The 227,739-nt window shown below is 42.0% G+C and overlaps 10 protein-coding genes and 1 long non-coding RNA gene across 18 annotated transcripts in view; 4 read left to right on the top strand and 7 right to left on the bottom strand.

Moving 5' to 3' along the window:
- Nucleotides 1-8,023: 8,023 nt before the first annotated feature.
- On the bottom strand, nucleotides 8,024-9,056 carry LOC144534300 (protein S100-P-like). The gene is made up of 2 exons (XM_078276150.1): nucleotides 8,828-9,056; nucleotides 8,024-8,246 (listed from the first exon to the last, which is right to left on the bottom strand). The coding sequence occupies exons 1-2, from the start codon at nucleotides 8,963-8,965 to the stop codon at nucleotides 8,106-8,108; spliced, it is 279 nt and encodes a 92-aa protein (XP_078132276.1). The 5' UTR covers nucleotides 8,966-9,056; the 3' UTR covers nucleotides 8,024-8,105.
- A 3,107-nt stretch (nucleotides 9,057-12,163) lies between these two features.
- On the bottom strand, nucleotides 12,164-16,850 carry LOC144534460 (uncharacterized). The gene is made up of 5 exons (XM_078276392.1): nucleotides 16,723-16,850; nucleotides 15,631-15,996; nucleotides 15,285-15,389; nucleotides 14,401-14,504; nucleotides 12,164-12,405 (listed from the first exon to the last, which is right to left on the bottom strand). Exons 1-5 carry the CDS (start codon nucleotides 16,778-16,780, stop codon nucleotides 12,340-12,342), a joined length of 699 nt encoding a protein of 232 aa, XP_078132518.1. The 5' UTR covers nucleotides 16,781-16,850; the 3' UTR covers nucleotides 12,164-12,339.
- A 2,222-nt stretch (nucleotides 16,851-19,072) lies between these two features.
- LOC144534264 (uncharacterized) lies at nucleotides 19,073-23,353 on the bottom strand. 2 transcript variants are annotated; one of them, XM_078276097.1, is made up of 5 exons: nucleotides 23,257-23,353; nucleotides 22,445-22,553; nucleotides 20,642-21,007; nucleotides 20,455-20,565; nucleotides 19,073-20,025 (listed from the first exon to the last, which is right to left on the bottom strand). In XM_078276097.1, the coding sequence occupies exons 2-5, from the start codon at nucleotides 22,533-22,535 to the stop codon at nucleotides 19,949-19,951; spliced, it is 645 nt and encodes a 214-aa protein (XP_078132223.1). In that variant the 5' UTR covers nucleotides 22,536-22,553; nucleotides 23,257-23,353; the 3' UTR covers nucleotides 19,073-19,948. The 2 variants fall into 2 exon arrangements, with proteins under 2 accessions (XP_078132223.1, XP_078132224.1); XM_078276098.1 differs by lacking the exon at nucleotides 20,455-20,565.
- Nucleotides 23,354-26,417: 3,064 nt separating this feature from the next.
- LOC144534015 (equilibrative nucleoside transporter 2) lies at nucleotides 26,418-50,224 on the top strand. 2 transcript variants are annotated; one of them, XM_078275626.1, is made up of 13 exons: nucleotides 31,533-31,560; nucleotides 32,706-32,762; nucleotides 33,336-33,417; nucleotides 36,916-37,061; nucleotides 37,939-38,078; nucleotides 38,576-38,710; nucleotides 38,923-39,020; nucleotides 39,348-39,417; nucleotides 41,834-42,027; nucleotides 43,189-43,291; nucleotides 43,427-43,512; nucleotides 46,300-46,499; nucleotides 48,437-50,224. In XM_078275626.1, the coding sequence occupies exons 2-13, from the start codon at nucleotides 32,731-32,733 to the stop codon at nucleotides 48,546-48,548; spliced, it is 1,398 nt and encodes a 465-aa protein (XP_078131752.1). In that variant the 5' UTR covers nucleotides 31,533-31,560; nucleotides 32,706-32,730; the 3' UTR covers nucleotides 48,549-50,224. The 2 variants fall into 2 exon arrangements, with proteins under 2 accessions (XP_078131751.1, XP_078131752.1); XM_078275625.1 differs by lacking the exons at nucleotides 31,533-31,560; nucleotides 46,300-46,499; nucleotides 48,437-50,224 and adding an exon at nucleotides 26,418-26,736 and having other exon boundaries at nucleotides 43,427-43,650.
- Nucleotides 46,197-48,392, bottom strand: LOC144534016 (uncharacterized). The gene is made up of 2 exons (XR_013503501.1): nucleotides 48,115-48,392; nucleotides 46,197-46,519 (listed from the first exon to the last, which is right to left on the bottom strand). It is a non-coding gene; the product is annotated as an uncharacterized LOC144534016 (long non-coding RNA).
- A 2,143-nt stretch (nucleotides 50,225-52,367) lies between the features above and the next one.
- Nucleotides 52,368-79,123, bottom strand: LOC144534207 (serine/threonine-protein phosphatase PP1-beta catalytic subunit). The gene is made up of 8 exons (XM_078276008.1): nucleotides 79,004-79,123; nucleotides 60,172-60,303; nucleotides 59,814-60,044; nucleotides 59,597-59,701; nucleotides 58,404-58,475; nucleotides 54,556-54,707; nucleotides 53,888-54,022; nucleotides 52,368-52,944 (listed from the first exon to the last, which is right to left on the bottom strand). The coding sequence occupies exons 1-8, from the start codon at nucleotides 79,053-79,055 to the stop codon at nucleotides 52,840-52,842; spliced, it is 984 nt and encodes a 327-aa protein (XP_078132134.1). The 5' UTR covers nucleotides 79,056-79,123; the 3' UTR covers nucleotides 52,368-52,839.
- A 2,566-nt stretch (nucleotides 79,124-81,689) lies between these two features.
- Nucleotides 81,690-97,406, top strand: rela (v-rel avian reticuloendotheliosis viral oncogene homolog A). 4 transcript variants are annotated; one of them, XM_078276289.1, is made up of 11 exons: nucleotides 81,690-81,856; nucleotides 83,626-83,661; nucleotides 84,257-84,402; nucleotides 85,874-86,019; nucleotides 87,752-87,843; nucleotides 89,231-89,365; nucleotides 91,171-91,275; nucleotides 93,299-93,514; nucleotides 93,653-93,733; nucleotides 94,611-94,682; nucleotides 94,952-97,406. In XM_078276289.1, the coding sequence occupies exons 1-11, from the start codon at nucleotides 81,850-81,852 to the stop codon at nucleotides 95,803-95,805; spliced, it is 1,890 nt and encodes a 629-aa protein (XP_078132415.1). In that variant the 5' UTR covers nucleotides 81,690-81,849; the 3' UTR covers nucleotides 95,806-97,406. The 4 variants fall into 4 exon arrangements, with proteins under 4 accessions (XP_078132415.1, XP_078132414.1, XP_078132413.1 ...); XM_078276288.1 differs by having other exon boundaries at nucleotides 94,949-97,406; XM_078276287.1 differs by having other exon boundaries at nucleotides 94,611-94,685.
- A 1-nt stretch (nucleotide 97,407) lies between these two features.
- c19h11orf68 (chromosome 19 C11orf68 homolog) lies at nucleotides 97,408-99,451 on the bottom strand. Its single transcript, XM_078276290.1, has 2 exons — nucleotides 99,345-99,451; nucleotides 97,408-98,381 (listed from the first exon to the last, which is right to left on the bottom strand). Exon 2 carries the CDS (start codon nucleotides 98,337-98,339, stop codon nucleotides 97,596-97,598), a length of 744 nt encoding a protein of 247 aa, XP_078132416.1. The 5' UTR covers nucleotides 98,340-98,381; nucleotides 99,345-99,451; the 3' UTR covers nucleotides 97,408-97,595.
- Nucleotides 99,452-100,016: 565 nt separating this feature from the next.
- On the top strand, nucleotides 100,017-111,100 carry drap1 (DR1-associated protein 1 (negative cofactor 2 alpha)). Its single transcript, XM_078276292.1, has 7 exons — nucleotides 100,017-100,224; nucleotides 100,898-100,970; nucleotides 101,448-101,541; nucleotides 102,096-102,221; nucleotides 104,475-104,565; nucleotides 106,116-106,204; nucleotides 109,330-111,100. Exons 1-7 carry the CDS (start codon nucleotides 100,183-100,185, stop codon nucleotides 109,496-109,498), a joined length of 684 nt encoding a protein of 227 aa, XP_078132418.1. The 5' UTR covers nucleotides 100,017-100,182; the 3' UTR covers nucleotides 109,499-111,100.
- Nucleotides 111,101-116,130: 5,030 nt separating this feature from the next.
- Nucleotides 116,131-165,457, top strand: LOC144534136 (mitogen-activated protein kinase kinase kinase 11). The gene is made up of 10 exons (XM_078275874.1): nucleotides 116,131-118,116; nucleotides 140,498-140,678; nucleotides 146,526-146,674; nucleotides 149,252-149,427; nucleotides 150,521-150,773; nucleotides 154,195-154,311; nucleotides 158,993-159,164; nucleotides 159,328-159,440; nucleotides 159,628-160,248; nucleotides 163,120-165,457. Exons 1-10 carry the CDS (start codon nucleotides 117,360-117,362, stop codon nucleotides 163,716-163,718), a joined length of 3,138 nt encoding a protein of 1,045 aa, XP_078132000.1. The 5' UTR covers nucleotides 116,131-117,359; the 3' UTR covers nucleotides 163,719-165,457.
- Nucleotides 165,458-216,829: 51,372 nt separating this feature from the next.
- nrxn2b (neurexin 2b) overlaps nucleotides 216,830-227,739 on the bottom strand; it is a 652,809-nt gene continuing 641,899 nt past the window's right edge. For all 3 annotated transcript variants that reach the window (XM_078276170.1, XM_078276169.1, XM_078276171.1), the window contains one exon: nucleotides 216,830-218,118. In XM_078276170.1, the coding sequence (XP_078132296.1) occupies nucleotides 217,238-218,118 (881 nt within the window). In that variant the 3' untranslated portion in view covers nucleotides 216,830-217,237. The remainder of the gene's footprint in view (nucleotides 218,119-227,739) is intronic.

Raw genomic sequence — 227,739 nt, 5'->3', positions numbered from 1 at the left:
GCTACTGTTAATTTGAATAACGGTACGTTACCTTAAACACTCTTGGAAATGTCTAACAGTGATTATTTACCATAACATCTCTGGATTTATTTGTATCCTTATATGGTTTCATCTTAAAGCTCAGATGTGAAAATGAAATTACATTAAACAGATCAGCTCCAGTGTCACATGTTCTTGTGTGGCCCTAAACTCACTCCTCCACATAGTGATAAAAGACGTATTATTAGTCCAGGTTTCAAAAAATTGGAATGACGGAGCTAATAAGCTAACCTGATCCTGCGCAAGGAGCCCGTAGCACCTTAAGCCTGCTTATCTTATGTGTGTATGTCACAGGTGACATCACTGTCTGGTATGAATGAGAGCTGTTTTGTGTTTTCTTTCCCCTCACTATCAGACTTTAAAGCCTCAAACTAATGTTATCGGTAAGTCACACTTATTGTTTTGAGGGAACTATTTGGTGCTGCTGCGTTCATAAATCAGGAGACAGGACTTTAGTCTTCAAAGCAGACAGATAGCAGCGTCCTGTTTGACAGAAATAGCCTCTGTGACTCTAAGGTGAAAGGAATGCGGTGTATGGGACGCATTCGATAGTCGTTGAGATGTTGCCATCTTGTTTATTAAAGGGTTGAACAAAACGACCTAAGAGTGTTTTCTTTATTACCATTGATTATTTTTAAGAATAGGAATACGTACAAATATGTTTTATATAAAATATACTCTAAAATGTCAACAACATTCAGTAATACTGAGCTCCTTTTGCACAATTCACCTTTAAGCAAACAGATTTAATGAAGGAAATCAACAAGAATGAATTGTAAGGTTCACCTATGTGTAGTTTATTTAGAGTTAAACCTGCATTTAGTAAGTCCAATATTCACTTTCACTTTAGCTCTACTTTGGTCTCTCCAAATGTGCGGGAAATGTTTACTATATGTGAATAGTTATTTCCTCTTAAAGCTATAGTGCCTAGTTTCTGTTGCCCCAATGAGGAATTCTAAGTAATGACTGTTGGTGCATCCACATGATACAAGCCTTCCGTGATCGCACACCCACACCACCCCTCCTCCACGCAGTTGCTAGTAGCCAAGGAGGACACGGAGGATTAAAAAAACATGAGGGACTCTTCAGGAGAGGTAATTATCTTTTGCGCGCGAAAGTCGCCAACTATGAGGGGCCGTCAGGGACATTATTCAGAATTACCTCTCACAAACATATGTGAAATGCTCTTACATACACTACTGAAACACTCTCACATAAACAACTGGAAGATTATTCGCTCGCACACACTACTGAAAAGCTCTCACACATTCAAGTGAAACGCTCTCATAAACGCTACTGAAACACTCTCACAAACACTACTGAAACGCTCTCACAAACACTACTGAAACGCTCTCATAAACGCTACTGAAACACTCTCACAAACACTACTGAAACGCTCTCACAAACACTACTGAAACGCTCTCATGCGCAATACTGAAACCAGGGCTTAATTTGAGCCGGAACACGCCGGAACATGATCCAACACGGCACCTCCGACATTGGATCCGGAACCTTTTTTATTGGATCCGGCACCTCCTGTGTCACTATGAAAAATGAATCGCCTAAATGAAAAAAATAAACTACTGTTTGTGTAGTGTTCAATGTTGTTATCTGTCTTGTTAGTCTTTATTCCATATTGTACTTATAGTGCACAAATCTGTTTCAGTGGTGTTCATGAAAGTATTTCAGTAGTGTTTATTGGTGGTTACACCACCTTTCCTTCCTGTTCAATTGAAATGTCTTCCTGTTCAACTGAATTGCCTTCCTGTTTAACTGAAATGTCTTCCTGTTCAACTGAAACGCTTTCCTGTTCAACTGAAACGCCTTCCTGTTCAACTGAAATCCTCTCACACGCAATACTGAAATGCCCTCATAAACACTACTGAAACAGATTTGTGCACTATACTGAAACATTCTCATATACACTATTGAAAGTGAATTCCCATTTCAGTTGTGTATATGAGAGTGATTCAGTACTGCGTGTGAGAGCGTTTCAGTAGCATTTATGAGAGCGTTTCACTTGAATGTGTGACAGTGTTTCAGTAGTGTGTGCGAGTGAATAATCTTCCAGTTGTTTATGTGAGAGTGTTTCAGTAGTGTATGTAAGAGCATTTCACATATGTTTGTGAGAGGGAAATCTGAATAATGTCCCTGACGGCCCCTCATAGCCGACGACATTCATTATTATAATAAGGTTACGCACTAAAGCTTTAATTGATGGCACATCAAAAGCTGAAAGTTGACATAATCAGTATTTAAACAAACCATGAGTCAAACAGTCACGTCTCAAGTAGCCTTTGAATGTACTGCAGGCCATCAGTAAAGCCTAGTGACGCCCCATGACGTCTGCCGGAATAAGAAAACCTGCTGGGTGAGAGTTTGGAGACAAAGAGCTGCAGTGTGTTTATGGTGTTTCTCCTGCTGAAAGTCAGCCCACGAGATGAGCTGGACACCCTGGCAGCTCATATGACCAGAGAAGTGTTGCTTTAGAACAGAATGGGGTATTCATTAAGGCTTTAAACACATGGACCGAATGTGTGTGCGTGTAAACCTCTAACCACAAACATCTTGCATTGACAGACCGTTTGAGATTCATAAAGGCTTGAGCATGGCAATGTATTCTTGACTTTGGGGCCACATATGTGTGGTTACTATTCTAAATGCAAGGTCCATTTACTTACAGAGTTTTTGACCACATCTCACATACAGACATATAGAAAGGGTGGCAATTTATCATATACGCTATAAAAATGTAATACATTTGTGCTTCTGTGCCCATTATTTATTGCCAATAAAGCAGTAAGAACATGATAAATAGGGGTGTAAGAAAATATTGATGAACTTGAGTATCACGATATTACGTTTGTGATACTGTTTTGATTCTGAAAACACTACCATTCTTTTTTCAACCCTCTGAGACCCACAGGACAGCCAGTGGTCTAGGATGACATGACCATCATTAAGAGGCTGTAGCGAGATTCATTTAAAAGCTAGAGTGATTGTATTGGGATCATATAAAACTAGATAACATAAGACCATGAAGATGGTCCAGTACCGAAACGTTGCCTGTTATTAAAACCTTATATTTTTTGACAGTGTGCGGGAGTTTTTCTTTGCAACTCTTGACCTACTTGTCCTCCTCCTACGTACCTGTCTCACGTTGTAGATGTGCAAAGTATTTTTCTGTACCAACCAAGGGGCTGAAATATCAAGCCAACGTGGAAGTGCCGAAAACTGCAATTCACCGAGTGGCCACTTGAGGCTGGCTTCAAAAGGGAGTCAATCCTCATAGACCCCAATGTTAAAACTTTACAGCAGAATTAAAGTTCACAAGTTTACAGTCTGGTACAAAAATTGGTTTTCGTGTCTATAGCTAAGTTCACCCTTCATGACATCTGGTTTTTATAACTCACCCGGTAAAATGATATATTTATGATGAAGTAATTGAGGGTGAGTGACAGGTGGGATGCGTCACAGCTCCATCCAGGCTCCACCTCTTTGCCCATTTTTGGATTAGCCGACGTCAGGCACTGCCAAAATGGCGACAACTGGAGCCACAGGGAGCCGCCCACTTTGAGCTTCATTTTGGCTCTTCAGAAACCTATGGGTGACCTCACGCAGACTACGTTAATATTTCTACTAACCGTGTCATGATTGTCAAGAAGATGCTTAATAATGCTCCAAACTTAGGCTAAATTTTGGCGAGGGCAAATATTGCATGGCTGTTTTCACAGGGACCCCCTGTCCTCTAATCTTAAGCTATCTGGATAAAAAGGAATTCAATGGGTACCTACGAGTCGCCAGATTCTTGCCAATATACAGTGCTAATAATAGGACAAAACAAACATCATGTGAAAACAAGATCACATGCACCACAAACGACAGTAAACTCCTCACCCCGCCACACTTTTTCTTTCCACCTGAATCTCCTGACTCCAGAGCTACATCCTCCTCCACTCTGGATACCTAATCCCCATAAGCTTTTATAATGCCCCGGACATAGAGAGAGAGGGAGAGCGCCAGCACCAGAGGGGAAGTGGGGAGAGGAGAGTCTGAGCTTAATGACCTCGAAAGCCGATTACAGGCCAGCCGTGTTCCACAAACAGCCCTGCTGCGAGGCCTCGCACTCGTGCCGCACAGTCAAATAAACTGCAGTCCCATAGACAAGGGAGGTCATGAATCCAGATACAGAGTCTTGTTCAGGGTGGCAGTAGTAACCAGGGTTTCCCCCAGAAAAGTTGTTAGGCCCATTGGCAAGTGTCTTTTTTCATCGAGGGCCCGGCTGGGGCCGGTCCCAGACTGAAGGCAGCATTAATGTAGAGCCCAATAGTTTCTGTGATAACAGAATCCAGGATGGAATGGCGAAATTGAGAATTTAAAAAGCTATAAGACAGACTCCATAGGGCCCTACATTAAGTCAGTGCTAAAAGCTAACTGGAGATTTGAAAATATGACTACGTCTAAGTTTCCAACCGAGCCGCCCCATTCCTAAATAATTCCCAGTGGCTTAGTCTTGTTGAGGGGCATTTAGGGTTGGCCCACTGCCCACTGGGCCTGGGGAAACCATGGTGACTGACGATGGTAATGACTCTAATGACCCTCTGTACTTCTTGGACATGAATGATGAATGATATTTTATTCACCTGTCATGCCACTAAGTGGCCCATCCCACACAGAATGACATGGCACCAATATAAAAGTCATTTCATCCACAGCTTCCTATCCAATGTCCACACACAACACACTCTACGTTTGCACATAATAAAGAGTAAGAGGGCATGGAAATAAACTCAATATGGCGAAAGTAGAATAACAAAAATAATTATTACAGAGCTAATTACAGATTTCAAAAGGGTGAGTTCATTTGCTGCCACTAGAGGGCAGTAGAGGTGTTGTGTAGTTACACAACCGTCCCGGCTAGAGAAAGTGTGTCACCGGGCCAGGTCTCCCTGGGGGGCTAATAGAGTATTGACTTGACCTAAAGACAGGAAGTATCACAGATACAGGGGGGATAAAAGGCAGACCAGTGGTGGAGGAAGTATTCAGAAGCTTTACTATGGTATTATACTACGTATTATATGTTATATAGCCTATCAGTGGATTATTATCACTCCTAAATTCATGTAAAAGCTGGATTTTACTGTTGGAGTTGGTTTAGGCAGACTGCAACTATGAGATTATTTTCCTTTATGGATGAATCAGCAGATTTTGTTGTTGTTGATTAATGGATTGATTATACATTGGTAAAAAATGAAGCAATTGGGACATGCCGTCACAAATACCCTAAATGCCTAATGCCTAAAGTGACACCTTCACAATGCCCGTTTTGCCCAACCAATAGTACAAACTTCAAAAAAGCGACAGATCCTCATACTCTCTCCCATTTCCTGCCTTCTGCTGCCATATCCAAATAAAGGCCAAAAAAAAATCATCTTTTAAAAACTACTCATGATTTTGAAGCTGGAACCGTGAAATGTTCCAATTCATATTTTGTCAATCGATCGTTTCATACGTCTTGAATGCCCAATTCCTTCTTTGCAGAGGAACTAGAGCTGTCAGATGAATGTAATGGAGTAAAACGTGCGTTATTTCTCTCTGAAATGTAGCGGACTAGAAGTAGAAAGCGGCGTGAAAAGAAAAGACTCAAGTGAAGTACAAGTAGCTCAACATTTGCACAGTATGAGTAAATGTTCTAAGTTAGAGTCCACCACTTCCTCAGACAAGTCAGATGTTAATGCAACGCAGGGCCAAATACCAACTGTTGTGTAGTTCCCCAATGTCTCGAGTTAGCCGTGGTCTTTAGAAAGATCTTGTTATTGTTTTTGTGTTCGTTTCTAACACTTGCGTGTGACCGCTGAGATGTGTGCAACAAGCTGTTTGTGTGCGGCTCATACCGTCGTATCAGATTCAGAGCCACCGCTCTGAACCCTCGCTCGACATTGCTGCATGTTTCTGGCAGGGCAAGGTGATCTCCGATGATAAAGTTACAGGGGAGCTGTGGGCTGAAATTCCTGTAGAGTCAGTGTACAGTCAGAAGTATTCAGATCCTTTACTGACAAAATAATGTAAAAAAAAAATAAATAAAAATAAATACTCTGTTACAAGTAAAAGTCCTGCGTTGAAAATGTTACTTAAGTAAAAGTAAGTACCATCAGGAAAATGTACAAGTATAAAAAGTAAAAGTACTCAATGCAGAGAAATCCTCTCATTGTAGAAAGTGTAAATCATCCGAACAGTTGTTTAATGGTCTAATCATCTCAGCTGGACTTGTAGGCTGTTATATTGTTGGCTAGTTTACTTTAAAATAAAACATCAGATTTTATAAACTACATGTGTTTTGTGTGCAAAACTTTTCATTTGTAAAGTAACTAAAGCCGTCAGATGAATGTAGTGGAGTAAAAAGTACAATATTTCTCTCTGGAATGTAACGGAGTAGAAGGAGAAAGTGGCATGAAAAGAAAAGACTCAAGTACAAGTACCTTCAATTTGTACTTATACATACAGTACTTGAGTAAATGTAGCCTACTCAGTCACATTCTGCCATCTGCTCAGTTTTGTCTTTTTGTTTTAAGCTTGAGATGGCAGTGTTGTATCAACCATAAACACATGTTGTGTAATCCTGCAGGTGAAGTCAAAAACCTGTGGGACGTCTTGCTTTTCGCCTCTAAGAACATACGGCACGCTGTGTACGTATGCAGGTTAACATGACCTAGTTAGACAGGAACTAACACGAGAGGCCGTTTGACCGCCGGCTACAGCGCTTTCAAAACTATTTTCTATCTCGTCTCCCACAGGACAGGTTATTCTTCTTCCACTATACTAATACATCTTTTCTTTACTGTAGTGCAGAAACAAATCACAGTACAGTTACCTACATGTTCATATCTTTTCAGCTGTTTCAGTTATCTGTTGCACATGTATAGATAGATTATTAATCCCGCAATGGGAAATTACAATGTTTTCACTCTGTTGGTATTACACAGAGGCCTGAATTACACACACATGCTCAGTACCTATAACTAATGGAGAGATGTAAGAGTGAGGGGGCTGCCCATGGAAAGGCACCCAGGAGGTGAACCAGCACCTCTCCAGCTACCAGTCCATCATACTTTGGTCTGTATGGGGACTTGAACCAGCAAACCTCCAGTTCTCAACCCAACTTCCTACTGACTGAGCTACTGCCACCCAGATAGATGGATAGATAGATAGATGCATAAATAGATAGATAGATAGATACTTTATTGATCTAAAAGTTATATTGTAACCCTTTTCTGTCTGCTGCTATAGATTTTCCTCTTTTTTTAAAATCATGTTTTCGTGTCGTAAATGTTTTTTGTGTGTTTCATGTGTATCTATTATTTTGTCACAAAAACCTATTAGAAGGTCTCCAAAATGTGTGTTGCTGCCTGTCGACCATGCAATTTTTTTAGTTTTTCTGGTTCAACATTTAAAATGAAAACGTCCTTCCACTTTTTGGTCGTCTTTTTGGTCGTCTTTTTGGTCGTCTTTTTCGACACTTTTCTGGCTTTCCCCCAATGTTTTTGTCACTTTTTCCGACATTATTGGCACTTTTTTCAACGTTCTTTTATCAATTATTTCCGTCAAATGCTATAAAATTGAATAAAACACCCACATTCAATGAAAGTAGTGAACTGATCATTTATTTTTACTTTTTTTTGTATGGAACCAGCCACGTTGTTTGGTTGAAAGAAACCCAAATTTCTGATGAAGAAACTTTTTGAAAATGGGTCAAATTGGACCCGAGGACAACAGGAGGGTTAAGGAAATAAAACCAGCCTTATTTTAAGATGGATTACCATAGATGTTTATGATTTGCATTTCTGTTATATCTATCTTATAGTTTTCTTACCATTCCAAAGGCAGTAGTGGTCGATGTGATCAATTCCTTTATGACCTAAAAGTATCTTCCTATTGCTTCTGATTTCATTAGTCACACAAGACATGTACACAAGCCACGCACAGGTACGTAAATCCTTTTATTGAGCTGTCACAGAAAAGCAGTAACTACATGGTTTGTATGTCGTTGTTGCTGCCATTCACCCTGCTCACTTCTTGCTTTGGCGGCCGTGGCAGGAACAGGTGACAGCAGCTACCAGCACCACGAATTCCTCAAAGTCCACCTCAGCGTCTCCGTTGAAATCCAGACCTTTTATCATCTTGTCTACATCGTCTTTGTTCTTTGCTGCCTGCACACACACACACACCCACAAAACAACATTTATATAGTTAGATACTGTAAAAATGCTTCATTATAAGGGTCAGTTTCTTTTTTCCAGACATATTAAGTAGACTTTCAAGCTCAAAGATGGGTCTTTGGGCACATAAATGGTAATAAGTTAAACGTGAGGCATGCGACGGGGAATTTTTGGACTGCTCAAAAAATGCTAAATGCCTCTCAACAAAACACCCAAAAATTGGGCAGCTGCAAAATGTCATGATTTGAAAAGTTGTGGCTGGAAGCTATTCACAAACCTGCAGCCACAAACATTTCTCGGCCAAGAAGCTAATTAAGCTATTAATTAATTAAGCTATTAAATCAGCAAAATTGGCATTATGATGTGTTGAATTAACTTTCCTACTTGGGGCCTGACACCATAAGTAAATACACATTTCCGGTATTGGCTGCTTCTTTTGTAACTACGCTCTGAGCTTGTGCTTTGCGTGTAGTGGATACATATAAAAAATGATCCTCTTTAAATCAGTGCTGTCCCTACCCTGCTCACGCTCAGCACAGATATTCCTCCCCCCACAGGCGTACATACGGTACCTTAATTAGTTGAGGCAGCTCCTTCTCCAGCAAAGTCTTCACCTCTGCTTTGCTCAGGGAGACGGCCTTGCCATCGGCAGCAGCATATTGGTCAAAGACCTTCATCAGTATGGCCATGGCTGTCTCTAGCTGGGTCATGGTGGCTGCTTGAGAGGTGGTTGATACAGTAAGGGAAAAAAAAGACCAACACCGATTGACAGAGCAGTGAATGTGTTGTGATGGCAAAGGGAGAAAGGCCACCTTTATACCTTTTTGAAAAATGGGTTGGGGAAGTATCTCAAAACAGGTTGTACTGGCTTAAGTGGGTGAGCCACCACAAACTGTCAACATAGGTTTAAATGCACAACGCCCAGTGTACATATTACCTCACATGCCTTTTTTGGGCGTAATTTAATAGTATGTTGATTCAAGGTGAAGTCTTTCCATTAACTGAACCACAGTAGATTATGGGGATTTGTTTTTTTTTTTATTTGAAACAAAGTAACCGCAAGGTATTAACCCTGTGCTGGTTGACACTTTGCTAATATGGAAACCCATTTAAACCCATTGTCTCTGCATGCCCTAGGTTTTTATTAGATTAGATTAGATTCAACTTTATAGTCATTGTGCAAGTACAAGTACAAAGACAGCGAAATGCAGTTTGCGTCCAACCAGAAGTGCAAAAAAAGCAGAAAAGTGTAAAGTGATATATAAAGTATAGACAGGTGGTGCATAGGCAGGACAAGAAAAATGTTGCAGTGTTATAAGAGCAGAATAAATAAGGTTTTTGAAGATCCAATTTATGTGCATGATAGCAAAATAAATGTTCAGTATTCCCACTGATGTTGGGAATTTGTATGTGCAAAGGGTGAATGTTTGTAAGTGAAATAAATAGTGTGAACGCATGGGAAAGAGTCACATTGTGTGGTGGGTAACACCTTTTTCATCAGTGGGTATACGATAAAGCTTGTTTGCAGTAAGAGGTGCAGTTTGGTTTGTTCCCATGAGTGAAGGAGTGCCTTTCTGTTGCTTTTAATACTCTTTGTCAGTTTGAAACTAGTTTTGGGTAAGGCTTTTTGTTCTTTAGAAAGTAGGCCTATATTTAGTTTAGTTTAGTTGCATTCTTTCAAAACTGGTTACTAGCATGATGTTTGTTAAAAGGTATTTTTATGATCCCACAGATGCCTACTATCTGCCTGGAATGATAAAATATTTGCATGGGCAAAAAACTAAAGTTTAAATCCTATTTAAACAGACTGCCCCAGTTACTGCCTACCATACAAGCTAGCACAGAGGAGAAGAAGTGCAAAGTGATGCAAGTCTGTGGAATGTTTGATATAAACATTGCCCCAGGCAAACACTTTTATTATTCCGGATAGTCAGAAGACATCTGACGGGAGAACTATGTTTACAGAGTAAGGAGTGCTCAGTTACAAAAAGGGCTAATTTTCTATATACTTAGGATATCCTACAAGGCTGATAGTTATTCCTTTATCCAGATCCCCATTAGCTGCTAACAATGTAGCAACTACTCTTCCTGGGGGTCCACATACAACAATCATAACATATAGGCTACATGAAAATACCAAAGATACAATTTTACATACACAGTTGCTAGCTAACTAGCTTTGCGCAGCTACAGCTTCAGCTACAGCTTCAGCTACAGCTTCAGCTACAGTTTCCAGCCGTTTCCAGCAGCCTTCAGGCGGAACAGGAAGTCACAGAAACACTCACATCCTGTAAGGTCTGATTCCAATTTAATTAAATGTTATCAGACCCATAAATCAGCTTGTACACAGTCTCCAGTTGGTTTTATTATGACAGAGTAGCTGTTAAAATGCTCTACATGCGATCTGTTGCTGATGTAAAACAGGCTGTAGATGATCGGTAATCTGAACAGATTTAGTCTCTCTGACTTCTAAACAAAACTATCAGCCACACAACACGTGTTCTGTGCAGAATAAGCCTTTAAATCAGACAAATCCCTCCAATTAAAAAACAATAAAAAAGTTTATATAAAATGTCATCATGTTGAGTCGAATCTGAACCAATCAGCTGTTAGATCAGCTGGAGCCAGGCGTTTCCCAGCATGCCCTGGGTCGGCCTGGGTCTTGCAGTCGGTGAAAAGCAACTGCGCTGCCTGCCTCTCAAACCTGCGGCCGCCTTGATCTCGCGAGGTTACCATTGCCCACGTGTGCATGACGTCAGAGCGAGTCGGGATCAAGTCGGACCCAAATCTAACCAGCATGCATTGGGCGGCGATCGACGGTGATCCATTCTGAGCTGACCTGGCTCATCCCCAACGAGCCTATTAGCTCAGACTTGCGGAGTATATATGGTGTGGTGAGAGGTTAGATCACGTTCTCACCACAAACGAACCACTCCAGAGTTAGATTGAAAGCGTACCGAGACCGCCTCATCAAGGAGGTCTCGGTATGTTGTTTGGTCCGCTTTATATATATTTAATATTTAATACTACTGATAATATTGATAATACTGTGCAATTCCATTACTGTGCAATATCTATATACTGTGAAATATCATTACTCTCATTGTCCACTATATTACTCATTGAATATGAATACCACTATTGGGCAATATTCAAATAATGTGCAATAACCCACACTGCATATCACACTGTATATAAAACCATATATATATATATATATATATATATATATATATATATATATATATATATATATATATATATATATACAATGACAATGTGTGCACTTTTTTCACACAAGTTTGTTCATGTGTCTGGTATTAGCAACTCCTGCTAACTTTGAATGTAATTCTGCTCTCAATAATACTAACAGTGTTTTACCAATACACACACAGACACACACACACACACACACACACACACACACACACACGCACAAAATACAGCAGTAAAACACTGCCTCAGCTAAATGTATTTACAGTAAGAGTCGGTGGCTCAGTAGTCTCGCATTGGAGCCTATCTGGAACCTAAAGCTCTGTATCAGTTTGTGTGATGAGAATGCACACAACGAGGCCTGGGAGAAAGACTTCCACTGTCACAGGGGCTGTTTCCACTTCCTGCCAATGACCTATTATGCAGCGACCACAGTTTCCACCCAGCAAACTTTATGTGATCTAAAGAGATACCGGCATCTTTTCTACAGAACCAATACCGCTCACACAGACCACTGACTAGCTCGTAGTATGCTCAAGCCAAACGCAAAAGCAATGATACGTCAAGTAAACCTGTCTAAATGCACACACACACACACACACACACACACACACACACACACACACACACACACACACACACACACACACACACACACACACTTGGTCATCATTGAAATGAACGCTTACGACAGAGACAGATAAGACTTTATAGAGTTTGTAGAAAAATATAAAATATTTACACTCATCTGGAATCATTTACATAAGTCAGGTAAAGGCAAATGGATACATTACTGTGTATATATTCAGGCTGAAAAGTGAAGACAGAAAATACTGGAAGATGAGGAAAATGCCCCTCAGCAGATAGATCCTCATCCGCTTTCTTTGATCTGGACATGTTCAAAGTAATCGACGGATTCATACACTGGTACCTGACACTGAGAGAGACAGAGAGATAAAAAAAACAAAACAAAAAAAAACAGTTAGACACACTGTACTATATCAGTGTTGTGTAGCAGTATATCAGCATGTGTCAAAGGACCCTTGCAAATATGTAAAACAAAACAACTGAGTAGGCGTGAGGCAATAGGCACAATTACTCAGACACAGGATGTCAGTTATATTTCCTAATAATGTCTCAATGATGGAAGTTTCTGCTTTTATGTGACGCTGTCAAGGTTTAAAACGTAGGCATCGTATTTCGAAAGTGAGAGAATAGGAAAACAGAAACTTCTTCAACGCTGCAAGGTGATATGACAACAAAATTCAGGTGCACTCAGGTTCAACTTTTTTATTTTTTTATTTGAAATGCCAGTTTATCAAGTAGATTGCTGTGTTGCCTCTCTGCATTATATTGCTTCTCCATATATGTCAATGGGGTGGAAAAAGTATTACAAAAAAAACACCTTATAACAAAATGAAGTCTAACACAACGCTGCAAAACACAACCTCGAAAAATACTAGAAGTCTCAGCAAGGCTGTTTTATTGTATATAGGGCACTGCATTACAACATTCCACAGCCACAGCCTATGTGACTCATGGGGATCTAAGGGTGTGCAGACACGAAGTATGTGTTGTTAGGATCGGCAGCTTTAGCCCTTATCTTTGTTCTTCCCTGTTTGTTGTCTTTTTTCTGTGTTGTCTCGCCTGTGTGTGCCGTTGAGAGAGGCTGGGCGTGGTCATTCTGTTTTCTACCTGCCTGCTCGATCAACCACCTGCAAGTCTCAGGCACTGATTCCTACCTCCTCCCGCTGCAGTATTAGCCCCTCAGGGGTAGCTACACGGCCGTCTAGCATTTTTGCCTCCTGCTGGTTAGTCATTTGCTCGTTGCGTTTTGCCATACTTGACTGACATTTCTGTTGTTTTTGTTCCCTTTGGAACTGCCACCCTCACCAGCTCACCTGTCATGCCCAGCCTCGTCTTTGTTAACCACTGTCCTACTACGTGGACTGAAAATGTAGTCAAACCTGTCAATTTTGGTGGAACAGTGGATATGTAATTTAATATAGCTTTCTTTGTCTATAAAATCATATTGATGTGCCTTTTTTTTAATTAAAAACCTCAACGGTGCTACAGAAAAAGTCACTAAACACATACCAACACATTTTTAATAATGTTTTTTTTTTGTTATAGCTTTGGTACATTGAATGTTTAATTAACATAAATTATATTGTTTTAAACCTCGGAGGACAAAAGACGCACTGGCGAGTCCAAGCGCTGTTTGACAACACTCCTACTCAAAAAGCAATATTACAAAATTTCATTTTAGACATTTATTTCCTATTTTTATTTTACATTACGCTACTTTTGGGAACCCGAGACCTTTTGTAAACTCATTTCAAGCACCAGAACAATGGAGTGTAGGTATGTTTTCACAAGAGATTTGAGAAATATTTCCGCTTTAGGGCCAAATTATCTCTTTTGATATATATATATTTTGAACATTTTGATATGAAACACACATGGGGATCAGGTTATATGCAAATACCCTTAAAAGGAGAATAAAAATGCCCTTAGACCACAGAAGGTTAAACGTGTGGTATTGAAAAAGTATCAAGGTATCGATAGTTTTGGCAACGTTACTCTACACACATCATCAAAGGACAAATCTGGCGCAAAATGACCCTAAGGGTTAATAACACGTGTACCGAGTCGACCGTTCTCTGGGATATGTTTTCATGCTAATCCAATGTGACCAGTTTTAGCGCAAACCGCTAATTAGCTTATATATATGTATATGTAGTTGTCGGGGCACTGGTAAAGTAACAAGAAATCGCTACTTCTGTACCATTAACAAGGCTCAAAATAGCACCACACTTCAACGGTAGCATAATGAGGGTCCCTACATGTTAACCGAAGCACCCCTAGGTTCATTTTGTGCTGGATTTGTCCTTTAAGTGTTTGGCGTAGAACTTGATGCCATTAGACTCACCCACTGAGAAGAACCACTGGAGGAGCCCGTGCTGTGTTTGTCCATTTCTACCTCCTCCGAGTCAATGTGGGGAACCTCGTAGATCACCCTGGCTGCTCGTGAACCTGTGGGCCACACACACACACACACACATACACACACTCACGATTAATAGGCTTGTTGTACAAAATTAAATTGCTGTTGTCTTTACCACTGTTCACTTCTGCTACAAGTTGCTCTAGTACTTCTGTTACTACAACCACAATACTACTACTACTACTACGACTACTACTACTTACATGCCATACTACCTTCCATTTTCTATTCCAACTTATCTGTGGTCACAGTAATGGGGGGGCTTAAAGCCTATGGATGTATCCCATTGTGTTTGGACTGTGGCAGGAAACCATTCCTACCATTTCTCCTGAAACCCTATATTCTCACCCTCAGTAACGAGAGTTTTTAAAAAATCTGCACCTTTGCAGCTATTTTCAAAAGTTGTTGTAGTGTCTCAGTTTGCATGTGGACTTGAGGCCAAAATGTGAAAACAAATGAGAAAAATAGCTTCTTTTTTAAGATATCTGTAAACGTGTAGACAGTGCCTAAAACACTCTGTTGCTTATGATTTCATCTTGTATCAATTGTGTCGTCTAGAACTAAATCCATCATATGAATTACATTACATAACATAAATGCTGTTCATTTTAAAATGTCATTTTTCAACGCTGTGCACATCACCCACTAAATTATTTAAACAGAGGCAGAAGACTCCGTGTCAAATTGAGCAAAAAGAAGATACCACTGGAGGTAGGTAAATATATACAAATATGCTAAATTTGGGACAATGCATCAATTGAGTTTCTGACGCTTGAATAATATGGTTAATAATACGTCTTCCTTTGTACCTTGTATCCTACGCCGAGTGCAGTAACACGCGAGAGTGATGAGGAGCAGTGGAGCCACCACAGCCAGGGTAATGAGCACGGGGAGCGGTAGACCATTGGTGGGACCTGGGTGTCCATGTTGTGGACAACATGAAATACAAATATTACGATGGCAATTAACAGGATTTCTTTTTTTAACAGAAAATGTGATTTGTGTGCAGTGCATGTTAGAAAGGATTTCGAAAGAGATGCGTTTTCTGAACAGACCAGATCCCATTCTGAATACACAACGTTGTTAGTCCCAGCCATCGGCAAACCAAGCTATTAGTTAAACCCTTAATACAATACTGTCCAGCTAGTCACCTACCTTCTGCTGTGCTGTTCTTTGTGGAGGTGTTATATCTAACTGTGATGACCGTGCCATTTCCAAAAACCACATTTAAAGATGGTATCTCCATAACCACCTTGCAGATGTATCTCCCAGAATCCTCTCTTGTGACATTCGTAAAGATCAAGTGTGAGCAGTTAGATGTTTCCTTTTGCAGAGATCCTTGAGAGGGATTCGTCCGTTTGAAAATTTCAGTCTGAATTGTCTCATTTTCATGATTCTTCAGCCAATTTACTCGCACTTGTCCAAGCTGGTGTGTCCAGCAGCAGGTGATGTTGACTGCCCCCCCCACCGTGACAGAGACATCAGGAGTCTGGGTAACAACAAGTGTGTCTGATGAAACACCTACAGTATGAAGAGACAGAGGGATACATCATTTGGTAGTTCATCACACAACCTTACATCATTTCAGAAGCTAAAGCAGAAAGGAAATGGAGTATTACATTTTTTGGCGCTTTTCATCTAAATCAGAGGATATGTGCTACATAGACATCATTCAAAATAGATCAGAGTGATGGAACTCAAGTCAACAACCAAATAAAGAGGTGATGCCACACTGACAGTAAAGAAAGAGTGGTCCCTTTTTGTAACTGATTTCTATTTCTCATTTCACATTTATCAGTGTGAACGATTTAAACCGTAACATATATTATTCCAAAAGACAAAGACATTCCAAATGCTAATGTTAGCATACACCAGGGTTTTTCCTACTATTATAAGGCTTAGGCGCAGCACCTAAGCCGTTTTGGGCATCACCTTAGCCATACCAATGAAAAATCAAAACCAACCACATCACTTATTTAACATCAAGATCTGGTGATTGTAGTCGGTCCTGTATACGTAGCATTTACTCTGAGCACCCATACGGTATCGAGAGGAACAAGATAATACAGCCGAGAATTCTATCTGCATTTATGTTACTTGTTTTGATCATAGACATGATCAATACATACAGTAATAGGAAAAACCAAAAGTCATAGTTTTGATATTTTGAGCTGGCATTTCAACCATTGCATGTGTCCGTGAAACGGATGCGATGTTAAAGGTTAAGTTAATCGTGTTTTTACTCACTCCAAGACGAGAGGGCACAGAGAGAGGCGAGTAGCAGACTGCTGAGTAGGAGCTTCATCTTCACACACAGCTTCTCCACTGATAACAGACACTCATCTCTTCACAGCTTCTCTAAGTCATTCATACGTGCACACGCACGAACACACACACACACACACACACACACACACACACACACACACACAGCTTTTGTTCCTTCCTGCTTCAGATAAAAGGCAGCTTCTGTATGCTTTGTTTTTCCGACAGTGGGCCCAACTGAAGCCACATGTGCATAACGCTAACCACAGTCTGCATCACCAACAGTCACCTGAGCTAAACACTTCACATCACCTGCTAAATTCAATCCTAAAACCAAAACACAGCTAAACAGCCAAACACTACGAACAATCCTCACTGAGACAACACACACTGTCACTCAGACTAGACACACACTAGAGTAAAAACACTAGCATCAAACACCCACAATTTGAGTGACTTCACACAAATCCATATTTCCATGGAAAAGCTTTCACCTGAATTTGTTTTGTATTTCATAGCATAACCAGTTTTTTGATGTAAACAAGAGGGAATGGAAATGAGCAGTTTGCTTCAATAGATGTATATCTACACAATACTAAAGGCACGTTGTGTAATAGTAACAAAGAATAGTGGGGCTAATCCTGCCTCCCTCCAGCATCAGGCCACACGTCTTGATCATCACATTGGATGTCCTCTCTTGCCATGCCTGCATCATCTCTACATAAATACAAATGACTGTGGTGTTTCCATTGCTTCCACCTCCATTACTTTCTGCAAGTGCCCAGTTTTACTGTCGTAAAGCTAGTTTATAGATGTGTATGTAACCTCAAACATCTTACCTGGACATATTGATGTCTTTGCTCTTTTATCGGTTCACTGTATAACTGTTGCTAACCGTTTGGACAGCAGTGTGTTAGCATTTGAACAAAGTGCTGTAGGTCCACAGTGTTGTGCAGGTTGTGGTTAACGCCATGGTATACTGTGAGTGTGTAGAGTTTTGAAAAACAAACTACTTTGGTCCACATGACCTGCTGCTGTGCAGACTGCTGTGGTTAGAGTTTTGCACATGTGGCTCCAGTTGTGACCACTGTTGTTTGGCGATCGGAAACAAAAACTGTTATGTAAATCAAAATGTGATATAAAACAACTAACATGATAAAACCAAAGTCAAGTAAAGAAATAGGAAGATAGGAGAGGAGTAAAATCAACAGCTCATTAAAGGTGCACCGTGAGTTCCTGCATGGTTTCAGCACAATTTCATTTTTGTCTCAAATGGTAGGCATCTCTCCTTGATCCGCTAGCTGCCTGCCCCCTGAACACACTGTGAAAAAGCCTGGTTCGTAAACATCAAACAAACACTAAAGGCACAGGCTGTGCACCAAAATACAACAAACCATGTTATAGCCAATCACCGACAAGATGGTTGGGGGTTAGTTCGCATTAGAGTGCGGATCGGGCCGCATTTTTCTGTCCGAGCCAGGCCCGCGTCCGACAGAGCGATAACCGAACCCGCCCCGAGCCGACAGGCATTAAGATATTTATGTCCGAGCCCGACCCAAGCCCGACACAGTTAAACGTTTTTAACCTCAGCCTCAGACTGAACTGAAGGACAGACAAAAAAGGTAAGTCTTTAAATTTGGATAACATTTTTTTTAATTGTGGAACATGACTTAATGCGAAACGGGAGGCTGTTCCAGAGCCATTGAAATTAGAATGATGGTGAGGGTGTCTTGGCCTAGACCTGTGTTCTATCTATCAGGTTTCAGAAATGGTAGCCTGACTCCATTTTCTATCCCTGAACATAGTCCTAAGTTTACCTGATATGTTTAACTTTCTTTATAGTTAGTGCATTACCATTTGGGTTTGTAGGACATGGAGGTGATCCTGGTGGAAATTGATGCCGTTTACCTGTTTTTCCTTATAGTAAATCTGTGTCCAGGGGTCAGCTCCATGGAAGGGTCCAGGGAGGTTAGAAATGGCAGAGTGTATTCTATAGAACTAGCACTAGGAGTCCCCAGAGTCTCAACTTTGTATCAGATCCTTCACAGAAGGGCTCTAGCTTACGTCTTACAAGTGGTGGAATGTAACTAAGTACATTTACCCAAGTACTGTACTTAAGTACAAATGTGCTACTTGTACTTTACTTGAGTCTTTTCTTTTCACGCCACTTTCTACTTCTACTCCGCTACATTTCAGAGAGAAATATTGTACTTTTTACTCCACTACATTCATCTGACAGCTTTAGTTACTAGTTACTGACACATTAAGATTTTTGCACACAAAACACACGTAGTTTATAAAATCTGATGTTTTATTATAAATGAAACAGCCTACAAGTCCAGCTGGAATGACTAAGACCATTAAACACACAACTGTTTGGATCCTTTACACTTTCTACAATGGGAGGATTTTTCTGCATTGAGTAGGCCTACTTTAAGTACATTTTTCCTGATGATACTTACATACTTTTACTTAAACTACATTTTCAATGCAGGACTTTTACTTGTAACAGAGTATATTTTACAGTGTGGTATTAGTATTAGTACGATCTGAATACTTGTCCCATGCATTACTGAAGTGCAGCATTGATACAGTAAATCCTGTTTGTTTTTAAATTAGGATGAAAATGATAGTTGTCCTGTAATTGTTTTCACGTTGTTTCAATGACATGAGTTTAAGAACACAGTGGTAATTAAAGGGCTTCTTTTAGGTTTTAAAATAACTTCAACTTTGTGTCAATCAATGGAGCAAAAGTTCTATTACTGGGAAAATATATCGCACATTCACTCTGTGAACTCTACTTCAAAAAAGGTTTATATTTAAAAAGGAAGTTTCCTCTTTTTAGGTGTCAGAAGTGAAAATGAGTCAATCTCAACATGTGTTGTGTTCTGCTTACAAAATCATGAAGACAGTTGGAGATGAAAAAATGATGTAGGCTCTACAGGATGATTTCTTTCCTTGGCAATCATGTTTTTCCCAAATGATGTACAGATCTTTAGGCATTCTATTATCAAATAGCTTGGAAAGAAAAAAGTGCGTATAGTTGCTGTATAAATGGAACGTCTGGCTCCCCCTGCAGTGCAGATGTATACAATAGTTTATACATCCATCTAAATGTTTTATCCTAAACATCAGCCACTCATACAGGGTGACACGCTGTCGGTGTCCTAGTCGAGACAATGCAAATCCTCCTGTCTTATCACTCACTTCACTCTGCTTCAATATTTATCTCATCCATCTCCTCTTCTTCTCGGTTTTCTCCTGTGACTTTATCTCCAGCAGCAGCTGAAACATGAATGCACCAACAATAAGTCATAGTGTACAGTAATGTGACATATATGATCTAGACACTTGGAATAGGGCTGCAGCTAATGATTATTTTCATTGTTGATTTATCTGTCGATTATTTTCTCTATTAACCGATTAGTTGTCAGAAAATGGCCAAAAATGTGGATCAGTGTTTCCCAAAAGCCCAAGATGACGTCCTCAAATGTCTTGTTTAGTCCACAACTCAAAGATGTTCAGTTTACCGTCACAGAGGAGAGAAGAGACTAGAACATATTCACATTTAACAAGCTGGAATCAGAGAATTCACATGACTCATATCGGTTAATCGATTATCCAAACATTTGGCGGTTAATTCAATAGTTGACAACTAATCGATTAATCGGTTCATCTTTGCAGCTCTATAACGAAGTGACAGTGATGTTGTACCTGGTGTGTGAGCCTTAGTCACTAAAATGTAGAAGAAGAGGAAGCATATGACGAGGAAAATGATGGGCAGGCACCTGTAGATATAAATGAACACTTCCTCCCTCTGAGAACCTGAAATATAACCACAGAGGCAACATGCTCAGACTATGCCTACACTACATATGTTTTGAGGGCAGCCGTCACCTACCTTCTGCTGTGCTGTTCTTTGTGGAGGTGTTATATCTAACTGTGATGACCGTGCCATCTCCAAAAACCACATTTAAAGATGGTATCTCCATAACCACCTTGCAGATGTATCTCCCAGAATCCTCTCTTGTGACATTCGTAAAGATCAAGTGTGAGCAGTTAGATGTTTCCTTTTGCAGAGATCCTTGAGAGAGATTCGTCCGTAAGAAAATTTCAGTCTGAATTGTCTCATTTTCATGATTCTTCAGCCAATTTACTCGCACTTGTCCAAGCTGGTGTGTCCAGCAGCAGGTGATGTTGACTGCCCCCCCCACCGTGACAGAGACATCAGGAGTCTGGGTAACAACAAGTGTGTCTGATGAAACACCTACAGTATGAAGAGACAGAGGGATACATCATTTGGTAGTTCATCACACAACCTTACATCATTTCAGAAGCTAAAGCAGAAAGGAAATGTAGCGAGTAGTGAGTTTTGGGGCCCTTTTCAAAGAATGAGAGGATATGCACTACATAGACATCATTCAAAATACTAGATCATAGCAATTTAACCAGATTTTTGCGCTAGTCAACATCCAAGTAAAGTGGTAATGCCACACCAACAATAAAGGCAAGGCGAGGCGGGGCAGCTTTATTTGTAAAGCACACATTTTCAGCAACAAGATATAAAAAAAGATAGAATACCAAAATCAAAGTCACAGTGCAGTATAAGACATGAGCAATTAGGCAGCATCAAAAATAAAGAAAGAGTGGTCAGTTTTTGTTTTTTTTGCCAATTTCCATTTCTTTTTACACATTCATCAGTGTGTTTTCTACAAACAGAAAGGATAATTAACTTACTACAAAGAAAGTAAAATACATTTGGTAACCTGGTGTTCATTTGCTTGATCAGTTGAAGCGCTTTAACACTGGGCCAGAATCAACATCATATAATATAATTATAATAATAATAAGAATGTGGGTGCCATTTAATCGGGTGACTCTTTCTCTGTGTGCCAATCTGACTAGCACATTCTGCTTTATGATGAATGAGCTAATGTTTTCACTGGAATAGTACTTTGTACTTTCAGTGACATCAAAATTGATTGATTGATTGATTGATTGATTGATTGATCATCATAAGAAATGTGTTGCCATAGTTTTGACCATTACTTATTGTCCTTGTGTGTAGAGTTACATTAAATATTATATTAGTCATATACGTGTTGCCCCACACCTCCACATACACAGTTGCTTCAATATAGTGACTTTATCATATATTTTATCATTCTGAACGACCATTAGCATGTTTTGCTCAAATGTAATGATTCACTAAGTAAGCATTCCATACTGCCGTCTTGTATAAAGTACTTGAAAGCAATACTCATATACTAAATACTAAAAGTAGCTTACCAGAAAATGACTTTGGTAGAAGTTAAAGTCACCTTTTAGAACACTACTTGAGTAGAAGTCTTAAAGTATCTGATATTTACTGAAAAGTCGTTTTATGATATTAGATGTACTTAATTATTAGAAGGAAACGTAAAATAAAAATAAAATACTTTGATTATGAGCTTTATTGTGGCTTCTTAGCGAAGCATAATATTCAGGGTTTCCACGTCCTTCTTAAACATTAAATTCAAAGTCTGACATCGACAAAGAGAGAGACAGAAACATTTTTTTGTACTCCAACGTACGGAAACATTCCCTGAAAGTTTCCCGAACTGGGTGAAAAGTACATTACAACTTTGTTACATTACAACACTAGGAAACTGCAATATAAAAGCTAATTGTGAGCTGGTTGCAGACCCGGTGTATTATTACTTACTGCGAGATGAGCGGGCCCGGAGAGAGGCGAGGAACAGACTGCTCAGTAGAAGCTTCATCCTTATACTGAGACACACCGCTTTAGAGCACATGTCCTTTTATGTATAATGCTGTACAGACATATGTCAAGAAAAAAAAAAAACATCTTTTTAATAAAAGAAATATAAAATAAAAAGGCAGTTAACGGGTTGTATTGTTGCTCAAATTTTAGGACTGTTTAGTTTTGAACGGACACCTTTAGCATCAGCTGTGACTCCAAATTCAGCCCTCATTTGAACTCTGGCCCAGTCCCTTATGTTTTTTACTCAGCTATGAATATATATAAATATAACAAATGCATGTAGTTCATCAAACTATATAAGAAGGGCGAGGGGGGCGGGGAGGGTTCCATCAGTACAGAATACATTGACAGACATGGACTCTATGACGACGCCAGAGATTGCTGACGTTCACTCCATGCAGATTCATTTACACTATAATATAACTATAATTACACTATACATGTTGCAATTAGGGATAGACAGATTATCGGCCCTATCTGACTATCTGTTACTGGGTGTTATATTGAAAGTTTCTCATTTATGAAATGATTGCTTAAAGCATTTAAACAAAGTTTTGTGTTGGAGTTTGTAACATTCCAAAATCTTAATTTTGACTTAAAGATTTTCATTTTCACTGTATATGCATATCGGTTCCAAATATCGGTTATCGGTTTCATTAACTACTAACTGAATGACCAGTATCGGTCGATCCCTGGTTGCAATACATATATAAAAAAATATATAATCATTTCTGTGTCATTGATCATATTACCTCATCTGTCTATCTGAGTTTTGTCTCAAAGGGAATAATCCTCCACTCACTGACAGGATACGTTTGCTCGCTCACACCTTCCTCACTCAGGGCCAGGGACCCCTTAGCTGAAAGAGAGACCGAGTAGGGACCCCCATATCGCATATATTGTATGCCCTTCCACAGGGGGCAGTTAAGTGGTACAGGGCACTGCAATGGGGAAATTAAACCAGCAATCTCTGGACAGAGACAACAGTTTGCATGGCACAGTCAGCCCTGCTTTATGTGGCATTTTGCTATAAGGTCTACTGATCAGAAATGGGCAAGTGCACTTCTTTGGACTGTCACCAAGATGAGAGAAAAACAGGAAGACCCTCAACCACAAAATGCTAAATGCACATTCGGAAATGACACAGCCCTTCTGCAGCCCAGAGGTCTTCTGGTTTGTAACATGCAGTTAACAGATGAACAAACCATTCTAGCAATGCTAACTCACAGACACAGTTCTACTTTGGGTCTTTCAGCTGTTGTAGAGTCAGAGTAAGTCAGAGTTTGGTGTACTGACTCCAGTCAGCATCCAATTAGCTTGCACAGACTCTTATTTAGTGTGATTGCTGTGTCGCAGCAATGACTTAGCCTACTTATTATTATTATTATTAAGATAAGATAAGATAGACTTTATTGATCCCACACTGGGGATATTCCCTTGTTACAGCAGTTTAAAAAACATCACACACATTAAATATACACAGGAAAAATATACAAAAAGTATTATAAGAAAAAAATATATAAGAGTAAAAATATGATATGTACACTATAAACACCCTTATTATATACAGTACAGATATGTAAAAAATATATACAGATATATGGATGGGATAAGGTGCGGATGAATAGAAATGGCATCATCATATTACATGATTTGTTTGCTTCCCCGAAACAATCTGTATATAACTTTTTTCATTTCATTTATTTTTATTTCAAACAAAAATAAAATATATATATACGCTACCGGTCAAAAGTTTGGGGTCACTTAGAAATTTCCATTCCACTCCATTATAGACAGAATACCAGCTGAGATCAGTTGCATTGTTTTTTTTTTAACCAGGGCAGCAGTTTTCAGATTCCATTATGTGCTTACATAATTGCAAAAGGGTTCTCAACTGTTGTAGAAAGAAGTGGCTGATCTTTAATGCAGTATCTACATTGCCCATTATCAGCAACCATTCATCCACTGTTCCAAAGGCCCATTCTGTTTACTAATCTGATCTCATTTTAAAAGGCTAACTGAGAAAACATTGGAGAATCCTTTTGCAATTATGTAAGCACATAATGTAATCTGAAAACTGCTGCCCTGGGAGTGTAACAGGCCTCAATGTAGCCCCTGTCCAACTCTATCCCCTTGGGATGCCGTCACCTGTTGCTCCACCGATGTAGCGTCCTGCTCGCTCATCTCCCCACCGTTCAGCGTTGTCGGCGCCCAGGCATATGATCAGTGTTTGATCTCTAAACCGGTGACTATGATGTCATTTATTCTGGTATATTGTTCCAGATCAGCCACCCGATTTTCCAGCTGCATAATCTGCTTTTCCTTCTTGATGTTTTGTACCTTAAAGTGCTCATATTATACTCATTTTCAGGTTCATAATTGTATTTAGAGGTTGTACCAGAATAGGTTTATGTGGTTTAATTTTCAAAAAACATCATATTTCTGTTGTACTGCACATTGCTGCAGCTCCTCTTTTCACCCTGTGTGTTGAGCTCTCTGTTTTAGCTACAGAGTGAGACATCTCACTGCTGTTCCATCTTTGTTGGGAGTCACACATGCACAGTACCTAGGTAAGGACTACTAGCCAGTCAGAAGCAGAGTATGAGGGCGTGCCCTGACAGTACCTAGGTTGGGACTACTAGCCAGTCAGAAGCAGAGTATGAGGGCGTGCCCTGACAGTACCTAGGTAAGGACTACTAGCCAGTCAGAAGCAGAGTATGAGGGCGTGCCCTGACAGTAGCTAGGTAAGGACTACTAGCCAGTCAGAAGCAGAGTATGAGGGCGTGCCCTGACAGTACCTAGGTAAGGACTACTAGCCAGTCAGAAGCAGAGTATGAGGGCGTGCCCTGACAGTAGCTAGGTAAGGACTACTAGCCAGTCAGAAGCAGAGTATGAGGGCGTGCCATGCTAGCAGCTAGGCGAGCATTATAACGTGTGTTCCAAAGTGACCACATTTGTCTCTGAAGTAAAGGCTGGACTACAATAGAGCTGTTGGGAGTAGTTTGTGAACAGTGTTTTCTGTTGGAGATGGTAATCCCCTTTGGGGTGCACAAGAAATATATATAACACAATAAAGGTAAGGGGAAAAGCCAAAAAGCATAATATGAGCCTTCACTTCCTCCACCAAGCTCATGATGATCTTCTTGTGTTGTCTAATAGCGGAAAACTCTTCCGTCAGCATATCAAGTGACCGCTTAATATCGTCAACCTCCTCGGCTTGTGCTGGGTTCTTTTTCGGTGGCATGGTTTCTGTCACAGAACACTGTTCTGTTTTGGATCAGTAAGTTATTCGGAGGAACTCTGTTTGCGTTTCCTCTTCTTCATTCAACTTCATTCTGATTATTATTATTATTATTATTATTATGAGTTTTTATGAGTGACATAATACATTAAAATCTGTGGTAGCCCATTCACTCCTATTATAATGATAACTTGGCACCTGCTGTATACAAACTCCATTCATATTTCCCTGAGGAACTGTAAGCTCCCTACTGTGATTACATGTATGTATGTAGCTTCTATGTACCAAGTTGACCTACATTGTGTTTATATTCCTGTAACTGTAATTAGATGAAATTATAATATTTGACAGTTAGACCCAGTACCAGTGACTTCCAAGTCCTGATACTGCAGAGTTCAGTTCCCAGATTGTACCAGCAGAGGGCACGATACACCAGTAAATAACATCCCCAGAAAGTACTGTATGGGAGAATAATAATCATGCAAAAATAATGATCAAATATCAAGTAACAAGCAAAATAAAAGTTAGAATGACACTAAAAAAACAAAAAGCTAAATACAAAATGCTACAAACTGTATGCTGTCCATCCAACCAATCAAAACGTGTTACATGTGTAACATTTACACCAAACAAAACCTTGAATCCCTGTAGCTGTAGAGACGAATACAGTCTATGGATACAGCCTGTCAGTACCCGTCAAATGCCCGCGAAGACTAAACTAAATTTGACATGACACCGGAAGTGTTCTGTTGTTTTTTTGGGGTGCTAAGCTAGCTTTGACGACGATAGGTCATTGAGCTGCTGCGTATTAGGTATTACTACCGTAGCCATTTGTACATTGCCGCCACGTGTATGGCCGACGAATACTCACATCCAACGTTATTAATTTGTTCCCCGTTTAATCATTTTTGGACCATTTTAATATCACACGTGCTTGGATTTACCGTGGGAACATCATGGAAATACAGTGACAAGACCAACATTTTCAAAGGTGAGTCTGTCCGCGCTAACGTTAACACACGACAGTGTTGATTTACACAGGCGACGCTGTGTTTTACCCTGAAATGTTATTTCCATCATCTTCTAAGAAAGCGCTAATTCACTGTCGACTGGGTGACGAGACTGTAGTTTCATCCTCTTTCTCCAGTAACGTTAAACTACAAATGTGGATGTCAGAGTGAGTGTAAAGTACTTCACCATAAACGACAGTGGTTTTAATACTAGAATGAATAGGCTACTTAATGGTTTCATTTACTATTATTTCTTTATGGTCTTTGCTGTTCTGCTTCTTCGCAGAACGAGAAGTGTATCGTAAACGTAGTCATGTTTTTTTGTTGTTGTTGTGTGTGGTATACGTGCAGTTTAGTGTCCCAAATTCCCCATACATTGTCCTTAATTATGAACCTGCTAAACCACCTGTTTAACAAGTGTTAGGGTTAGGGCAACCTGTCTCGAATAAGACCCTCATCATTTGGGGAAATATTTTGGGACACTAAACTGCACGTGTGTGTATGTATGTGTGTGTATGTGTGTGTGTGTGTATATATATATATATATATATATATATGTGTATATGTGTGTGGTTATTCATATTCAGCCATGGTGTCAGTCTGTGTTGTGTCTGTGCTAGTCATTACGTTCCCACTTACAGTGTAGTAGCCTACACTATTGAGACAGTTAACTAGGAAACCTGCCTACAGGGCTCCTTCCATCTGATAAGCACTAGCCGGTATGACTCAGTCTGGTTTATTGTAAAGACCAGTTATCTCCTGTGACTCATTAGTGGAAGTGAAGCCTTCCAGGGTTTGACTGCCACCTTTTTGAAGTGTTAACCGGTATGGCGAGGAATTAAGCAGCAAATAGCCACAGGTCTCATGGATTTGTATTTACATTTTTGACAATGTCTACTTAATGAACAGTAGCTGGATTTCCCATGCCTTTCACAAGTCCCATACTTTAATTTGGAAATGTTTGTTTTTAGGTCTGATTCTCAAGTTATACCATTTAAAGGTGCACTATGAGTTCCTGCATGGTTTCAGCACGGTTTCATTTTTGTCTCAAATGGTAGGCATCTCTCCTTGATCCGCTAGCTGCCTGCCCCCTGAACACACTGTGAAAAAGCCCGGTCTCGGGAGACAACACAGGGGTCGTAAACGCGTCAAACAAATACTAGGGGCACAGGCTGTGCACCAGAATACAACAAACCACGTTTCAGCCAATCACCGACAATATGGGAGGGGGTGGGGGTTAGTGCGCATGCACATAATGGTGAGGGGGGAGACAGTGAGTAGAGTTGGTTGAGTAGCGTGAGTTGTATCTGAGAGTAGCTGCTGGATAGCTGGTTTGTTGTATTTTGGTGCACAGCCTGTGCCCCTAGTTTTTGTCTGACGCGTTTACGACCCCTGTGTTGTCTCCCGAGACCGGGCTTTTTCACAGTGTGTTCAGTGGGCAGGCAGCTATTGGATCAAGGAAGGATGCCTACGATTTGAGACAAAAATGAAATCGCTCTGAAACCATGCAGGAACTCACAGTGCACCTTTTTTAAGAGATTAGATCTGCTTGAACTCACCTGTCAACTGCCAAACACCTGCCTGGGTGTGTTTGTGTGTGTGTAGACATAGAGGATAATGTAGTGTGTATAATAGTTTTCTGCAGTCTGCATGTTGTTCTGTTGCATTTTAATATTGGGAGTTTTGTACACTATCAGCAGAAATGCCCAGGAAAGTAAATACTTTTCAAGAGTGTGATTTGTGCCTCTGCAAAGAAATAGCTGAGCATGTGGTTGTGTGTTACTCAATTACTATAAGTGAGCGTTTATAGGAAAATATAAATTAGAGTCGACTGAGCAATATTGAATTTACAGTAAGTAGTTAGCTGTCAGGAGATGAATGACGTTTTTTGTTTTTTTTCCCTGAATGAAAAAGAGACAAGTGTTTTGGTGTTGCTAGGACTAGGGTTGGGTATCAAGAACCGATTCCTACTTGGAATCGTTTAAAAAAATTACGATTCCATTGGAATCGTTTCTTTATTCGAATCGTTTAGAGGATTTGGTTTCACGTTCCTCTTATTTGTGAAAATAGGCATGTGACCCGTTTCAACGCCACCCCTCAAAGAATCGGAATCGAGAATCGACAAGAACCAGAATCGAAAGGAAGAACTGGAATCAGAATCCTTAAAATCTAAACTATGCCCAACCCTAGCTAGGACCAGAGCATATTTTTTTCATATTTGTTTTCGGCTGCTGCTTATCCTCCACACTTTATCATCTCCCGCCTAATTGCCTATCTAGGAACCCTCAAGCTAAACAGCCAGTGTTTGCAAAGAAGCATTCTCACGCCTACTGAATATGCTTAAAACCCTTTTAAACCATCATTTTAATTTAGGAGTGATTGTCACCGCAGTAACGTTTCTGTGTGTGAACATCACAGAGCTGCTGGACCACTTATCAAGTCCGCCCTATACATGTTGCTGCTGAAAGAGTGGGTGGAAAGACATGGGACATGAAAAAAAAGATGGAGAACAGGACTAGGATGTTAAAGCCCCCCTCCACGGTTTTGCTAATTGTTACCTCACTTGTTATAGCTCTGTTGCAGGGGGGAAGTTTCTCTGTGCTCACCTGATTTTATAGCCTGGCTCCGCCCTCCTACGTACTTCCGCCCATTCATTTTCCTTCAGTACGTCATCAGGGTTTGCGGTATATTTGCGGGTTTTCTCTCCGGCCAATCGGTGAACAGAGGGAGTGGCTGAGAACGATGACGTTGAGGTCGCGCGCTAGTTTGAGTTGTAGTTCCGTAACGGCGGCGGAGAAAGATGCGAGCGAAGCCACTCGGTCCGTTGTGGCAACGCAGCAGAATATCCAGAAGTTAAAGCCCGAGCAAGAACAATCTGTGCTGAGTTGTGTTGGTGGCCATGATGTTGTGGCCCTCCTCCCCCACGCGGTTCGGGAACAGTTTGATTTTCCAGCTCGCTCCGTGAGTGGTGATGGAGTTGGCTAAGGCTAACGCTAGCGATGCTAAGCCGACGTCACGGCCAAACGTTAGCGATTGGTTATGGCAGACCCAGAGTGGCTCTGGGTAGATCCAATAGTTTTAAACTTCAACAGAGTACCAGAGTCTGGTAGGACCAGGCTACTTATTTTATGACCTCACCAAAGACCTGCACACTGCTGATAATAATGTTTTTATATCCAAAAGATAGCATTTATCTGCTTTATGCAGATCGCTTACTTAATCTCAAGATAGTCTCGCATTGCCAGACCTTCCTCCACAGTGCTGCAGAGGAAGGTCTGGCTAGTCCACACAGCATTCCGGGATGTAAAAAAAACGTGCTCTGGTTTATTGGCATTTCTTTAAACCAATCACAATTGTCATGGGCTGCAAAATAGCCTCGGGAAGGAACTTGTTTTGGTGGAACATGTGTACGTTCAAAAGTAGTTTTAGTCGTGCGAGAGAAAACTCAGATTGGACAGATAGTCTAGCTAGCTGTCTGGATTTACCCTGCAGAGATCTGAGGAGCAGTTAACCATAGTCCTCAGAAATCCACGTGTATAGCATAGGTACACTGGACACAGTGCATGTATTTCAGGCCTGTTTGTGTGTAATGTGCGTCATTTTCCCTCGGGGATTAACAAAGTAATCATCTTCAGTTACAAAAACAGTTGGGAGAATGACGTGGTTTAATTGGGTTTTGAAAGAATGGATACTTCTGGTAATACACGTCATACTTTAAGTATCGCATATCCGGCTCTTAGTGAGATTATACCAGTTGAAATTCCTGTTTTAAGCCATGGACGTTTGCCATGTTTCTCTTGTTATGAACACACAGAGTCCAGACCACTTCCTATCAGTTAGGACATATGCAAAGTGTTTTTGTCCACAACACAGACTATTTTTAGTCAGAGAAACAGAGCAATATTAGAAGAGTTTTGACGCAGCAGGCAGTCAGTTATAATTCAATTCTAGCTAAGCACTGTAACTGTCTGTGACCGTCTTGAGTCTTATCCCCTACCATCCTCTCTATGATCTTGTATGTGTTTGATCAAATCAAACGCAGCCATACATTTGTTTTTTTTTTATCACGTGAAGGTCCACATTGCTTTGTCCATGATTTACTAGCTAGCTCTAATTAGTTCTGCTCAGCTGCCTGACATTGTTTTCTTGACTTTTGACCGAGATGGCAGGCTTTGAAAATATTGTCCAGTCCTCACTCACCGAGATGCAGACGGGCTGTGCGTGCAACCAATCATGTCACCTGGAAGAAAACGGGCTTTTTATTTGAACTTGTGATCATAACATTGTGTGCACGCCCTGTGGTGCATGGAAAATGAAGGACATGTAAAGGATGTTGACTCAACTGTATAATTTCACAGCCTGTTTTTTAATGCCCTCTCAGAAGGGAGCAGCTGCCTTGGGTTACCAATGTCTGTGTGTCACACCTCCCTGCTTTTGTCTGTAGGCGGAGGAGGGGTCGAATGACAAGTTTGAGGAAGTATACCACACGCTGACAACCAAATGGAAACCAAAAACGTGCAGAGACAGTGGGGAAACAAAGAATTGGCCAAGCCCCATCCTCCAACAGTTAGTTGCAAAACACAATGTTTGAAGTTGTGTAACATTTGTTGAGTGTCGAGCTGTATTTAAGAAACGAGTGCAGACTCCCAAAGTAGGAGAAATGTGAGTGTGTGTGTGTGTGTGTTAGCCTTGTCCTCTCAATAAGTCAAAACAAGCGACGAGCTAACCCTAACCCAAGCGCGGTCATCCTGTCGACTGCCAGTAGCAAGACTGTGAGTGGGGAAAATAGCTTTGCCAGTGAGAAGGTCAGTACTTTTTCAGTCCTGGTGTGTACATAAGGACTGGACTCTCAGATTATTGAATAGTATGCACATTAAGGAGGGACAGAGTTTGTTTACAGCCTCAGAGGTGCTGGTTTTCAGTGCCAAAACCTCCAATGGAAAGTTTTTGAAACTGTCCTTACTCAGTCATGTCATTTGATTGGGCCTATACAAGTCTGCTGCTAATTCCCAGTGGCTCAGTTAAACATTAAAACTGCAAACTGTTTTGAGATTTGAGTTCCTCATTTGACTAATTGAAACCAAAGTGTGTCCAAACAACTGCATTGCTTTCACCTTTCTTGTTGACCAAAGGCTCTGTTTCCGTCACCTTAACTCGAGGTGAGCTAAACATGCCACAGCCTGGCTGGGCGCGAGTTTGGGCTTTGAGGGAAGTGTGAAAACGCAAATTGTAATTGGAAATAAAATGTTGATGAATTGCCCAGCCCTACTCAATGGCGGAATGTAACTAAGTACATTTACTCAAGTGCTTACTCAAGTACAAATTGGAGGTACTTGTACTTCTTTTCAGGCCACTTTCAGCTTCTACTTCACTACATTTCAGTTGTACTTTATACTCCACTACATTAATCTGACAGCTTTAGTTACTAGTTACTTTACTATTCAAGGTTTTAAAACACAAAACGCATGTATTTTATAAAATAGAATGTTTTATTATAAATGAAACTAGCCAACAATATAACGGCCTACAAGTTCAGCTGAAATGATTAGACCATTAAACACTTAGTTGATAGAACAGTTTGGATCGTTTCCAGTTTTTAAAATGTGAGTGTTTTTCTGCATTGACTTCTTACTTGTACTACTTCAAGTACATTTTCCTGATGATACTAACACACTTTAACTTAAGTAACATTTTCAATGCAGGACTTTTAACTGTATGGTATTAGTACTTTTACTTAATCCGAATACTTCATCCAGCACTGGCCCTTACATTGGCCCAGGTTAATGCAACGTGACTCCGTAATTCCCCGACACATCCCACCTCTGGACTGAAGCATTTCTCTGGACACGGTTTTTAGACAGCCTCTAACCAGCTTCTCCCAGCCTCTTGCCAGAATACAAATGCATTCCTGCATCTCTATGACACTTGTTCTCTCCTGTTGCCCTTGCAGTTTCACCAGAACTTCCTACATCAGGATGAAGGGACGGATAGATGCTCCTCAGGACCGGTGAGTTAGAATTAGATGGGAACTCTCACTTGCCACTGTTTGCTCTCGACTATGAATCGGAGATGTTTTTCTCACGACCACAGTTTCTGTGTGGCTTTTAAAAGGGAATTGTTGCTGACCAGACAATGATGTGACAATTTAAATACTATGGGCAAAGACACTTGCGTCGGGCTTCACGCTGCGCTGCGCCGGGTGCAAGATAGGGCCCATTGTGTTTTCTCTTGTCTGCGACAGAATAAAGTCCACCCCATTGATCACCAGTTGAATGCTTTTTAATGCGATGCAGCAGCAGTAGGACTGCTGCATCACAGTTTGCATTAACAGCAACTTAATACAACCCCTTTAGAGCTGGAGGAGAGGGAACAGTGAGGCTGATATATAATATAATGGGATCAAATGGGTAATGCTGGTTTACACGCTGCATCGTTTCACATGCACGATAATCTCTTTTGTATGCGAAGGCAATAAATTCAGCTCGGGAAAATTACAGACTGTTTACTTGTTAAATGGCCCGTGCTGCAGCTGTGTACTTTAAACCCTTTTTCAAGTATCACCGTTTTCCTCCATCTGCAGGGGCTGCCTGGTGGGGATCTGTTTCTTCTTTCTGGGCCTGGGAACGTTGCTACCATGGAACTTCTTCATGACTGCCTCATTGGTAAAAACATGGCAATTACTTAATCCCTCTAAAGCCTTATTTGGGACTAGTATTACCAGGGGACCTCATGTGATTTAGAAGTCACCCACCCATGTATGTTGTTTATGTGGCGCATTTGCACAGGTTAGGCAAAGTCTGTATTTCACTCAAATGTACTGACAATATACCCCACATGACTTTCATTTATACATGTCAACGCAGCCAACACAACCCCAAATCACAGAGATGTCGATTCACACGGGCCTATTATTATCACGTGACCTCTGTGTTTGGCGAAATGCGGCAGGTCCTTTGCAGTAACTTGTAAAGTAAAAATTCCCCGGAAATGACCTACCATATTTCGCTGACCACCGAGGTCCTGTGATAATATTAGTCCCGTGTGACTCAACATCTCTGTGATTTGGAATTTCCCCAGATGATACAAATCCTGTGTGAACAGGGCTAAAGACAGTTGAACTGACACATAATCTTGGCTGACATTACTGTCTTTAAGAGGTTGTAGCGGGTGAAGGTATTGGTACCAACCATGTCATGCTTGTTTGTGGGGAAGGGGGCTTAATAACTCACCCTAAAGATATCTGAATGAAAATGGGTTCTGTGGGTACCCACGAGTTTCCTCTGTACAGACAATTTAATGATAATCCCATGCAGTTTTTTTCATGCAGTACAAACATGTTATTTTCGCTTATTATCAAAATGGTGTGTGTGAGTAACTCTGCATACTGGTCTTGGAATTGCATAAATTAGGTATGACTGGACATTTTAAGGTTGTGACCTACCAACCAGACGACCGACCCTTGGCAGAAAAGGCAGTTGGACTGACTCTAGTTACGCTCATCCCGCTCCTCGTTTCCGGGTTAGCACTCCACCAATCAGATTGGTCATTTGAGTCCGACTGCCGGCAGTGCCCGCCTTCCGATTCAAGATGTCAAATCGGCCAAAATGAAGGACGACGGCCCCTTGGACGGACGACGGCACGGAACACACCGAACGGACTCGAGTCACTGACCTCGCCAGACTGTCCGACGGCCGATCATCGGCTTGGTGTGTCTCGGGCTTTAGACTTGTGGATGCAATAAACCCGATTCTATGCATGTGTGATGATGATGTTAATCCCCATAGTAGCTATTTCATTGTAGTGAGACCATATCTGAAACTTGACCTCACTGTATAAAATGACTTGTTGTGGCATGGGGTACTTTCCATAAAATCATCTCTCAATGCAAATCAAACCAGCTATCAGGCTAACTGAAATAAAACCATGCCTCTGTACCTGCTGTCAAGTGTAGTCTTAACTAGCGTCACGTGCAGCGATGCTTCTGTTGCCTGTAACGGCCGTTTCTGAACATCAGAGAGAACCCAAGTTTCCTAGGTACAATAAGGTGGCTTCTGAGCAGTTTCCAGAACAAAAGTGCTCGCCATCCGATCACTGAAAAATGCAATTCTTGCGGAAATCGCCAAAAGGTTTTTGATAACAAATCACAGCACGAATTTTTCTATGGTGTTCCTCAAGGTCTTGGTGTCTTAATGTGATATTTTGGGGGGATGTTTGACCATTTCTACCAATTCTTTGTGTAACAAATGCTATCAACCCACAAATTGCTGCAACAACTTACGAGCGTAATAGAGCATGTAAGTGGCATATACTTCCATCATATTGTTTTCATCTTTTATACACGCTAAACTTTCATCATTTGAATAGGCCTAACCAAAACAACGCAGTCAATCCTATGACTTTGGGTAACCATATGGATTGTTTCACTGGATTGTTTGGGTTTCTAACAACTACGAACGAAGGAAATGTCTCTGGCTCTGCTAAATGCTTCACCATGTCCACCAGCTAGATGCTAAAAATGTCTCTCTGCTGTTTGGTTGCAGCCATGTAGTGTACAGTGGGTTCATCACAACTTTTTCACTGAAATTGTTTGCCTACTGTGTTTGGAGAAATAAAGTTGCAGGATGTCAAACCAAAACAATAAGCTGACAGGTGCTAAAACATCTTTCACATAACACTCTGTCATCACCCATTTTTGATAAAAAGAAATGATTATCAGGGCTCGACATTAAGGCTTGTCTGCTTGTCCGGGACAAGTGGATTTTTTTTTTTTTTTTTTAAAGTTAAAACTCAAACAAAATAAAATGCCATGTTACTTCACGTCATGTGCCACTCATTACGTCTATGTTACCGATTTGAAATGAATACATTATTTCCCCACAATCCGGTGCAGCGGGTCAGTGGACCGCTAACGTTAGACCCAGCCCGTTGTTCAGCTCATTCTCTGTAAGTGATGCAGCATGAAAGCACGGCGAGCCAGCCGATGTTAGTTGGCTAACATTAGCTTATTAACTCCACCTTAACGTTACTTCCTCGCCACATCATTCACAGAAAACGAGCCGAATACAGTTGTCACTCGTGGCGATAGCAATGTGCTTTGTGTGGATGAAGCATGAAGTTAATTTGACTCATTTAGCGACCGGCTCTCTGCCTCGTAGCGTTACTACTCCGCTGCTCGTTTGTCCGTCAAATATTGTAAAACCTCAGCTCTGCGACTTGCCGGATTAAATATCGGCTAATAATCAACTGTAAAGTAGCTACACCTTTTAATGGATCCCTTGGTAAATCAGCCTCTGCCGGGTAGAAAGTGAAATTATTAAAAAATAATTAAAAAATATAAAGTTAACACCAACATTTAGTGGCAAAATCCATTGTTATGTATACAAAATTATTTTACCTCTGGTCAAAATATTGACTTAGTATCTCAATATATTGACTTAGTAACTCAGAATATTGATTAGGAATCTGAAAGTAATGAGAAACTTTAAAATATTGACTTAGAATCTCAATATATTAACTTCTGCACACTGGCGTGCAAAGTATTAGCTTGTATTACGGAGTCTGGAGATCCTTTTTTTTCTTGTTGAAGCGGAAATCTATTCTTGGGACACGTTTGTTTCTACTGTTTCAACTGAATTGTATTAATGCTGATAGTGTTTGGATGCTTTCAACAGTTTGTTCTAATTCTGCATTAGCAAAACACATTTTTTTTTATAAAATGATAAATCTTTACCCGGAAAAGTGACTTTTGTGCATGGACAAGTGAAACGTAAATGTACTTGTCCAAAGGACAAGTGCCTCAAAAAGTTAATGTCAAGCCCTGATTAGTGTAGCTTTAAAATGATGAAGGATTTAACTATTCCTGTACTCGTTTAAAAAAAACAAACAGGGGAATGACTTGACTTATGACTAGAGGATTCTGGGAGTTATTTTGAGTTCACCATGAATGTGTGATACCGCTCGGCCCAATTGGGGGACAAACAAACAATGTAAACGTTGTAAATTTTAAAAGAATGGAGCGTTAAGGTGACGCTGAAAACACTTACTTTCCATTGTTAGACGATATAGTATATGTTTGCATGTAAAGATAAACAGTACTATAGATGTGCAGGACAATTCAACAGTGGTAATCCAACATCTTTTTTCTTCTTCTGGGTTTGCAGTATTTCCAAGGTCGCCTAAACACAACAGAGTGGAGCAACGGCACCAAGGTGGTCCGCAAGGAGTACTACTTCAACAACTGGATGACCCTGCTGTCCCAGCTGCCCCTGCTGGTGTTCACCCTGCTCAACTCCTTCCTCTACCAGAGGTCAGTGACAGGGTTAGACGTTAATTCGCTGTCAGAGGATGTTCATATCTGTACTGGGCAACGTGCCAAAGCTGTCTAGAAGAAATTAAGACGCAGAAGGATGTCAATTTTTTCCCAAAAGTAATTAATCTAATTAGATACACTAACAGTGGATGAATGGTTGCTGATAATGGGCAATTTAGATATTGCATTAAAGATCAGCCACTTCTTTCTACAACAATCAAGAACCCTTTTGCAATTATGTAAGCACATAAGGGGGCATAAGTCAGTACACCCCTATGTTAAATTCCCATAGAGACAGGCAGATTTTTATTTTTAAAGGCCAGTTATTTCATGGATCCAGGATACTATGCATCCTGATAAAGTTCCCTTGGCCTTTGGAATTAAAATAGCCCCCCCCCCACATCATCACATCCCCTTCACCATACCTAGAGATTGGCATGGGGTACTTTCCATAAAATCATCTCTCAATGCAAATCAAACCAGCTATTAGGCTAACTGAAATAAAACCATGCCACTGTACCTGCTGTCAAGTGTAGTCTTAACTAGCGTCACGTGCAGCGATGCTTCTGTTGCCTGTAACGGCAGTTTCTGAACATCAGAGAGAAGCTCAGGCATTTAAGTGACACCGAAATGAGGCACCGAAATCCGCGTTGCTATCCGGTCCGGTAGATACCGGTCGTTTTGGCACCAGTGCATATTAGCACCGGTTTTCAGTACTCGACCCTAATGATTAGTTGTGAATCATAAACTTGAGGTATTTGCCATTACAAAGTCGCATATATGACCGTGTCTCGTGCCAAAATACTCCACCGTGGTGTATTTCGCATTCAGTTTGATGTAGATGATTAAATGACAATGATGTTTCTGGTTTCAGGATATCGGTGGTGATGCGCATCGCAGGCAGCCTGGTTTTTATCCTGCTGCTCTTCATCTTCACAGCAGTGCTGGTCAAAGTGCCCATGGAGGAAGAACGCTTCTTCTCTATCACCATGGCTACTATCTGGTTTATCAACTGTAAGTGTGTGTGTGTGTGTGTGTGTGTTTACAGGCCTTGCTGACACAGTAGAGCCTGCAGGATTGTAAAAGACAATACTCACCCTTTCCAGCTTCCTCTGGAAGACACACATCCAGACTGAGGAACAGTTTTTACCCCACAGCCAACTGAACTCCCCCAATCCCTCTCCCTCCCCCCTCCACCACCACAATCATTTGAACAATGTGAATAACTGCATATGGACTTTATCCAATCTTACAGCACTTTATCTTATCATATTTTTACCTCTTTTAACAGCTATTTTTGTGTCATAATGTGTGAGTATGAGAATGTGTGAATGGGAGCACTTTTTCTTTTATGAGAGACAGGAACCTTTCTTTGTATGTGAACATGCAATGGCAATAAAGGCATTCATTCATTCATGTGTGTAAAAGCCTGACTGAAAGAGAGGCTAAGAGTAGTGTGTACGTGTGTAAATTTGAGTGAAATCGTGTTAAATGGTGCTTTGTCTCGGCAGCGTTTGGCGCCGTGCTGCAGGGCAGTCTGTTTGGCCTGGTGGGTCTGCTGCCTCAGAAGTACAGCACCGTCTTCATGAGCGGCCAGGGCCTCGCCGGGACTTTCGCTGCTATCGCCATGCTGCTCGCCATAGCCAGTGAGCCACCCACATACACACAAACGTGCCGGGCGCCTAATCCCCAGTTGCCTAGTAACAAAGGACATTCAAAGTGGATGTGGAGCCAGTCAAATCAGCACGACGCCACACAACAACACCACTCCTCCGCTCATGTTCCGAATAGTGTTTTCATTTATCGGATATGTCTCCCTCCCAGAATTCCTAATTATGAACTTCTGTTTGTCACCCAGGTGATGCAGACTCTGAGACGGCAGCGTTGGGTTACTTCATCACGCCATGTGTGGGGACGCTGGTCACACTCTTCAGCTACCTGCTGCTGCCCCGCCTAGTCAGTCAGCTCCCAGCTCTGCATGACTACATTACCCACAATCCATTTAAACCCACCTAAACTGGGCTATCATCTCTTTGGTGGCCACTGACCATTAGTATATACAAATCAGGATATTTAAGATGGCGTATTAATTTGGAAAATGTTGTGAATCCTCACTGGTGAAATGGGAGACCTCTTGGTTGCATTCGGGGATGCCAAATTGTAAAACTTTCTTTAATTACATTAGTTATATGTATTAGCCAAAAGCATAATTTGATGTTTTTATTTGTTGACTTGTATTTCAGCTGAAAGGCCTAATTTGTGTTGTCTGGTGTTTCCATGCAGGAGTTTGCCCAGTATTATCTGAACAAAGGCAGCAAGTATGAGGCGGACACCACAGACGAGTTGCTGAAAGGTGGGATTTTTGCTTCAGCAAACTCCTTTTCACACCCTCGGAATTGATGTTATTTGTCTCCCAAGTTGGCACCACAGGGACACCCTTCGTCATCTGTTCAAATTTTGAAGTGCAAGCTCTTGTACAATTGAGATCATCAAACATTTGTCTGACAGTGAGAGAACATCTGTTTGCTTTTCCACTGAGTCTGGTTGAATTAACTCAGTTTGGTGGAACATTATCTTGTTAAGTGAGTTTACCCTCTATTAATCCAATTAGAGTCCTGGCAGTGCCCAGACAAAGACGAGCCTGTTAGACTCAGAAGCCCCTTTCACACAGCCTGTTCAAACCAGGATTGTTGCGCCTTTAAGCCAACTCGCTGTCTGTGTGAAAGCTACGAAGACGGAATGAGTGGACAGAGTTGTTGCATTTTTAAGCCGACCTGACGTCTGTGTGTAAAGGAGTATGATGAGCGAGTCGACCCACAGGCAGCTCAAGAAGTGACAAAGCTGCAATCCACGTCGCCAAAGTTATTTATAACTCACAGAAACATTGTGTGCAATAGTCCACCTTCTCTTCCACTCGCTCGCTCCCTCTCTCAAACACACAACTCTCTGCCTTTCTCTAGTCAATCAATCAATCATTCAAAATGTATTTATATAGTGCTTTACAGCAACCAGCAGGTATCCAAATTGCTTTACATAAGGTATCAAGTATAAAACAACATATACAATAAAAAGAATGAAACATGTAACACAGTAAAATCAGAAAAGGTTACAAAGAAACAGAGTGAAATTGTCACACCACTACTACGTATTAAAAGCCTAAAGTCTAAACAAATAGGTTTTGAGGTTGGACCTAAAAAGAGCTACATCCGTAATAGTGTAATAATAACTTGTTCCAGAGTCTCGGGGCAGCAACTGCAAAAGCCTGATCACCCCACTGTTTATACCTTGACCTTGGGACTTCTAAAACCAGCTGATTTGAAGACACGGGGCCAGGCCATTTAAGGCCTTGAAAACAAACGCACAGGGAACCAATGTAGGGTGTTGAGAACAGGAGTGATGTGTGCACGTCTAGATGTATTTGTTAAAAAGCGAGCAGCAGCATTTTGAACAAGTTGAAGGTGTGAGATGGAGGTCTGATTCAGACCATCATAAAGAGCATTACAGTAATCCAACCTTGAACTAATAAAGGCATGAATAGCCTTTTCTAGATCGTGCCTGTTCAGGAAATGCTTGTCAAATGTCATGCTGCAATCAAAAGTAACCCCCCACATTTTTGACAGCTGACCTAGTGTATGATGCCAGAGCTCCCAAACTCAAAGCTGGACCATTTTGCGTGCCTGAAGTACTGAAAATAATACACTCAGTTTTATCTTCGTTCAAATTAAGAAGGTTTTGTGAAAGCCACAACTTAATATCATTAATACAACTAAGCAGGGAGTTTAGTGCGACACTGTCATTTGCTTTCATAGGCAAATACATTTGCAAATCATCTGCATAACAATGAAATGACAGGTTGTGCTTGCCTATAATATCTCCTAAAGGCAACACATATAAAGAAAACAGAATGGGGCCAAGAATGGAACCCTGGGGTACCCCACAAGAGAGAGGAGCAGCTGACGAGGAGAGGTCACCAATCATGACAGAAAAGTGCAGAGCCTCGGATGCCTACACAATGATCAAGGCGAGAGAGGACTGCATGGTCCACTGTGTCAAAAGCCGCTGTGAGGTCCAAAAGCACTGAAACAGTAGGATTCCTCAATAGTGCATACTCAGTGCTGTGACGTGATCTAAAACCAGATTGAAACTTTTTTCTGTTGTAAAAAGGCTTGTACCTGTATGAAAGCAACTTTTTCCAAAAACCTTTGAAAGAAAAGGCAGATGACTGGTCTAAAATTGTAGGGTCAAGATTATGCTTCTTAAGTAGGGACCTGACAATTGTGGGTCAGGTCGGGTTTGCAGGGTTGATTAACAGTGTGGATCGGCATACACACACTAGACGCTAACGTGGTATTGAACATATTTGTATTTGCTCCCGGAATGCCAGCATGCTATGTGAAATTACACACTGGGGCGGCATTATGCTGTCTTTGCTTGGTTTCTGTGTGGGGGAGTCTGGTCTGAACCAGTTCTGACTATCAGGGAATAGCAACTTGTGGCGTTCCAAGGTCAAGGAGCACTAACACATCATCTACATTGAAACATTTGTGCTGAAGGCAGAAACTGTGAGAGGTTTAAGCTATGACACAACAAATCGGTAATTCACCGTTAACAAAACAACAAGTTAGTAATTTACCATATCAATACTCAACTCAAATATCTCACTAAATCAGTTGTCATATTTAAAATATTTCCTTCGAGCACATGTTGAACAATGACCTGTTTCATATGGAAATGGAACAGTGGAATAATTTGATTATATTCAATTGCAGAGAGAAGCACAGTGGAGAACGGCAAGCTGAATGGCCATGCTAACGGCACAGTGACCAGCCAACCAACCAAGGACGGCAGTGCAGCTGGGGCTGAGGGGGACCCCGTTCCAGACGGGCCGGAGCACGCCTTCCTGTCAGTGGAGCAGGTGGAGAAGGGACAAGCTAAGGCCTCGGTCTTAGAGGTCTTCAAAAAGGTGAACCCAGTGGTTTGACAGTTACTTAGATAATTCCATTTACATGAGAAAAAAATTTATCGACTTATTGGGGCTTATTCACCGTAACCCCCAGAGTTAGATAAGTCCATACATACCCTTCTCATCTCCGTGTGTGTTGTAACTCTGTCTGACGCACCCACCGCTAGCCTAGCCTAGCTTAGCACAGATCCTGGAGGTAACCGGCTCCATCTAGCCTACTGCTCCCAATAAGTGACAAAATAACGCCAACATTTTCCTATTTACATGGTGTGATTTGTATAGTCACAGTGTGTACAAATAACAAGGTCACATGAGACACAGCCATCTTCTAACCATATACAAACTAGGAACTATCTCTCAGAAGGCGAAGCACTGCTACTTGGGCGGAGTGATTAGCACAACACCTGAAAAGCACCGTTGTTACTCTCTGCTCCTCACAGGTGCTGCAAGCAATATTCTCATATATTCTCCAGGATCTGTGCTAAGCTAGGCTAGTGGTGGGTGCGTCAGACATAGTTACGACACGCACGGAGATGAGAAGGTTATGTATGGACTTATCTAACTCTGGGGGAGACGGTAAATAAGTCCCAATAAGTCAGCGTGTTCCTTTAAAGCCCATATAGATAAAGATTCGCTACGAGACGAGTTGACTCTTGCAACATGCTGGTCTGCAACGTTCTAAAACCTGCCAGTTCACACCAATGCCACGAGTTTATCCTCTATAGCAACGACTCTTGAAAATGTCCAAAAACAGATTAACACTTAATAATTAATTAATATTCTTGCATTGCATAAGCGGTACAAGGCATTTGCCAAATGGCACAACGCCATTGTAATCATATCGATAGACATTTTTTAATGCAGGATTAAGAATGGATTACAAAGGAAGTCTGGAGCCAGGCCCAGATGGATGGAGTCCCTTTTGTTCTAAAACCAGCCTCTGGAGACCTGACCAGCTGAGTCGCAGCGACGCCATCAGCTGGCTTGAGTCGAGCTGAGACGGGGCCGGTTCAGACCGCCGCAACTTTTCCCTGCAACGTTCTATAACGGTTTCATCTAGTCGCGAATCTTTGGTCTGAACTGGGCTTCAGTTGTGATTTACTCTTAGCACTTCAGTCCCATTAGATGTATAAAATAGTTTTGTTTTTATTTTTTTTCTAGATCTGGGTGATGGCGTTCTGCGTGACGTTTGTGTTCACAGTCACTCTGTCCGTCTTTCCTGCCGTCACTGCAGATGTCAAGACCTCATTCCCAGGGAAATGGGGTATGAGCTTGCCTCAGTTCCAGTTCATGATTAGCTCACTGCTGCATTCAACACACACTTAATTGGATGTTTACCGCATGTCTCTCGATCCCCTCGTGATTGTCCTGTTTCTCTTGCCGTCCATTCCCTCTTCAGAGCGCTTCTTCATCTCAGTGTGCTGCTTCTTGATTTTCAACATCAACGACTGGTTCGGTCGGACCGTCACCACCTTGATATGTTGGGTGAGTAGGCTGATGAGATCACTTCAAGATACATTTACTCTTCATATATCTATATTATATTATTTATATTATTGTCCCTGCCGAGACCCACGTGGTATTACGGCAATTGTTTGCTTCATTTAAGTTACCCTTTAGTGTAATAATCCAACCAACTAAACTATACATGCCCAAGGGCGCCCAGATAGCTCAGTTGGTAGAGCAGGTGCCCATATATAGAGGTTTACTCCTCGACGCAGCGGGCCCGGGTTCAACTCCAACCTGCGGCCCTTTGCTGCATGTCATTCCCCCCCTCTCTCTCCCCTTTCATGTCTTCAGCTGTCCTGTCAAATAAAGGCCTAAAAATGCCCCAAAAATATATTTAAAAAAAACTATACATGCCCAATAGCTCTTTTCTGGGTGATGGAATGATTATATAGGGTATTTTACACTGTTCCTTAAGGTCTCCTAACATTGGTTCGGCTGAAAATTACCCGAATGCTATTTTATTAGGCCCTTAACTACCCTGTGAATATGGCTCTATTTGGAACAAGAGCTTTTCTTCCAAATATGGTATGCTCATGAATATTTAGATGAGCTGCTCGCTGGTTTGAGCGAACCCCATAGAAACACATTGGAGACGAGACAGCAGGTCTCATATTTCAGACACTGCAAAGGTATACATTGTTTGTCGGGCTATTTCGTTATTAAATTCACTTCTGAGACTTTTTTAAGCGAGAAATCAACTATATAAATCTCAAATATGGACCGTTTTACGAAAATGTATGTATGTAAAATATTCGCCTATCTCTCTCCTACTTTTTTTTTTATATCCTACTGTTCCAAATCCATCCTCACAGGTGCTGCAAGCAATATTCTCATATATTCTCCAGGATCTGTGCTAAGCTAGGCTAGTGGTGGGTCGCGTCAGACATGGTCTACGACACGCTTGCGGAGATGAGAAGGTTATGTATGGACTTATCTAACTCTGGGGAGACGGTAAATAAGTCCCAATAAGTCAGCGTGTTCCTTTAAAGCCCATATAGATAAAGATTCGCTACGAGGCGAGTTGACTCTTGCAACATGCTGGTCTGCAACGTTCTAAAACCCGCCAGTTCACACCAATGCCACGAGTTTATCCTCTATAGCAACGACTCTTGAAAATGTCCAAAAACAGATTAACACTTAATAATTAATTAATATTCTTGCATTGCATAAGCGGTACAAGGCATTTGCCAAATGGCACAACGCCATTGTAATCATATCGATAGACATTTTTTAATGCAGGATTAAGAATGGATTACAAAGGAAGTCTGGAGCCAGGCCCAGATGGATGGAGTCCCTTTTGTTCTAAAACCAGCCTCTGGAGACCTGACCAGCTGAGTCGCAGCGACGCCATCAGCTGGCTTGAGTCGAGCTGAGACGGGGCCGGTTCAGACCGCCGCAACTTTTCCCTGCAACGTTCTATAACGGTTTCATCTAGTCGCGAATCTTTGGTCTGAACTGGGCTTCAGTTGTGATTTACTCTTAAAAAAAAAAGCACTTCAGTCCCATTAGATGTATAAAATAGTTTTGTTTTATTTTTTCTAGATCTGGGTGATGGCGTTCTGCGTGACGTTTGTGTTCACAGTCACTCTGTCCGTCTTTCCTGCCGTCACTGCAGATGTCAAGACCTCATTCCCAGGGAAATGGGGTATGAGCTTGCCTCAGTTCCAGTTCATGATTAGCTCACTGCTGCATTCAACACACACTTAATTGGATGTTTACCGCATGTCTCTCGATCCCCTCGTGATTGTCCTGTTTCTCTTGCCGTCCATTCCCTCTTCAGAGCGCTTCTTCATCTCAGTGTGCTGCTTCTTGATTTTCAACATCAACGACTGGTTCGGTCGGACCGTCACCACCTTGATATGTTGGGTGAGTAGGCTGATGAGATCACTTCAAGATACATTTACTCTTCATATATCTATATTATATTATTTATATTATTGTCCCTGCCGAGACCCACGTGGTATTACGGCGGTGTTTGCTTCATTTAAGTTACCCTTTAGTGTAATAATCCAACCAACTAAACTATACATGCCCAAGGGCGCCCAGATAGCTCAGTTGGTAGAGCAGGTGCCCATATATAGAGGTTTACTCCTCGACGCAGCGGGCCCGGGTTCAACTCCAACCTGCGGCCCTTTGCTGCATGTCATTCCCCCCCCTCTCTCCCCTTTCATGTCTTCAGCTGTCCTGTCAAATAAAGGCCTAAAAATGCCCCAAAAATATATTTAAAAAAAACTATACATGCCCAATAGCTCTTTTCTGGGTGATGGAATGATTATATAGGGTATTTTACACTGTTCCTTAAGGTCTCTAACATTGGTTCGGCTGAAAATTACCCGAATGCTATTTTATTAGGCCCTTAACTACCCTGTGAATATGGCTCTATTTGGAACAAGAGCTTTTCTTCCAAATATGGTATGCTCATGAATATTTAGATGAGCTGCTCGCTGGTTTGAGCGAACCCCATAGAAACACATTGGAGACGAGACAGCAGGTCTCATATTTCAGACACTGCAAAGGTATACATTGTTTGTCGGGCTATTTCGTTATTAAATTCACTTCTGAGACTTTTTTAAGCGAGAAATCAACTATATAAATCTCAAATATGGACCGTTTTACGAAAATGTATGTATGTAAAATATTCGCCTATCTCTCTCTCCTACTTTATATCCCTACCTGTTCCAAATCCACTTCTTACTCTCCCTCTTTCTGCCTGATGCCATTACATCTGTTCATACAGTGTATCTTTCCGGTCTCCTTCTGCAGCCCCGTAAAGAGTCTCGTCTGTTCCCGGCGCTAGTCGTCTCCAGGGTGGTGTTCATCCCTCTGCTGATGCTCTGCAACGTCCAGAGTCGCTCCTTCCTCCCCGTCTACTTCAACCACGACGCTGCTTTCTCTGTCATCATGGCTCTCTTCTCTGTGTCCAGTGGCTACTTCGTCTGCCTTTCCATGTCCTACGCACCACAGTGAGTCCAAACGCTCAATGCTGAACAGATGTGACCACAACAAAACAATATCACTCTATAATCTGTCACATTTTACATCTAGGTTTGCATCCAACTGCAGGATACACAAAACGCACTGTTGTCGTCATATGTATTGTTATGTTAGGCTGTTTCAACTCATCATATTGTGTTCGAGGATGCTCCAACAACAGAGGTTTTAAATATATTTAGCTATGTAGTATAGTGTATAATTCACTGCACGCCTAGGTGCGTAGAATAATGAAATCCACAGACACTTTAAGAACTGGGTTTCCGTTGTAGGTCTTAAATAATTTGAAACAGGTCTTAATTTTCCTACGTCCATGTAACTCGACCTCTAATGCTCTTTCTTTTTTAATTCCATGGTGTTGTAGTTCTTTCTGTAGCTAGTCCAAATATAATTTTGCTGTATTACGACTACAAATGAGACCAACATGCAACTTATATAGCAGCCAATCAGCTTTCGTGTTCTTGGCGCGAATCTCTCTCTGATTGTACCACAGACATGAAACGGATTTTATTCTTCAGCTATGGCGAGGTGCAAGTTTAGTGATACTTGACTTGATTCAAACTGAATTTAGGGCTCAGTTGATGTGGTGGTGGTGGTGTAATGGTGTGGGGGATGCGATCCTATCAATATGGGCCAACATCTCTAAAGAATGCTTCCAGCATCTTGTTGAATCAGTGCCACAAAGAATTAAGGCAGTTCTGAAGGCGTAAGGGGGTCAAACACGGTATTAGTATGGTGCTCCTAATAGTCCTTTAGGTGAGTGTATAGTCTGGCACACGATGCATAACTCGTAGCATCACACTCAGAAAAGTTCTTGGTAAGACCTTTCAGGTTAAGTGTTTGTAGGTTATGAATAAAAAAATGCTTCCTGTCATTTCAGGCACAGATCCAGATCATTGTGCTATTACTCCCTGACCTATTTAAAACTGATCATTTTTATTTTTTTGTTGGTGCATTTTTAGCACTAACCTCAGTTACACATACATTAAGTTCCCCCGTGACTGCTTCACAATAAAAGCCAACCCGTTTTGCCAGTTGAATGCTTTATATGTGAAGCAGCAGAAGGAAAGGTTGGGGGAACATTTGCTGTAGCTTAATACAGTTCTGATACAGCTGTGGGACAGTCCATAAAAACAAGCAGTTTTAATCCTGTGTGGGAATGGCGCACTCCGCCACTAACAATGAAAACTACTCTACGGAAAGGTAATTACATTATCAGGGTTTTTCCCAAGCCGTTTTAAGGATTAGGTGCAGCACCCGAGCTGTTTTGGGCAGCACCTAAGACAAATTAAAGGAGAATTCCGGCCAATTTTTACGTTAATCTTGATCGCTATAGCTACGCGAGTAGAATTTGTTTTCGACAGAAAAAACCCTGACCTGAATCAGTGCAGGTAACACGGAGAAGCTGCAGCTACGTACTACAAGCGTCCCCTGAGCTAAAACGGCAGTGGTCGGGGCAAGTTTTAGAGTGCCTTTGTGCCTCTTAACAGACACAAAATGCAATTAATATGTCTGTGCCACATGGACAGGGACCTTACGTGTCAACAAGATGCGTTTTCAACTCAGACATTGTTTAAATTCACCTACCCTGGTCCTTGTATCGATCCTGCCGGTAGCTAGCTTGCCCTGCTAGCTGATAGCCGTTAGTTGCCGTCCAGTGAGTGTATTCAGACAAGCTTCTGTAATCGGAGCGGTGGTGGTGTGGATATGTCCTCCAGAGGACAGGCCATGTCACGTCTTGAAGTGTATTCCCCCCCTAAAATAAACAGTAGTGCGGTAGTAGCTGTTAGCTGCTAGCTGCCCTCCGGTGAGTGTGTACAGCCAGATAGCCGTTAGCTGCCGTCCGGTGAGTGTATTCAGCCAGGCTTTTGTGATAATCATCCCCCCCCCCCCCCCACTCTGTCCTCAGGTTGGTGGAGCCGAAGGATGCAGAGACTGCCGGAGCCCTGATGACTTTCTTCCTAGCCCTGGGTCTGTCCATGGGAGCCGCCCTGTCCTTCCCTCTCCGAGCTCTGGTCTAGTTTACACACATACAGCACGGCATAGACACTGTGGAGGATTTCCACTTTTTTTTGTCTTTTCTTTCTTTTTTTTCCTCCTTCGGTCTGCTGTGCCCCTTCTGGATGACCTTCTGTCCTGGCTGACGAGGTTCCCCTTTTTGAAAGTAGGAATAAGGGAAATAGTGTTTTTTGTTACTGCTGCTAACCTGAACACACAGTTTCATCTCTCTCTTAGGATTGATTTTGTTGGAGTTTTTTAGTGTGTCTACATTTTTAGATTTATGTATGTTTAATTTCAGTTTGTTTTAAGTAAGTAGTTTTAGGACATAATCCTGTATGTTTTCATTTGATTGATGTCTTGAATATTGACTTTTTTTGTTAGATTGATTACATTAGGGATTTTTCTTCCTGCGATTTAGTATTTTCTAATGAAATGCCACAGAAGTAGAACAAACGGAACATTCTTTTTAATATTGTACTGTAAAAATGGGAAGTTATTGTATGTAATGAGCAAATGACCGTCTAGACACATTCGACCCAAAACGACCACAAAGGGTTTCATTTGTTTCTCCACCTCCCAGTGCAGTAATACTGCAGCATCAGTTTCTCTCTCTCTCTCCTGCCATCTACTGGTCCAAAGACTCGAGTCCTTCAGGGCTTCATTCCTTTGCTGAAAAAGCTCAACGCTAATCATACGAGACTGTTGTGCTGATTATGAGGTCATAGGATCCTGCTGACTGACAGGAAACGGAGGTCAGAGTTCAGGTTAATGGGTTATATGAGCATGACCACATAATTCTACTGGCAGACATGACCCCCGGGCTGCCAACTGATGATGCAACTCTTGGCTACAAGAAGCCGGTTTTCTTTCGGTCTCCTGACAGCTATAAGCTGTTTTTTTTTTAAGTTTGTTTTGTTTTTAACTAAATGCATCAATGTAGTGATGCTGCTGTTGCTGTAAGCCATTAAAAAACCAAGCTAATCTTGTGAAAAATGGAATAGGAGTTAATGATATTCTTCAGTTTTGCATTGTACATATTGTATTGTGTTGGCCATATGTCAAATAGGACTGAAATTATTTTAGACATTGTTACCAATGTGCCATGCTCCAATGACGTACATTGTTTCAAACCTATACTTTGTTGGCATTGTTTTTCTCATTGTAGTGAGACATGTATATGAATTGACGTATTGCTTCAGACTGATAGCATTGAGAGATTATTTAGTTTATCGACATAAAAAAAAAAAATAAATAAATAAAAAAAAATAAATCAACATTTTTTTTAGTTAATGTCAACGCAGCATCAGCAATGGCCATATTGAAGCGATTGAACACCGGGATACTTATGTGTATTTCCATGTCATAGTTTTAAGATTAGGAAACCAATGCGGGTCAGAAGAATTTAAACAGTTTTTGTTTACATCAAATGTTCTTTGTATTTCTAAACTTCTTGTCTAAAGAATGTGGGTTTGGGTAATTATCAGTGTACAGTACAAAGTTGCAGGTTATAACGGTATGTAACAGTCATAATCAGCCTAAATAACGATGAATTTTGATTTGAAAATCAATATATGTGCAGTTCACTTGTGCTCCATACAATACCTGAAAGCCACACAGGATCATGTCTCTTGATTCATGCCTATGCATGTGCATAATGTATCTTTCTAGAGTTGACTGAATAAATGGATGGTTTCAACTTGCTGTGTTGGTTGGAAATGGTCATTATAGAACTGGAGTGGCCTCACTTTAGCACTGACTCCAACTAGCACTGACTCGATTTACCCTTTCTCCCGGCCTGCTCCCGATTGTAATTTGTCCCGCTAACCTCCAGATTTCATACTGATATGACTCAAATGGGTGTTTTACAGTTTTGTGATATGTCCAGACCAAGACTGTATATTACTTCATATTAACAGTCTATGGTCCAGACTGTAGGATATGTCGTACTACCTGGCAACCCCAACGACCCCGCGTGGCGTGCCGTGCGTCCTTCCTCACGTGCGAGTCGTAGTTATAGAGAATCTCTGACTGGACTGAAAAATGATTAAACGGCTCCTGAAAAGAAGTCTGCGTCAAAATGTCTGTCTGAAAAGAATGTCGGTCAGACTTTAGGTAGTATACGGCGGGAAACTGACGTTAGCAAACATGCTAATTGTAGCAAACATAGCTACCTCTGTAGACCACCGACTGTAAAATGATATTTTACATTTACAGTCATTGCTTTGCTGTAGACTAGCTAGCCTAGATGCACATGAGGGGAAACTGCAAACAACGGCTCGTTCCTTAGGTGTGTCGGAGGCCGATAAAGTCACAAAGGGAGAGGTAACAAAGTTTATGTGTACATGTATGTAAATTTTACATGTTGGACATTTTATATTGCTATGGGTTTAACGGTCATTAATCGCCATTCAGCTTACATTGTTGTTCATTTGTGGTGTAGGTAACTTAACGTTAGTGTACGTTGCGACTTGCGAGTAGGCCATTTCAAATGATAGACCAGAAAAATATCCCCCTACTGTTCTGTGTCCCAGTAGCATAGCTGGTCTCCCGATCTGATATTTAGATTTTTTAATTAAATAAATACATATGTTTGACAGGGAAGCTGTTTACAAACAGGAATATATAAATTAATTAAAAAAAAATATATATGTGTATATATATATGTGTGTGTGTATATATATATATGTGTGTGTGTATATATATATATATGTGTGTATATATATATATATATATATATATATGTATATATAATGTTAGGGCTGTCAATTTTGAAATGCAAAATAGAATTTTAATCGTGATAAAATGAGATTAATCACGATTAAAAAAAATGTATCGTTTGACAGCATATATATATATATATATATATATAAATAACTGAATCATTTTTATCAAATAGACATAAGGGGCTCGAGCACCTGCCTTTTTCTTCCCTTTTTTCTGGATGCATATTTTTTATATATGCATCCAGAAAAAAGGCCACTTTCTCTCGAGGAAGAAAAAGGCCAGGTGCTCGAGCCCCTTATGTCTATTTGATGAAAATGATTCAGTTATTTCTCATCCAGCTACTAAGGTTCTCTGAACACAGAGGAGTAATATGTTGAACTTGGATGAAGTTCTCTTGAGCAGTGCAATAAAGTGGAAATCACGGTCACCTCTCCTATGAGTGGCTGAGGGCCGATCCAACAGTTTTATTCATGGCGAACTTGAGTTCATTACTTCAGTATTACTTAATTACCTATACATTAATGAATGCAACTTCAATTTAGATCAAACTAATTAGTGTGTGCCATACACATTTAAGTACTTTTCTGTCTTTGTGATTCAAACAATGACTAAAACACGTTCTTCGTAGCTGTGGAGAACAAACGAGTGTCACAAGGTTTCCTTAAAAGCTACCACTAGGTGGCGGTAATACACTTTAAACACTTGTTTCCACCCTTCCGTAAAATGGAGGAAATAAAATGGCAGAGATTGATATGTGGATGGCAAGGTTTGGAGAAAAAATAATAAACTGTTGAGAAACTGACCGGTTTAATAACAGAATGCAAATTGTCGTAATATTCTGCTAAAACAATGTTACACTTTTACAAAATGAAACTATAATGCAAGATAGTTTGCAACAGGTTGCCTCCAGTCTTAAAACCACACAGCCCCCCCCCCTCTGGATAACAAATCCCAATTTAAACCCCTTAAAGGTAGTGAATGAAGCTCAGGCTGACCATGTGAGGGATCCATTTAGAAGAAGCAACACATGCATGGCCTTCTTCTGCACCCTTGTGCTGCTCTCTGTGTCAGGTCTGTGTCCCATTGAACTGGAAGAACCACACAGAACATTCAGATGGATTCATTTCCTGTATTATTTATTGAAAACCCAGCAGTCGTCATTATTGCCTGTTGTGTCTGTACAGGCGGGGGGGAAGCGGGGAGATGTGGCACACTAAACTAGTTGTCATTCTGTTGTCAAGAAAATAAAAAGGACAAAAAAAAAGACAAACTGACTGATATGCTACAGAATGACACCCTTGTATTGTGTTTTTCATTGAACACTTTGTTTTTAAAAATGTTACACAGATGCAGCGAGAAGAAAAAAAGCATTGAGGAAGAAGAAGAGGAGGGTGTGACAGCGGCTCAGAGGGACATAAGAAAAGAAAGACAGGTATGGGTGTGTCCTTTAAAATAGTTTGTGTTCATTTTGTTTCCCCCTCTCCGCCAAGTGTTGCTTTTACTTATATTTTTGGGGGTTGTGAAAAGCCAACAGGAGACAATCACCCCTCTCTTGTTCTCTGCGTCTCTTCCTCCCTCCGTCCTTCTTCATCGTTTCTTTGGGGGTTGGGCTGTGCGGGGGGGAGTGATGGGCCGACCCGAGTTCATCCCTCCGTACTGATACTTGGCTTTCTTCTCAGACGGCTTCAGGATCTAGGAGCAGACACACGAATTACAGCTTTTAAAAAAAAATAAAAAAAAAGGCTTCGCACAATACAGGCCCAGGGGCGTACTCTGTGATCAGTGTTTTCCCTGGCTTTGGGGTTGTTTTGGGTCTCTGGGCTTCTCTTTGTAGTCAGTTTGTGTTCTCTGGTGGTAGTTTTGCGTCTCTTTTTTCACATTTTGGAGCATTATTATTACTATATCTGTGTCTATAACATTGGAAAAACTAGAGCAGCTAGAAACTAAAAACAAAACACTCAATAAGTGTAAAGAAAAAACTTGCTAAAGAAGACCGACTACAGTCATTAGATCTGAGGAAAAGTCTTTCAGTCACATTCATTCGTCTTAGGTGCTGCCCAAAATGGCTCAGGTGCCGCACCTAATCTTTAAAATGGCCCGGGAAAAGCCCTGGTGATGCATTTTTGATCCCACTTTAAGCTACCTAGCCTTGATCTTTTTCACAACTTTCTAAACTTAGGAAATCCCTCCTATCTGTGCTGATATTTAGGAGGTTTCCTGACCTGATAGGTGTTTAGGCAGAGACATTTCAGAAGAGGGGAGATGTTTTGGGAACACCTGATGAAAATAAGCTAATTGAATGATTGATTTGAAGGATAACTCAACGTAATTGCAACAAATTCGGGGTCTTGTATCATTTTTTGGATTTTGGCAATTTCAAATAATATCGTGGCTATAGCCAAATCTTTGAGAGAAGACGACGCACCCTAACAATATGCATTTCTCAAGACTGTTATCGTCTTCATCATCTTACAGTTCATTTTGGCATCACATCTTTATATATACACACACATGTTTACCTTTACACATAAAGCCTACACATACAGTCAATAAGTGGCGCTATTTGCTGCATTTGGAGTTTCAGTGCCCGATTACTTGAACACAACCATGTCAGCACTTTGTGGTAACGTCATACCTGGAAGGAGCACATCAGGGTTTCATCCACGCTCATCATGCCGCCGGCGTTGTCAAACTCGCCACAGTAGTTGGGAGCTGAGAACAGAGTCACCAGCTGCCGCTTGGCAAAGAACTCATAACCATCTTCCACCACCTGGGGGCGTCAGACACACAGAACCATCACTCAGTTCTTCCATACAGTAGACACCATCCTCTGATATATGGGCTTCTTTCAGCAGTTCAGCACTTCAATGCCAATATGTCACATTTAAACACATGTGGCAGCTAAAATACAACAAATTGCTTGTTGAATTTAAGACAAATGAAAGGAAATCCTTTCCAACATTCATTTATTGAACAAATGGAATTTTGAATTGAACATGAAAGGCAGCACTAAAAAAAGAATGACAAAGTGCAGATTTCCGACATTTTCCTTCAACTAACACAAAAAGGTCCCCGAGTGTCTTTCGCGATGTGTCCCCGCCTTTAGCAATATGTGTATATTGTGCCAGTTGGTATCGCGATGACGATAAAAAACCCTGATATATTGTGCAGCCCTATGTGGCTGTGTTAAACCACAACTGGATGGATGTTCCCAGGAAGCCTGATGAATCCGTTTAGTCCCTGTTCTATGTGTTTAAATGGTGAGCTAGTGAGAGGATGTGTGTGTGTGTGTGTGTGTTGTACCTGGTGGGCTCTGCAGATGAGGTCCAGGTCGTGGCGGTTGAGGAACTTGCTGACGACATCGGCGCCAAAGGTGAAGGAGACGCCGCGGTCGTTTTCTCCCCAGCCCTGGACGTCCTTATCGGGGTCAGACCACAGCAGGTCACACAGGAGGCCTGGGAGGAAAAATACACAATATTAAGGCAACTAACAATTATTTTCATAGTTGATTCATCTGTCAATTATTTTCTCTATTAATTGATTGGTCTATGATTTTGTTTTATGTATGATCCAGAGCACGGGTGTCAAGCTCAACTTCAATAAGGGTCACACTAGAAAATGAGAATCACACCAAGGGCCAGACACGTAGAGTTTGACATGCTTTTAATCCAAAAAAGTAAAGATCTTTGACTTTTTTATTGTGTGTCTCGTATAGCTATCTCACATTCAGTTTGGTCGACATAAAGCCTTAAAAAAAGTCAGCAAAAAAAGTTCCTTAGTCATCGTAGAGTTTGGCAAATCAAGCAAAACAATGAATACATTTTAAAAAGCAGCTACCACACGGCCGCCTCACAACCTGTTTCACAGGTCTAAATATGCAAACTCTCTGGTTCAGTGTCAAGTAATTGCAGTTTGAACATTTCCCCGTCTTTCTGGTTTGGCGCACAACTAGGGGGCCAAAATTGATTGTGAACCTAAGTTGATATGCGGGCCACATCAAAATCTGCGAGGGGTCAAGATGCCCAAGATGACGTCCTCAATTGTCTTGTTTAGTCCACAACTCAAAGATATTCAGTTTACTGTCACAGAGGAGAGACAAAACTAGAAAATATTCACTTTTAAGATGCTGGAATTGGAGAATTTTGAATCAATTATCAAAATAGTCAGCTCTACACAATATTAACTATATCTTACAGACAATGGCTGTCCAGAGAGGTGTTAATGGCTGCATTCACACAAGATAATGAGACGTGATTCATCTTATTCATCATGTTAGACCTCAAATCTGAGTCCCAGCATTAAACAATGTGCTCTGCTGTTGATCAAGCCTCTCTTAAACTTCTGGAAGTCTCCTTTATGTCACCTAAACATACAGTATGCTGGCTAATAAAACAAGGTTGCCCTATAGATTTATACACACACATTCTTCATCGCCACACACTCGGAGTCTCCTTGAAAGACCATAAGAGGATCTGAGAGACAGCGGCTGCTAGGATCTGAACACTGGTTGCCTTATAAGGACAAGAAGGACCAGATTTAGTGAAGAGGGGGCAAAGACTCTCACTTCCACTGGTTTACTAGTACTTACAGAAGAGCACCAATCCATCATCAGCTGAGGCTACAAGGAATGGAATCACAGTATCTTCAATACGCTCATTGTCATAAATAAACATCTCCTCCCACATAATGTGCTTGCAAGTCTCTTAAATATCAGAAGATATAGGAGTCATTTCCTAAGTTAGGGAAGTTGATCAATTCTTTTACTTACCGGGCTGAAAGTGGGACCAAACCTGCGTCACTCTGAGAATGTTTGGCCAGTTAGGGCCAATTTCCCACCCTGAGAAGCTTAATAACTAAGGGCCTAGATTTGTTTTGAACTTAAGCCATCAAAATTTAATGTAAAAAGGTGTATTTGGCAGTTTGCGTATCTGGCGCATACAAAGGATTGCAAGTGGATTGGGCTTTGAATAGCCCATAAATCCATAAAAAAAAAATGCTTCTGTGGATGGGATCGGGCCAATCCTAACGTAAAAGCTCTGGTTCACTTGTCTATCATCAGTTAAAGCCAAAACATTAGCATATTAGTTGTTCAACACATTTTTTTTTTTTATCTGTAACTATTTTGATAATAAATTACATGTCATGTCATTTATAAACCAAAAATGCCAAACATCCTTAAGTAAGAGCATATTAGTTGTGATGAGTTGATGCTTTTCATATGTGATAGTAAACTGAATATCTTGTTCAATGTTCCTGTGATAGTCGCACAAAACAAGCTAATTGAAGAGGTCACCTTTAGAAAATGATGAGTGATGGGCATTTTTCATCAATTTTTAATCAAAAAAATTAGGGCTGTCAAAATGACGCGTTAATTTCGATTAATTAATCTGAGAAAAAATAACGCGTTAAAAAAATTAACGCAGATTAATCCATTCCATATTGACGAAAATCTGGTGTCACTGATATGTCTGCGCTTCTCTCTGATGCTCTGAAACAGACGTTACAGGAAACACAAACACCGCTGCATGTGACGCTAGTTAACACTATACTCAACAGCAGCTAACGTTAGCCTACCGCTAGCTAGTTAACACTATACTCAACAGCAGCTAACGTTAGCCTACCGCTAGCTAGTAGCTGGATTAAACACGGTTACAATGCTGACAGCTAACGCTAAACGGTGTAAAGTGTGACTGTGTTTTACTGTAGAGGATTCAACACCGGGATGTAACAATCTGCAGCTGCCGTCGGAGAAAACACAGACGGTGTGTTCAATGAAACTGGTAAACTACAGCCTCGTGGTGCATTTGAAGTTATTGTAAATGTCCTTTTCCTATCTGGTTGTTGTTTTTGTCGTTCAACAGCAATTTACTAGTGAAATAAGTTATTGTTATACATTATTATTAAATCATTTCATTTTGACCATATGGCCTTAGCAATAAACAAGCCGTTCTTTAATGTCACCAACTGTTGTTTAGTACCCTTTTTTTTATTTTCTTGTTTTACTTTCTTAAAAAGTATCGGTTCAGGCACCGTTAATTATGTATGCGATTCATTTCGATTAATTAATCACGAGTATGTAATTAATTAGATTACATTTATTACATTTAATTGATTGACAGCCCTAAAAAAAATAATTGCTAGATTATTGTAACGAGAATAATTGTTAGTTGCAACCCTTAAAGGGTTACTACCGTTTTTTTTTTTTTTTCAACCTGGACCCTATTCTCCTATGTGTTTGTGTCTAAGTGACTGATGGGAACAACAATCTTTGACATTGGTCCAGTATTAAGTGAGATCGCTGCAGTCGGCAGTGGTGAAACAAGCTCCAATGTAAGTTAATAGGGCAATTGTCCAGCTTGTATTTACCTTCACAAAAGTGCTTGTTATAACATTATGGAAAGGATTTCTAAGGAGGTCGACCTCTCTGTTAAAGAGTAAGATCCTTTTTTAAAATATAAAAACATCCGTGAAATTACGTTCGCCAAACCCACCAGACTCCATGTAAATAAACAGTCATTTTAGCATCGTAAAATACATTTCATACAAAGTCGGCAGAAACAAAATAAAATAGTTTAGTTTGAAATAAAACGCATAGTTTACCTATTTACATGTGACAATATGTTGGCTCTATACACGCTAAAAGTATTGTTTTTTTAAATGGAGTCTGGTGGGTTTAGTGCTAGCGACCTCAGAGCTGTTTCTGGTTAAACAGAAAGGTCTTAAAGAGGTTTTAAAAAGGTCTATATCTGTAGGGATCCTTTCCATAATGTTGTCAGACACTTAGAATAACAATCTGAGCCTGTCAGTGGTAAAACAAGCACTTTCAGTGGACCAAATTGACGATGCACATTTGCCTATAGGGTTACATAGCAGGCCAGTCTGTGGCTGCCAGTTACAGCGTTCACGCTTAATACTGGACCAATTTCAAAGATTGTTGTTCCCATCCGTCACTTACACACAAAAACATGGGAAAATAGGGTCCAAGTTGAAAAACATGGTAGTTACCCTTTAATGTCAACCTAAATGAACTAAAAACCCAAGTGCAACAAATGAAATGTTTTTATTGTAGTCGCACAGTGGAGGAAGAAGTACTTAAGAAGTGTGTGTGTGTGTGTGTGTGTGTGTGTGTGTGTGTGTGTGTGTTGACCTACCTGTGTCGGGCACGTCTGTGGGTCTCATGATGCGTCTGATCTGCTCCATAGACTGCAGGTCGGGAGAGAGACCTGTGGGCAACACGATGACACAAAACCGTCACCGTGTAAATCTCTGCAGAAATTCCCACCTGTGTCTGGCCAGGTGTTAACATACATCAGTAACCCTATGAGCTTTGACCCATTTACTTCATGTCAGATTAGTCATCCAAAAATACCGAAAGCTTTCCTGAGGTTCCTGAACTTTATCTGTCATACTCCACATCACACACTAAAAATGACAAATAGGTTTTGACAGACAGCTCTACAGTGAGCCCTGAGGACAGATATCAAAACACGAACACTGATGTCTGAATAAGGTGCTCCCAGTACAAACTACCAGGGTGCGATTTTCCGGGGGAGATGCGTGAGATTTCCCCCTTTCTGGTCTACATATCCCTGCCTCTGCTGAATTATTTGTATCCCCGGTGGCGGCAAAATGTACCCCCCCCCTACTGCTACTTCACCAATAGACCATTTTATTATATACCTAAAATAGAAACATTTCAAACTAAGTAAAGCGCTGTAACGTGAACAGTCTATAGTGCCATAGAACGATAAAATCTGAGCAGCAGTTGCTGGTTTGTATTTAGCCGCTACAGAGCTCCGGGACGCCGGCTACCAGCGGCAGTTGTTTAGCCGCCAACAGGTGACTGTGAGCCGGCTACAGGCACCGCCAGATGACGGTCCTTTCAGGGGCCGAGGTAGTGGAGTTTAGCCAGAAAAGGTGAGCGTATGTGTTAAGTTTAGGCACCAAAAACACAGGTATTTTGTTTTTTCGCCGCAAAGTGAACTGTGCTCTCCTGCTTGAAAGCGCTGTGTTTTATGACGACACCACATTGTGCTATTTCATTTTGAGATTATTTTCCATTGAATATTGAAAAAAGTGTTTTGGCATGCCTGGCCGAGTGGCACTATATCCATGGTATTGGAAGGGGGATTTAATTCTTACATGTTTTGTTTCGTTGTGCATGATCAAAAAGCATCCCAGCAGTGTCCTGAGGAGTGTCCCGGGACAGTCAGACACTGTCCTGTACACTGTCCTGTTGACTCCCAGATACTGTCCCCCCCCCTCTGCTTTCTTTACAAATCGCACCCTGCAAACTACCAATGCGATACATGGGTAATGATCACCAGTTTGTCAACATGAATACCTCCGTGACAGCAGAAGATCTTCTCGTCCACTATGGCAGCGATGGGCAGGCAGTTGAAGCAGTCGGTGAACGTCTTCCACAGCTTGATGTTGAATCTGCGTTTACCTGCAACCCCAACAAGATAGTGAGTCAGGAGGCCTCGTGGCAAAGATAGCAAAAATACAGAAAACGAAACACTCGGCTTCTGTATCACTTTAGGAGAGCAGGGAGCACTCACACTCATCGTAGAAGCCGTAGATGCGGTTGATGGAGGCACACTCGTGGTTGCCCCGGAGCAGGAAGAAGTTCTCGGGGTATTTGATCTTGTACGCCAGCAGCAGGCAGATGGTCTCCAGGGACTGCTTCCCTCTGTCCACGTAGTCGCCCAGGAACAGGTAGTTGGCCTCTGGAGGGAAGCCGCCATACTCAAAGAGCCTCAGCAGGTCTGTGTACTGTCCGTGGATATCGCCTTGAGGATGGAGAGGGGGCAGTGATGGGTGGAGGAAGGAGGAGCATGAGGTTAACGAAAAGACATCCTACAGTTTGGGAGAACTGTAGGAAGAAGGCCTTAGAAGGCCAAGTGGGAGGTTACTGACCACAGATTTTGAGCGGAGCCTCCAGCTCCAGAAGGATTGGCTGACTGAGGAAGATCTCCCGGGACTTGATGCAGAGGCCGCGCACCTCTGCCTCCGTCATCTGGACAATCTTCCCTGGACGACATCCTCGCACTGGAGGAGGAATGGAATAGGGTTAAAGACTAACTGTGTGTGTTTTAAAGAGGCATGAGCAGCATCAACAAAGTGATCCAGGCTTTCAGGCATAAGCTGTTCCCTGATTTTTGTTTTTTTATCCTGTTGATTGTCACAAAACTGCACACATCATCTTCCATTGGGTGACTTCACACTAAATACTGAATGGGGGATCGGGTTTAGCCAACAGGCAGAGGATGGAGATAGCTTGTGTGGGCATTGTTGTTGGCTGTGTTTCAGAGACCACTTCCTGTTGTGTAACTGAGGCAAAGAGAGTGGGGAGGTCACTGTGGTCAAGAAGCATGTAGATCCATGTAGGGATGGGATCTTTCTCTATTAAATGGACACAAGACTGTAAAGTCAGAAAAATGAAAAATTTGATAAATGAGGTTTGCTGATTCTTTACTTCATTAGTCATGTGGCTGTATGATGAAACATGCATTCAATAAATACAGAACATACAAGACAACATTACGCCCATCCATTCAAAATATAATTTTGTATAGTATTTCATCTCAACCCGTTAACAGGGCTGGGTCCCAATATGATTCCCAAGTTTCCGTTCCCATACCAAAATAATATTTTCAATACCATTGCTCTACTTTTTTTCTACAAACTCTACTTTTTAACTGTTAATGCAAAACATCAACGCACCAATGTTTAATTTTATCTAAATACAAGCAGCTGTACAAGAACTTTCAAAAACTACAGTCTTAAAGTTTTTACATGAGGAAATACCCCAATGAAAAAATAAGTAAACATTAGGACTTTGAACATGACCAGACATTCAATATTTCAGACACACGAAAAACATTTCAGTCAGTAGCCGAAAAGTATCAAAGTTGGACTAATTGATAGATTGTATTCGAGCTGAAACAGAAAATGAATCTGAAACTATTTTGACAGTCAATTCATCACTTAAAGCTTTAGTGCGTAACTTTTTTTATATTAATGAACATCCGTTACATTCAAGCCATTGCCAAATGAGTTGATCCAAAGCCAATTAAGACTGTGATTTTTGGGGTTTTGGACTGTTGGTTGGGCAAAACAAAAACATTTTAAGAGCTGACATTTGATAGAATAAAAAAAATAAATCGATTCATCCAGAAAATGATCAGCAAATTAAATCGATAATGAATATAATCATTAGTTGTAGCCCTAGATTGAATATAAAGAAAACTATTTATGAACCATATTTCTGCTAGTCAGACGCTTACTGGCCTCTGGAAATGTGTTGATGTCCTAAAACTTTAACATTACAGTATGGCATCTGTAAACCAGCACTGACAACAACCCCATATAAGCCTTTTGAACTTCTCATGCAGTATTTCCATGTTCTGCCACTGCCCTATACTGTATATTCCCAGCGTGTTGATGAGTAGCAGCATCACAGACAACTCCTCTTTTTCTTCTGCTTGGTGAACCCCAGAAGTGGGCCAGAGCTGTCAGATGACACCACAGCAGCATGATGGAAAGCCTAGCAGGCGTCAAACGCCACTTAATAAGTAAATCAAATAGACGGGGTGAGAGGGACCCTGCTGCTCCACAGCGAGAGGAGTTTGTTTTTTTAAAAAGGAGAAGAAGTGAAGTATGCAAGAGAGTGTGAATGAAAGGTGTTGGTTAAGGCTGGCTATCGGTCAAAAATGTTGGATACCGATACCAATACCGTGACTTCGATACCGGTTCCTAAACAAACCAATTTTATAAAACAAAAATAAATTACATTACGGCACAAATCTTTTTATTTATTTTCCAGCTCCTAACATGTGAGCCCCGTCTCTGTAACAGAGTTTTTCCTGCGTGTCTCTACGACATGTAACATTATACAGCCAATCACAAACATTATAGGTCTTGGTTTTAGAAGCATGCTGCATGCTTATTGGCTCACTGACTCTGAGATTCACTCCTTAGGTTTTGAAATTGGATATTGGAGGCATTTTTTGATACTTTAGAGGCAATCCAGTCGGTGCCTAAAATGTATTGAATTCGATATCCAGCCCTTAGTGTTGCTATGTGATTCCTGCCGCTCTGAAGCTATTTAACATCCAGGTTTAAAATGACAACAGTGTGTGCAACATGACTCTGCTATTTCTGCCTGGAGACCTTAGGCAATAAAGACTTGCTCTGCCCGTCTGCCTCACCAGACACAACCTGCCATCACACACGCCCCACCTGAACAGGAAGACCAGGGCTATATTTAGACTGTGCAAAGGTACGATTTCACCGGCTCGAATAAACTGAAGCGTGAGCCAAAATCGTGCTGCAAAAACGTAGGATAATCATGCTCTTGAAAATCCTCCAGTGGTTTGGATTGGAAATATAAACACTGTGTATTATTGGTCTTTATGCACAACATATCCCAGAGTGAGCACCAAGAAGTGTCTGTGTGTCCACTGAAATGTGTGTCGACTGTCAAGAGGGTGATTTCACACCCCTCCCTTTCAGCTCTGGGATGGTGCGTTTGCAGGTCTGTGCAGGCTCAGCTGACAGGCAGCAAGGCCTAAAGCCACGTTTCCATCAAAGACTTTTGCTATAGTAGCTTTAGAACCGCATGGAACCCGTACGGACGTGCCTAAGCACTAGATCTGTTCTGTTTCCATCACAGACTCCTAAATGTAAGCGGGGTTGTTGCACTGTGAAACGAGCTGAAAAAAAAGTATTATTCCTCACTGCTTCATCCATCTCTCTCTGTATTTCCCTGTATTCACCAATGAGGCAGAGGAATGTCTGCACCAATCGCGGACTGCAGTGTTTCTGGCTCCACCTTTAAGAATCGGATCAGAGTGCTGGGTACCCTTCAACAGAGGGATAGGGGAAAAAAACGGGACGGATGGACGGGTTCTATTTGTTCCATCCACAACTTTTGACAGAGGAACGCAAAAATGTTCTCTCAGTTCTAATGCATGAGGAACTGAACCGAACTGCTTGGTGGAAACGGGCTTAATATAGGACAGTCTCACTGCCTGGGAAGATCCACTTACATCATATGGTAAAGTTAAGACGAGCCAGGAAAACACACACACACACACACACACACACACACACACACACACACACACACACACACACACACAGTGACCTTGACTTCAGATCGTACCACTACGGGCTTGTGTGGAGGTATCCCAGCATCCTTCACTTTGTCACCACTGCACTGCAGCTTCCCCAGTGAAGAGGAAGGGAGAGAGATAACGATAGAGAGAGAGGGGGAACAGGAGGTTGTAGTTCTCTTAATACCTCCATGGTTGTACCACATCTGATCACCATGGCAACCCAGCAAGACCAATTTCCAGCTTGGAAGGTGTTGTTGCTGCTGCTGCTGCTGCTGCTGCTGTGACATCTCAGCCACAGACAACAGAGACTACACCAGGCCTGCTGCCACGTGCACAGAAAATACTACAGGTTCAAATCAGATTCAGGCCTAAAATATAGGGAAAATATTATAATTAAAATGTTTAATTGTTACCAGGGCTCAATAGTAAGGGTTGCCCTTTGCAACCAGATTGAGTCAATTGGCAACCATTTCGTGGCCTGTGATTGCCCTATTTGGCAACCACCGGTTTAATATATATATATATATATATATATATATATATATATAAACAAATCAAAACTTACAAAACTGGAAATCCCATTTCAAAAGAAGTCAATATTTTATTAGGTTGTCTCCGTAAAGTTGAAACACATTTCAGCTGTTGTTCGACCACTTTCCACACACGCACGTTTGCCGTGAAAACATACAGGCAACACAATTTTCTGTTCATGTTAACGGTGCATGTTAAAATCCGGTGCTAATATTGCACCGGTGCCCGATGAAATAGCAACATGGATTTCAGTGCCTCATTTCGGTGCCACCTAAATGTCTGCGCTGCTCTCTGATGCTCCGAAACAGACGTTAGAGGCAACTGAAGTATCACTGCATGTCACGCTAGTAAACACTAATAGCACGTTACACTTGGCAGCAGGTAACGTTAGCCTACCGTTAGCTACAGTAGTAACTGGATTAAACACTGTTAAAATGCTGACAGTTAAATAGTGTAGTGTGACTGTATTTCAACACCAGGACGTCCAACAGTCTGCCGCTAAAGCTATGAGCTAAAAGACACAGACTAGCACTGGTCACTGCTGTTGTCTGAAAAACAACACAGACGGGACTAAATGTTGCGTTTACTTAAAACTGGTAAACCTCGTGGTGCATTCAAAGTTATTGCAAAATACCCTTTTCTCATCTGCTTTTGTCTTTTAACAGCATCTTACTGGTGAAAGAAGTCATTATTGTTAAAAGTTATTGTTATGACATTTTTAATAATCATTTAAATTCCCCCTTTTTTTGTGCTGGTCCGAAAATTAATCCGATCCGTGACTCAAAACTGTGATCCGATCCGTGAGTTTTGTGATCCGTTGCACCCCTATGAGAGATGGGAAATTATATTGCAAGCCATTCTCTCATTGTTTCATTAGTAAAATGTACATACAACATAAGAAATTAATTAGGCAATTAGGCAAATATAGGCAACCAAAAGCTGATGCCTGGTTGCCAAGGCGGCAACCACTTTAACAAGTTAGCGTTGAGCCCTTGTAACTATTAAGAATAACTTTCAAAAGTTAAATCACCATGGTACCATCACACACACACACACACACACACACACACACACACACACACGCTATATACATACACACAACAGGAGCGACAGCAACACACCAGCTAACTGTTTTAACTGGTTGGCAAAAAGAAATGTGTGAGAACTTCAGGTTGCGTTATGGATTGTAGGATCCTCATCTCATCTGAAAAAAAATCCTTTTTAATCTGTCTCACAAGTCCCCTAACTTTAAGTGCAATCCCATATCACTGGAATAGCCCTTTATTATTTGCAGCAAGAATATGAGCAAAGTACGAGCATGAATGTGTGCCTATGTGTGTAGAAAAGTTACTCTAGTTTGTATTTTGTAGCCTGCAGTTTGGTCTTTGGGTAAAAATGCTAGATTGACACACTGTGCTGTACTCCAACTCTCCTAAAAACAATGGTTCAAGCGCCAGACAACACAAACAGATGCACAGCGTTTAGCAGTTAGTGTCACTGCTTTTTTCAGTAGTAGCAGCGAGAAAGAATCAGGTCTCTGGCTAAACCAGCTGTTGAGAATGGTGTTCCACACGTATCTCCCAGCTGGTTCCTATGAAAGATGAGTGAAAAGCTCTTCTTTGAGAAAGCTCTCTATGTTCCGAGTCCTTTCTCCTAATTTGGTCAGGTGCATGTGTGTGTGTCTGCCTAAGCTTTTAGCTTTTGGGTCTGGTCGCCCTCTGACCTCTTCAGACTGAACGCCCTTCTCCAGCTAGATCACAACACTGCAAGCAACTATTCTCTCTATTTCTCCTTTCAACCCCCCTTTCCTCCCCTTCCTCTCCTCTTCATGTCTTTATCGTTTAGTTGCATTCTTGACTGAGGCTATACTCCGGGCAATGGACCTCCTCTGCCTTGCCTCGTGAACCGCGCTGACGTCAGAGGGCAGCTCCCATCCCCCCGCCCTCTCAGAGTTGTCTTTGCATTCCAGACAGATCACAGACCCCTCAGACCTAAACAGCTCTGGCTGTCCGGCCCTTCAGTGCAGTCTGGGATACACACTGGTTAGAGCCTCTGCAAGATGCATCAAATTCTAACAAGTTTTTTTTTTTTTTTAAGATTTTTTTAAATGATAGACCTTGGTCTATAGGAACATGACTAACATGATACCTCACTGGGAAAGCATGCACAGGGAACCACATTTCAACAGCTCTAACGCTGAACCAATCACTATCTAATTTAGGACACCCTGATATTTATCCAATATCCTACTGTACCTATAACGCAAGTGCTGAGAAAAGAAAATGAGGGCTTCAGCTAATAATGATTATTATTTCCCAAGGTGGTGTACTCCGATCCATGGAAGCAGTAATAGCCAGTTAATACCGTCTTAATGCACTACCGCCCAACACTGCCCACTATCCTGTGTCACAGTGGTTGATCTTTCTAAGGACAAATGAGCCAGTGTTCCCTGAGTTCAGCTGCCTGCTGCCAGTTGCCAAGTAAATTCACTAAATATTTGGGAGGATCTTGGTTTCTGCCCAACCCACCATTGTGCTGCACGTTGAATCACACCAGAGTTGTTTTAGACAAGTTGAAACGCTCTGAACACACAATCAAACTAACATGTTGTCTAGTTTCTAACTAACTTCTGATTGAAGTAAAGTGAAGTGATTGCAAATTACTTGCCAAGCGTCAAGAAGGTAAACTATTTTTCCATTTATTTCAAAGAGCAATGTTCACTTGACCAGTGTGTTAGAGCCAGAGAAAGAGACACATGCGTGAATTACAGACAGATTTCTTCTTGAAGCCATTACCATATATGGGCGCTACCGTATGGAGGAAGGAGGAAATGAGTGAGTCAGTCAGGACAAAGGGGAGCACTTGAAGGCTCTGTTGTTATAGGACAGAGAGAGAACAGAGCGAGTGGAGGTCCACAGCGATGCCAAAGACTACTGTACTACCACAGTATTATTTATTTATATCATGTTATATTGTATTCCTGTATTTCAGAGCTGCACAGATTAATCGATTAGTTGTCAACTGTTAAATGAATCACCAGCTATTTTGATAATCGATTAAATCGGTTTGAGTCATTTTTTATGAAAACAGATTCTCCGATTCCATTTTGTTAAGTGTGAATATGTTCTAGTTTCGTCACTCCTCTGTGACGGTAAACTGAATATCTTTAATGAGGGGACAAAACAAGACATTTGAGGACGTCACCTTGGGCTTCGGGAAAACACTGATCGATATTTTTCACAATTTTCTGACATTTTATAGACCAAACGACTATTTGATTCGTCAAGAAAATAATCGACAGATTAATCGACAATGAAGATAATTGATAGTAGCCCTACTATATTTTAACTGCACTATTTTGTGTCTTTGGCCGTAGTTACACTTGTCTTTTCAATGCCACTTTTGTCATCATACCATGTCATAAAGAAAAGAAAATATAAAGAAAGGAAGAAGGCTCTCTCTTGAACCAAGTGTCATTTTGGATGCACCTATTGTGGGAATATACTCGCACAGGTAATATATCTGATCACTATCCGATCAGGCAGCTCGCATTGGTCAAGTGTCAAATTATGGACACACATATGTGGACACAGCCGAGTTTATTCAGTATCTTACATTAAGACATGTAAACAAGTTTTACACAAAAAACCATCCAGCACACAATGAGCAACATTAGCATTAGAGTTGTGTTTGTGTCCAATATTCACTCTCCTTTTCACCCGGTTTTGTTCTCCACCAACTCTTGAGAAATAATCTCCTGCTATTTAGCCACTAAATGCTCCACTATGTTCACCAGCTAGCCGCTAACTGTCAGTTCCACTGGAAACGAAGTGGATGAGAGCGCCGAACAAAATATTTAATGCAGACCTTACCACCAAACGACTTTTCAAGCGATTCCACTGTCGCAGACTATTTTCCAATATTAGAATGAAATCGGGAGAGTCTTGCCAGATTTGGGGCACTCCCGTCGTCTCAATCGTTTGGTGTAAGGTGGTCAAAAAAGTCAGTCCCAGTCAGTCTTTCTCCCGTCTTGGCGTTGTGACAAAATCAAACTAATTTGATATTACTGGAAGTTTTAAGTCTTGGTAGTAGAGGTGTGACGAGATTCAAATGTGACCTTGTCGAGGTAAAAAATGTCTCGCAATATCGGTCACAAGTGCAGAGCAGCAGTCAGTAGACAGAGTTGGTCTACTGGTTGGTCTTATAATACATCTGGCTTTGAAGAAGAGTCAGGCTCGCAGTTGTAAAAAGCTGCCGGTCAAACCCAGCGTTAGAACGCTAGAGGGTACAGCCGCTCTCTCACTCGCGTCACACGCACACGCACACACACACACGCAGCAGCTCAGTGTGGCGCTGACTTGCGTAGATCGCTCTCTTTCTCGGTCTTTTTTTTAAATGAGTTGAAAGCAGACAGCAAAACCTAACCTTACTTTTAATGACAAAGAGAAATGTTCGCCCCTCGTCTTAAAATGGCCATAAATCAATACAAGGGCACCCTACTTCCTTGTTTACTGCTGCAATGAAACACTTGGTTACGTTGTAACCTTGGTTCTCTGAGTAAAGACTAATTTTCATATTTCATTATCATTATTTATCTCGAACAATCAACAATGTAATTTCTTAATTAACAACGTGACATCATGACTTTGCGTAAACATACACGCCACTTTCCTAAAGCCAAGAGGCGTGTTATCTGTACGCATTTTCAGCTGTCCGCGTGTATGTCTACACTCTATACAGCTGACTGCAGTCTGCAACGGCTTTCTCAAAACACGTGGCGTGTGGGGGTTGGGTTGAAAAGAAAAAACGGTTTGGTTTAGGAAAGAAGAACGGTGTTGGGTTTAGGTTGAAAAGAAGAACGGTGTTGGGTTTAGGTTGAAAAGAAGAACGGTGTTGGGTTTAGGTTGAAAAGAAGAACGATGTTGGGTTTAGGTTGAAAAGAAGAATGGGGTTGGGATTAGGAACCTCCTTACGCAAGAGTTCAATTCACACGCAATCGCAAGGTAATGTAAGTCAATGGAGGCCAAACGGCGTTGATAAACACACGAAATAGCAAGTATGCGTCTTTAACTTGTAATGGGTCAAGCAGAGCCAGGCGTTTTAAGCAGGTACGACGTGCATGTTTCAGTCACTGCTGCACCAAAAAAGATGCCCTGTCAGGCCTTTTTTAGTCTCTATTCTTTCCAAGTGGGCGCAAGGCCAATGCTCCCCTCCTCCGTCTAACCCTCTCCCACACAGGGACGATGGAAAACACTGACCCCTCAGTGAACGAGAAGCACAAAGCAACTCTGGCGAGGAGAGCGGGAGAGAATCTTAAGGCAGAAGTCCCAACTGTGATGGCATTTGTCTGTGCAGGCTTCGAATTTTCAGAGGACGTTTTGTCCGCCTTTAAGTGCCATGTGTGAATGGCTGTCTTTGTGGGGCTAAAAGAAGGGATGAAATTGAGAGAGACTGGGGGAGAAATAAACATAAAGTGTGGGAGAGATGGAGAGGAAAGTGAAGCTTGAGTGGGTGGGGTGGGGGGGGGGGGGGACGCAGAAGGCGAGGGAGTGAATAGAAGGAGAGGGGAGAGAGGGTTTATCGGAAAAGCCTCGCCAGCCAGCTGAAAAGCCTGGGTGAGCTCTGTGCCACGATTGGTGCCAGGGGGTGAACACTCCCTGCCACACAGGCTCCTCCATTGTTGTTTCCATAACAGAATGCCACGCCAGCAGCCTGAACACACCACGCAACTCAGCAGCAGCCCTCCATGGCCGGCGAAAACAAGGAGGGCGATACCAACGTGCCATGTATTATGAGAGAGCAGAATACTTTGTCAACTCTTTCACTCACACACACACACACACACACACACACACACACACATTTGCTTAGGTCACTTTTGGGGGACACTACATTGACTTACATTCCATTCCCAGAGACTTACCCTAACCACTGACCCAAAAAAACAAAAAAAAGCTTTTCCCAATTGGACAAGCCGGCAATTAATTGGTCTTTAGTCTGAAATGTGTCAGGAACACACACACACACACACACACACACACACACACACACACACTTCTAATAAATGGCAAAACCTCTGGGATACATTATCGTACACTATTAAAGTGAAACTATATAACCTTTTGAAAGAAGAAATTACACAAGCTAACTCTCACGAATGAAAAGTTCATAATTTATAAGCAATACAATTCCCCTTTTTGATTCAATACCAGTTCAGGGGTTTTACTGCGACAGCCTCACTAGGTGTGTTATGACCAGTAGCTTATGATGGCTAATGTCGATTTATGTTATTATTATTTTATTATCTTACTGGACTTATTTTTCCCCTTTACTTTATATTTGCAGATATGCAGGTTTTAAGTCTACAATCCAGGTACTTACGGAAGCATGGAACTCAGTCTTTATATTTGATTGACCCTATGCCTTTATCATGCATTTCTTACATAAAGTGTGTGGAAAGTGGATGCAGATTGTCTAAAAACGTGTGCAGTTCCACAGTCAGTGACGATTCCATCTCAGGAAATAACCACAAACTGGACATCTCCTGAATAGAGAAATGGCCTTTAGAGAGATTTCATGTACCCATACTGGGTTACAACTTGGCTGGTGTCTTTGCCCATAAACCAAAATGGCTCCAAAAAACAACTTTCCATCCTGCCTCCCCCTTTCTCTCGCTGGCTGACGTATGGGGCCATGCTGTGGACTGTGCCGCATAAAGCCTACTGGCCACCTGTGCTGGCGGGCCAGACAGAGGGCCTGTTGTCGCTAAAGCCTGGGACAGCGTGGGCTTAGCATGGGCATGTTGGGAAAGCTGTAATCACTGCTTTGCTGGAGCACAGCAGCACCAGTAAACACTAATGAGGAGGAGAGGGAGGAGAGGGAGGGAGGGACGGAGCCGTTATGGAGAACTCAACAAACAGAAAAACTCAGGGAAGGAAACTGCTGAGGCATGCTTCTGCTGCCGTCTGGTTGTTTTTTTTTAATGAATACTGTGAAAACTGCGACGTCAGCTCAAATGTGCCGGAACCAACCGGAGTGATTCTGCTGTGAAATATTAAAAATCTCAAACACGCTACTGAGAGTTGAACTAAAACAACAGACGACAGATTCATTTCCCACAGTGCCATGCAGTGATGTGTAATGTGGCCGTCACGGTATTGATCGTTTCTCACCGCAGCGACAGGCCATCACACCCCGGTGATTAGACACCTAAGTATTAGTACTTTTAAGTATTAAATACTTAATCAACTCCAGGCAGTCATGAATATCTTTGCGTTAGATTGACTAATCGATTAGTTGTCAACTACTAAATTAATCGCCAACTATTTTGATCATCGATTAATCGGAATGAGTCATTTTTTATGAAAAAATGTCTTTGATTCCAGCTTGTTAAATGCGAATATGTTTAAGTTTCTTCTCTCCTCTGTGACAGTAAACTGAACATCTTTGAGTTGTGGACTAAACAAGACATCTGAGGACGTCTTCTTGGGCATTTGGGAAACACTGATCCACATTTTTCACCATTTTCTGACATTTTATAGACCAAACTATTAAAAGAGAAAATTATCAACGGATTAATTGACTAGTTGCAGCCCTACAACAGACGACGGATTCATTTCCCACACTATGTAATGTGGCCGTGACAGTATGGATTGTGACAGGCCATCACACCCCGGTGATTAAACACCTAACCGCCAATTAATGAGGTTTTCTTAATCAGCTCCACACTGGAAGAGGCAGTCATGAATACCTTTGCATTGGGATTAAACCCCAGTACTTTTAAAAATAAACTTTGAGCCACCTGATATGCAATGAATCCCATTACAGTAGGCTTCATGTTACTGTGAGTCCACTGGGACAGGGCGTCTAGGCCCGATGTGAACCAGTGACAGGACTAGACTAGTGGAGCCCCTCTGACTACAGAATATTAACACACAGACATACAAATGCCATTATACTGCATATTTATACAGACAAATGGCTTTTGGTAAGTTCATCTATACACCATTGTGTTGCTTACCTTTTCAGCTCTGACTCACAAGACTGGTCACAAGACAGCGAATGACGAGTCATTGTACTCAAGAGTGACAAATGAAACCAGAGAGGCCAGAAAGCTGCACCCTGGGGCCACCACGGAGGCTTCAGTGATTGTAAACCATGTTGTCAGTTGATCAGGTTTAGCCTGTCGGCTATACAACGTGTGTCGACCCCTCCATCAAACAACTGCTGGAGAACACGAGCACCCTATGGGTGTGTGGGTGTGTATTGGTGTGTGTCTTTGGATGTCCACACACTCACACTCTAGTGTATACATTTGAAAATGGGTCACTTATAGAGCTGCAAAGATGAATTGATTATTATACTATTAAATTAATCGGCTTTGAGTTGTGGACAAAACAAGACATTTGAGGACGTCATCTTGGGCTTTGGGAAACACTGATCCACATTTTCTCACAATTTTCAGATATTTTATAGACCAAACAACTAATCAGCTGATCGAGAAAATAATCGGCAATGAAAATAATCGTAAGTTGCAGCCTAAGTCTCTTGCCTACACAACGCCCGAGTTTTTCCACAGCTAGTTCTGTGACACTGTTCTCACAGTGTATCTGCAAAATAATGCAACAGAGAGAATGTTGTCAGACACTTAGAATATTAATCTGAGCCTGTGATTGGTAAAACAAGCACTTTTGTGAAGGTAAATACAAGCTGGACAATTGCCCTATTAACTTACATTGGAGCTTGTTTCACCACTGCCGACTGCAGCGATCTCTCTTAATACTGGACCAATGTCAAAGATTGTTGTTCCCATCAGTCACTTAGACACAAAAACATAGGACACAGTAACACAGTAGTTGCCCTTTAAGGGTGATTGTTGGTTCTGTGGAGGCTCTATGCAGAGCCTTCTCCGTAGCCTACGTAAGTGGACTGAAGTTTATACGTGTACGTTGGTGTGTGCATCAATATCTTTAAGAGAACAGCAGGGCTGACATGTGTGTCTGGGGAGTGTGTGGTAGAGCGAGTGAGAGAGCGACGGTGATTATCTTCGGAGCGAGTAGCGACTCTGGAGCAGGAACAGTTAACCCTCTCCTTGATTTCATGTTGTTTACGGAGAAGGAGAACCATGGCCGAGCGGACCAATCACAGTTGTTGTGGTCTGCGGCGCCGCAACGTGTAGTCACATTTTTTGAGAGGTGCAAGTCAGGCTACAGCGTAGGGTCCATGTCTCTACGTACGCAGCCACACAGTCAATTTAACGCAGAAGCATAAATTGGCCTTAAGCGTTGGCTTTGTGTTTTGTGCCAATTACCAAGTGTTAGCAGCCACCAGCCAGTGGCGGGTACTTTTTCAAAGTGGCAGGTGACTTTGCCTTGTATACCAGCCACAGTGGCGGGTGGATTGTAAAACATTCCTTGTAACGGATTGGACAGCTTTTGTCAAAGAATGCTGTTGCTAAGAAACAATGCACAATGCTTATGAGTCGCGTTACGTTACTGCTAATGAATCCCCAACATTTCCGGATTTTGCTGCTTCATAATAAAAACATTCAAATACCAAAATAACGGAGGACCTTTGTTGTGAAGAACTTCTAGGAAATGAAACAGGGCTTTGACCACACATATTTCCGTCAACTCCAGACTTTTTGTCGAGTAGTTTTCAGCGCTAGTCTAAACCATGTAGCTGAGGTACAGATGAAACGAAAATTATCGGTTAAAAACATGTGGCGACATATCCCCGGTGTTAAGAGGCCCGCCGTGGAGTCAGCATTAGCTATGACTGTACAAACTGTTGAGGGCGAAGTAAAGAAAAAGAGAAGGTAGCCTACTTTTCGAACAAGTGGCGCATTGACAAAACGTACAGCGAAAGACCATGCACAACATTTCAGACCGTCCTGCCAACCTGTGTTAAACATCAATGTACACTCGAACGATTTTTCAGTCGCTGAAAGCTGCTGCTGTTTTAATCCTGTCGGCTCTCTGCTGCTCAGTTTCACACCCACCCACACACCCACCCACACACACACACACCCACACACCCACACACACACGGTGGATACAGGAAAAACCGGAGATGAGACATACACGATGACCTAAATTGAGGACAGCTACGCTTGTTATTGTAAGTGCAATGATAAGTTAAAGTCCAATAAGTACTTGATCAAACCATATGAATAATGTGTGTCCCAGGCCAGGTTAAGAAATTAACTAACAATATAAAGATCAACAAGCCACTGACAGTGACAGAAATGTTATAATAAATTATTATTTTTTGTCTTAAATCCACCAGCCATTTTCAGATTCTACCAACATTTGCAGCATCCTGAGCCTTTTTGGTAAAGTTACTAGGAAAACTCAGCCCAGAGTAGTTTTATTCTCCCCGAAATAAGTTTCCTTTTTATTTTTAAAGAACTATACAAAAAAGCAACTTTCACTGTCCCCAGCAACTTCACTGCAACAAAAATACAAAAGACATGGCAACTTTTATCTCATTTTTTTTTACAAAAGCTCCCGCAAAATCAGGCATTTTGGGCCGTAACAATCTCAAAAAAAGGCCGCGAAATCCTGGAGGGACTGAGTAATGCTATGTTACTGAGAGATGAGTCAATATTTTTTTTGTTCATTAAACATGTAGGCCTACAATTACTGTAGAATATGACCACACTGACCAAACACAATTTTACCATGGTCTCGCAGGCTTTTTTTTCACATCACTTTTTATTTACCTTTATTAATAAAATATGTATTAATAATAAAAAATAATGTATTGAAGCAATTCAAAATATGCTAGTGCACTTTCTTTTATAAATTTGAGGCTGGTAAAACCATCCACCAGCCACAGTGGCAAAAAAGTTAATTTCCCACCGTGATTCCGGTTCTCATCGATTCTCGATTCTGATTCTTTGAGGGGTGGAGTTGGAACGGGTCTCATGCTTATTTCACAAATAAGAGGAAAGTTTTATTTTGATTCAATGGTGGTTTGCAGTTTTACAGCTTTTTCAATGTAAAATAAAGCCAGACTAGAGCGCTGCTTACTGGGCTCCAAGGCTGCAACACAACAAGTGCCTGGTCGCTATGGAAACCCAAACTTGCGCATGTTAAATTGGGAAGCGATGATCGGATTTGAAACCAAATCCGATAAACGATTCCAAACAATTCCAATAAAGAAACGATTCTCCTGGAATCGTAATTTTTGAAATGATTCCAGGTAGGAATCGGTTCTCGATGCCCCATCCTACCCGTAAGGGGCTTGCAATTAACAGCCATACAGCGGTGATATGTTGCTTCTTCACAGCGGTAAGAAAAAACAACTACACCGTCACAGCCCTGCTGACAATAGCATTTAGCTCAAACCAAAGCCCTAACACAGCTGCTAGCATGTCTTTAGATCCTACTACCGTATTGCCCTTTTTACACTCTCCCCCGGTGTGTGTCACCTAAAGGGTAGGCTCATTTCTACCAGGGACAGCTGTCCCGGTTGACATTTAATAAGAGATCACAGAGCTCTCCGTAGGTGCGTCTGTGTGCATGAGTATGTACATTCCCGACTGGCACCAAAGCTCATTGAAAAAGTGAGAGCTTAACCTCCTATTAAAGTGGATACGGATCTCATTCTTTAAGGAGAAGCTCCCTTTTTTTCCTGCAGAATGAAAAAAGGACTCCCTGGTGTGGCAAAGTGAAAACCTTCTGAGCTTCTTGAACTGAAAGCCAGGGGAAAAGCCATTTAGTAAAGGTCTAAATATAAGCAGACTGTAGATGTGATCGGGTTAAGTAAACTAAGATGATAAATAACCAGGATTCATCAGTAAAGAAAAGCCTGTTAGGAGGTCTTTGTGTTGTCGAAAGGTCAAGTCTTAAAATAAAATACTGCCCTTATGACGATAAACTGATACACAAGGAACAGTTTGAGTTAATATTATATCGTGATAAGAGGCTAGATATCGTCTTAGATTTTGGATATTGTAATATGGCGTGTTGTCTTTTCCTGGTTTTAAAGGCTGCATTACAGTACAGTGATGTCATTTCTGAACTTACCAGACTGTTCTAGCTGTTCTATTATTTGCCTTTACCCACTTAGTCATTATATCCACATTACTGATATCAAAAATCTAGTATTATAAATATTTTTGTGAAAGCACAAATTGTCAACCCTACAATATCACCATTGAGGTATTTGGTCAAGAATATCGCTCTAGACTGAGTGTGTATGTCTGCCTGTGTATGGTCCAAATATGTGACCTAGTGTCCCAGTTTGCCTTTGTTGTCCTCATATTTAACAGGAAACATTAGCTACCTGATATGGTACGGGTCGATTACATCTTTTGTTTGCAGAAGAGATGAATAACACTACTCTTCCGAGAAACTATTCAAATGTCAATTTGAGATTTAGCATATCGTGACACAGACATTTTTTTCCTGAGATTCTATAGACGAAACGACTGAACTGTCGGATTAATCAATATTGAAAATAACCATTAACCGACGCACTTTGATCAGACAATTTGCTGACTTTAATCTAAATGTTTGCAAACATGAACGCTACAAGTGTTAAGAATAATGCAACATCTGAACACCTACCGCGTCAAAGTGCACCCGCTGATGGAGATTAAAATGTTTTGTGGTCAAAAAAGCTCCAGAACAGACGATTAAATGTGGAGATTGTTCTGTCAAATACTTTCTGTCAGTTTAAGCACATTTTATTTTAAGTTCTTGAACGGCTTGTGTTTAGACAACATTTAGCATTTGGGAACTTTTGCAGAAAAAGGTGATTATACATTGCTCACACTAAAAAATGTATTCCAGAGAAAAACAAGGTAAAGAGAAAGTGGCTGAAAGAAGATGGATGGTTGGATGTATTCACAGCTCACATCTGGAAGCCTTTAGGGCCAGATCCCTTCAACTTCCTCCACTGAGGTTTCCTCGCCGCGGCACAAAAAACAAACTAAATATACAGCCAGCTAACTAGCTACAGTAATGCCTTGCCCAGCTGACAATACAGGCTCACATTACTGTTACTGTATAGCTCACACACACACACACACACACACACACACACACACACACGCAACAAGTCCCAATCAATCCAGGTGATTAGGTTATACTGACATGTTGCTCCACATTGTGCTCATTCATTAACATACGTTGCCAAACTGTGTGTGCGTTTTTTTGGGGGGTTTTTTTAGGCCACTGAATGAATCTGCGTGTGACCGACAAATCGATCATGAGTGTTTGTCCACATGATTTCTGAAGACACAGAGGGACAACTGTCTCAAGGGACTGAAAGGCAAGAGAAGGACAGAGAAGACGGAGCAGCTCCGTTACGGTCTGTCAGGAGCCCTTATTTAGCTCTGCTAAGAATCCACCGATACCCAACACATAACAATGGTGTAGGAGCACCACTTTCTTCAAAAGGACTGAGGTGTCTTTTTGCAGTCTCAAACGACCCAAACTATATCCAAACGTGTAGGCGTCGACCGAATCCATACCATCCATGAAACAGATATTTGAAACCGAAAATGATTTTACGGTACAGTAAAAATGAAAATCTTTCAGTCAAAATTAACACACAAAAGTTTGTTTAAATGCTTCAAGCAATTATTTAATAAAACTGAAACTTTAAAAACTTAATACACAGTCCAAAAAATGAATAATAAGAAACTAATATAGCTTCCTGAAGTTTTTAAACAGTTTGCTTGCAGGTGTTGCAGACTGCTAACAGCTGTAGCGGAGCCAAAGTAGCACCCTTTTTAAGTCATTAACTTTGTATCGGTTATCGGTCAAATAAAACACAGATACAGATCATCTGCAAATTGCCAAATATCGGCCCCCGATGATCAGCCAGGGCCGATAAGTGGTTGATCCCTACAAACATGCGTCTTATAGCTACCTGAGTAGATAGAAACACATTACAGGCATCTTTCTGATTTATTGTCATCCACAGCTAAACTGGGAACGCTTCTTCTTTTATCACTGATGTAGCTATGGTGATCAAATGTTTGGGTTGTTTTTTACTTCATAATAATAATAATAATAATAATAATAATAATAATAATAATAAAGAACAGGATTATCTGCCAACAGTAGTTCATGTTAAATCCTTTGAGGGATACAAGCTTAAATATATGCACTGTTTAACAGAAATAATGGCAACTTGGTTCATACATGTATCTTTCAAAAACACTGGCTATGGAATTACAAAAATACATGGAGAAACAAACTTTGTTTTGAAATGCTTACAGGGTACAAACTCTGCAGGTCTATTTAAAGTGGCATATCATCAAGGCATGTGGCTTGTGTAAACATTACATGCAGCAATATTCCATATATATATACACACCATAATAACCATGTAACGTGCCTTCTCTTGTAAGCTGAGAAATCCTATGCCAAATCCCATTTGAAAACTTGACATTTTTACATTTGATTGTGGGCACACGATTAATGTGCATACTAGAACCAGGACTTCAGATGTCTTCAGAGACAGACACTTGTGCTGACATTTTCGGCATACTTAATTCACCAAGCTTCACTTTGTTTTAAAAGCAAAACAAAACAACAACTGATATACACCCACAAGCTCCCGCCCGACATGGTGTACTTTGTTGTGAAAAGCTTGGGGGAACTATAGAAGAGCCGTTTTTTTGATTTTCTATAGTAAACGCCTTTTAGCTAGTATTTTATGTGGTACATGCCAACGTGATGACACCTCTAATGGTGCAATACAAGTATCGTTTGCGTTGTTGCGACATTAATCAAGGCTACAGTCATTTTCTATAGATAGTTTAAAAGGTTGGTGTGGTGTTCTCTCCCATACTCGACCTGACGGGGGGGGGGTAGCCTACAAACAACAGTCCTCGAACTACAACTTTGGTACCATTCAATCGTGAATTCACACTTTAACACTGACAACATTTATGAAAAGTCTCACGTGCCATTAGGTATGATTGCATCCCTAACATACGGGACGAGTCCTGTTCACTCCTACAACGGGATACTCTAAAGCGGGCCTTTCTCTTGTCAAAACCAAACCGAAATCATCCTCGAGGGGCTAAAGCCGCAAACAAAGCGATAATATAAATGTAGTATGGCTGCTGAACTCACCCTCCAAAAGCCTGGAAATCAGCGAGTCGACGTCCAACTCCCCCTCCGCCATTTCTGTAGCTAACAACTCAGCCCGCCGCAGTCTAGAGCAGGCAGGGCAGGCACCGCCTCACTGCACAGAAACGCACCGCCAACCTCCTCCCACTCACAGGCCTCCCGTTTAGGAATATTAGGATGCATTTACAGGCTCCTCGGATACTCTAGCTTCCATCACAAAAAGGTGAAAAGTGGGGAGATTTTAATTAGCCTTAAAGGCATGGATTTATTAAGAGAACTTAAAGGACATTAACAGTGTTTTGCAAGCTTCCCGTTTAGAACTATTAGGATGCATTTAAATGCCCCTCGGATACTCTAGCTTCCATCACAAAAATGAGAAAAGTGGGGAGATTTTAATCAGCCATAAAGGACATTACCAGTGATTGTGACAAGTGATAGTCATACCCTGAAATGTAGATCTATCTACTGTAATCTAGAGCTTTCAATCACGTCTCACACTCTTCCTCGCCGGAAAACGCATCTGTAGGATTTTAGATTTCTGGATATATATTTGTTTTCCTTTGTATATACAGCCATTGCAAAATCAATTAGCAGACTATTTCAAAGTATTCATATCCTTAACTTTAACTATATTTCCAACAGTATGCTAACATACAATGTAACATCCACATGATAGATAAACGTTACCCCACCATTATGAATAGAATCAGTGAGTACAGTGAACACATGGATGAATCACAGTTCATCAGGACCAGAGGCCTCTCTCAGCATACACTTAGCATTTAAAAAGTCACTAAGGGGTCGGACCACTTATCTGCATTACTTCAAACTGTGGCAGCATGTTTCTGTGAGACAAACAGGGGGACAACATTGACACTCAATACAAAAATGTAATGGACAATTCCCACCTTTATAATAGCATTTTGTTGTTGTTTTCTCAACTCTTTCCAACAGTACCTGAAGGCGTCAGTACAGCCAGGGCTTTTGCAGGTTACTGTAATATTTCAATACAAATATATTACAAAAGTATATTGGATATATATTTAATATACTCAGTTGAACACTTTTGCAACAATTTAATATCTAAGCCTCTTTCATTTGTGGTAGCCTACATTGTACGAAAACCAGATCAGATATTCTTGGTATTCATGATCCACTTTTAATGACACAAAAGTAAGCTTGGCATGAAGAAACCTGTGGGAAAGCTAACAAAAAAGAGACATATTTAAGGTCCAGTCACTACATATTATCAGTCAGGGGACAAATGCACAGTGCTGGTAGAGTGCAGATGCTAATTTATTCTCTTACAGCGCCCTCTTCTGGTTAGAATGTGAATTTTATGAGTGAAGTTTTTGATACATTGTTTTTAAGACTATTTTATGATTTTATTCAGTTGGACAAATACAGTACAGATCAAATAATAATGACTAAAATAAGGTAGGAGCCATGCATGTTTATTGGCACTACTTTGCCAATGACAAGGCCTGGAAAACACATCTTTACGTAGGCCAGCCGCCGAGGATCCAGACTTTACACTCTCTCCAGGTTATGACTAAAGCCAGAAGTTATGCTATTGCCTCTCCCACTCACAAACTATTTTTTTTGTTGCTTTCAAGTGCGTCATCTGGGTATTTCCGCACTGTTTTGAGTGGGTGGTGGCAAGTTGCACTGCAGAGGGAAAGCAAAGGGGTGCAGCTGCGTCAAGCTAGCCAGAGGACAACACCGGAAACATACGACTGTTTCCTTCAAAATAATAGCAAACTTCAATGTTTTGCTATTACCACTAAATGTACGCATATTTATGTATAAGTGTCATCATAAATGTATTCATTTTTCACTGAATAATGCGTTTAAAACTTTCAATTTAAAAGAAATGACGTACTATTTTTTTGAAGTTCACAAGACAGCCCCTACAATCCTAGCACAATATCCAAAAACAGACACAATCTCAAATGACCGTGTGAAATATTACCTCAAACAAAAGAAAGGAGACAACAACATCACAGCCTCATGGATAAAAGTACAAAAAAAGCTTCAAAAAGACAGAAGGAACAGAAGATCATCAGATGTTTCCTGTCCCTTTAAGGGCTCTAAATGAATACACAAATTATGAAATACATTGTAGTTTTTTCATGGTAGGCTAACATGTATTTTTTGTAAGGTACAATGCATTTTAGATCAGTGTCCATTGTTTTACCTAAACATTTTGCCATGTCCTAAACACTCATCACCATTATTCTGATCCCTTCTCAATAAAGAATAAAAACTTCTTTTTTTTTTAAGGAAAAGCATTGATATTTTTGACACAAGAAACATATTTTCATTGTCGTTGAACAGTATATTAAACTTGTAGCCTACATAAAGGCATATACAGGCAAGACGATTCTATCTTCTTTTTTTTTAAATTGAAATGACACTATTTATGCTGTGATGTGATATTCTACTACTGTTCTACTATTTCAATAAATAAGAAAAAAATCAATGGAAAATATAAGTAATTCATGTATAGCCTACTGAGTGTCAGAAAGACATTTTTGATAAAGATAATGAAGTGGACTTTTCATGCACCAGTCCAATGCCGTCTTGTAAATAGTGAAGTCCGTATGATTACACACAAAAAAAGTGGCACTATTTCTGCACTGTTTTTACCGGAAGTCTTGTATTGTCCAGCTTTACTGTCTGCGCTCTGTGTACACAGATGTGGGTGGAGCGAAGGAGGCGAAAGCACAGCAATGTCAAGAAGTTTTTGGAGTCCGCGCTGTCGCGTCTTTTAGCTGAAAAGACAAAAACAAACAACAAATAAACAGTGGTGTCGACGGAAGAAGCGTGAGTCGGACCCGGACACGGCCATGGACGGTAAGCGGAGCTGGATTTATTTGCTCGGCCTGTTTCCTTATACATAGAAGGTGAAAATGTACAGGGAGTTGTTTTGCGCATAGGGGAAAGCCCCGCTATCACTGGGTTTGCGCTAACCGGGGGAGTCTGCTGTTCCCGGATAGTAAGCTAACGTACAGTAGGAAGTATTACGTATATTTTGTGTTTTTATTACTTCTCCATGCCATATTCGAGTGAAAGTTAATGTTACATTGGTTGCATTTATTTCTCTGTGTGTTACTTGCCTGGCACGCGTGAACAAAGCTGCTAAGAGGCCTGTTGGTTTAGTCCAACTCATGCATTTCCCCATAGTGACTGAAAATGCCAAACCTCGTTCGAAGATGAATCAATTTATTGGTTATTTGTCTATTTGTGGAATATGGGATAACCAGTTTTCTTGTATGCCAGTGTTAATACATTGTGTTGAATTCGGCCAACAAATAACCCACCAGGTAGCATTCGTTTCAATTAAAAATCTGTTCTATTGTGATTTGGTCCTAGCTGCTAGCAACCGCCCACCTCGATTGTAGCATGACTTTTAGTGGACGGAAATTATGGAAATAGCACACAATACTTTCGACCAAGTTGTGGTGAGATACTGTCTCTTTAGTGGGACATATGTATGCCGATGCGAAGAGTAGCTTGTGACAATTTAAAAACTGCCCATGTGTCTATTTTATATTACATTACTTTTGCCTTGCAAGCAAATGAAAACAAAATAGCCTGATTGTATTATGGCTATAATGGATTTGGATACATTATTAGATTAAAGTGTTTTCCACATTTTTTTTCCCACTTCACAGACCTTCCCTCCAAAAATAGACCGTCATTTTTGATAGACACGATGTATTCACATGTATAGGAAGAGGACAGTAAAATTGATGAGCTACTGAATCCGTATCACAACAAGTCAACAACATGTGGAAGCAGTTAGGGCAACTCGAGTGAAAGTGACTCATCCAAGTGTCTCAGGAGCTTAGGCTCTGATTTGATATTAGTGATTTATGAAGGCCAACTTATGGGAATAAATTACTTTCACTTTCACAACATCAGGCTCAATAAATAGGGAGGGATGTCTCCCAAATGAATAGTTAAAAGTGTAAGTATTACACACTTATTGGCCTTCATGCTTTGTCATTCTATGAGTTTAGCCTGAGGCTGGCAAGCACGCATGTTGCAACTTGGAAAGCATCCTACACATTTCACTTTAAACAAGTCCGACTAGCTGAGGGGTGGAGCTTTGACCAACTGATCTTTTGTCGCACCTCGCTTCTTGCCGTGAATCTCAGCAATTCATTATTAACCGAGTAGCTGAAACTAGAGCGCTGCCTTCTGATCTTCACTTACAATGGAGGCTCCTCGCAACACGGCTGGTAATTTGACACTGACATCACACCCTGCCTGTTATTGGTGCTTAACTCTGCAGTCTGCACTTCTTTTTTCCGCGCTTGGCGGGCAGTTTATGGCGAGTAATTATATTTAGCTGGGAAGCCCTTGTATCTTAGCGCCCTTTGACCTCTTTTGGACGCTGCAGTGTCCAGTAGATTTCCACCCTGACCTGACCACAGCACACACATGACAAACTCTTACTGAACCACAAATATGTGCTGAAAGCAGCTTTTGGTTTTTGTCATTGGTGCTGCCACTGTATGCCGTGTGTCATGTACTGTGGATGGTAAACCACTAATCGCTCCAAGACTTCGACTGTCAAGTGGTTGACATGTCTTTTCTTGTTTTTCTGTCCACCACAGGTGTGTATGGATGGGGCCTGACCCCACTCAACCCAGGTAAGAATCACTTTCCCGTAAGTTATCAGTGTTCTATAAAAACCAGGTGTGGTGACTTTGCAGACTTTTCAGAAGTAAACATTTCAGCCCTTTGACCGATTATCAATGACGGAGCTATTTCTGTGTTGACACACTGATTCAGGTAGACACGCAGTGTTTCACAGTCTGGATTACCTGTGGAATCAAATATTATTTGTTCTTGACCAAATGCATCGATGTCGATAGTGCGGCGATGTTGAAGGATTGACCATTGGTGCTTTCACATAATATTTACACAATTAGAGATTTGATAAATAATCATCAGTAATGTGGATATATGACTAAGTGGGTAAAGGCAAATAATAGAACAGACCAGTCTGATAAGCTCAGAAAATGACATCACTTTACTGTAATCCAGTCTTTAAAACCAGGAAAAGACTTGTGTCATATTATGATATCCAAAATGTAATGCGATATTATCTAGCCTCACATATCGATATAATATCGATGTATTGCCCAGCCCCAGTCTGGATACTATATTATTTAGTATTTCCAAAATCCAGTGACACTGCATTTAAGTCCCATTCTTCCTGTCTCCCTTCCACCTGTGCATCAGTCCAAGCTGCGACCCCCTACATAGAGATCATCGAGCAGCCCAAGCAGAGGGGGATGAGGTTTAGGTACAAGTGTGAGGGCCGTTCGGCTGGCAGCATCCCCGGAGAGAAGAGCAACGACACCACTAAGACCCACCCAGCTATCAAGGTGAGAGGGGTGCAACTTATTTAACATGTTTTCTAGTTGTTATTACAGGTGCACGATTCAGAAAATGTCACGATTCGATTCAATATCGATTTTCAGGCTCAAGATTAGTTTCAAAATCAATTTTCGATTCAAGAACGATTCTCAATTTAAAAAAAAAAAAAAAAAAAAAAAAAGATTCACAGTGTGTAAATGTAGTTACTTTCCCCATGTGATTGCAGTAGACCTACAATTTAAAAAAAACTTGAATCGGTAGAGCTTGAATCGCGATTCGAATGTGAATCGATTTTTTTTTTTTTTTTTTGCACATCCCTAGTTGTTATCCATCTAATGTAGTTAAGCTTACATAATAATCTACTTTGGTAGAAGTTTGGGTAAAAAGAAAATGGGGGTAGGGCCCATACGATTCTTACTATTCCTTTTTGAAGTAAAAAAACTTTTTCTGAAAGATCCACTCCAGCTCACGGCCATCCACATTGCCTTTCATCATTCTTTCTCTATTTTTTTTTTGTGCTAAATGTATTATTGTTGCTTGTAGAAGCCACAAACAGCTAGGGCCTAAAGCGTGATTGTTGGTTCTGCAGAGGCTCCACGCAGAGCTTTCTCCGTAGCCTACGTACATGGCCTGATGTTTATACTTGTGCTTTGGTGTGTGTGACGATCTCTTTAAGAGAATAGCAGGGGGTGTGTGTGTGTGTGTGTGTGTGTGTGTAGTAGAGCGAGTGAGAGAGCGACGGTGATTATCTTCAGAGAGAGTAGCGACTCTAGAGTCATAGTGAGCGAAACAAAGTGTCTCCCCTGTTCTTTCTGACCACGGTGGGAAATCTGGAGCAGGAACAGTTAACCCTCTCCATGATTTCATGTTGCTTACGGAGGAGAACCAGGAAATGAGTCGGGGGAAATGCAGCGCTACAAAGCCACGGCCGAGTTACATTTTTTGAAAGGTGCACGTCAGGCTACGACGTAGGGACCGCGTCTCTACGTACCTACGTAGATTTAATGCAGAAGCATAAATCAGGCTTAAACCTACTGGCTGATCAGTCGCTGAGATTCATTCCAGCCATGATAACACATAATAAGATAAAACAGAATGTCTTTAAATCCAAGTATTATGAGCTGTTGTCTCCTAAAATGTGGAATAGGAGCTACATAACCTAGAACCTTTTTCTTCTTTTTTTTTTGTTATTCAGTTATTCACAAATTCACAATCAAAAAGGCATATTTAAGAGAATACAATAAACAAACAGTTAAAACCAAGCGAGCGATATCAATAAATAAAATAAATGATAAAAACAGAAAATAAATAATGGAAGAAACATAGAACTTATGAGTTATTAGATGGAGTTTGTTCGTTTGAGCAGTAGGCTGCCATAGTGAGTGAGATCAGCCCTTTAACTAAACTGTGAGCTAGCATCCACTCTTCTCAAGTGCCCTTACAATATTTGGAATCATGTATGGCATGTTCCTCCTACAGGTGCACAACTACAGCGGCCCGCTGCGTGTTCGCATCTCGTTGGTGACGAAGAACGCGCCGCACAAGCCTCACCCCCACGAACTGGTTGGGAAAGACTGCAAACATGGCTACTATGAGGCGGACCTGCAGGAGAGACGGATACACAGGTAGACCGGAAAGTGAATGTGTGGCTCACACTGTGCCGTGACAGAGACACCATGCTCTCTTTCTCATGCCCTTGAGAGAAATTCGAGAGAAGCGACAGACACTTTTTGCCAGTGTTCAAAAGGGACACAGAGTTGCCTCAGTGGAAACTGAGGTTTTACATTAAAACAAGGTGGAATTTGTTAGAGATGGGCTGCGATAAGGACTTTATCTTTCGTTGGAGATGACGTGTTTACTGTCACCTTGGTAAAACATTAACCACCTAACGACAAGTTGACTTTACCTTTGCTTGCTTTTCTGTCTTTCAGTTTAGTTCCTCTGTGTGACAATCAAAACTCGCCACTGCTCAAAATAAGTAGTTCACTTTATTAGTTTATAATGTCGTGGACAGTCCCCTTTAATTAACTGTACAGTAAAAGGAGCAGCTTTAGCCTCTACGGCTAATTTCCATCTGTAGTCCTCAGCCAGTTGTCCATAGGCATCCTAAAATGCAATGGTAAAAAATGTAAATAAGTTACATTACATTTATAATTACAGCAGGCCTAAGTGAAAGAGAGTAAAGAAAGTATTAAGGGTCTGTGGAAAAAAAAGTGCAGGACAAAGGACAGTGACCGACAAGATACTTTTAATCACAGGGAACTATGTCTGTCTGTCTTTCTTTATCACGACTGTGACGAAATCTAAACAGTGTGTACTGCCAGTATTGTACTCCAGAGTGATCCAGTGCACTTGTTTATATTAGTCATTTGTTTTTCACATTGAAAAATGTATAATTGCATTGATAAAAAGTTAGAAAAGAGCTATATGGTAGTCTAAATGACAAGGATTTCTTGTACACATTATAGTAGATATAGGCAAGTAATAGGAGCATAGGATATTTTGAGCCAGAGAGAAAATTATTTTCTCAAAATATGATTTCCTTTTGTGTAGGGCGGGGAACCGAACTTTGATATTTTTAGGCACCGACCAAATTGCCGCCATAGTATGGACTATCGAAAATGCCTTGTCATTCAATACCAAATTTCAATACCTTTTGAAAGCGTCAGTGAGCCAGTGAGCCAATAAGCATGCAGCATGCTTCTACCGAGCTCTAATAATGTTTGTGATTGGCTGTTCGTTACACGTCGTAGAGACACGCAGGAAAACCACCATTTGTACCGTAGTGTAATTTCTTTTTGTTAAAATGGATTTTATAAAGTTGGTATCCTGAAAAAGTATTGTTCAGGAACTGCAATCAAAGTCTTTTGAACGATACTCAGCCCTAATTTTGCATCTACCCTAGTTTTATATATATATTTCACAGATAATACAAACTAATACAATAGAATATTGGTGAAACAGCTGGTAACAAGTTGATGTTATTGAATGTCTAAAACATCTTTATTGGTAGTGCACTCGAAGTCAAGTAGACGTCAAGTTCTCTCAACTGGTGGACGTGGTCAGTAACTCATAGTGATGATTATACATAACTGTTTTTACATGTGGCTTTTAAATGCAGAGGTGCATAGAAGATTAAAACTGGGGTTAATAAAGAGAACATTTAAACCATGTGTGAACTGTAAATTGGGCGTTGACCACAGTTAGGGTTTGGGCTCAGAGTATTTTGTTTCACATAAAAAAATAAACAGAAATAGAGTTCTATGAAAAAGAATTCATGAAATGAATTGGGAAGTACACGTGTGCTTCAGTGGTTTGGGTCTTTTGGTTTCAGTCTAAGACTGTGTTTGCTTTCAGTTTTCAGAACCTGGGCATACAGTGTGTCAAGAAGAAGGATGTGAATGAGGCCATCACTTGTAGGCTGCAGACCAATAATAACCCCTTCAACAGTAAGTGGTCATGCTGAAAGAAGAGCGTGCGACATAAAGCACTTCTATCATTGTGTGAAAAGGTAATGTGCAGTGTGACGAGAGTCCCTACATTTTTTTTTTTTCTGTGTGTGATTAACAATTTAAATTTTTTAACAATAATACAAAACATACAACTCGAGAATAGACAATAAACCAAATAAACATATTTATAAATGACAGCACCATAAGCACGTCATATACACCCTAGCCATCTCACAAGCCCACTCCTGGATTGACAGCACCCCTTCATTCTTCCATCCCCTTAAAATAATCTGTCTGGCTGTCATTAGACTAGTCTGGGCCCAGCTTCTTATGTGATTATCCATCCCATTTAGGATTGACCCATCTCCCAGAACAAATAATCTTGGGCTGAATGGAACCTGGGTCTCTGCAATCTGACATAGGTTATCATGTATCCTGGTCCAACATTCCTGGACCTCATCACAGGACCACAGGACATGAAGCAACCGGCCATTCTTTGTCCCACATCTCCAACAAAAGAGTATTATTTAAATGAACTGATATTTATGTTGTAAATGTTACTGATAAAAGTAGAAATAATCTAATCTAAAGCCAAACATGCTCAATTACTCTAAAAGTGAGAGTTTAAAAATAATGTAATTTCATCTGTTTTTCAAAATAAAATATGCCCATTCTTACTAAAAAATTACTACTAGCACCAACCTGTTTGCTAGCGCTCCTAACTTTGCAGTAACAATGTTCACTACCTTCATTTAACTTGCAAGGCTAACAAACTAGCTTGAAATGGCTGTTCTTATACAAGACAATGGTCAAATACTGTAGCTAGCTTTTTGGCTAATGTCAAGCTAGCTACAGTCATGGATACATTTAATGGAGCGAGTGGTATCTCTCTCTGTCCTCCTATCTATGCAACATATTTGTATTTTAACCTGTAGCCAGTTTAGTGTTTATCTTTGCTGTGAAAATTTATGACTTCATAATCTCAATTAAGATTCTATTTATTTTCTGGTTAATAAATTCCTTCTCGTCAATGTACCACTATAATCTCAGAATATCGCAGTTTTTTTTATTGTAAATTTACGACTTTGTCGGGAATTCTGAGTTTTAATTTCTGTGAATATTACCCCTTTCCCTGGCTCCATAATTATTTTTTACCTACAATGTCCCTGATATGCCGCCATAGTATTTTGAGCAAGAATGCCTTTTTTAGTTTATATACACAGTAATATATACAGGAATAACAGGAAGTGCAATTTGTTAGCTTCACTCGCGACTGATCTTGAAATACTGATAGCCTGCATGTAAAAGGATGTGGTGCTTGGCCAGCCGGCTGTGTTGCCTGGTTGTGAACCCCACCCTTTCCCCCACTGTGTCTTGGCTGCAGTTCCAGAGGCGAAGGTGTGGGAGGAAGAGTTTGACCTGAACTCGGTTCGGCTTTGCTTCCAGGCCTCCATCACTCTGCCGACAGGGGAGCTGTTCTCTCTGGACCCCGTGGTGTCGCAGCCCATCTTTGACAACAGTGAGTGGGCAACACATATGCGTCAACTCAAGCACAAACAAAGCAAACAAACCCCCCCCCCACTCTCCTCCTCAATAGCATTTAAAGCTACAGACACAGAAATGGCACATCCTAAGGAAAGCTCATTGTGGGACTGGCTCTAGTGGCTGTAATTCTGCACCAAGGCTGAATTTTGGGAAAGAGACTTCAGATACAGTATTAGGGGACCACTAAGGCCTATATGAAAGAGACTTCAGATACAGTATTAGGGGACCACTGAGGTCTATATAAAAGAAACTTCAGATACAGTATTAGGGGACCACTGAGGTCTATATAAAAGAAACTTCAGATACAGTATTAGGGGACCACTAAGGCCTATAGAAAAGAGACTTCAGATACAGTATTAGGGGACCACTAAGGCCTATAGAAAAGAGACTTCAGATACAGTATTAGAGGACCACTAAGGTCTATATAAAAGAGACTTCAGATACAGTATTAGGGGACCACTAAGGTCTATATAAAAGAGACTTCAGATACAGTATTAGGGGACCACTAAGGCCTATATAAAAGAGACTTCAGATACAGTATTAGGGGTATCTGTGTAAGCAACTTGACAGTCCAACCTATACAACTCCTGCAACCTTTAATTCCCTCAGACACTCTTAGTTCCTCTTTGCATTTGAGCTTTTCTCATCAGCCTGAAGGTATTTCTAAGAATTAGTCTCAGATGTAATAGTATCTTAATTCTTATTGAGTTGCTAAACCCTTCATAACTCAAAGCCTTTCCCATTACATAGCTTTATATAGAGATAGAGTATGCATAGAGGATTTAAGCTCTTGTTATAAATTGATTGATTCATGTATTGAGATTGTTTTTTGCGACGATTTTTAAAATTGATTATTTTCCCCAGAATCAATATTTTTATTGGATTTTTTTTTTTTATTGGATTTTTTTTTTACCAATGGTTCACCTTCATATGTTCTGTTTATACGGTAACCCTGACTACATCATATCCGTTTACATCAAAACAGAGCAGAAAGTCCATGTTACGTTCTTCTTTACAAATGAAATGTGATGTGCATTCTTTCTTTGAAAACAACTAGTTTTTAGAAGTGTCTCACGATATTTTTGTCTCTAGAAGTGTATTCAACTTTAGTTTTTGTTAAAGAAGGAAAAAAATAAATCGCAATATTGAATGCTATCGAATCGCAATACTTCTAGAATCGCAGTAAATGAAAAACGCAAAACAAATCGAATCGCCACCCATGTATCGTGAACGAATACAATAGGGACTAAAGCTTATCGTCCCAGCCGTAGTATACAGTACACAAATGAAGCACTTTGCCTTCTGCTTCACTGCGGTGAAATTGGGGAAGATGCAGAAGCTACATAAACACACCTCCATAAGAAAAAGAAAAAAAGGATCCGCTTCCAGTGCATTTATAAAAATGTTACAACAGAAAAGACCTGAAAAAGGGAATTATACAGGGGAAATAATTGAATTTTAGGCTGCTTAATGTGCGTAGTATGGACTTGTCAGTCACAGCCCAAATTCCTCCGCATTTCCTATGTGCTGTGAATACAGCTGTTATGTCTGTCTACTTATTATATTGAGCTTTTCTACTGGTTATTTGTTATATCTTGCTTTTTCTACTGATGCTTTGGGTTATTGCACTCTCCCCTTTGCTGCTGTAACGCTGCAAATGTCCCTGCTGTGGGACTAATAAAGGATTATCTTATTTAAAAGGTGTCTGGTGTTAATCCGTAGCCTTGCTGTTGTACTTATTTGTATTTATATGTATTCATACATGCTTTTGTCTTAAAGGGGCTCCAAACACAGCTGAGCTAAAGATCTGCCGAGTCAACCGCAACTCTGGAAGCTGCAAAGGAGGGGATGAAATCTTTCTGCTGTGTGACAAAGTCCAAAAAGGTACAATAAGCCTGTACAGTATGTGCCTTCCTCAGTTGATGGTTCATTGTTTTAGATACTAAGTAGTCATTGTGTGCAGTGAAATAGAGCCCCGACTCCGGGGCGGCCTCTAGCTAACCTGGTAGAGCGTGCACCATGTAGGCTCAGTCCCGGCCAGCGGCCCGGGTTCGAGTCGGCCCGATGCCCTTTGCTGCATGTCATCCCCTCTCTCTCGACCCCGATCTCCTGTCTCTCTTCAGCTGTTCTGTATAAAGGGAAAAGCCCTAAAAACAAAATGTCTCTCTCTTTAGAAATAGAACCCCAGACTCTCACAATAAAGTGTACGTTTATGTTCACGGACACAGTGGGTTTCTATGTTCACTCAGTGGACATGATGAAATAGCCAAACTCATCAATTACACTAACACAGTCAATTACTTTTTATTTCATTTTTGACTTTTCAGTTTCATTTTAGTTTAAGTTAGTTACGATTTCTCTGGTTCAAGGTCACGATAGTTGACAGAAATTCATGCTGTCTCCTTTTTCCAATGGAGACATATTATAGCTCATAAACTAAAACTGAGATGATTTACGTGATTTGTATCAGTTTTTAACCAGTAAATATAGTTTCAATTTAGTTCTTCTTGGAGCAGGGTTTCCTGCTCCTGTTAGAAAACTCTTATGTATCTTACTCTTAAGTATTGTGTTCTACCCTACACACAGCTTAAAAAAATAATAAATATTTTTCACTGCTTATTTTGATTTTAGTTTACTATAATAACCGTGCGTCATGGTGAGTTTCTTTCGTTACAACTGAAGCTAGAAGATGCCAAAACGGAGCTAAAAGGAGGCGAGTAAATATTGGACTTCTGGTGGCCAGAAACATGTGTTCTAAATGAATGCTAATGTTGCTCTGTGTCTGCTAACATGTTCCCCAATCACTTCATACAGTTATCATTTCAGCTTGGTCCTGTGGTCAAAAAGAAGAGGAATGCAGCTTTAAGAATACATTTCAAAAACCTGTGCTCTCAGATAACGCACCATCTGCACTCCATCAACCACCCTGGCCTGAACTGATATTTCTGTACACCGCCATTGTTGCACTCGAGGTTTCCTTGCCTGTCACCATATCTGCTTTGAGTAATACAAAGCAGTGGTATCATCTCTGATTGACTGAACCAGAAGCTTTCATCCTGTATTCTGCCGTCCACTTCTCAGTTGACCTATTTTCCAATATTATACTACTACACCATATTTGTCTAATGACAATGAACTGCTTCCCACTGTGTTTCTGTGTCTGCAAACTTCTAAATGTGAGATAATCATGAGCTACACATCAGAAGGATTTCCTGTGTGGGGGCTGTGATGCTGATATAAAGTCCGTACGCCTCGCGAACTTCAAGTTTCTTGCTCTTCCTTTGTTTAATTTCTCGCTTTCTAATTAACCCCTAAGCAAAGCAAAGATGGCAAAAATATATGCTCACTATCAACGATAATGTTAAACTTTCGAACACTGATTGGTAGATGAGATTCACATACATCTCGATGTAGTACTAGCATTTCGTGAGAAAAAAGGGACGAGTCTCACACAAATTGTATTACAAAATCTGACAACTGTTTAATAAATCTAAATCGGAGACTAAATCAGTGGAAAGAGTTTCTGTTGCATAATGCCTGTTCTAATAGTGCAACTTGCACAAAAATAGCTTTACTTACATCTTTATAAATACTATTTAAGTAGGTTGTACATTTTTATTTGCCACTTTTACATACGTTTGTACATTCTTTCTTGTGTATTTTTTTTTTTTTTTTTAAATGTTTGAATAGTTCTTGTATTCTATCCTATTATTATTTCTTGTATATTGTGTATGTGTGCTGTGTGTCTTATATTTGCTGATGTAGCACTGGAATTTCCCAATTTGCTCTTATCTGATCTAATCACAATTTTTTTTTAAACTTAAATGCAGCTTTGTCCCTCAGTTGTTGTGCTGGTAACCAAGTGGAGTTTACGTTCTCAGATGTCCCGTTGTCTGTTCCCCTGTAGAAGACATCGAGGTGCGTTTCTTCCAGGACTCCTGGGAGGGGAAGGGCACTTTCTCCCAGGCTGATGTCCACAGGCAGGTGGCCATTGTGTTCCGCACGCCGCCGTACCGCGACACTAACCTCTCCGAGCCAATTAGAGTCAAGATGCAGCTCCGCCGGCCCTCTGACCGCGAGGTCAGCGAGCCAATGGACTTCCAGTACCTGCCCGCTGACCCAGGTAAGAGGCAATGTTCCCATTTCGCCATAAGTGACTCATGTAAGCTTTTCCTGAGAAGATTGATAGATCTCTCAAAATACTAGATCAACTCTACAGACCCAGTCTTCTAACTGCTTCTTTAAAAACGCCCCCTTGTAGATGAATACAGGCTGAGTGAGAAGAGGAAGCGTACAGGGGACATGTTCCAGAGCCTGAAGCTGGGGCCCATGCTGTCTAGTGGTACGTTGATAAGCTCACTGCTATACAGTATGTATAATACGGTAGCCTCGCATTGCCAGATCTATCTCCACAGCGCTGCGGAGTAAGGTCTGGCTGCACCATACATTAAGGGTTGCACAATATATTGTTTTTTTTATCGTCATCACAATATCAACTGGTGCAGTAAACGCATCGTGAAAGGCTGGGACACATCGCTAAAGACACTTAGAGAGTATTTTTTGTGTTGGTTGAAAGACAGTATCAGTAGAAAACTACACTTTAATGTGCAACTGACATGCTTAAGCTAGTGTTGCCTTTTACTGTTTGTTCAATTCAATGTTCAGTTTGTTCCGTAAAAGAATGTTGGAAATGATCTCCTTTCATTTGTTTTAAATTCAACAAGCAATGTGTTGTATTGTAGCAGAATACTGAAGGCAGCAGAACTGAAGACACTTTATTATCTCTTTATTTCTAGCAAGTAATATCATTATCGCCATATTCAACGTTATCGCATATTTTCCTCATATGGAGCAGCCCTACCGAACATACGTTCCAAGAAAAGTCAATAAGTAATCGTGATTCCGATTTTTTTCCATAATCGAGCAGCCCTACCGTAAGAGTAAACATATCCCTTGTAAATCTCTACAGTCATTCCCTGAAAGAACCAAGCAGGCCTGCCTTGTTGCATCATCCACGTTTTCTTCACAACTCGCCATTTTCAGCGTGTAGCTCGCTAGCTCCAAGTTTGTTGTTGTTTCCCGAAATACACAGAGTTTTGCGAGGCGAGGGACATCCAGCGATTATCTGGTGAATGAACTGCCGTTGATCCAGACTAATAACAAGGTAATAGGGAGTTTTAGCTGCTATGTATTCTAATCACGTCTGTTTTGAATTTCAGTGTCCATTCCACAAGATAGACGGCACATAAGCCCGGCAAGGAGAACAATCACAGCCAAGGCTCCGTCACAAGGTGGTGAGTCTGTTTAAATAGTCTTACATTTATATATAGAGGTGAAGTAACAAAGCTTATTTTTCTATTATTATTATAATTTTTTTTATAATAATAGGAAAATAACCTCCAACAGCCGGTGAAAGAATGGGAGAGCAGAGTGTACTCAATGAATCTTATTTAAAATCAACCTTAAACTGATGATTGTAGGTAGTTTTCTGCATAAAGATTGTTACAAGATTTTCAGTAGCGGAGCTCAATGTCCTTGTGTGTGTGTCTGTGTCCAGCAGCTGTGCTGCCCCCTGGTGCCAGTGTAGCAAAAAGCCAGCCTTCCTACTCCTATCAACCAGGCCAGCTCTTCTCAGTCCAGCCCAAGATGGAGGCCTCCCCCTCCAACTCTGCGGCAGCCTCAAACCAAACATGGAGGATCATGGAGAGCCTGAACCTGGGCTCCCAGCCCAAAGCCACTCCAGTGTCCAACTTTACACTGAGCCAGGCAGCACCCTCCTGCTCCTCTACCGCCGCTCCCACCGCCAACCAAGACTTCTCCACCGTCAACCTGTCAGACCTTCATGAGTTCTTCCCCAACATGTCCTCGGCCATGGCCCAGGAGCCTGCAACTTCTCAGGGGAGCACGGCCTCCTCACAGCCCAGCAGCTCCTTCACCATGCACGGCTCTCAGTTCCGGGTGGACGCAGCACTCGCGGACGACGACATCCCAGAGTTCCCAAGCTTCTCCGAAGCCCAGGCCCCAGGCGCTCTGGACAACCTAAACATGGACGACTTTGAGGACCTTCTGAACCCCGCCCTCATGAGCGAGAGTGGAAACGGCAGCTCCATGTTGGCTCAGGCTTCGTGTCAACAGGCTGCCCCTCCCAGCTCTTCTACTGCGGCCCACAGCGCGCCATCCCACAACACTTCTGACCCCGCCGGCATCCCAGGAAGCACCTGGATGAATTACCCCAACAGCATCGTCAACTTGCTCCAGAACGAGGGCATGATCGACATGGCGTCCAACAACAACAGACAACAGCCCATCGTGCTGGACGAGTTTGATGAGTTGATGTCCGCTGACGAGGATCGTCTCATTTCCATTTTTAATAGTGGAAGCCAAGCTGGGTTTGTGTCGGGACACCCGACTTAAAGCTTATCCACGTGAATTTTTTTGACTTATTTACATAGACCACTTGTATCTGCCCCTTTTTTACCTTCTGAACTAAAAGTCCTTTGTTGTTATAAAAGACAATAAAGGAAACAAAAGGTGGATATAATAGGGCTGTAAGAGACAGAATGTGGCAAAACTGCTGCCTGTGGAAACACCAGCAAAGACTCTTATGGAATTGTATTGTATTGGTTTTGCCAGGCCTTTAGATACAGTTTGACCGACAAATGATATAAAAGACAGGACTGAACGTTCCCGATATTATTTTTGTCGCCCTTGTTAAACCCCTCGTTTAGCATCAATCATTAACTTTGTAGCATACAGACAATCTGATCAGATTGCTGAAGACAAGTCCGAGGCCTGTACTCGCGTATTTTACGTAAGAAGAGCAAACTATAATTTTACATAAATATGAAGAACACAGACACAGTTTTACAGGCAAAACGCAATCCAGTCGCTGCTTCCTAAAACAGGAAGGAACGCTGGCAAAAAAAAAAAATAGCTGACACCGTAAATGCATAAATCACAACGCTTATTAATATCACTTCCCCCATCAGTCAGACACTAGATCTGACCATAATTATACTTGTGCTTTCCATAAACTGCCATTGCTTTAGCCTATTATTTCAGTTGCAACCCTGGCAGTGGGAAGCGATCGTGAGAGCAAATAAATATAAAAACATAATTCAAACCGACGTGCGGCATTGGCAACGCACGGCTCAACAAGCCGACAAACAGCCTATACTAATTCCCTCGCTGAAAATCTTTCATAACAGCTCTGGTCAGTGTTATTGTGATTGTCACTCTGAAATGTGTACGTTTGGTCTGACCTTTTGATTTTTAAACAAAGCGGGAGGTGTTAATCAAGATGTGGAGGTAAGTCTATGCAAATGTTGTAATTACATATCCCCATGTATTACTTTGAAACTTTTTTGAATGTGTTGTGAAGGTCAGCAGTGACTGACTCTTATGCAGGTTCCTTTGTTGAGTCTCAACAAAATGTAGTAATGAACCAAATGAAGGTCTACATATAATTATCAAAAAGCAACATTTATAAGTACATGCTTATAGCAGAGAAGCTCACACTCATGGAGCTGTATCAGATCTCGTTTTTGTGTAATTTCCTCTGGTCTGTAATCAGTTTTTGTATAGTTATTTTATAGAATAATGGCTGCCGTTTAACTCATATTTCAGACCTGTAAGTCAACTTGCTTTACTCTGTAGTAAAAGATGCTTTGAGATGAAAAGATGCCGTTTTATACTGGTGTGATGTAAGCAGATTATGCTATATGCCTTTTTGCTGTAATAAATGATTCATTCTGTCAAAAAAATTCCAAAACACTTTTCTTGTCAATAAAAACCACAACATATTAAGATGGGTCTTCAAAAGCTGATTTTATTTGACAGCTCTTAGCATAGTTCAGTACAAACCACACAAAAAAAATGTATATTGTAAACAAATTCTTTGTTGGATGCAAATTTTCTTCTGTGCATACAAATCAAGGATTTCTTCAGCCGCCCTGTCCATCAGGAACAGAACATCAAGAATACAAATACTCTTATGAATGCATTATAATTAATAAGTCACAGCATGAGAATACAAAACTGAAATGAGATTTAGTGCTTTTATGCCGAAACGGAAGAACTTTGAAGTCAGATTTCAACCACTTAACCTTTGAAACCACTTTAGCACAACATGGCTCGTGGCATCACCGCACCGAGTGCCTCTTCATTTACCCGTTATGCAAAACTACCCTCTTGTTCTGACAGGCTTAAGTTACTTCAAGATTGGTGACTTTGTTGATAATGTGGGAACGCCGGGGCACAGACTCCAGGTCAAATTTGCTCTCATATATGGTTGGACCAAGTTTCCAGCGGTTGTTTCGGTAGATTCCCAGGTATGTGTACACGTCGGGCTTGTAGGTGAGAGGGCATTTGACCCCTGTGGCACGGATGATGGAGTCCAGCCTCAGAACCTCGCTCTCGTCAGTGAAGTTCTGGTTGTAGGCACAGATGACCTGCTTGCCCTCTCCCTTTGGATTATGGGGACTGACTTTAGCGAGGGAGATCTTGCCATCCAGGGCCGCTCTGGCAACACACTCCCAGGCGCGGTCCAACTTGAAACCAGAGTCCAAGTGCATCAGCCATTTGCCCGTGAGCACCCCGTGGTTCAGGGCCAGCTCCTTTACTGTCTGGAAGCTGACAGGCCGGCCGCTGGCCAACAGTTTCTCCCAGCTCTCCTGGAGACCCGTAACATCCCCAGTGCTGGGGCAGTGGTTCAGGCCCAGCACGGCGATCCAGCCCACAGGGCTAACACCATTTTCCTCATCACCAAATCTGTTCACTCGTGAGGGCCAGTTGCTCTCCAGCCAGGCATCGAACTCGGATCTGGGAGTTCTTCTCGAGTCAAACACAATCCAGGGGTCCATGTCTGCAGCCATGGCCTCGGCGGCGTAGGTCTCTGCATTAAAGGGGGTCTCCACCGCGCCTTCTGCAGGGGGCCCTTCCTCCTCCATGATGCTGTCAACGTGAGGCTACTGAACTCCCTGGAACTTATCCTGTTGAAAGAAGGAAGGAGTTCTGAATTAAAGTGTGTACAGGGTTCAACAGTAACAGTTGCCCAATGCCCCAGGGCAAGTAAAACAATGTCAGGCAAGTAAATATAACAACCCACTTGCCCCGCCCATCGGAGAACGCTTGTTGCTTGTCTTTTAATGTTTGTTTTTTTCAAAAATGTAATGCTTTTTTTGACGTTTTTGTTTACGTTTTTTGATGCTTCCCACAAAAACACAATTTGTATAGGAGCCAGTAAAAATAGACTTCGGGAGGTAGAATTGATTTTTACTTGCCCGACCGGATAGCGAGTTTTTTTTTTTTTTTTTTCAGGATGGTAGGGGAAGACTCAAGAATATTGATTAGGGAACTCATCCCTGATTGGCTAACCCTGACATTTCTTACCCTAACCATAACCAATCCTACCAGAGCAGGGAACGAGTACTAGTCATTCAGAGGGAGAGTAGGGCGGGTTCTTCCCCTACCATCGATCAAAAACAAAATTTCGCGACCGGACCCGACCCTGAGTGTATTTAAACCACAGGCGCAGCCTTCATGTTAGTTTGCGTGGTCATTCCAAATCCAGGCAAAAGGGGGAAACTGGGTCGTTTGCGGATGTTTACTAACGTGCGAGTCACATTAGCGACGCTTGTCCAATAACTACTAACGTTCGTCTACCAACGATTCTTTTACAATAAATAAGTTGCTATCCATGCCGTTTGTGCACGTTATCGTTTACAGTTGGCATGTCACTAACGCTAAACACGAAGAAAGCGCGCTTGCTTGCTTGGCTCCAGTTTAATTGTAGCGACTAGCTCGCTTTCATTTTCGTCTTCTTTGGAGACAGTTATTTACAGCCAGCTGTTGATCACACCCACACCTGACGTTATAACATGCATACGTTTGCATGTGGACGATAGGAATAATCGCAAATTGATCTCAAACTATTGACGTTGAGACTTCGTTACCTGCAGATGTTGCGATTTCGTGTCCAGTGTTGTTTTTTCGCACAGCCTGACGGGAGGCCTGTTCTTTCTTTCTTCTTCTTCTTCTTCTGGTCTGAATGGCGGATTCCAAACTGTTTGAAGGTGCATACCGCCACCTACTGTACAGGAGTGTTAACAACACATCTTACCCACCAAGCCCATTCATTCCGGTGCTTAGAGCGGCCAAAACTGACGTGATGAATTTTCACATTGCACAAATCAGCTGTATCAAAGAACGATATAACAAACTCCATCCAAATGTCCGACAGTGTGACTGTAACGTTATTGCATTGCTTCGCCTATAGAGTAATGCTAAATCTCATAATAACGTTACCTAGGAAATTAAACTTGTTCTTTTGATAAATTCGACGCACACGGAGTAAATTCCGGCTGTAGAACGAGCTTCATTGTTTATTTGTGTTGCTAAGTTAACGTTCGTTTCTGCATTTAACGATTCTTAAATGTGCATATACCTTGTTCCTCGGGGTGTGTATCCGCAAATATACAAGCACGCATTAATAATTGGTTTGTTCTCATTTTCTGTAGTTATGAAGTGCAATAGTCTTACAATTATTAGATCAAAATTAACGTAATTTTCACATTATATTTCTGTAACGTTACAAAGTTGCTCCAATTTGACGGCGCTGTGACCCTGCGGAACCAAGCCGACCTGCTGACGAGTGACGACATGCTAACGAGTTAGCAGGGTAGCTATCGCTATCTTGTGTGTGCGCGGTGGAGGTGGTTTATATATGATATAGAATAATACTCTAGAAAATATCCCATTGTATTTTAGGTAAGCCACCCAAGTAATTAAATTATGCCCAGCAAAAAGAAGAAATACAACGCCAGATTCCCTCCGGTAAGTTTAAACTTCGCTGAACCGGTGTTGAGACTAGCAACGTTAGCAAGCTGTATGACGGAAAGCTAACTTTGCCAAGCTAGCTTGACTGGGATTCGGCCTGTTTTGTAGCCGAGAGAGCTAACTTAACAAACGCAAGCCTTTTGCCTCTAAAATGTAAATTACAATATTACCAATATACCAACCCCGTTGATTTAAATTAATTGACGAACTTACTTTGCATCCTAGTGTTTACTATGGTACATTTAAAGCGTGCGAGGTAAGTTAGTTAGCTAGCTAGCTAGCTAGCGAGTCCACCGATTATCGTTGTTTTTAGCATGCCAGGCTAAGGGAAGCTGAACGTTAAAAACAGCAAACCTGTTGTTTGTGGGTGCACATTTAGCGAACTTTTGAGGTTTTAACAGTGCACACACTACAGTAAATCCGATCAACATAACGGGAATGAATGGTTTTTAAAAATGCATGCTATGAAGCTCCTCTTATGATACCGGCGACCGACGATTCAAAAATGTCTTGTAAGTTCAGCGTTACTGTATTTTGGTAACAAGTTAACTTGGTTAACGAGCGGTGGGTTTTGATACACATAAAGCTATCTTGAAGTCTATTGTGTCAATGTATTCACACGAATTCTCACTGTACACACACATAAATACTAAAGCTTTTCTCCTTACAGGCAAGGATTAAGAAGATTATGCAGACAGATGAAGAAATAGGCAAAGTGGCTGCAGCAGTACCTGTTATTATTTGTATCCTTCCTGCCAAATATCTCCACTGTGCACAAGTTCCAAGGTTTCGACCATCTGTCTGTGTTCTGAATGCACAGAATGATGTTGAATTGATCTAAATTGTGCCATTCATTAAGTCAAGGGACCTGAAACTAATGGCCTGACTGAAAGCTGAAACAATTGCTGGATTCGATCAACAGAAATCAAGAATTTAGTTAGTTATCGTTAAAATCAGCGAAACCTTTGCTGGTTCAGGCTTCTCCAATATGAAGATTGGCAGCTTATGCTGAATGGGCATTTTGTATTGTTTGTTGACATTTTCTCGACTAATAATCAAAAAGTAATAATGACAGATGAATCAATAATAATAATACAAACGGCATTAGTCAACCCGAGCCTGACTCTATGTACAAGTTGTGGATTGGCACTCTATCAGGTAGTATTTCAAATAAAGGACACAGACCTGCTGCATCATAATTTCCTTAGCCAAGACGTCAGCGAGAGCCCTGGAGCTTTTTTTGGAATCATTGCTTACAAAGGCCTGTCATGTCACCCAGTCTAGGAATGCAAAGACAATGACAACATCGCATCTGTAAGTTTTCTGTGTTTTTGTCTTGATAAGGACCCTGATCTGTATTGCACTGTGTTGGAGTTGGAGTTGGACTTGTGTGGGAGTCACACTCTGCTCCGTTCATTCTCACTGACATACCACAGATGTGAATTAAAGCAGCGGGATAATAACAGGAGATCATATTAAAGTTGTCATTTGATTTTGGATACATGTAGCTGGAAAGGTTATATATTAATTTCCAGTTTAAAGCACCCTATTATACCGTATGGTATATTGTGGTGAGTACCCCTGTGAGTGTTAGTGTTAGTTTCATAGTAATGCTGAGTGGATTTTCAGCACATGACCAAATCCCTTGTATCTGAAAGTACTTCTGTCTGTAAGTAAAACACAGGCGCCAGGAGAATCTTACTGTGTCACTCAGACAGACTCACAAAGATTCTGTATGTTGTTGAAATGACTATATCATCCCTATGTATCTTTTTTGTCTGTTTGACCTCAGGTCACGCATTTTTACTCAGAATGCATGCAAGTCTGCAGTGAATGCAATGTACTGATTTAAAATTGTGTGTCCACAGAAAGCAGTGTATTGAGCTGGAGCAACAGTTTGATTTCTTAAAGGACCTGGTGGCAACGGTGCCGGATATGCAGGGCGAGGGGGAAGAGAACCACACTGAGGGGGGAGGAGAAAAAGTCCCACGCAGGTATGTCTCTATCACACACACACACACACACACACACACACACACGCACACACCATGTATAGCACCATGACTAAAAGGAATTAAAGAGTCACTTAAAGGTTGACTCTAGGAAACTCGGATCTGCAAGATCCTGTTCCACATAACGGCTAGTCCACGATGATATGATATGTATCACGCAGCTATGTTTGACTCTTTAATCTGGTTTATAGTTTAATTAGTCAATTCAACACTTAGTCATTTCTGATAAGTGCATGCACCCACACTATTGCATGAAAGAAATGAATCACTCAACAGGATGACAGTCCTTATATCAACACAAGCAAGGTTACCATTGCATATATATATATATATAGCTTTAGTCAATTTTAATTTACAGTAGCAGCTGTTCCTGGAAAAGGCAAAGGTAAGGTCGTCCTGTTGAGTGATTCATTTCTTTCATGTAATAGTGTGGGTGCATGCACTTATCAGAAATGACTAAGTGTTGAATTGACTAATTAAACTATAAACCTGATTAAAGAGTCAAACATAGCTGCGTTTTATTTATATATATATATATATATATATATATATATATATATATATATATATATATATATATATATATATATATATATATATATGGGCTGTCAATTAATAAATGTAATCTAATTAATTACATACTCTGTGATTAATTAATCGAAATGAATCGCATACATAATTAACGGTGCCTGAACCGATACTTTTTAAGAAAGTAAAAACAATAAAATAAAAAAAAAAGGGTACTAAACAACAGTTGGTGACATTAAAGAACGGCTTGTTTATTGCTAAGGCCATATGGTCAAAATGAAATGATTTAATAATAATGTATAACAATAACTTATTTCACTAGTAAATTGTTGTTGAACGACAAAAACAACAACCAGATAGGAAAAGGACATTTACAATAACTTCAAATGCACCACGAGGCTGTAGTTTACCAGTTTCATTGAACGCACCGTCTGTGTTGTTTCTCCGACGGCAGCTGCAGATTGTTACATCCCGGTGTTGAATCCTCTACAGTAAAACACAGTCACACTTTACACCGTTTAGCGTTAGCTGTCAGCATTGTAACTGTGTTTAATCCAGCTACTAGCTAGCGGTAGGCTAACGTTAGCTGCTGTTGAGTATAGTGTTAACTAGCTAGCGGTAGGCTAACGTTAGCTGCTGTTGAGTATAGTGTTAACTAGCGTCACATGCAGCGGGGTTTGTGTTTCCTGTAACGTCTGTTTCAGAGCAGCAGAGAGAAGCGCAGACATATCAGTGACACCAGATTTTCGTCTGTATGCAAACGTCAATATGGAATGGATTAATCTGCGTTAATTTTTTTAACGCATTATTTTTTTCTCAGATTAATTAATCAAAATTAACGCGTTATTTTGACAGCCCTAATATATATATATATATATCACACACACACACACACACACACAGTCATGTGAACAAATTAGGACACCCCTGCTAAAGTTGACTAAAAAGAGGAATATAATCTTTAGGAAATTGATCTTGATGCCTTAATTAAAAAAATGAGGAAAAATCCAACCTTTAAGGACACCAATTTCTTTGTGAATGAATAATGTTCTTCCTTAAAATACAGGGGGCAAAAGTCAGTACACCCCTATGTTAAATTCCCATAGAGGCAGGCAGAGTTTTATTTTTTATGGATCCAGGATACTATGCATCCTGATAAAGTTCCCTTGGCCTTTGGAATTGAAATAGTCCCCCCCACATCATCACATAGCCTTCACCATACCTAGAGATTGGCATGGTTTTACTTCAGTTAGCCTAATAGCTGGTTTGATTTGCATTGAGAGATGATTTTATGGAAAGTACCCCCGTGTGTGTGTGTGTGTGTGTGTGTGTGTGTGTGTGATATATATATATATATATATATATATATATATATATATATATATATATATATATATATATATACATACACACACACACACACACACAAGAGTATCATATAAATTAAATGAGTAAGATGACTTCTTTTCACTAAAGATTGTGGCTGATTTGATTGTGATTCAATTTAAAGTGTAGGCTCCTAATATTGAGACACGTAGTCCCAGCTATGGGAATGAGGCATGTGGAGTCGCAGCATCTTTGAATATAAATGGCTTAAAGTAAACTCTACCAGCAGTATTGGACACATTATTCCCTGCATCAGAATTGTCTCTGTTTATCTAAATGATGCACGTAACGTTTTGTTCCCGTTTTGTTTCTCTCCCCCAGGGGTAGAAAACCAGGGTCTGGCCGCAAGAATGGGGGGGCTGGCTCCAAAGGCAAGGACAAGAAGTTGTCTGGCACAGAATCAGAGCAAGAGGTGGGAGTTTATTCGCCTGCACAGGCAAATATCTGTCTACAGTTCTAAAGAGTTATATTTTCCTGAGCTCACAATGGGACATTTTGAGCCCAGAAAAATATTTTTTTGCAAGCACGTACATTTTATTTTGAAGAGAAATTATGATCACACAAACAGTCTAAATCCACGACGTTCCACTTCCGGGATTGTTCAAGTGCCGCCGGAAATTCCGCCTGATGTCCGTCCCCTTCCTCTTTCTTTGTGTTGGCGTTCTAAACTCCGGTGGATTTCTGAGGACTATGGTTAACTGCTCCTCAGATCTCTGCAGGGTAAATCCAGACAGCTAGCTAGACTACAGTGTTTCTCCTGGCTCAGAATGGGCCTCTGGGGGGGACACATTAAGGAGGGGAGGTTTGGGGTTCCTCCCCCAGGAAATTTTTAGCGTAAAAGACTTCAATTCCTGCATTCTGATACTTTTTTAGGCACCAATTTATTGTAAAACGGCTATATTTATGGCAAGGAAATAACAATATTCTGGTGGCAGGTAATGATTCAAAATACAAAATATAATGGAATGTCATTATAGTCAGTATTCCAGTAAGGGGGCTTCCACATCCGGGACATGGTCCCGGATAGACTACACTTGACCCCAAAGTCCAGTTGTTTAATCAGTAGGCCCATGAACATGGCTCATGGTCCCTTTTTTCCCCCAAGGAGCACGTTTTGCTCCCAAGTTGAAAAATGTAAGATTGATTTACATAAGCTACTGCTTTTACTGCTAATTTGTACAATAATACAATCATGTTATGGATACAAAACGTTGTGAAGTGTAATGTTTTCTACATTACATTGATCAAAACATCAGTGATGTTGAGCCTACAGTGTAACGGACCACCACAGTTCATGCATGCATGTGAACGGCCGTCAGCATGATCACCGGGGGAGTCCGGTACAGCCTGAGCTCTGCGGAGATCCCGTTAGCGCTAGCTTCGCAGCGGAGCGTTCAGTTCTATTCAAAATGATGCAGTTTAGCGGTCTTATCAGCGCCAGCCGCATATGTAAAATATATCAGCTGTAGATGAGAGGGAGGCTGGCTGCTGAAAATCAGACGTTTTGGCGCTGGTGATTTTTCTTTCTATAAACCTCTTTGGGGGGTGCCAAAGCCTTCTCTATGCAGGAAAATCCCTGGACTATCTGTCCAATCTGACTTTTCTGTTGCTCGACTAAAACGAGCTTTGAACGTACACGTGTTCCACCAAAACAAGTTCCTTCCCGAGGCTATTTAGCAGCGCCCCCGGGGCTCCGTCCGGTGCCTAGCGCCGCCCAGGACGATTGGGATTGGTTTAATGAAATGCCAATAAACCAGAGCACGTTTTTCTCCCATCCCAGAATGCTGTGTGGACTAGCCAGACTCTCCTCCGCAGCGCTGTGGAGGAAGGTCTGGCAAAGTGGTGACTACACAAAGAATAATTGCTATAATATATAATAATTGACCTTGCTACAGTTTCTAAATGATTGTTGTGTAATGGAGGTAAGAAGGTTTACTGGTATGTCTCTTGTGATGGGAACAGGATGACTCTGAAGACAGCGAGACAGACGGGGACGAGGAGGACGGCTCTCAGTCAAGCACAAATCAGCAGGCTGCATCCAGGTTTCACAGGTATGGGCCAAGACCGGGTGTATTGCGATACTCTATATCCAGATTGTGTCCAGATTAGGGCTGCACGATATGAGGAAAATATGCGATAACGTTGAATATCGCAATAACGATATTACTTGCGATTCATAAAGAGATGTTAAAAATGTTCTCAGTTCTGCATTTCTGCTGCTTTCAGTATTCTGCTAAAATACAACAAATTGCTTGTTGAATTTAAGACAAATGAAAGGAAATCATTTCCAACATTTTTTTACCGAACAAATTGAACATTGAATTGAATATGAAAGGCTCAACTAGAAAAAGAATGACAGTTGCATTTTGAAGTGCAATGTGGTTATTGCGCCAGTAGATAACGCGATGATTAAAAAAACGATATATTTTGCAGCCCTGGTCCAGATCCACTTAAGAGCGTTCCCAGTTCACAATGTGCATCTCGAGTTGTTGTATTTGTCCTTTCAGGATGCATAGACAAGGGAGGGGATTAGGTTTGGTTGTGCTTTGTTGCATGCACATGCTGTCGTCGCTACGCTGTTTGTACGCACAAAAAAACAGCATAATGTGTTTGTTTATGAACTGGCATTGCTAACAATGGCTAACCTGGCTAGAGCTAATGAAAACAATGAAAGCTCGACACGGGTGTGACGCCATTCCCAGCTCCGGCTTCAGAGATTCCGAGGTAAATGGAGCGCACTTTAAATCCTAGTGTAACAGTAGCACAACTAGGGCCATCAAGTCAGGGAACACACTCACTTATGTGAGTTACAAAATAATAACTGTCAAAAGGCTGCTAAGATGACCATAAGCTACCGGTCATACCAGACCAAGAAAGGTTCTATAGGCCAAACCTCTGAGTGGATTGAAGCCAGGAACAGTGCCTTTTATTGCTTATCATCTCCACTTTCCATGTGTAAGACAAGGAATGTGTTATTTCTTCTTTTAAAATGTAAATAGTCTCACTTTATAGCAAATGGCAAATAATGCCAGATTTACATGATTAATAAGTTGCTTCTAAATATGGCCACTGGAAGCCCACTGCTCCTATTAAGAATTAAAAAAAAAAAATTTAAAAAAAAGGTGTGCCACCTGTTCAGAGAGATTACCTTACAGCCGAAAACAGGGAGAGGGAGCTGTTCTCCCACTAGAAACAATGTTAAAACATTTTCTGTGTGCCAAATCCACACTTCTTTTGCATTCCCCGCCGGTTTTAAGTATATAGTGTTGTTGACACTGGAAAAGGGGCAAAATATAGTATATGCAAGAAATAAAATCTATATGCTGTTGCTGCTGGACATGGAGCAGCCTCTCACTACTGGGAAAAAAAACAAAAACCGCAGCTTTGTAAACCCTCCTGAAAAATAACTGTTGGGTCCTTGAAAGAAATGTGTTATACTGGCAGTGACATTTTAAAGTTCGACTGACATGCAGTTGCACACATATTGTATCATTTTCTGTTGGTATAAAATGAAATCTAGATATTCTTTTGTATACTACATACTCTATACAATTAATACTAATGATAATAGCTTTACATAGTGCTTCAAGTTAAGAAAATTGCACGACATAGACAATGACCAAAAAAACAGAATGCTATAATCAATGTTTAATGAAAAAAATAAATAAAGGAAAGATGAATATAGAATGCATAACACAAGCTGGAATGTAAAACCCAGTGAATAATAATGAAATAATATTTTTACTATTAGTGGTGGAGACTTGAATTACTCAGATGAAAACTCAGGACGTACTTTGCCTCGATTGCACTCTCTACTACTCGGCACCCTGGGGTCCGTTTCAGAAGAGTTTGTTAACCCTGAGATGAGGGAAACTCTGAGTTTTCTGTTTCAGAAAGAGAGGTAACTGAACCTAACCTGGTCGGGAGCAGGTTATCTTTAAGAAACCTCGAGGTTTTTTCTCACTCATTTCCTCATTCATTCATTCAGTCTGTATCAGGCGCATTATAATGCAGTTTGTTATCTGCATGAATAAAAACTTAATAAATAAAACTTGTTGTTAGGCAGATTATAAAACTTTTTTTCTCAAACATGTCATGTCCTTTTGTCGACAATCCCGTAGATGAAAAAGCTGTATTACTTCACAGAGAGTTTACGTCGGGAGATGATATTGAGTCCCGACTAAATGTATTTTCATTTCCACATTTTTTCACAGTCCATCAGATATGTAGATAGGCCTAACTTATCCGTCCTCATATCACTAACATCCACCATCGTGGACAGGCTTTAACATCCCGGCAGATTCTTTGTGTCGCATTACGTTTTTCGCAAACGGCAGTTTTCTTTATTGGTGATGCGGATCATACTGTAATAGTAAAGCTACTGTAGCCGTCAGAAAAGTGTGACTCGCTCTGAAATGTTTTTTTGTAGTTGTTCCCTGGACACAAACCAGTGAGAGCCATTAAAAAGAAATACATTATTATACATTATAGTTCCATGTGATCATGGTGCTGCAGCCTCAGAATGAGATATAGTAGTAGCTTACTTTTTCGCCCGCAGGATTGCACCCAAATGAAATTATAGGTGTAGGCTAATACAATTCCAGTTTTCACCAGTAATATTATAAGTTAACTGTGATTAAATATGAAATTAATACACTGCTTACACATTGACTCGAGCAGCAATTTTCTCCCACACCAATTCTCCCTCTGTTGCAGCAGCAGCCGCTGTCTTGCTTTTTTAACGAAATGCATGTTCAAACTCGCTGTTTGTGCGCACAAGTATTTCCGCCGACCCGTTTGTTTGTGGTTGTTACCATGACTCACCACGGGTCTTGATAACGACCAAATGGCGCTGCACCCAAGCCGTTTTGGGCAGCCCCTAAGCTGAATGAATGTCAAATCAATGGGAGCATCAAAACTTCACTACATTTGTGGACTTCTTTAGCAAGTTTTGTCTTTTAGCCTTTTGAGTAATCTGCTCTAGCTTTTCCAATATTTGAGCCTATGGTAATAATAATGGTTCAAAATGATGTATTATTTTTTCTTTATTAAAAAAACGTTGTCACATTTGTTCCGAGAGCTTTTAGCAGTAGCGACGTTTCAGTGATAAAGAAATGATTTGGATTTGATTGACTCCCTAACACCTGGTTTTACACCTCTGCCCGTACCCCCACAGCTCAAACACGCCCCCCCAGTACATGCACATGGGCAGCATGGCTCCCGCACAGCCCCAGGGCGGCATGACCTTCGCCCCCCACCCCTCCATGATTAGCGTCGCACCACCCCCCCCTGCCCCAGAGCCGCACCGAAACGAGGACGACGACGACGAAGACTATGACTCCTAGCTCCCTCCTCCTCCGCCACACACACACACACACACACATATATATATACACACACACACACACACACACACACTCTTTCAACATTATTTTCGGTTTCTTGAGTTGTTGTCGCTGCAGCTGCTCTGAGCAGAGGAGGGAAAGACTCTTCAGCGCAGCCTTCTGACGGCAAAGCCCTGGAAGACACACCGCCACAGGACACAGAAAACTGGTTGTATATTACATGTTTTCTTTTTTTTTTCTTTTTTTTTTTTAAGGTTTTATTTTATTGTAGAGAAGAATCCAAGAAGGATTTTTTTTAAAAAGTCAGTCGTTCTATTTTGACTATTAAAAATGGCAGTCGTCGCTGTGTATTGCCATTAGCCCCCGCAGACAGGATAGGTGTGGTTTGTGTTGCCTTGTAGCTTTTTCTTTTGGCACTTTTCTTTACTTTCCTCTGTAGTTGAAATTATGAAGTGAACCAATTAGTCACTCAATGTTGGCTGTGGAAAAAAAAAATCTATAAGTGGTAGTTAAAGCCTTATTATAGCCTTTGATGCTCATACACAGGCAAAAAAACAACAACTGATGAGCTCAGGGCAACAGAAAAGTATTTGGAAGGTGATCAGCACTTGTGGAAGGGAAAGGAGGTCATTGTCTCACCCATGAAGTGTTTTATTACTATGTTATTGATTGGCTATGAAATACTGCTGTTAAGATGTGAGCCCTACTTCCCGGCTTTGTCACAACTTGCTCATCAGTCCAATTGTCAGGCTGTAACATAAACAAGGAAGCAGGTGTATTTTTACTATAGGTTAGCTAGCCACAGCTTTTTTGAATTAGTTTCTATTTTTAATTCACGTTTTTATCAAGAGAACTATGAAAAAGTCAACCATATCAGCAGGTTAACGATTAGTTTTTTTTTTTTTTTTTAAGTTTCACGCTGTCAGAGGTTAGGCGCTCTGGCAGTTGGACCTTGGACGTTATTTTATTTTGATTTACGACCATTACATTTCCCCTGAATTGCCAATCAGAAGAATACTGTGACTCTTGGACCATAACTTTGTTTTTAAAGTTGTTTATCTCCTTTGTCCTCTCGTTTTGATTCTGGCCACCCCTCCAATTTTGAGTAACTTTCTCCTTTATCTTTAACACCCCCCCCTTCCCCCCCTTTTAGATTGTTTTAAATGTATCCAATTCAAAACAGAGCTGGGGCTCCCATTTATGTGTCAGTCTTAGTATGAAATGTTTCCAAATGGGCAGTTGAAGTTGACACTGTATTGTAAACTTTTAACATTCTTTTTATTTTGTATGGGTGAAATAAAGTTCATATTTCAATAAAAAAAAAAAAAAAAAAGCAACCCTCATTTGGGTTTGTTGTTTTCCATATCCGAGATGAACATCCACATCAAGAGAATCTACAGCGGCGTTCACCTTTTTAAGACAGTTCTTTGTTTACCAGCAGGAAGGACAAAATCGGACTCTTGCGGCATCATCAAGCAAAATATTTTTAAAGTTCTTCCCCCTTTCATTTTTCAATTTCAAAGGTGCGGAACACACCCTTTGTAGTCCTCTCTTGATACTGTGCCCCTTACACTGTTTGGCAATAAAAACAAGTTTCCCATGGATGCATCTTGTGTTGAGTGGATCTTGCTGGCCAATGACTCATGCGACCTGAAAGACAAGGGCTGGTATTTATCCTCAACATTGCAGCCTCCTCCTGGCATTTAAATCAGATACAAGACGTACAAGACGGTACAGGTTTCACAGAGGGGCGATTGTTACCATCATACACACTACTTTCTAAGTAGCCGGCACACTTGGCCCTGAGTCTAGCCCCTTTCCTCTTCCTCCTGCCTTCTTTATTTTTCAAACAGTACACTTTGTCGTGTAAATGCAGCCGCCTCATCTACGCTTCCCCCCCACCCACCCCCACCCTACCGACCAAGCAACCCTGAGCCGGGGCCGCAAAAACAACTGCATCCTTCCTGCACAAGCGTTGACTCAGCGGACTGTGGGGAGTGGGGTTAGCTGTGTGTGTGTGTGTGTGTGTGTGTGTGAGGCAGTTGTAGGTGGTTGACTTTAGGAGGTTGGTGTCCAAACAAACGGCAGCCATGGGGAAGGAGGAAGGGTAGGGGCAGCCATCAAAGGGCTAACAGAAGGAAGCACACTGTTTCCACACAGCTGCCAGTGGGGCCAAAGGTGGACCTCTGATTCCCGTCCACTCCCATGAAGCTACTGACTTTAAAGCGCTCTGCACTTTTGGAAACCTGGAAAAAAAAATGTGTCAAAAAAGGAATTCCCTGACCTTTTTCAAGAATAATAGCCTGTCATTCTATGGCTACTTGAAAAGTACATTACATTATTCAGTGTCTAAGATACATTCCTCATTAGTGAAAGGCAACAGAAATAAAAAAGAAAACTAGGTCTACGGCCATGCTTTACCTAAGCTGTGCTCTGAGCTGAATGTTAACATCACCGTTTTAACTTAGTGTGTTAGCATTCTAGCATTTGTCCATTGGCACTAAACACAAAGTACAGCTGAGGCTGATGGGAATGTCAGTAGCTTTGCAGCCGTTGAGTCATAAACCAAAGTATCATTTTCAACCTGTTGATGGTGTTAAATGAAATGTTAAGGGATCACCGAAGTCCTCACAATTCATCCTACGGCGGACACAGATTTTGTGACCGTCCAATAGAGTTGAGATATTTTAGTGTGGACCACAGTGGTTGTTTTATGGGCCGACATTCCTAAAGCCACACTAACAACTAAAGGCAGCTTCAACACACTTTGAATTGGCCCTACAATATACAATAATACAATGTAAAAGCAATATTAAAGATCACATATTAGGCTCATTTTAAGGTTCATACTTTTATTTCAGGAGTATCCTAAAACATGTTTACATGTTTTAATGGTAAAAAAAAGAAGGGGTTTTAGCACCTTTCTCTTTAAGACCCCCATCAGAAAAATCCCAGGCTGCTCTGATTGGTCAGTGTTTTTGGTCTTCCCCACATGCTCTGTCGGCGCCATTGCAGCCAGGGAACCACTGTAATCAAGTTTAGCTGCACTTCAACTGTATACGTAATCAAAGTAATACAATTTAAAAAAAACGTACACCCACTAACAACTGGCTTTTGTCTTTAGTGGGAAAGGTTACAATCAGCATGCAGTCCCAGGACAAATGACTGCAGTACTCTTTGGTACTTATCAGCTCCTGCTTTAATCGGCAGTGATAGAAACATGACCCCCAGGTGGAAACAGTCATTTTTCGCCCCTTCTCCTGCACATCGCCTCCATTGGTAAATTCATCTCGGCCATAAATTCCGTCCGTTTCCGCCCAAGCAGTGCTCGGACATCGATCCAAATTAGTCTGCACCAAGTTTGAAAGAGAGACTGAATAAGTAACAGATATAAAAAATAAAAAAAAAATGTAAAAAAGAATCAACCACCGTAACATTGTCACGATCCTCCATGCTGCTTTCTACTGTGTACTTTAAAAAAAATAGAAAGATACTTGTCTACTGGCAATGGGAAAGGAGTCTGTCGTCTATTTAATTGGTTTACGCGCGTTAAAAAACTCACTCTAATTTTGGTGGAAAAAGGGTATAATGTATAGTGATTACTGAGCAACTGTCGCTGTGTGTTATCCTGACTACACATTAGGTGCGTCAAACCAGTGACACCATAATGAGGCAGCAACTGGCGTGGAATAGACTTTATCCTGTACCATGTTAACATAACTGAACTTATAAAGTAACTTATGTGGTTGAAAAACTGCTCAAAGCAGCTACTGTGGGGACGGTACTGTAAAAAAATGTTTTTCATTTTTTTGTCAGCCCATACATGTTATATAAATATTTTTGTCCAGGGGAATTGAAACATTGCGTTGTTCTGACTATTGTAATTGCAAGTGGGGCGGCCTCTAGCTCACCCAGTAAGAGCGTACGCCCCATGTAGGCTGAGTCCTTTGCAGCGGCCCGGGTTAGAATCCAACCTGCGGCCCTTTGCTGCGTGTCATCTCCACTTTCCTGTCTATCCACTGTCCCTATCTAATAAAGTGAAAAAGCCCCAAAAAATTCTTTAAAAAAAGAAATAAATAATTGCAAGTTGCCAGTTTGTTTATTGTTAAAAGGATCCCCATTAGCTGTCACCAAAGTGGGACGAGCTAGTCTTCGTGGGGTCCTGCAAGTTGCCAGTTGACATTAGTTGGAGGGACAAATTATTTTGTACCCCCAACTATTATCTTTACGTTAACAATCCAGAAAGAGTAGCTAGTTCACTTATTTTAAGTTGATACAACTAAGCACTTTTTAAAGTGTAACTTTACTTAAAAAGTTTTTACTTATCAGAAAATGATTGCCTTACTTATGCTGTGAAATGCTTGTCAAACGAATATTGCAAAATTCATATTGTCATCTGTTAACACTGTATCTCAAGTTTCACTGTGAAACAGACAACTTACTTACAGTCACTATTACCTGTAATAAAGGATTGTATTTTCATAGTCAAATATTTCATATCACCTGTTTAAACGGTGTAATAACATACAATTAAAAACGCATCAGTGAGCCACTGTTGCCCTGGGTGACATGTTCCTGTATTGCCATGAACACACACACTTGTTTATTTTGACCCAATCCCACATACACCTTCCTGCTGCCACACATACTCATGAGGGCCAAAGGTGGATTAATCCGCCGCTGAAAGTAGTCCAAAAACAAATGCACTGTGTCATCCTGTTTGACTAATGACTGAGCCTTTCTTTTTGAAATGATGAATGCTTTTAAAGATTTACATCTTCAGTAGGAATGCTTTTAAGATCAAGATAGATGTGGAAATAAAAATAAATTTGGGAATCGATTAGCCTATTGGCCTCGTTTGCTCCACCTAAAATCTCCACCTATCTAGCGAAAATGTTTGTTTGAACATTAGGGGGGACAAATTATAACCGGGGTGTCTGGGTCGTCCCCCCAGGAAATGTTGAGCAACAAACGCTGCATTTTCTTGCATTCTGGTGATTTTTTTCTGCAACAATTTGTGCCTTTTCTGCATGCAAATGTCTTTATTCATATAAATATTATTATAATTGAATTATTTAATCTGCTGTGTTGTTCAAAACTTTCTGAAGTTTGAGAACGTAGTACCCCGTACTTTATGCCTATGCATATGGTACATCGACATTTGTTTCTTAGCCTACTTAATCCAAATTATGAAATACTCAATAATGTCAATCATGACTCAAAACATGGACTAGCCATCTCATAATTTTGACTCACTATGAGTACTGTGTGCTTTTTTTTTTTAATCTTCATGCTTTATTTCTCATCGATTGTTTCCTTTTCCTGGTGGAAATGGGCTTTCATAGGCTATACTAGGTCATATCAGTAGAAGACCAATTTGTGGGCTTCTCATTAACACTGCATTACAGATGCAGTGATTTTACAATAGAAATATGATTTTCAAAAGTGGAATTATTCTCCTTGGAATGAAACGTAAATGAGCTTCATTTGACTTTATCTTAAGTACATCTGTATGCAGTGAATCCATCTCCACTTCAGTGAAATTTCAGCAACAGCTCTTCCACCTCACTTGGGTAAGTAGCCCATCAAACTGCACAAAGGACATTAAACCAGTCATATGCCAAAGGCTTTTAAATGTGTTGCTGGAGGAGAGACTTGAAACTCATTTTTTGTTCAAAGTAACACCAGACAAAAGAAACCTAGCAGCAGCACTTTATCATTCTTTCCTTGACTATGGGGACATTCTTTAATGAATACTGTCCTTTAGTATTTGGACCGAATGTCACTAAAGCATAATATCTCAACTGATTCAACAGGAAGCATAGGCGTAATTTAGGGAGAGAAAGGGTTACAACCTTATTACAAGAGCCTTGTTTTCAAGCTGAACAGCCAATCAGATGAATTGGCCGATGGTCGGCTTGGTGTGTCAGGGGCTTTGGATGGGAGCGTGCCTATGTCCCCACAGCCCTATGTTTCCACATTTCTAAGATTTTTTTTTCCCACTGAAAAGTAGGCCCTCTGTTCCCACAGCCCTATGTTCCCACATTCTAAGATTTGTTTCAAAATTAGGCCCAATGTTCCCACATTTCCTTTTTCATACATTTGTATCAGATGTTATCCCCCTAATCCTAACCCTAAAAATGTTGTGGGAGGATAGGGCTTACATTGAAGGGAAATATAAGAATTTTGAAAATGTCCTAGAAATGTGGGAACATAGGGCCTAATTTTAAGAACAAGCTTAGAAATGTGGGAACAGAACTGTGGGAACATAGGGCCTAATTTTCAGTGAAAAAAAATTCTTAGAAATGTGGTAACATAGGGCTGACCCCCTTTAGGGAAGTTGTAATATTTCTTTTTTTTGGCCTTTTGGCCTGTAATTGATAGGACAGTTGTAGACAGGAAAGAGGGAAGAGAGAGGGGAAAGATATGCAGCAAAGGGCCGCAGGTCGGAATCGAACCCTGGGCCGCTGCGGTAAGGACTGAGCCTTGGTTCAAAAATATTCCTCCTAACTTGCATTCCATTTGGGGTCTCAAACGTGTGCTCTCTGCCCCAAGTTTTATTTTGACAGTCACAACCGGATGTGTAATCACGTGTTGCGTGTAGTTTGACCGTGGGCCTGTCATCTGACTCTTTTCCTGTTGGGAGAGAAGAAGTTGTGAAACCCCACCCTCTCTACTGACTGTAAGCACGGACGTAGAAGTGGTTCGAGGTCCGGACGAGTGAACGCTGACTGACCAGGGAAGAGGAATATGATTAAGAAGTTATGATGGAGTTATTGCGCTGTTTTGGATACCGACTGTAACCACGAGACCACCGAGCTGGACCAGGCAACTTCGCTGAACTCCCCCATTAGGAACTAACGGGATTTGTTTTTACTGCGTGTTTTCTCTCTGGGAAGTAAAGTCAAGCAGGGTTGGATAGCTCTTCCTGTTACAAAGTCGGCGGTTCCTACGTGTTTTTCTTTTAATGTTGTGATAAAGCCCGGCTCGTTGTGTGCTTCTGGTAACACCGTAAGTATGGATACTGTTGCTCAAAGGGATGCTGGGTTTCCTGCGGGAGCGCCGCAAAGTTGCGGTCAGACGCCGTTATTGGAGATTTAGCTAGGTTTACTAATGCGAACTGCTTAGCCCTGAAAACTTGTCGTAAAACACTGGTTGGCTGGACTGAATGCTCCTTTCCTGCTATTCTTCTCCGCTTAGCAGCGCTTCCTGCTTGTGGTGGCCACTGCACTTAATGGCTAAAAATACATTTAAAAAAAACCCTCCAAATGGACAGCTGAATGTACCTAGTGGCGACGATCATTTCTAATACTGGTATTTTACACAACAAGCTTTGGATAGGCTACTTTTATTTGTGTCTTTCCACTTTTTAGTTAAAAAGTCCGAACTCAACAGGTGGCAGTTTTGAATGAGTTAAGGGAAGAGCTCATTTACCCACGATGAGGTGATTCAAGAGCCTCTTTTAAATACAGGCCAATGTGCTCAAACCACTTTGGGAAACCACACATCACTTGGACAGAGAGAGACATTCCGTTTAGGACAGCGCTGCCTTTCTGAGCTTTGAACCCCTTTCTCATTATCACACAAAATCAATCTCTCAAACTGATTCTGTATTTTCAAAGCGGAGAGCTTTGCATGTGATGTCCAGACGAATGAAAGACACTTACCATTCAGTTCTATTTGAATCCTCTCCTGCAGCCCGCTTGTTGGTCAAGCTCTTGAACACATTTCACTGGTCCCTGATGAACCAACAAGAAAGACAGGAAAGGGAGCGAGGCGCGATAAAGTACTCCTTTGTACTTTATTTTCAAACCCTTTGGGTGCAAAATCAGATCCAGTCTAAACATCTGCTTGAGGCTCCATGGAGCCACTGAAGAACATATTCAGTCGTGGTCCACTGTCCAACTGGAAAAACTTGGATCAATCACAGAAAGGGAACTTCACCAACCCTGTGTGGACAGCCTTATTCGACTATGAGGCGTCCTGTAAAGACGAGCTCACCTTGCGTAAGGGGGACCTGGTGGAAGTCCTGTCTCTGGACTCTGAGATATCCGGCGATGAGGGCTGGTGGGCGGGTAAAGTCAACAACAAGGTGGGCATCTTCCCATCCAACTACGGCTCCTTCAAGCCAAATGGATATGGGAAACTTCCTGGCAGCACTGTTGTCGCCGAGCTCAACCCGGCCGTGGTGGGCAAGTTTGAACCCGACGTGCTGGATTTCCGGGACCTGAAGCTGGAGGAGGTCATCGGGGTGGGGGGCTTTGGGAAGGTGTACCGCGGGACATGGCGAGGCCTGCTGGTGGCCGTGAAGGCCGCCCGGCAAGACCCTGACGAGGATATCAGCGTGACGGCGCAGAACGTCAGGCAGGAGGCGCGTTTGTTCGCCATGCTCACTCACCCCAACATCATCGCCCTGAAGGGCGTCTGCCTGCAGGAACCCAACCTGTGCCTCATCATGGAGTACGCCTCGGGTGGGGCGCTGAGCCGGGCACTGGCGGGGCGTCGCATTCCTCCACACGTCCTGGTCAACTGGGCCGTGCAGATAGCCAGAGGGATGTTGTACCTGCACAGCGAGGCCATCGTCCCCGTCATCCATCGGGATCTCAAGTCCAACAACAGTAAGTCCTTCAATACCAGTGCAAGTCAGTCATCATTTAAATGTATGTACGTATGTATCGTGATTCTTGTTTGCGACGATTTTTTAAAGGTGCTCTAAGCTATGTTGGGTGATGTCACTTCTTGTTGACGTTCAAAGTATTGTCAAACAAAAAACGTAGGCTAGCTCGCCCCTCCCTCCTCCTCATCCCGTCCCCTCCTCCTCCTTTCCGCGCACTAATCCCCCAACCCCCACCCCCCAAAATCCTTCTTGTCGGTTATTGGCTGGAACACCGTTTGTTATGTTTGGTGGTGCAGGTTGGCACAGTTTGACTTGTTGGCGTTTGTGGAGCCTGGGCTGTCTCCAGAGACGGAGTTTTTTTTACAGAGTGTTCAGGGGACAGGCAGCTAGCGGATAGTGAGGAGATGTTCGCTCTATGTGACAAAAAATGTTGTAGCCTAAAAAACGCATGACATCGCTTAGAGCACCTTTTAATATTGATTTTCCCTAAAATCAATATTTTTTTATTTACCTGTTTTATACGGTAACCCCCTACATCATGTCCGTTTTTCTACACAAAAGCAGAAAATATTTATATTTTTATGCTTCTTAGAAAACAACTAGTTTTTAGAAATGCCTCATGATATATTGTCTCTAGAAGCGTATTATTCAACTTTTGTTTGTGTTAGAGGAGGAAAAAAAAAATTCTCTATACTCCAATACTATCGAATCTCTATACTTCTAGAATCGCAATAAATGAAAATCGCAATACAAATCCAATCGGCACCCATGTATCGTGAAAGAATCAAAATCGGGACAAAAGCATATCGTCCCAGCCCTAATTCTTTCAGTGTTAGATTGATGAGAATAAAGGACACAGGCGTATTTTACTGGGCCTTCTGTGTGGCAGCATGCCCCGTGGCAATGGTGAAACATGGTTTCAAAGCTGCAAAAAAGGCTTTTCTTAGTGTATACAACAAGGCCACATATAGAACAAAGACAACCTTTTAACTCCTCAACATACTGGCCCTGTGCTCCATTAGAATTATTAACTCAAACCATGTCATTATAGTCTGGCAAGTTGAATGATCGCTCTACATTTTTTTTGCCGTCATTGTCTTTGGGTAATATATCAGTTTGAGATCATGATCATGACAAAGCACTGAAAGGTAAGATTAGCGGTACAACAACACGTCTTTTTTGGGATCGGTATGTGACTCCAAAATGGAGGCCAAAGGCTACAGATATGCAAGTATGAGTTGATAGGACAATGCCATGCTTTGCTAGCAAAGGTGAGGAATTCAAGAGGAGGCTTTCCGCCTCAGCACCGTCACAACTTACACTTTGGACTTTGATGCTGTCTGGGGGCAGCTGGGAAAGGTCTTGCGTCAGTGTTCCGGGCCCTCGCGGCAGACACGTACGCAATGAACCTTGTCATTAAAGCTACACTGCAGAGAGATGTACCGCTGATAAAGCTTTCTGTCTGAAGCAGAACAAGTGCCTTCCTCAGCTCTAACAGTCCTTTTAGTTAACCGAAACACAGAGCCACCTGAATTTTGCAGCAGCCGCCCCTCTTATTATCATTCTTGTGATGCAGCATATAATCCCCGTCAGCTCTGTGGCTGGATCTGTTGCAGTCCAAAAAGTTTTCAGCCATCCTCGGCTCAACCTTTTGTGTTACTGCAGATCCCGATTGCCATTGTACACCAAAATAGAAAGAGATTATGCTTCCTCCTTAAATGGAAACGAGTGACACCGCAAAACATTCAGAACTGTAGTGTCTGAGAATGTTACCTTTTTTTTGTTAGGAGCATTAGAAGATGAACTCCTTTTGTTTGGGTTCCCGCTTTGTTCAAAGCAAAGGATTTATATCCCTATTTCAGCATTATCATCTTTTTTCACTTTTGAACGAGCACTATCTGTTTCTGTCAGTCGTGCTCGTTGACCATCGGCCATTCCTCTTCCCTTTTTCTCTTCAGCATCTGCTCACACTTTGTTTCACCCTTCATTGATATTCACTCTTGTGTCATGTTCTTTCCTGGCAAGACCTTTCCGCTGGGGGGGAAAAGAGAGTCTCCTGTAGCGCAAAAAGAAAGTTGAGTTATGTCAATATAGTGTTTGTATATGAGGCCGGGAGATGGTATCGCTCTCCTGCCCTCCTTTTCTGAATCTGTGTCCCCTGGCCTGCCCCTACATGTCTGCATACGGCCATAACCCTGTTGTGCGACTGAGCAATATCCTGTTCTGGTGGTGGTTTGGGGGGGGAGTTGTGGTTGGGTGTGCTGACAGGTTTAACACACGGGTGCAAGAGCATCTCAACATAAAAGCATTTGAAAGGAAAAACGCACTGTAAAATATTGTTTAAAAAAAATCTGGTGATGGGGCAGTTAAGCTGACACATTAATGGTTAATCTCGGACTGTGGTGTCAGTTCCTCAGAATAATGGTGCAAGTTCTTCTTTCAAGAGGAATGCATGTGAAGTGCGGCTTAATTGCAAAGTATAACCATAATTAATAGTGCGACATAAATGTTTAAAACCGGGACTTTTTAGGATCCGTTGCAACCCTAACCAGAGCTGGGCGATACGGAGAAAATCAAATACCACGATATTTTTGACAAATACATCAATGTCGATATTGCGGCGATATTGTAGGGTTGACAATTGGTGCTTTCATAAAATATGAACACAATGAGAGTTTTGATAAATAATCAGTTATGTGGATAAAATGACAAATAATAGAACAGCTAGAACAGTCTGGTAAGTTCAGATAGTATATCACTTTACTGTAATGCGGCCTTTTAAAACCAGGAAAAGACAACACTTATGTCATATCACGATATTCAAAATCTAAGCCGATACCTAGCCTCATATATTGATATTGACATAATATCGATATATTGCCCAGCCCTACCCCTAACTCATACAGGGAGAAATCTGTCAAAATCCTTTTTCCGGGGCGCCTGTGGTAGCTTACCTGGTAGAGCGTGCTCCCCATGTATGGAGGCTTGGTCCTCTCTGCAGCGGCCGCAGGTTCGATTCTGACCTGCGGCCCTTTGCTACATGTCATGTCTCCTCTCTCTCCCCTTTCAGGTCTAAGCTGTCCTGTCAAATAAAGGCCTAAAAATGCCAAAAAAAATAAAATAAATTGTAGCCTAAAGTGGACCAGAATGCAATGGGGCAAACAGATGTGTTCATTACTAGAAAAGTAGAAAATACTACAAGAAAAGAACTCCTTTTATGATAATATCTGCTAAAAGATCACTCTTTTACCATCACATCAGCCGAACCTTAACACTAGCTGAAGAGTTGAAAGTGACCATTAGCACCCATTGTTTTCATTTAAATGGAGATTCCCTTTTTGGCCAGCTGTTACAGTGATGGATTAAGGTGAATAGTCATTAACCCTGAAGGGCTTGTAAACAAGAGCTAAAAGAAGTATCTAATGACCAGCGGGTCGCTTTGGCGTGTTGATGCTAATGAAACCGGATCGTTGAAGAAAGTGCACGGTTGGTGCGCTTGGGTCGAAGCCAGAGGCCGTAACTGGAATTCCACTGAAAGTAAATACAGACCAGAGAGCAGAGGAGCCTCTTTCTCTCACTATTGTGTCCATATATCTGGGGATGAGAGTTCGGGGATTTTTCACATCTTATGCTGTCTGTGTCTATAAGTCTGTGTCCATTGCTTCTCCAAATGAGGTTTTTTTAGGGATTTGCCACTCTAGAGCCATACAGTTCTGCAGGAAACACTGAATCTTTTTTATTCCCATTGAAATAAAAATTGCACATGCTCCGAATGCTGCTGTTTTTATCATTTTGTTTTCACCCTCATTGGCTTAACCCAGACTGACAGCCAGTGTTTGCAGTTCAGAGCCTCAGACTGTAACCGCGACCCACATTAGATGTCAAGCTAATGGCTTCTTCTTATCTACGAGCATCGGCACATGTTTTGTGAGACACCTTGGCACGCTGAACAAGCCACCAAAGAAAGACCAGGGAAAACTGCACTGCTAACCTCAGTTTACAGGTTCGATAGTGAATTGCCTTGTCAGCTGTGGCACAATAAACCGATTTAAAAACCAACTACATACAATTTCAATTGAATCCAACTGCTGTGGATTTAAAAGCAGCAATAGTTTTTCTTTTTTGGCCAGTATGGGGGCAGCGGAACGACATGTAAACATTGACATATCACCTTACAAAGTTATTATGGCTAACATTTTAACAATCACTTGCTTATTTACACATTCAGCAGATTAGCAACATTAGCATTCATTTTGGAGTCACATTTCTGCTCACTTGGCAAATGTAAGTCCAATATTGTAATGTATTCACTCTCCTTTTTAGCTCTGGTTCGTTCTCCACAAACTCCTGGCAAAGAGATGTGGCTCTTGAGCAGCTAAATGCTCCACTGTGTTCAGCAGCTAGTTGCTAACTTTGTCTGTCTGTAGCATTTGGCCCATTGTTTATATCAAAATCATTATTAGTGCTGCTTTAAAGATCCCAGATGGTCATTTTCAGGCTCATACTTGTATTTTGTGTTTACTAGAACATATTTACATGCTTTCATTTTTAAGAACACGTTTTCTTTTCTTCTCATACTGTCTGTCTGACTATACCTGTAGTCACCCTCTGCCTGAAACGCTCCGTTTTAGCGCCTGTCTGTTTAAAGCTTTAGTGCGTAACTTTTTTATATTAATGAATGTCCTTTACATTCAAGCCATTGCCAAATGAGTTGACCCAAAGCTAATTAAGACTTTCAACTCCATATTCTTGTGACCGAAAGAACGAGATCCAGGGTACAAGCGGCCAAAATGGGTTTCCTCAGGAGGGTGGCTGGCGTCTCCCTTAGAGATAGGGGGAGAAGCTCAGTCATCCATGAGGAGCTCGGAGTAGAGCCGCTGCTCCTTTGCGTCGAAAGGAGCCAGTTGAGGTGGTTCGGGCATCTGGTAAGGATGCCCCCTGGGTGCCTCCCTAGGGAGGTGTTCCAGGCACGTCCAGCTGGGAGGAGGCCTCGGGGGAGACCCAGGACTAGGTGGAGGGACTATATCTCCAACCTGGCCTGGGAACGCCTCGGGATCCCCCAGTCGGAGCTGGTTAATGTGGCTTGGTTACTAGCAACTGCGTGATGGGGTGGGGGGTGGTACGCAATCACCGAAGGCTTGCGTCATGTGGATGCGCTGACAGTTTTGTTGTCATAACTTAGAATTCCTCATAGGGGTGACAGAAACTATGCACTATAGCTTTAAGCCCCCCTCCCAAAAAAGCCCAGTCTGCTCTGATTGGTCAGTGTTTCCGGGTCTTCTGCATATGCGCTCTTGGAGTCTCTGCACCGTCACTGCATCCGGGGAATGACTGTAACCACACTGTAGCGGCACTTTCTACCATATATATATATATATATATATATAGTTGTGACATCACAACCATACGGAAGGCCTGACGGCTCGTTTAAAGACACAGTTTCGGAATACGGGCTGTGTGCATTTCTCTGTGGATTGAACGTTTTGATTCTTTCACAGTATTTATACAGCACCTCGATCTGCTTTATAATAAAAAAAGACATGGAAATCTCACTTTTTACAATATGGGTCCTTTTAAGTTTTCTGTAACTGATACATGAACATATCTTCTTGCTGCAGCTACAGTAAAAATAACCCTTCCTATCAGGGCTCCCTCAAAAGCTCATTCAGTCTAACTGCCGTCCTTGTACTGTCAGTTATCTGCACAAAGCCCTCATAGATGCAAAAACAGCTATAGGCATCACCACACGCCATAAACTGTGCAGAGGCTGTAGTTAGAACTGGTGGGGAAAGTGCCAAGCTAAGCACTTGCTGGGCTGGAACTCGCAGGCCTTTTTTTCAGGAAGAAGCCACAGTTAGATCTTGGATCAACATGTCTTTTTTTTTTTTTTTTCCACGATTGGACAAACATCTGATACATCCCTCTACCAGCATGTTTTCATTCAGGGCCCCCAGTGCTCCACACTGCAGCACTCTCAAAACATCCCGTGTGTGTGTGTGTGTGTGTGTGTGTGTGTGTGTGTGTGTGTGTTGAACTGCACGCCTGTTACTGCACACACACCACCATTCCCCTGTTCAGCTGGAGAAATTATGGGGGAAATTGAGACTTTTTAGGTATTTTGTGAAGGGAATGGGGGGGGATTTTAAACGTGATAAGGTCTGAACATGAACCTGTATTTTGTTAAGTCAGCCGGATAACCATTTAGTGTGTAGTTTAGTTTATAAGTGAGTCAATAACAAAGTTCAGTTGGCCTTGAGAGAAAGAACACAATGTAAATCCTATCTACAGAAGGAAATGTAGTGGTTAACAATGTCAGTAAGGCTAGACATTTGCTGTCAGTTTGCAAGTTAAATATTTTATTGGCTGCTACATGTACTTCACTTCAGCACTGTATGTGTGAGAAGGCGATATATACAGTACAGGGTTTTCCCTACCATTATATTAGGTGCAGCAACCAAGCCGTTTTGGGCAACACTTAAGTCAAAATAAATGTAACCAAAATACTTTTCTCACGTCTAATGATTGCAGTTGTTCCCAGTAGGCTTCTTTGGCAAGTATTGTTTTTTAAGCTTTTTAAAAATTAATATTTATTAGCTCTAGTATTTCCACCATTTTAGACACATATATGGTAATAATGGTCCAAAATGATGTGAAATTGCATTTTTTTTTATTTATTTTTTTATTAAAAAAACGTAATAAGTTCTTGAGAGAGGACCCCTAAATCCACTGCCAAATAAGTACACCTACGTCTTCCACAAACCTAGGGAAAACTGCAGTATACAATACATATGCAGTCTGTGTGTCAGACACCGGGCATTCATCTCAGTCAGCACCTATGGATACAGTAACTACCACGATTATTCATTAGTGGATGACAATACCTCCCTTGTTTGGGGGAAAAACCATCTGTCCTTGGTCTGGCACCACCAGATCAGCCTTTGTGTCATCATGCACCTGTATATATTAAGATTGATAACATGTTCATGACACATGAGAAGATTAAAGTTATGATCCAAAAGGCATTGTTCTTCTTGATGATGTACAGCATGCATTTTGTTTAAAGGATACTTGTTTATACAATTATTGTGTGGAAAGCGGTACCGTGATTTCACTGTTGTCTATCACTAAAACATCTGGCCACACATGTTGACTTGGCTGCAATGTTTTTAATTAAATAAATAGCTACTATGGCCGAAAGAACGAGATCCAGGGTATAAGCAGCCAAAATGGGATTCCAAGAAGAACAAGAAAGGAGTTTTCAAAAATCAATACTTTGACAACAGAAAATGCAAGGAAAAAGATGATTCAGCTATGCTGCTTGATTGACACAAGTGATCTCTGTGAAATGCAGTGAACAACAAAGAAGGAAACAAAATCTAAATAAAAATGAGGAACTAGTGCACTGTGATATAAAACAGTAGTGAGATTATTTCTGTAGCATACAGTGAATACATTTTAATATACAATATAGACTACACCATGGCACATTTTGTTCTAGACTCTGTAACGAACTACCCACTGATGCCATGTTTCCACTGTATGGTACGACTCTGCTCGACTTAACTCACGTTTTTGATACCAATACGTCTCTTTCTGACCATTACCGCCTGCTCCCGCAGCTTGCGTGTTGGGTCCCGCCTGCATGGCAAACATTGGGTTGATTTTTAATAGATTGACCATTTTGAGTCTTCTCCTTTCCAGCAGAGAAACACACTATTTTAGTAGTATTAATAAAGATATGCACACCTGTCGGTAATAAGTAGCGAAATTCAGTTCGGCAAGTTCTGTCTTTTAACGCACTGTAAAGGCAGCTACACACTGGGCCGATAATCGGCCGTCGGACAGTCTGAGGAGGTCAGTGACTTGAGTCTGTTCGGTGCGTTCAGTGCCGTCGTCCGTTGGAGGAGCTGTCGGCCTTCATTTTGGCCGACTTGACATGCTCAGTCGGAGACAGGGCAGTCGGGACTCACCCAGAAATGGCAAGCGGGATGAGCGTGACTAAGCCTCTCAAAATGTGATGAAAATCTTTTAAACTGACCTTTTGTTGATCTGAAATGAAGACAGATTCAGCAACTGCACGGCCTATTTCTCTCTTAAAATGTTTTCAGAAACACGTTTCGGTGAACTATTTTAGTACAATATGAGATCGTATTCTGAATGAGTCGCCATTAATGGCCGGTTGAAAAATCTAAAATCCGGAAGCAGCAGCCAGACCCACGTGACGCGTTCGTCCAATCAGCTGCTGGTTTTCATTTTTTGGGTCACAGTAAGGATTAGTGCCGTCTGCTGTTATGGAGACGTATTACGTCTCGTCGCTTTGGTGTGTTCCGAGGCACTTTTTGACCAACTCGGGGAGACTGATCAGTCCAACTGCATTTTCTGCCAATGGTCAGCCGTCTGGTTGGTCTGTAACGGCCTTAACAGATTTTAGGAGAAAGGGGTGGAGAGACCCGGGAAAGGAAAGACAGAAGCGTTTGGATGCTCCTTGTGCGTTCACTGTTTTCTTTTAAAACCTAACTAAGCAAACCTATGAACCGCTGTATGGATGTATTTCTTGTTAAACAAACGTTTTGTTTCATACACATGTCTAATGTTTAATACGGGATTGTTTTCCCCCAGAAAGGGGCGTGGCGACAAGAGGCAGTGACAGATGCCGCCCACAAAGATCCAGGGTCTGCCCGAGGTTTCTGCCTAAAAGGAAGTTTTTCCTAGCCACTGTTGCACCAAATGCTCGCTCATGGGAAGCTGTTGGGTCTTTGTAAACTATAGAGTGTGGTCTAGACCTACTTCATCTGTAAAGTGTCTTGAGATAACTCTTGTTATGATTTAATACTATAAATAAAATTGAATAGATGTCGTAGTGCAGTGGAGAAACAGCACGTTTGTGCTTTCAAACTTTACGGAATTACTCAACTATCTTACCACTTTCGCCACAATGAAGAGTAAATTTATGCATAGGTTAGTATTTTTATTCAGCAGGAGACGTACCCTCAAATGTCAAGTGTAGCAGAAAATGCAGCGCCATCAAGTTACCCAGCCATAAACATTCAGTGGCGGTTTGCTGATTGGCATATCCGAGGGGTGTCTGGGGTGTCCCGGCAGGGAGAGGAAAGGGGTCACCAGGGGTAGAGCTCAGCTGCGTTGCTGCTGGCTGAGAGTGAGTGTCATTGGGTGATAAGGCAGACTTGCTGTGTGCAGTTTAGCTGGCTGCCTGGCTACATCCTTTCCCTACTGTCTGTAATCTTTAGTTTGGAAAAGACAGACAGGCAGAGTCTGTAGCTGTTACGCTCTCATTGGATTGAAGCAGCAGGTCAGATCTGGAGATTTAAGAGATTCACACGTGAGCGTTGATGAATTTCATCAGATTTTATTTTTGTGCGTGTTTATCTTGAAGTTTGTTTTCATTTCCTTTTTTTTTTCTTTAAAAAGTAGCTAAAGTTCGTGGCCGGGTTAGCTCAGTTGGTAGAGCAGGCGCACATTTACAGTGGTTTACTCCTCGACACAGCGAGGAGTAAACCACCAATGCCGCATGTCATTCCCCCCCTCTCTCCCCTTTCATTTCTACAGCTGTCTTGTGGAAATAAAGGCCTGAAATGTCTTTAAGAAAAAAAAAGTAGCTAAAGTTCAATATTCACTATGTAACAGATAAAACATGTCATTAAGCATTATAACAAAAGACACCATCAAAACTGCTCTATCTATATTATTTTAAGGATCAAAACATAGATATGAATTGCCAGCAGTAATAATTTCTTTTAATCAGGATTGAACATTAACCAAACACAGAACATTTATCACAAAAAAAGTTATTATAATAAATAAAACCATCAGTACTTTTCTGTAAACTGAAATTTCTGATACGAGTTCAATAGCAGCATCTACATATACCATCATGATATATAGTTATAAAAAATAAATGAAACATCCACTGAAAATAGGACATTTCTGATAACAGTCTGTGATATGTAACATTATTCCAGCATTTATCTTGTGAAAAAAAACAGTGAATGTGAAAATAAAAATGTTAAATCAAATCTTACACCAGACATTAAAATAAACATTTACATTCGATTAATCACGGTTTTTGCGATAAGCTAATTGCATTCTTACAAATCTCGATTTCGATTTGAAAACGATGAATCGTTCAGTCCTAGTGTTGAGCTGCTTAAAGTTCAGAGTTGGACAGCTTAGCTTAGCATAAAGACTGAAAGCAGGGGATATAAGCTAGCCTGGCTCTAGTAAGAAAGAAAAACACGTCTTAAGCTCACTAATTAACATGTTCTATCTAGTTTTTTGAAATGTAGATCTAGAAATGTAAAAATTGACCATTTATAGTTATTCTAAGCTAGGCTAACCACATCCTGACACTGTTGGTTTTGATTGTCTCATCTCATTCTCTAGAAAGAAAGCAAATAAGTATTTTTTTATGAAAAATGTTGAACAAATTTTTGAATGTCCATCATCAGAGTGAACAGTACCTACTAATGAGCAATAAATAAGTGCTCAATGTGAGTTTTTTAATTACTGTGCTTGCTTTCAGCCATCCTATGCAGCCACACTAATTGTATTTCGACTGCCACCTCGAACTTCTTTCAACTGTTCTATTGCACTTTTGCAAATGATTCAAGTGCAGATTTTCTTTGGAAACTTTAGCTTTTAACCTTTTCTACTAGTGCTGTCCTCCACCAAAGAAATGATTAGTCAACTAATTGATTAGTTGATACAGATCTGTCTGCTTTGCGTGGTCGTTAAGACAAGAAAAGTGCAATATAAATGTATTTCAATTACCATCTGTGAGATGGAGTTTCTCTTAGCAATGAGTCATTCAAAAGCACCACTTTGTATTTAGTGTTTACCAGAGATGTGCTTATAAGTAGGATTGGGTACCGAGCCACTTAAAGGGGAATTATGCAGTTTCTTTTTTTTTTTAGCTTAATTTAATTTACCTTAACTGAACAGCTTCGGAGTCATTGGAATGGTTATGTGACTTTTTTCGAGTTGAATGGTGGTCGTCTCACTTCCCCTGTGAGTGGAAAAAACCACCCTTGCAACGAAAGTGAGGAGTCAGACACAAGTAAACATAGGAGCTGCCAAATATCTATTCCAAAGCTGTAGGGGGAGCTCTATAGAGAAACCTGCGAGAAAACAGTGAAGAAATGGCCAAAACTGCATAGTGCCTCTTTAAATGCCTGTGCTTCTCTCTGATGCTCAGAAACACACGTTAGAGGCAACAGAAGCATCGCTGCACGTGACGCTAGTTAAGACTACACTTGACAGCAGGTAATGTTAGCCTACAGCTAAACGGTGTAAAGTGTGACGGTATTTCACTGTAGGGGTTTCCAGCAGCGGGACGTACAACAGACTGCAGCTGCCGTTGTCGTAAAAAAACAACACAGACGGTGCATTTACTTGAAACTAGTAAGCCTCGTGGTGCATTCAAAGTTATTGGAAAATACCATCTACTGGTTGTTTTTGTCATTGACCAGCAATTTACTGGTGAAATAAGTTATGTTGTTATAAGTTATTATTGCATTTTTAATAAATCATTAAATTTTGTCCATACGGCCTTAGCATTAAACAAACCGTTTTCTTTTTTAAGTATCTGTTTTTAAAAGTATGGTTTTAGCACCAGTATCTGTAAAAAACCAAAACAATATCCAACCCTACTTATAAGTTTCTTGGAAAGAAGTCATTCAGCATTTAAAAAGCAACATAAATGACTAATTGACTAAAGAAATCTTAGTCGACCAAGACCAAAACGATCGATTAATCTAAGACTTAAGAGGTCGCAGCCCTACTTTCTACTTTAGGCAATTAGCATGCCATTGTTGCTTTCTTCCAGGGCCGAAAATCCATATCTCAGTTAAAACTCAGGGTGATGTTAATATTAGAAATAATAATGAACACTATCCCAGCATTCTTGAGTGAAGTCCAATCAAACTAAGGCACTATATTGGATTCAGGTAGAGATTTCCAGACAATGGCCAGTCTATTTAATCAAATTAAACCTGTATGCTGACATCGTAGTTTTAATAAGAAAGTGACAGTGGTCTAATACAGTGTATCGGCACCATGTAGCCTGTGTCTTCACATACAGTATGTACTGTACCTGTACCACAGGAGATGGGCCCACACAATGACTGCACACCCACACTTGGTCATGAAATCTGCTGTGTGTGTGTGTGTGTGTGTGTGTGTGTGTGTGTGTGTGTGTGTGGCAGGATGAGTGAGGGGGCAGAACAACAACTGCAAGAAAGGAGTAGAAAAGCAGACACTGGAAGGTCAGAGCGAACAGGAAGTAGAGAGGTTTCCAGAATTCAGGCAGAGTGAAATCTATTGTTTCCCCCCCCCCCCCCTTCTCCAGGCTGAAACCTCATTCTCAGCTTGGCCTCTTTCTCACCACACATATCACATTTCTTTCACTTGTAGTTGTCATATTCCAGTTTAGTTTCACTTCATTGATAACTTATTTCTTCCGTAGTAGTCCTCAGAACTACGGTTAGGTATCATTTTGGTGACACTTAAATGCCTGCGCAACAGAAGCATCACTGCATGTGACGGTAGTTAACATTACCCTTGGCAGCAGATAATGTTAGCCTACTGTTAGCTTGTAGCTGGCTTTAAATGCTGACAGCTAAGCGGCCTAACGTGTGGCTGCGTTTGGAAAGGATTCCAACACCGGGACGTACATCTGTCTGCAGCTTAAGACACAGAGGGGACTAGCTTTGCAGATACCAAGGCTACTGCTAACGTTGTCTCAGAAACAACACTGATAGGACTTCATGGTGCATTCAACTATACCTCGTAAGCTCATGGTGCATTCAAGTGCAACTCAAGAAACTCACATTTGTGTTGTAAAGTATCTGCCATCTATTGGTTTTTCTTTTTGTTGTTTAACAGAAATTGACTGGTGAAATAAGTTATTGTTATTACATTCAAAATAAATCGTTTAAATTTGACCATATGGCCTTAGCAATAAACAAGCCGTACCTCAAGGTCGCCAACTGTCGTTTTGGGCTCTTCTTTTTTTTCTTTTTTCTGCCACAGCTTTTGCACCGGTATTGGGGGAAAAAAGCCAAACGATACCAATCCCTACTAGAACATCAGCGCTCCCTCCCTTACTACCTTGACCTCCGAGCATCAAGCAAGTAATGACCTGTCTGAGTTAATAAGAAAATGGCGTTAATGAAGGTTAAATTTCAACAGCACTGGATTGTTAATAAGTGACCGTTTTCAGGACCTCCCAGTACCTGACAACAGACACTGTGCACAAGGAATCATGTATAAACCCCCAGTACAATGTTGTCCAAAACCCCATAGTTTTTAAGAAGCAGCCCAACAGTTAAAGCAACACATTAGTTCTTGACTTAAGTGATAGGATTAGACCGCTAACAACCTGGAGAGACCTGACAAACCTGATCAACTTCTCCAACAGCAGAGCACGGAGTGTGTCACACATCAATCTGGGTCATTGTAAGTGTGTCAACACATTCCACCATGCAGAGGGATATTATAACCATGTACCAATAAAACAAACATTTCAGGTTTGTTCTAATGGCAGCACCGTGGTGTAGAGGGTGAATGTGAAATGTAGAACCTGAACCAAAACTTTGTCTTTACATACATCAAATGAGAAAAGAACTGCCACCTCAGACCGTGGCCATGCTTTGTAAACTCACTGACGTTCCTACACTCGGTGAACTCGTTGCGTGCCCCTGAGCTGAGACGAAACTCCAGCGTTAGTTTCATCTTCTGCACCGTGATTATGCCCTATCACTCCCTCTCTCTCACTCTCACTCACTTGGCTGCCTGGTCAGAGGTTGCCAGACTGTCTGTCAGCCTATGGCCGTGTCCCTCTGGGGACAAAGCTCTCGTTCTTCCTGGGGAAAGCCCCCGCCCTGCCGGAATTCTCCCTTTCGCCTACGGGTGCAGCGCAGGGAAGAGGGGGGGAGGGAGGGAGGAAGGTAGAGAGAGCATAGAGGAGGCTTAGGTTGAGCCGATGTGGGTATTTAAAAGCCGATACAGTTGTAAGAATTTGACACAATTTGGACTTTTGGTCAGTGTTTACTTTATTTTTCAGATATTTTAGCCTGTCTTGTTTTCTGCTTTGAAAAATGAACACAAAATATCATTTTTTTTTTAGCCACAAGAACAAATAGCTGCCTCATATGCTCACACACTGATATATCAGTCTTACCACCAGAGATTAGAGGGGGTGAGGAACGATAGCATACTTGAGAAAAATGCGGTGAGAGATGGCGATGGAGATCCAGCGCTGAATTCTAGAGAAAACATAATTAAGTGAGGTGCAGAGTGAAAAGGCAGAGAGCGGCTTTGTGGAGTTGACTTTTGCATCTGGCACGTTCTTGTGACAGCGATGGATGGTTACAGAAAGAGTGTCCTGCAGCTGAAAGGTTACGGCCTCTATCACTACATGTACTGTATGTTTAGCACCAGCCACATATCGTCCCAAATATCCCTGAGCAGGACGTTGACCCTTTACAAACTTTTGCTCTCAGTATGCTCTCAGAATGTTTGCTAAGCCCCCTTTAGCTACTGTTGCTATGCCTGCCAAGCTTTGCTTTCTCACACCACACCACCACATGCAACTTAAAATGATAACGGTGGCAGATTTGCCACTGGAAATTCTTAGCCATTTTTGGAACAATGGGCCCTTGATTTAAGATAGAGGTAGACAAACGCAGACCTCTCATTTCCAGCTGGCAACTATCCATTTAGCCAGCTAAAATGACAACTGGCATGCGCCTAGGTAGCTCACCTGGTAGAGCACACGTCCAGATATGGAGGCTTAGTCCTTGACGCATTGGCCGCAGGTTCAAATTCAACCTGCGACCCTTTGCTGCATGTCATTCCCCCCTCTCTCCCCTTTAATGTTTAAGCTGTCCTATCCAATAAAGGCCTAAAACGCCAAAAAAAACTCTTTAAAATGACAACAGGCTGGCAGATTTGATCAGGTCTAGCTAGCTAGCTAGCTAATTAACGTTGGCTCTATGAGTTGGTTAAAAATACTAGTCCTAGAAATATAAGTATGATATGGAAAATGTGAGATCATAGTTATGTCAATTTTATGTTTTTTATTTCTTCCACACACTACACATGGTAGTTAAAGGTATTTAACTATCAATAGTATGTAACCCCTTAACCTAATGAAACCTAGTTATTTCATGATATGCTCCTTGCCCTTGTAAGTAACGCTTGGTTACTAAGTTATAAGCTAATTAGCTTGGCACGCTAATGATTGCAGTTTACATTAGAGCAGATAAACCCAATGTTTAATCCAATAATAACTAGAAGGTAATTTAGAGAGTGCAGACCTCTGCCAAAGCCGTTCCCTATGCCGCAGTGTTGATGAAAAGAATAAATAATTTGTATATCCGCCCTGTTATTTGGATCATCTCCAGAATTGAATGGGTATTTCCTTCGCCCATGCTACACCCTTCCACCAAGGTTTAAGAAAATCGTGCTAGTAGTTTCCCCTGTAATCCTGCTGACAAACAAACAAAGAAACCAAACTGAAACATAACTTTGGGTTAGGTAATATTGGGGGGCGGTAATAATAAAAAATTAAAAAAAAATCCCCCAACAACACCACCCTCCTGCAAACAGTCAGCTTTATGCATTGGCATTGCCAGCCATCTGATGTTGCAGATAATCACTTAGCAAGTCTGTTCTTTGTCTGCTATGACTTTCTCGAAAAATAGAAGGCCACTACGTCTGTAGTGATGTCAGAGCAAGTTCCTGGAAACCAATCCACTTGATTTCAAATTTCACGGTCTCATTTTTAAGCGGTCAAACTGATTTTTCTGCATTTTACCCAGCTGTTACAAAATCCAAATAGATTCTAGGCCTCTTGTTGGATAACACGTGAAGAAGGTGGCCAGTGTGAATAGTCCGTGTTCGCTCAGGATGGCCATGGTTGTGCTTTTGTCAGACAGGTAAGCGTATGTACACATAACATCAGCCCTGGAATGCACCATAAATCCCTGCCACTGGGATTCTCGCTAAGCCAACCGTTGGATTGAGTTGAGTCAGCCACAGCACCAAACACTGGCTGCTGCTGGTAGGAGTCATGTCTGCAACTGACGCACTCCTTGTTTCTAAACAGCAAACAATACCAAACAGAGTCCCGTTGCCATGGTGATCTGTCACAGTGTTTTTGTGGTGACATTGTTGGTTTCGCCTTTGTGTCAGGAAGACGTTGTGTCTGGGCAGGACTGATCTAGTTGTGATACTCGCCGTTATCCTGTGAAGGAGAGGTGGATTTCCTGTTCCGTTTGCCACTTTTGTCAACACACAAAATGTGATGCCAGGTGAGAGATAAAAGAAGATGCCGATAATAAAAAATCCTGTGTATCCTTGTCTTGTAAGACAAGTTTAAGTATAAGTTGATTAGGTCCAAACCCTTTCCCTAAATCCTGACTTCCCACATATGCTGCTCATATGCAGAAAGCTATTTATGTTGGTGCTGTTTCTATAGCTCTCTATACAGCTTGGAGGCCATTAAGGATATGTGGACTGGTTCCCTCCACAGTACACTGAAGTTATCCTGTCCAGACTTCAGTGCACTACTTAAAACTTCAACTTTCCAGTACAGTTTTGAAGATGTCAACAGCAGACTTAATGTTATGTGGGTCAGCGGCTGATTTGGACACAACGTGTTGCCACATACCGTCCAGTAAGCAGCTGACTCATGCGGCAGCCGTCGTCAGTGCGATGGTGGTGGCGGCGAGAGGAGGGAGGCTGAGCAGCACTGAACTGTCGATGCACTCCGCCTTAGCTCAGGAAATGGAAGAAGAATGTGCTGTGGGTTTGTGCTGAGACTGCTGAAATGCTTTTGTTACTTGTGTGTGTGGATTTGCATTTTGTTTGTTTCTATGCTTAGTTGCATGTGTGTGTGCATATGCATAGATGAGTGTCGTGGACCCATATGTGCATGCATGATAGTGGTGGGAATCGCCATATTATTGCGATTTTATTTTTTTCCAACTTCAAATTATGTCCCCTAAGGAAAACCTGTTTTATCTTAATGGATACATTTCGCTGGGTTCATCTTACTTTACATTTTTTTGTATTATTCTAGTACCATCATGTGATTCATATAATAAAAGATCGATATTTGAAGTCCATGTATGGATACAGTATTGCCACGGAAAATATCGCGGAAATATTTTTTCCCCCACCCCTAATGCATGTGTGTGTGTGTGTGTGTGTGAGTGTGAGTGAGTACTGCACTGGTGTAAGAAAGGCTTGGGACCAGGGATTGTTATTTTGCCCCTCTCCCAGCATAACTCTAGTTAACTGTATTAACATCACATGATGGATAGAATACTACTAACAGTATTATCCAGGTTATAGAGCAGGTTGCAAGAAACACCCAGGTTTATGGTGATTTTGGCTGTTTTGACTTCTCAGCTGTGTTTAGAGTGAGACATGCGAACAGGCACACAGAGAGAGAGAGAGACACACACACACACACACACACACACACACACACATTGTCACAGAGTCGCAAGGATTTTTCATAACACTTACTTGAGTGTGCATCTGAAAAACCTGTTTGGAGGGTCACGTAGCCCTACTCCGCTATCTCAACAACGATCGGGAGTACAATGGAATGGTAGTGTTGGGATTGTCCCTAAATATACCTATAAACAATTTAAATTGGCATATGCACACTATGTGTGTGTGTGTGTGTGTGTGTGTGTGTGTGTGTGTGTGTGTGTGTGTGTGTGCATTTGTGTCTGTGTGCGCAGAGATTTCTCATACTTTGCTTGTGTGCAGCTGGGTGCATTGCTAAAAATAAAACGCACAGAATGTGAGTGTGTTAAGTGTCTGTGTGTGCATCCGTTTGCAGAATGAGTGCTTTGTGTGTGTGTGTGACCGTGCGCGCGCGCCATTTTCTATCATTCTGCGTTCCTAGGCGTAGACCCTGTTCTCTGTGCCCCGTCTCTCTCAATCATATGATAAGGATCGTCATTCAGCACCTCTCTCCGTCCTCTGTCCCCTCTGCTCGCTCTACCACAGCACCCCCACTCACCCCCCCCTCCCATCTGTGTCTGTCAGTGTCTGCTGCCACGTGACACCTCTTAACCTCAGTTTCCTAAAATAGCTCTCTGCTTATTGTGCACAATGAACGGCAAGCGGGAACAACAAAAAATTTTATTTTTTATTTTATTTATTTTTTTTTTAAGGAAGAGCCCATCCACCGGCTAATTGGCCGATACCGATTGACTTCCTGGAAGTCATGGGGTCACCGGCGCAGCAAGCGAGCGCCTGGGTGGGGAATAAGGGTGACTGACCGGGGCTTGTTTTTACCAGATGCTTACTGCCAGGCGGGCATAAAAAGTAGAGTACGGGATCAGGGCCTATTGCAATAATTACCAGCCATCCCCCCCTCCCCTCTTTCAACACCAGCACCACCCCCCCTCCCCCTCCCTGAGGGGTCTGTGGAATTGACAGAAACAATGACTCATGCCATAGAGTGGACAGAAATTGATTTTCAGCAAAAAAGGTTAAATGAGCTGGCACTTTCTTTCTCACTGTAGAGGTTGTTTTTGTTTTGGCCGTTGGCTACTTTTGCTATTTTATTGTTTGTGCAGCCTTCTCCAGGCAGAAATCCATGTGAAAGTTTTTGTGATGGACATCGTTAGGTGCTTTGTCTCCCCCCCCATTTATCTGGCTGTTAGAATAAAGGGAGGCTGTTAAGAACGTGAAGTCGAAGCCTCCATTGATTGTCTGTCTGTCTGTCTGTCTGTCTGTCTGTCTGTCTTTGCACCTTTCGTCATCTTAAGAGACAGAGTGGACTAAATCACAGATGCCGTTGCTGTGGAAGGTGTCTGCATGTGTGCTTTCAGCAAAACTGAGGGCCGAAATTGTTGTGCAAATACATTATGAAAGAGCCATGTCTCCCATCCCGTACACACACACACACACACACACACACACACACACACACACACACACACAGCAGACAACACAACCTCTTGTGATGCATTCCTTTGTGACGTCAAACTTGCTGCCTCTGGGCTACGAGGCACAGGATGTCAGAGAGAGAGAGACAAAGACATAGACAACAAAGAGAGAGAGAGTCGTTCACATGTGTAGAAGAAGATCCATTTCATATTTGTGTGGTTAAAGAAAAGAGAGACTGGAGAAAATAAATTTTTCAGTGAAATACACAGTCAATAGGAAGAAAAAAAGAAAAGAACAAGGAAAACAGTGCAGAGGCCAGAAAGTCGGAAAGTGACTGCAAATAGCAGGAGTCTTACTTCCCTATAATAAGTCAAATTCTTTGCTGCTTCTCCTCCCTGCGTTTGATGGCCTGCCTTGCCTGTAGCGGTGCCCAGCCTGCCAGCAAAGGGGAAGAGAGGCACGGCTGCCGATCACACTGAGACATGTGACACAGAGTCACACCGCAGCAACCGACATCCTCTGCATTATATTCTATTTTCATAGAAACAAAGCCTTCCAAACGCTGCGCGGTTTCATAACACTGGCTGGTCACCAAAATGTGTTTACTTATAGGTTATTACATTTTACAGTGTATACTTTTCTTATTTTGGACTTCTGTGTTTGCATCTATGTTTAGAGACCCATTCTTGAATATCGGTCATCCACATCTGATTAAGCCATGCTGTTGCTGTCAGGTGTGACTAGGGCAGGGAGACACAAAACAGGGCGTCTGGGAGTCCTCCGCCAAAAAAAAAAAAACATTTTCAATTTGAATCCCATTTCCTGCATATCTCCATACATTTAGGAACTATACGGTGATACAAAATCCAGGAAATAATGAAGTTGATCATAATGATAAATTCTCCTAGAAAGAATAGTAGCCTACTAAACTATGTATAAGAAAAGATGTCTTACTTTCTTTATTGTTTAAAATAGAAGCCGATCACCGAGACTTGTATACAGTACTCAGCAAAGAAACGTCACTTTCAACTGCTTTTATATTTTAAGCAAACTTAACTTATGCAAATATTTGTATGAACATTAAAAGATTTAACAACTAAGACATAAACTGAACAATTTTCACAGACATGTGACAGAAATGGAATAATGTTTCCCTGAACAAAGGGGGGGGGGTCAAAATCAAAAGTAGCCCTCAGTATCTGGTGTGGCCACCAGCTGCATTAAGTACTGCAGTGCATCTCCTCCTCATGTACTGCTCCAGACTGGCCAGTTCATTAAGTACTGCAGTACATCTCCTCCTCATGTACTGCACCAGACTGGCCAGTTCATTAAGTACTGCAGTACATCTCCTCCTCATGTACTGCACCAGACTGGCCAGTTCATTAAGTACTGCAGTACATCTCCTCCTCATGTTCTGCACCAGACTGGCCAGTTCCTGCGGTTGTTGTTGCCATCCTGTACCTGTCCAGCAGGTGTGATATTCGGATGTACCGATCCTATGCAGGTGTTGTTACACGTGGTCTGCCACTGCGAGGACGATCAGCTGTGCTTCCCGTCTCCCTGTAGCGCTGTCTTAGGCGTCTCACAGTAGGGACATTGCAATGTATTGCCCTGGCCACATCTGCTGTCCTCATGCCTCCTTGCACCATGCCTTTAGCAGGGACCCAGGGCATCTTTCTTTTGGTGTTTTTCAGAGTCAGTAGAAAGGTCTCTTTACTTTCCTCATTTTCTTATAACTGTGACCTTAATTGCCAACCGCCTGCAAGCTGTTATTGTCTTTTCGACCGTTCAACAGGTGCATGTTCATTCATTGTTTATGGTTCATTGAACAAACATGGATAACATTGTTTAAACCCTTTATAATGAAGATCTCTAATGTTATTTAGATTTTTTTACAAAAGTATCTTTAAAAGGGGACACAAACTGGATTTTGAAAAGTGGGGGGGACATGTCCCCCTGTCCCCAGTGGAATGTATGCCCGTACATATTGTACATTTTTGAACAATACCCAGCTCTAGGTGTGTCCCTCCCTATCGATAAGGGCTCGTCAATTCTGGAGAAAAAAATCCCCTCCCTTCTCAGTAGATTTAGGGTACATAAAGTCCCAGTAAACATGGTTTGGGTAAGGTCAAAAGGTGTCGAGACATCTTGGTCACAAGTTAAAGTTTTTTTTAGAATGTAGGTTACCTATGGTCACTAGTTCCACAGCATTTCAATGACTATATTCATTGCTAAATTAGGACCTGCAACACATTCAAATACCATCTTTTGATGTAATCTGGATCCCTTACAAACATTCAGTTTGCAGCCAAATTAGGCAGGTTGGTGATTTACCAACTCTGTGTTCACGGTAGGGCTGGGCGATATGGAGAAAATCAAAGATCAATGAAATTGCAATATTGTTTAATACATTAAACAATATTGCAATTTCATTGATCTTTGATTTTCTCCATATCGCCCTCCACGGCGCCGATGAGGAAGGTCTGGCTAGTCCACACAACATTCCGGGATGGGAGAAAAACTCGGTCTGGTTTACTGGCATTTCTTTAAACCAATCACAATCATCTTGGGCGCTATGACAGCGCCTCTGCAAAATAGCCTCAGGAAGGAACTTGTTTTGGTGGAACATGTGTACGTTCAAAAGTAGTTTTAGTCGTGCAACAGAAAACTCAGACAAGATTGTCTTGTCGATCTAGACTATATTTAATGTGACAGAGACCCACTTCTGATTCAGATTGGTAACTAAGTGCACATCAGTGTTGACATGATGGTAGTCTGCAGGTGTGATAGCCTATAGGAAACAGGAAAGATGAATGCCACTGTGGCCATTGGGACAACACTATTGTCATGAAAAGGGACAATATTAAAGTGGCATTGATATGGATTGTGACATTATTGAAATAAAACTTGACATGAATTATTAATATTTCATGTCTTGGGAAAAATGCCAATATGAAATATAGGGCTGGGTACCAAATTCAGTACTTTTTAGGCAACGACCGAATTGCCTATAAAGTATCGACAAATATCTTGTCATTCAACACCAAATTTCCCGGAAGGCTTGTGTCATGTGCATGCAACGACAGTGTTGTTGTCATTACGTAGAATTTGTCATGGGCTTTAAGCATTACACGTCGTAGAGACACGCAGGGAAAAACTCGTTACGCACAGAGACTGGGCTCTCGTAGTAGGAGCTGGAAAATAAATAAAAAGATTTGTGCCATAATGTGTGATGTTGTAATTCCTTTTTGTTTTATAAAATTGGTATCGAAAAAAGTATCGTTTAGGAACCTGTTTAGAAGTCACGGTATTGGTAATAAAAACAAAGAAAAAAGCTCATTCAATTTCATTGCAGTTTAATCACTTAACACATTTACCTGTTTAAAAGGTTAACAGTCCTCCCTTCCTCTCTTCCTCCCTTCCTCCCTACTTGTCCTTCCTTCCTGCAGTCCTTCTGGCTCAGCCCATAGAGAATGAATGTATGGAGGGTCTGACGTTGAAGATCACGGACTTCGGCCTGGCGAGAGAGTGGCACAAGACCACCAAGATGAGCACGGCCGGCACCTACGCCTGGATGGCCCCCGAGGTCATCAAGTCCTCCACCTTCTCCAAAGGCAGCGACGTCTGGAGGTGAGTGCTTCTGTGTGCACGTTTTGGAAGCTCGGTCCGGGATTTTTATTATATGTGCAGGTGTGCTTTTATGGTATTTATGTCATCACACAGGGTTTCCGCGGGGTCTTTTTAAAAAGTCAAACATTTCAAAAGCCTGAAAAAGTCTTAAATTCGCTGAAGTATTGTGTTGTAGATCTTAAATGATTTAAAATGGGTCTTAATTTTCCTACGTCCAGGTAACGCTACCTCTAACACAGCACAGGCGTGCCCAGTGGAGAATCGGGGTAATGCTCACTGAAATGTCCCTACAGTGCTTTAGAATGTTTAGAATTCCGTTCTGTTTTATTTCTTTATTTCGCTAGTCCACAGACTAGAAATGAGACCAACATGCAACTTATATTGCAGCCAATCAGCTTTTGTGTTCTTGCCGTGAGTCTCTTTCAGATTGTACCACAGACATTAAACTGATTTTATTCTTTATGTATTGGGGTACAAGTTTAGCGATACTTAATAAACACTTAGTTGGTCTTAAATTTAATTCCTAATGGTCCTAAAGTTGACTTAATGAAACCTGCAGAAAACCCTGCCACCGCACCATGAAGGAAGAAGGAAGGAAGAAGGAATTATTCGCTTTCTTGCTGAGAGTGAGATGAGACAATCAATACCACTCTACTGTCTGTACGTTAACTATGAAGCTAGGGCTAAGCTTAGTGTATTTCCCAAAATGTCAAACTATTCCTTTACAAACAAAGGGACAAAGGTGGCATGATTATAATAGAGCTGCAAAGATGAATCGATTAATCAATTAGTTCAACTATTGAATTAACCGTATACTATTTTGATAATCGATCATCAATCGGTTTGGGTCATTTCAGCTTCCAGCTTGTTAAATATGAATATGTTCTAGTTTCTTCTCTCCTCTGTGACAGTAAACTGAATGTCTTTGAGTTGTGGACAAAACAAGACATTTGAGGACGTCATCTTGGGCTTTGGGACCATTTTCTGACATTTTACAGACCAAACAACTAATCGATTAATCGTTTCTTGTAATTGCTTTTTTACTTGTGATCAATAGTATCTTGGTAGCCTGACAAGCCAGACCCACATCAAGATGTTGGGTCTGGGAACTCACCATTGGCAGGGCTCAATCCGAGGGACGGGCTAAACGGTTGTCTTTCAAATTCCCTCTGCACTCATAGCCAACCAGAGCAACGCTAGTTGATAGATTCATCTTCTTTGTTTCCAAGTAGCAGGGAATTCACGCGGAACCGTCGCAACTCTGCCGTCCTTATGTTAAGCCCGCCCACCGACTCTATACACGATGTGATTGGCCTGACCAGAATTTGGTTTTTCCAGCTGGCAAGCCAACGGAGAGTTGCTAGACGACCCTGGCTGCAAATTACATTTGCTGCCGCTAGGGTGGTCTAGATTTCTAGGCTGATATCAAAATTTTCCCAAAATGTGTGTAGTTTATTACATAGCCAAAAAAAGGTTCATAATTGTATAAGTCTACATGGTTTAATTTTCAAAAAACTAGGGATCGACCGATGCTGGTTTTTCAAGGCCGATACTGATTATTAGTAGTTTAATGACACCGATAACCAATATTTGGAACCGATATGCATATACAGTAAAAATTAAGATTTTGGAATGTTACAATCTCCAACACAAAACTTTGTTGAAACGCTTTAAGCAATTATTTAATAAATTAGAACCTTGAGGGACAGACACAGAGCTGGAGCTGAGCCAAAGTAGAACACTTTAATTCATTCACTTTATCGGTTATCAGGCAAATAAAAAGCGACACAGATAATCTGCAAACTGCCAAAAAAACGGCCCGATAATCAGCCAGGGCCAATAGTCGGTCTATCCCTACAAAAAAAAAACACCATATTTTTGTTGCTGCAGCTCCTCTTTTCACCCTGTGTGTTGAGCTCTCTGTTTTAACTACTGAGTGAGACATCACACTTCTGTTCCATCTTTGTTGGGAGTCACACATGCTCAGTACCTAGGTAAGGACTACTAGCCAGTCAGAAGCAGAATAAGGTGGGCCATGACAAGCAAGCTAGTGTCATCCAAAACAAACCCGCTTCAGCCGGTAACCATGGTTGCGGCTCAGCCGTACATGTTCATGCGTACGTTCATATGTAACGTTTTAATTCTGCGCTGTCTCCTGGACATGGCGATACAACTAGCTGAACTCTTCGGGCCTCCGCTCTAACAATCTTGGTTTGAGGGCGCACCACGCTAGCAGCTAGGCGAGCATTATAACGTGTGTTCCAAAGTGACCACGTTTGTCTCTGAAGTAAAGGCTGGACTACAATAGAGCTGTTTGGAGCAGTTTGTGAACAGTGTTTTCTGTTGGAGATGGTAAGTCCCTTTGGGGTGGACTTTGGTCTTTTTCACTTTGTAAACCTATAACGTGCACAACAAAAGATATATAACACAATAAAGGAAAGGGAAACAGCCAAAAAGCATAATCTATAATATAATTAAAGAGACTTTAGTGATTCTCTGCAGTGATTCAGCCGGTCAGTGGACCCGCTGCAGGGCTCTGTGGACAGAAAACAGGATTGAAAACGAGGGGGAAAGGGTCAAAGTGCAGAGAAGTGATGGTGGGACACAGAGTGATGGATTGAAGCAAAGACGGCCGCAGCCATGTGATGGCGTCTCTTCAAAGAGCTGCTCTGTGCTTTGTTGTGGGACATCTGTACTGCACACTGTCCCATTGTCTCCAGTATAGACAGAGAAGGAGGCCACACACCAGACCTAACCACAGCCCTTTATCTGGGAATAGCTCTGTGTGTGTGTGTGTGTGTGTGTGTGTGTGTGTGTGTGTGTGTGTGTGTGTGTGTGTGTGTGTGTGTGTGTGTGTGTGTGTGTGTGTGTGTGTGCGCACATATCTGTGTGTGTTTGGCCACATCTACACAGAAAGAGAAGAGTCCCTTGATTATGGTTTGTGGTTTTATAATAATGACTGATTTGTAAAGAGGGGATTCATGGTGGCGTTTAAGTGCCGTATGTGAATTTGCATTCCGAATGAAGGCTGCTTTTATTTTTTTGCTCAGCAATAAGGGAAAAGATAAATAATGTATTAAAGCAATAATACACATTCATGGCTCTCGCGCATTGTGGTTATAGCAGTTACTCTCATATGCTCTGGTTTAATTTTAATCCAGTGGATTTGGACCATTTAATCCATTCTTAAATGGTTCTTTGCAGCCCCACACAGAGTCTATGTGAAACCACTTGGGCATGCTGTTCCAGAGAACCTTTTTTGAAATCGTCCTTGAGAACAACAAAAAAAGAATTCTGCTATGGTACTTTTTTTAAGGAGCGAGAGTGTAGAGTTTTTTTAGTACTTTAATGGGTTCAGTGTCATCTCGCTATCTCACACACACATCCTCTCAGTTTCTATCTCTCCTGTCTGTCAACAACAAACCCACGCAAGCTCATTTTCACAGCAATCACAGCACAATCTGGAAAACCCAGTGAAATGAGCAAGGAGCGGGCGGCCGTGCAGGCAGCCCTGCTCAGAAAATGAAGGGTAATCTTTGTTCTACTATTCTTTCTCATCTGTCCACGGGCACTCCTCTCCAAAAGCCACCACGCGAAGATGGCTACCGCCTTCGGGGGAGCAGCACACAGCGTTTCTGCACATAGTGTCATAGTGTGTGGAAGTTGTAATTAAAGAACTAAATAAAAAAAGGCTGCGGCCTGCCCTCTCCACTTAGCGAGCCTCCACACTGCGTTCAGTCAGGTCCGGGCAAGGGCTAATTGACAGTGTGGGAGATCCAAGTCCTGCGCCACGCTTCATCTTCTTAGGACACAGGACTGCTCCCATTGTGTGGGCTCAAAAGGCCTCTGTGTGTGTGTGTATGTGTATGTGTGTGTATGTGTGTGTGTGTGTGTGTGTGTTTTGTGTTTGTTTGACCAAGCAAAAGTATTCCACTACACAAATGTGTCTTAGTTCTTTACTGTCAGTTTAACTAGTTTATCAATACTAGTTAAACGGTTCTACATTTTTATTCCCAACTTGTATATATTTTAAATTATTTGTTCTTATATTCTATCCTATTATTATCTCACATTGTATCCTATTATTTCATGCATACTCTGTATGTGTGCTGTGTGTCTGATATTTTTAATAGAAGACCTATTTTGACTGGATCGGTCCAGTTTTAATTCCTCTCCTCTTACCTCCTGTCTAATGTGATCGGTCCAGATAGCTAATTGGTCCAGAATGCCAAAACATTTCTTGCAGTGTTTTACCTCTCCACACATAAGGGTTATGTTGATATCATGCTGGAAATTCATATCTATGCTCTATGTATAAAGATATAGAGGAGGAGGGGGGCTTAAAGAGACAGGCGCTAAAACAGAGCGTTTCAGACAGAGGGAGAATACAGGTATATTCAGACAGACAACATGAGCAAAATAATATGTTTTTTGAACATTAAAGCATGGGAACATGTTCTAATAGAAAACCAAAACACAAGTATGAACCTGAAAATTAGTATGATATGGGACCTTTAAGTTTGCATTGACAGCTTACAGATATAAAAAAATGGCAGTAGTCTAGAAATTAAAACAATTGTAAAATTCAAATTCTTGGTGACTGGTCTTATTTAATATTATACGAACAATGCTGATAGCGTAGGACTGGGCGATATGGCAAAAAATTATGATCACGATAATTTTTTCCATATTGATCAATATCGATATTTATCACGATATATCATTTGATAATGCTGCCAGGTTGAAGAGTATCCTGATAATGACCGAAGCCTGAAGAAACCAGAGGGTTCATTAGTTAAACTTTAGAATATAGTTTATTAACATAAAAAATAGAATAATATAATGTAACATTGAACTGTGCAAACATGACTTGGTTTAGAATATACTGTGTGATAAAAGAATATATTGAATAACCTCTAAATGTAAACATTTAACTTTGGAAACATGCTTTATCTGCCTTAACAAAACAGTACAAGTTAGTAATGTAAATGCAAGTAATGTAAATAAAACTAAAAGCTGTGACTACTATCACATTCACTTTTCATATGGGGCAATGGTCGCAAAAGACGACACGATTGATTGTTGTTTTTCAGCCCCGCTAGCGCTGCTAACGGCAGAAGAACCACTAGGACGTTGGACAAAACTTGTGGGCAGACTAACGTTAACATGGGCCCGCATTTTCAAACTCTCGCTGTGTTCGCTGGGATGGTACCTTTTCAACTGACAGAAAAGATTGGTTGCGTTTCCCGTCTTGGTCGACACCGACCGACATATTTTGCAGACCGTGTTAATCTGCGCTTTGTCGCTTTTGAGATATCCAAACCACTTCCATATAATTGACGTTTATATCGACCGTTACCTTTTTTGTCAACAATTTCCTCAGCTTTGGATGATGATGCAAGTTCACTTTCACCGTCGCTTTCGTGCCCATTCCCCTCGGTTCCGCTCATTTCTTCAGCGCCGGTAGCTCAAACAATGCTCTGCGTAGGAAATGGGCGTGTACTTTGACGGGCAAGCCAAAAACGTCTTCTTCTATTGACGTTTTTTGCCGGTTGGCAAACAACTTTTGGTACCGCCACCTTCTGAAATGGAATGGCGTTTATTTCTGCTGTGTAATAGGCTGTTGGATCTATCCAAATCGAGTAAAATATGTCCAAGTTAATCATCGTTATCGACCGGAATTTTATTGCGATCCCATATCGAGATCGTTTTATCGCCCAGCCCTATGATAGCGCGTTACTGTATGTGTTGTAAAATACTGCATGACGCTTGTTCTAGGATATATCCTGTGTCTAATTCTGGAGTATAGAGTCTCATGCCTTGATGCCTGTGTTTTCCCCCCTCCAGCTATGGCGTTCTGCTGTGGGAGCTGCTAACGGGAGAGGCGCCCTACAAAGGGATTGATGGACTCGCCGTTGCCTACGGAGTCGCTGTCAACAAGCTCACCCTGCCCATCCCTTCCACGTGCCCCGAACCCTTCGCTCAGCTCATGTCAGGTGGGAACACGTGTTTGGAAATGTAATGGATCGCACTCATCGCACTGTTTCAGGCAATGGCTTTCAGTTCAGTAGTGTGAGAGTACTCTTGTGTGCGATCAAATTGGTTTCCTCCGCACGCTCCCTTTCCATTTCCTTAAATCGGAGTCGAAATTGAGAAAAACAAATTCCTGTATGTTGTTAATATCGTGGCCGCGGCACGGAGAGGAAGTGTTTTGGTGCCAGAGCCACCTTGTGCAATATGTTTGTACCAATTTATGTTTCTTCCTTTTGTTCGGTTTTAAGTTGAAATGAAATGTCACCTGGGTCTAACATGCTACCAGCCAGTTATCTGCTTTTGCCAAAAAGAAGAAATTCTTCTAGAGCCCCTTCTATTGATGTCTGATGGTCTTTTATATATCTTTTTATATATATAAAATAGAGATCAGTGCACAAAACCACTGATAGCCACCTCAGAGGATTAATTAATTATCGGATTGGTTTTTTGATCTGCTTGTACCGCCTAAAGTGTTGCAGCAAATTATGCAAAAAACCCCACAGCAAGTTAATTAAGCATAACACTTTGAATAAGTGATCAGCTTGACTCTAGATTATGCTCACACAAGTGCCATGTGTAAATAAAGAATTAGAGGCAACGCAGGATACTCATTGGACATGAAGTGTAATGAGAGCAGAAACATCCGTCTTAGTAAGTCTTTTGACCTGATTTTAAGTCTCCCAATTCTGATTCCCGCCTTTCTTTAGGGTGATAATATTGGCCTTTTTTCTCTCCAATGCACATCAGTATATCTAAGGATTATGGTGAACCAGTGAGTTACTTCCTTTTTTCAGGTCCCTCGATTCAAGAAAACACTAAAAAGAAGTGAAACTGCTAGAAACAAATGTGAATTGGGGCGACTTTAATGTCAGAAGTTTTCCACTCAGTACCAGACTAAATGAGCCTTTATTTTTTCCCCCCCAACATGATCCTGCTTAAAGGTGCAGTAGGTACGACTTATAAAACTGTCTGTCATATTTGCTGAAACTGACCCTATGTTCCAGTAGAACTACATGAAGCAGGTCATTTAAAAAAACATCTGGCTCCTCTGGCTCCACCTACAGCCTGGAGTGGGATTTGCAAAAATCTACCGCTCCCTGTTCAGATGCACCAATCAGGGCCGGGGGGGGGGGGGGGTGTCTAATTGCGTGTCAATCACTGCTCATGCGCACACATTCATTCTCCCTTGTGGGGTGAGGGTCTTAGGAGACCGTTTTGGGCTTTAGCAGAAAGGGGGGAGGGACTGAGAAGTTGTTGATGTTCAAATTTTTTGGCTAAGTCCTGGATCTTCCCAATCCTACCTACAGCACCTTTAATAACTATTTTGCTTTGGTCCGTCTGCATTAGTGTGAGGACAGCCATGCATTCATACTTTAGAGCAGGAGTGTCAAACTCAACTTCAATTAGGGCCACACTGGAAATTAAGAATCACATTAAGGGCCAGACATAAAGTTTATAGAAATGCTTTTATTTAAGAGAAACGTCAAATATCTTTAACTGCATTATTAAATGTCTCACACGCTACAGTTTGGTCGACATAAAGCCCTAAAGAAGTCGGCAACAAATTCCTTAGCCATCATAGGCGGCTTTCACACCTACCTTGTTTGGTCCGTAGTTCTGTCACGTTGAGATCTTTAGTGCACTTGCATAACTGCAGCGTGAAACCAAAACTTACCAGATCAAATGCAAAAACATGAACCTTGGTCTGGACCTTGGTTCGGACTTTCAGGTGTGAAAGCCACCATAGAAATAAGCGCCAAAGAAGGTTGAATAAAGCCACAAAAACATCGGGGAAAAAAAACGTCGGAGAAGCAGCAAAAAAGTCGGAAAAAGTGGCAAAAGTGAAATAAAATTCCGAAAAAGTGACAAAAACTAGGTGGGCCAAAATTTATCAGGAACCTAAATTGATATGCGGGCCGGATCAAAGTCTGCAAGGGGCCGGATTTGGGCCATGAGTTTGACACATGTGCTTTAGAGAGTGTAGTAAAAACTCTGCAAGTGCTGCAGTGTGGACCCTAGTCTATATTGACGACGTTTCATTTCCGGGATTTTTAAGGTGCTGCCGGAAATTCCGCTGGATGTCCCTCATTTTTGGCCGGATGTCCGTCACCTTCCTCTTTCTTTGTGTTGGCGTTCTAAACTCCGGTGGATTTCTGAGGACTATGGTTAACTGCTCCTCAGATCTCTGCAGGGTAAATCCAGACAGCTAGCTAGACTATCTGTCCAATCTGAGTTTTCTGTTGCACGACTAAAACAACTTTTGAACGTACACGTTCCACCAAAACAAGTTCCTTCCAGAGGCTATTTAGCAGAGGCACCGTTGCTCCGTCCGGCACTTAGCGCCGCCCATGACGATTGTGATTGGTTTAAAGAAATGCCAATAAACCGGAGCAGGTTTTTCTCCCATCCCGGAATGCTGTGTGGACTAGCCAGACCCTCCTCTGCAGTGGTCTGACTGTGTGTGTGTGTGTGTGTGTGTGTGTGTGTGTGTGTGTGTGTGTGTGTGTGTGTGTGTGTGTGTGTGTGTGTGTGTGTGACAGAGTGCTGGGACCAGGACCCCCACCGCAGACCCAATTTCAGCTCCATCCTGACCCAGCTGATGGCCCTGGAGCAGCAGGTGAAGGAAGAGATGCCGCAGGAATCCTTCCACTCCCTGCAGGAGGACTGGAAACTGGAGATCCAGGACATGTTTGATGAAATCCGGGCTAAAGAGAAGGTAAGAGGCAGTCAGTGTGTATTCGTTAACCATTTGTTTAGCAGCTATTCCTTCCTGCCACACTTACACCTTTACGTTATTGACATAGACCTGAAAAAGAAGCAAAAATCCATTCATACATTCATTTTACTTTGGACTTTGGTGCATGTAAGATTCTATGAGGAGCAACCCATACACTCCAACCTTTTCAGTTGTGCCTTGAGATCACACAGTAATCTAGGAAACATCAAATAAAATATCAAATTGTCAAGTTGTGTGCCACCTTGACTTAATGCTCCTGAAAGGTTTCAGTGAGTATGTTAACATGCCCATAATATTCCGGTTTCTGCCCTTACTCCAAAAAAGACGATATTCCGACTAAGCTGTTTCCATGGCTAATGGAAGTGAATATTCCGCCAATATTCCCGTTTACATGCAGCCGTGCAAAACAGGATTTTTAAAGGATAGGAAGTTCGCCAGTGGTGGCGGACTTCTTCGACCATGTGAACACAGCGTCCCTCTTTCATTCCTTCTAACACCTTCTTGAAAGCATCGGCGTTGCGATGTTTGTGCATATCCAAAAACCTGTTGCTATCCAAGTCTTTCATAATGTTTAAAAGTTGGTGTGTTTCTCCTTTTTCTTTTTGCATCTCCCTTCCGCAGCCTTGCAAACTGTTGGCTCGTTGGTTTGTTTACAACAACCAAAGCAACGTGCAGACATCACCGTACGCTGTAAACAGGCAAGAGGCCGTAAACCGTCGCAAACTGCGCTTGTGAAAAAAACAAATTGAGACGCATATTTGGAATGCGCTGTATTCATCCAAAAAAATGCTTCTAAAACCTCAATAATACCGGCATATTCCACATGTCTTATTCAGAAAATGCTATATTTGGAAAAAACGCTCTTATTCGGAATATCTAAACAGAATATGTCGTTTACATGACCTGAATATTGTCATATTCGGAATAATAGTGGAATAAAAGTGTGCATGTAAACATGTACACAATCAGTACAACCAACCATAGCAGCTCATTTCACTGTGTAAACCTCAGCCCTACGTGACAGTGACCTGCTCCTACTAATCCCCTTCCTCGTCTCTTCCTCCTCCGCCAGGAGCTGCGGTGCCGCGAGGAGGAGCTGAAGCGAGCGGCTCTGGAGCAGAAGTCCCACGAAGAGTTCCTGCGGCAGCGTGAGCAGCAGCTGGCCCAGTGGGAGCAGGACGTGTTTGAGCGCGAGCTCAGCCTCCTCATCCTCCACCTGAACCAGAACCAGAACCAGGAGAAGCCCAACGTCAAGAAGAGGAAGGGCACCTTCAAGAAGCACAAGCTCAAGTGCAAGAACGGCGAGAAGATCAGCATGCCTCAAGGTGTGTGTGCGTGTGCATGTGTGTGGGCTATGCAATTCTTTGAAACTTTAATCGTGATTAATGATCGCATTAATCACGGCTCCTGACGATCACATAAACAGAGTATTCGAAAAAAACAATTATTTTGCACATTACATTTTCCGGATAAACAATTATTTTGTCAGTTTTTGTATGTTGCAGTATGAAGGGAAATGTCACAGTTCTAGGTGTTTTCACTGTTGATTTGTTTAACTGTGTCACTGTTTTTTTTAAAGTTCAATAATTGCCACATCTTTCCAAAAGACGAGTAATCGTGATTTCAGTATTGACCAAAATAATCGTTGATTATGATTTTGTTCCATAATCGAGCAGCCGTAGTGTGTGTGTGTGTGTGTGTGTGTGTGTGTGTGTGTGTGTGTGTGTGTGTGTGTGCGTGCGTGCGTGCGTGCGTTTGTGTTTGAACTGTATTTGAGTTGTTCTGTTACAAATCAACAGCTGGCCAGATTGTGTCAGCCAACGGTCTTGACGACAAATTCCATTTCAAGGGCCATTACTGGCTCAGTCTTAAGAAGCAACAAAAACAACAACAGGCACACAAAACAAAACAAGAGAGCACGTAGGAGGAAGTGAGGGAGCGAGTTCTGTGATGCAACTGTATTGCTGTAACCATTTTGTAGCACGGCTTTGCTGAAGGTCTATCAGGACAGGACCCATGTCAGTTTTAAAGGCTGATATTTAGAAAAAATAGGCCGCTATTTTCTGCTGTCATACAATAGAAATGGTTTCCTTGTATTTCCATCACGAAAAATGTCAAACTCTTCAACATGTCCCCCTTCCCCCTGAAACAACATTCAGACCATCGTGACTAACGCTACATCCACACTACTACTATTTTGGTTTAAAAACAAATATGTTTTTGCGACGTTTATGCCTCACGTCCGCACTACTCCAGCATTTCCAAGCCGTTAAAACAATGTATGTTCAACGTATACATTCATAATTTACAACCGCAGAGTAACGTCAGACAATGTGCCTTCTGTTTACACCGGTGCGCACATGCCCAGTGTATACGAATGGTCATGTGATACAGTATGCGTTGTCAGACGTGTTAATATGGACGGAGATTAGTTCCACTACTGGAGCTAAAACTCTTGTGTGGACGGAGGTTGTTTTTTGGCTCAAAACGCCGCTTAAAAAATGAAAAACCTAGTAGTGTAGATGTAGCCTATAAAGCTTTGACCCTGTGAAAGGTGGCTCATAGGTCTGATAGAAAAACACTGACGAGCACACAGTTTTTGCTTCTGTTTTCCCTCCTGCTTATGTATCTATCCTCTACCATCACAAAGTCACACAGCCTGCTGCAGGTCACATCCAGTGTGTTTCAATGCGTGTGTGAGTGAATTTTAGGCTGAGCAAGCATGCATAAATACACTGTGTGTGTGTGTTGTGGTTAGGCCTTTCCCAGCAGCAGCAGGGCGGTGATGTGGTGGTGCGGGGGGGGCGGTTTGATGAGAGGGGAGAGTGAGCCAACCACGCCTTGTTACTTCCTGTCTGTGGATACACTGCTGGCTGGCCTCGCTGCGATTTCTCGCTCTCACTCTATGCCTCTCTCCCTTCCTCATCATGTTTTCTCTCGCTCCTCTCCCCTCCAGTTCCCTAGTCTGTGTTTTTATTCTGCTCCTAACCATATCTGTCTGACTTCCTTTCTTTTTTTCCCCTTCCTCTTTCCACCAATATTATTATTATTATTATTATTATTATTATCTTTTTTTTTTTTTGTCCTTCATCCTGTGTTGCTCTTTCACATTGTACCCTGTGGAGTAACTTATATATTAAGCTTTATCCAGTACACATAAATAGGAACATGCTTAGGATGTTCTTATTCAGGATTTAGGATTTAAAGGTTTAATTTGTCACATACACAAAATGTGCACGTATGTGCAGTAAAATGCAGTGTGGCACACTGGCTGTGGCTGTGCTAATGGAGGCTTTGCAGTTGCATCACATATGTGGCTCCGTCATGGCAGTATAGTGGCTAAATATACAGAGAAACAAATAGGCTGCCAATAAGGAGATAGCTGAGCATAATTGCTGCGGTATGGCTGTCATTCCAGTTACACTTTAAGTAATTTAAGTAAGTGAATATTATTGTGAAGGAAATATCTTTTCATCTTTTAGTCTTTAAATAATACTATGTACATGAGTAAGCTCAGTTAAACCGAACAAAATATTAGCTTTTGTTTTTTTTTTGCTAGCTAGCCAGCAAGCTAGTCCAACAAGCAAGTACTAGCTAATGCTATGAGTACATTAGCAAATTACTCTTATTTCTTTACCTTAATTGACTATTTCTGAATGTCTTTCCTTGAATTTATAACTTGAGCAATTGATTTATGAAGCCATGTAGTCAAACTACATAATTATTTCATTACCTTAAATTAATAGTTATACCTACTTCATTATATTTGTCGGTGCCCTCTTGACACTCTCACTATAGACCACTGCATTTAATTCGCAATTTTAAAAATGACATTGAGTCATCTTTTATATCCAATTTATATTCAATAAGTAATTTAAGAACATAATGTAGTCACCATTAATTAAAAGGGGAGGAATTAAGAAAGCCAAGGGTAAAAATTACGGATTGAGGGAAGGAAATGGATGTATTGAGAGCACGTTCATTTGAGGTAATTGTTCATGATTTGAGGGTGTGAATTACTAACTTAATAAATACTTTTTTTTTTAGATAAAATGTTACTTCTGATACTCACCAGGATGTGTAGCTCATCATTAGCATTGCTGCTTTCTACTCTCAGCAGCAAGTAAGTAGGCTACTAGCTTGCTACTGCTGCTACATGCTACTGCTAGTAGCTAATTGCTATGGAGTGTCAAAACTTTCAGGAAATCATTCCTGAAATTAGTAAACGAGTTAATCATTTGTCAATTTAGGGAAGAAATGACACATTTTAGGGAATAATTTATTGAAAGTTTCCCTTCTGACCAATCCTGGGTTCTGTAGCTTGTTATTAGCAATGTTAGCTAGTAGCAAGTATTAGTTGTAGTAACATGCTGTTACAGCTAGTCAGTTATGTTGAAGATGAAATAGCCAGTTCCCACTAAAATACAGCGCAGAAATTAGCCATGTAACTTAAAGCTACTGAAATCTGCTTACATAGCTAAGTTTTTTTTATAAGAAAACCGCATTTGTTACCAAGGTGAGAACATGTATTACACTGAATGTCCACTGCCATAAAAGTCAATACAGACTGTTTTAGAGAAATAAGGAAGCTAAAAAAGAATTGCAACCTTCCAAACAACTGACAACTCTTGAATGTAGGAATGGGAAGTAGAGCGAGGACACCCAAAACCTATGTGTGTATTCTGGTTGGTGTCTGCCTGCCATCCAGGTGGTCTAACATCTGTCACATATGTTTGTGTGTTGCAGATTTCATCCATAAGATCACGGTGCAGGCTTCCCCAGGCCTGGAGAAGCGGCGGAACTCTCCGGATTTGGGTTCGGGCTCCTCACCCTCCTTCGGCCCACGCTTCCGTGCAATTCAACGTGAGTGCAGTCATTCCCCCCCCCCCTTGGATAGACAAGCAGGTGCACATGTTTGTGTGCTTCCAGAGACATTTAGGTCTTGCGTGCACACACAGACTGTTGCAACATTACTTTTCCCAGTTTCCAAATTCTCTCCTTTCATGTGCTTTCAACCACCCACTCGTCTTTTTTGTCTTCCCATGTTTCCCTGTGGGCCCCCTCTTTCTCTCACACTCTCTCTCTCTCTCTCTCTCTCTCTCTCTCTCTCTCTCTCTCTCACACACACACACACACCCTTTTCCCTTTTCAACAGTCCAAATATTATCTGACTTCCTCTCAGCGGCTCAGCACTTCTCAGCAGCTATTTTCTCCCCCCGCTGCAGCCCTGCTCTGCTCCCCTTGCCTGCAGTTTTCCCATCACTGCAGCGGGGGGAGCCATTGAGCTGTAATTTCCATGCAGAAAGAGTCCACAGTTTTATATGCATGTAGTGGCTACAGTGCGGTTTACTGAATTAAAAATAAGCAGGGAGGAATTCATTGCTCCAGGAGAAAGGGGTTGAGAAGGGTTGCAGCAGCGGCAGAGATTTACACTACTCTTCTGCTTGTCAGGCTCCTAGAAAAACGCCCCGAGATCGTTTCCCTTTGGAGGGAAATTGTAGCCAGTAGGTCACAGGGCGTCTTAACAAAACCCAAAAGGAAATTTGTGGTGTAGCGACAGGCAATGAAAGCATTTTTTTCTTTTCTTCTTCTAAACAATTACCACCGGGGGTTGACTTAAAAGCACAAATTGCAGTGAAACATTTATCTATAAAAGTGGGTAGTGAATTTAAAACATCTGCCTGCTTCATTTATTCATCAAATCGAGGGCTGGTTTTCTTTACTTCCTAATGACTTTCCTTAATGAGTATCACTAAGCCATAAGTGTGTCTGTCATTAAAATGTGTTTAGTGGGTATTTATGCTTGCCCTCTCAGTAGCAAGCAGTGAATTATGGCTTGGGCTTCCCAAACTTATTTGTCTAGAGACACTGCCAAATTGATTTGCGTTAGTGCACAGAGTTTTATTCAACAGGATTTTTTGTTCTGTTGATACAAATGAGTATAGGAGGGCACAATGAAACTTATAGAATGATCGCCTAAAAGGTATCTTCTCCCATTGTGTTATATTCTAGAGAATTAAATAACAAGATGCATTTGTATGCTGTATCATATTAGCTGGCAGGTTATGGATATTGCTATCCTCATCTATCTGTGAGGGCAGGGTTAGTTTTGGGTCATGTGCGTCTCTCCTAGTCCTATTCGTCATTCCAGTTCCAGTACTTGTCCCTACATGCATGTGTTTTTATTACACGGCTTGAATGGTTGAATACTTCATTCTGATTGGTCAGTCACAACATTCTGCGGTCTGCTGTTTCTGTATAACAGACCGTTGCTATGGATAACAGACAGTTGCCATGGACGAAGTGATTGCACGGTTAGCTCACCAACTGGAGTGACCAGGAGAGCCGTGCTCGTCGGCGGTAAAGTTAACCGTCCTGACCGGGACACAGGCATTACCAGCGGGTAACCTCTGTATGAGTAGCTGTGTGTAATAGGCTGTGGAATAGGAAGGATAATGAAGAGCGAGCCGGTCATTATTGCGAATTAGAACCCAGACAGGCTGTTGCAGCGCCACAGCTCTAGGGATGGCAGGGTTGGTTGGTCGGTCAGTCAGTCAGCTGGTATCTCAACAACCTTTCAATGCATTGGAATGGAATTTGGGACAGATATGCATGGTTCCCAGTGATTAAATCCCCCTTAATTTAACCCCTGAATTCTCCTCTCATGCCACCATTGGGTTAAAATCTTTCAGTGAAGAAAATCAACATTTAGCAAACTTTGGTATAGACATATTGATATTTTTTGAGAGAAATTGATTTGGCCAATACTGTGGTTTATGACCAAAACTATTGTCTCATCAGTACTTTGTGTTTAGTGATAATGTTACGCTTACCACCGCAAAGTGGCCTTGACCAACTGCCACTTTGCTCGTTTGAAAGCCATGATGTCTCTCTCTCATGGGTGGGCCAAATTCTCTGGGCGGGCAAAGCAGAGAAAGGGGAGGTAACCTTGCTGCTTATGACCTCATAAGGAGGAGATTCCAGATCGGCCCATCTGAGCTTTCATTTTCTCAAAGGCAGAGCAGGATACCCAGGGCTCAGTTTACACCTATCGCCATTTCTAGCCACTGGGGGACCATAGGCAGGCTGGGGGAACTCATATTAATGTTAAAAAACCTCATAAAGTGACATTTTCATGCCATGGGACCTTTTAAATAAGATGGTGAACATTGTAAACATTTTACCTTCTAAACATCAGCGTGCTAGCATTGTCACATGTTGCTTAGTCTATATCACAACGTTCCACTTCCAGGATTGTTCAGGTGCCGCTGGAAATTCCGCCAGATGTCCCTCTTTTCGGGCCGGGTGTCCGTCACCTTCCTCTTCCTTTGTGTTGGCGTTCTAAACTCTGGTGGATTTCTGAGGACTATGGTTAACTGCTCCTCAGATCTCTGCAGGGTAAATCCAGACAGCTAGCTATCTATCCAATCTGAGTTTTCTGTTGCACGTACACACGTTCCACCAAAACAAGTTCCTTCCCCGAGGCTAATTTGCAGAGGCATCGTGGCTCTGTCCGGCACTTAGGGTCGCCCAAGACAATTGTGATTGGTTTAAAGAAATGCCAGTAAACCAGAGCACGTTTTTCTCCCATCCCAGAATGCTGTGGGACTAGCCAGACCTTCCTCCACAGCGCTGCGAAGGAAGGTCTGGCAATGCGAGACTACACGTTGCCATACTAACATTAGCATTTAGCTCAATGCTCCGCTGTGCCTCACAGAGCAACGAGCATGGCGGTAGACTCTTCTTCTCGTTGGTTCACACAGTATAGAGCTGTAAATGAATGTGACCTCAGGGGGCAATATTTAGTCCGTCACATGCAAAATATCGACACAGGGGCAGATGATGAGCAGAGGAGCAAATTGTAAAATATGCCAAATATTACAAATATAAAGAATATTCCACCAACACATGATGACATTCACAGTGAAGCATTGCAAAAGAAAAATGTGTTTTAAAGAGGAACATGCTGGGAAAGGGGAATGTTTTCAATCCATGGTCTGATCTTGATGAAATTGCAATGCTGACACTATCACCTGTCCTCGGAGCTCGCTTTGAAAACATTGTGTTGGAGAATGATGGGAGGCAAAGTGCATCTGCTATGTATCCAGTGTAGCATAGGCCAAAGAAAATATTACAACATGTCCATTCGGAGAACATATTTACTTTCTTCCCCTCCCTATTTCTGAAGCTGATATGACATGAATGAGCGAACTGCCGGAAAAATAACCGCACCGAACTTGTTGAAATAAAATAGTAGGTTTAATGTTTTCTCCGTGGTATTTGCAGTATATTACAAGAGTGCCCATACAACATTTGTCTCTTCTTTTTAAAGATAATTTTTGGGGGCATTTTAGGCCTTTAATTCCACAGGACAGATGAAGACATGAAAGGGGAGAGAGAAGGGGGAATGACATGCAGCAAAGGGCCGCAGGTCGGAGTCAAACCCGTGGCCGCTGCGTCGAGGAGTAAACCTCTATATATGTGCGCATGCTCTACCAACTGAGCTAACCCTGCCACATTTGTCTCTTCTTTTTGACTAACACGTCAGGCCTTGTGTTGAGAAGGCTACATAAGGCTTCTGGAAGGGTGTGATGGAGTCTGTATGTTGGGAGGTGTTATATGTGTGTTTGTGTGTGTGAGAGAGAACTTTTACACAAATGTTCACACACTTGGTGCCAGTTGGTGGGGAGAGTAGCTGGGAGGAGATGTGGGGCCAGAGCCTGGGTAAAGTGCGTGAACGGCAGGTGAAATTCCAACTTTTACTAGCACTCCACACCTCCTCTCATCTTTTTCCCGGGTGACTCTGGCACCTTCGTCTCACGCTTTCTGCTCTGTGGATCCATACGATGAGGTGATCTTTCTTGACAAGTGCAATGAATTTGCACGAATTCCAACTGAGGGTTTTCTCTAGGTTTGTGTAAGATTTAAGTACACGTATTTAGTGGGGGGTTTAGGGCTCCTCCCTCAAGAAAATGTTACAATTTTTTCAATAAAAAAAGAAGCAATTTTACATTATTTAGACCATTATTATTACCATATCTCTGTCTAAAACGTTGGAAAAGCTAGAGCAGATGATAAATAAATACATAACCTGGTTCCGACCTGCGGCCCTTTGCTGCATGTCATTCCCCCTTTCTCTCCCCCCTTTCATATCTAAAGCTGTTCTGTCAGAAATAAAGGCCTACAAAATAATAAAAATAATAATAATAAAACTTGGGGACAAACTACAATCATTAGATCTGAGAAAAGTCATTTAGTTAGTTTTGATGCCTTGATTTCACATTCATTCGGCTTAGGTGGTCCCCAAAACGGCTTGATTGCTGCTCCTTAGCCTTATAACGGTAGGGGAAACCCCGCTAGCTGTAGCCGGAGTCAATTAAAGATCATTGTGTTGGAGATAATTGCAGGGCGCCAGCGATTTATTGGTGAAACCTGCCTTTTAGAAATGCACACCTCATTAGGAAACAGCCAAGCAGTGTGCATACTGATGACATGCAAGATGAAAATAATATTTCTCTCTTTCTCTCCCTTTTTCCCCTCGCAGTCAGTCCCAGCGACAACAGCCGGTCGTTTGGTCTGAGCTCAGCCTGGCCCCTAGAGGCCCCTTCTCATAAACAAACCAATGGAGACCTGAGGTTGGGCCCCCACTGGAGGCCCCAGAGCCCAAAAAGTCCCAAAAGCCCTAAAGTCCTGCGCCTCAGTCCCCAGGAAAGCAGGTACAGCACGGAAACATTTGAAATCTAGAATTTAATTACACTCAACCTAATGCATTACAATGCTTTAATGTGTGTGTGTGTGTGTGTGTGTGTGTGTGTGTGTGTGTGTGTGTGTGTGTGTGTGTTTTTTGTTTGTTTTTTTATTATTTCTTGTCGCTCTTAGTCTGTCTATGAGGGCCAAGCTGCTGGAGTCAGACAGCAATGAGAGGGGGGATACCAAGGATGACTTTGAGGAGTACAGACCCGGCGCGCCGACCCCTCCCACTGCTCAGAACGGTACCCGCCGCCCTCATCACCAGCATAACCGCCAGCCGCATATCTCCCATTAGCTGCTCTTACAATTCACACTGTCATGACTGAATTATGTATTAACGCTGAATGAATAATAAATGGCTCGTCTCTTTCTCTGTCTTTTTAAAACTTAAACCAAAAAAACCCCCTCTCTTTCTCTCTCTCTCTGCAGGCTCGTCAGTGAAGGACAGCCTGCGGCTTCCTCTACCTCAGCGAGACTCGCTCAGCGAGGACGGGGGTTCCTCCCCGGCTGGCTCCCCCAGGCCCGAGAGGGGTTCCCACGGGGGCCAAATAAAGGGCACTCACCGGGCCCTGCTGGGCAGTGGCTCCCTCCTGGCCTCCATAGGACTAGGACGCTGCCTGGATATTCCCCCAAGGGTGCCCCCTCGAACTAACTTCCCTTCCCTAGAGAACCGCACCCCCTCGGAACTAGAGATCTCCTCCCCTATGCCCCTCATTTCAGACCCCCCCGTGGTGGACGATCTCATCACCTTCTCCACATCCGAGCTGCTCCCCAGACCGCTCTTGGATCTAGCTCTGCAGTACCAGGAACTGAAGCCCTTGCCCCTGACGCCGCCCCCGCCCATCCCCCGGGAGAGGAGCGGCCACCGGACGCCGCAGGTCCCGCACAGCCCGCAGAGCCCCAGGAGCCCCCTGCGGCACGGCAAGGCCTGCCCAGGGGAATGGACCCCGTGTTCCCATTCCACTAACGGGGACCTGGGCTGTGTGGCCTGGGAGCCTAGAGCTGACAGGAGGAGGAGGTCCAGCCAAGGCCTACATGCCGCTCAGCTAGGTCAGTCAGACTTTTTCCACTCTAAAGGGACACCGCGCCAATTAACTACTCACCGAGAGAATTCACACATTTTTTAAAAGGAAGCCCATGTTACTAACCGGAGGTGTGGAGTTTTAAAAAGTGTCTGTTTTCACCAGACAGTTTGAGTGTCAAACTCATTTTAGTTCATGGGCCACATAACCCTAATTTGATCTCAAGCGGGCCAGACCAGTAAACCAGGGGTCTTCAACATTTATTAAACCAAGGACCCCTTAACTGAAAGAGAGACGGAGCAGGGACCCCCTACTACATACTGTATATTTGACCAAATGAAGCTGCATATTAAAATGGGCCTACAGTTACGTGTAGGGCGGCCTAAAGCCTCTATATCAGTCAGAGTCAGAGTCACAGTCTGCGGTGACTCTGAGGACCCCCTAGGGGTCCCGGACCCCCCTGTTGAAGATATCTGCAGTAAACCACTCCAGAAAGATCAGAAACTTTATCTGCCACAGAGAAAAATAATGTTACCGACAGTTAACAGTTCTGGCCCACGGGCCATAAGTTTGACACCCCTGGTCGAGCAAAAGATTCTATCAAGTTGCATTGTGGGAAGCGTAGAAATTGAAGTGTTTTGGGAGCATGACCTGTGCTCATGGCTAAAAGTCTGCATATCTCAGCCTCTGCTGCTCTGATTTCTTTTCTCAATATTTGTCTTTTGCAAGTCTCCCCGTTCATACTACAGTCTCCAAAATTGGATTCATGATTAGGTTTTTAATTTCTCTGCGTGGTTCATCCGAATTTCCTTCAGAGCACCAAGCACGTTTTTAGAAGTCCCCACACTGCTTTTACCTTCACCTAATGGACATCTTCAGCGTGACAATATTACCTCGCAGTTCTCGCAGAGTTATTGTTGCAACTTTCCGGCACAAGGGAGGCTTCAATGCTGCACGAGCTTTCTCATTTACATCAAAGCTCGTCTGCAGCTATTTGCATATCTCAGGTAACAGCTGGCCCTCCATACTCCACTGCTAATACTCGCCAAGCAAAGCTAGCATCCAATCTTCTGTTGTTTTCCCTCTTTTAAGTCAGCATTTTCTTTTATTGCAACATTGAAGATTAATGCAAAACATCCGGGGGCACAGCTGAGGTGACGCAGACAGTAAAGTGCAGGATTCAAAATTGCTAATAATCTATTCTCGACTTCACCGCCACCACTGTGTCTCTCTGGCAACTTGGCTGGAGCTCAGCAGTGTGTCTAACACTCCAGCTGCAGCACATTTTCATATGGAGGCATGTCAAATGTATGCCTATATGCCATGTGAATGCATACATGAGTCATGACCAAAAGAAAAATCAGATTCAAGAGGGATTAGCATTCATTCCACCCCCCAAAAAGTGACATGTGAGAGTAGAAAACGTTCAGTCCTCTTGGGGCATATTTATACTTTTGTTTTAATTCATGTAAGCGTCATGCTTACTGAGTATGATCTGCATATCACTTTCATTTACTGCACAGTACATTCACATGTTTGTTTGTTTGTTTGTTTTCTTCCAAAGACTTCTATGCATTTCTTAGAAGCACTGACACAGTTTAGAGCCATAATGACAGAGGCGTGGGTATTGGTTGTTTGAAGAGCGAGTGGGCTTTACGAGGGCTTTAAGACATAACATTTCACACTCCATATCTGGTCTGTTTGACTCACAAAGCTCAGGATTCTTCACAGAGGGGTTCTTACAGCGCTGCCCCCAGGCACGGAGCAGACATGCCTCGCCTGTTCTGCCGCTAACAACCCTAATCTCACAAACCGCATGCGCTCATTACATCGGGCGCGCAGAGGCAAAACGACACACATACAGTAATTAAACGGCGAGTTTTTTAGCTAAGCATCTTATTATGTTTGTTGACTGTAATGACTCCGATGCATGGACAGACTGCCACGAGGTTGCTGGCGGCGAATGTGTGCTTGAAAGAGAGAGAGAGAGATGAATGCAGAGGATTCCTTCGCTGGAGTTTTGCAGTGCGCTCTCGCGTGAATGCTGATTGCTCTTTCTTTTCCGCTGAATAGCCCAGCAGCCTCAAAGAGTTGCTGTGGATGTAAATAATGGCATTTGGCAGACACGTCACATTTGGAAATCGCAATTGTTCATTTCAAGCTGATTTATTCGGAGTTTAATCTTCTTGTCAGTGCTCATTTACGCTGGCCGTTGCAGCTCTGTCAACTACTTATGTTTCACTTAATTTAGACTAATTGAACTAAAATGTTTTCAGAAACACGTTTTCTAGTGAACTATTTTCGTAAAATACGTGATCGTATTCCGAACGAGCCGCCATGATGGCCGTTTTGAAATTCGGCAGTAGCCAGACCCACGTGACGCGTTCGTCCAATCAGCTGCCGGTCAGGGGCGTGGCGCATCAACCATGGATGTATGACGTCGCGACACCACGCTTCAGTCGTGTCGCAAAAGTGGATCTGTACTGAGACGCTTCACGCACGCTTCTGGGACGAGCCGTGGCGGCTGGTAGAATATCAAGCATTGACTTGAATGGCTGCGATTGCTTGCGGGGGGGGGGGGAGGGCTGCGACAATAGGGGTTAGTAGGGACCCCCCTACAGCATATATTGTATACAATTGAGTTGTATATTAAACTGGGGCGAATGGATGAAAATAAATGGTTACTATTTATACATCACGTTTTAACGTTAAACATACATTTAAAAAGGCACAGTGAATCTTTAAGCTTAACTGCTATCATAGTGGCTACCTTACCTATAGTAAGCTTATCTAAGTAATAAGTTTGTCTCTCTCTGGTCCATCAACCTAGTGTAATCCTACACTAAATGGCTGAAATGTCCCTTTTAATGTTTTTTCTTCTTCTTTCTGTTCCTTCCAGTTTTGGACCTGCCCTTGTGCCAAGACACACAGGACTCTGATGACAAGCCTTCAGTGGCCTCCTCTCTCCACCTCAACCCTGCCCTCTGGAGCCCCAAATCCCGCCGGCTGGAGGTCAGCGTCATCCCTCGGCCCCGCCCGTCCCCCATCCGCCCCCGCATCGATCCCTGGAGCTTCATCTCGGCCGGTGGGGGGAACTCAGCCGGCCGCAGCCCACACCGCTCGGACGGCAACCCTCTGGGCTACCAGCCCTCCCCTACCAACCCTTTCACCAACTGTGACCCCTTCCCCTCACCGGACTGTGACCCCTTCACCCTGAAGGCTGACCCCTCGTGCGGCTCGGACATGCCCTCCCCCTTCGACCCCTTCTCGGCTCCCTTCGTCACCTCCCGGTCTGCCCCGTGCTCCACTAACGGCTCGCCCACGCTGCCCTCGTTCCGTATCGCGCCCCTCAACCTGGCCGACTCGCCCCTCATCGACCTGGGCTGGGCGGCCTGCGGCAAGCCCCTGGACGGCACCAAAGAGAGAGCTCACCCCCGTAAGACAATGGGGCTCAAGCCCTTCAAGTCCCCGACGCAACTCAGAGACGATAGGTTCTAAACCTGTGACTTTGGCAAAGCCCTGGTTTTTATCACAGGAGTCCAGTCCCCTTTCCACTACTATGTCCTACATCTAAACAAGGTTTTGGAATCTTTAAAAAAAATAAATAAATAAAAAAAAAACCTGCACACCCACTAAGGGGAGGTTTCCCCAGTGGGAGCCTCAATCATTGCTAACCTATTTGTATGCCGGCCTGCTGCTTGGGAAAGCTGAAAGCCAGTGAAAGGTGGTACATTGGACTGTGGGATAGCTGCCTTTTAAGCCAAATAGCTGGTGTCCATTTCATTCTCCCGCTCTATGTCGATTTCTCTATCCCTTTCGAAGGAGCAGAATACAGATCACTAGTCCCATCTTCAGATTCTATCAGACTGCTCATACCCCCCCTTACACACACACCTTTGAAGCATTGTGACAGAGGTGAATGCAGAGGTGGATAAGGCGACTTGCACAGCTTCATCTGCTGCTACCTCTCTGCAGACTGAAAGCATTCAGGACAATGGGAAATTGGAGTGCCTTATTTTCGTGAAGTGCTTTTAGTATAAGTATATATCTTTTCAAGATTTCTTGAATGGTTAATCTGGTGCGTAGGGATGATGCTATGAATTTGGCATAAATTAGCAAATCAGTTTAGCATTGCTGTGGAAGAAAATGTCGTCTGCGTGCGTGTGTGCGTGTATGTCTAGACTCATTGTTCAAGGACAGCTTACTGTTTTTGCTTTTTTTCTTAAACAGCATCTGCCTGTTGCATTATGGGAGAAAGCACTCAGAGTGGATTTTCCAGGCCACATATGAAATGCGAGACAAATCCATGACCCAGACATTCCACGTGGAAGCAGATAAAATTCCAAACACATTCCCCTCTAAATGCCAGGCATTGGACAGATTCATTCGGCTGGCTGGCAGGCGGCACGGCACAGGAAACAGGAAGGGGGAGCCATCTGCATTCCCTTCGTATGCCAAAGAATGCCACTGTGGCAGTGTAAGGGCTGGGGACAAAAAGTATTTGCAAATACATTGTTTTTACCTCCATGGAGTGCCGGACGGGCGGGGTCTGCCACACTGGACATTACAGTGAAAGTTGAGGCGATCACAGATAGTATTTAAACATAACTCTGATATGCTTTTCTGTGGTTATCTTTTTATTATTATTATTATTATTATTATTATTATTATCCAGGCTGTCTCACCCGTCTGATGCTGCAGAAAGGTAAGACCAAATACCGTTGAGTATTTGCAAATACTACAATACAAGTCTGTATGGAAGCTTCACTGCTGAATACTTTATTTATTTGTACAGTCCACCAGAGTAGCAGTAGCCTCGCAAAGCCGGCCCATGACTTTGCGTTGTCTTGGACCACACGACACTTCTCTCCTTGACCTGATTGGATTGCTTTCTTGTCGAGAAACTGCAGATAGCAGAAGGTTAGCTTAGCTTAGCATAAAGACTGGAAGTATGGGGGGGAAACAGCTGGCCTGGCTCTTGTCTTTCTAAAAATCCGCCTTTCAGCTCCTCTCTTACCGATAAATCACATGTCGTTTGTTTGATAGCAGTGACTTCCTGAAGGTGGCCAGGCAGCAGTCTTGTATAAAGTACTTGAAAGCAAAACTTGAGTAAAAGTCATCTTTGGAATGTTACTCGAGTAAACGTCTTAGTATCTTAGTATCTGATTTTCACTGTACTTAAGTATCAAAACTTAATTTCTGATAATTAACGCACTTATTAGAAGGAAAAGTAAAAAGTGTTGATTATGTTCTTAATTGCGTCTGTTACATTGGCGGCAAAGCCTGCAGCAGGTGCTTCTATTATTATGCCTCCTCCTCCTCTTCTTTAGTTTTGGCGCTTGGCAACAACGGAGCGTGTATTAACCAGAAAAATGTTTTTTTGTGATTGTTGCGGGCAAAACTCCTTGATTATGCGGCAAGTTTTCTTAAAAAATGCGATGGAATATGCGGGATATTTATGCGATGAAATTGCGGGAACTTTCTAAACCTGCGGTTCCATCGTGGCTTCATCGCGGGGTTTGCAGCTTTTCGATGATGTTCACGTCGCGTAATTACGTCACTTCATAACATTCCCATGGCAACAGGGGGAAATGGCTGCTCTTGTGAAGTAAACACAACATTTTTCAACTTTCTGCTAAGATATATGGGACTTGTTTTACAACGAAAATGCGGGGATTATGAAATCATGCAAGCCCCGCATATTTTGCGCAGAAATCGGCAATTAATGCGGCGAAAGTGTGGCGTATTTGCATAAATATGCGGACTTTGGCTGATTATGCATTGAATTATGCAATTGCATAATTGCGTTTTTCAGGAGGGACTGGTTAACTTGCCTAATCTAGGAGCAGTGATTCGCCAAACCTGCTTTTTTGCATCCTAACAAATTTCTTCTGATTTTATTTTGTAGTAACGAAAGATGCTCAGGGCAAATGTATCGGAGGCAAAAAGTATACATTTTATTTAGGAAATGTAGTGGAGTAAAAGTAAAAGTTTCCAGATATGTAAAAATTAAGTAAAATATGGATAAAATTCTACTTACGTACAATAAGTACTGCTACTTTGTTACATTACATACATTTTTTGTTGTTGTTGCACGGATTAAACTAACAAGATATAACTTTGTTACCTTTGGACAGAGCCAGGTTATCCCCCCCCCGTTTCAAGTCTGTATGCTATGCCAACCGTCTAAGCGTTGGTGATGGGTAGCGTGTGTGAAAACATGATTACTGGCACATCTATTCGGGCTCAGTCAAAGCTGACTTGAGCTTGTGAGATGCAGGCTGGCTTTTGCGAGACTAGAATAGCAGGACTCCTAACTCTTGTCCCTCCCGGTTTATTTAGTTAAAAAAAATCCATCCTAAAACCATTTTAACACCACTGAAAAGATCCGGGTGGATCCTGTGGATAACTGGAATGTCATGTTGAAATACATCAGAGGGGTTCATCATTGAACAATAATACAGGAAGAAATTCATTATAGAGATGCTGAAACATCATTTTTTTTCCACCAACAGCATTCTCAACAGACCAGAATGCACTGGAGCAACAACTTTGCCCTTTCACACTTGGTTTAAAATCATGATCATGTCCGAATGTTCTACATACTAGGCACTTTCTTCTGGGTTTAAATATATATATATATATATATATATATATATTTTTTTTTAAATCCTGGAAATTGTATGACGAGAGGCAGGTTGAGGAAAAGTAGCTGCATCACAAAATAACCCTTGGAATGAGTTTGATATCACAGAGAGTAGCCAATAACTATCATCCAATATTTTTTTGAATGGCAGTCAAATAGATCTTAAGCATGTGGTGTATTAACATAATTGGTGTAGGAGGTTAAGCATGTAAGCAACTGAAAGAGACCCACTTACACGCGGCACAAACGTCCTGTTACCCGTCCTCAATACGGCTTTTGTTCTGATGCTGAGTGAAAACCTTGTCTCCAAAGGGGGGGGCTTTGTGATTAGCCTAATAATCCTTCAGACGAACAGAGGAGGCAGATAGTGATAATTAGCCTCTTGATAAGAGCAGAGAGCGCTAACAAAGCTCTCTATTTGGTTAATTAATTTGCCCCGATATTACAAAAATGCCCCGCGTCCTCCTCGCAAGGTATATCGAGTTGCTTCCCGCACCAGGTTTCTGTCTCGATTTGAAGCCATGGCCTCTTTTTTTTTATTTTTTTTTTATTTTTAATGCATACGGTTTCAATGACGGGTTGACCTATCTTTTCCTCCCTTTTCTTTCTTTTTCTCTATTGCTACTGGCTGCTCAGCTGCTGATCGGACGGTCTTCCTTTTTTTCTACGTCCTTCGCCTACCCGGCTGTGTGGGAGATTTTCTCTTTCTTCCTACTCCTACTCCTTTGCTTCGCTTCTTGTCTGGAAAGTTTTCTTGAGGGCAGTTTTGTCCTGACGCTGCTGAGCATTCAGCAGGTTTCTATCCGGGGGAAAAAGAAACGGCATTTGTTCCAGCACAGAGTCCATTAACAGAGGAGTGCTCATTTTACAGAGGCTAACAACATTTGTTTGAAATTGAAACTTTATTGGATATTTCTATTGCACGTTAATGTGTCTGTTCATCATCTACTGGACATCCAAGTAATACTCAACAGTAGGGCTGGGCGATATGAAAAAAAAAAAAATCAAATATCGTTTGGTTACAGGGTAACCTTGGTTCTCTGAGTGAAGAGACTATCTGTCCTTCCATTCTGTTCCAATCAATGTTAATCAGTGAACCCGTGCACACCTTAGCCTTTTATGCCCAAGCATAGCCCACGTAGTGGTGTGTCTTAAAGTGATATCCACGTCCCACTGCCCTACTCAACAGTAACAACAAGTTATTAAAGGTCTCAGTAGGCTTCAACATATTTGATTGCACAATGTGTCGTCCAGCCACATCTAAAGGCAAACGTGTGTATAGCTCTTCCGAATGGCCACAGTTTAAAATGGGGTGAAGAGCCTTTTGTCATAGAGAGGGTTGAGACGGGATGAGTTGTATGAATGGGTATCGTGGCGCACGTTTTTAGTCTGTTCTTGAATGCATTCGTAGTGTTGCAATTGACAGAAGTAGTTGTGTCAAACATGGAAGCAAGAGAGCTTGAGAGCGTTCAAACACTGCCTACTTTCAGACCTCGGCACACCTGGCATTTGTTACGTAAAGTCGGATGAAGAATGTCGGGTTTCTGTTTTGGAAAGACCCAGAAATTGTCATATGAACCCATTGAATTCTGTTAGGCAAACTGGAAAGCACTTTGATTGTAGCTTTAAAGGTCCTGTGACATGCTGCTTTTTCGATGCTTTTATATAGGCCTCAGTGGTCCCCTAATACTGTATCTGAAGTCTCTTTTATATAGGCCTTAGTGGTCCCCTAATACTGTATCTGAAGTCTCTTTTATATAGGCCTCAGTGGTCCCCTAATACTGTATCTGAAGTCTCTTTTATATAGGCCTTAGTGGTCCCCTAATACTGTATCTGAAGTCTCTTTTATATAGGCCTTAGTGGTCCCCTAATACTGTATCTGAAGTCTCTTTTATATAGACCTTAGTGGTCCCCTAATACTGTATCTGAAGTCTCTTTTATATAGGCCTCAGTGGTCCCCTAATACTGTATCTGAAGTCTCTTTTATATAGGCCTTAGTGGTCCCCTAATACTGTATCTGAAGTCTCTTTTATATAGGCCTTAGTGGTCCCCTAATACTGTATCTGAAGTCTCTTTTATATAGGCCTCAGTGGTCCCCTAATACTGTATCTGAAGTCTCTTTTATATAGACCTTAGTGGTCCCCTAATACTGTATCTGAAGTCTCTTTTATATAGACCTCAGTGGTCCCCTAATACTGTATGTAAGTCTCTTTCCCAAAATTCAGACTTGCTGCAGAATTACAGCCACTAGAGCCAGTCCCACAATGAGCTTTCCTTAGGATGTGCCATTTCTGTGTCTGTAGCTTTAAATGCTATTGAGGAGGAGAGAGGGGGGGCAAGGTGGAGGGTGGGGGTGTGGCCTTGACCAACTGCCATGCTTCGCTCGTTTGAAAGCCATGATGTCTCTCTCTCACGGGTGGGCCAAATTCTCTGGGCGGGCAAAGCCGAGAAAGGGGAGGTAACCTTGCTCCTTATGAGGTCATAAGGAGGAGATTCCAGATCGGCCCATCTGAGCTTTCATTTTCTCAAAGGCAGAGCAGGATACCCAGGGCTCGGTTTACACCTATCACCATTTCTAGCCACTGGGGGACCATAGGCAGGCTGGGGGAAATCATATTAATGTTAAAAAACCTCAAAGTGAAATTTTCAAGCCATGGGACCTTTAAACACTGAGGAAATCATTGATTCCAACAACATAAACTGCTGTGTTGCGAATGGCATTTTTCACACATTGTTAGAATGTACCTGGAGGGCTAAACAGATTTACCCACAAGGGGGGGCAGGTCAGGTCTGAATCCTTGCTGTTTCCCTTTGAATGTTTCTTGAGAACGTCCAATTCGCACAACATAAACAGAGCTAAACATTGAAAACTTTAGGAGGTTACTATCTAATGTTGGCAGAAAAAGCAGCACCAGCTACATCATACAGTAGTTTACTGGTTTCCCTTTAAAATGTAGGTGCATCTTGCGTTCACATACCATTAACGCCTGAGATAGAATACACCCAAAGCTCTGTAAACAGAACAGTATTGAAGCCACCATTCTTTATCTGACAGCTAAAACAAAGAAAGTCACCACTTTACTTGTCAGAAGTTTGATGTTGTTCTCTGGTCCGATCCGACAACTCACCTTGGACATGAGCACTGGTGGATCTTCTTTCCCGGTGTGCAAAATGTTGTAGGTTTGATCTAGAACGTGTGTGTGTGTCTCTCTCAGCAGTGTTCCCTCACCCTCTTTCGCTCTCACCGCAAACATTTTTCTACAGACGTGACAAGTGATGTGCTATTGCCTCAGCTCCTCGTGTCAACGCACAAAGCCGCAGGAGCTATCCTGTGATAGTCATTAGACTACAGATTATTTCTGCCACAAATTCCGCGAGTGTCAAGTATCCACTTCAACCTGCCACTCATGTCTCGTCTGCATGTTCGCTCAGTGCCACACTTCAATTTTCCCTCAGACCTGATGCTGAAAAGCAAAGGTTGAAAGAGTGCAAACATGTTCTACAAGTACTTTTACTTTGATGAGCTTTTACTTAAGTACAAGTCAAATTACCGGTGTAAAGACCTACTCAAGTAAAAGTAAAACGTAGTAAACTCTTATTTGGTCCTGTATTCTGAATGAGAAAATTTCAAACAGGAAAAGCTTAGAGAGAAATTTCACAAGTCATACATTTTGAAAGTTCAGTAATGGCAACATCTTTCCAAAAGTCAACGAGTCATCGTGATTTCAATATTGACCAAAATAATCAAGATTATGATTTTCTTTTTCCATAATCGAGCAGCCCTAACGTACAGAAAATACCGCTATCTCGGCTCTAAATTTGAATCTGACAAAACTTTAGTTTGGTAGCTGAGGGATTGAGTGGGACACATTTGTATGAAGTCTTTTGTGGACAGGGATATCTGATTCTTGGTTTTGGCTGTCAGATTTAGGAACCGTAGCTGCCACTCCTCTCCCCCGAGCTTGACAGCCAGCACTCCCAATAAGAAAGCGCTGATGAGTTGTTTGTGACGCTCCGCTCTGCCATGCATCGCCCCATCCGTCAGAGCAAATCAGCGTCCCGAGTACAAACTGACAGGGAGATTGGAAGTGAATTCCCTGCCAGAGAAAAACGATATCTGGCCACCGGCAATCCACTTTTAGCCCGTCCGGTGGCACGGAGCACACATGATTTGATGATCCTAATTCAAAAGTTCAAGCTCAGACCATTGGCCCTAATCAGTGAATGGCAAACGGCCAATACATTACATGAATAAAAGCTAATGAGACGGCACAATGGGAGAAGCCAAGGACCTGACCCTCATCACGCCGAGAGGCTGCGTGTGATCGCTGGTTGTGTTATAGAATTTCAGAGGTGAAAAATCAGAGCCATTATCCAGAGGGGGAATAAAAGTTGCAAGTTAGCTATTCGCTTGGCTTGGTGAAGGGTAACAGTGGAAAGTCGCCTAATTCAACAATACGTCAGGGTTATACGCTCAATGGTGTTTTAAGCCCCCAACGTCGACTTCAAGGCAGCGCTGCGACCGTCTGCACCTCTGCACATGGGCGCACGCTCCACTAGGTGAGCTACCCAGGAGCCCATATCAAGATATTTTTGACCAATTGGTGCTTTCACAAAATATTTACAAAATGAGATTTGTGATAAATAATCACCAGTAATGTGGATATAATGAATAAGTGGGTAAAGGCAAATAATAGAACTGCGAGAACAGTCTGGTCACTTAACTGTAATGCAGCCTTTAAAACCAGGAAAAGACAAAACTTACGTCATATTACGATATCCAAAATTTGAGACGATATCTAGCCTCATATCACGATATGGATTTACGTTGATATATTGCCCAGCCCTACTCGAATAGAACTATCTTGATAACTCAAAGTAACAGAGTACAGTGTGCATGTAACCCATCTTTAGTGTTTGACTTTAAAGAGGTCTAGTCTAGTATTTCTTAAATGGCTGCAGCTCCGGTGAAATCATGTTTCCTCTCCTTCATGGTTACTGAGAAAATTGAAGGATTGATGGGGAAAGCTCCGGCTGAACACGTGTCGCATTTATTTTATTGATGAAGTCTTACCTTGGGCGGCTCATTGAAGAGTACATTCTGAAACGACAAAATAGATGGCCCCGGCATTTCAGTGGCTTTCACCCCATTTACCTTTGCTGCCTTTGCTTGCGTGTGTTCAATTAAGTGGAGGTTACAAATATACCTGGTTATCCGCCCCGTTTCAGTTGTCTCACAGCCAGCCGTCGGCGCCACAGACACATTATTGCTCCCTCTGGCTCGTGTTAACTGAAACACCTGCCCGGGCCCTTTGTTTGGCATTAACAGGCCGAGACCAAGTGATCAAATATGACCTTTCCATTGACTGTACAGGCGTTGGGGCTGTGGACAAAAGCCATGTCTGCAAGAGGCGCTGCCAGGTGCTCTCTCAAAGTGTGAACATTATTCCTAATTCTTTTCAGTCTGTGCATCCAAGGTCACCATCTGCGTTCCCTTTTTTTTCTCTGTAACAACGAAAACGGGATGAATGGGGGCCACGAAAAAGGAGCACCAATTTGTTTCTAAGACCACAGTGACGGCTCTTGTAGAAGGCTGACGCTCTGTTTAGTAAAATAAACATGGATTTTATCTATGAGGTTATTAAGTCCAAGACCCACACACTCAGCCAAGCCCACCCCCTCTTCTCGACAGCCCCATGGCCATGATTATTGTTCTGCCTCGCTATTGGCACTCAATTACCTTGTAAGCTTCCTGGAATAGAAGCTGTTCAATCTGTCCATTTCTGTTGCTAGAGTGTTGAATGAGTGTGCTGCAAACCAATTGGTTGAGTAAACAGCCCTGGTGTCTCAAACACGGAGACTGCAAATTATTTATTGTCGACTCGTCCATTGTTTGCAGATGAAAGGACTGAAATAGCTGATGATATAATACATTGTCATAATTTACTATGTGTCGGGGTGCATGAGCTAGTTCTATGAGTACAACCTATTTGGCGTCCTCGACGCTTGCTGATTCAGTTACTACATCTTCAACAATATTTTTCACCCACTTTAGTTTTCCCGCCGTAAAAATGCTAAGGATGTTGCCTACCATTCCATGAGTTTGTATTTTCAACGGTCTTCTCGTAACATATTTTATGAATACCTTTTCGGGGGTAAATCAATCAATTTGGATGAAATCGGCCATTGCCCTGCTAGCTAGCCCCATTAGCTAACTAGCAGGGCAGAGTCCAAGCTAGCTTTGTTCTCTCAAAGGTTAGCTACGCTAAAAATAGTAAATGGCACGAATTTGCAGCTCTGTTCTCTCAAAGGTTAGCTACGATAAAAATAGTAAATGGCACGAATTTGCACGTCGAAGTTCACTAATTTTAAAATGTGGAAAACTGCATGGATTTTGTCCCCCTCTGTGTAGACTAATCGTTACTAAGATTCCAATGCCATGAGTCGGGAAGAATTCACCGGACAAAACAATGATAGGCAGGTGTAAGCTAACAAAAAAACATTCCAATTAAGTAAGCAGCAACAGCAACGCGCTTAAGCTGAAATTATACTATCCGCAAGTATGCGAAGGTCCTCTAGGGTCCTCGTGACGTAAATTTCATCACCAGGCGGTGTACGCGTAGGCTCTGTACGTACAGTTGCGTACCTCCAATTTGTTGTGACTGTGCGAACCTGTCCGGACTTGTCCGTGCGGCCTTTACACTAAAAGTGGTAGCGTAGCGATCTACTGCGCATGTGTGGAACACGTCTTTCAAGAGGACTCCAGAAAATAGTATTAACAGAACTACTATGCGTCTGTTCGGGAGTGTAACCAAGGCTCTGCGCTGCCAATGGTTCCAAATGTCAAATGTTTTAACACATTGGTGTTTAGAACCGTGATACGAAGTATGATGGTCCTGGGCCAGATCATTGCTTGGATTAATGTCTTCTAAGGCCCAGATATAATTCAGGGTAAAATATTTGACTAAGGCTTGAGGGTATTTAACAGTAGGTGGTCTCTTTCAGGTGCTCATGAATGGGCTTAAATGATCCACAGAGGCAATTTGAAACTCTCCCCATGACTCAGTGGTCAAATCTCTTCCACTCACAGCATCACAGTACTGTAAAAGGTTTTTCTTTCTGACCTTCCTACCAGCCAGTCTAAGGACATATACAAAACTTCTACATGGGGGGGTGGATATTTATAAATGGCCATCTTGTTACACACTGGATCAAAACTATTTCTCTTTTGAGATGGCCATGGACGCGGTCTACATTAGGATGACGGATTGATTGCTTCATACGAACAAAACTTTGTATAGGTTTTCACTGGAGTATTTAAGATGTTTTGTATGGGTGCTTCACATGGGGCGGATTCACTTTTACATTCCAGTTCTTCAATTCGACCAAATCTCTTATCAAAACGATTCCTCTACAAGCCTCAGTATTTGTGTGTAGTAGAAAATTCGAGAATATTGCCTGATAGAGCTTGAAATCCGGTTCTTTGTGTGTACATTGCAGCAAAAATCCCAAACCTAAAATCTCAGTCTAATGTCTCCTTGGGGGCACCCATACTGAATTTGTATGTGCATAAAACTGCTAGATAGAGATGAGGATTGCGTCGCTACCTTAAGTAGTAGACAAGGTTGACCTCCTCTTTGTCTTTTTATCGATTTGCTTTTATTGTAAGTGTTCCAGATTCATTTCCATGTCTATTTTGTGTCTTATTACAACCCAGGCGATGTGATAACATAATTGTTGCATTGCCCTGGCAGCCATTTTTACATCTCTCTCAGAACGGTCTCTGCTCACGCGAGTTAGAGGTTTTGCGGTCGTCGGGCTTTGGAAATTTTGTTATTGTTGCATTTTTTGTGAAATCTCGCACTGGGCTGGGCCTAATCAACTTGTTTTTATTGTTGTGTGTCAAGACGACTATTTCTGTATACAGTATGTGAAAAATGTTTTTATTTCTCTTGACTATTATCTCTTGACTGTTTTAACCTGTGGAAGAACAAAAACAAAGGAAAAGCTCAAAAAGAGATAAGACCAAATAAAATGTAACACTCCTGACTGGTTTGTGACTTTATTCACATTCATATTATTTGTTTAACCAGTAAGACTGATTGATTGTATTGGTGTAATTATGTTTGGTAACTTGTCATTTTCATCCAGCTTGTGGACTCACTGTCAGCTGTGGAAGCCCGGAGGTGACCTGCATGTCATTATTTCCTTTGTGTTGTTTTCTTGTCATGCCAAGTCATTATTTTATGATTTCAACATAACAATTATTAATGGTATTCTGTTGATCACCAGGAGGGGTCTGATGTAACGGTGACAAAGATTTATTGTACGTATGCATGATATGACATGTACAGTCTTTGGAGATTAGACTCCATCGTTATGAAATGATATTTTTTAGAGGGGTAGAAAGCCAGAAGATGATCCCCCGATGGAGTCTAGACACTGATGGTGGTGTGAGGAGCCCGAAGACCGAACCGAGGAGCCGACGGCAGTGTTTGCCGGAGGAGGAACCGGGAGCTGTGCGTGATGAAGACCGGAGGAGCAAGGGGAGGAGGAGGAGGAGGGTTGTGCTCTTAGCCTGAAATGACAACTGAGCAGCAGAGAGAGACAGGTTTAAAACAGGGATGTCATGCTGCGATTGGCTCGTGAAATTCAAGGCTGCTACTGATTGGTTGAAAATAAGTGAACGCCTCTGTTGAACAACTGTTCAGTTTAGAAGTCTTCCTGCAAGAATTTACCCTGAGCTCCATTAAACATGAATCAGAAATAGACAATAAAAACAGAAACAAATGTAGGCTATACAAAATAGCTTTGATTTGATTTTGTTAGGATCCCCATCAGCTGATGCAGAACATCTAGCTACTCTTCCTGGGGTCCACACAAAACATGATAACAGATGAGACATTTTCAGACTAAACAACCACATGAAATGAAAATAAGAATAGTATAACACTATTTCTCGCAAATAGAACTAAACATATTCCTCTTCATATACTCTTATATAAATTACACTAAATCCATAAGCACTATATACATAGTTAAATCTTATAACTTATTTGTATACATGTAAATATTCCTATACATAAAAAGTACAAAATGTAGTTACAAAATATGGTTACAGGTGTAGGGCCATAAGATATTGCTTTACTTGTTTTTTTAAAGCTTGCTTAAATTTTGCACTTTAGCAATCTCAGCTGGAAGTGAGTTTCATGCAACCATACCTCGATACAATACTGTACGTTGCTTTGATTGTGTTCTGGATCTAGGAACTGTGTGAAGACCTCTGGTGGCATGTCTGGTGGGGTATGTATGTGGGTTAGAGCTAAATGTGAGTTGTGAGTTGATGTGAGCTGTTTAGCACAAGAAAAAAGAGGCTGAATGGGTTGAGTGCAGAAAGTAAAAACATATAGTATGTGCAATGGGCAGATGTATAGTCCGGGATGAAGGTTAGTGCAAAGTGTAGTGACTAGGGATTGCGGGGTCTGGGGCCTTGTTGGTGAGACTGACTGCAGAAACTATTTCTATGGCGTGGGGTTTGTTGACCCTGATGGACCGCAGCCTCCTGCGAGAAGGGAGTGGGGGTTCAGACAGTTTCAGTTTTCTACAGTAGTAGTTGTTCTGGAGCCTTTAATCATTTCACATGATCTTCATCAGCAGACAGAGTTTGCCCAGTAACATTAAAAGGCAAATCAGGCGCAAAATGAACCTAAGGGGTTAATAACACGTGTACAGAGTCGACCGTTCTCTGAGATATGTTTTCTCTGTTCTCTGGGATACGGTACTGTCTTTATAATCTTTTTAATAAACTGTCTGTACACTTACAAAGTTCTCAATGCTCCAGTTAACATGTAGGGACCCTCATTATGCTACCGTTGAAATGTGGTGCTATTTTGAGCCTTGTTAGTGGTACAGAAATAGAGATTTCTTTTTACTTTACCCGTGCCCTGACGACTAGCGTTATAAGCTAATTAGCGGTTTGCGCTAAAACTGGCCACATTCGATTAGCATGAAAACTTTCATTATTTTACTAACATTAAATCTAAAACAATCTCCATCATGCCACAGAAGCGGAAGAAAATGTTATGTTAATACCAAATTACAGCATCTTATCACATCACTTACGGTCCATAAAATGGAATGAAGACTAGCATGGTTGAGTGGAAATAATGGCTCTGTATGTGGGTGTATCTTCTAGCCTATTTCTGTAAGTGTAGGTGAAGATGTTTCACAGCTGCATGGCAGGTGAAGACAGTGTGAGGACCGCGCCGGTGTGTGTTTTTCCTAAACGGTACAGATTTTGGACCACTCATTCAGACCCATGAATGCCCTCACATACTTTTGTCCAATGCGTTAGTGATTGTTTGATTGCTAACGTTAGCTCAAAATGCCATTCAAGTGACAGCCTTTGTTGTGTTTGATTGCTAACTTGTAGCCAGCAGTGAACGAACTCTGTTACGTAGGTCCATTTTTATTGTATTGACATTACGGAAGTTAGCAGGTTCTTGTAGGCTACTTGTCGCAAAGTGAGGCATGCGCAACTCACATCTGCACTCGACTCACATCGGGTAGTGACAGTGCTCAAAAATTTAATTTTGCTCAAAAGTGGTAATCTCAACCCCCCCAATGTGTACGCCCCTGAGCGTAGGCAAGGCTCGAGCTCCCATCAAATTGCCGGAGCAGCGAGCGCCACCTGAAATCTTTTCTAAATTTTTTTTAATGTTTTTTTTTATTTTTATTAAATGTTTGCATCAAAGTAAATCTAACAAGATTGATCCATATTACAATATAAATAATAATTGTAAAAAAAATATTGTAAAAATCACGCAAAATCGACCCCAGTTAACCCTGTCTTTTGTTTGGTCGCTTAGAGTTGATGCGTCAGAGAGAAGTTTGGCTGTGCTTGCTGTGTGAATGAAGCTAGCTAAACTACGCGTTATGAACTAAACGTTAGCAGAGAGTAAAACAATAAGTGTTTGCGCTGTACGGCATGTTATGTTACGATTTGTTGTTCCGTTAAAACCAGCGAAGGTGGAAGTTGACTGTGATGCAGAAAACGGTCACAACATTACGTAGTAAGTGTGACGCTAATCTGTTGCTGAACTTCACCTGGCTAAACGCCATGTTGAAAGAAAAAACAAAACAGAATGGGATTACTATCAGCGCCCTGCGTGATGCACCTGTGTTTTGAAGGCCATATCAGGATGCTTTCTTGGACTTGATTCTGACATTGTCTGCCACATCAGCTGCGATGGGAATTGAGTTTTTTGTGTGTGATTTACGTCGGCTGAAGACCATAGACACACAACTGAGGAACAGTAGCGTTGACGAGAAGCAGCTAACGTTACCTGGCTCCGCTGGCCACCGCTAAAACAGTGGACACAGGCTGTTCTTCTGTGACCGGTGAGTACATATTTCTTTAAAAGGACTATATCTTTTTAATCAAATGTTTGCATCAAAGTGGATCTAACTAGATTGATTCATATTAAAATATAAGTAAGAATTGTAAAAAAAAATAACGTTAGTCATTTCACGCAAAATCGACCCCAGTTGACCCTGTCTTTTGATTGGTCGCTCAGAGTTGATGCGGCAGAGAGAGGTTGTTGGCTGTGCTCGCTGTGAATGAAGCTAGCTAAACTACGCGTTAACTAACTGGCTACACGTTAGCAAAGAGTAAAACAATAAGTGTGTTCTGTTACGATTTGTTGTTCCGTTAAAGCGAGCGAAGGTGGAAGTTGACTGTGATGCAGAAAACGGCCAAAACAATGCGGAGTGAGTGACGCTAATCTGTTGCTGAACTTCACCTGGCTAAGCGCCATATTGAAAAAACAAAACAGAATGGGATTACTATCAACGCCCTACGTGATGCACTTGTGTAATGGAAGGCCATATCAGCATGCTTTCTTGTACTGATTCAAGCTGTTGTGTTTGTTTTTGACATTGTCTGTCACATCAGCTGGCATCTTTGACAAGATCGACACACACCTGAGGAACAGGAGCGGTGACGAGAAGCTGGCTCCGCTGGCTACCAGGACACGACGCTGAAGTTGGCTTCCGATTCGCAGCTTCCCATTCGGCGGTTAAGGGGAAATTTAAGGGAAACTTAAAGCTGAAGTTAGCATTCCGAGACGTTGAGTCTGTGACGCTGTTCTTCTGTGACCGGTGAGTACATATTTCTTTAAGCTGACTATAAACAGACCTTATTGTTTTGACAGTGAGTGAGTGAGTGAGACAGCTCATGTCCCATATGTTTTCTATTTTTTGACCATTGGTAATAGAAGTGATGGTGGTATTATGTTGTGAGCCTGAAACGTATCGTTTTGTGTTCTATAATTTGAAAATGTTTTGTGTGTCTGTATAAAAAGTGATAGCCTGTGAATGCATAGCGTTAAGCATAAATAGTGTTCATCTCACTGCATGCATATTGTACATTACTTATGAATATGAAAAATAGTTTTGCAATTGATTGCAAATCCTTGGGTATCTAGGGCCCTATGGTCGTTGTCTTTGCTATATAGGCCACTAAAGACAATAACGGAACAGGCACTTTTCTGTATCTACCAGAATTTGTTTTTGTAAATTAAACATTTACACTTAAATAACGTTAGCCTTTTTTTTCTTTGTGTGTACTGTATGTATACTGTAGTAGCGTTTATACCTGCTGGGTGTTTTGCTAAGCTTGTTGAGAATGAGAAAATGCAAACGTCCATCAGTCTCTGTGCACAATTATATTTAACAATTGCCCTGATATTCTTACCGCAGTATTTCCTGCTAAAAACTGGGACTTGATCTAAGTTTGCCTCTTTTTAGGTGGCAGGAGTGAAAATTAGTCATCCTCAATATTTGTTGTGTTCCTGGTTTAGAATGATGAAGACAGTTGGTGAATATTTAGATACAAAACAGGATGTACTGGATGATGCTTTCCCTTGGCAACTATCAGGTTTTTCCCAAATGATGTACATATTTGTAGGCATTCTATTATCAATTGGCAGAATTGGCAATGCAGTGCATATAGCTGTTAGCCTAGAAATCTAGACGCACCCTAGCAGCAGCAAATTTATTTTGCAGCCAGGGGGGTCTAGCAACTCTCCGTTGTCTTGCGAGCTGGAAAAACCAAACTCTGGTCAGGCCAATCACATTGTGTATAAAGTCGGTGGGTGGGCTTATGGCTACTGCTGCTGGGAACAGCGGTCTTCTGGAAGACTTGGAGTTCAGCTTTTCTTTGAGAAAAGAACAAAGAACGGCACTGAAGTCATTCTTAAAAAAGGAAGATGTGTTCGGAGTTTTGCCGACCGGATTCGGCAAAAGTTTAATCTATCAACTAGCTTCTCTACCTTCTTCGTTGCTCTGCCTGGTTGTGGCGTTATCCTATTGCGTGCAGAGGGAATTTGAAAGACAACCGTTTATCCTGCCCCTCAGATTGAGCCCCGTCAATGGTGAGTTCCCAGACCCAACATCTGGATGTGGGTCTGGCTTGTCAGGCTATATAGCTGTTGTACATGGGGGATCAAATCTACCCGTGGGGAGCATTCCCCCAGGCCCAGACCCCTCTGGGTTTGGCCTGAGCCCCTGCTCAATTGTTATTCGGACGCAGAGGCAGAAAAGAAGCTCCGAACCTTCACGCTTACTTCACCTCATGGTTTACAGCTCGGATGATGATGAGAATTTAATATACATTGCTTATTCTCTAATTGAGGCGGCTAAAAGTGCCCAAAACAATGATCATCTTTGCAACATCACAAAGTAATGAACATCTGAAATACTCTAGACTAGAATTAAGTTTAATCACATGAGGAAGCACCAGCGTTTGCTCCTTTTTTTATTTATTTTTTTATTATTGTTTAGCTTTTCTCTGCTCGACAAAATAGTTAGTTGTGTGTCAAAGGCAGCCAGAGCGATTGCGGGAGACGGAGAGTGCTTCGCTCTCAATCTTCATTAGCGTTGATGAGATGTTCTCTTCGGGGAAATGGAAGACCCTGACTAGTAGGAGCCAGATTTGATTACTGAACTGAGACAAAAATTACAACCCTGATGCTCAGCTCTGTACATACAGATTATGCTCCACATGATTCTTTGAAAAAGATCTAAAGTTAACAAGTTCAGCTGCACTATGTTTACTAGTTAATTGCTTACTTTGTCCGTCTCAGTGTGACGGCACTGCAAGTATTGTATACTCAGCATTCATTTGATCCATAACTTATTTTCAATGGGTATATTCATTGAGTATGTAAAACTGTACTTTGAGTTTTTAAACCCCTTATTAAATGTAATACATATTATATTCTGTTTATTCCATTTAAACAGAATAGAATATATCCAAAATGAATCCTATGAGTAATATAATCACATAGACCAAATAAAAAGGGGTAAAAAAAAAAAAAAAAGCAACAACAGAGCGCTCAGTGTGACGGCACTGCAGAGCCACACCACTGCGCTTTACAGACTTTCATTCAACAGTGTCCATGGCAACAAGAGCCTTGGAGACTTGGGAGGCCAGGCGAGAGGAGGGTCAGGCGTTGCAGAGAGTTTCTCCATCACGTTCCTCGCTGGCGCTGCTGATTCTCCATTCTCTGTGTTATCCAGTTGACTGACAGAGTTGATGAGAAGGGAGAGAGTCCAAGCAAAGGGCGGCGCTTTGTCTCGGCGTGCCCCGGCGAGGTCACAACCATCACAGAGGCCCTTATTCCATTCCACCTGCGCTTCACTCGAGATGGCGAGCCACACACTGCCAAGAGACGGAGCATCCGGGGCCAGATGTATAAATGATACATACAAAAATAAAATTTTCCACACATAAAGGGGTAGCCTATTTATAAAACGATGTGCAGAGAGAATGCACTCACCTTCAAATGTAGCGGAGTAGATGGAGAACAAGCTATGAAAAAAAGACTGACCTTTAGAGGCCCAAATGTACTGAAAGCGTCTGACGCGTGCTTTTTGAAGTACACCCATTGTTTTAAATGGCCGAAAACGCACCAAAAGCATTATGACGTGCGTCAAACTGCTGTTTTTTTTAAACGATGTGTTTATTGAGTTTCATTTTAACCAAGACATACATACAATGTAGACAAACCCTGAAAAACAATAGAAGCAAAAACCAAACTACAGACCAACCACAGCAACAGACTAAAAATACAGATGTATAAAAAAAACCTTATACAAAATAAAAACACAAATTATAAAGAGTAAATACAGACAAAATTACCTTTCACCTTGGTCTGAACCCTTCTTGTAGGATATATCTGGAGCTTCTAACCAATCAATGTCACAAGCCAATATAAACATCTCTCTCCCGCATGAAGAATACTAAATTACTCAGAGTTCCCCTCATTTGCCAGAATATCACCCACATCATTTTGTTCAACAAAGTCCACGAATGGTCCCCAAACCTGTTTGAAAGTATCTTGTCTATCCTTAACCATATATGTTATTCTTTCCATTGTTAGGCAAGAAGACATTTCTCTAAGCCACCGACCAATACTAGGCCTATTCACATCTTTCCAAGCAAGAGAACTCAACCGTTTGGCTTGCAGTAAACACATATCTATAAGTACTTTTATCTCTTTTTTTAAGTTAGGATTGGGGGTATCACGATACCAAAAATGAAGTAGTCGGTACCAATATCAGTAAAATAACACGATTCTCGATGCCGAGTTTGATACCACGGTAAAAAATAAGGATTTTCTAAGATTCCATGTACTTTAACTTGAAACATGAACTTCTTTATTAAAATATTTGAAAAATATCAAAACGTCATAACAAGACATACAAAACTTGTGCAATAGAGCATAGAACAACATAATAAAGTGCAATTAATGGTCATAGTGCAACAACTGGTGTCCCCAGACACATTCCAGACTTCCAGGCATCTTTTTAAACTGTGCAAAAACAACAGCGGTGTTTCTAACAGTTGCATGACCAGAGACGTTGGCTAATTTCCTCCTGAACAGGTAGCTAAGCATTAGCTTCAGGCCAATTTATCACGGCTACAAGGGACGGACCTTTTATGTCATTTCAACATTCGTGTACTCACATTGAATTATATAGCTAGAGTACCCAAGTTGGTTACTCGCAAAAACAATTGAGACACTGCCAGTAAAGTGATCCCGATGGGTCCTGGCTAACCGTGGCTAACGCAGCCATGCTAACCCTGCTAACGGCTAACGTTACCGGTTGAGCAGGCAAGCGGGCCACGGTGAGTTATTTGAAGCCAAGAGAGGGGGGCTGTAAATCAGGAAGAGAGGACCGTGAGTTTTTTAGGTCGGGTAGAGTTGACTCTCGGCCACTTGTTCGTGACCTCCTTCTTCTGAATGAATCGACTGGAACACTCTGAAGCGTATACTGCCCCCATCAGTTCTGGAAGAGGCGCAGCAACGATGCTGCTAACACAGGCAACGTCGCCAACGGTGCCTACGGTGCTTAAAAAAAATGGGCATCGTCGGTGTTTTGTCATTTTAGAACCGGAAGGTGTCGGTAGTATCGACAACCATATTGTCTATTTTGGCAACCAAAAGCTGATGCCTGGTTGCCAAGCCGTCAACCACTTTAAAACGTTAGCGTTGAGGCCTGCTAGTAACGCTACTGCCCAACACTGCTTGCAATACAGTTTGAATTAGTGCCATGACGCTGTCGGCACAGGTTGCTAAAATGTAGGCTACTTTTTAATTTGCCAGAAAATGTCATAGTGACAAATGCCGTTTCAATTGGTTAGCATAAAATCAAACCCGTTTAGCCCCGTAGACCAGACCGGTGAAACCGGAAATTGACCCTACCTCCTTAATTATGCCCAAAATATATATTTCTTAAACGTATAACCCAGCAAATCTGTTGTATACAGTGTTAGTGCACACTGAAAGTTGAAAAGTAAGACATTCACCAACAAGCCAGCTGGCTCTCTGTCTGATCATATTTTTTTGCTACTATCTCTATATGAACTTCTTCCATAACGTCTCACCTATTTCCAGCCTGGCAGGTCCTCGGGCTTTAAATGTGCCAATCTGATGTGTGATCTGTGCTCACACACAACGCCAATTACACAATGTCCTTTCGAGGGTAACGAGTGAGTCGGAGCAGGAAAAAAGCCTGTAGTCTGATAAGGCTGGCTTACAGCAAATTGACATTGGAACAAAGATGTCCCAAGGACAGTAATAATGGGAAACTAAGACATCTCAAGCCAAGGATGACAGAGCTCCTTTTTCCGTGAGACTGTACCAAAACTCAGGGAAGACCAAATATAGTTATTAAGCCAACAGATGAATGTGTTGTCTGTATAAATCTGTGTTAATTTGAATGGAAATATTACTAAAACAAAGCACATTTAGCTGTGCTCTGATTTGTAAAAAAGACTAATCTCTCCCTCTGTGCATTAATCAGGCTGAGGAGAATATCCATTCAGTTACGTTTTTGCGCAGATGTAACCACCAGAGGGCAATGTGTAAGTGCACAGCCACCTCCTGGGTGCAGCATGAGACTTTGTGCACAAATCTATTCTATTAAAAATCTATTCTATTAATTATCACCGTAGCCTGCCATTTTGCTGCTGTGGTTTCCCACCGGCTGAATTGTACACCGACAGTGCACGGGGTCAGAGGTTGAGCATGTGTTTCCTTTTCTCATCTGGAGGCCCTTTGATGAGCTTCTGTCACAAATAGCTTTTGCATGGCGGGGCTGACTTAGCAATGTTTTTAGGGAGAGCGGGTCCTCCCGCCGCAGAGAGCTTCACACGTAACTGAGGAGGGCTGATTGACAGATTGAGATCATGGAAATTACAGACAAAAGGTCTTTATGGAAATGTATGCTGAATTAAAACATTGCACAGTCTTCAGTTCTCTCTCCCGATCACACCGGAGTGAGTGTCAAGGCGAGAAGAAAGGAAGCATGAAAGGGGGGAAAAAAAAGTCGCTTTGAATCTCGGTAGTTCCCACTTATGTTGTGGGCTTTGAAAAACACACTTATTAGAAAGGCTCACTTCAGACAGTCTGATGTGATATTTGCCCCTTCCTGATCAAAGATTCATTTAACAATTTGGGTCAACATGCCTTATCTACCTACCTCTCTGTGCCAAATTGGCCCACTGTTCTTTGGCCTATATCATTACATTAAAAATGGAAAAAAAAAATACATCCGTCCATCCTCTCGCAGGATTTCACAACTAACCCACATCAATGTGAGCATGTCTGAGATAGGACTGTGAAGAGCACGGCAGCAGTGCACAAACAATTACACAGCGCAACGCCGCCACAAAACCTGCCTGTTTTGTGGCACCCGATAAGAGAGAGCCCTGAATAAATGTGCCTGCAGGCATAAAAGACTTGAGAGGGAGAAGTGTTTGCAGGGTAAATACTGCGGTTGGCCCTTCGTGCATGTGTACAAAACAATTACATGCTTCATTGTTGTGACAAAAACGGTCAAAGACAGCAGCGATTTGCTGTTAATTTAGCTTGAGAAGTCCCCAGCAGCGGGGGGATAAATCTTATTGGATACTGTATGTCAGCAGCTACACTGTCCCACAGGCTGCTGGCTGTATCAAGACACAAGTACGTCGCTCTAACGTAACTCTATAGGATGACGGAGAAGAAATGACTTAACCATACTGAGCACTCGGTTTGGTCTAATTACTGTGTAGTGGATCCATTGTGGATAATCAGATCTTTTAGGTTAATCCTACTAATGGATGTGACAGAGTTTAACGTATAAAGCATTTTTCTACATTGTATTGCCTTCAAGCCAATTCAGTATCTGCTGCAGCAGCACAATTACGGAGACAGGGAATCTGTTGTAATTGATGACTACGTTGCCTGACTTTTTTTTCTTCTTCTTGATAACAGAAATTCTCACAAGTCTCTGCGCTAGAGTCCAGGTCAAGTCTCAAGTCTCTTGTGGTTATGATGAGTGTTGTATCACCTTCTGCGTTCCATCCAGGCTGCTTAGAACACTGCATAGCTATGGCTATATGTACTGTATATCTAAGGAATTCAAAGCATTGCAGCCAGCGGGACGTAAATGATTACGTATATCCACTACCACAAGTTTGGCATACAAACTTAACGCTCATTCATATATCCTATCAGGGTGTGTTTTCAGGTGCTTGGTAAAATTAGATTTGATTGAGCCAGAATCCTTTATCTTGATACCACGTATTTTGGGACTTGTTGTCTGAAGTTTTCAAAGCCAGAGCCTCTGATGAAAGGCACAGCAGCTGCGGTCGACATGTTCGTTGTCCTCGCTCATGTGAGGCTGCGCGCAGGAGATGCGTTACATATTACGCGTTACATAGGTTATAGGTTATGCAGGAATTCGCAGGATTGCCACACCTCGAAGGACGAGTCTCAAGTCAAGTCTGAGTTCACTGTGGGCCACTTAAGTGCGACTCAAGTCTGAATCTTAAACTCGAGTCCCCATCTCTGCTTGATAAGATGTGACATTTTTTTTTTTTTTTTTTTTGGACATGTCAGTAACACACAGAGGTTTCTTATTACAGGTGTGAGCCCAAAATGGTCAGATGACAGAAGACATAGAAAACCTGCAGATATTCACAGTTGGAACCAGAACAGAAGCTTGAGCTTAACAAATGACAAACATATAATTGATTATCAAAATCGTTGTCAATTAAAGCTACAGTTGGTAACTTTTATAAAATGCAACTTTTTGTCATATTTGCTATAACTCTACTATATTCTGACAGTGCTACATGAGACAGAGACTCGGTGAAAAGAATCCCGTTCCTCTGCCTCCTCCTGGTGCTACTAATGGCATAAGGAGAACAGCCAGTCGAGGAGTCTCTAATGCAGTGTCAGTCAGTGATTCTGCATTGCCTAGTTCTCTCCTCAAATGTTTTCAGAAACCTATATTTGTGTACTGTTTAGCTGTAACATGAGAGAGTCTGCACAAGCCGGCTCTTTGAACAGCTAAACGGTACACTAAAATACGTTTGGAGAATGAAGCCTGCATTAACCGTATCGGTGAATGCTCAAGCAATCATTTGCATGAAGTTAGTGGTTGTGTCGGTTGCAGCGAGAGAGAGCTCACCGAAAGCCACATAAAATAATTTTTTCTGCCAGATATTGCGATTACGATTCAATTTGTGATTTGTATTTTTATTTCTAAGTTTAGCTAAAGTTCAATATTCACTGTGTAACAGGTAAAACATGTCATGGAGCATTATAACATAAGACACCGTCAAAACTGCTCTATATTCTTATGCAAGGATAAGTACATGGATATGAACTGCCAGCAATAAGTGTTTTTCTTTTAATAAGCATGGAACAGTCAAAACACAGACCATTTATCATAAAAGCTAAAGCAAAAAAAACATTCCAATAAAGAAATCAGTATTTTCCTGTAAACAGAAATGTCTGATATGCCTCAGTTCAATAGCAGCATCTACATATGGCACCTTCTTCGATCATGTTCAATAAAGGAATACAAAATAAATAAAAATCCACTGAAAATGGGACATTTCTGTAAACAATCTGTGGTAACATTATTCCAGCATTTATCTTATGAAAACAACAGTAAATATAATTATAAAAAGAGGAATAAAAAATGTTAAACCAAACGTTACAAACGTCTTCACGGTTAGCTAACGGCATTCTTTCAAATCGCAATTTCGATTTGAAAACAACGTGCTGAGCTAAAATCGGTCAGCGCTTATGTATTAGTTGGGCTTCAGGGCGGAAACGTCAATCTGTCATGAAATTAAAGAGCAGAAAAGACAGATGGTGTTAGAAGAAAATGACGGAAAAGAGAATAAAACAACTCTGATTCGTCCAATACCCTACAGAGCAAAACTAAGTCTCAAAATGAGGACTATGATATCATCCGCTCCAGTAAGCTGTACTACTGCTGATGGTGCAGTTCATTCGTTTTCCCTGAGACTCTCTCCCTGGGGATTTGAGAGTCCATGTTGTGATTCATGACTAGCGGTGGTGCAATTGAACATTTTAAGAGGAACCAGGGGTATATAGTCCAGTGTAAGCCTTAATAAATGGTGTTCTTAAAGAGCCATTCATAGCCTGTCCTGAGCAAGGGGGAATGATGACGGATCGGTTGTCTTTGCCCTGCCTCATTTCTTATCCAAATGAAATCCAGGAAGTCCCTTCATCCCTCTTAGGAGATAATAAATTGGTTGAGTTGTTGGCTGTATATAGACCTCATGGGTTGACCCGCCTCTGTGCTTACTGTGTGCCGGTGTCCGTTACCGTCTTCCTGTACAGTACCTCCTTCTCGTCATTGTTGTCCTGTCTTTTTATGGTCAATATTGTTTTTCCAATATCAAAAATATCCGGAAAAGTATGCAATATTCCGTTTATTTTGTGGAGAGATGCGCCGGTGGCTGTGTGTTGTGATCAAGTAAGAGACCACGTATTTAATTGGCCAGTTGCCCTGTCACGCATGCACACTTCGACAGCGTGAGTGAAGAGCGAGATAGAGACAGCGAAAGGATAGAAAGGGAGAGTGCGAACTGCGAAGCGAGTGTGTGAAGCGTAAGGAAAGAAGAGACAGAAAAGTAAGAACATGAGGGTGGCTCAGGGACACGACAAAATTATGGAGATTGAAGAGGAAATGTTAGTAGCCAAAAAGAATGCCTCCTCGCCAGTGGCAGTACTTTGGCTTTAAGCCAACAGATGTTGCTCAAGCTAATGTACTATGCAAAATGTGCCATATTTTGGTACAGCATGTAAGAGGCAATACAACCAACCTCTTTTCTCACCTCAAAAACCACCACAAGACACTGTACGATGAGTGCATAGTAATTTCCCGAAAATGTATTCAGGTTCTACTGTCAGTTTAAATAAACCCGTTGTGTTGTACGTATGTTGGTGACTTGGGTGGCCAGATATATTGTTATTAATAGTCAATAAATCGATTCATTGATCGAAATTCATAAAACTTTCATTGGTTCCAGCTTTTATAGGATAGTCTACTGAATATATTTTGAGTTTGGACTGTCAAGCAGTTTGAATAGGACCTTTTTATAGAGAGAACCATGAATTGATTAATTGAGAAAAATCATCTTCATATTTATCTGTAATAATCCTCAATTGTTGCCTTATAGTTCATATAAACATATTTCAAAAATACTGATTCTTGGCTGACATTTTTTGTCTGTTTTTACGTTAGCATTAGATACGATATCTTCAAATCCACAGTAAAAGCCCAATACCCAGAACCTGTTCAAAGCATGGCTTTGTGGATTGGTGCTCTAAATACTCTCAAACTAGATTACTATAACTATAACTAGAGTGTGTTATGGCGATCATTGAAATAAACTTTTTTTTTTTTTTTCATTATCCCAGGTCTTAATTAAACCTGTAATCAGGGAATACCATCCGATAATGACACTATGAATAAGGTTTCTGGCCCAGTAAATAGCAGCAGCCAACACCACCTTCAGTTGAAATAGAAGAAATGAGACGGCGACCCTCTACTCGGCCCTACCACTTCCTGTCGTGTTCCCAAACACCCTAACCTTTTCACCAAACTAACTCCATTTCATAACCTCTAACCTCATGTGTGTTTGTGTGCAGCTGTTTATGGCTTTTAGACGTAACGCTGATGTCACAGCGTGCATAGACAGCATCTTTATCAGACAGTCAGGTCTGCGGTACAAAGCTGAATCACTTCCCAAAAAGCTCTCTATTCCACACACACACACACACACACACACACACACACACACACACTCATTAGCTCAGAAAAAGTGCACGGTGGTAATGAGTGGATCCTGGTTGTGTGATAGAGCTGAAGTGTCTACGGAGGCGGCGAGGTCACCCGGATGTTGCTCCAATGCCACAGCAGTTTAATTAGAGCGCTCCATAATGGAGCCCTATCTGGAATAGCCCTTAATGAGCACCTAGTTATTCTATGTCTCCTTAATGTGTTCCACATAACTGAGGCCATTAATAATCTCAAACTGTGAATGATCATCTAAGGGGGGCGGGGGGGTCGGGTGCGGAGGTGGAGGCGAGGAGGGGATTATGGGTGAAGTGGGTTTTCGGGAGTCATTTTAGCTCTCACCATAGCCAGCTCTGAGGTGTGGACAATGCAGTTTCTGCGAGCCTCGACATTGACTCTACATTCCCCCGAACACACACAAGCATTAAAGGTGATGGTTGCTATGGCAACTGGGCCAAAATAGTAGGGGACGGATGACGGGAGGGTACTCGCATACGCGCACACACACACACACACACACACACACACACACACACACTCATCAACACGCAAACCCTCTCCGAAGCCCTTACTCTTTTGTCTCCTCCCTCCCCGACATCTGTCTCTCACCCTCTCTTCTCTCTCTCTTTCACACACACTGTGCGAGTGTGTATTGTATGTGTGTCAGACAGTGTAATCCGCTGACAGCCAGATTGATAGGTAAGTGTGGTGTGTTTGTATGGCTTCATTCCAGCTGCGGAGGTTTGGAGGCAGCTACCTGTTCATCCATCATCCTCCTCTCTGCCCCGCAGTCTGGAGTTCTCTCTGCAGTGACAACCACTCTCTCATTCGCACACACACACACACACACACACACACACACACACACACTAATGCCTATTTCCCTATTTATTACACACAAGCATGGGCCACCTATACTGCCCACTGTAAGAAAACACACTCTTGTGCCTACATACTTGCACGCATCGACACCCATGTGTTCACGCTGGCACGAGCACACCCACGTTCATACACGCAGACAAAAATACACTTCAAAAGACAAACTTCAGTGAGCAGCCACACACAATCAAACACACTTGTTCTCCCTATATACGGCTTCCCATACTTTTCTTGAGCTCCCTCTATGCCCCACTTTTAGCCCCTGCCCACCATTTTGTATACCGTTATTTTATTAACTCTCTTTGCCCCTTCCTGCTGCATTCACAGCTCTGCTTGGCTCCCCTTCAATTACGCACCGCTCCTTATACATATTTGACTTGTAAATTGAGGCTCTATTTGTGTCATGCCCAAGAGGTGCTGTCAATTAGTCTAAACACTGTGACGAGAGAGAGAGAGAGAGATTGATTTACGAGGCAAGTAGAAGGGTTTTGCCTGGTGTAGCAGCATAGAGGGACCTCCCGGTGGTAGAACAGATCCCAGATCAGTGCGAGTGTCATCAGACAAAACCCCCCAGTCCATCCTACTGAGCGAACAGCGCTGATCAGACGCTCACCCCTGGAGAGCTGCTGATTGTAGGGGAGTGTTTGGATTCACACCAGAGAGGCTGCACATGCTGACTGTCCAGCATATGTTAGAGGCCTGCCGGGCGAGATGTACACTCACATTGTACATTTAGACATTTACTACAACAACATCAAAGTGAATGACTAATTGTATAGAGTGGAAGGACATTATGCAAATGCAAAGGTTTATGAACTATAACTATTGAAAAAAAAATGACATAAAAAGATACAGTAATTTAGAAAGAAATAACTATTTACAGACTAGAAGATGAGACGGATAAAGTGTAGCTGTGCTTTGTCAACTAAATCTGGTTGGTTTATCAAATAAAATGTATGGTTCAGCAGATTAAATACCTGATTAACGTTACCCAGAGCTACAACTTAACCTTAAACCCATACTATGATCCACACAGAAAATTACATGTTATTATAAACCTCAACACTGTGTCCTCCTAACTCCTGTTGAATCATATTACACTAAGGCTATCCACAGTTACTTCTTGTTCATTTGGTTGTAGATCATTGTTAGTTTTCATCCGTGTTTTGGGAATCCTAATAAACCCGCGGTTTTGTACTAATGCTATATGTCAGTGTTGCATTCATTAGGATCTCATCTGAACAGATTTCTGTCATTCAAACAACTCTGGATTGTAGCTTTTACAGCACACTTAATTAAATGTCAGGTTTTATTCGGGCTTGAATCCATAAATAATGTTACAGTCAACGGGTACGGGCACGGCGAGAACGTTAACTGGGGAACGTTACCTGAAGGCTCGGTTAGCAACGGTTAGCTCTGGTTAGCGGTTAGATCAGCTCAAGCGTAAAAAACACTGCCGTGGAGAGGCTGAACAACCAGACTGTATAAATGACGTCCGGGGAGCTTTCACAGAGGTGTGGCCGTGGCGTTTTTACGGTTTATAAATACAGTTAATCCCACGGGAAGCCATAACATCACAAGCAGCGTGCTACTATAGAGAATCTTTGCTACTACCAACGTGCTACTGGCTCTGAGCCTGGCCTGAAGTGAAGTATTTTTTTTTTTTTAAGTGAATTGTTGATGCTGTGACATGCACGTGGCGAGCGAGTTCATTAGGGGGAGTGGCCAGGCAGCCGCTGGTCTGTGTGCCATAAAATGAAATCATTGATTGGGAAAAAAAAATGTAATTTGGATTTTATCTACCTGGGCGGGTATCGTCCTACCTGGGCAGGGCACCCAAGTATAACCTATGTATGGGAAACACTTTCTGTAAATATATGGTAACACATATATGGTAACCTTTAAGAATTCCCAATTTATTCCCAACACTTTAAGGGTTACTAGTTGCTTTGTAAACCGTCTATAAACAGTGTCTGGATGGTTATTATAAAGTTGCAAAACAGATGACTATAATACCTTGTTAAATAGTTAAAAAATACTTTGTAAACCATCTATAAATATTATCTGGATGGCTTGTAAGTTGCGACTGATGTTTTTCATAGTCTTAAAGGTTTACAAACATTTTTTGATCATTACCAGATACCTAATATAGTATATGAGGGATATAATGTGTGTAACAATAATCTGTTAATTAACAGCACTACTAATAATTAGTAAACATTATTAATTATAATTTAATTGTTTGTTAACAGTAAAATGACTGTTTGCTGACAGTTAAATGACAATTAACTAAAGATTAATTAACTATCAATTTACCATCTATTAATGATGGTTATTATAAAGTGTTACCAAATATATTATTGTAACCTGTAAGTTTATCTATATTTAAATCCAGTGTTTCTGACGAAGGTGCGTTTCTTTGAAGGCTAATTTGCTTAATGCATGTTCTTACTCGCAAAACATTTGCAAATCATATTGTGAAGCCTGCTTTACCACCACACTAGCCAGCAGTTGTCTTATTCCCTGCCATTTGCTGGCATGTTTCTACGTTTTTTGGCGCTTCACTGCAGCAAACTGTTCCTCAGTGAAATAGCATGAAATAGTCTGTGTTTACGGCACTTGTAATCCAGTGTGAATGCTTATACATTACGATGTACAAAAGACACACCCAAACATCCATAGTGCCACAAGGTCAGAAATACTACAGAATACCCTTTTAATATCAGTCTGACAAGTAAAGTCTACTGTGCATTGGTATTGTAGTTTTTAATGGTTGTAGTCTTTGAACTGAAGCAAAGTGTTTACTGCAGTCTGCAGGTATCTCTGGACTTGCTTTTAACAAGCCTGTATACTAAGCTAGGTGACTGAATGTGAGGGGTACCTGCCTGGTTGTCTTTGGGGAAAACTTTTCCTGCGGGAGACCCCCTCTGTCATAGCACCTCGGGGTGCATGATCACACATTTAAACACTGATCGCACGCACGCAAACACACTCGCACACACACATCTCACAGCCCTTCTACTCAGAGGCAAATAAACAGTGTGAAGCTGCCTGCATGGCCTTCTCTGATACTCACATGCACCCGTACGTGCACAGATACACACCCAAGCACCATGCTGATTATTTGCATGGCAGGGGCTGCTGCTGAGATGGTGTCATTGCTGATTGTCTGTCTAACCAGTGATTCGATGATATTTGTGAAAGCGAAGTTCTCAGGCACGTTTACAGCAAAGCTTTCTGCCAGTGGGGAAATGATGCCACTGCTTGGTTTTTTGGCTTCTTAAATTTGATGAATGTCGAGCGGGGCAGAAATAAATCTCTCTCTTAGGAGGTCATCTAGTTTAGTATAGTAGTTTAGAATATTTCAGATGTCTTATCGTAGTGTGATCCATGCCTCATTTTTTTTTTACAGATTGGTGGGTAAACGGGAAAAGCCGCCATGGGGTACATCTCACAGTGGGATAGAAGATTGGATGATGAAATACAGAGGAAACAGCACACAAAATGGGGTCTAGTTCTTCTTTCCTTCCTTACCTTTACTAACCTCTGCTCCAGATTTAGAAACAGAGCTTTTGATTTGATACAGTCTCTGTATGTATACATGCTGATTTAGTCCTGTTGAGTTTTTTTGTAACTTGATCATAGAGGAGTTTCTTTATCTTTGGGGCATAGAAACACACAAAGCTATCACAATTACTGTAAAGATAGAGAGAACAATTCCAATATCTGTTCAACTTTTAGCTGTAATGCATATTTAATGAATTTGTTTATAGCTATGGACTACTGCCCCCTGGTGGCTGTTGAACTTGCTTGCTGACAAATTGGAGTTTTGGGGATATATTTGACAATTTAATTTTCATATAATAGTCTTCTTAATCCCATAACATTTGTTTCGTAAGACTTGTGCCCTTGATACTGTATAGGACGTTATATTGTTGGAAAATAAACTCGTCAGCGCTCCCTGCTGGATAAACTCTCGGCTCCATTCACTAATTATTTAAACGTACAATATATAACTTTCTGCCGCTAGGGGTCTCTCAATCAAAACCATGGACGTAAACACAGACTTTTGATGACATTGTGAAGTTGCGTGCAAAACAAGTTTGTTGTACTCCCCTTGCCATGTGGGCGGTTTTGTGCTGGCTGTGTTTGGGTTGCTGTAGTCGCTGGCTAAGGGCTAGGGCTGGGATGATTCGTCGACGTAGTCGACGACATCGATAACGTAGATGCGTCGACACAAATAAAAGGTCGACGGTCCAGTGAGTGAGTCAGAGATGGCAGCATGAGTATGGCGAGTGGTGGCGACCCACAAGAGTTAGAGGACCCGCCGGCAAGTTTTGGAAAACTTCGAGACTGTATGGCTGCAGCCTGGAGCCTCCCGTGTCATGCCGTACCGCCTGGTGCCGTGCCATGCCGTACCGCCTGGTGCCGTGCCCGCCTCGAAAACTTCAGTCTTCAGGTCAGTTACGGTAGTAGGCTACAGGCGAGAGAGTGGTGGATAAGACGAGGACTGTCAATTACAGTAGTAGGCATTGGGTGAGAGAGTGGTGGATAAGACGAGGACTGTCAGTTACAGTAGTAGGCATTGGGTGAGAGAGTGGTGGATAAGACGAGGACTGTCAGTTACAGTAGTAGGCATTGGGTGAGAGAGTGGTGGATAAGACGAGGACTGCGTCGGCGTTGTTCAGCAGTTGTTGGGTATTTGAGTGGACATTCATCTAACATGCTACCGCATATCCAACGCCATCACCCAGATGTGCCAATCACTGGAACGAGACCAAAAAAAACTTTTAATAATTAAAGTTAGATTAAAGGGAGAAGAGCTTGGATGTTAAACAAGAGCTTACTCATTATTGTACCTACTGTTAAAAAAAGCAAATACAGGCTACTCTTTTTGCACTTGCTCTGTTTACTTTAAGTTTTTATTTTTGTATTCCTCCTGAAAGTGACTTTATTTTGCGGTTGGATTGATAACCTACATCTGGCTTCAGGTTGCACTACAAATTCATTTTACTTGAACAGTGCAGTGTTTAACAATTTCAATAAATAGAGATTTGAACCTTTTATTGAAATTTGTTTTGTGTAAATTCTTAATAATTGAGCAATGGGAAAATAATTGGTAATTGAAAAATAAATCGTTAGATTAATTGAAAAATTAATCGTCAGATTAGTCGACTAATCGAAAAAATAGTCGCTAGATTAATTGTTTTAAAAATAATCGTTTGGGACAGCCCTGTAAGGGGCTAATGTTATCTGTGGCCCTCGGGCTGTTTGCTCTCATCCTGACTGACGTCTCTTAGCCCCGGGGAGTATGGCAGACAGACTGGGTGCACTAGCTGGCTAACTTTGCAATATATTAGTGGACTACCCATACAGCTAATGTTACGTGGTCAAACAATCATACTAAAAATAACTGAGTGTGTTGAATGTTGTTGTCCCCTTATAACGTTACCGTACGGTTTAGCCACCAAGCATTAGCATGAGCCACTAGTCAACGTGGCACATTGTAGTAAGCTGGATCGATATTGAAATATTATTAGTAGTTTCTGGTGTTATCAGTTATAGTAGTATAGTATCATTTGAGTCTGGACCAAAGTGACTGACCGACAGATCGACATTGCCATCGCTAGAGCTAATGCAGCCTCAGCGTTATATAAGGGATAATGTAGAGCGAGGCGGTTGTTAACTTATTACAGGCTGATCACCCTGTCGGGGTTGTATTCGCTATAACAACCGCCTCACTCTACATTATCCCGCTTATTACATGGCTACTTCCCAATAAATCAATAATTTGACACAAAATATTGATTTTAAAAAGGAGTTTATTGATTTAAATACGATTGTATTGCTGTGGCGCTCAAGAAAATAGTCGTCCATAGCAACGTAAACTCTATAGCTGTTTAATGCGACCCTCCGTCTGTTTCTGGCAAAAGCCACCAGTCCGGGCGTGCATTTTATCACCTTTACAGGCTGTGTTAGTAGCCGTATATTGTATGTAGACTAGTACTATATAAATTGTACAGTCGGGCTGTTATGGGGTGCTGCCGTGCTATCACCAGCTATAGCTAGGTGGACAAATTACCCAGCTGTTGTTTTAATCACTGCAGGAATTGACACATTAGCTGAGGCGTTGTAGTGAGCTAGCGGACTGTCAGCTGCTCTAATTCACATTAAACTGAACATTTCGGTTGATGGTGAATTAAGACAAGGTTAATGGGACTTCTTTGGGAATATTTATGTTGACCTTTATGTCCTCATTCCTCTTGTTTCCTTTTTGCACAGTTGCTGCAGTTGACAACTGTAACGTTAAACATGTTGCAATGTAGCTAAGCTAACTAATTAGCGTTGTTGTCGCTTGGGCTGAAGTTACCGCGTAGCGATCATAGACCTCATATAAAGATGTAGCGATAGGCGCTCACCAGATCTGCTGTCATTGCTTGAATTGGAGGACAGAAGTTGATCCACATTTCCCCACTTTTTGCCACAGCTGATACATTAGCCGAACTTCTTTCAGCGGATTGATAGCTGTCCTCCAGAGTGAACAGAACTGCATCCATGGCAACGCTCTGCTAAGCATGGCAACGGTGTGTTATACTTAGCAATGATCAACAGACCGCAGAATGCCTTAGAATTCAACCAAGCCATGTAATAAGGCTGAAATAATACACTGAAAGCTTTTCACGAGTCTATATATGATTGTAATATTTGTATGCGTGCTGTTTAATTTGCCAGGGCTAATTGCCTTTGTCACTTAGAACCATCTTATGGAAATCTGTGAGAGTTGCCTCATTGCCTGCAGTGAACACCAGCAACATGTAGCATTTATCTCGACCACTGCCACACATGGGAGGTGTGGACTTTTAACTTTTTGTTTTTTGCTACATGATTTGCTGCAATATTAAAGGTCACTTCATTTGTCCAGAATCCTGCCTTGTCTCTGCAACTTGTTGCGTCCACCCCCCCACTCTCCTTAGTCATGCTTGTGTATTTTACTCACAATATTACAGCTTCTGGATTTTGATGTATCAGTAATTCTTTACGTAAGGGTCAATGCCTGACATGGTGTCCATTGACGGCGAGGCACGAACCGCCAGTTAATACCTGACAATAAACACCTCGAAGGGCGTTAACCCATTTATACCACAGTCAATTGCCAAAAAACATGTTTTAGGGTTTCCAGCAGCACTTTGCAGCTAAGGCGGCCGCCTAAGCAGCACACGCCTGCCGCCTAGAACTACGTAGTCAAAAAAAAAAGAGTATATGAGCGATATCCGGTGTGTTACTCTGTCCTGTTTTCTCCCTTTAATTCCAAACCGCACAGTTGACAACCTGCAGGTGGAGGCGGTGGAGACAGGCTCGGACATAAACGCCACGGGCCGCTGTGGACTTGTCAGTCTTGCAAGCGGTTTCAGGAAAGTGGCTGCATGTGTCCGACAATGCACAGAACATTAACCGGTACAAGCCTACAGCTGTCCGTGGACACGGAGTGCAGAAAATGTGTCAGAGCCTCCTGGACAGGTGAACTGAGACTCCGTTTCACTCTTGTCGGTCAACGGTTAATGATCGGTTAACATTTAATTTCATTGTTCTATCTTTTGGAAGGCTGGCTGCCAAAAATCGCCACTTACTAGCTAATTAAGTAGCCTGAGGTAAACAGAAGTGACGTGGTGGCTGGCGTCTGGTGTGTGCGCCAGTGTTTGTGTGTGTCGGCTATGTTGTACTGCTCATTGCTGCAGCTCCTCTTTTCACCCTGTGTTCAGGTCTCTGTTTTAGCTACAGAGTGAGACCTCTCACTGCTGTAACATCTTTGTTGGCAGTCGCACATGCACAGTAGCTAGGTAAGATCACATCATCTAGCTAGCTGTTTGTTTCTACAACTTCAGTAGTACAAGCAAGGGGGTAAGCTTCTCCTTGGACCGCGGACCTCCTATGGCGCCATTTTGATGCTACCAAGCCATCACCTCCCGTTAGCATTCCATTGACTGCCATTCATTTTGGCGCCACTTTGACAGCGAATAACTTTACATCTGAAGCGTTTAAAGACTCTATTTGTCCATTGTTTATTTCTAAAGAAACATGACAATGTATAAAAGGCTCCATTATCTTGTACCTCACGTTATGGCTCCGTAGCAGACGTTTTTGTAAAAATAGGCTAACAATTGTGTCATAACCACGCGACAGACAGGTTGCTCACAGCACATTTACGTCGTCTCTCTCAGTTGGAGGCTGCGCAGTAACGCTCAGCCATCACCGGAAAAGTGCTTCTAATGGCCTTCACTGGTCTCCGTCCAGAGCAACGGGATCTGTTGGTCGATTATATATATGTCAATGAGTACAAGGCAGGATTAGCTGGGACACTTCTTCTAAACGAGGGCACACTTCCAACTTTGCGTGGAATACCTGCAGAATAGGGACATGTAAGTTGTTCTTTTGTAGATTATGGTGAACTAGTGTGTGTTGTAGCAGTGTTTTGCCATTCAGAACGAGCTAGCATACTAGCGCTAGCATGCTACGGTTAGCCACCTCGTTTTGGCTAGTGACGTAAAAAGCCCTGCTGATTTTGAACAGCTCACCTGGAGACTGAAGGCAGGACACATTCAGAAACCCGTATCTCACTCAAAACAGCATGGAAGTTTTTTTTTTTTTTTCAAGTTTGTATGCGTGTGGAAGCACCAGAGACACAAAATAACACCCCGAATCCCAGAAAAAGAGATGTTTTCATAATATGGGCACTTTAATAAATAATTTTTAAATGTAGTACAAAGTCTGTACTACATTTGTGTATGGTTGGCAATCAGTAAATATAAGTTGACAGTATGTCTAACAACAAGACAAGCTAGCAGCTATCCAGCCACGCCATTGTCCCCAAAACAATATAACGATTTTCACGAACAAATGGTATGCCACGCGTACTGTCGGCAGCTCTAATTCACAGCCTAAAGTAGCGAGTTGAACAGCGAACGGGATGTGAGATATCCATCCATCTATCTATCTATCTTCGTCTGCTTATCCGGGGTAGGGTTGCAGGGGCAGTAGCTCCAGCAGGGGACCCCCAAACTTCCCTTTCCTGAGCCACATTAAGAGCCACATTATGTGAGATATTCGCCGTGAAACAGAAGTCAGTTCAGAAAGACGGTGTAGGGGTCGCCTACCTTTTTAATATGAAGTGCCTTTTTAAAATGTTCTTGTTAATCAGTGTGCCATATCAGCATTAATTTTAATAATTTATTAATTATTAATAATTGATCTGACATCACCTACCCAGCCCGATCAGGCAGTGCTATTTTTTGCCTTTGCGCTGCATTCTGTGAAAAAAAAGCAACAAGTACTAGCCAGTCAGAGGGAAATTAGGGCGTGTTCTGCCCAGAATGTGGATGGGGAAAAAGTCAATGAAACTACCATTAATAACTAGGGCTGGATCCGAATATTCAAAAGTTTTTTTTTCTTTTTGTTTTTTTTTAAACGTGCGTGCAGGCTGAAATTTACTGTGGTAAAATGGTATTCGGTACAGCCCTATAAATAACAGGCTGCCCTCCTGGCAATGGCTGGGAAAGAGGTAATTTGGCGTGCGGATTGAAACATTTCCAAAAAAACTCTCTTGCGCATTTATTGCTAGCGTGCCATTGGTTGAGCTACCACATGCCAGTGGTGGCACGTGTGCCGAAGGTTGCTGACCTCTGGTGTAGATTGTAACTTACTTCTTGCGGCTCGTGCGTTATCGCCATCCTGCGGCGTTCAGAGGACGAGGTACCGAAGGACTACACAGTGTTGGAAATAACAGATTCACATTTTTGTTTTCTTTTAATGTAGCGCATTAATTTAGAACGATAAACAGTCACTTTCACCAGAAGTCCTTTGTGTCCTATAACACTTTTTTATGGACACCCTGCAGCCAATCAGAATTGAGTATTCACCCAGACCATGGTATAATCATGTTTAAAATGTGAAGTGTGGACAGGTGAACTATAGTTATACTGTATACAGTGGTGGAAGAAGTATTCAGATTGTAGTACTAATACCACACTGTAATAATCTTAATGTGTAAAGTAACTAGTAACTAAAGCTGTCAGATGAATGTAGTGGAGTAAAAAGTAAAATATTTCTCTCTGAAATGTAGCGAAGTAGAAAGTAGCATGAAGAGAAAAGACTCAAGTACAAGTACCTTAACATTGGTACTTAAGTACAGTACTTGGGTAAATGTACTTGGTTACATTCCACCACTGGTTATGTACTAAGGTATATAATATAAAGGTGACTATAGTTTCCTACATTGGAATCGGGGGTTTCAGTGGTGTGTATGGAAGTGCATTAATCGCGCCACATGCCCCATTAGCCCATCATGGTTGTAGGCCTTGTAAACCACTGCTCTGGTTGTGCGTAGAGTGCTTGTTGCAGATAATCTCAACAAGGTGCAGACCACTTTTCACTCACAACGAATAGCAAAGTAAGCGTAACAAAGATAGTGCCTGCCTATGCAGTCAGTGAGACAGCTGGTCTCCATGTTAAGAGGTCAGCTGAGACACATGGAATATCACACGCTAACATCTGCACTGTTTTGCCACGCACTCGTTCCTCTGTGATGCAGTCTCATTAATGTTCATGCATGCATAGTGTGCTGAGCTTTGTACAAGGTGGCCAGGCTATGCGCCAACCGTGATACTCAGCTATGCCAACAGAAAAGCAACAGCCAGGCATACTGCACCTGAGATGATTGTTACTGTGCGAGACTGAGCATTTGGTAATTGATGCAGGTATAAAGCCTGTTCGTTAGTGATGGCGAGATGAAGCCTCACGAAGCGCTGAAGCTTTCCAGCTTTCCGAGTGGTTCGCAAAAGGGTTCATTTCACGAGGCTTCGTTTGCTCACAATACCACCTGTTGGTCACGGGCAGATATAGTATTACAGATGATGCAGTGATCTGTGATACACTGCGTCAGGGACAGTTTTTGACTGTAAAGACTAAGAAATAACGATGAAGAAAAAAATCAATTTTCACCTAATCCATTTATATCAATGTAGTGTGTATTTTCTTTTGCTATAATATAATCAACATAACTGTATAATAAACAAATTTCCTTGAGAGGAATGCGGCTATCAAACGTGTATAAATCGGTCCTTTTGGTCATAATGTAATAGCAGGAGGGGCAATATAAGTAGGCTATTCTAAAACTGGAAAGTGGCCAGAGGGTGAGGAATGTGTTCGTGTAGATCACGGATGTATAATAAAACCGCGGAGATCCAAACCGCTTCATACACCAGTCACGCGGTACAGACGGGCAGCGAGGCTTCGGACGTCATTTGTCTAAAACGGCACAGGCCTCGATACGCGCTTCACGGACAACTTCCGGGATTTCTCGACATGCGCTTCGAATGCTCGGCACGGAGCGTAACATCACTATTTTTTTAGGTAATTCATTTACTTGGCTACGAACATTAGTTTTAGTCTCAATATTCTTTTTCAGTGATCAAGTCCTTGCATTTTTACTGTGCTGAAACTATTTTAGGAACCAACAAACTGTTGGTTAGTGTATCCCGATTTAAATTAAGTCGGTCTGCCTTTTGTTTTGCCTAGCGTCGAGAGTCAGTGAGACGTTGTGTTCAGAGCGGACACAAGTCGGCTCCAGCGGAGATTCACACCGTACCTACACAAAGGTCCTTTGTTTTTCAATAGTTTGAGCAGACGGTATTGGGTCTGTGCAAATCTACTCAGACAGACTTGTGAGTTGAATGTCTTCTCAGCTTTTGTTTATTCTGTTGCTTCCTGTGACTGTGTATGAAACTGTGGTCAGAGACTCAATCTGGTCAGAGGGAATTCTACAGCTTCTCGTGAACGTCTGTCTCCACTGCGCAGTGATTCAATTTGATTACGATTATTATGTTTTCGATTCGATATCTCGATGCATCACAATGCGACAAATACATTTTTACTATTAAAACCATATACGATATTTAATTCATTTATTTTTCAAACTTCAAAAACAAAACATTCTGCTGTGCTCTAATACTAAATCAATTGGATACATAAAACTACAGCACTGAGCACATGGCACTTCCTGAGTGTGCAAAACATACCAGAATATGTAAACAGAAAGGTTGTTAGGCATACATTAAATTGTAAACAGAAATAATCGATTATGGCCCGGCCGATTATCGATGCAGCATCGTCCATGTCCACGATTCGATGCATCGATTATTTGATTAATTTCAACCCCTCCAGCATTACTATAGGGATGGCAACGTTGGTCTGTCAGTTGGTTGGTACAGACTCTCGGATGGATTGTCAGGAAAATGTTGTACATAACTTCATGGTAGCCAAAGGAAGAAACCTTTTCCCTGACTTTTCCTCTAGCGCCACCATGAGGTTGCCATTTTTGGTTTGAAGTGAAATGTCTATTGGACAGACTATTGTCCAAATATGGAAATATCTTTCCAATACTTTGGTTTATGACTAATTGTCTGCAAAATTAATGGCATTTCCATTAGCCTCAGTTATATTTTTGTATTTTGGGTGCTAATTAGCAAATCTTAGCATACTAACATGCTAAACTACAATACTGAACATTGTAAACACTATACCTTGTAAACATCAGCATGTTAGCACGGTCATTATCAGCATGTTTACATGTTAGCATGTAACGATCACAAAAACAGAATAATCGCGAAAAACGATTATTTTGCACATTACGTATTGAAAGTACACTCCTTTTTTGTCCTGTTCAAATGGAAGTTTCACAGTTGAAAATGTTTTCACTGTTGATTTAACTGTTTTTTAACTTCATTAATTGCAACATATTTCCAAAAGTCAATAAGTAATTGTGTTAAATGATCGCGATATCAATATTGACAAAAATAATCGTTATTATAAGGGTTTTTTGTAATGTTACTCACTTACACCGCCGAGAGACTTACTTCGCGGCTGGGGCTGGCCGCCGAGTACCTCCGTTGCTACGCCGCGGCCCCGGAGATACCGGCCGAGGATACGCCTACATCAATGGGATGGCTGCTGTTAAATTGGGATTTGTCATGTGTGGGGGGGCTCTCCCTAGGGGGGTCCTTGGGTCCTTGCCCACCCCCATTGTTGTAGTATCAACAGGTATTAGGGCATTTAGCGTTTACGTTACTGTTAATCAGTCATCACTTGATTACACATTGTATTACCTTGTTATGATATAAGAAGTGACCCATACAATGTGCCAAACATAATGTGCCACATGAAGAGACAGTGCAGCAATATGACAGTAGCAACAGCTGACAAGATTTGGGTCTTTGGTGACCAGGTCCACCTCACACAAACTTCCTTCTCCCATTCTCTCTCTTTACTCACACACACACACACACACACACACACACACACACACACACACACACAGCGCCGAGTGGGGCTCTCCGATGCTCGGAGGCGAGCTGTGGCCGGCTCTGAGCCCTGCCGCTGGAGGAGATCCGACAGCGAGGACTGGTTCAACGCCTTGGTCAGCAACATATGAACTTGTAGCGGCCGTTGGAACTTCCGAGCACCGGGCTTCCACCGCTGCGAATGGGGTTTTTAGCTTTAGGAGAAGGCATTTTATCTGTTAATCCTACCGACTGAGCCCCGGCCCAATTTAACCACTGGGTGCCGGGTGTTGCTATCGGACTCTCCCCACTTTCACCTTTTGTCCACAGGACAGTCACCATTTGTGGGTCAAACGTAACTGTAAAGAAGACCGCTAAACGCTTAAGGGGGGGAGAATTTCAACACTCGAATCACAAAATAAAATAACAGATTTCTCTGGGTTTGAACTTTGTTGGAAACATTTAGGACAGTGAGAGTACACAACTCAACAAAATATATAACATAGGTATAGTCGTTTTTAGACATTTTAATGCAGAAATGTTATATATTGTACCTTTTTAAAATATTGGAACGGCTGAGTCAGGCCCAAACAAAGCTGGCTAAACCACTACTCTCTCTCTTTGTGATACAGGGCCCTGGGCCATGAGAAAACTGATGTGCTGCTGCGGTCAACTTCACACGGCTCTTCTTCAGAAGCCTCAGCCTCCACAGGTTCAGCTTGAAGGAAACATCAAGTGTCGTAAGTCATTGCTGAAAAATGCTAAAGTATGTCAAATTAGACAGTGTCACTCAAAAAGAGACCTGTCCAGTTATCTTAGTAAAACTACTTAATTTCTCACCATGCCCCGTTTTTCTCTAATCGTTGTTTTAGTACAGTGTAATCAAAGTGATACGTTGTGGTCTGTCACATGTGTACGATTACCATAAAGTCTCAAATGGTGGCCTTTCTTTACCAAGGGTTTCCGCGGGGTCTTAAAAAGTCTTAAATTAGCAGAAGTATTGTGTCTAGGTCTTAAATAATTTGAAAGGGGTCTTAATTTTCCTACGTCCATGTAATGCTACCTCTAATGGTCATTAAAATGCTCCGGCAGCGCTTAGAATGTTTTTTTTATTCTGTGGTGTTCTAGTTCTTTTCTTTCGCTAGTGCAAATATAATTCGCTGTATTGAGTACAAATGAGACCAACATGCAACTTAAATTACAGCCAATCAGCTCTTGTGTTATTGGCGCGAGTCTCTTTCGGATTGTACCACAGACATAAAACGGATTTTATTCTTTAGATATGTGGAAGTGCAAGTTCAACGGTACTTGGCTTGAAAAACTGAATTTAGGGCAAAAATCCAGTTGCTTACAACAATTTGAAGCCTACGGCTTCTCAGAGGCGTCGTTAGGCCTGGGCGTCCCCGGCTACAGCCTCGAAGGTTTTATGAATAGCCCCGGATCTCTCGCTCTCTCTCTCTTATTTTTTTTGTTTTTTACAAAAACAAGTATTATACAATAAAAAAAAGCCCCAGAATGGCACATGCAAATTAAGAAAACAAGTATTTTCCAAGGCACTCGCAGTTCTTAATTTTTTTTTGTAGAACTCACGGTAGAACTGTAACTTTGTCCAGTTTATTTTTCCAAGGTGAATAGAACGGGCAGCTACGTGCGGGGTCCGACTATCGTGCCATATTTGTTACTATCACCTAGCAACCGTCTCTAAGTGAGGAAAGCTGTGAATATTTTCTGAGGAATCCTAGCCAAATCAGTCCAATACATTGATGCCATTAACACAAAGTTTAGGAGCGCAATACTAACTAGAACTGCAAGCAGTTATGACGGGGTCCAAGCCTCCCCGGCACGAGTCGCCCCTGATGACACGCGGAGCCCACGACAGCGGAGCCCGCGAAAGGAGAACCCAAAGCACGACGGCGGCGAGGCAAAAGTCAGGAAATTTCACTAAGTGCGAGCTCCAAAGTCTGTAGTGAAATGCAATGGCAAATTTACTATTCATTGAATAAAAGGCCAAAATACTTCTACCTCAGTTATAGTACCTCCTAAAGGCAGATCATCACCAAATCTGGTATGAGATTCAGATCAGAGTGGCATGTAGAACAATATTCTCAAGTTTTGTGATGAAAGCATTTACTGCGGCAGAGATATTGCTATTGCAAATTTCCCATTTAAATGCATTGACTTATTTGCCAAAACGCGTCTACATTCATTATAGTGCCCCGTAATGGCCGATCTTCACAAAATTTGGTACAGAGGCTCGGAGTGGGATGTCGAACAATAATGCCAAGTTTTGATCTAATACCTATTAATTTGGCCAAGATATGCTAAAGTTCGTGTTTTGTGGCTAGCTAGTTTGGTTGTAAATTGAGCATACTTTAACATAGCAAAATTCTTTTGATAACTTTTTATCAGGTCCATCTGGAGATGTTATGTACCAGGTTTCGTGGAGATCGGTCGCACAGCCTAGGAGGAGTTAGAAAAAGTTGGTTTTGCACACAAGAACAAGAACTTCTTAGCGGAAATGGGCGGGGCCTATATCCTGTGATTCAGTTTGATTCAAGGAACACGTGGATGTAAGGCTTTCTAATGTGCGATGTCTAATGTGGGAGTTAAAGGCAAAAACACGTTTGATGTCATTATAGCGCCACCTAGTGGTCCATGTGTGTAATATTTGGTATGTGAGGTCCATGAACCATTCTACATCTACACTGTAAATTTGAATTTACTCACATTAGTGTAAGTGGTGAATCAAAACCTGGGTCCCATAGGCCACAGCCACTTTGACGAATCAGTACCCCACTGTAGGCGTGGCCTCAGGAGTGGCCCTAGATGATACCCTCAAAATGTCGTAAAAATTGGATGAGCCTTTAATGAGATATAAACTTTTGGGACTTGTAGCGCCCCCCAGTGGCCAATTTTTTTAAAATTTGGTGGGGAGCCCCAGAGAGTTTCAGGTTAATAGCATTAATTTTGGCCAAGATATGGCATAGTTTGTGTTTTGGTAGCTAGCTACACAAATTTGGTCGTGCGTAATTCTACAATAACTTTCTTTTGATAACTTTTTGTCAGGTCGGTCTGGAGATGCTACGTACCAAGTTTCGTGCAGATCAGTTGCATGGTGTAGGAGGAGTTAGAAAAAGTAGGTTCACGATAAATCGTGATTTTTCGGAAATGGGCATGGCCTATATCACGAGATTTAGCTGAATTCAGGGAACGCGTGGATATGTGTATTTTTAATGTGCGATGTACGGTTTGGGAGTTATAGGGCGAAACACGTATCTCTGCTATAGCGCCACCTAGTGTTTTTTTGTGGACCAGTCCTGAAAACGGCATCCTCCCACCATGTACCGTTTAGGCTGTAGTATCAGTTTTATCAACGGAAAAATAATAATAATCCTTAGGAAAGCAATAGGGTTCCACAGCTCCGCTGGATCTGTGAACCGCGTTGCCTTGCATATTTTGAAAGTGCACAAAGTTTTGAACGTGAGCAGAAATCTTGTTCAGAATATTACAGTCCAAATTGATGTATCATTGAGGTGAATAATTGTCATATGCACATTTAAGGAGGTTACTTCCCCAACAAAAGACGCAAAAGAGCGAGGAGTAAATTATGCCTAGGCTCAATGTGTGCTGACTCAGATATAATTAGAAAAGTTGATCTACAGGAGAATAAATAGTTGAAAGAAATACAGAATGCCTGAGAGCCTTTATGTTTTTATATTTGGATTGTAATCTACTGTATGTTTCCCTTTACATAAAGATTATTAGTAATAATGGGTTCAGTTATAAACTAGTCAAACGAAGGTGAAAAAAATGACCTCATTCATTTAGAAAGAAATAACTGTTTACATATTAAACAAATTAAACTAAAAGATGATACAGATAGATGAAAATATCGCGACACTATGTAGCAATTTCAGGGTAGTTATTAAGGCTGCACAATATGAGGAAAATATGCAAATCTGCAAAAGGGTTCATTTCTCGAGGCTTCATTTGCTCACAATACCACCTGTTGGTCACAGAGTGTTAAACGGGCAGATATATTATAGATGATGCAGTGATCTGTGATACTGTGTCAGAGACGTGTTTTTTTATTATTGAGAAATATAGATTTTTTTTATATATATACACACACACACACACACACACACACACACACACATCGGTACAGGTGCATGAGTTTTTCTTTTTCTTACACACACAAAACACCCCCCTCCCGGCCCACCCCGGCTGGACCAAATAAAGTATTAACAATACAGACAATTATAAAGGAAATACATACTTAGAATTGAAACATGACTAAACAAATATGATTTCTGTGAAGGATGGCACGCCTTCAAAACTCTATCATGACACACCATAGTGGATTACTATAGCCAGGTGTTTTATATATAGTGCAGCTTAAATATAGAGGGGGGCAGTCATTCCTCTGGAGTCAGCCAGGATGGTCACTTACTACACTGGTAGGGCATGGAGGTTACTAAAGTATGACAATAGAGATTCCCACACTGAGAGGAATTTGTTAGAACCTCTTATTGTGAATTTAATCTTCTCCAGATGTAAAAACAGCATTACATCCTCAAGCCATTGTGCTGCAGTGGGTGGGGCGCTTGATTTCCAATGTAGTAAAATTTGGCTACGTGCCAATAATGAGACAAATGCTATGATGTTGAGTTGTTTTTGTGTCAAGTTTGTTCCTTCATCTGGTACACCAAATATGGCAATCATAGCGCATGGTTCTAAAGTTGCCCCAAGCACTTCAGACAATACATCAAATATAGTTGACCAATATCCTGCTAGTGTATGCCATGACCAAAACAAGTGTGTGTCAAGTCAGCTACATTAACATGACATCTTACACATTTGTACTATCTACATTAGGATAGAATGAGGATATCTTAGCTCTACACCAGTGTAGGCGATGAACAACCTTGAATTGAATTAGACCCAGTCTTGCACAGGAAGTGCTGTTGTTCACTCGTTAGAGCTTTAGTCCATACGTCCTCTGAGATTTCAGTTCCGAGTTCCTTTTCCCACGCAGTTTTGATCTTGTCTATCTTAACATCATCAAGTAACATAATCATTGAATAGGAATGTGCTGTGAAACCTTTCAACCAAGAAGGAACTTCCAAAAGTGAGTCCACTAGGGACTTTTCCGGGAGAGTAGGAAATTGTGAGCTATGGCTTGCTCGCAAATTGGTGAGCTTGAAAGTAAAGAAGTCAGTTTGATGAAGGTCATACATGGAACTCGAGTCATTGAAACTAGAAAATATCCCATTCCTGTAAAGGTCACTAAATCTTTGGATCCCTTTCCTATGCCATCCCGCAAAGGCCTGGTGTAATTTGGCTGGTTAAAATCGTGTGATTGTTACACAGCGAGCTCTGAATCAAAAGCTCTGAATCCCTCGTGTATGCCCTCTTAACTAAATCCATATTCTGAGTGGAGATGACCACTGGGTTAGATGTAAACTGCAAAATCTCGACAGGAAAGCTAGATGAGACCAGAGCACGTAGAGAGGTCGACACGCACTCCAACTCGCACCAGTCTGTATCTGGAGATTGCACCCAATATGTTATTTTGTGGATGTTTGCTGCCCAGTAATAGCTCCTAAAATTAGGCTCTTGGTCGCAGAAGTAAGTCTTTACCTATCCTAGGAGTCTTACTGTTCCGTGAATCTTGAAATTAATTTATCTATCTGATGGAAAAAGGATTTTGATTAGAAAATGGGGAGACATTGAAACAAAAATAGAACCAAGAATATTGGTAATATATTCATTTTGCCAGCTAAGGTAAAATGTAAGCTATCCCACCTTTGTAGGTCTGATTTAAGTTTAACAAAAGGTGGGGCAAAGTTCCCATCAAAAAGATCTTTGAAGGCAGGAGTTATGTTAATGCCCAAATATTTAAAACCTGACCTTGATATATGAAACGGTAGAGCACGATCTGGGATTTTCATCGCCGATTCGTTTACAGGTAAACGTTCGCTTTTCGATAAATTGTTTGTAGCCAGAAATCTTTCCAAAAGTGCGCAGCAGTGAAAGTATTTCATTGATACCGAACAGTGGGTCTGATTTGTAAAGCAACATGTCATCCGCATAGAGGGATAGTTTATTTTCCACTCCCCATCTGGGAATACCCTGTATTGAGGGTGTAGATACATCAGAATTTAACAGCGACGCAGGTCGGTACGAACCACATTTAGACGCATCCCTACCAGGTTTCAGCAAAAGCGTAATGGATGCTTCAGTAAGGGATCCTGCCAATTTACCTTGGGACAAGGAGTGTTTAAACATATCTAACAACAGAGGGGGCTAGCTGAGCAGAAACTTTCTTAGAAAAATCAGTGGGGAAGCCATCAGGCCCTGGGGCCTTCCCATTTTGCATGGCAGAGATAGCAAAGGTAACCTCTTCAAGGCCCAGCGGTTGATCTAATTGCTCTTTTTGGTATTTTATCAAAAAAATTCAAGAAAAGTGATGTCTTTAAATGATTCTGAATTATACAAATCAAAATAGTAATTTTGAAAGATATCATTTATTTATTTATATGGATCTGCGGTCAGCTTTCCCGTTGTATCTTCGATTTGAGAAATACGTTGCGATGTCGATTTAGATTTTAGTTGATGAGCCAGAAGCCCGCCCGCCTTTCACCATATTCATAAAACCTCCCACGTGATCGCAAAATAAGTTGCTCTGTTTCTGAAGTCGAAAGTAAATTATACTGAGTTTGAAAATCTATTCTCTCATTGTAGAGCGATGGACTTGGAGATGTGGAACACTTCCTATCTAGATCAAATATTAAATCTATCAACTTTTTTTTTTCTTTCTCTATTCCGCTGAATATGCTATTATTTCCCCTCTAATAACAACTTTAAGTGTTTCCTAAAGTAATGACTGAGAAACTGAGTCAGTCCTATTAGTTTCCAAAAAATGAAATGTACCGATGGCTACAGAGATGAAATTGCAGAACTTCTCATCTGATAATAATATATTATCAAAGCGCCACTGAGGACGACTAGATCCATAAGTATGGGAGCACGGTCCGATTCTACGATGGCGCCGTATTCAACCTTCTCCAAGGAGCTCATCTGAAACTATGAACTCGACGCCAGTATGTACATCAGGGAGTTTTAAGGTAGTTAAATCCAAGGTATCGGGAGACTCTCGTTATTCGCTACGACGACCACCTCGCTCTACATTATCCCGCTTATTACACGGCTACTTACCAAATTAATGAATAATGTGAAATAAACATATTGATTTAAAAAAAAAACATTTTATCGATTAAAAACGATTGCATTGCTTCTGCTAAAGAAAAATAGTCCGTTCCGCATCTACGGTTGGAACACTGCGTCCGTAGCAACGTAAACGCCGTAACTGTTTTAACGCGACCGTCCGCCGACACCACGGCATCTCTTCCTCCTCGCTCGGCATCAGACCGGCGTGTTGCCAAACTTGTTTCAGCAACGAGCTACCCGATAGCCAGCCGTTTGCAGCGAATACATATCTTCTTTGGGAATGTTTACGTTGACGTTTCTGTCCTCATTCATCTCGTTTCCTTCTCGCACAGCCGCTGCAGTCGACACACCCGTAAACGCGATATCGTTAATTAACTCATCAGTTTTTTTATCAATAAAAAAAGTAATAAATTCTCAAGTATGAGTGATGGGCGTTAGAAAAAAAAAAAAAAAAAAGAAAGAAAGTTTTGCACTGAGGATTCAAAAAGCGCCAGGGATGCACACATGCCACATGATCGAAAAATTCTGAAAATGTACTGGCCATTTTCGAGAGGGTATGTAATTTAGGGTTGGATCTGTTTGTGTCCATGACACAAAGTCACCCCCTAAAATCAAAAAATTACGAACTGGGATGATGTGGGGTTTGTGCAACAACTTGTCTGTAAATTGCCACATCTAAATTTACAGACAAGTTGTTGCACAAACCCCACATCATCCCAGTTAGGAGCGTACAGGTTGACTAGTAAAACAGGTGTATGGAATAGCTGTCCAGAGACTATAACATAGCGCCTTCGTGAATCAGATGTAACACCCGAGGAGGTAAACTGAATTTTCTTGTGTAATAGTATTGCCGTTCCTCTTGCTTTAGAATTAAAGCTAGAGTGAAAGATTTGTCCCACCCACTGTTTTTTTAAACGTAGTTGCTCAGAATTACGTAGGTGAGTTTCTTGAAGAAATATAATATCAGCTTTTAAATTCTTAAGGTGAGTAAATATTTTGGATCTCTTTACTGGACGGTTGAGCTCTTTAAAGTTCCGTGATGCGAACCTGATCGCTGACCCCCCGACACCCACCCTTTAATAATTAGTCATAGCCACACAATAAAGTTATAAATGTAGTGTTCATATGTAACCATGTACATGTCATGCCTCCCTCCCTCAACAGAAAAAATATAATAAAATCTCAAACGTTTACAGTAAATACAGAACAGAAAAAAGGTCCAGTCATTAGCCCCAGCATCTCCGAAACATTCCCTTTCTCTGCCAAACTGGCAGCGCGCAAGATTCGTCCCCCTTCTGAACACTTCGGACAATTCACCTTGAAAACGCCCAGGGTTAATGTACGATAACGTTGCTAGTCAAGACTTAGGCCGCACCGCACCGAGTGGCCTTCCTCTCAATCCTCAGAGTGTAGCATCCGACGGCGTCTCGAACATCAGTGTCTGCCCTCCATAAGACGCTCGTAGGCGCGCAGGGTAGAGAAGCCTGAATTGAATTCCCTTCTGATACGGAGCTAGAGCTGATTTGACGTTCTTGTAAGCTGCATGTTTCTCAGAGAGGTTGGCACTGAGGTCAGGATATAGCCTTAATGCATGTCCCTCATTCCGCATCTCGTTCTGCCTAGCCCAGCGTAGCGCCATCTCCCGGTCTCAATATCTGCGGAAAGCAACAATGATGGCTTGAGGTGGCCGACAATCTTTGGGTTTCTGCATTAGAGCGTGGTGCGCCCGGTCCAGTTCGGGCGGCGTGGCAAACACCCGGTTCCTCATTGTGTCTTTCGATAGCGTGGAGATGAAAGTCACCACATCACCGTTGGGTTCGCTACCCTCTGGCACATTTATTATGCGGAGGTTTGCTCTCCGAGAACGGTTCTCCAAGTCGTCGATGCGGTCCATCGGTGTAGCGTTTGCAGGCTGTAGTTCAGAGACTGCTTTCTCCACTTTAGAGAGGGCTTCAAAGTTCTCGCCTGCAGTGTTCTCCGCAGATGTAACTCTTTGTCCCAGCTTATCCACCATTTCCCGAAAACTAGCTATAGATGACTGGCTAGGCGTCAGAGAGGCTTGAACGAGTGTAGCCATGTCCTCTTTGAGATTTTCACGTCACTTTTCCGTTTCTGCTGTTGGCATCACAGCAAGTTCGTTACTAGCTGTAGCCGTCGCCACGTTAGCCACTCTGCCACTAAGCGTTGATTTCTTCGGCTCTGTATCCCATTTGGTCTTTTGAGAGCTCGGCATGTTCCAAACGTGTAATTTTGGTAAGAAATAACAGAAAATAATCAACTGAAACTATGAACTCGACGCCAGTATGTACATCAGGGAGTTTTAAGGTAGTTAAATCCAAGGTATCGGGAGACTCTCGTTATTCGCTACGACGACCACCTCGCTCTACATTATCCCGCTTATTACACGGCTACTTACCAAATTAATGAATAATGTGAAATAAACATATTGATTTAAAAAAAAAACATTTTATCGATTAAAAACGATTGCATTGCTTCTGCTAAAGAAAAATAGTCCGTTCCGCATCTACGGTTGGAACACTGCGTCCGTAGCAACATAAACGCCGTAACTGTTTTAACGCGACCGTCCGCCGACACCACGGCATCTCTTCCTCCTCGCTCGGCATCAGACCGGCGTGTTGCCAAACTTGTTTCAGCAACGAGCTACCCGATAGCCAGCCGTTTGCAGCGAATACATATCTTCTTTGGGAATGTTTACGTTGACGTTTCTGTCCTCATTCATCTCGTTTCCTTCTCGCACAGCCGCTGCAGTCGACACACCCGTAAACGCGATGTCGTTAATTAATTAATTCATTCAAGTTACCGCGTAGCGATCGTAGATCGTACTTAAAGACATAGCGATAGGTGCTCACCAGATCTGCTGTTGTCGCCTGTATCGGAGGACGGGAGCAGCTCCACTTTTCCCCACTTTTTGCCACAGCTGATAAATTAACCGGAATTCTTGCAGCGGATCGATAGCTGTCCTCCAGAGCGATCAGAACTGGGTCCGTGACTGGTAGCAAAGGTCCGTTATCAACGCATGCCGTTTCTGATCGGAGAGGTGTTGAGAACTGTACACGAGTTGTTCCAAGAAAAACTTTTTCCTTTTTTTAACAAAAGAAAAATAGGACGGGGTACAGTAAAACTCATCAAAAGCGATTTCATACAATACTCTCATAATCTGTTCAGTTTAAGTCAGTTTGATTTCACACGTATCACACCCAAATGACGTGCAAGAAATATATATTAGGTGTTGAAATTAGTTCACGAGTAGGGTCTAAATGAAACGTGTTTGTGGTTTTTATATATTCCTGTGAGATCACAGCCAAGCAACACCTACAGATGTTAAGTCAGGGGTGTTAAACAACACCCCAGCGGGTCATAAAACAATGGCAAGAAAAATAAAGCGGCAGCTCTGAAACTGCAGTTTTGATTAGAATACAGGGAATAAACAAACCATCTGTTACCGGCGTGACTCAGCCGGCGAATTAATGTCTCTTTGGATCCATTAACAGCGACAGCAGCTCGTCGATACCGACGTGTTCTTCGGCCACACGAGGAATCCCTTCCGGCTCCAGAGGCGCCGTCCGCGGACCGATCGGACCTCTCCGGCGGGGTAAGCAACGCTGACCATTCCCAATAGCGCCGAAACGAGCTACGGCTTTGTCTAACTCGGTAATGCGGGAGCGACAACGGAATACAATGGGCTAGTTCTCAGTCTGACGCGGCGGGCGGCGCTCTCCTCGGACAAAAATCGAGACAACTCGGCTCTACAATGATAACGTAACTGACTAAGGTTGGCAAAAATGTGCCATGATTTGTAGTTAAAGGACAAGTTATTTTTCTCATCTCTCGTCTGTCTGAATATACCCGTATCCACTCTCTGAAACGCTCCGTTTTGGCGCCCGTCTCTTTGAGCCCCGCTCCCCAAAAAGCCCAGTCTACGGGACTGACATTGTCCTCTTAAGTCAGCGCCGTCGTGGCGGAATCATTTAGTTTACGCAGTCTTATCTTTAAACTAAAACACCTCGCGGTTAATAATCCAATCTTCCAGTCCTCTCAATAAAATGTAAAATATTCTTACTCTCCCAGCGCGCGGCAATAACACTTACCTGATACAGTTTATAAATACCATTAATATATGTATGCTGATAAATTAGAGCCGCCGGGGAGCGATGAAATGATACCGTTGTAAGTTTTCATGTTGTAGAAAAAACAGACTCCTAGTACAGAGACAAGCAGGCGATAAAGAGACCACGCGACACGGAGTAAGAAGTATATAACCAAGTGTATTCCCTCTGTTAATGTACACATATTTAGAGTCATCGCACTGGAACACTTTACAATAACATTTAGAAAGAACAGGAAGATACTGGGGGGGGGGGGGTGTATGCTCGGAACGGACAAAGAGAGAAACCAGACGAACGCGGCAAGAGACTAAATCGAAGGAGGCCGCAATCTCGTCTCTAGCCGCGTAGACAGAAATAGAGATAAAAGAAATTGGGGGGGGGGAACACAATGAAGGATGGATAGAGCCTGCTTCCTTCACAGGATATGGGAGACATACAGAGAGAAAGGAATAGATGCAAGACAAAACCCAAAAAAAAAAAAACAGATGGAGGATGGAATAAAAGGAGAATGGACGGTTTCAAGCTCATAACCCAAATGGCATTTGCTCATAGCAAAAGGAAATACATAGAAACCTTCCGTTTCCCAGAATCAATGTCATTTTTTTTCTCCAAACAGGAACGATAGTAGGGAAAACACATTTCTCTTAATAATGGCATGAGAGTCAAATATTTAGACATTTCACAAACTTTTTTCAGGATTTTTCTTTTCTTTTGATGGTACAGTTTATTTCATTACTATTTTTTTTTTTAATAGAGTTGAGAAAATTGGAATACTAGAGTTCGGTTGTACATCTTCCAGGGAACTGCCGTTCAACTCTTAACGCGTGTGCTCTTCCCACAGAGTTCGCTGCGCCCATTGGCTGCCATCAGTCCAGTCAGGCTAGAGAGAGGGGGGAGGGGGGGAGGCGAGAGACACAGCCGCCGCTTCAGCCACAAGGTATCTCTCTCTCTCTCTCCACAGCGGAACTCCAGCGAGAATGAATTCAGAATATCTCTAAAATGTCTCTCATTCCTCCAGAGAAAAGAATCAAAGGAAAAAGAAAAGAGCAAACCAAAAGTCTCGTACCGTTCACGAGAGGGCGGAGTCCGGGGAGCGGGGGTTCGGGCGGCACAAATCCTAAAGTCCGTCTTGGCCGCGCGTCGTCGGCGCGCTCTCGCTTTAGGTCCGTAGGTTTCCGCAACGTCTATACATGTATTTATAGTTATATAGAACAGAGTTTTGTCTGGTCGGCCGAAGGTTTTTTCTGTTTTTCGGTTATCGGTAACTGTAAGGACGTGACACAGTTTCTCTGCCGGCCCGCCTGGGGCGGGGGGCGCCTCGAAACCCCAGAAACACGACACAGATCCGCTGGAACAAAGGACGACCAAAGGGGGGTTTCGGCCTCGGCAAGTTTTTGGCGGCTAAACGTTACAGGTTAGCATCCGTCTCACACAGTCGCTACGACGGTCGATCGTTGCCATATTTTTTATTTTATTTTTTTAAACTCCACAGAAAGAAAAACAGTTTTTATCTCTTTTTCGTAAATGAATACTACATGCTTGAAACACGGCAGAGTTTACGTCGCGTCAGCTGCTTTAGCACCGGACAAGGAGAGAAACAGAGCACACGAGAGGAAGAGAGAGAGAGAGAGAAAGAGATCAGAGACGCGGAACACTTCCAGAGGTGGGTTTGACACAATGTTTCCGGCAGTATATATCGATTTTTACAGAGGGACGTCCAGTCGCTAATTTTAAACGGGTGGAAAATAATACGTCGATACAGTCTGAGGCGAAGGCTTAAGCTCGCCTCGGAACGAAGCGCAGACCACGACACAAATACCGACGGTGGCATTTTTCAACAGTCCTCGAGATATTAAATAACCGATGGCCGTCGGCTTCCGAGGCGTAATGGCCTTTGGTTAAATCCACACCACGGTTAACATTAAGCGAGAAGTCAAATCAATCAAAGCGAGGAACTGCGGCGTCGGCTCGCCTTTTTTTATTTAGCCGATTCGCGTGCGCCCACCCGACAATACTGAGTTTTAAAGGAACGACCCTCTGTTTGCATTTGCCACGCGCCGCCTTTTCTCTCTCCCTCTTTCTCTCTGTCTTTCGTCTCTTTCCTTCTCCGAGCGCATCTGCCGTCCCTCAGACGTAGTACTCTTTGTCTTTGTTCTTCTTGTTCTTGGTGACCGTCTTGGCGGCCCCGGGCTGTTTCTCCTTCACCAGGGCGCCATTGCTCTGCGTGGCCGAGTTGCTGATGTAATTGCGGCTCTGGTCCACTTGGTAGGAGCCCTCGTCGCGGTTGCGGTACTTGTACATGGCGTAGAGCAGGATGAGGATGCAGAGGGCGGCGGCCGCCACGATGCCCACCACCATGCCCGTGGTGCTGCTGGACTGCTGCACCTCCACGGCGCCGGGGAGTCCTCTCTCGGGAGACGTGGGGTCTGGAGTGGGAACATGGGGGAAATTGGGGGGATAGGTTATTCCCGGGACTCTGCGGCGGCCCGGGTCCGACGAGGGGTGGGCCGGCGGCAGCAGCACCCGGTCCCGGGTGTTCATTTTCCCAGCGGGGATCTTGTCGCCGTCACCAGCGGCCGGCTCGACGTGCGGGCCGAGCCGGTCGGGGTCGGCCGTGGGGGTGGAGGAGAGGGGAGGGCGGCGGGAGTCGGGGGAGCGGGAGAAATGGCGGTCTCGGGGGTTCTGGACACTGCCCTCGACGGCCGGGGGAGGGGGGAGGACGGTCCTGTCGGTGACCAGGGGGGAGTTTTTGTAATAGTCCTCGTCGTCCGACTCCGTCATCTCCCCCGAGCCGTACGCGGACACCTCGACGGTCTCCTCGCAGTCCTCCTGGTCCGGGGGGCAAGGGGGGCGGCCGTCGGGCAAGGGGAGGGACTCTTTGGTGGTTTCGAGCAAGGTGAGGAAAGGGCGGTAGGAGGTGGGGGGCGAGGGGATTACCGGGTAGCGGGTGGCGATGGACGGGGGGTCTAGGGAGTCCACGGTTATTATGGGCAACACTAATTCGCCTCCTAGGACAAGAAAGAGACAACGGAGAGAAAAAGAGCGTTAGAGACCGGCCGCGAGAGAGAGACCGCCTCCAGACCAACAGAAGAAAAACAACACCAGTATTAAAAGCTAACATTAGGGTTAGTTGTATAAGTCTAGTCAGTCTGTTGTATTTCAAAAAAGTGTAAATATGCTGACTAACTGCGAACTGCAATAAGTACAAGATCTAGGACTGTGCCGTACTCTAGCCTGCACCTGTTGCTCCCTGCGCTGCACAGACCTACATGCTACACGACTGATACAAGGTAAGTAGTCTACAAATTACACTGAACAACTAAACATGTATTGCACTAGACAGCCTATCCTTCGCTATGCTGCGATTGGTTAAACAAGGTAGCAAAAACCACGAGGTTCAGGTCACTTACATCAACAAATTGGCCGCATGATTTTTGCATGAAAAAAAATTACAAAAAGAAAGCTGTGTAAGATTGTTCTGGGATAGAGAAACAACTCCCCAACCCCCCCACCCCCCTTATTTACCTCATCTCCTCTTTAGCTTTTATTTTTGAATTGGGTGAAATGTATAGTATTATTCATTTGTCATTGTGTATTTCTAATTTACAATTAGCTTAATCTGTACGCCAACCCTTTAGGAGCTGCTGCGGGAAAGCGACGCCCCTAATTTGTATCCCAAACGGCACACGTAAACACGTGGGCAACGGTTTCCTTCTCCAACGTACAATATGTAACTTTCTGCCGCCAGGCAGCGAGCGCGGAATTGCGGGACTTGTAGTTTTTATCGTCAGACGCCGTCCCCGATTGGAACGCGTCCGTTCACGGACGAGTTTACCCATTCGAGGTTATTCGCGTCAGCCCGGCTTCAGTCGGCATTCGATTTTAACTTCCCCTTCGTTCGAGATTGGCGACGCGATCGGGGTCAAAGAAAGCAGACGTTATTACGGAGCATTGAGAGAAAACGACTGCAGTTATTATCGCTAGAGATTTGCATCCGACCTAAAGCTTTGCGGCACTCGATCATCCGTTTCGTCGCTAGGTTCTGCGTAAGGGGCCGTCGACACACTACCGTTTCGGTAGATCGGTAACGACGGCGGGGATGCAAAACGTTGGCTATTTCTTGAAAAAATAGTCACCAATAATTAGTTTTCACGACGCTTGCGTTACTTCCCAATACGTACGTTATTTGTGGAAAATATGAAATAAAAATGTAATTCTCTCATTGCGATTGCTGTAGTAGGCTACTTCCCAATCACTCACCGCTACTTACTACAGGACACGATTTCCCGAAACAAGTTCTACGGAAGCGGGACTCGATTGTCTCTGAAAAATATTCACGAAAATCTAATAAAAGGGCCTTTTCTCATTACGATTGCCGTAGCACTTCCCGCTACTTACTACAGGACACGATTTTCCGAAACAAGTTATACGGAAGCGGGACTCGATTGTCTCTGAAAAATATTCACCAAAATTCAATGAAATTAGTTTTTCTCATTCCGATTGCCTTAGTACTTCCCGATAACTCACTGCTACTTATTTTTGGTGATTATTTTCCAGAGAAAATTGAGTTCTGCTTCAACGTAAGTTGACATTTTAGGATAACTTGATCTGTAGTGAGTAGCTGTGAGAGATTTGGAAGTACTACAGCAATCGGAATGAGAAAAACTCATTTCGCTGATTTTCGGTGAATCTTTTTCAGAGAAAATTGAATCCTGCTTCCACGCAAGTTGACATTTTAGGATAATTTGAACTGTAGTAAGCAGCTGTGAGAGATATGGAAGTACTACAGCAATCAAAATGAGACGATTTTATATTTTAAAGCAATAATCCCGTTTTGCTTCCATATTCGGCAAAAACTGAACCGTGTGATTACAGTTACTATCGAACGTATCATCCGGGCGTCCTCGCTTCGATGGAAGTTACGAGTAATCGTAGGGCGAAAGGTTACACGACGCCACCGACGGGCGACTAAAGGAAACGTCCCGTGTCAAAAATAAAATAACAGATTTCTCTGAGTTTGTAATTTGGTATAGCGTAAGTACACCAGTTATAAAAAGATATAACATCTGTTTTTAGACATTTTAATGGTTACATATTGTACCTTTAAACAGCCAGCGACAGGAATAAAGAGTTAAAGAGCCAGGACGGTTAGGTAGCCCACCGTAAAAGACCCAAATTGAATAAAGATAGTCGGGCGTGTGACAATATCATTTAGGTGCGAAGGGCCCAGCTTGGGTTAAGGGTTAAACATAGTGGTAGTACGTTAACAGAACATGTCAGAATAGCAGTTTATACACTACATTTTACTTTGAAAACAGTTTTCTCTTCAGTCAAAGAAACAGTTGGAAAAACATAGCAAGGGGGTGATTAGATTATGGCACATCTTGGGGGAGGGGGGGGGGGGGGGGGGGTGAGAAAAAGGGAAGGTAACAGTAAAACATGAGCAAAGAAACGGCAATATCCCCAGCGTAAAATCACGACTCTGGCTCTTTGTTCGTTGGATGAGGTAAATCAGAGCGACTCGGAGGGAGAGGGGTGGGATCGGGCATTTGTAAGGGGAGGTGTTTGGGACGGATGGCTTTAAATGAGCTCGGAAAGGTCTCTTCTCCCCACCCCAACCCTGTCAGTTATACAAGCATACATTTTCATACAATAGGATTAAGCATTAAGTTAAGAAAGCCACTAAACATGTCACATAACAACAGAGAGAAACAGCCCTTGAAATGAAGCAAAAATGTGAAAGCTGTTATTGGGGAAAAAGAACACAGTCAACCCTCGTCGGAACTTGTTATTCCATTGCCGGAAAGGCTAGTTTCCACGGCCGTTATCGTGAGAACTTTGTTTGTTCACCCAGACGGCCGAGAGGACGGCAGAGTCGCGCTCGAGGAACAAAGAAGAGCCGCACCGACGGAGGAAGATTTTGGCAAGTTTAACGCACAGAAATGGGTTTGTTTTATTTAGGAGATCTCTGGGGGGGGGGGGGGATTTTAAATTTTAAAGTTTTCTACCTGCAGCCCACTTAAAGTACACGTGGCCGATATTCCAAACCCAGAGAGTGGTGGTGAAAAGAAAGGGATTACTTTTAGTTTCCCTTGTTGTGTTGGCTGGTATGGCGGTAGATGTGTTGTGACAGAAAGAGGTTAGGGCAATGACTTTATTGGTGAGTTTGGGTTAACAACTCTCCATTGCAGAGGCAGCACCAGCAGATGCTCGTTGAGGGAGTGGCCTGCGCACCTGTAGCCAACTGGAGTGGTCACGAGCTGGCGGCAGACTCCTCGGACGAAGACTCGGCAGGACAAAGACTGAGGAGTCTCTGCGCACAACGCACACCACTATCGCACATCTGGATGGATGTGGGTATGCATGCATGCATGCCCTGCATGCACCACACGCCTTGCCGCACGTAATAAGTACCGCTCTCTAGTATTCGAGGCATCTATCGTGTGTTTCTGTTCCCACTCGTTACCACTAATGTCGAGAGATAAAGACACTTACTTGCTTACTGACTGACTTTGCAATCTCCTCACAACTCCAAATCTATTTCAAAGACTCTGTTGTTTGCACTCAAACTATTGAAGGAGCTCACCGTGCTTGCTTGCAGTGCTTTCCCCAACCCCCTCAATCCCAACGACACACACCTGCTGCAACGACTCAGATCCCTCAAACTAGCACATGCAACTACTCAAATCCCTCGCAATATATTGTGGAGATGTTGGTGACTGCTCTGTGGGTGCCGAACAATCAAACGCAGAGGCGGTCGCGTATCGCAAAGATTTACACATTCCTATCACGGTCCCAAGCCCGGAGCTACGAATGTACCTGCCAGAGATGGGAGAAAGTTGCAAGAGTCGCGACTCGTCGAGCAAGTCAAGTCCTACAAAAGTTTCCATTTTTAAACAAGCTAAAGACAGCGGTTATGAACTGCTGGACTTTTATTTGTATTTTTTCCTATTCAATATTCAAAAGACATACAGCTGAACACATTTCTCCTGTCCTAATCACTTTTCATATGTGAGTCAAACGGTGAAAAAATAAACATTACGACGGATACGGTGAAAATATCTACATTTTTTCAAAAACGGTCCACTCGCTTTTGCCCTCGTGACATTCTCTGACGCCTATACTCTTAATCACGTGTCAAACTCAAGGCCCTGGGGCTAAATCAGGCCCCTCACAAATTTTGATCCGGCCCGCATATCAATTCAGGTTCGCAATACAACGGAATTTGTCAGATTTGACCACATTGACAAAAATCCCCACAGAACCGGTCAGTTTGCATATTTAGGCTGTTAAACAGGTTGTTGTGAGTCGGCCGTGTGGGAGCCGGCTTTTAAAAATGTCATCATTGTTTTGCTCGATTAGCTAAACTCTATGATGGCTAAGGAACCGTTTTGCAGATTCTTTTTAGGGCTTTATGTCGACCAAACTGTAAATGACAAGATGCAATAATACAGTCAAAGATATTTGACTTTGACGAAATTAAAGTGTGTCAATAAAACTATTAATGTTTGGCCCTTGATGTGATTTTCATTTTTCAGTGTGGCACTTAGTGAAACTGAGTTTGACACCCCTGCTCTAAATGATAATGTCATATTTATTGATCTCACACACACGGCAATGCCACGCGACCATTTGTGTCGTCTAAAACACTCTCCTACATAAAGATGTGCTGCCGTATTTAACGTGTCTGGAGAAAATGTAACCTCACGGTTACAGAGACCAAAATGATCACTGTTTTCGGTATTTTCGCGGCATTTGTAAAAGTGTGTTCGATATGTTCAGTCTATATATAGTCTGTTTACTGGCATTGCATGTTGTTAGCAAATTGCCCTAACCCAACCTGAATATCAACACGTGGCTGCACAAGTCAGTCCCTCCAGGACGTCGCGATCGCACCGATTCAGGCGAATTCAACCAATCGGTGCGAATTTGGTGCGACTCGCAATTTTGACCAATCAGCGCAACTTTTCCGCAAGTTTCGCCAATAACCGGAGTCTCGTGCGACTTCAACCGATCCCAGCAGTCCCGCGTGCCAGACTTTACGTCAGTGCGTGACTCTGAGAGCCACTGAGTGAGAGGGAGTGAGAACGGAGTGAAGACGAAACGCGCGTGACTCCAACATCTCGCATTACCAACAAAACGTACAGCGAAAGTCCATGCGAAACATTTCGGACCGTCCTGCCAACCTGTTTACATTTTAACATCAACGTACGCTGTAACGATTTTTCGCTCTAAAGTTGCCGAAAGCTGCCGCTGTTTCAATCCTGTTGGCGGGCGGGGCTGCTCGGTTCCCCCTGCGATTGACCCGCGCACGCAAATGCACGGTGGATGCAGGAAAAAATGGATTTGAGACAACACGATGACCTAAATTGAGGACAGCTGCGCTGGTTATTGTAAGTGCAATGATAAGTTAAAGTCCAATAAGTACTTGATCAAACCGTATGAATGTGTCAGGTTAAGAAAATGAAAAAAAAAAAGAATAATAAAAATGTAAAGATCAACGAGCCACTGACACATATGTTCAAATTTCATTCAATCAATAAATTATTCAAGGACGTATTATCAACAATTATCGTAAAAGTCTTTAACGGTAATGGGTTGTTCCGACAAATCGCTCGTGTCGCTCTGCCGTGCTCTCGGCGCATAGCCCGGAGGCCGCCGTCCCGTGTGACTGGGGAGCGGTGGCGTCGTCGTCTAATAGTGAACTTCGGCCCCTACAGTTATCAAGTGAACCCTTGTTTTGTTTCCCGTCGCGTGACCCGAGCCCGCGGTTTACGCCGATCGACGGCTTCGATTGGCTCTCCCCTTCTCCGCGACTGCGCCCTCTTTTTCTCTAACCCGGGCGGGTCGGGGATGGGCTGAGAGAGAAAAACAAAAACCGCGTCATAAATAACACGGATGTTAACAGTTGTGTTCTCCTGAAAGCTGCCAAGAACCATGGACCGTTTTGATGGATTTTTAACGTGCGGGAAGTTGCGACTGAGACATTTAGGTATTTTATTACACAACTGTCTAATTGCTTCTTTTTTTTTTTTTACATAATCACGGCTTCTTTGTTTAACCGCAATTAATACAAGCATTTGTAATGAACTAAAGTCCCAAGGGGTAATGCTGTTTTTTTGATTTTGTTTGGTTGTGCCAAATTGTAACTATAAAAATGATTATTGGAGATTATTTCAATTGTTAGTTGTTGGCACTTGTATACGTGTTCATAGCAAATAGCGATGACTATTTTTGGTCTGTTTTTTTATTAACGATTAATGCTTTTAATTTTTATTGATGAGGATACATGTTCTGTGTACATTTTATGTTCATTTAGGATAAAAAAGATTAAAAAAATGTATGATAATAATAATAAATGACGTTTACTTTATGGGCTGCGTACTTGGGAAAACGTATTTGTTTGAAAAAGTAATAATATTTTTCAATTTCACCCGAAAGAGACAATTATATCGTCAATCGCAATATTTTGTACGGTGATATCTGGAATTGTTACAGCTCTACGTCGGCAGTGTTTGGACTGAAAAATACGTGTGGCGTGATGATTCCGGCGTGTGGGCGTCTCTTTTTGTAACATTGTATCCGTGTAATTTAGGCATCGAAAACGGAGCGAGAGATGCAAAGATATTCAGCCCGAATGATTGCGTTTGACTCCAATGATTTAAACGGCCGAGGCAGTAAAACCACGTTTGTCCAACGTGATGACATTATTTCTTTATCTTTACCCCCGGCGCGGCCGGTATGAGTCATCCCCCCTCCCCTTATTTACTCAAAAGGAGAACAGGGCAGATGGATCCTGATGCATCTACGTCGGTCTCCTGACAAACATCTTTATTCTGCCCATCACGTCGCCTCGCTCGCGTCGATCGAAATGGTTGTTTGGAGTTTGAACGTTCTATAAGTCAGCTTTGATTAGAGCACGCTGATGGAAAATCCAGCAGCGTGTCTAAGCGTAATATATATATATTCTCTCGTGACAGAGTAGGTGTAATGATGATGATAATAATAATACAACAATAAGGCATATGATCAGTGCAACAAAGGGGAAAAACTGTTTACAGGTGCTGCGTTTGCTGCGGTCGCTCTCGGGCAAAGCGATTGATTTTGACACAAAAGGAATGACGCCCCGCCCGTATCGGGCCCGTTTCTGCTCTGTTTTTCTCCTACCATGGTGCTGCAACCACGTATATCTGAAGTGTTCATGTCGTGCGATATCAGATAAATCGTGTCTGTTTTTGTGTGCGCTCGAGGGAATATCGATCAAACTGGCTTGTATCTGTTTTTGCAAATGACCTCAATCTGCTTTGCCTCTTTTCCACTGTAAGCTTTCCTTTACGTGTATTTGTCAAATGAAAAGGTCAAACAACTGCCAAACTAACTGGCTCTTCGAAAATGCGTGTAATGGATAATCATAATAATGAAAATAATTAAGAAATAACTGGGTTAGGTGGTCCGGAAAGCACGTTTACCGGCGTTTCTCCACCATCCTTCCGAAAGAAACTGTGATATTTGCTTACAGTTCAAAGTGTGAACAAAGAACCCATTCTCCATCCGCTGCTCTGGGTGATAGTCAGATTTGAATTGTAATTTCAATAGGATTTTGCAACGGATAGCAGAAATACTTAAAGCAGCAGCAGGTAGAATTCAAAAGAACGCAAGGATTGAAAGTAGAGTGAGACATCTCTCTGCAGCTCTCCTTCTCCTCTCTGTCTGCATGACAGCTACAGTATCTATCTATCTATCTATCTGGTCCGATCAGTGGTGCAGAAGTTTAGTTTTCTCTCAGACCAATTGAATTACAATGTGCTGAAAGGTTATTATGGAATTTTTGCCCAACAATGCCAAAAATATACTGCCTACCAGAGCTTTAATAAGAAAATGCACCAGCGATCGGTTTTGAAGTTAAGCGGTTACGCTGCGTTCTGCGTTTTTGATACGTGCGTCTAACGGTAGACTGGCGCCGGTCTATCTGTCCGTTCTATTGGAGCCAGCGGATGTGATAACTGATTCAATTATTAGCTATTATCAAAGATATTTGATTCAGTTCAATTCAATTTTATTAATAGTGTCAAATCATAACAGGAATTATCTCAGGACACTTTACAGACAGAGCAGGTCTAGACCACACTCTATAATTTACAAAGACCCAACAATTCCAGTGATTCCCCCAAGAGCAAGCATGAATGCGTAAGTGCGACAGTGGCGAGGAAAAACTCCCTTTTAGGAAGAAATCTCGGACAGACCCAGGCTCTTGGTAGGTGGTGTCTGACGGTGCCGTGTTGATTAATAACATTATGAACATGTAGATTAATAACTATCAAATTGACAAATAATAAACGCGGCGCTGCCCTGGACCCGGGGGACAATAACTGAACCGTGAATACCGTCTCAAAAGGGGGTGTTGAAAATACAGATATTAATTGATTTAATTAATTCATCTCATATTTATAAAGTGAACAGTGAAGCTACTGAGGCTGTACAACCAGCTGTTATTACAACATATGCACAAATAATCTTCAGCAACACTGATTAATAATCAATTCTTCAGTTGTTAAAATATCTTTGATAATAGCTAATAATTGAATCTGTACCCCCCATTTGCAGGTTGCCTCTATAGCCTGTCGCCTGATGAATTATTGAGGAGCTCCCGAAATTAAGCTCTGATCTCGTCAGAGTAACACCGATTTAGCGCCTACGACATCCTGCGACTGAGAAGCAGCTCCGAGGTATGCGAGAGAGGGGGAAAGTGAGGTAGAGTTCCGCATGCAGATGAAAATCAAAGGTCTAATGTTGTCGGAGAGACACGTTTGTAGAATAGCTTCTTTAATGTGAAAACAATGCGTCTATGGATTTACTTTTTTAAGTATACTGTTCATACAGATATGGTTTTGGGTGTGTTTTTTCTCAGTACCGTAGCCTACATGTTTCATCTTTGTCCCCACTTCCCAGGCCTCGTCACCCGTCTGACAGAGGCTCATTAACAGCACCGGAGCACCCAAACCAGAGCTTTAATTGGGCGATGTAATTAAGGCTCCCTAACATATTTAATTAGCCTGCTGGGAAAGGTGGGAATCGTTCACAGGAATTTCACTCCATTTACTCTCAATTTCATATCCTCTCTTCGGCTTCCTCTTCCCTCTCTCTTCCCTCTCTCTCCGCCCTCGCTCCTTTCCATATTTCTCTCTCTCCTGCTTTGAGCGGGGAAGGGAACGTGATACAAATCTCAACGAGGGTCAGTATGTACCGTACATCGCTGTAGGAAGGAGTTGTATTGATCCCCCGTGTATTCACAGCGGTCATATCTGGCTCGGCTTAATAGAAAATCCACAGCCGTGCTTAACATCTCTTCTCCTTCCTGAAGGCAGTTCAATAAGACGGAGCTGCGTCCTCACACGGAATTGAAAAACTCGAGGCCTGTGTTTGTGGAGCAGTGATGGAGAGGGAGAGGGAGAGGGGGGGGGGACACACGTTTCCGCGGACAATGTTGATTCTTCTCTCCTGGTTGACAGTTTTCACCGAGGTTTATCCGACCCCCGCCGGCTTTGCCTAGCTGGAACTCTTGTGGCATCTGGAAGGTGCGATACGGAGCGTGTGTGCGTGCGTGTACGCGCCAGAGCGTGTTTGTTGTT

This window comes from Sander vitreus, chromosome 19 (genome assembly GCF_031162955.1).
Source record: "Sander vitreus isolate 19-12246 chromosome 19, sanVit1, whole genome shotgun sequence".
In the NCBI taxonomy this organism is placed as follows: Eukaryota; Metazoa; Chordata; class Actinopteri; order Perciformes; family Percidae; genus Sander; species Sander vitreus.
This window is presented reverse-complemented; position numbering and strand designations above follow the sequence as displayed.

What these genes read in the sequence shown, in the direction of transcription:
- LOC144534300 (XM_078276150.1), bottom strand. Translation starts at nt 8,965, where the DNA reads ATGACCCAGCTAGAGACAGCCATGGCCATACTGATGAAGGTCTTTGAC. An exon ending in AGCTGCCTCAACTAATTAAG is followed by an intron (nt 8,247 to 8,827) that starts GTACCGTATGTA and finishes GTGTGTGTGCAG; the next exon opens with GCAGCAAAGAACAAAGACGA.
- LOC144534460 (XM_078276392.1), bottom strand. Translation starts at nt 16,780, where the DNA reads ATGAAGCTCCTACTCAGCAGTCTGCTACTCGCCTCTCTCTGTGCCCTC. An exon ending in AAAGAACAGCACAGCAGAAG is followed by an intron (nt 15,390 to 15,630) that starts GTAGGTGACTAG and finishes ATGGACACCCAG; the next exon opens with GTCCCACCAATGGTCTACCG. An exon ending in CACTCGGCGTAGGATACAAG is followed by an intron (nt 14,505 to 15,284) that starts GTACAAAGGAAG and finishes TGTGGCCCACAG; the next exon opens with GTTCACGAGCAGCCAGGGTG.
- LOC144534264 (XM_078276097.1), bottom strand. Translation starts at nt 22,535, where the DNA reads ATGTGCTCTAAAGCGGTGTGTCTCAGTATAAGGATGAAGCTTCTACTG. An exon ending in CCGGGCCCGCTCATCTCGCA is followed by an intron (nt 21,008 to 22,444) that starts GTAAGTAATAAT and finishes TTCATACTGTAG; the next exon opens with GTGTTTCATCAGACACACTT. An exon ending in AAAGAACAGCACAGCAGAAG is followed by an intron (nt 20,566 to 20,641) that starts GTAGGTGACGGC and finishes GTTATATTTCAG; the next exon opens with GTTCTCAGAGGGAGGAAGTG.
- LOC144534015 (XM_078275626.1), top strand. Translation starts at nt 32,731, where the DNA reads ATGAAGGGACGGATAGATGCTCCTCAGGACCG. An exon ending in TCTTAGAGGTCTTCAAAAAG is followed by an intron (nt 42,028 to 43,188) that starts GTGAACCCAGTG and finishes TTTTTTTTCTAG; the next exon opens with ATCTGGGTGATGGCGTTCTG. An exon ending in TCACCACCTTGATATGTTGG is followed by an intron (nt 43,513 to 46,299) that starts GTGAGTAGGCTG and finishes CTCCTTCTGCAG; the next exon opens with CCCCGTAAAGAGTCTCGTCT.
- LOC144534207 (XM_078276008.1), bottom strand. Translation starts at nt 79,055, where the DNA reads ATGGCGGAGGGGGAGTTGGACGTCGACTCGCTGATTTCCAGGCTTTTG. An exon ending in GGCTCCGCTCAAAATCTGTG is followed by an intron (nt 60,045 to 60,171) that starts GTCAGTAACCTC and finishes TCCATCCTCAAG; the next exon opens with GCGATATCCACGGACAGTAC. An exon ending in TCATCTGCAGAGCCCACCAG is followed by an intron (nt 54,023 to 54,555) that starts GTACAACACACA and finishes TGACGCCCCCAG; the next exon opens with GTGGTGGAAGATGGTTATGA.
- rela (XM_078276286.1), top strand. An exon ending in CAGGAGAGACGGATACACAG is followed by an intron (nt 86,020 to 87,751) that starts GTAGACCGGAAA and finishes GTTTGCTTTCAG; the next exon opens with TTTTCAGAACCTGGGCATAC. An exon ending in CAATAATAACCCCTTCAACA is followed by an intron (nt 87,844 to 89,230) that starts GTAAGTGGTCAT and finishes TCTTGGCTGCAG; the next exon opens with TTCCAGAGGCGAAGGTGTGG.
- c19h11orf68 (XM_078276290.1), bottom strand. Translation starts at nt 98,339, where the DNA reads ATGGAGGAGGAAGGGCCCCCTGCAGAAGGCGCGGTGGAGACCCCCTTT.
- drap1 (XM_078276292.1), top strand. Translation starts at nt 100,183, where the DNA reads ATGCCCAGCAAAAAGAAGAAATACAACGCCAGATTCCCTCCG. An exon ending in ACAATGACAACATCGCATCT is followed by an intron (nt 101,542 to 102,095) that starts GTAAGTTTTCTG and finishes GTGTGTCCACAG; the next exon opens with AAAGCAGTGTATTGAGCTGG. An exon ending in GCTGCATCCAGGTTTCACAG is followed by an intron (nt 106,205 to 109,329) that starts GTATGGGCCAAG and finishes GTACCCCCACAG; the next exon opens with CTCAAACACGCCCCCCCAGT.
- LOC144534136 (XM_078275874.1), top strand. Translation starts at nt 117,360, where the DNA reads ATGGAGCCACTGAAGAACATATTCAGTCGTGGTCCACTGTCCAACTGG. An exon ending in GAAGATCAGCATGCCTCAAG is followed by an intron (nt 150,774 to 154,194) that starts GTGTGTGTGCGT and finishes TGTGTGTTGCAG; the next exon opens with ATTTCATCCATAAGATCACG. An exon ending in CTCAGTCCCCAGGAAAGCAG is followed by an intron (nt 159,165 to 159,327) that starts GTACAGCACGGA and finishes TGTCGCTCTTAG; the next exon opens with TCTGTCTATGAGGGCCAAGC.